At 43.1% G+C, this 288,358-nt stretch overlaps 1 protein-coding gene across 3 annotated transcripts; it reads left to right on the plus strand.

The window, feature by feature from the left end:
• Positions 1 to 76,942: 76,942 nt before the first annotated feature.
• ZBTB16 (zinc finger and BTB domain containing 16) lies at positions 76,943 to 226,865 on the plus strand. 3 transcript variants are annotated; one of them, XM_073585291.1, is made up of 8 exons: positions 76,945 to 77,170; positions 79,898 to 80,007; positions 85,547 to 86,847; positions 150,910 to 151,007; positions 179,684 to 179,770; positions 198,643 to 198,813; positions 222,034 to 222,201; positions 223,715 to 226,865. In XM_073585291.1, the coding sequence occupies exons 3-8, from the start codon at positions 85,619 to 85,621 to the stop codon at positions 223,942 to 223,944; spliced, it is 1,983 nt and encodes a 660-aa protein (XP_073441392.1). In that variant the 5' UTR covers positions 76,945 to 77,170; positions 79,898 to 80,007; positions 85,547 to 85,618; the 3' UTR covers positions 223,945 to 226,865. The 3 variants fall into 3 exon arrangements, with proteins under 3 accessions (XP_073441393.1, XP_073441392.1, XP_073441391.1); XM_073585290.1 differs by lacking the exon at positions 79,898 to 80,007 and having other exon boundaries at positions 76,946 to 77,170; XM_073585292.1 differs by lacking the exons at positions 79,898 to 80,007; positions 222,034 to 222,201; positions 223,715 to 226,865 and having other exon boundaries at positions 76,943 to 77,170; positions 198,643 to 199,750.
• The last annotated feature ends 61,493 nt before the right edge of the window (positions 226,866 to 288,358 follow it).

Consider the following 288,358-nt stretch of genomic DNA (forward strand, 5'->3'; position numbering starts at 1 on the left):
ATCTGGACCTTATTTTTACTGAACTTACTGACATTAAATCTGAACCATGTGTATTATGTGTAAACAAGTCGGCATTTTGTGTTACTGTTCACAGCTATCATTTGTCTTTGTGCGGTTGTATAGGAAACAAATATTTGCATTTGTTGGAAAAGTGTCTTTCCCCGGGGAAAATCTCCACTTAGAAACCTATACACCAGGAACAACACAATAAGGCATATGTCTAAACTCCAGCGCAGGGAATGGACGTTGTAACCAAAGAAGTGATGATTTGTCTTCTTGTTTACATTACGCTGAAAGGATTTAGTCACAAAAAAAGCCGAAAGCATTGAGGGTCCAACAAAACCCCCGGTATGCCCAGGTTTTTATTTAATAATTGGTCAACAGAAGATAGCCCAATTGTCTGTCGCTTCCTAATAGAATTTATTAACCTTTTGCAAAAAGATAGAGCTCATTCAGCAATCAGGGATTTTTTTTGCATGCAATAAATGGACCGATTTCCATCAGTGTTTGGAGAGTGTGTCCGCTTTTACCATCAGAGGGTTTATCTTTTGGGGGTGCAAGAAGTTGTACCAAATTTCTTCTATCAGGCATGAAAAACACACAGCAGTATGATGCTATCCATGCACTGATTTTTTCACGAGACCATAGCCTTGCATTGATGAGTTTGATACATGATTCGAGAATCTGTTTTTTTTTTTTTTGTAGATGACGGTGTCCAAAAAAAAAACTTTGAAAGTGTGAACAGCCATGATTATAAATCACAGACAGATAAACCACGTACATGAGAAGCAGACATCTGAATGAAGTTTTCATCATTTCCCCCAACTCCACCATGTCCAATTTTCTTGCATGTGTTCATTCTGTGCTCTTGATGGATATAACTTGTACCCATTATAATCTATGGGACTGTTCACATTTCAGTTTTTATTTTGGACAGAGTGCGATAAAAAAAAGACATGTCGAATTAGACATCATTCAGACATCCCTTTTTCATCAGCCTGTTGTGTGAGAGCAAATACCCTTAGTAGTCTAAGGGACTGTTCATACATCTGATTTTTTGGGGCGGCACGGTGGCTCAGTGGTTAGCTGGGGTCCTGGGTTTGAATCCTACCAAGGACAACATCTGCAAGGAGTTTGTATGTTCTCCCCGTGTTTGCGTGGGTTTCCTCTAGGTGCTCCGGTTTCCTCCCACATTCTAAAGACATACTAATATAGGGAATTTAGATTGTGAGCCCCATCGGGGACAGTGATGATAATGTGTGCAAACTGTAAAGCGCTGTGGAATATGTTAGCGCTATATAAAAATAAAGATTATTATTATTATTTTTTTTATTTATCTTTTTTTATGGACCCATTTTCTGCAATTAAAAAAAAAATCACAGTGACTGTCATTTTCTATCAAATTCACCCATGTAAGTCTCCAAAAATCATGGACAGCACAAAAATGTCATCCATGTGCTTTTAACATTGTAATGGCTGAAATGAGAAATTCACTGATGGTAAAATGGACAAAGTGACTGGTGAAAATGTTGTCATTGTGCGGGATGACAATCGGTCTGCTTTTCCTAAAACACAAATAAAAAGGAGTGAATCTGGCCTTTGGCCACCTTTACATGATTCTTTTACTTTATCAGACCAATCATGTGCACAAACTGTGGACGTGTGTGGCCCTGAGTGCCCATCCTGGGTGCAGGAGCTGCCTGCTACTTACAGCGGCGATCAAAAGTTTTGCATATTTTTTAACAGTGTGATTCCTTCTGTCAGGTTGTTGTGATGAAATTTTCCTGGTGATGAATTGAAAGTGCATGAAATTGTCATCATGAAAGATCTTAATTGTGACCAAAATGCTTTAGAATATAGGTTTGGTAATTTAATTAATGAAAACTGGCTACCAAAAGTTTTGCATCTACTATTTATTGTTCACAACATAGAGAGTAATTCATTGTTTTCAATGCCATAGTTTAGCATTTTGTAGCATAACCTCTTTCTTTACTGACTGCACCACACCGGGACATTGAAGCCACTCGGGTATTTAAGACATCCTGAGGGATCTTGTTCCATTCCATTTGCAAATCTGCAAATAATTCATCTTTATTGCTACGATTACAGGCCCCAGCTCATTGCCCTAACTCATCCCAAAGGTGCTCTATAGGGTGTAAATCAGGTGATTGGCTTGGCCATTGCATCAGGCGAACATATTTCTTTGGATGTGTGCTTAGGGTTATTGTCTTCCTGAAATTTCCATCCCCTGCCTACTTTGGTTTTACCATGTGGCACCATTACATTTTCCAGCGTATCCTTGTACATGGTAGCATTCATATTTCCATCAATTCCATGCAGAGCGCCAACTGCAGATTCAGAAAAGCAGCCCCAAACCATGACATTGCCACCACCATGTTTCGCTGTAGACGTTTGGTACCTTACATCATTATGTTTTCCAATTGGACAGTATATATAGTGCTTCCATCACTACCAGATTGAACTTGGATTGATCCAACCACAAAACTTTAGACCAATCTGTCTCTTTCCATTGGCTGTGTGCTTTGGTAAACTCAAGTCAGACCTCCCGGTTCCTTGCAGAGATGAAAGGTGAACTCGTGCATTCAACCCTACAGCTCTTAGCCATCGCACCACAGATTGGCAACTCACTTTGACCCCTTATTATTTGTTCATTTCATGCGACATCTGTACAGCACTTTTATGGACGTCGGATACTGACTTTTTCTTAATAATGTGATCAACTTTGGAGGACGTTTTCGGTGGTCATGAATCCAAATTCTGTGCAAACAATGGCCCATGAGAACTAGAGCATAGGCCAACATTGGGCCTCGGTCCTGTCCATTCTCTATATCAACAGCACATGGACGAAAACTACATTCAACCGAATGTAACCTTTGGGCTCATACTCACACTCAGGACCGGAGCGCTCAGCTGCATAGAAATACATGCAGCTGAACGCTCCGATCCGAGTGCCGGCGGCAGTGCTGGGTATTGAAGTACGAGACTCGTCTGAGTTTCTTGCATGTGAGTATGAGACCTTTGGCTGAGTTTAGTAAAGCATATTTCGGTAAGGGCTCATGCAGATGATCCAAGTGCGATCCAATAAAACATTGGATTGCACTCGGACTAATGTTATTCTATGGGGCTATGCACATGTCCCAGTTTTTCCTTGGACAGAGCCGGTCGGGGGAAAAGAAAAAAATGAAAGCGCAACATGCTCGATTTTGATTTGACAATTGACCATGCAAGTCAATGAGTCCATGGAAAACCATTGGACTACACCTGGATGACATCAGAGTGCAGTGAGATTTCCACGGACTGACAGAATGGTGAAAATGGAGAAAACAGAGTATTTTTTCTTTCCATCTACTCCTCATCTGAGAGAATCGGATCACACTACGATCAGGCTGTGATTAGCATAATCGCACCAATTCTCTCATATGAAAAAATATACGGTCTGGTAACCCCTAGTTTTAATGTTTTGGCTATGGGCAAGACAAATCGCATGTGGTCACTACATGGACCAATATAATTGCACAATATAGAAAAATATTTATCTACCTGGACACATGGTCTGGGTGAAAAATAAACAAAATCATGTCCAATTTTCAGTTGAGACTCCTATATTGAACTCAATAGGTGTACAAAAAAAAAAACATTAAAAAACGAAAAGCCACCTCTATCTGTATCGCTAACCTTTTCAAAAATTACACAAGAAACTGAACTGAGAGCTGTTTTTTTTAAATTGCGGACACATATGCCATAATGAAAGCCAAATGAATAAAAAATTATGTTTATTCAGGACCCAAAACAGATGATTTCTCAAACACTGGTCAGAACTCAGCCATAACATTACTGAGGGTGACGTTACTATTGAACACGGAACACTGCCCAAACTGGCCCAAAGCTGACTCTGGAGGAGTCACAATCAATTTTAAATTTCATCCTAAGGCCGGAGTCACACTACAGCGAGATACGGCCGAGTCTCGCAGGTTAAAACCAAGCTCTGGCACCGGCACTCTGGAGCGCAGCGTGCAGCTCCATGTATTGCTGTGCGGCTACACGCTGCGCTCCGGAGTGCCGGCGCCAGAGCTTGGCTTTAACCTGCGAGACTCTGCCGTATCTCGCTGTGTGTGATCCTGGCTTAACCCCCCCAAAACAGGTTCATTTTTGCAATTACCATCAGAATCCATTTTCTTATAGGAGAAAGAGAATGGAGCACAAAATTATTTTTTTCAGCCCCAATAAAACATTTAATAGGCACAGATAGGATGTTGTAATGTGATGTATGTAATAACAAAAAATGTTAAGAAAACTTATTTTATTTTTTTATTAGGCTTCTGTAGTGTTAACCTATTAATGGGCAGACTTTTTTTTCTTTGTTTTGCCACTCCACATTTGAGCAGCCGTTACTTTAATATATTTTCTGCTCTCTGGCTTTAGGTTTTAGGATGGATGACTTACATTATTCTCCTGCACTGCTTTGGGGAACATATAACGATTTTGTAAAATATATTTATATATATACATATATATACACACATACATACTCACACAAAAATACATGCATATGTGCACACACATGAAGAAAAAGGCAATTTTGCTACTTTTTTATGCTGTTCACATTTCATACTAAACAACCTGTTGAACTATTGCAATTTTTCAGATTGGTACGGCCATGTGGATACCTATCACAAGGTTTTGTTTTTTTTTAACTTATTTATAATAAATTTGGAATAAAATGCCTTTAATAATAATAATCACAATTTTGTATTTTTTTTTCTGTTTTTAGTAAATTTATTTCATATATTTTCTACACAATCTCCTTTTTTTATCATTATGTAGTCTATAACTGTAACTGGGGCAAATAAAAGGTAAAACATCCCCCGGTGTTGACTGAGCAGCTCTGCTGTGCTGAGCAGACTGCCGGCGATCATGCCGGGTACACTAGAAGCACTGGCATTGCGGATGGTTCTATTCACAACTATGGCGCTCATTTATCACTTTGTAGCTAGCAAAGAGAAGCAGAAGCTGTGATAATGTGTTTATTATAGTATTTTTGAGTCCTATAGAGAAGCTAACAGGACACAAGTCAGAAATAATAACGTATGTACAGCACTGTAAAACATTTTTGGGCAATAAAAAAAAAGTCATGAATAGGTTGAATAGTATTGTATCCTTGGATCCTATATGCTTAATGAGCTAGAGGGCTCAGACCATTGGCGGAAAAAAAAATTTTCTTTTTTTTTTTTTTTTAAGGGGCTCAAAAGTTTTTAAAGTGAAAACAATTTTTTTGGAGATTTTTTTTAAAACCGCTTCCAGAGCAAAAAACAATGTTTACTCCGGGAAAAGAAAAAAAAACTCCATTCTTTGCAGACCTTCATAAAGATTAGCTTTACAGAAGCTACATACACTTTTTTTTCCACTAGCCATTTTTCAAAACCAACCTGAAGTGAGGGGGGACCAAAAAAAAAAAAAAAAAACACACACACTGAAAAAAATTCTGAACTATGAACTCCAATAGTGTATAAATATTGAAATGAACAACCAGAGTTCTGTTAAGTGTTTTTAGGATTTTTTTTTTTTGGTTTTTTTTTAGAAAAACCGCAAAAACTCCACAAAATACTCCAGCATCACATAGCCTGCCTTAATCCCCTGTAGATTGAATACAGCGAGGAAAAAAAAAAAGTTGTCATCCGGCCCTAGCTGTGGGATATCCTGCTGCCATATTATAAGTATACACACACACAAAAAAACTTCCACAGATAATCAAGCAACAAGAATTGTATTTTACATTAAAAAAATTGAAAAAAAAAGTAAAATTAAAATAAATAAATCATACTAAAATACTAGTATATTATTTATATAACATTGTGTATATTAATACAATATTTGCATTAATATGTAATATTTAATGTTTATTTACATGTATAATATTTACATATTTAAAATACATTTATATTTCAAATTTATTTTAGGGGGAATTTAGAGCACATCAGTAACAGAGGCGGAAATGGTCATATTTTCACGTTTCCGAAACTCAAAGGCTTTGAGTGTAAGGGGTTAATGTCTTATTTTTAAAGTGTCCCTACAAAGCCATGAATAGAATCCGGTCCCCCCTATCGCAGCGTTGCCCCTATTGTGCTGTACTGTGCAAAGATGTGATCAGTATAAAAAGGTGGTGTGGGGTGTGAATGGGGGGTGCTCTTTTTAGCTCTACATCAATGCACTAACTTGAGAGATCAGCCTTGAAAATGTGTGGAATTTCTCTCTAAGTGGAATCTACTATAGAGAGAGGGTGGGGGGGAGCTTTTCTTTAAATCCTGGAAAGTGTATAGGCACTGCTATGATGGGAGGAAAGGGGGATGGGTAGGCAGAGGGGATACAGCTTTAAGCCTTAACTGAATGCATTGGTTCTGGTTCATTGATCGTAAAAAGCATTTTCCTCCATGTTTGTTGTTGGCAGAGAAGAGTAACGTTGAGCTGTCCAGCACTGAGGGAGCTGCGGAGAGGAATTCGGCATCATAGTCACCTTGTACATCTCGAGCTACGAACACTCCCAAACCGTCAAGAATGGTTACACAAGGACAATACTTATTTTTACAAGTCGCGTTACGCTAGTAAATAGCCATGATTTCCGTGGCTCCAAAATATGCTCTATATGCACCAATGCAGATCTCAAAGACATAAGCAGTCTCAATGTCATCTTTTCAGTTATCAACCACTGAGGATTCAAATTAAGGCTTTAATAAATGACAACAATGATCCAAAAATATATAAAAAAAAATTGCAAGCATCGGTTTGAACATTTTTATGTAGTTTTCCATTTATTTATTCTTTTAACCACTTTACGTGTTTTCCAGTTTTGGAAAACTCATCTCACCCTGTGGCAGTTTGCTGTAAAAAGAAACAAACTGTTCTGTACTGACTCTCCAATTGTCCTGGGCTGAATCTCTGCCACTGCCATATCTATTCTTCTCTGCATTGATGATATCACAAAGACAGCACTGCAGCCAATAACTAAGTGCAGCAACTCTAAGGATCTTGTGCTGTCAACTTGGGCAGATACCCAGGTATTGGCTGTAGCATGTTTGCTATTGTCTGCAGCACTGATATCACATCGACAGAGCTGCAGACAATAACTGAGTGCAGTGGCTCAAAACAGCTCATACTGTCAACTCAGGCAGAGCTCAGTGATTGACTGTACAGCTATGGACACTATGCCATATCTGCAGACAATAACAGACAATGGGAGCAGCAGCATAGACTCCGCACTAGACCTTGGTAGTGGAAAATAAAGTAAAAAACACAGCTGTTCTTTATTCACTCTCCCAGTACTGAGTCTTCGCTGCTTCTCCCAGCACCTAAAACTTTCTATAGCACTGATGTCAAGTCGACATCACTGCAGTCAATAACTGAGCGCAGCAGATCTAACTAATGATAATAATAAATTTTATTTCTATAGCGCCAACATATTCCGCAGCACTTTACATTTCAGAGGGGACTTGTACAGACGATAGACATTACAGCATAACAATAATCACATATATCATAACAGATACCAAGAGGAATGAGGGCCCTGCTCGCAAGCTTACAATCTATGAGGAAAAAAAAGGGAGACACGAAAGGTGGATGGTAACAGTTGCCCTGATTGTATGGAGCAGCCATAATGTTAAGTGTGTAACAGTACAGACACAGAGGGTTGATAGACGCAAAAAACATGTGGGAACATGATACGGGGAACCTGGTTATGGTAAATCTTTTGACTGTGCCACACAGGGATAGTTAGGTTAATGTGTTGAGGCAGTAGGCCAATCTGAATAAATGCATTTTCAGAGCACGCTTAAAATTGTAGGAATTATTATTTTTATTTATTTATATAGCACCATTGATTCCATGGTGCTGTACATGAGAAGGGGTTACATACAAATTACAGATATCACTTACAGTAAACAAACTAACAATGACAGACTGATACAAAGGGGAGAGGACCCTGCCCTTTCGGTCTTACATGCTACGGGATGGTGGCAAAGGAGACAGTAGGATGATGGGTTGCAGCAATTCCGGTGCTGGTTGAGGTGATATCACCGGTAGTGGTGAGAGAGAAGGAGGTAGCATGGTCATTGCAGGCTGTAGGCTTTCTTGAAGAGTTGGGTTTTCAGGTTCCGTCTGAAGGATCCAAGTGTGTTTGATAGTCAAACTTGTTGGGGCAAAGAATTCCAGAGGACAGGGGCAATTCGGGAGAAGTGTTGGAGGCGGTTGGATGAGGAGCGAATAAGTGTGGAGGAGAGAAGGAGGTCTTGGGAGGACCGGAGATTACGTTAGGGAAGGTATCAGGAGATTAGTTCAGAGACATATGGGGGAGACAGGTTATAGATGGCCTTGTAGGTCAGTATTAGTAATTTGAACTGGATACACTGAGGGAATGGGAGCCAGTGAAGAGATTTGCAGAGGGGAGAAGCGGAGGAGTAGCGAGGAGAGAGATGAATTAGTTGGGCAGCAGAGTTAAGGATGGACTGGAGAGGTGCGAGGGTGTTAGCAGGGAGACCACAGAAAAGGATGTTGCAGTAGTCGAGGCAGGAGATGATGAGGGCATGCACAAGCATTTTAGTAGATTGAGGGTTGAGGAAAGGACGGATTCTGGAAATATTTTTGAGCTGGAGGCGACAGGAGGTAGAAAGAGCTTGGATGTGTGGTTTGAAGGACAGGGCAGAGTCAAAGGTTACTCCGAGGCAGCGGACTTCCAGTACTGGGGAAAGCGTGATGTCATTAATTGTTATAGCTAGGTCAGCTAAGGAAGATCTGTGAGATTGAGGAAAGATGATGAGTTCAGATTCTAATCGTATTGACCTGGGAAGTGCATTCCAAAGAATTGGTGCAGCACATGTATAATCTTGGAGACGGGAGTGGGAGGTTCTGATTATTGAGGATGCAAACCTCAGGTCATCAGCAGAACGTAGGGCACGGGTAGGGTGGTAGACTGAAACGAGGGAGGAGATGTAGGGTGGTGCTGAGCCATGGAGAGCTTTGTGGGTGAGGGTAATAAGTTTGTTCTGGATTCTGGAGTGGATGGGTAGCCAGTGTAATGACTGGCACAAGGTAGAGGCATCGGTGTAACGATTGGTGAGGAATTTGATCCTGGCTGCAGCATTCAAGGCAGATTGGAGCGGGGAAAGTTTGGTAAGAGGGAGACCGATTAGAAGAGAGTTACAATAGTCCAGACGAGAATGAATAAAAGAAACAGTAAGAGTTTTTGCGGAGTCAAAGGTAAGAAAAGGTCAAATTCTAGAAATGTTTTTGAGATGCAAATAACAAGAGCGAGCCAGTGATCGGATGTGGGGGGTAAAGGAAAGCTCAGAGTCAAGTATGACCCCAAGACAGCGAGCATGTTGCTGGGGAGTAATATTGGAACCACACACAGAAATGGCAGTGTCGGGTATAGGTACATTAGTAGAGGGAGGAAACACAAGGAGTTCAGTCTGTGACAGGTTTAGTTTCAGATATAGTGAGGACATGATGTTAGACACAGCGTTTAAACAATCGCTGGTATTTTCTAAAAAGGCTGGCGTGTTGTCAGGAGAGGACGCGTAAAATTGAGTGTCATCAGCATAGAGATGGTACTGAAAACCAAATCTACTGATTGTTTGACCAATAGGGGCAATGTACAAAGAGAAGAGGATGAGACCTAGAACAGATCCTTGAGGAACCCCAACAGTAAGTGGAAGATGAGGGGAGGAGAAGCCAGCAAAGATACAGTAAAGGAGTGGTCAGAGAGATAGGAGGAAAACCAGGAGAGAACAGTGTCCTTGATGCAAATGGAGCGGAGCATTGTGAGGAGGAGCTGATGATCCACAGTGTCAAATGCTGCAGAGAGATCCAAGAGAATTGGCATGGAATAGTGACCATTAGATTTAGCTGTTAATTAATACATCATTAAAAACTTTAGTGAGGGCACTGCTCTCTAACCTGCTCATGTTGTCAACTTTGGTAGAGCTCAGTGGTTGGCTTTAGCATGTCTGCAGTACTGATGCCATATCGACAGCACTGTAGTCAATAACTGAGTGCAGCAGATTTAAGCAGCTCATGGTACTAATTATAATGGATAACTCTCTTGCGTGGAGACAACTACAGAACACAGTTTATAGGTGGTAGTCTATATTATAACACACAGTGATTCAAACAGGTGCAGGGAAAAAAACTAAAGTCCATAAACACTTGGTGTAAATATTAAATGCAACAGAGTCTGTAGGAAACTTCAGAGGAAAATGCAATAAAACGGAGAAGTCTGTGACACACAGTTATACCTGACACAAGCAAGTCCTTGTTTAGTCCATAGATGGATAAATTAGCCAGTTCAAATAATGTTTAACTCATACAGGGAGTCCTGGGTAGGCAGTCTCAGGGATTGCAGAGCAGCCACAATTTACGTGTCAAACAAATGCAGATGGGAGCAACACGAGCAGCAGAAGAAGGAGGAATACTGGAGACCGGTGTATGAAGCAGAAACTCAGAGTGGAGTAACAGGATATCCACACAGGTTCACAGGAGCTGGTAAAATGCCAGGAAGCCACCAGGGTCAGGAGCTGGACACAGGCAGAATACTCTAGCACAGACTAAAGGCTGAGGTGGAGTTATAAAGCAGGAAGATGCATGGCACATGAGACAAAAGACCCGGACCCGGTTTCTCAGGGAATCACTGATTAAAATGAGAAATTTTCTGTTGGGCATTGATGTTTTCCACAGGTTCCCAAGAGTCTTCCTCAGGGGGATATCCCTGCCATCTTATCAGATATTGGAGCCGATTCCTGCGAATACTAGAATCAATAATTTCTTCCACCACAAATTGTTCTTGTCCATCAATCACCACAGGCTGTGGAGGTGACACAACACATCCCTGGAAGGTGTTAGGAGATAAAGACTTTAGTAAGGAAACATGGATAACTGGGTGTACCTTCATAGACATAGGCAGCTTCAGACGGCAGGCCACAGAGCTCACAATACCGTTGATCTTGAAAGGGCCGATGAATTTCTGTCCAAGTTTCTGTGAAGGAACGTTCAACTTCAGATTTTTAGTGGATAACCACACAGAATCTCCTACCTTGAACATGGGTGCTGGTTTATGGAATCTATAAGCCAATCTCTTGTAGCGTTCTTTAGCTGTGGTCAGACATTCCTTCAGAACCTCCAGATTTTGCCTCATTGCAGTCAGCCTTTCCTCTACAGATGGAACCGGAGCATTAATCGGAGACCTAGGTAAAAAACTTGGATGGTAACCCAGATTGACAAAGAAACGTGTGAACTTAGTGGAGGCACTCTGAGAATTGTTATAAGAAAATTCAGCTAACCGTAACTCCAACCAATCATCCTGAATATGGTTGACATAGCATTGTTGATATTGTTCCAAAATCTGGTTGGTATGTCTGAACATTCGTCTGGGGGTGAAAAGCGGAAGAAAGACAGACATGAATATTAAGTGCAGAGCAAAACCCCTTCCAGAATCTTGAAGTGAACTGCACTCCACAGTCAGAGATGATCTCATCCGGGACCCCATGCAGGCGAAAAACATTCTGCATAACCAAGTTCACTGCATCCTTAGCAGAGGAGAGGCCAGTGCCTGGAACAAATTGAGCAGCCTTAGTCAGGCAATCGACCACCACCAAGATCGCATTCATGCCCCCCCGATGTAGGCAACTCCACAATGAAGTCCACCGAGATAGACCCCATGGGCGGGACAGAAAAGGCAATGGTTGAAGGGTCGTAGGTGACACATGAGGAGTCTTGTAATGAGCACATACTTCACAAGAATCCTTCAGGCAAGTTGGCCACCAGAAAAATCGGCTTAGGAACTCGTGTCTTGTGTAATCCCTGTGACCAGCCAACTTGGAGTCATGGACCAACTTGAGGATCTGCAAACGGGCGGCCTCAGGGACGTAGATACGTCAATCTCTGAACCACATGCTTTCCTTAAGGACAAGATTAAGGTATTTCCGGCCAATCAACCTGTTGATATCACTGTCATAGGCCTCATTGAACTCCTTCCACAAGTCCTGATCGTGGATAACAGATGAAGTTGGAATCTGATAGAATGGTCTTGGATGGTCCTCCAGGTACAGAATTCGCAGCATGGATTTGGGATAATGCATAAGTCTTCCCATTACGAGAACCTGGATGGTAAAGATAAAATTAAAATTGATTTAAAAATAAATTCCAAAGAGCCTGATGAGGAGAAAGACATCTAGCGGATCTAAGGCCTCTTTCACACTTCCGTTTTTTACAATCAGTCACAATCCGCCAGGTTTTGAAAAAAAACGGATCCTCAAATTTTTTTTGAGGATCCGTTTTTTTCCCATTGACTTGCATTAATGGCGGATTGTGACGGATTGCTGTCCGTTGCATCCGTTTTTTGTGAGGATCCGCCAAAAGTTGCTGTCCGTCACCATCCTCAAAAATTTCAAAACGGAGCTTGTAACGTTTTTTCCTCTGGCGGATCCTGCAAACACTGATTTAACCCGAATTTCTTTCTGGGTGCCGGACAAAAAAAAAAAAAAATTCTCTCTCTCTCTCTCTCTCTCTCTCTCTCTTTCTCTCTCTCTCTCTCTCTCTCTCTCTCTCTCTCTCTCTCTCTCTCTCTCCCCTTCCCGGCCAGCGATTCCTTTAAATTTCTTCATTTTCAGGATCCGTCTGAAAACGGATCCTGTGCCATCCGTTCACATCAGTTGAGAACGGATCCGCTTGTCCGCCTTTTTGGCGGATTATAACTGATGCAAAAAACTGAAGTGTGAAAGAGGCCTAAGAAACTCTAAATTGTGATGGTAAGTCAGCAATATGAGCTGTTGTGCGGCTCCTTGCAGATGATTCCTCCATTCCTTGAAAGCCGCAATAATAGCCAGCAGTTCTTTGTCTCCCACATCGTAGTTTTTCTCTGCTGAGGTAAGTCTGCGGGAAAAGAAAGCAGAAGGATGTAGCAGACCCTTTCCTCCAGTTCTTCAGGAGAGAATAGCCCCCAAAGCATTATCAGAAGTGTCCGCCTCCACAATGATAGGATGTGCTGGGTCTGGGTGGATCAACAGCGGTGCTGAGGTGAAACAAGTCTTAAGCCAATGAAAAGCTTCTTCAGTCTGTGATGACCACTTAAAGAGCTTTTCCTTCTTTGTCAAGGAAGTAATCGGACGAATAAAGGTCAGAAAAATTTTGGATAAAACGTCTGTAGAAATTTGAAAAACCAATTAAACTTTGGACCTCTAACGTTCTTTGGTACTGGTCAGTCAAGAATCGCCTGAATATTACCAGATTCCATGTTCAGCCGCTGGGGAGAGAGAACATAACATAAAAACAGCATCTTAGAACGATGGAACTCGCACTTCTCCGGCTTGATATACAGATGGTTCTCTTTCAGACGTTTCAAAACAGATTTGACATGTTCTTCATGTTCATGTTCCTGTAGAGAGTCAGAAAAAATTAGAATATCGTCCAAATAGATCACCACAAACTGATCCAATAAATCTCTGAAGATGTCTAGCAAGATGTTGAATTGTCACAGTGGCGTTAGAAAGCCCAAAGGGCATCAGGTGATATTCAAAGTGTCCATTCATCTCCGGGACGAATACACACCAAATTATAAGCACTACGAAGATACAGTTTAGAGAAGAACTTTTCATGGCGGACTCTTTCCAATAATTCAGGAATCAAAGGCAAAGGATAATGTTTCCATATGGTTACCTTATTGAGTTCCCGATAGTCAACACAGGGTCTTAGGGTCCCATCCTTCTTCACAAAACTATATAGGTGACCCTGCTGATGAGGAAGGATGTATGAAGCCTTTGGCCAGATTTTCATCAATATACTCATTTAGGCTGAGTTCACACGTGACGTTTTTTTCGCGTTTCCGCGGCGGTTTTAACCGTGCGATTTTGCCGCGAAAACGCGAAAAATAAGCATCCCATGCATTCCTATGGGATTCCGCAATGCTGTGCTAATGCTGCGGTTTTTACCGCGGCGGAATTGCTTCGCGGTAAAAACCGCAGCATGCTCATTAATTTGCGGAATCGCGGCGATCCCGCACCCATAGGAATGCATTGTTCCGCTTATTTCCCGCATGTGGCTGTGCACACCATGCGGAAAGTAAGCAGAACAATTGCGGATGGTACCCATGGTCCGGAGGAGAGGAGACTGTCCTCCGGGCTTTGGGTACCATATCCCTGCAAAAAATAGAATTTAAAAATAAAAAATATTGTTATTCTCACCCTCCGGCATCCCGCGCAGCCTTCCCGCTTCTCTTCACGCTCTCGTTCCCAGTAGTCCTTTGCGAAAATGCTCGCGATGACGTCCCTTCTCGCGGGATCGCGAAGTCTCGCGGTCATTCGCGCGACGTCATCGCGAATTACCGCGAGACGTCGCGATCCCGTGAGAACTGACGTCATTGCGGGCATTTTCGCAAAGGATTACTGGGAACGGATGCGCGGGACGTCGGAGGGTGAGAATAACACTATTTTTTATTTTTTTTTACATTCTATCTTTTACTACTGATGCTGCATAGGCGGCCTCAGTAGTAAAAAGTTGGTCACACTCGTCAAACACTATGTTTGACGAGTGTGACCAACCTGTCAATCAGTTCTCCAAGCGATGCTCCAGATCGCTTGGAAAACGCTAGCATTTTGCAAGCTAAATACGCTTGCAAAATGCTAGTTTTTCCGCGGGAAAATCGCGGGAATTTAAAATGCGATTTTCCCGTGGACTGGAATTCCGGAATTCTCGCGGTAATTTCCGCGAGAGTTCCGGTACGTGTGCACTTAGCCTTAAGGCTTGAAGCTCAGGCGCCGCCAAATGGTATACATTACCAAAAGGAATAGCTGACCCAGGAAGCAGCTCAATGGGACAGTCATAATGCCTATGTGGAGGGAGCTGATCTGCTCTCTTGTCACAGATGTCAGAAAATTCTTTATATGCTGAAGGTAAAGTAAATACCTGTACAGGAGGTTTGGCAGCCGGGCACTCAGGGACAGCTTCAGTTATTGCTGAGTTGCTCCTTGTTGGAAAGATAATCTCCTTGGTCTCCCAGCTGATTTTCGGGTTCTGAGAATGCAACCAAGGAATGCCTAGAATCACTGTCAGGAGGATTCATAACTGGCTTAGTGATCGGACCCAAAGAGTGGTCATAAATGGCTGCACATCCAGTTGCAAGAATGTCTGAAGTGGGGTACCACAGGGCTCTGTCCAGGGCCCTGTATTGTTCAACATCTTAGTCAATGATTTAGGTGAAGGAATTGAGGGTAAACTGATTAAATTTGCTGATGACACAAAGCTATGAGAGATAGCTAATACTAGAGAAGAGAGAGAGGATTCAAAAAGATATAAATAAACTGGAGCAGTGAGCAGCAACAGGGAAAGTACTACATCTGGGCAATAAAAATGAAAAAAGCATATACAGAATGGGAGGAATAGGGCTAAGCAACAGCACATGTTAAAAAGACTTGGGTATACTAATAGATCACAGACTGAACATGAGTCAACAGTATGATGCAGCAGCAAAAAAGGCAAATACAATTCTAGGATGTATTAACAGAAGCATACAGTGTAGATCACGTGAAGTCATTATTGCCCTATTCTTCTCTTTTGTCAGACCTCATCTGGAATACTGTGTCCAGTTTTGGGCAGCACATTTTAAAAAAGACATCAACAAACTGGAGCAAGTTCACAGAAGAGCGACCAGAATGGTGACTGATCTGCAAATCACGTCCTATGAGGAACGGTTGCAGGATTCGGGAATGTTTAGCTTGCAAAAGAGAAGATTGAGAGGAGACTTAATAGCTGTCTACAAATATCTGAAGGGCTGTCACATTGTAGAAGGATCATCTTTATTTTTATTTGCACAAGGAAAGACTAGAAGGAATGGGATGAAACTGAATGGGAGGAGACACAGATTAGATATTAGAAAAAACTTTTTGACAGGGTGATCAATAAGTGGAACAGGCTGCCATGAGAGGTGGCGAGCTCTCCTTCAATAGAAGACTTCAAACAGAGGCTGGACAGACATCTGTCTGGGATTTAGTGAATCCTGCTTTGAGCTGGGAGTTGGACTAGATGGCCCAGGAGGTCCCTTCCAACTCTACCATTCTATGATTCTGCAGGGAAATTAGAAGAAATTAACAAGAAAGAGTTGCTGCTGATGATTAGGCTCCGATACAATCTCAAGGGGTACAGTCTCCTGTTCTACAGGCCCGGAGATTAAAGGTGACCCATCCACTTTTTCCATGGTAATCGGAGAGGCTCTTCGCTGAATTTCAATACTATGTTCCTAGGCAAATGCGATATCCATAAAATTGCCCCCCAAGCCAGAGTCAATCATGGCTGCACTGGAAATCCACTGTCTTGAACAGGATCTTAATAGGAAGAGAACAGTGAGAGTTCTTTTCCTTCAGCTCCGTGGGAGGTGAAGTCATAGAAAGTGAATGGAATACAGTTTAAAAGGATGCTACATTCAGAGATGTCAGATTCATCATCACAGTTGTCATACTCCCCTACTTGTCACACCGCCCTCACCTGGGGACGGGACCTCGGTCCTGACGTCACCTCTTCCGGAGTTTCGGCCACTCCGGGGGTCCCGTCGGGTCCGCACACGCACCTCTCGTACTTAGTTCTATGTTTGCACCATGTTCTTTGTGTGCACGCGTGCTCTTCTCAGCTCTGCCTCCGGGCCTATCCTCTCTATGGTATTGTAGGACCTGACCCAGAAGTCCTAGTAATCATGTGCTATATCAGGCTACCTCTTCCTATGGGAGGTGCCTGATTATTGTTGTGCTTCCTGGCTTGGTCTGCTTTGTCCTTGCCTGGCTGTGCGCTGTATTTGGAACTGCTCTGTCGTGCCTCCTGACACATGCTCAGTCCCTGTATGCTGCCTTGTGCTCTGTTGTGCCTCCTGGCACATGCTCTGTCCTTCAACTCTGCCTGGTGCTCTGTTGTGCCTGCACTGTGTCCTGTCGTGCCCCTCGGCACACGCTCTGCTCTATGCTGTTGTGCCTCCTGGCACACCTTCTGCCTAGCCTTGCACTCTGGTGTGCTTCTCTGCATGTGCTCTGTTTTAACTCTGTACTCAGGCGTGCTCCTTAGCATGCGCCCTGCTTTGCTCGCTCCCGGGCATGCTTGTCCATGCACGCCATACGTGCTCTCGTGTACCCGCCTTGCATTATCCTGTATCTAGTGCACTCCCGTGTACATGCCTTGTATTGTCCTGTAGTCTCCGTACCTCTGTACTCTTGCCCTGTACCATCCTGTACCCTGCGTGCCGTGTCCACGCTTTGCACGTTCCTGCTGACACTCACTCTTGTCTCCTCTGAGCCGGCCACCTGGTGCCAGCAGTCATGGTACCTTACCCCCTTGGGCTTGCCCCTGACACTCCCTGTACAGGGGGTGGTCCTCACTAGGTCATCTCGCCCTGGGAGGGTTGGTGCCATGATCCAGAGGGTCCACTCCAGGAGTCGTCACACTACTGCTGCTAGCATCTTGTTAGGCCGCTTGGGACAGTTGATTAAAAAGTGGTCAGACTGGCCGCAGTAGAAACATAGACTTTCCAGAAGGCAATGCTCCTAGCGCTCATTACTCTCACGCCTCTGGCTGGAATCAATATGCATGGGCACCTCCTCTACCTCCCGAGATGTTTTACCTGCAAGTTCCTTAGGAGGAATAGAAAAGTTAGACATACAGTTAAAGGCAGCCAATTTTTCCTGCCTACGCTCAGTAAGGCGAATGTCTATGCGCACACAATGCTGTATAAACATTTCTAGCTCTTGTGGTGACTCAGCAGGCTAATTCATCTTTTACAATGCTAGACAGAGCCCTCTTAAAGATGGGACAGTTATGCACAATTGCCTAATTAGTATCTACCGCTAATCTCCAAAATTCAGTAGCATACTCAATAACAGAACATTTACCCTGGCGTAAAGATAGTAAAGCAGATTCAGCAGTTGAGCGGTGATTAGGGTCAAACATTAATGCCATAGCGGCCAAGAAATCATCCAAATTATTTAACTGTGGGTCACAAGACTCGATCATCGGATTCGCCCAGGCAAGCGCTCGTGAGGTCAGCAGCATTATTACACACAATACTTTTGATCTATCATTAGGGAAGTGGTCAGCATGCACATCAAAATATAGCATACATTGATTCACAAAACCACGAAATTTGTCGCGACCGCCATTAAATCAGAATGGGGGCAACTTACGTGGGCTAGCTTGTGGCGGTTGCTTGTGCTGCCATTTGCGTGCTTATGTCCTGAAAAGCCCGTCCGTATTGAGACTCCAAGCCAGCAAGATTGTTTTCCTGTGCCGCCATTTGGGTGCTTAGGTCCAGTAAACTTTGTCCAAACATTTATTCATTGCGTTCAATGCTTCCAAATTTTTTTGAAGACCTTACACATCTTTCAGTAAAGATCTAATTATGGCGAACACCTGCTCTAATTTGCTTTCTGCAGTCATTGTTCAAGCAGACTCCTCTTTCGGCTAGAGTATCCTATAATAATTATAATGGATAACTCAGGAGTCTCTTTGCGTGGAACAAGACAACTAAAGAACACAGTTTAAAGGTGGTAAAGTCTATATTATATAACATGGTGATTCAAACGGGTGCAGGGAAAAAACTAAAGTCCATAAACACTCGGTGTAAATATTAAATGCAACTTAACAGAGTCTGTAGGAAACTTCAGAAGAAAATGCAATCAAACGGAGCAGTTTGTGACGCAGTTATACTTGACACAAGTCCTTGTTTAGTCCATACACGGATAAATGAGCCAGTTCAAATAAATGTTTAACTCATACAGGGAGTCCTGGGTGGGCAGTCTCAGGGATTGCAGAGCACCCACAGCTTATGTGTCAAACAAATGCAGGTGGGAGCAACACGAGCAGCAGAAGCAGGAGGAATACTGGAGACCGGTGTATGAAGCAGAAACTCAGTGGAGTAACAGGATATCCACACAGGTTATAGAAGGTTACGAATAACAGAATATTATAGGTAGATAGTTGACCCAGCTTAGGGGAAGGAATTTTTTTCCCTATGGAGAAAATTGGCTTCTACTCTGTGGGTTTTTTGCCTTCCCCAGGATCAACAATGCAGAACAGCTGCACTAAAAATAGGCTGAACTAGATGGACATAAGGTCTTCCTTAAGCCTTATGTTACTATGTTCACAGGAGCTGGTAGAAAGCCACGAAGCCACCAGGGTTAGGAGCTGGACACAGGCAGAATACTCTAGCACAGACTAAAGGCTGGGGTGGAGTTATAAAGCAGGAAGACACGGGGCACATGAGAAAAGATGCCATCCTAAAAGAGGGCAGAAATGCCCAAAAGATAATTAAAAAAATGTTTAGCGTTCTGACACTCATGTCAACTCAGGAAGAGCTCAGTTATTGGCTGTAGCAATGACACAAAGCAAGACATAAAGACAATAACTGGCACCGGGAGCAGCAGCAGAGACTCAGCATAAGGCTGGAGTCACACACAACGTTTTAAAAATCGGTCCGATTTTAACGGTACGAAATTGCACAAAGGTTTCTTGTCCAGAGATCCGTCTATCATCCCATTTTCCGGCGATGAACCGATTTTATTCGCATCTAAGCATCAAATTGACATCCAATGCCAATGCCTGATGCTCTTTCCTGTTGACCAGGAGAAGTCTTGCGAATTTAATCGCAAGTCACACGTGTGGTGCGTTTTCAATGCGATTTTTAATCGCATCCATAGACTTGCATTGGCGAATCCGATCCGAAAATCGGTGACAATCGCAGCATGCTGCGATTGTCTCGGTCCGAGGAATGGATCCTATAAAAAAAGCATGATGGGAGCAGCAACATAGAATAACATTGGGACGAATGCAATGCGATTTTTTATCGCATTGCATTCGTCCGATTTTATCGCTAGTGTGACTCCGGCCTAAGACTTGGGGAGGGTGAAGTAAAGCCCTAGTTTGATAGGAAAAAAAAACAAACAGTACCCGGGATTTAGAGATTTTTCCCAATCTACAAACCGCTGGATAAACCATCATATACAATCAAGAGACTTTCAAATATACTGTATGTGTTTATATTTGTTATATTACAGCACTAAATTGAAATATCTTTGATAACACTAATTTTAAATGTTTTGAACTATTGACATGTATAGTTATCTACTATATAATTGTCTAATTCTGTCTGTAACGGAAATCCCGCGGCGCTGATTGGTCGCGCACAGCCGGCTGCAACCAATCAGCGCATTCCAACGTCTCACGCCTCCTTTGGGAGACCTGTGGCATGGGGGGGAGAGAGAGAGAGACTAGAATACCCGATGCATTAGAATCGGGCAACCATCTAGTAGTTTATAAAAAGGCAGAAATAAGTTCGAGAGGTGGCGGTCCTGGTAAGATGGTTTGGCACCTCAAGTTCCTGTATTTAAGAACCAGAACACTCGCTAATTATATGCAGTCTTATAAGTTGAAAAACGAGCTGAATGCTCCAAAATGTTAGGCTGTTGTCTCAACAGTAAAAGGGTCTTCTTTATTGAATGTGAGAAGGATTCATCTCGGAGTGAGCCATTTTTTTTGGCATGGCCTCCAGTCTCTGAAGAAATTGTTGCATTCATATCAGCATGGTGATAGATTTGGTGATAAGTCTATAACTCACATGCTGATACATAATGTTAGGGCTGGCGGAAAGCACCAAATTATAAAGTAGTAGTAGGTGCGTTCGCAGCCTGGGGTCCACCGTGCAGAGGTGGTACACTGCTGCTAGAAAATGGCGGAAAAATAGAGCGGCGTAAAAACAGTCACACGTGGGTTACGTCACCCAATGTGAACAGGAGCGGACTCTGTTAATTCACAGAGCCGCGCAGCCGCTGAACGTGGATGCCGGAGCCTGTTTAACTCACAGAGCCCGGCCAAAGAGCGCACAGCAAGCGGCCACAGAACTCTACCCCAAGGACATGGGGTTAGAGTCCTTCTAGGCCCGCTGAGCGTGCGGCGTCGCTGCCACGAGCGCCGCTATAGACGCTGGCTATGGAGTGTGGAGCACGGGCACTGAGGCATGCCGAGTCACTGATGATGACTAATGCCTGACTCAGACTCTGATCTACCTATGCCTAAGCCTGGGCGCTAGCAGGCTAGGCTGCACAATACATGCGTACCATAATGAGTCAGTCACCAGAGACATTCATACATGCATACACCACTCACTCCTTATAGTCTGAAAATACAGTCTATCCTAGCGCATGGCCGGGCGGCCATGCAAACCTTTTATAGCCGCGAGCGTCCGGGACCTTCCTGGCTTCTCGGATGTGCCAATCCGAACACGAGCAGGACCTGAGCACGTGACCTTCGATCTCCAATGGGAGATCACTCCACGGGCATGCTCAGTGGTCCGACATGAGGACTTCGTCCCTGGAGAATCTCGCTGCTGAGCAGCATGCATTGCCATAGCTGTGCCAAAGGAGGCAGCAGCAAGAAAACCCACGGAGCTGGTCTGGGCAGAGCGCCGGGACCGTCGAGTCTGCTGAGCAACCTCCTCTGCAGCTGGAGAGGAATGGGAGACCACCGGAAGCAAGGCTCGGGATTCCCGCTGTGCAGCAATAGGAACCCGACGCTTAACACATATAGTAGGAGTATGAAAACAAACACTTATTGTGTTTGGAGGGCACACATCTACGAGATCACTGTAAGGCTATGTACCCACGTATGCAGAAAATTCCTGACTGGAAACTGGACTCCTTCCCAGAAAACGCGCGTTTTTTTCTGGCACATTCCTAGTCTCATAGAAAATAGTTAGAAATGCTGAAAAAAACACATCAATATGGACAAAAAGTGCAGAATTCATTAAAATTATTATTTATTTATATAGCGCCATTAATTCCATGGTGCTGTACAGGAGAAGGGGGGTTACATACAAAGTTATAGATATCGTTACCAGTAAACAAATTTACAATGACAGACTGGTGCAGAGGGGAGAGGACAATGTCCTTGCGGACTTACATTCTACGGGATAGTGGGGAAGAGACAGAAGGTCAGGGGTGCAGCAGCTCTGGTGGTGATGAGGCGGAGCTCAGGCGGTGGTGAGGCAGCAGAATGGTTATTGCAGGCTGTAAGATTTTGTGAAAAGATGGGATTTCAGGTTCCGTTTGAAGGATTCTAGGGTGATGGATAATCGGACGTGTTGAGGCATGGAATTCCAGAGGATAGGGGATATTCGGGAGAAATCTTGGAGGCGGTTGTGTGAGGAACGAATAAGTGTGGAGGAGAGTAGGAGGTCTTGGGAGGATCGAAGATTACGTGCGGGAAGATATTGGGAGATTAGTTCAGAGATATAGGGAGGGGAAAGGATGTGGATGGCTTTGTAGGTCAGTGTTAGTAGTTTGAACTGCATTCGTTGGGGAATTGGGAGCCAATGGAGGGATTTGCAGAGGGGAGAGACAGGGGAGTAGTGAGGAGAGAGGTGGATTAGTCGGGCAGCAGAATTGAGGATAGAGTGGTGCAAGAGAGTTAGCAGGGAGGCCACAGAGGAGAGTGTTGTAGTAGTCAAGGCGGGAGATGATGAGGACATGTACAAGAGTTTTAGTAGATATTTTTGAGTTGGAGGCGACAGGAGGTGGCAAAAGTTTGGACATGTGGCTTGAAGGACAGGGCAGAGTCGAGAGTTACTCCGAGGCAGCGGATTTCAGGTGCTGGAGAGAGCGTGATGCCGTTTACCATAATAGATAGATCGGGTAGGGAAGATACGTGGGATGGAGGAAAGATAATGAGTTCAGTTTTGTCTACATTGAGTTTTAGGAAGCGAGAGTTGAAAAAGGAGCATATGGCTGATAGACACTCCGGGATTCTGGACAGCAGAGAGGTAACATCTAGGCCAGAGAGGTAGATCTGAGTGTCATCTGCATACAGGAGGTACTGGAAGCCATGGGACTTTGAGTTGTCCTAGGCCAAGAGTATAGATGGAAAAAAGTATGGGTCCCAGGACAGAGCCTTGGGGGACTCCAACAGAGAGAGGACGGGATGAGGAGGTAGTGTGGGAGTGGGAAACGGTGAATGTGCGGTCAGAAAGGTATGAGGAAATCCAGGACAGGGCAAGGTCTTTGATGCCAAGGGAAGAAAGAATCTATAGCAGTAGGCAGTGGTCAACTGTGTCAAAGGCAGAGGACAGGTCGAGAAGGAGGAGGATGGAGAACTGTCTGTTAGCTTTGGCTGTGAGTAAGTCATTAGTAATTTTGGTCAGGGCAGTTTCAGTGGAGTGGTGGGGGATAAATGAATAAATGGGATGCTTCTTGTAAGCGTTTTTTAAGCGTTTTCCCCCGTAAAAACGCAAAAAAATGCTTACGTGTGCACACACCCTTAATGATCCACTGAAGAGATAAATGTAATAAACTTTGTCCAGCTCCAACAATGATAAATCAGCACAATCTGTGACCGCTGAAGCCTACTGCTGGCCACAGTGGTGTCAAGACATTACCGCTATAGACAGTGATTGGCTGCAGTGGTCACATGTCAACTAATCACGTCAATACTGAAGCTCATTAACGAGAGAGCTTCAAACTATTTTTTTTTTAAATTAACGGGTTTGGATAATTACTTTAACCCCTTCATGACCCAGCCTATTTTGACCTTATTAACCTGGCCATTTTATGCAATTCTGACCAGCGTCCCTTTATGAGACAATAACTCTGGAAGGCTTCAATGGATCCTAGCAATTCTGAGACTATTTTTTCGAGACATATTGGGCTTCATGTTAGTGGTAAATTTAGGTTGATAATTTTTATGTTTATTTATGAAAAAAATGGAAATTTGGTGACAATTTTGAAAAATTTTGCAATTTTCAAATTTTGAATTTTTATTCTGTTAAACCAGAGAGTTATGTGACACAAAATAGTTAATAAATAACATTTCCCACATGTCTACTTTACATCAGCACAATTTTGGAAACAAATTTTTTTTGTTAGGAAATTATAAGGGTTAAAAGTTGACCAGCGATTTCTCATTTTTACAACAAAATTTACAAAACCATTTTTTTTGGGACCATCTCACATTTGAAGTCACTTTGAGGGGTCTATATGGCAGAAAATACCCCAAAGTGACACCATTCTAAAATCTGCACGCCTCAAGCTACTCAAAACTACATTCAAGAAGATTAACCCTTCAGGTGCTTCACAGGAACTAAAGCAACGTGGAAGGGAAAAAAATGGACATTTTAATTTTTCCCAAAAAATTTCCTTTTAGCCTCAATTTTTTCCATTTTCACATGGGCAACAGGATAAAATGAATCATAAAATTTGTTGGGAAATTTCTCCTGAGTACACCGATACCTCATATGTGGTCATAAACCACTGTTTTGGCGCACGGCAGGGCCTGGAAGGGAAGGAGCGCCATTTGACTTTTTTAATGGAAAATTAGCTCCAATCGTTAGTGGACACCATGTCACGTTTGGAGAGCCCCTGATGTGCTTAAACAGTGAAAAAACCCACAAGTGACACCATTTTGGAAACTAGACCCTTAAGGAACTTATCTAGATGTGTGGTGAGCACTTTTAACACCCAAGTGCTTCACAGGAGTTTATAACGCAGAGCAGTGAAAATAAAAAATCATTTTTTTTCCTCAAAAATTATTTTTAGCCTGCAATTTTTTATTTTCACAAGGGTAACAGGATAAATTGGACCCCAACAGTTGTTCAACAGTGCTTGTCCTGAGTATGCTGGTACCCCATATGTGAAGGGAACTACTGTTTAGGCACACGTCGGCGCTCAGAAGGGAAGTAGTGACGTTTTGAAATTCCGAATTGATGGAATGGTCTGCGTGCATCATGTTACGTTTGCAGAGCCCCTGATGTGCCTAAGCAGTACAAACCCCCCACAAGTGACCCCATTTTGGAAACTAGACCCCCAATGAACTCATCTAGATGTGTGGTGAGCACTTTGCATCCCCGAGTGCTTCACAGAAGTTTATAACGCAGAGCCGTGAAAATAAAAAATCATTTTTTTCCCCACAAAAAATAATTTTTTAGTCCCCAATTTTTTATTTTCCCAAGGGTAACAGGAGAAATTAGACCCTCAAAGTTGTGCAATTTTTCCTGCGTACGCTGATACCCCATATGTGGGGGTAAACCACTGTTTGGGCACATGTCAGGGCTCGGAATGGAGGGAGCACTCTGAACTTTGAACGCAAAATTGACTGGAATCAATGGTGGCGCCATGTCACATTTGGAGACCCCCTGATGTGCCTAAATAGTGGATATCCCTCAATTCTAACTCCAACCCTAACCCCAACACACTCCTAACCCTAATCCCAACCCTAACCACAACCCTAACCCCAACACACCCCTAACCCTAATCCCAACTCTAACCCTAACTACAAGCCTGACTCTAATCCCAACCCCAACCCACCCCTAACCTTAATCTTAACCCTAATCCCAACCCTAACCCTAATTCCAACCCTAACCCTATTTCCAAACCTAACCCTAATTCCAACCCTAACCCCAACAAAAAAATAAAAATATTTTAATTTTATTATTTGTCCCTACCTATGGGAGTGATAAGGGGGGCTTTACCTTTCAGTGACCCCGGTCACCCGACCTGCAGGGGGGCTGTCAATTCATGACGCACATAGGCGTGATGGGTCGGATTGGCACCGACTTTCATGACGCCTACGTGGCGTTAAAGGTTGGGAAGTGGTTAAAACAGTGCTACATCACCAGAAATTATGTAAATTTAGATATTCTTGCATTGGTTTAAAGTTATGTAGAAACAGATAAGGTTACCAATTTGGCATCTCTCCCTATAAATATTCTAGGCACAGATCCCTACCTTTAAAAGGTACAAATATTACAGTCATTGTGGCTCTCTCTACATGTGATTAAACCCATGTATAACTGCCTCTCCTTGTTAGAGAAAGTTAGATCTATATCATTAAAAGGCACAGATATTACCATCTGTCGCTCTCTATACAAGATGAAACACCTGGTACTTTATATTTACATGAAAATGTTGCAGATACAGATATTACTGCCTCCCTGTCTTACTCAATAAACTATGTAGAGGCAGGTAGCGCAGTCTCCCTCTAAATTATGCAAGCACAGATATTGCTGCCTCCCTTTCTCATTTAGCATAAACCTGTTCAATGATCAAACAACAAAACTCGCATTTGAATATTTCATGTGCACATAAATATAAAGAATTCTCCACTCGATTGGGGGATAATAATCTGCCCAGTAATTCATATAAACTAAAACGGTCATTATTTGCAATGTTGCCATAATTTCATAAAAAGTTGCTTCCAAAAAAAATCCACGTTACAAAATTGTTTTCTTTATGTATTCATTAAATGGCAAATGAATGATGTATCTATAATAACACCTTAAAAAAAGAAAAAAAAAACTGCAGGTCATCACCGCTGCCTCTCAGCCCTCTACATCTATACTGCATGTGCTATAACAAAGTAATAAATCTCAGCCCCTTCTGCCAATCTCTCCTGTGCTCTACGAATCCGGAGTGACAAGTTACACAGGAGAGGCAGAATCTGCAGCATTTGGGAAGCTTTAGCAAGGATGCATTAGTGGGGAACAGTTCCTCTTAGACCAGGGGTGGGGAACCTATGGCTCGCAAGCCAGATGTGGCTCTTTTGTTGGCTGTATCTGGCTGTCACACAAATCTTTAACAAAAAAAAAAATAATGAAAGACACCGCTGATTTCCAGAACACTTAGGAAACGTTTGGTCCTTACATGGCAGTGACGTAGGCTACACGTGACCGCTAACATCACATCGGTCCTGCAGTCTCCGGTCACCATTCTACCACAGGACTCACCGTAGCACCTGAACATCCACAACTGCCCAGTAGAGCCAGAGTGCTTGTCATTAGGCGGGACAGCGCTCCGCTCCTCTCCATGCCTCATCTACTCCACAGCAATACCTACAAACGGCATCTCCTCACCGCTTCCGCACTGGTATGCTGCCTCAAATCTGGCGAAAGATAAACACTGCTGTCTACCATACCATTGTGACTAATATCAACACAGGCTCTCCCAGCCTCATCGGTTGAAACACTCGTGTACTGCTTTCACTGATTGACAGTTTTTGGCTCAAATAGGTCAAAATCAGATTTTCAGTCAAAAATCCAAACTTGCTCATCTCTACTTGTGAGGTCAGTAAGTAAACTTCCCTCCTTTTAATAAAGTAGTCAGCTAGCTAACTGCAGAAACCCTTTTATTGAAGAAGATAGCTAAAAGAAAAAAAGATGAGGAGTATCATACTTTTCAGCAGGAATGGACAGAGGAATTCGCCTTTGTTGAGAGAGCAGGTTCTGCAGTGTGTCTAATATGCAATGATAAAATTGCATTGATCAAACGGTCAAATATAAAATAGCACTTCGACACATGCCATACTACATTTGGATCAAAATATCTTGCGGGGGACAGCAGGAAGAAAGCATGTCAAGAGCAACTGGGCAGAGTGCAAGTAAAGGGCCCGTTACACATAGCGATATCGCTAGCAATTTCGCTGTAACGTCACTGGTTTTGTGACGTAGCAGTGATATTGCTAGTGATATCGCTACATGTGATACTTACCTCCGACCGGCTCCCCTGCTGCTCATCGCTGATCGCGCGAGAATGTCCTGGACCATTTCTCATCGTGCGCTTCCTGCTGCGCTTCCTGTGGCGCCGACGAGCGATGCATGGACGCGGGCGGGAGGACGTCAGGATCGCCTCGTCTGATAGGTAAATAGCGACCGCCGACCACTGCTATGTCGCTGGTGAGATCTGCCTGTGTGGCAACTCACTAGTGACCACTTAGCGATGCACCAGCGATCCATATCGTTGTCGGGATCGCTGGTGCATCGCTAAGTGTAACGGTACCCTTAGTCAGCAGCAACTCCATGTTTGGACCCAACAAGGTGACTGGAATTCGGCTAGCTTTGCTGGTGCTTTAGCAATTATGAGAAACAGAAAGCCATTCACAGATGGGGACTATGCCAAAACATTCATGCTTGATGTTGCCAAGGAACTTTTTGACGTTTCGGATAAACAAGCAAATAAGACATGCCTCTTTCGGCAAGAACTGTTCATGATCGTAACATGATGGCAAATCAAATTGAGGCAACACTAGTGAAGGACATAAATGCAGCACCATTCTTTTCTCTCGCTTTGGATGAGTCAACAGATGTAAGCCATTTATCCAAGTTCAGCGGGATTGCAAGGTACGCTGTCGGTGACACACTATGTGAGGAAAGTCTTGCTGTTTTGCCTGTGAAAGGGACAGCAAGAGGGGAGGATTTTTTCAAGTCTTTCACTGAGCTCAGTAAAGAAAAAAAATCTACCGTTGGATAAACTTATTTCAGCGTGTACTCATGGTGCTCCGTGCATGTTGGGGAAAACCAAAGGTTTCTTAGCGCTTCTTCGTGAAATGAATAGAGACCTCTCCTAAAGTTTTCACTGCTTCCTACATTAGGAGGCGCTTTATGTTCAAATGTGTGGTGAGCTGCCTGGTGAGGTGATTTCACTGATCATTCAGGTGGTCAACTTTATTGTTGCCCGAGCTTTAAATGATCGCCAGTTTAAAACACTGCTGAATGAAGCTGGGAATAATTATCCTGGTCTACTACTGCACAGCAATGTGCATTGGTTGTCAAGAGTGAAGGTGCTTAGCCGTTTCGCGGCTTGTCTTGAGTGAAATCCGGACTTTTCTTGAAATGAAAAACATCGAGCACTCTGAGTTAGCTAACACTGAGTGGCTCCTGAATTTCTACTATCTGTTTTGCCAAATATTTACAGGGGTCGGATATGGTTTTAAAGAAGGCAATTTTATTATAATAATTAAATGATTATAGAAAACAGGAATTAGTGTGATATTGCGTACACTTTTGCATAATATAAATCACAAATGTAAAGTACTTACATTGCACACTACACAGGAAGAAAACCTTCACCAGGAATAGCACATCATCTGTTCGGGAACATCAGCTGTGAGAAGCGCAACAGCAGAGAAATTCCTGGGATCCACACTGTGGAGTCACGGGCGTGTCCTTTTGAGTCCACAGGTTAACAGGGCTTCTGTCTTAGCTGAAGGCTATGTGCACACGCTGCGGATTGCTCTGCGGATTTTTCCGCGTGGATTTTGTGAAATCTGCAGGTAAATCCGCAGGACAAAAGTCCTGCGGTTTATCTGCGGATTAGCCTGCAGTTTTGCCCTGCGGTTACACACCTCATAAGGATAAGGTGTGAAACCGCTGCGGAATCCGCACAATTGACATGCTGCAGATTGTAATCCGCGGAAAAATCCGCAGCATCTGCACAACGGTTTTTGATTTGCATAGGCTATAATGGTACTGTACACCGCTGCGGAAACCGAAGCGGGTCCGCAGGGTCAAATCCACTGCGGATCTGCAGCAGAATCCGCAACGTGTGCACATAGCCGAAGTCTTCCCCAGCTTATGTTCCCGGACAGATGATGTGCTATTCCTGGCAAAGCTTTTCTTCCTGTGTAGTGTGCAATGTAAGTACTTTACCTTTGTGATTTATATTATGCAAAAGTGTACTCAATTTCATGCCATTTCCTGTAATCATTTAATTATTATAATAAAGTTAAATTGCCTTCTTTAAAGCCATATCCCACCCCTTTAAATACTTGTCAAAACATTTGGTGTCAGAAATGGGATACGCAGAAGGCTTAAAATTTAAATTGTACCTAAATTCTGATAATCCGGAAAAGTGTGTGAAATTGCATAAAACACTATCTCGTGGACATGACTGAACATCTGAACCAGCTCAATGTGAAAATGCAAGGCATTGGAAATACAGTCTGATGCCTTCAACAAGCAGTGCTTACAATTGAAAACAAGCTAGAATCCTTCATCGCCGACATTGAAACAGATCGTTTACAACACTTTGAAAAACTGGGAGAGTTTAAAGATTCAGGCACAGCAAGTGACCCTGCTCAACATCTTGATCTTCAGCAGCTAGCGGGCTTCACACCTAATCTCCTGCAGTCATTCAAAGAGCGCTTTCGAGAATTTCGTGAGCGCACTCGTCTTTTTAAGTTCATCACCCATCCACACAAGTGTGCAGTGGAGAGCGCCGACGTAAGATACATCCCTGGTGTCTCCGTCAGAGATTTTGAGCTACAAGCTGCTGACCTGAAGGCATCAGACATGTGGGTGAATAAAGGGTACTTCACATATAGCGAGATCATTAGCGAGATCGCTGAAACATCACAGGTTTTGTGACGCGCCAGCGATCTCGCTACGTGACACATAGCGGCGACCGCCCCCCCCGCTGCGATATCGCTGATCATGCTCGAATGTCCTAGGCCATTTCTTGATCGTTGGTGTCCCGCTTTGTAGTTAGCAAAACCATGCAGCGCCAGAAATCACATTAATGGTAAGAAGTACTTTATTCATCAATGGTTAGCAACAGCATAACAATGTTATTAAAAAAAAAAATTCAGAAACTTATTGTACTTTAAAAAGGTGTTGGTCTTACATAAAATGCACACATTTACTTGTATATAGCATTCATGGCTATCAACCAAAAAGGTTCCCGACCCCTATTCTAGACTGTCATTACATTCCTGTCGTGTGCGTCTGTCTTTATTCACCATGGTGTACAAGAAAAAAAGTTTCAAGGTTTTTTTTTTTTTTACCAATATTAAGATTTCGGCAACAGAGCCTGATCCCAAAAATAGGGGTGTTTGGTCACCCACCATGAGAACAAAATATAGAAAGAGTATGTGCTTGGATTCCTCTATTAAGCATGTCCACTAGGGCCCCCAAATTTAGAAAACAGTTCTTTAAGCCCCATTGGTCTTCCCATAATTGATTTAAAGGGATTTTCCACTACAATGATATAGATATTAATATTCATAGGATAGATCTTCAATATCAGATTAATGGGGGTCTGACATTGGGCCTGCCTGCCGATTAGCCGCAGCTGGATATAAAATCAATATACAGAGTGGAAGTTTAAAGCGCCATGCACTGCCTAGTGGCTGCTCCTGGGTACTGCAGTTCAGGGTCTAGTCATTCGAAGAACTAATCAAACATCTGAGATACTTGCTGCCAAACACTTATCTGAACTCAGCCATGGTTTTTAAGCAATTGTGTCCTTGGCTATATTTCTCAAAAATGACACATGGGAGTAATGCAAAATTTCAATTATGCTGATATATTTGCAAAAATGGACAAGATTTGGCACAAGCACAAGGTCTGTGCATGTACATAGACCTTGGTGAAAAATGCACCAAAACGTGCTCAGTTTCGGTACATAACGTTGCATCAAATTTTACACCTCAAATGTTTGCAACTCTTTCGGGGGCTTATTTGACATAGGGGTGGGACTGAAATGAGTATTTAACAAAATATTGGTGCAAACAAATTGGCTCAAAGCAAGCCAACTAGAAGGTGGGGGTAAAAACAGACATAAGCATCCAAAGGGATCATCCAGCATTAGCCATTGAGCTAAAGGAGTTGCAGTTCTGTGACGGGTCCAAGTCAATGCTACTGAAGTATTACAGGAAGAGTAAACGCCCCAATGTTTTCACTTTTTATAGCACATTAGTAACTTGTCTTTTAATAAACTCACATATCATTACAGATTTCCTAGTTTAAAAGAATACATACATTTATACATTGTGCTGATCAATCTTGATCATTCTTTACAGATCAGCCGCCATTTGTGTTGACAGGAAGTGATCGTGGTCACACGGTTCTCCATCTTAAAAGGGTCACGGTTTACCTATGGCAAATACACTAGCTGTAATCTGCATGAAAGCAGTCTGCCTTAATAAAGCCTGAGTGGGTGTCCTCGCTCTTCGGTGGAGGTAATCTTGATAATTACTCAGGTAAGAGCTTTGAACTCTGATGACTCCATTTGTCAGACACAATATTGTTTTATGGCTCTTAAGGTTTGTTCAGAAATCAATGGCTTGAGCATGACTAAAAGTAGAATCAGGGCTCGAGACAAAGCCTAAGAAGATCCAAATCTCCATCATTGGGCTCTATGTCAGACCCTTTCACGAGTGAGAAATTTGTGGAGTGTGAAAAACATCAACCAAAATTATGATGTATACAAAAGCACCAACAATCACTTTGAAGATCTTTAGACATGTAGGAGTGTCCAGAAAGGTTTACACCTCTTAATCATTTTATAATATAAGATATGAATTATGTCTTATACCTCCATCCTGTTATTCTTTCTCTTTTCTTGTTTAGTGAGTGGTCTCTTTAGGATGCGATGTCAGTGCTGTGCCGTCTGCTTAGAGCCAATGAAATGTCTCCCAGAATTGCTCAGTCTTCCTCTTCCACTGTAGAAAGGAGTAAGAAACTGCAGCGCCATCTCCCCCCCCCTTGTACTTCTTTTTACTAGGCAAAGGGAATGTTAATAACACAACCCCTATTAGAGCATGAGCACATCATACAGAGGTATGTACACATCTAGGGAAGCCATTTTGTGTGTCAAGGGCTAGGTTCACGTCACATATTTAGTATGGGTTTTACATACAGCTTTTTTACAGTACCAGCAAAATGCATGGGTTTTAACTTAACCTCATCCACATGCTGCATTTTCTCTGTGCAAGCTATGCAGAAATTGATTTGTGTTGTGTTTTTTTTTCTAAATCTCCAAACATGTAAATTCTTAGTACAGATTTATTGCAGACAAGGATTTAGATCTGAAAGAAAAGGTCAAATTTGCACCAAATTTGCCATAAAATCTGTATGTAATAGGCGCGGAACCTGCTGTGGAAAAACTCCCATCATAGCCGCATGGCTTGGGAAAATGTGTTTGACCGGGAAAAAAGGGCAGCATTTTACCGTACCAGCAAAGTTAATGAGATCTCTGAAGTGTCATGCACATGCTGGTAATTTTTTCCTTGCACATTTGAACTTCAAAAAGTTTTCAAATCTTTCAGCGTTTTTTCACTCATTCAAATGAGGGTGGGGGGGACTATGTTAAAATGTATTAAAAAAAAAACATGCAAAAATGGGCGTATTTTACCCAATACTTTTCCTGTCAACACTGGTTTTGCAACAGAAAAATCTGCGACAAATACTAAACATGTACACATAACCATTAGGAAGATGTTACATTTTAGTGTGGACTTTATCTGCAGCTTTTCTGGAGCAGAATCTACACGTTAAATGGGGGTTTTGCTGCAGATTTTGCTCTGCAAAAGGTGAATCCTTACTAATTTTGCACAAAGAATTTACATTAACTGCAGATTAAAGAAAAAAAGCAACAAAAACCAAGTTGTGCGCAGATTCTGCACAGAAAACAAGAAGGAAGAATGTGAACAAACTCAAGTTAAAACTTATCCATTTTGTAGTTACTGTAAAATGCAGTGAATTTTACGTGCAGAAAAAGTGTGTGTAAAATCCACGTCAGACATATGTGGCGTAAGTTTAGTGCTAGGAACTTCAGCTTCTCAGGGATTGTAGATTGTAGGGATTTCATACATATGAATTTTTAAAGGCTGACTTTAGCTGTGATAATGCACTAAAAAAGAAAGAAAAAAAAAAAAAAAAAAAAAACCAAGAAACAAATTTCTAGATTTGAATAAATGGGATAAAATGGATGCTGCCGATTTAATTTCTGCATAAGGGGGAAAAATTAAGGCAACGTGAGCCGGAAACATTAGTCCTTAAGATCTAGATGCTGATCAGCATTTCAAATCATCTCGCAGATTTCCCCGTTTATACGAAAACTTCAAAACGACCAATCCTTGGAATGAAGTATAGAACAATAGCCAGCAGGGTAAACAAGTATTTCACAGTCCTGATTTTAAGCCTAAAATATCATTTTAATGAGACGCAGACACATTTGCAGGTAATTATCAATCTGGATTTGCAAATTAAACAAATTACTTTCTCATTATTAGCTAGCTTTGGAAATGAGCAATTGTAAAAATAAAAAAAAAGTTTTTTCTTTAAATTGATATCATCGATCATTTCAACTTATAAACATGAGATAGGATATTTCGATATTGGAAAATTTAAGGAATATCCATAGAAATTAATATTCAAAATTCACATAGAAGTGAATGGACAGATTTGCACAAACGAAGCCACAGCTCTATTTCCATTTACTGGAGGTGTAGATCCCAGACATGCCCCTTAGGCAGGCATTTCACTTTTTAGAAGTGTTTGCAGCACAATTCAATGACATTTTTGTGCAAAACCTTTGCGTCTGATATCACCGCTCCATTGAAGTGATTGGGGCAGAGCTGTAATACCACACAAGGTGTTTGCGCCGTTTATTTTTTCTGGCCATCTCCTGTAGTCTAGTTCTGCACAATAACTTTGGCCACAAAATTTGTCAAGTGGAAAAAGTTCACTGTCTCCCTGGTGCAGAGACCCTAATAGTATTGTGAGCATGATTAGCATGTAAGGGGGTGGCGTCGCTATGAACCGTAGAGACAAGCTGCCACTTTAAGAGACATCACCCCCTTGGTTAGAACAGTGGGACATTCTGCGCTTCCCTGCTGTAAAGACTGTTTTGGTCTCTTCTGCCAGCACTGGAGAGGGGAGGGGCTGCTTTTCTGTGTGTGAGGAGAGAGCCGAGATTTCTGCAGGAACGACACGTGCCTGAGCTGTGAAGGAAAGACTTTGTAAACTCTTCTGTGGAAAACAAGGTGGCTTTCCTATGTTGCCGTGAGGAGCCACGAAGAAAAGACAAGAAATGAATCCAGAGGAGGGAATCCATCATTTCTAGGAGCATCACTGGACCTGCACACAAGGAAAAGACCACGTTGCACAGAGCTTCCAGGAAAAAGTGCGCACCATCTTGCAAAGCTGCAGGCCCCCGGGAATGGACTGAGATACCAACGCTACTGTGAGTGTTAACCTCTTCTGTGCACATGCTAGGGTTTAGGATAGGCTGCAATAGATAGGGCACAGGAGCCGTGTGGCCAGGTTAGCAAAGTCAAGATAGGTTATAGTTAGTGTAGCATCATACATTACTGTGCCGTCTTGCCAGTTGGATAAATACACTGAGCTTTGATAGTTTGTGCTCCGTGCTGTTTGACGGCCCAGCTAAAGAATATTATCCTTGTAAATTGCCTGTTTCCATAGCATACCCGTTTCTGAATTTTCCTAAACACTGCATTCCTTTCCTGTAAATAAATTAACCCTTTGTTGTCTGCACCTCATCTTGTGTACCGTAGTCTCCCTGCATTGTGGTGGTCCCCCGGCCATCGCTTCAAGTGACGCTGTGAGCAGGGTTACTGTCACCAAGATGCAGGCAGCAGGCAGCAACGGCGAGAGTGCTAGTGTTAGTGGGGATGCTGTGGGCATTGGTGGAACCCCTGCAAGGACACTCCCTATGGGCACCATATTTAATGTGCTTCCAAAATTTGACAGCAATAATATGCCCCTGTCAGATTGGGTGTCCCGGCTGCAAAGCACCCTGATGATTTATAACATCAGCACAGACCTTGAAGTGGACATTGCTTTGACTGCCTTGGAGGGAGAGGCCCGTAAAAACGTGTCTACAGCCGGAACTCACCCATAGTAGCCTGAAGGAGTTAGTGAAATTCTTGGAAGCGATCTATGGCAAGACTGCTAGCGCCGGACACCTTCGCGCCAAATTTTTCTCTAGACTGCAGCGGGATGAGGAAAGGATCTCCCAGTATGCAACAGGACTGCAAGAAGTGTTGGCAGAAGTGCAGAGGAAAGAGCCAGAATATTCTGGGAACAATTCATTCTGGGACTGCACAACACATCCTTGAGGAGAGCACTGTCAGAACGGGTCCATGCAGATCCGGCTCTTTCATTCCATGAAATCCTGGCAGAAGCATTGTCCCGAAGCAAGGAAGACAGCTACGCGTCTGGGGCGATTCGTGTCCAGGGTGCCAATACCAGAGGGGACCCAAATAATCAGAAGGCGCTGGTCCAGGTAGTGCAAGACTTGCAGCGGTCTTTTGTCAGTGTGCCAGACAAATTAACCCGAATGGAGCAAACAATGGGAGAACAACAGTCTAACCCATCGTACTCATATAACCACTCTTCGGCCCAACCCATAAGGGATCAGTGGGTGCAGGCCCCCTCCCGTCAGACATCAGAGGCACGAAGACAGGCTCGGGTGCCCCTCGGCGGAGAGGAGGCATCCAATGCTGGGAATGTGGAGGACAAGGGCACCTTGCCAGAGACTGCCGGAATTATGCTCAAAGTCAGCCACAGTTAAACTACCAACCCCCGCAGTAACGCGGCACTCTTTGGGGAGGCAAGAAGAGAAGCCGCTTATTATCATAATGAACATTTGATTGCTGGGAGTCCCATCCTGCATGCCAAATTTGAGGGTGTTCCAGTGGATTGCTTGATAGATACCGGGTTACAAGTGACAACGATGCAAGAATCATATTTCAAACAGCATTTTCAGGCCCTGGCCAAGCTAGAGAATGAGACATTGATCTGGTTGTTTGCTGCCAATCAACAACCGATCCCAGTCACAGGGGTCATGTGGATGAACATTCGAATATGTGGGCAAGAAGGGGGTAAGAAAGGGATCCTGCTAGTCCCTGAGCCCATCAAAGAAGATGTGCCTGTAGTACTGGGATCAGATGTTTACCAAACAGGGACCCAGTTATTGGAAGAAGACTGCTACGCACAAGCCTACTCAAGAAGCCCTAGGGAAAGAGCCTGTAATCCTGCCTCCCTAGCGAGAAAGTATATTACACCTTCCAGATGGTACTCATCACAACCTTGACAGGCTGGAGGTGATTGCTCAGCCTGTGGTAGGCGGAGGAGCGGACCAAGAAGCCATGATAGCTCGTATGACAGCAGTGGTCAAGCGAGGACATGTGCCCATAAGAGCTTTGAACGTGGGCCCCGGGGATGTCACCTTGCAGCGAGGGACAGATCTGGCCAGGGTGTACCTACATAAGGGCGAAGTGGTGAGTCAGAAGGAGATGTCTTTATCGCAAATAGAAGGTACATGGTGGACTCTGGAAGTCGCGGCAGGGCCCGAAGAGACTCCAACCCCAGAGTGGAATGGGTGGGTCATCCTGGACTTCAAATGAAGTAGATGTGAAGGCCCTAGGCCCTGAGAGTGAGCAGGCGATAGAAGCTATGCTGTGGGAAAATCAGAAGAGATATGGAAAAAAAACACCTTCATCCTCCCTATGGGATTGTTTGAGTTTAACCAGATGCCCTTCGGGCTCTCCAATGCTCCGGGCACATTTCAACGGCTGATGGAAAAGTGTTTGGAAGACTTAAACTTTGAAGCTACCCTGATATACCTGGATGACATCATTGTGTTCTCTGCCTTGTTCGAAGACCATCTTGCCCGACTTGGACAGGTACTTGGAAGACTGCGGGCTCATAATATGAAGGTGAAGCCAAAGAAATGCCACCTCTTCAAGAGAGAGATAGAGTACCTGGGCCACATAGTGTCACAAGACGGGGTTCTACCCTCACCAGAAAAAGTGGCTGCTCTCCAGAACTGGCCAGTCGCTCGAACCTCGAGGGAACTCCAGGCCTTCCTTGGGCTCGCTGGGTACTACCGACAGTTTGTCAAAGATTTCGCAAAAGTGGTGGGTTCCCTGAAAGAGCTGCTGAGGGGGACCGCTGGATTGCCAAAGACCCAGTGCATCCCTTGGGACCAGAGGCGAGTTAAGCCTTCCAGGCTATAAAGAATGCTCTTACTTCAGCCCAGATTTTGGCTTACGCAGATTTTGATCAACTTTTCCTGTTGTACACAGACGGTAGCCTTCATGGAGTCAGTGCAGTACTTTCCCAAATACAGGATGGACATGAGAGTCATCGGGTTTACTAGCAGGTCCCTGCGAGACAGCGAAAGAAACCCCCACAATTACAGCTCTTTCTGGTTAGAGCGCCTGGCCCTGGTGTGGACCATGACAGAGAAGTTTACAGGTTTCCTGGCAGGGACTAAGATTCAAGTTTGAACGGACAATAACCCCCTGGCCCACCTTGAGAATTCTAAATTGGGGGCCTTGGAACGGTGGGTGGCTCGCCTGGCCAAGTTTGACTTTACCATCCGTTATCGCTCTGCCACTGAAAATGCAAATGCCGACAGCCTGTCACGAGTGACGGTGGAAACACCAGTGGGGGATGTTGATGAACAACTCGAGGAAGAAACCCCAGAAATCCGTAAGTTCAGGACCCCAGTGGTTGCTTTCCAGTCAAGTAGGGAGGCCTGTGCGCTACCCCGATCTCTGGGGAGAACCATTGAAGAATGGGGATGTGTTCAAGACGAATACGAATGGCTGAGACAGATGAAATGCTGGGTAGCACAGAAGTGGAAGCCAGGCAAACAAGAGAGGAATAGTCTGGACGCTGAAACAAAGAGTGTTTTACACCAGTGGGATAGGCTGGAGGTATGAGAATCGGTGCTATATTGCAAGAGACAACAGCCAAAAGACACTGAAGGTGGCAGGTGGTCATCCCAAGAGGAATGGCCCAGGAAATGGCTAAAGAAGCCCACGAATTCCAAGCCCACTTTGGGTCCACAAAGTCCTACCGGTGGTTACAGCGGTATGTGTACTGCCCCCGGTTGGAGTCCGTGGTAGAAGTCTGCCGGCAGTGTCGGGTATGTGACCTCTTTAAGAGTACTGAACAAAGGGCACCCATCCAGACCATACACACTAAGGAACCGCTGGAAGTCTTGATGATCGACTATCTCCTCATGGGACACAGCCCGGGGTCCACAGTACTGTTTGGTGATGACTGACCATTTCTCCAAGTTCGTGGTAGTCACCCCGACTAGAGATCATACTGTCGAGACGGCGGCGCGGGCCATTTGTCAACACTTCATCCGAGTGTATGGGTGCCCAAAGCGCATCCACTCTGACCAAGGTGCATGTTTCCAAGGCAAGGTGATGGAAGAACTGTATCGTTTGTATGGCATCAAGCGGTCCCTTAACACCCCTTACCACCCTCAAGGCAACGGAGCATGTGAACAATTCAACCGAACCTTGCTGCAAATGCTGAGGACGTTGGAAGAGGACAAGAAGGCATGCTGGCCAGACTACCTGCCAGAGTTGGTCTGGACCTACAACAATTGGGTCTATTCCACCACGGGTTACACCCAATATCTGCTGCTGTTTGGAAGAGATGGACGAGAGATCATTGAGTTGAAGTTAGAACAGCCAGAAGAGCTGATGGACTGAACCGTCACTTCATGGGTGAAAGAACATCGGCAACAATTGCAAACAATACGGCGGTTGGTGGGTCAGCAGCTACAGGAGAAAGAATATACGGGCCGTATCCGATTCAGGAGATACCGCTCCGTCCCGGGGACTGAGTATTAGTCAGAGAGAAACGTCCCAGGGGTAAGCTAAGTGAGAGATGGGAAATACAGCCTTACAAAGTAATCGAGCGAGTGTATGTTGACGGCCCGGTCTACAAGGTGTAGGTTGAGAATGGGGCATCCGCTTCTAGAGTGCTCCACAGAAATGTGCTGCGGCCATGCTGGTCCAAGGCCCGTCCTGTACCAGTGCCGCTTGAGGGTGATGCTCCACCTCCTGAACCTGACTTGCCTGCTGCTGAAATCAATGATGAATGGTGGATCGGCCCGAACACCGTGGGGGGCCCTCGGCCGGACAGAGATGGTAATCTTCTGGAGGTACCACAGCCGCCACGTGTCGAGTCCAGACAAGAGCCTACTACAACTCCTGTAGCGTGTTCCTCTAGAAGATAGTCAAGCCATCCAGAGATCCCAGAGGTCTACTGCAGCATTTCCACCAGCCCAATACATAGAACAGTGTTCTCTGCCTGTTTTTCCGCTTGTTTTCTCCCCTATAGGTGCTGTTCCGCATTGCAAGTGCCTCTATCCCCCTGCAACCTTGATGCTGTGATGGCCGAGGATGACATCTTTAAGTAGGGAGGCATGTAAGGGGGTGGCGTTGCTATGGACCGTAGAGACAAGCTGCCACTTAAAGAGACAGCACCCCCTTGGTTAGGGCAGTGGGACATTCTGCGCTTCCCTGCTGTAAAGAATGTTTTGGTCTCTTCTGCTAGCACTGGAGAGGGGAGGGACTGCTTTTCTGTGTGTGAGGAGAGAGCCAAGATTTCTGCAGGAACACGTGCCTGAGTTGTGAAGGAAAGACTTTGTAACTGTTCTGTGGAAAACAAGGTGGCTTTCCTATGTTGCCGTGAGGAGCCACAAAGAAAAGACAAGAAATGAATCCAGAGGATGGAATCCACCATTTCTAGGAGCACCACTGGACCTGCACACAAGGAAAAGACCACGTTGCACAGAGCTTCCAGGAAGAAGTGCGCACCATCTTGCAAAGCTGAAGGCCCCCGGGAATGGACTGTGAGTATTAACCTCTTCTGTGCACATGCTAGGGTTTAGGATAGGCTGCAATAGATAGAGCACAGCAGCCGTGTGGCCAGGTTAGCAAAGTCAAGATAGGTTATAGCTAGTGTAGCATCATACATTACTTTACTGTGTTGTCTTGCCAGTTGGATAAATACACTGAGCTGTGATAGTTGGTCCTCCGTGCTGTTTGACGGCTCAGCTAAAGAATATTATCCTTGTAAATTGCCTGTTTCCATAGCATACCCGTTTCTGCATTTTCCTAAACACTGCATTCCTTGCCTGTAAATAAATTAACCCTTTGTTGTCTGCACCTCATCTTGTGTACCGTTGTTTCCTGCATTGTGGTGGTCCCCCGGCCATCGCTTCAAGTAGCAAAAAAATGACGCAATTGTCAGATTTTTGTGATGTACTTGGCGCAGTCCTTTTGGGATCACAATGTAACCTTCTTTCACTTGTATTCAGGCTGCAATGTAGCAGTGACATGGTTACGCTGTGACGGTATTTGGTAAGGAAGGGGGGCCTCAAACTGTCCCTGGAACCCTAACCACTCCTGTCCTGGGGGTACTCTTGAAGATAGAGAGGCCCTAGTCTACGACCTTACTATGCTCCTGTTAAACTCTGATCTGTCCCCTTCCTCACCCCATGAGGCATGGGACAGAAATGTAAGGTAAAAAAGGCACAAAGACAAAAACAGGGGGGACAGGGAGGAATAAACTAAATGGAACCACATGGGATAAAAACACACATGTAAGGGGTGTACCAGGACCATGTGGTGCTCCACTGTATTTCCTCATGTTGATATTGTATTGCTTGTATAATTGTATATATCATGTTTCTGATGCTGCTAAATTTTCGGCTTATCTGATTTTTCTCTTTATAGCTATATTTGAGTAAAATGTAAATTGCTCTTATTCTATAAACTACTGACAACAGGTCTTCGAATTTCCAAGCACTAAATTTTGTATTTATTTTCAAAAAATGAGAAATGGTCAAAATAACAAAAAAATGCAGTGCTTGCAGACCTCAAATAATGCTAAGAAAACAAGTTCATAATCATTTAGAAACAACAATACTAATGTTTTAACTCAGAAGTTCAGAAATCAATATTTTGTGGAATAACCATGATTTTTAATCACAGCTTTCATGCATCTTGGCATGCTTTCCACAAGTCTTTCACACTGCTTTTGGGTGACCTTATGCCACTCCTGGTACAAAAATTTAAGCAGTTCTTGTTTGTTTGATGGCTTGTGACTATCCATCTTCCTCTTGATTACATTCCAGAGGTTTTCAATGGGGTTCATGTCTGAAGATTGGGCTGGCCATGACAGGGATTTGATGTGGTGGGCCTTCATCCACACATAATTGGCCTAGCTGTGTGGCATGGCGCATTGTCCTGCTGGAAAAAAAACTCCTCAGAGTTTGGGAACATTGCCTGAGCAGAAGGAATCAACTGTTTTTCCAGGATAACCTTGTATGCAGCTTGATTCATACGTCCTTCACAAAGATAAACCTGCCCAATTCCAGCCTTGCTGAAGCATCCCCAGATCATCACCAATCATCTACCAAATTTCACAGTGGGTGCAAGACACTGTGGCTTATACGCCTCTTCAGGTCTCCGTCTAACCATTAGACAAATAGGTGTTGGGCAAAGCTGAAAATTAGACTCATCAGAGAAGATTACCTTACTCCAGTCCTCTATGGTCCAATCTTTATGGTCTTTGGCAAACTTCAGCCTGGCTCTCCTTTATTGATGAAAGGCTTTTTTTCTACCTTTACATGACTTGAGCCCTGCCTCTAGGAGTCTGTTACGAACTGTTCTTGCCATACACTTTACCCCAGCTGCCATTCCTTTTGTAGGTCACTTGACGTCATCCTGTGGTTACTGAGTGGCATTTGAATAAGATGACGGTCATCCCGATCAGTGCAGAGTTGTTTTCGCCCTCTGCCGGTCTGTAGCTTTGTTGTCCTCAATGTCTGCTGCTTGACCTTGTTGTAAAGGACTACCGTCTTAGAAATTTTAAGGATGGCGGCAATATGATGCTCACTGTATCCCTCTGCTAGTAAAGCCAGAATTGAGCCCTTCTTTTCCTCACTCAAGACTTTTCAACTCCTTTGGCATGGTTAATAGTTATTTTTTCATTCCTATTACTATTATTTGGTATATTTTATTTGTTTTGCCATCCAGCTTGTCCTATTGCAAGAGGATTGTGAACACTACAGCAGGGTTTTTCATACTTTCCCTCGTTATATAAGATTTGGTTCAGGTGACTACCTAATCAGAATGAGGTGTACTCTGGTTGGAATTCAACTGACACTGGAATAGAATGGCTGTCAGACATGTAGAGAAGCTGATTTTTATAAAACTGTGCAGTGGTCTGTTAATTTTTGCCAGAGCTGTATATATATACACTCACTGGCCACTTTATTAGGTACACCTGTCCAACTGTGTGTTAAGACTTAATTTCTAATCTGCCAATCACATGGCGGCAACTCAGTGCATTTAGGCATGTAGACATGGTCAAGACAATCTCCTGCAGTTCAAACCGAGCATCAGTATGGGGAAGAAAGGTGATTTGAGTGCCTTTGAACGTGGCATGATTGTTGGTGCCAGAAGGGCTGGTCTGAGTATTTCAGAAACTGCTGATCTACTGGGATTTTCACGCACAACCATCTCTAGGGTTTACAGAGAATGGTCCGAAAAAGAAAAAAAATCCAGTGAGCGGCAGTTCTGTGGCCGGAAATGCCTTGTTGATGCCAGAGGTCAGAGGAGAATGGGCAGACTGGTTCGAGCTGATAGAAAGGCAACAGTGACTCAAATTGCCACCCGTTACAACCAAGGTAGGCAGAAGAGCATCTCTGAACGCACAGTGCGTCGAACTTTGAGGCAGATGGGCTACAGCAGCAGAAGACCACACCGGGTACCACTCCTCTCAGCTAAGAACAGGAAACTGAGGCTACAATTTGCACAAGCTCATCGAAATTGGACAGTAGAAGATTGGAAAAACGTTGCCTGGTCTGATGAGTCTCGATTTCTGCTGCGACATTCGGATGGTAGGGTCAGAATTTGGCGTAAACAACATGAAAGCATGGATCCATCCTGCCTTGTATCAACGGTTCAGGCTGGTGGTGGTGGTGTCATGGTGTGGGGAATTTTTTCTTGGCACTCTTTGGGCCCCTTGGTACCAATTGAGCATCGTTGCAACGCCACAGCCTACCTGAGTATTGTTGCTGACCATGTCCATCCCTTTATGACCACAATGTACCCAACATCTGATGGCTACTTTCAGCAGGATAATGCGCCATGTCATAAAGCTCGAATCATCTCAGATTGGTTTCTTGAACATGACAATGAGTTCACTGTACTCAAATGGCCTCCTCAGTCACCAGATCTCAATCCAATAGAGCATCTTTGGGATGTGGTGGAACGGGAGATTCGCATCAGGGATGTGCAGCCGACAAATCTGCGCCAACTGTGTGATGCCATCATGTCAATATGGTCCAAAATCTCTGAGGAATGCTTCCAGCACCTTGTTGAATCTCTGCCACGAAGAATTGAGGCAGTTCTGAAGGCAAAAGGGGGTCCAACCCGTTACTAGCATGGTGTACCTAATAAAGTGGCCAGTGAGTGTATATCTCATGTGTAGAAAGGGAAAGTGCAGTACCTCAATGTGGACACTAGATGGGGTTACAATAGTGTATATAGTTTACACATAGGATTTTCCTTTTCCTAGTGAGTAGGGCTACAGAGCCCAGACAGGGCATTTAACTCCCTAACGTTGGGAAGTGAGAAGCACAGCCGTCCAAGGCCGTGGGGCCAGAAGTGCAGCAGGACTGACACGCAGGTTGCTCTAAAAAGTGGCAGCTTACTACATGGGCAGATGCCCTCATGTCTGGGGCCAAACGAACAAGGGAACTCCTGAACATAGTGAAGCTGAACAGAGAGGATATTGCGCCACCAGTCGAGACGGTATATCCTGGGTACAAACTGAAGGACATAGGGAAGAGCACAGGGAAAGTGAAGGATGTGAACTGTGCAGAACTGTGTTGATGCTGTAACTGATGTGGACGTGCTGCGATTGAAAACAAGTAAAGTTCTACGTTTAAAGTTGGAATTGGACTCTGTCTCTTTATGTGCCAGATCAAAGGAAGAAGTGTCTCTGTGTTTCAAGGAGGACCCTGGGAACCAGGCAAGTGAGTCAGTGGGACTTTTTATACGTGGCTCGGTTGGCCAGGGCGTGTTAGGGCAGACACCTTTGTGGGCCATGACTACATCCCTGACTGCCACCCACACAGGGTGTAGTCGGCAGGATCCAGCCTTGCAATTCGGGGATGCCATGAAGAATGAAGATGCTGACATCCTGGAAGTGACTAATGTATTGGACGGGACTGAAACTTTGGATGTGACCGACACTTTATTTGTGACCAAGATAGCAGCTTTAAAAGATGGCGGAGAATGGCACCGAAGAGAACGACTACTGTGATCTCATCCTTCGTGGGCGTTCTGAACCAGGTATGGTGCGAAAATCTGTCAGGCGATATCCCTCGCTCTACCCATGGTGGTCGCGCCAGGGAAGGAAAAGACCTCACCCTCTACTACCGAATGCTGCAAAATGGGTGGAGCGGCTGGAAGCAACCCCACCTTGGAACAGGTGGGGTCTAGAAGAAAATCTCGTGTACAGCTGCACAGTGCCATTGCAAGACACGACACTGATGGACCATTCTTGTACCCATCACTGCTGAGGCATAGGCCGCGAACAGTGGAAGTGGTGGCAAGAGGAGACCTGACCCGGTAGACAGAGAGGAGTCGCTGATTAATTTTCGATGGACCGATTCCCTGTACCTACGGAGTGCTGCCAACGGCTGCCGTAACACCATCCTCGGGAGTCGGAACCTCTTTGCCCGGAGCCAGTGCTTCCATGCCATTGGGAATCGAAAACCACAATAGCCCCGAAAGAGCACGCGCCGGAAATGAAGGCCGAGCCGGAACTTCAGCATCGGGAGCGGGAGTGTGCAGCTGTGTCTACGGAGGGATCCAATGGTCACCGCCTGGCTGCTGGAATCGGAGTTGGTGAGTGCACCTCGGCCTTTGACCCCGGAAGGCTGGTCCATGCCCCAACCCTTCACTCAAGAATGCCATTCTGTCACTCGGCCTCCCATTCCAGGGAGCGAGCCCCTACGTAGCGGTCCCGCGCCACTCAGCCTGTCTCACACTCACCAAACACAGGAGACCAGATCCCCGTCCAGTGGCTACTCGTCTCTTGGCTCATTGTGATTCCATCAGGCGACGGAGGGCCTGTTTCCATCTCGCGGGCAGGCCACCTGGATTGCGGGAGTTATTGAACAAAAGAAACAGCATAAGAAGGAGGTCTTGGCAGAGCTGCACTGACCAGGAGGGGGCACCATGACCATGCGTTGCACTCGTGGTCAGCTAGTCCACTCGGACATTGACCATAGATACGGTTTCATATGGGAGCTAGGCACCAACGACAAAGTTTATGTCAATGCAGCTTTCGTAAAACACTGCAGACCCCTGGATGAAGGGGATTGGGTCTCCTTTATTAAAGAGAACCTGTGAGGGTACTTTGCGGTGGCTGTCACCTTGTACCAAGGGGATGACCTGGAACTGTATGCAGCCCTGGAGCAGGCCCAGTCAGCTCCCTGTGCCCAGGCCACTGATCAAACCAGTTCTGCCTCTGTGCTGTCTTGGCAGTCCATGACTCTTGAGGCTGCAGAGTCCATGTTGTCCCAAACCCTGGCCCGGAGTCCGAAGGAGGACAAAATTACACGGGACTCATGTTGTTGAACTGTAGAAAACGTGCTACTGGAAAAGTTGTGCTTGTAGCACCTTAGGAAAATTTGTAACGGGATTGTTCCGCGTCCCTGCGGCAAAGGAGCCCGGTGCAATGAGGCCGGTATGGATAGGAGTGGATATTTTTATTTTGTTGCACCATTCCTGCTGAATAGCAGGACTCTACTCTTGGACTGAGGAACAGACCGTGCGTGGCTGTGGTAACAGACTGTGCTTTAGGGATAGACAGCTCTAACACGGTAGTAGGGCAGTACTTTGCACAAAGGAGGGGGGGAAAACACCCTCCCCAAGGATTGAGGACCTAAAGAGCAGGTCCAGACTGATTTATATTATGGATGGCTGTTGTGTATGGGTCCTGTGGATGGGACTGGAGCATTTTGGACTGAAGGTGTTACCTGGGGGACTGTGAACCAGGCATCTATATAAGGACTCCTGTTGTGAATTCTGTCTCTGGTGATTACTGAAGATAGTGGAGCTGGACAGATTGAGAGTTCTCTTTCTGGCCTCCCTCTGGTGGTTACTGGAGGTAGTGGCGCTAATCTGATTGACAGAGGCTTGCCACCTGATAATGAGGAAGACGATTGGAGATCTGGGGTTTCTGATTGGGATTTAAGACAGCTGACTCCCTCTACCCCTGCTGCTGATTTTCTTCCTGTGCCTCCTGAGGTCTGATGTCTCCTGCTCTTTCCCTGCATATTCAGCTAAGTGGTTGATTTGCTATTCTGTTTGCATTTGATCTGGTTTTGTTTATCTCTGCTTTGTGCAGGTCAGCTAGCTCCGGCTGGGGCTGTGCTGAATCACCGCCCATATGTTACTGGCACTGCATATGCCAGTTTGTTTTGTCCCCTTTTATATTGGTCTCTTTTTGCTTTGCTTTCAGAATATACCAGAGTGCTGATATAGTGGGGGCGAAGTCGTGCGACTTCAGTGTTTTTGTTTTTGTGCATCAGACGTGTTGTACTTTTTGCAGGGTTTTTTGCGTGATTGCAGACAGTGTCCTTCCTTTCCTGTCCTGTCTAGTCAGTGTGGGCCCCATCGTTTGTTCAGTCTTTTTTTCTGCCTGCGGTTGTGTTTTCATCTTGTGTCACCGACAATATATGTTGGGGGGCTGTCTATTCCTTTGGGGTCTGCTCCGTGGCAGTTTAGATTTCCCCTTTCTTGCTTTAGGCTTAGTTAGCTCTCCAGCTGTGCCGAGGCATCTAGGATCATCGCAGGTACGCTCCACGGCTACTGCTAGTTGTGTGGACAGAATCAGGGGTCTGCATCCGCTTAGTTACCAACCTCTCTGGTTTTCTGTGGCTTAGCCTGGGCCTGCTATCCTCCTTGGTGACCCATTCATAACAGACTCCCTTGCAACATTGTTCGATTATCTCGCCTACCTCCCTGCGTGGAGTACTCTCATGTACATAATAAAACTGTTTTATTTCTTACTTGGTCAGGAATGACCAATCTTAAAGGAGGGGAGAGTGTAAGTGGTGTACCGGGACCATGTGTGATGCTCCACTCTCTTTCCTCATGTTGATACTGCATTGCTTGTATAATTGTATATATGTTTCTGATGCTGCTATATGTGTATATGTGTGTTGTGTAGATAGGGAGAGTGCAGTGTCTCAATGTGGACACTAGATGGGGGTACAATAGTGTACAGTATATAGTTTACATAGGAAGATAAGATAGAGGATTTTCCTTTTCATTGTGAGTAGGGCTACAGAGCCCGGAGAGGGCGGTTAAGTCCGAAGCATTGGTAAGTGAGAAGCCCAGCCGTCTAAGGCTGGTTTCACATTTGCGTTTTTTTCGCGGTAATTTAGCGCTAAATAGCGCATGCGTTTTTTTCCCCTATACTTTGCATGGGATGCGCTTATGTGCGCATACACATGCGTTTGTACGCGTTTTACCGCACATGCGGTTTTTTGCGGTATGCGCTCGGGCGCACAAAATGCAACTTGTTGCATTTTTTGTGCGTCCGATTTGCCTCAAAAAAACGCATGCGCGCGCAATGCGTTTTTTTACAGCAAGACACCCATTATAAGTCTATGGTGAGCATATGTGCGCATTGGCATGCTTATGTATGCGTTTTTTTGCACATGCGTTTTTTTTTTACCATTAGTTTAGACAATGGAATTTAGGGGTTTGTGTAAAGTTAGGGTTAGTTAAGGGGGTTTAGGGTTAGGGTCAGGGTTAAGTATGGTTTGGTTAAGGGTTAGGGTCAGGGTTAGGGTTAAGTATGGTTTGGTTAAGGGTTAGGGTCAGGGTTAGGGTCAGGGTTAGGGTCAAGTATGGTTTGGTTAAGGGTTAGGGTCAGGGTTAGGGTTAAGTATGGTTTGGTTAAGGGTTAGGGTCAGGGTTAAGTATGGGTTGGTTAAGGGTTAGGGTCAGGGTTAGGGTTAAGTATGGTTTGGTTAAGGGTTAGGGTCAGGGTTAAGGTTAAGTATGGTTTGGTTAAGGGTTAGGGTCAGGGTTAGGGTTAAGGTTAGTTAGGGTTTGGGTTAGGGTTAAGTATGGTTTGGTTAAGGGTTAGGGTCAGGGTTAGGGTTAAGTATGGTTTGGTTAAGGGTTAGGGTCAGGGTTAGGGTCAGGGTTAAGGTTAAGTATGGTTTGGTTAAGGGTTAGGGTTAGGGTCAGGGTTAGGGTTAGTAAAGTCATGGTTTGGGTTAGTGTGAGGGGCCACCTAATGTTGGAAAAAAACGCAAACGCGGTAAAAACGCACTAAAAACGCATACAAACGCATAAAAACGCTGCGTTTTTTTCATGCATGCTCATAAAAATGCTTGAAAAAAACGCAGCAGTTGTATGCTTTTGTATGCATTTTTCAATGCGTTTTTTTGCGGGAAAAACGCGCTGCAAAAAAAAGCAAGTGTGAAACAGGCCTAAGGACGTGGGGCCAGAAGTGCAGCAGGACTGACTTGCAGGTCGCTCTAAGATGTGTCAGCTTACTACATGGGCAGATGCCCTCATATCTGGAGCGAAACGGACAAGGGAACTCCTGAACGTAGTGAAGCTGAACAGGGAGGATGCTGCGGTATCGGTCGAGACAGTACGACCCGGGTACAAACTAAAGGACATAGGGAAGAGCACAGTGAAAGTGAAGGATGTGAACTGTGCAGAACTCTGTGTTGATGCTGTATCTGATGTGGACGTGCTGCGATTGAAAACAAGTAAAGTTCTACGTTTAAAGTTGGACTCTGTCTCTTTATGTGCCAGATCAAAGGAAGTGTCTCTGCATCTCAGGGAGGACCCTGGGAATCAGGCAAGTGAGTCATTGGACTTCGTATATGTGGCGCAGGTGGCTAGGGTGCATTAGGGCAGACACCATTGTGGGCCATGACTACGTCTCTGGCTGCCACCCACACACACACGTACTACAGCAAACCACAGAACACTATTACAACTTTACTCCAACCACTTTGCTTTGGCACACAGCACAGCAAGACAAATCTTTCATCAGCAGGGACAAGAAGGTCTGACCAGTTTTTATAGGAAGAGGTAATGACCAGATCAGAAGCAGCTAAAATGGAGCTGCATGTTTCTGACCAGCTTAGAAAAGGGTCGTTAACATCTTCAGAATCAGAGGAAACCAAATCCATTTAATATGGGACACAAATCACACCATCTCTAAAGAAGATCTGTGATTTATTACTCGACATGACCGTCTAACTCCAAGTCTTCCAGGTGGGCACCCTTGTTACAGCCACAGAGACCACTGGCCATGCAACAGGTGTTGCTGCCAAAGTTGCCTAGCCTTAATATGACATTTGCATGAATTTTCCATAGAAACAGTCCTTTAACTGTTTGGTTCCTTACCAAATATGCGATCATAATATTACTCACCTCTCCTGTTTCCAGTGGCAAGCACCGAGTCCACTCTAAGCTCCTGCATGTTGTGTTGTACTGGCAACTGGACTCATTAAACCCAGTTTAGGCAGCGGGTCACCATCCAAATATTCAGATAGCTGGAGTTTCTGCCTTTACAATGTACGACCCATACAAACTCAGCTTTGCTACACCAGCCATAATCCCAGCTCTGCCATCTCAGTTATGGCTGTTCCTGCATGTCCTCTATAGCCCTTTACCTATATGCTGCTTTACCCCAATTCAATTGTTCTGCTGCACCAGCGCTACTGGTCTGTGTTGCACAAAAACTGCTCATCTGAACCTGTGACATTGAAGATCCATCTCACCATGTTTGGGAGGTTACTGACTGTTTCTCAAAGCCACATACCAATACTACCAGTGTTGGAAACAATGAGCAGACTTACTAATCATGTACAAACTGATAGTAGACATTAATGTGCCAAGTCGATCACAGTGGTTCATGAAGGATGATAAATTTGGTGTATCTTTAAAGGGGCTGCTCACTACTCAGACAACAACCCTCAGTCTACCCCAGTAAAATAAAAGTACTTAGGCCGGGGACACACTTGCAAGTGTGATGCAAGAAACTTGTGCGAGTCTCTCGAGTCAATACCTGGCAAAGCCGCCGGCACTTGAATCGGAGTATGCGGCTGCATAGAAATACATGCAGCCGCACACTCCGGTCCCGAGTGTCGGCGGCAGTGCCAGGTATTGATGCGAGAGAATCACACGAATTTCTCGCATCACACTCACAAGTGTGACCCCGGCCTTATACTCATTTCCAGTAGTGTCGGCACCAGCTCTCCCAGGGATTGCATAACATTGTGAGGTCACATAACACCTACAGCCACTCTCCTCTCTTATTGACGTAACTGACATCTGTAGGAAGTGAGATCTGCGACTGCTCTTTCGGATATCTTGATTTGTCTGAAGAAAGGGAGAGTGAAGTCAGTGCTGAACGGCCACAGGGATCACATGACAAGTCATGTGAACATTAAGAAAATATGCTGACACCGTTGGAATGACGACAGCACCGGAGGCAAGTATAGGTGTTATAATTTTACTGGGGGGGGGGCATAGCGATTCAAAAGGGTTTTCCGAGCAGTGAACAATCCCTTTAAAAATTTCACCACTAAACATTGGCTTATTTTATCACCCAAATTATGGTACATTTTTCAGTATTTAAATACACGCCCCTTCAGAAAAAGTCAAACCCCTTTATGAGTGATATGCAAACTATTGTAAACACCTCAAACTGGTGGAAAACTTGGTGTCAAAATATGGTACATGTTCCATTAAAGTGGCACACTGGAGGCGGTTAGTAAATCTGACCCAGTGTTGTTCCTATTCTTGTTCACGGAAGTGAAAAACAAGACAAGTAATACAAGTGTCGCTTTTAAAAATGTAAAACTGAGATAAATCGAGAAGGGTTGAATCTGGTGGAACTTGTCTCCTTGGAATGGGAGTCATACACAAATGCAACAGATTTTATTAAATTTTTTAAATACCAAAGAAAAGAACAAAAAAAAAAAAAAAAAAAGGGGAGGGACTTTATGTTCACCCAGTGATTGACTATATTAGGACGGATCGTAATCGTATAGCACTGGACATAAGCAGGCGTTTAAAGATTATCAAGTATTTCAGAATTGGGCAAAGTTGTCGCAATATTTAAAAAAAAAAAAAGATCACTAATCCCTGTCAACATCTGAAAAGTTAGCAGATCATGGGTCAACATATCAACACAATAAAAAACAAAAAAGGTTAAAAACATACATAAATTGGTGTGAAATTTTGGGCAGTGTTTTTTTTAAGCACTTTTCAGTTTAGTAAAAAAAAAAAAAAAAATATAGCAAATTTCTTAAAAAATTAAATAAACCACCACACGGCAAGTATTTTTCTACAATTTTGTATCTTTGCTGTGCTTTAAGGAAGTATACGGTGTCTTGTGCTTTTTTCCTATGGAAATTTAAAAACTGCCAGCAAACATGCAATGTGCATGTAAAGAAAACATTAAATTTACCAAAGGTACATTGCACGGCAAATAAGCCTCCATACCTTGGCATGTCAGAGCTGGTATGTCACTCTCCACAAGAAGAACGGTTACCACTTAGACCTTTTTCTTTACATAAATTTAATGGCTTCTTCATAGATTATCTTACAGCTTTTGTAAAGTTGTCCTAAAAGTAACAATTAATCATAGGGCAACCACAAAAAGAAAAAAAAGTCAACATACAGTAACAGATGAAAGTTTGAGGGACCTCACCCCTCTGAGTCAAAGCTGCCGTGTACAGTCATCTTTTGCCTTCTTTATTAGGCCAACCACATAAAGGGGAGACTGAAGGAGCGGTACAAAAAAAAAAAAAAAACGTGATTACAACAAAAGATTACAAGGTTGTAGTCATTAAGTTGAACAGTAAGAAGTAGATCCAAAATCAAAAGTCTGATAACTGACCTTTAGGAACTTCTCACGTCTCCTACCAGACAGTGAGTGGGAAGTCAATTGACAGAATGGAAGGAAAGCCTAAATCATGCGGTCCAAAATTTCCCCATTTAATCACCGTGGATGGTCAATATGAGTAGTTTTCGATAATGTGATCAAGTCTTTAGAAACAACATAAAGGAAAGAAAAAAAAAAAAAAAAAAAAAAAAAAAAAGCAGTGGGTGGGGGCTGACAGGGTACCAAAACTGGCACCACTTCATCATCTGACAAACATTCAGCTGAAGAGTTTTAAGTGTATCACATTTACATATTGGCGTGTTTTATAGCTCCATGAATGGAGAAGAGACCATAGTCAGACAAACCAGAGTCAGGACAGGCAGACTTTTGCTAGGGTAGTCAAGAAGACGTTCAGGGCAGGCGGCAGACAATAATCAGGGTCCTCATACAAGCTGGACTGGGCCAGATACTTATAGAAAACTCAGTAACGCTGTACAGGAGCTTCAGAAAATAATTGCAGATGTTGGAAGGGCCACCTAAGTATCCAGTAGAACAATGATTGGGTGGATACATTTTGGGACATGCTTGTGCAAGGGGTGCAAAATTCTTAATGAAACCCCATTACCAAAGGAAAAAAAAAAAAAAAGTATATATTTTTTATTTATATATTTAAAAAACCCTTCCTTCTCACCCCCCCCCCCCACTCGGGGTGGTCTTTGTTGTCCTGTCTCATTCTCGGGTCCTCTACCAGAGGCCTGGGAGTTTGAGGGTTCTGCGCAGGATCTTCGTTGTTCCCAGCATTGTGCCTTTCTGGACAGAGAGCTCAGATCTTGCTCCTGGGATCTGTTGTAGCCACCAACTTAGGGGTCACTGCTCCAAGTGCTCCTATCACCACTGGATTCACTGTTGCCTTCACCTTCCACATCTTCTCCAGTTCTCCTATGAGGCCCTGGTATTTCTCCAACGTCTCATATTCCTTCTTCCTGATGTTGCTGTAACTTGGCACTGTCACATCTATTATCATTGCTGTCTTTTGCTCCTTGTCTACTATCACAATGTCTGGTTGGTTAGCCAACACCTGCTTATCTGTCTGGATCTGGAAGTCCTACAGGATTATACATGTATATTGTGAGCCAAAAAAATATAATCATATAAAAATTTTTATAATGGCCTCAAGTGTCCATATCAGTCCATATCAAGGGTCTATTGGGTTCCAGTAGAACATCAACCTCTTGTGGAGGTTGACAAGAGTTCTCAGGCACAGATAATTAATTTACACCAGAAAAAAAAATTACTGAGACAATGTGGAATTTTGTCTATAAAGTCCATGTTCAGTAAAAAAGCTGCTTACAAAAAGGTTTTGTAATGCGCTTTGCTGCATTTTTATTGCTGTGTACTTGTTGTCTCTTGTGCATGTTGATAAAGTTTAGTGGCTCCCCCAGAAAAAAGCACGATTTAACTTCCTTAGGTTTTTGAACCAAAAACACAGCAAAAACTGATATCTCCTTTTTTGCACTTACCCATTATTTCCTATAGGTGAAAGAAGTGACATGCTGCAGTTTGCAAATAACAGCAGTTTTCCAAATCAGTCTGGAAAATAAAACCAATGTGTATGCATGAGATTTCTGACATCTCAGACTTTGCTGGTACTGAAAATGCAGCTTTATATTTGCATTAAAAAAAAATGCAGAAAAAAAAAACAACAACATAGCCCTAGGACTCACACAAGCGTATTCATCGGACAAGTGCTATCCAGTGTTTATTGGACAGCACTCGGACTGACGTAATTCTATGGGGCAGTGCAGAACTGCAACTTTTTTTCTCATGTCGAGTCAGCAGGAAAAAAAAAAAAAAAAAAAGAGCCCCAGGATGCTGCGAGTGGTTGCACAAATTGGATCGAACTCACCAATTAAAGTTTACACGTGCAGGAAAATCATTGTACTGCACTTGGATGTCATCCAAGTGCAGTTCGACTTGTGCAGACTCAAGACACCGGAGACACACTAGAGAGTAATAAACTGGAAGTTTCACCATTTTCAACTACTGAATAGCGTTTTTTTTCCTGATAGTAATCACTGACATCAGAGTGCGGGTTACTATCTAATGACAGGTGCATACCAAAAAACAGCTTACATATCAAAGTAAGCTGTTTTTTGGTATGCACCTATTCAGACTAGGATGTGCCGTCAGTTTTTTCTGTCATTTGTATGTTAGCTTTCTGACTGAGTACTCCGCCCTTCATCAAGCTGTGATTTTATTTACATCCAATCACTTTTTGGTTCCTATCTTCCTATAAATATAGGCTTTATCTTATTAGCCAGTAGTTCACATGAGGCAGTTAGAATAGGGACCCATTCAATGAGATCACCTTGACGTTGGTGAATGGGCTCACATCTTTTGGCCAAATTTTGTGCTAAGTATCTCATATGTTTTTTCTAAATTCCAAAAGCCATTATACCATTCACATTTCATATTTCATATGCCTTAATGCAATTGAGTGCCACCATTTCCTTATTTTGATATGCAAGTGATTATTATCTCACATAAAAAATATACGAACGGGCCAATTTTTCTTCAGCATTTTGGTTCAGCATGTATGTTTTACCATCAGTAATCTCCTTTCATGCTAAAAAAATAAATAATTAAAATAAAATGTTCCAAAGCTTCTCCCCTTGCAGTGCTAAAAATGGCCAGCACATACGGCCCACCGATGGCATCCAGGTGCTGTCTATTCTTCTCCCGTAACCATAGACTTGAATGGGTGATTTTTATCAGTGACTCAGATCCAAAAATGGACATTTCTATGTGACATTTTGTAGATACACTGTCAGCAAAAATACACGAACAACTCCATAAACTATATAATGGGCACGAGCGCCATCCATGAATAAAGCCGGATTACTTACCGGTAATGCTCTATTAGGCTAGTTTCACACTAGCGCTTTTGAGCGCAGCGACGGCCTGCGCGCGGCCGCCGCTAAGCCCCGCCCCCTGCCGTGCCTCCACCGGTAGCCCCGCCTACCGGCGCATGACGCTGCATGCGTCCCCTATCTTTATCACTGGGGGCGCAGGCCGTGCGCAGTATGCGTTTGGCGGCGCATGCGCCTTTTTGACGGTGCGCCGAGCGCAACCAAACTGCAGCAGGTTGCGTTTGGCGCAGGTCGGCGCACCGTCAAAAAGGCGCATGCGCCGCCAAACGCATACTGCGCACGGCCTGCGCCCCCAGTGATAAAGATATAGAAGGTGAACGGAGCCGACCAAGTTGCAGCCTTACATATGAACTCGATTGAGACGTTTCCCCTTTCCGCCCAGGAGGATGCCATAGCTCTAGTGGAATGTGCCCCAATACCCTCCGGAGGATCTTCATTTCTCACGGAGTATGCCAGATAGATTGCTTCCCTGATCCATCGGGACAAGGTGCCCCTCGTGACTCCATACCCCTTCTTTCGGCCCTGGAAGGATATAAACAGAGCCCTACACTGCCTCCAACTCCTAGACCTTTTGATGTATTTTAACACTACTCTTCTCACGTCTAGGGTGTGGAATTTCTCCTTTTCTGGAGTGGAGGGGGTCAATAAAAGAAGGAGGGGAGAAGGATTTCTTGTGATATGTGAAATCTTCCTGATACTTTTGGAAGATACGAGGGATCTGGCTTCAATATCAACCTATCCTGGAATATGAATAGGAAGGGTGGATCTATGAACAGCACTTGGTTGTCACTAACTCTCCTTGCAGAGGTCAGTGCCACTAAAAGGGCAGTTTTTAGTGACAGGTATTTAGGTGACGCTGCATCTAGTGGTTCAAAGGGGGGTCCTGTTAGGGCATCTAGGACCAGGTTTAAGTCCCAGGAAGGAACCCTAGATATGTGAACAGTGTTAACACGCTCACAGGCCGTGATGAATCTGGATATCCATCTGTTTCCTGCAACATTATAACAATAAAGGGCTCCTGGAGCAGATACCTGGACCTTTAGTGTATTGACAGATAGGCCCAAATCCTTTCCCTTTTGTAGGAATTCTAGGATGGGTGCAATTGGAACTTCTCTAGAGTCAGGGTTTGAATGGAACCTCTTCCATATCTTGGTGTAGATCTTTGTGGTAGATTGCTTTCTACTCAATAGGAGAGTATTAACTAACCCGTCCGAAAATCCCCTTGATCTCAGTAACTGCCTCTCAACTTCCAAGCCGTCAAGTGGAGGCTGTCCACTTGAGGATGGAAGAATGGGCCTTGAGAGAGAAGATTGAGGGTTGAAGGGAGAACCAAGGGTCTAATACTGAGATGGTCTGTAGCCACGAGAACCATGGCCTCTTGGGACAAAATGATGCAAATTAGATTATCCTCGTCTTCTCTTCTCTGATTTTCCTGATAACTTGTAGCAACAGTATGATTGGAAGAAAGGAGTACGCCAGTTCGAACTGTCATGGAGCTTGAAGGGCGTCCACTATTTCCGGGTGGTCTGCCATACTCAGGGAGGCGAATCTTCGCACCTGTCTGTTTTTCCTTGTGGCAAAAAGGTCTATCTGAGGAAGGCCCCATAATGACACGATCTTTTTAAATATCTGGTGATTCAGACACCATTCTCCTTGCCATAACATATGTTGGCTTAGGAAATCCGCCTCCAAGTTGTCCTTGCCTCTGATGTGAAGAGCGGAAAGGGATAGTAGATGTTTTTGCGGCCAGATCGAAAATTTTCCTTGCAGAAGACATTAGACCTTCCAATCGAGTTTTGCCTTGCTTGTTCAGATATGCCACCACTGTGGAATTGTGAAAAATGAGGATGAATGAACTCATCGAGATCAAAATCCAACACTGCGGAGACACCATCACATGTTTCTCAACGCAGTGATTCTAGAGCAATGCCCCCATCCCTTATGGGAAATATGTAAAAACATGCAAAAGACAAGCCGCGGAGACACCATCACATGTTTCTCAACGCAAGCAATGACTAGCCAGGTCTTTCCCTGGGAAGGAACAACCACAGAAGGGCAGTCTCCAATGAAGGAAACCACCTATGCCAAAACATGGTATCCATCCACAGACAGCTGTTTCGGGGTATTGCCCCTCATCAGTGTGGAGTAGGAAACTGGCCAGTAGGAGCAATACCTAGTAGAAGACTGTGAAAATGTTTTCTTGCAGAAGACATTAGACCTTCCGATCGCGTTTCGCCTTGCTTGTTCAGATATGCCACCACTGTGGTATTGTCTGATAAGATTCTCACGTGCTTTCCTTGAAGCTGCGGAAGAAAATGGTATAATGAATAACTAACCACATTCAACTCCTTTAAGTTTGAAAAATCCTGCAGTTCTTCTCTATTCCACCGACCTTGAGAGAAGGTATCCCTCATATGAGCACCCCATCCCCTTGGGCTAGCATAGGTAGTCACTATACGGGATGGTCTTATCACCCATGGGACCCCTCCCAATAGTTGATTGTCATCTAGCCACGCTAGAGAGGTTAAGACTACTGGAGATAAGGTTCTCTTCTTCTCAAGATGATCCTGCAGAAGTGTCTCCTCTAGGAGAATTTGATGTTGCCATCTCCGGGTATGGTACAGGGCCCACTGGACTGCCGGGATACAAGAAGTAAGGGATCCTAATAGGGACATGGCTTCCCTCAAAGACATGCATGGTCTGTCCCTTGCTGCACTAACCTTCGCTTTTATCATTGATATCTTTATGTTATGAATGGGTCACCGAGGAGGATAGCAGGCCCAGGCTAAGCCACAGAAAACCAGAGAGGTTGGTAACTATGCGGATTGCAGACCCCTGATCCTGTCCACACAACTAGCAGTAGCCATGGAGCATACCTACGATGATCCAAGACGCCTCAGCACAGCCGGAGAGCTAACTAAACCTAAAGCAAGTAAGGGGAAATCTAAACAGCCACGGAGCAGACCTCAAAGGAATAGACAGCCCCCAAACATATATGGTCGGTGAGACAAGATGAAAACACAAACACAGGCAGAAAAATAGACTGAGCAAATGATTGGGCCCACACTGACTAGACAGGACAGGAAAGGAAAGACTGTCTGCAATCACGCAAAAAACCTGCAAAGAGTCCAACACGTCTGATGCACAAAAAACACTGAAGTCCCACGACTTCGCCCCGACTACATCAGCACTATGGTATATTCTGAAAGTAAAGCAAAAAGAAACCAATATAACAGGGGACAAAACAAACTGGCACATGCAGCAACATATGGGCGGTGATTCAGCACAGCCCCAGCCGGAGCTGGCTGACCCGCACAAAGCAGAGAGACAAAACCAGATCAAATGCAAACAGAACAGCAAATGAGCCACCCAGCTGAACCATGCAGGGAAAAAGCAGGAGACATCAGACCTCAAAAGGCACAGGAAGAAAATCACCAGCAGGGATAGAGGGAGTCAGATGTCTTAAATCCCAATCAGAAACCCCAGATCTCCAATAGTCTTCCTCATTATCAGGTGGCAAGCCTCTGTCAATCAGATTAGCTCCACTACCTCCAGAAACCTCCAGAGGGAGCCCAGAAAGAGAACTTGCAACCCCTCTGTCAATCTGACCAGCTCCACTACCTTCAGTAATCACCAGAGGGAAGCCAGAGAGAGAATTCACAACAGTACCCCCCCTTGAGGAGGGGTCAACGAACCCTCATCCATGCCACCAGGCCGATCAGGAAGGGCCCGGTGAAAAGCACAAACCAATCTTTCGGCATGAATATCTGAAGCAGAGACCCAAGAATTATCCTCCTGGTCATAACCCTTCCATTTAACCAAGTACTGGAGTCTCTGTCTACCAAACGAGAATCCAATAATTTCTCTACCTCATACTCCAAATTACCTTTAACCAATACAGGGTCAGGAGGTGCCACCATGGGAACTACTGGCTCTACAAACCTCTTCAACAAGGATTTATGGAACACGTTATGAATCTTAAACGTAACTGGAAGAGCCAAACGGAAAGAAACGGGATTAAGGATTTCCAAAATCTTATAAGGTCCAATGAATCTTGGCTTGAATTTTGGAGACGCAACCTTCATAGGAATATTCTTTGAAGACAACCAAACCATATCACCCACTTTAAACCGGGGACCAATGGTCCTATGACGGTTGGAAAACCGTTGGGCTTTTTCCTGAGAGTGGGACAATTTATCCACCACTTGGTCCCAAATCTGCTGCATTCTCTCTAACACAGAATCCACACTTGGGCAGGCCGAAGATTCCACCTGCCCTGAAGAAAATTGAGGATGAAACTCAAAAGTTACAGAAAAAGGGAGACATCAAAGTGGCAGAACTAGCCCTATTGTTTAGCGCAAATTCAGCCAAGCGCAAAAATGAAACCTAGTCATCCTGATCAGCAGATATGAAACATCTCAAATAGGATTCCAAAGTCTGGTTTGTTCTCTCAGTCTGCCCATTGGTATGAGGATGAAATGCAGAGGAGAAAGATAACTGAATTCCCAGTTTGGAACAAAAAACTCTCAAAAATCTGGAAACAAACTGGACTCCTCTATCCGACACAATGTTCTCAGGAATCCCGTGCAACCGAACCACCTGTTATAAAAACAAGGGCACCAATTCAGAAGAAGATGGCAACTGTGGGAGTGGTACAAGATGGACCATCTTAGAAAATTTATCACAGATCACCCAGATAACAGTCATTCTCTGAGAGACAGGAAGATCAGAAATAAAATCCATTGAGATAGGAGTCCATGGCTTCCTGTGCACCGGCAGGGGCATCAACAGCCCACTAGAACGAGAACAGGGCTTGGGACCAAGAACAAGTCCCACAGGACTGCACAAAATTCCTGACATCACGAGATAAGGCAGGCCACCAAAAAGACCGACTCACCAAATCTCTGGTACCAAAAATACCTGGATGACCAGCCAATGCGGAGCAATGAATTTCAGACATTACTCTTTTCCTCCACTGGTCAGGGACATACAATTTTCCCATAGGGCAATGTTCAGGTTTGTCCTCCTGAAATTCCTCCAGGGCACATCTCAAATCGGGTGAGATGGCGGAAAGAACTACACCCTCATTTAGAATGGTAGTAGGCTCGGTAACATCAAGAGAATCTGCAAAGAAACTCCTAGAAAGGGCGTCCGCCTTAACATTCTTAGTGCCCGGAAGAAATGACACCACAAAATTAAAACGCGTGAAAAACAAGGCCCACCTAGCCTGTCTAGGATTCAAGTGTTTGGCTGATTCAAGACAGATCAAATTCTTGTGGTTGGTGAGGACCACAGCTTGATGTCTAGCTCCCTCCAACCAATGTCTCCACTCTTCAAATGCCCATTTCATGGCCAACAATTCCCGATTCGCCACGTCATAGTTACGTTCAGATGGGGAGAATTTTCGAGAAAAGAAGGCACAGGGATTCGTCTTAGAAGTCACTGGATCTCTTTGGGACAAAACGGCTCCTGCACCAATCTCAGAAGCATCTACCTCCACTTGAAATGGGAGTGAGGCATCAGGTTGCCGTAGAACCAGAGCAGAAGTGAATCTCCGCTTAAGCTCCTGAAATGCCGAAACTGCCTCTGGAGACCAATTCACCATATCAGTGCCTTTTTTGGTCAAATCAGTCAGTGGTTTAACAATACCAGAAAAATTACTTATACATTTACGGTAGAAATTAGCAAAACCCAAAAACTTCTGGAGAGCCTTCAAAGAAGTTGGCTGAACCCAATCATAAATGGCCTGTATCTTGGCCGGGTCCATTTCGATAGTAGATGGGGACAAAATGAATCCCAAAAATGAAATCCTCTGTACACCAAAGAGGCACTTCGGTCCCTTAACATACAGAGAATTTTCCCTCAAAATCCGGAACACAGTCCGGACATGTTCCACATGAGAATCCCAATCACTGGAAAAGATCAAAATATCATCCAGATAAATGATCAAAAACTTAGCCACAAAGTCCCGGAAAATATCGTTCATAAAAGACTGGAAGACAGAAGGGGCATTAGTGAGCCCAAAAGGCATCACCAGGTACTCAAAATGTCCCTCCAGAGTATTAAATGCCGTCTTCCAGTCATCCCCGTGCTTGATGCGAATAAGATTATACGCCCCCCTGAGGTCAAGCTTGGTAACCCAACAGACACTTAACTTTGGAAAATAAATCAGAAATCAGGGGTAATGGGTACTGATATTTATCAGTGATTTTGTTAAGGGAATGATAGTCAATACATGGCCTTAATGAATCACCTTTCTTGGCCACAAAAAAAACCCAGCACCTGAAGGTGAAGAGGATGCTCTAATATGACCCTTCTCCAACGACTCCTTGATATAAGATCGCATAGCATCATGTTCGGGTACCGATAAGTTGAAAAGCCGTCCCTTGGGAAATTTACACCCGGGCATTAACTCAATTGCACAGTCATAACTCCTATGAGGAGGCAAAGACGCAGACTTACTCTCACTGAATACATCAGAAAAATCAGCCAAATAGTCAGGAATATCATGAGACTGGGGAGAGGTGGAGAAAACAGGAGTGTCACTAAGAACACATTGACAATTCCAACTCACCACAGACATAGATTTCCAATCTAAAACAGGATTATGAGTTTGCAACCAAGGGAAACCCAGAACAATAGTATCATGCAAATTGTGCAACACCAAAAATTTACAATTTTCTTGGTGGTCCGGGTCGACCCGCATTATCACCTGGGTCCAAAACTGGGGTTTATTCTCCGCCAAAGGAGTAGCATCAATACCCCTCAAAGGGATAGGAGTCTGCAAGGGTATCATGGGAAAATCACAATGTTTAGCAAAGTCTAAATCCATCAAATTCAAAAGCTGCTCCTGAATCAATAAAAGCCTTATCGGAAAATATAGACAAGGAGCAGATCAGGGTAATCGCCAAAAGGAACTTAGGCTGTACCCTGCAAATGTGTGAGCAAAATGCTTTTCTCGTTTAGGGCAGACAGCAATAGTATGAGAGGCGTCCCCACAGAAAAAAAACACAACTTATTACGCCTTCTAAACTCCTGACGTTGCGCCCTAGACAAAACCCTATCGCATTGCATGGGTTCAGAAGTTCGTTCGAAAGGCGGCAACACCTCTCGTGTAGTTTTACGTTCACGTAAACGCCGATCAATTTGAATGGCCAATGACAGAGTCGTCAAGACCAGAGGGAACAGGAAATCCCACCATAACATCTTTTACGGTTTCTGCCAAACTCTTCCGAAAGAGAGCTGCTAGGGCATCGTCATTCCATTTAGTAAGGAATTTCACTTTCGGAATTTTTGATAATATAACTCTGCAGAATCTTGACCCTGGTTCAATGCCAATAACGTTTTCTCAGCTTGATGAATAGCATTAGGTTCATCATACAACAATCCCAAGGCTAGTTTACAATTATTCTTAAAACTCAAAAATTTAGACCGATCCCCAGAAAACACATGAGGATTAGGGATTTTTGGTTCAACAGCAGATGATTGAGCGAGATAGACAGAAATTCCCCGCACTTCAGCAGCGAGCTGCTCAACACGATCAGACATTTGCTTAGCCTCCATTTAGACAAAAAAATATCATCCTACAGCCCCAGAAAAAAAAAAAAGAAAAAAAAAATTTATATATATATTTAGGCTGGTGATTCTGTTATGAATAGGTCACCGAGGAGGACAGAAGGCCCAGGCTAAGCCACAGAAAACCAGAGAGGTTGGTAACTAAGCGTATTGCAGACCCCTCATCCTGTCCACACAACTAGCAGTAGCCGTGGAGCGTACCTACGATGATCCTAGGCGCGCGGCACAGCCGGAGAGCTAACTAAGCCTAAAGCAAGAAAGGGGAAATCTAAACTGCCCCGGAGCAGACCCCAAAGGAACAGACAGCCCCCAAACATATATTGTCGGTGAGACAAGATAAAAACACAAACGCAGGCAGAAAAATAGACTAAGCAAACAATGGGGCCCACACTGACTAGACAGGAAAGGAAGGACACTGTCTGCAATCACACAAAAAACCCTACAAAAAGTCCAACACATCTGATGCAGAAAAAACACTGAAGTCACACGACTTCGCCCCCACTATATCAGCACTCTGGTATATTCTGAAAGCAAAGCAAAAAGAGACCAATATAACAGGGGACAAAACAAACTGGCACATGCAGCAACATAAGAGCGGTGATTCAGCACAGCCCCAGCCGGAGCTGGCTGACCCACACAAAGCAGAGATAGACAAAACCAGATCAAATGCAAACAGAATAGCAAATGAACCAACCAGCTGAACCATGCAGGGAAAGAGCAGGAGACATCAGACCTCAAAAGGCACAGGAAGAAAATCACCAGCAGGGATAGAGGGAGTCAGCTGTCTTAAATCCCAATCAAAAACCCCAGATCTCCAATTGTCTTCCTTATTATCAGGTGACAAGCCTCTGTCAATCAGATCAGCTGCACTACCTCTAGGAACCACCAGAGGGAGCCCAGAAAGAGAAATGGCAACCCCTCTGTCAATCTGACCAGCTCCACTACCTTCAGTAATCACCAGAGGGAAGCCAGAGAGAGAATTCACAACATCTTTACCTGCGGAAGCAGACACCACTGACTTGTAGAGTCTAGATGAAAACCTAAAAAGGACTGGAGAGTTTGTGGAACAATCCTGGATTTCTGGAAATTGATGATCCACCCTTGAGCCTGTAAAGAGAAGACCGTGTCAACTAGACGATTACTACATTGGATAGCTGAGCTCCCTACTATTAAAAAGTCATCAAGGTAAGGTATTATAAAGTGTCCTTCTGACGTAGGAAGGCCATCACCTCCAATATCACCTTCGTGAATATTCGGGGTGCCATAGAGAGGCATTACTGTAAACTGGAAGTGATGGATCTCGCCAGCGAGAGACACTGCCACTCTGAGGTATCTCTGATATCTGCCATGGCTGGAAAGATGATAATATGCATCCTTCAGATATAAGCTGGCCATCATACATCTAGAAAAGAGAAGCTTAATGGTAGATTTAATTGACTCCATTTTAAATTTACGGTTATAATTGAATGTATTTAATTTCTTTAAATTAATAATCGTTCTGAACGAGCCATCAGGCTTGGGAACCAGGAATAAGGGGGAATAGAATCCTCTTCATTCCTGTCCTTTTGGAACCTCAGTTAAGACATTTTTGGCTAACAAGCTTCAAATCTCCATCTCGAGGGCCTCCTGTTGTATTGGCGACTTGAGAGTTGTAACGATAAACGACTTGTGGGGAATATAGTGGAATTCTAATTTTAACCCCTCTTTGACTATGTTTAGAATCCAAGAACTAGTTGTTATTTTTTCCTATTCTTGGGAAAAAAATCTCAGTCTACCTCCTACCAAAGGGTCTGGTTTATCAGTATGTATCCTTTCGGAAAGAAGATCCTTTAAACATAGCACCTTTTTGTTTATCATCCTTTGTGGACCAACGAGCTTGTCTTTCTGCTGGCCTTCCTTTGCAGAATGGCCATCTCTTGAATGCTCTCCTATAGGATCGAAGAGATAGGTTTCCCTAACCCTTCTTCCTTTCCTTTAGTGAGAATCTTATCTAGGGCTTTTCCAAAGAGAAACTCACGATCACATGGGATAGCACAAAGTTTTGACTTGGACTGCGTGTCCCCCTTCCAATTTTTTAGCCATAGGGCACACCTGGCATTGTTAACCAAGCCCGCTGTCCTGGCTGTTAGGGGCAATGAGTCCGCCGATGCATAAGCCATAAATGCTGCTGCACCTCTGATTAAGGGAATAGCAGCTCGCAAATTGTCTCTGGAGACCTTCTGTTCTATTTGTTGGTCTAGCTGATCAATCCATACCAGCATGGACCGGGTAGTACATGTACTGGCTACGGCTGACTTGAATACACCTGTAGCTGCCTCCCATGATCTTTTTAGTGAGGCATCAGCCTTGCGGTCAAGTGGGTCCGATAACATGCCTGCGTCTTCTACTGGTCCATGTTAGCAATTCCTCACCGCTAAATGGATACCTCCTTTTTGAGGCTGAAGGGAGGTAGCCCCTCTGATCTTGTTTTTCCCCCACTCTTTTTTAATCAAGGTTTTGACTGCCGGAATCACAGGGAAGGCTCTCCTATTTCTCTCTACAATCCTGCGAACATTATGTCCTGCATTGTTTGAGCTCACTTTGCCTCTGTACCGGAAACCTACAGAAATAAAAGGGGCGGTCCGCCTCTCCTCATCAGTTGGTTTCCTGTTCCTATGGGAGCAGCAGGAAGAATTCATACACAGAAAGAAGTGTACCTGGGCCAGCGTGCCGCCTGCGCAGTGTCTGTAAGAATGGCAGGGGCTGCGGTCTGGATGCTGCGTCGGGGGAGTGCTGTATTCCGGCTCCCCCCTCGTCTGGTGGATGGCTGAACACCGGGACCGGGGGAGGCCGCCTGGAATTCATGCAGGAGATGCGCCGTCAGGTCCAGGTAAGGCCGTCCTGGCTCGCGCTGGAGTGCGGGAGCGGAGGAGGAGATGTCCAGACCGCCACTCCTCCTGGAACATTGGTGGCAGCGGCACGGTCCCGGAGGAATGGGGCCGGGCCGTGCATGTGCAGGACACCATCAGCGCTCCTGCCCCAGAAGCTATTGAGGGACTTCCGGGGCAAACCATAGTGTTTCTAATGGATTTAACTAGATTATCCACACGATCTAGGGGGAAGCATGAGCGTCCTTCTATATCCGATGAGGACATCAGTGAGGTCATTATCAGACTGAGCTGGATATTATCATTCTTTGCCAGGACGGTCTTACCTGGACCTGACGGCGCATCTCCTGCATGAATTCCAGGCGGCCTCCCCCGGTCCCAGTGTTCAGCCATCCACTAGACGAGGGGGGAGCCGGAATACAGCACTCCCCCGACGCAGCATCCAGACCGCAGCCCCTGCCATTCTTACAGACACTGAGCAGGCGGCACGCTGGCCCAGGTACACTTCTTTCTGTGTAAGAATTCTTCCTGCTGCTCCCATAGGAACAGGAAACCAACTGATGAGGAGAGGCGGACCGCCCCTTTTATTTCTGTAGGTTTCCGGTTCCGATTGGCGGATCCCTCTCCAGTGGGTGCTGTAGTGGCGAATTGTATAAGACAGATAAAACTTGTACGGGAAAAATAGTCTAAAATGTCACAAGAAACACTGAACCTACTTATCTTTTGACAGAACTATTGTGTTCAGTAAGGACCTGAAAAAAAAAGAGAAATATGTTAGTCTCTGTTCACACCTGCTTTTTGCGATGCTGTTTACATAATGCATGAAAATGGCACTTGAAGGAGAAAACTGACAATAATAAGGTAGTCTTGTTTCTGTTATTTTAGCAAAACAAATGTGTGTTCTGTACTTTTTTTCCTTCCAAAATATTGTTTAACTTTCAATTATTCATTAGTCTTTCAGAGGACTGGAACCTGCATTTATCTGTCCTATATACTGTAATATTTCAGTATGTAGTAAAAATGGCACTCTCCGATGAAGCCCCGCTGCAAAGAAGTAAAAAGACAGCAGTGGTGGGGGGGGGTCTTCAGTAGACAACTGCCTGCCTTGCTAAGCCATCGATAACCTTCGATTACTTCTTGGGTGGGTGAAGAGAGTGAAACACTGATCATAACCATTTAAATGCTGCTCTCAGAGACTGACAGCAGCATCATAGTGATTAAACAGCAGCGACTGGAGCTAGCTCCATTCACTGCTGTTAGAGGCAGATGCCGGCTCTATAACACAGCCGGCACCAGTCTATTGTAGAGCAGGCTCAGCTATTGCGTCCATTCCATAAAGCAGCACCTGATGTCATTGAATGTTTTATATCAGGAAGAGGTTAATTCCAGGGAGCTATGCAAGCAAGAAAGGGGTGTACAGTAAAATAAATTAAAGAAAAAAACATTGAAACTACATAAAGTATAACAAAACTATGGCTGACAGTCAGGTACAATGGGAGAGAATGTGGCTCACAATCTACAGGTAAAGGGAAACTGTGGGTGAGTGGATTAATTACGTACAGTAACTGCAGTGCCACATGGGAAACACAGATATGTCATTTTCCCTATTAATATCTGGATCGGGATGGAAGGATGGCACAAAACAAAATGTAAAAATAAATTTAAAAAAAAGTTACAAAATTGCTACTTACAGAATGGAATTACATTTTATTTTACCCATGCAATATTTGTCAGCTGCAGGTTAAAAGAAAAAAGAAAGAAATCAAATTTAAAAAATACCAAATTCTTTGTGCATAAATAAAAATAAGGAGCACCTGAGTCGGTCTGTGATGTCGATGTCAGGAATTCTCGTCAAGTCCCTTCACTGGGGGTAGAGAAGTGAAGACAAGTCTCATTTACATCACAGCATCCAGCAAGAAGAAAAGTTCTCACTTCACAAACTAAAGTAAGTGCACATCTACATTACTGCAAAACCCGCTATACACTGGCCATGCCCCAATCTAGATTTACATCATATCTATTTTTTTGCCACAAAGGACACAGAAGAAGACCTCCCTGCAAGAACAATATTTATGTCCTTCGCAGGTGGAAGTGGCCTCCCTTATTTCTTAGGCGCCCGCTCTGCTGCACAAATAGTCTGTTCGCGCCAATCTTACGTTATCAATATACAGTAAACTCACGTGCATGCTGTATGTTGGAGGTATCCTACAAAGAAAAATCAGTCCTGGTCATGGACACAGGTGTCCTGCTCATTACAAGTGAAAGCCTAGATACTAGTACCACAGCAAAGCTCCCAACCATCCCAGATTCAGCAGGACTGCCCCGATTTTAGGGCCCAGTCCTGCCTTCCTGTCATGCCAGGGCTTTGATCAGAGAGGCTCGGGACTTAAACTGGCATCTCCATGTTCAGGCAGCAGCTTCAGCCATAATGAGAAACATAGGAGAATTTGATAACCTTGAGATGTATTGCAGGCAATGACCCCGGAAACAAAGTACTGTTTGTACTCGAGTATAAGCCGACCCGAGTATGAGCCGAGGCACCTAATTTTGCCACGGAAAACTGGGTAAGCTTATTGACTCGAGTATAAGCTGAGAATGCAATGTCCCCTTATCCCTGTCCTTGTATGCATGGCTCCCCCATTGCTGTCTTGGTATGTATGGTTCCTATCAAAAACAAAACAATACATCCTACTCATCTACCACGTACCCTCACAGCATGTCGTTGGTTCCGGCGCCCTCGCAGCATCTTTTTGGTCCCGTCAGCTCTTTCTGTGTTGAGCGATCATGTGGCCCTGCTCATTAAGGCAATGAATATTCCCTCCACGCCTATGGGAGTGGAGAGTCGAGCATATTACTTACCTTAATAATGTGGGCCACGTGATCACTCGGTACAGAAAGAGCTGAAGGTGCCAACGAGATGCTGCGAAGGTGCGCAGGAGGGTGAGTAGGATGTCTTCTGGAAGCTGACGGCTGCAGGTGTCACTGGGCGTGCAAAAAGAGAAGTGAATATTCATTTCTGTTTAGCAGCAGCACAAGCTTTAGCCACAGTCACCGGCTCCTGCCTCTGTCACCCGCCGCTCCTCCTCCCCCGCCGGCTTTTTGGGACAACTGACTCGTGAATAAGCCGAGGGGGCATTTTCAGCCCAAAAAAAGGGGGCTGAAAAAAACTCGGCTTATACACGAGAATATACGGAATATATGTAGATTGTATTTCTTTGTACTTGTATACTGAGGTCGAGAAAAAAAGGCAGATTTTTTTTGTTCCTATAAAAAACTACTAAAAATAATAAAAAAAAACAATTACAAAAATGTGATGTTTTCTTTTGAGTCTCGCCAAGTCTCGAACTCACAAACTTTAACATTACAGGCATGAACTAAAGATACTGAGCCACAAGTCCTGGTGATGTAATGGGGAGAATTTTTGTGTACTTGATTTGTATTTTAGGCTCTGACACCACAGGCATATTGCATAGAGATACATCTGTACATAGCAGTGTATTTTTAGGTCTCTGCATTCTAAGGGGAGAATAAGGATTTTTTTTTCTTCCTAAACAATTACTAAAAGAATAATACAATAACGTCATTTTTAATTTGCATTTCTAAAAATATACATCACAAATCAACAAACAAAGACATATTTAGTGTCCCCGTAAACGTGTGGGGAGCAGGACTCCCAGACAGTGATTTGGCCGGAACCCAGGGGACCACCATCAGGGTTCCTGAAGGAACAACACTGGGGGACAACAAAGTGAGGGAGACACACGACTGAAGGTGTCAGGGCAACAGGGGGCAGGGCGAGGACATAGGGAGGAGGGGGCGCGCTCAGGTGGCAGTTGGCAGAGAGTGTGACAGGAGAGAAGCCGAGTGATTTAGAGAGAGACGGGGTGATGAGCGGTGTGTGTAAGGGACGCTGTCAGGAGTCTGAGGAGAAAGCTACGCACTCACCGACAAGAGAAACGTGAGAGACTTTTACCGGAGGCCGCTCCCCGCCCACGGTAGCATACAGCCACGCCTGCGGTCCCCCGCCCTTTTGAGACAGGTCCGTTACCTCAAGTCGCCGCTGCGATGACACGAAAAACGGCTGCAGCGGCCTGGACACTGCCCCCCTGTCTCATTCCACAGCTGCGGCCCTGCCATCACCGTCTCCAGTGGACGCCACCTCGCCATAGGCGGCAATAGAGGCCCACGTCCCGTTTACAAGGGGACCCTGAGCAGAGGCCGGCCGAACGTCATTTGGGGAACTGCGTCATCACTGCACTGTGAGACGAGATCCGGTAAAAGACATCCTGAAACCCCCACCAGCACAGAGTCTTCAGGGCCTGTTGTGCCCCACCAGCACAGAGTCTTCAGGGCCTGTTGTGCCCCACCAGCACAGAGATCTCAGGGCCTGTTGTGCCCCACCAGCACAGAGTCTTCAGGGCCTGTTGTGCCCCACCAGCACAGAGTCTTCAGGGCCTGTTGTGCCCCACCAGCACAGAGTCTTCAGGGCCTGATGTGCCCCACCAGCACAGAGTCTTCAGGGCCTGATGTGCCCCACCAGCACAGAGTCTTCAGGGCCTGATGTGCCCCACCAGCACAGAGTCTTCAGGGCCTGATGTGCCCCACCAGCACAGAGTCTTCAGGGCCTGATGTGCCCCACCAGCACAGAGTCTTCAGGGCCTGATGTGCCCCACCAGCACAGAGTCTTCAGGGCCTGATGTGCCCCACCAGCACAGAGTCTTCAGGGCCTGTTGTGCCCCACCAGCACAGAGTCTTCAGGGCCTGTTGTGCCCCACCAGCACAGAGTCTTCAGGGCCTGTTGTGCCCCACCAGCACAGAGTCTTCAGGGCCTGTTGTGCCCCACCAGCACAGAGTCTTCAGGGCCTGTTGTGCCCCACCAGCACAGAGTCTTCAGGGCCTGTTGTGCCCCACCAGCACAGAGTCTTCAGGGCCTGTTGTGCCCCACCAGCACAGAGTCTTCAGGGCCTGTTGTGCCCCACCAGCACAGATCCTTCAGGGCCTGTTGTGCCCCACCAGCACAGATCCTTCAGGGCCTGTTGTGCCCCACCAGCACAGATCCTTCAGGGCCTGTTGTGCCCCACCAGCACAGATCCTTCAGGGCCTGTTGTGCCCCACCAGCACAGATCCTTCAGGGCCTGTTGTGCCCCACCAGCACAGATCCTTCAGGGCCTGTTGTGCCCCACCAGCACAGATCCTTCAGGGCCTGTTGTGCCCCACCAGCACAGATCCTTCAGGGCCTGTCAAGCTCAAATCATCCCGGGACAACGAGGCGTCCCGGCAGCCGCATTCAGCGACCTCTAAGCGGCCGCACCTGTGAACCCGAGCGACGTCTGGAAGGATAAGTGAACTATAGGAAATAAGGACCCATAGTTTGGGCCATACGTGGCCTTAGACGCCCGGACTAGCCGGGTTAGTCACACTGAATATAAGAAAAGTATTGTTTATTTTGTTGAGTCCCTGCGAGGACAGATTGTTGTTACCCCTGTTACTTGTTCAGCATAGCCCAGCGGCTCCAAGTTATAAAAAGTTGATTTCACAAGTCATATCTTGTCTCGTGTCTCATCACTGCATCCTGAGAATCTGCTCAACCCTACAATCGTAAAGACAAGCATAATAGAACGATCAGATTATCTACGGGAATCAGTAAAACCGTAGAGTACAGTAGCGTCTTTAGATGCACCGAGAGCAGAGATTTCATGAAATCCACTTTGCCTAGATATTTAAACTATTTTTTCTGCACAAATTCTGCTGTGTTTATCCATCCAAAGTGGATGTGATTTCATGAAAACTGTGCCCCCTCTGCATCCAAAGATGCTGCCGAGCTGTGTGGTTTTGGCACTTTTTTCCTCTGTTGGCTTCTATGGGGAAAGGCATAAGAAAAGAAAAAAAAAAATTCAATAACCAGAGAAGATTGTTCTTGCGTAGTTTGGTGTGGACACTTGCAGGAAAAAAAACAAAAAAAACCCCACAGTATTTATGATATGTATGAACACAGCCTTACAAACACAAAAATCCGGATGTCATGAAGCTACATGAAGATGAGAAAGTTCTGGCATCTCAGACCATGAATACAGGAACAAAAAATAAATCCACAGGTCCCAACTAGAGATGAGCAGGACGCACAAATGATGTCGTGCAACCCAGCCACCCGTCCCACTGACCTGGACGCTGGACCTGTGGATCGATCCACTCATCTATAGTTCCAACCATCCCGGATACAGCGGACAGTCCCAGATTTGGGTTGTCACCTTGTAGCCTTGGGGGGGCTGCTGAATGTCCCTCACTGCCAGCGGCCCTCTGACAACTCCTCCTGCCAGCGGAGAAAGAAATGGTAAATGACTGTGAATTGGCACGTCGCATGATTTCCTCAACCAAAAATCTGCAAAAGCCCTATTCCATGCCCTCATCATCTCCTGCCTTGACTACTGCAACCTCCTGCTCTGTGGCCTCCCCTCTTACACTCTCGCACCCCTCCAATCTACCGTATTTTTCAGACTATAAGACGCACTTTTTTCCCAAAAATTTTTTGGGAAAAGTGGGGAGTGCGTCTTATGGTCACAATATACTTACTTGCGACCATGGCTGGTGATTGGTGCGGGTGCCACGTGGCTCTGTGGTGCGGTGGTGGCAGCGGGCTGTGCTCCGGTGCAGGGGTAGCGGCTCTCTGTGCTCCGTGGGGGGCTCCACCGGCATTTCCTCGAAGCCCCGAGGCCCCCGCACATCCGTTGCTGGCTGCCGCCATGTTGCGGTGGCCTCCGGGAACATGGACGCCGGGAAGATGGCCGCCGATCTGAGGACGGTGCATGCGCAGGTTCAGATCTCATCCCAAGATCTTAGGAGATGAGATCTCATTGCCGAGATTTGAATCTCGTTTCCCGAGATCTCGGGACGAGATCTGAACCTGCACATGCGCCATCCCCGGACCGGCGGCCATCTTCCCGGCGTCCATGTTCCCAGAGGCCACTGCAACATGGCGGCAGTCAGCAACGGATGTGTGGGGACCTCCGGGCTTCGAGGAAATGCTGGCGGAGCCGCCGCCCCTGCACCGGAGCACAGCCCACCGCCATCCTCACCCCACAGAGCCCACCTGCCCCAGCACAGCTGCCTCAGCCCAGCACAGCAGCCCCAGCCCACCTGCCCCAGCCCAGCACAGCCCAGCTGCCCCAGCACAGCCCACCTGCCCCAGCACAGAGCTGCCACCATCGCACCAGCCTGGACCACTGAATGACCTCTGTGACCACTCCTCCACCTGTGCCAGATCCCTTCCCAGGTAAGCTGAATTCGGACCCCATTTGACACATTATTATTATTTTTTTCCCTATTTTCCTTCTGAAAATTGGGGTGCATCTTATAGTCTGAAAAATACGGTATTCTAAACTCTGCTGCCTGGCTAATCTACCTGTCCCCCCGCTATTCCCCAGCCTCTCCCCTCTGTCAATCCCTGCACTGGCTTCCCATTACCCAAAGACTCCAGTTCAAAACCCTAACCATGACATACAAAGCCATCCAAAACCTGAGTCCTCCATACATCTGTGACCTCGTCTCCCGGTACTTACCTGCACGCAACCTCCGATCCTCACAAGATCGTCTTCTCTGCTCCCCTCTTATCTCCTCTTCCCACAATCGCATACAATATTTCTCCCGCGCATCCCCCCTACTCTGGAACGCTCTTCCACAACATAACAGACTCTCACCTACCATGGAAACCTTCAAAAAGAACCTGAAGACACATCTTCCGACAAGCCTTCAACCTGCAGTAACCACCGAAACCGCTGTACGACCAGCTCTACCCTCGCCTATTGTATCCTCACCCATCCCTTGTAGATTGTGAGCCCTCGCGGGCAGGGTCCTCTCCTCTTGTACCAGTTGTGACTTGTATTGTTTAAGATTATAGTACTTGTATTTATTATGTATACCCTTGTCACATGTAAAGCGCCATAGAATAAATGGCGCTATAATAATAAATAATAGATTTGTACCTCTTTCTGTTCTTCAAAAGTTGGGCGGTATTCAACAGTGAGATTCTCATCCTTTCTAACGCTTAGACAAACACTGTTTGATAGATCGAGGCCGACAATCACGATACGCACAGTTGCCAATAACGTCATTTTGGGGGCATCACATTTGTCATAGCTACCATCACACATACAGCTCTGGAAAAAATTAAGTCCACTGCACAGTTTTATAAAAATCAGCTTCTCTACATGTCTGACAGCCATTCCATTACAGTGTCAGTTGAATTCCAACCAGAGTACACCTCATTCTACTTAATGTGCTTCTGATTAGGTGATCACCTGAACCAAATCTTATTTAACAAAGGAAAGTATAAAAAAAAACCTGCTGTGGTGTTCATAATCCTCTTGTACTAGGTCAAGCTGGATGGCAAAACAAGTGCTAGTGATATCTCAAAAGTAATAGGAATGAAAAAAACTTTAAACCATGCCAAAGGAGTTGAAAAGTCTTGAGTGAGGAAAAGAAGGGCTCAATTCTGGCTTTACTAGCAGAGGGATACAGTGAGGCTATGTGCACATGTAGTTTTGAGAGCTGCGGATTTGTCCCTGCGGATTTGTAAAAAAAAAAATAATTGACATGCTGCAGATTGTAACCCGCAGCGAATCCGCGCGGAAAAATCATGTGCACAGCGTTTTTGGTTTGACCATTGAAAACAATGGTACTGTACAACGTAGCAGAAACTGCTGCGGACCCGCAGGGCCAGAAACGCTGCGCATCCGCAGCAGAATCCGCAGCATGTGCACATAGCCTGAGTGTCATGTTGCCTCCATTCTTAAAATTAGATGGCAGTCCATTACAGCAAGGTCAAGCAGCAGACATTGGGGACAACAAAGCTACAGACCGGCAGAAGGCGAGAGCGACTCTCCACTATTATCTTATTTGAATATCACTCAGCAACCGCAGGATGACATCAAGTGACTTACAAAAGGAAAGGCAAATGGCAGCTGGGGTGAAGTGCACGGCAGGAACAGTTCCTTACGGGTTCCTAGAGGCAGGGCTCAAGTCATGTAAAGCTAGAAAAAATCCTTTCATCAATGAGAAGCAAAGCAGAGCCAGGCTGTAGTTTGCCAAAGACCATAAGGATTGGACTATAGAGGACTGGAGTAAGGTAATCTTCCCTGATGAGTCTAATTTTCAGCTTTGCCCAACACCTGGTGGTCTTATGGTTAGACGGAGACCTGGAAAGGCGTACAAGCCACAGTGTCTTGCACCCACTATAAAGTTTTGGTGGAGGATCGGTGATGATCTGGGCATGCTTCAGCAAGGCTGGAATTGGGTAGGTTAATCTTTGTGAAGGACGTATGAATCAAGCCGCATACAAGGTTATCCTGGAAAAACAGTTGATTCCTTCTGCTCAGGCAATGTTCCCCAACTCTGAGGACTGGTTTTTCCAGCAGGACAATGTGCCATGCCACACAGCTAGGTCAATCAATGTGTGGATGAAGGACCACCACATCAAATCTCTGTCATGGCCAGCACAATCTCCAGACCTGAACCCCATTGAGAACTTCTGGAATGTGGTCAAGAGGAAGATGGATAGTCACAAGCCATCAAAGAAGAACTGCTTACATTTTTGTACCAGGAGTGGCATAAGGTCACCCAAAAGCAGTGTGAAAGACTGGTGGAAAGCATGCCAAGACGCATGAAAGCTGTTTCTAAAAATCATGGTTATTCCACAAAATATTGATTTCTGAACTCTTCCTGAGGTAAAACATTAGTATTGTTGTTTCTAAATGATTATGAACTTGTTTTCTTAGCATTATTTGAGGTCTGCAAGCACTGCACTTTTTTGTCATTTTGACCATTTCTCATTTTCTGAACATAAATAGAAGATTTTGTGCTTGGAAATTCGAAGACAAAACAGCAATTTACATTTTACTCAAATATACTTATAAAGAGAAAAATCAGACAAACTGAAAATTTTGCAGTGGTCTCTTAATTTTTGCCAGAGCTGTATATCACGAGGAGGATATTGGCTTCAAAAATCCCAGACCCTGATCCCATCTTCAGCTCTTTTAGAACATCAAGCTCCAGCATAAGCAGCCAATGTCAGGAGTAGATGCATATATGTGCACATGCTCCAACTTTTGGAAAAAGATCTACACATCAGTATCTGAGGACGCAGATAGCACTGAAATCAAGATGTCGGGATGAGGGGCATCATCAGTCATAAATACATCCTATTGCTGAACTACAAGTCCCAGCATGGCTATACCCGGTCTATACAGAAGAGATCTTCAAGCTGTGGCTGTCAGGACTTGCAGGAAGTTGCAGTTTTTGCAACAGCTGAACCTCCACAGCAGGTTGCAGAGTCTAGATGATGCTCACTTGTCTTTTTTTTTTTCCTAGAGGACATCCTAGGACTTGTAGTCCCTACAGCAGCGATACAGAACAATAGCAGCAAATTGTACCTATTAGTCAGAAATAATGTCTGTAAAGCGCTGTGGAATTAATGGCGCTATATAAAGGAGTAAAAATAAATAATCAGTACAGTGCCACCTGTAGCTTAACTACAAGTCCCAGCAAACCTACACACTTGTCCTAGATCAGTGATCTTCAACCTGAGGCTTTTAGGCTGGTTTCACACTTGCATATCAGAGCTTTGCGGAGGGCTTTTTTTCTAAAGCTATCCTGGAAGAGAGATATATATGTATATAGTCATTTCTATCTCACAAAACAAAAAAGTGATTATATATATATATATATATATATATATATATATATATATATATATTAGATCTCAAAAACAACAAAAAAAAAATAAAAAGTATAATTACACTTACACACTATGTATAGATAGGTAGATACGGTGAGAGTGTGTTTTTGTTACTTTGTGACTTGTAGTCCCACATCACCTGAGCAAGTGACAAGCCAGGACATAAAAAAAGTAATTAGATTATTTTTTTCTGGGTTATTGTTTGACTTGTAGTCCCACAGCACCTGGAGTCACAAACTAACAAAGCAAACACAGAATATTATATATATATAGACACGCATACATTTTTTTTCAATGAAGCTGCTCTTCCTGCCACCCCCAGCAGGCACTAGCAGCCGTTCAGTGTGAGCGGTACACTCCACCATCGCTGGCCGTCTCCCATCCAGTGTGACAGATGCTCTCCCTCAGCATCCCTCTGCCAGCAGTAAATATGGCGGTGGGGCTGATCCATTATGTGTGAGGGAGGGGGGAGGCATGTGTTCCAGGCGCCCGGCGTGACGTCACCGCTGTTGATTTGCTAACCTTAAAGCAGAGAGGAGCTAGTGAGCATGAGAGCGGGCAGTGTGAACTGCTGGAGCCGGCGGCGGCTGCTGCGGCTTTAACAGCGCCTGTGCACTCAGTGCCATCCCCACACATCTACTGTCCATCCATCCACACACATACATGCCTGCCTGCAGAGAGGGGCACACACCGCCACCCAGCAGCACAGGTGAGTGCACGAAGTGACCTGCTCCAACTTCATCCCGAGTGAGCGCAGCTGCTGCCGACGACCCTCCTCATCCTCCAGCCTCGCTCCGTCCACTAGTTGCCTGTCAGGGTTGCGTTGTTGCTTTGTACAAGTTGTTGCTGCTGTTCGGATACATTGTCTCCACTTCACAACTTGCTCTCTATTGTCGGGAATTATTAGTTATTTCTTATTTGTATTTTGTAAATAAAAGTGAATCTCAGCCTTGGTTCTCCTCATGGCTTGGTGACCCCCGGTGCTCTCTGGTGGGGTACACATGTATGTTGGTTCTTCTCATGGCTTGGTGACCCCCGGTGCTCTCTCTGGTGGGGTACACATGTATATTGGTTCTCCTCATGGCTTGGTGACCCCCGGTGCTCTCTCTGGTGGGGTACACATGTATATTGGTTCTCCTCATGGCTTGGTGACCCCCGGTGCTCTCTCTGGTGGGGTACACATGTATGTTGGTTCTTCTCATGGCTTGGTGACCCCCGGTGCTCTCTGGTGGGGTACACATGTATGTTGGTTCTTCTCATGGCTTGGTGACCCCCGGTGCTCTCTCTGGTGGGGTACACATGTATATTGGTTCTCCTCATGGCTTGGTGACCCCCGGTGCTCTCTCTGGTGGGGTACACATGTATATTGGTTCTCCTCATGGCTTGGTGACCCCCGGTGCTCTCTCTGGTGGGGTACACATGTATATTGGTTCTCCTCATGGCTTGGTGACCCCCGGTGCTCTCTCTGGTGGGGTACACATGTATATTGGTTCTCCTCATGGCTTGGTGACCCCCGGTGCTCTCTCTGGTGGGGTACACATGTATATTGGTTCTCTTCATGGCTTGGTGACCCCCGGTGCTCTCTCTGGTGGGGTACACATGTATATTGGTTCTCCTCATGGCTTGGTGACCCCCGGTGCTCTCTCTGGTGGGGTACACATGTATATTGGTTCTCCTCATGGCTTGGTGACCCCCGGTGCTCTCTCTGGTGGGGTACACATGTATATTGGTTCTCCTCATGGCTTGGTGACCCCCGGTGCTCTCTCTGGTGGGGTACACATGTATATTGGTTCTTCTCATGGCTTGGTGACCCCCGGTGCTCTCTCTGGTGGGGTACACATGTATATTGGTTCTCCTCATGGCTTGGTGACCCCCGGTGCTCTCTCTGGTGGGGTACACATGTATATTGGTTCTCCTCATGGCTTGGTGACCCCCGGTGCTCTCTCTGGTGGGGTACACATGTATATTGGTTCTCCTCATGGCTTGGTGACCCCCGGTGCTCTCTCTGGTGGGGTACACATGTATATTGGTTCTCCTCATGGCTTGGTGACCCCCGGTGCTCTCTCTGGTGGGGTACACATGTATATTGGTTCTCCTCATGGCTTGGTGACCCCCGGTGCTCTCTCTGGTGGGGTACACATGTATATTGGTTCTCCTCATGGCTTGGTGACCCCCGGTGCTCTGTCTGGTGGGGTACACATGTATATTGGTTCTCCTCATGGCTTGGTGACCTCGGTGCTCTCTCTGGTGGGGTGCACATGTATATTGTATATAGATGTAAGGGTCTGTGCTGTGGGGACAGTGAAATGTGGCATGCATAATTATGACTTGTTTATGTCTGCTACATGCAGGACTGGGGACAGAACAAGGCACATTCTCTAGCTCTTGGTTTTTAATAGTGTTCTTCTCCTTGTGATTGATGTGCAGTAGATTCCACCCTGTCTCATCTGTTGGATTTTGGAGCCTGGTCTTGATTCTTTCTGTTATTGTCATTTCTTCCACCTCCACTTTCCCTCTCTGTGTGGCACATCCACTATCCCCCATTGTCTGTGTGGCACCATCTTCATCCTCCTCTTCTGCACATACATCATATGTTCTAACCTTTTGGGAATCTGTTTCCTTTGCTCTTTTGTATGCTCCCTGTATCAGCCCAGGCTGACCACCACTTAATATTCAGATATTCATTTCATGTGGCAGCTAGACACAACCGAAAACACATTAGAAGCCTCCGCTGTGTGTGAATGGTAAGCAGCCTCTGCCGTCTCCACACACACTTTACCTGTTCTTGCCTGTTAATACCAATGTCTAAATTTTCATAAAGCATCCCTAGTATGTCCCCCCCTTTCCTCCCATCCCCTTATGTAGTCCTGAAAAGGTTAATCCTTGCACCTCATCTCTTCTTCATGTCAATAATGCTGACATTTTTTTTTTTTTGTTACACATTCAACATGTGTGTATGTATGTGTGATTATATTTTAGTTTTGCCTAAGGTTTAAAGGGAACTGAAGCTGGGCAATCCACCACTGATAAAGGACTTTAATAGTTGACTAATTAACCCTTTCCAAGTCATCAAAAGGAGCTCTGTCAATGGATGCATCCCCCAGCTACAAAGATAGTCACCGGATTGCGGTCTCTACATGGACTATAGTTTAGCTGTCCCCTTTTACTGGGGGTCTCATTGGAGCTGATATTTGACTTTTGCCCTGTTGATCACTGGTATAACTTCCTATTGCCATTGTCTTGTCGTTTGTTTTTTTTTTTTTTATGTTTCTTGTTTTTTGTTTTTAACAGAGACTTAACAGTTTGCTCCTAAGAACGCTTACGCATCCATAGAGTAGCGCAGAAATAGATTTCTTTTATGGATGGGACTGAACTGTAGCCCATATTTTAACACATCATAAATTAAGTGTAACACTTTTTTTTTTTTTTTCCTCAGAGCTGGGATTGTAGACAGCTTCCTCCTACAATCAGTAATCAATTACCCTGTCCTATCTTATACCCTGATAGATAAGCAGTGCAGGTGTTTACTTTTAAAGCCATGTCAAGGTATGTTATAGACAGTGCCAGAGGTAATATTTGCTTTTTATATTCTAGGGGACATCACAAAAAAAAAAAAGTTTTTTTTTTTTGGGGTCTCTGGTTTCCATCCTTCTGACCCTCCACACTGTAGAACTGCCTCGTACTTTGCTACAGACAAAAACATTCTTGCCTTTGGCCACACAATGGGACCAGCCGCTATTGTGGGTGGGGGGGATCTGTTTTCTTCACCTTTTTTCTTTTTTTTTTTTTTTTTTTTTTTTTATCTCGACTTTGTATTTTCTTGCCATTCTCAATGCATTTTTTTTGTGCTCAGTGCTTATAAACTGCCTTTTCATTGTGGATTTTGGATAGATGTGCTAGTGTTTTGACTTGGACCTGTAGGAATGCTGGCTAACTTGAGAGACACAATATGTTCTGGCTTTATGGTGTTAATGTAAACCAGGTACTTTGACCTGTGGAGATAGGAAAAGCTCAATGGTTTCTTCTATCAGGCTCTCTCAAGTTATTGGAGTCCATATAATAGTAATATTTTAATATCCTTTTGTAGAACAGGTGACTTGGGTGCATATTCTGTAGGATCTGAAGGCGGATGGATGGTCCTTTTAATCGGGCTTAACAATAGCAATGTGATTAATTGCAGCTTTGAAAGGAAAGTTTTGGGTTTAGAAAAGTTGTTTGGGGGGCTTCATCGATCTAAAGAAGAATGGAGATGTAACATTGCCTGTGCATTGTTTACATAGTGTACAAATGCAGTCCTATGTAAAACTGGACCTCACTACAAGAAGAATAACGTATGCATTATTGCACTGCATAGGTTAATATAATGATCCCATCGCCATCATCCAGGCACTTTTGTGGTTATATAAAGGAAATGGCAATTGGCTATACTTGTACTTCTGTGACCATGAGGGGGCACTATATTACATTTAGGAGTATTTGATGGAAAAACATGGCCAATTAAAGGCACAGTACTTTTTTTCACATATTGCAAATATAAAGGCTCTGGTTATTGTGGTAACCAAATATTTGGCACTGATTGCTATGTTGTGATATTGCAAAAAGAAATAGACAATTTAACACTGGTCTAAAGACTGTGTGACATGACCGATGGCCTATATTGATTAGCAATCTACCATATAATATTATTTATTTATTTTTTCATTTTTTTTAAAGGTCATTTATCTCTTTTACTGCTAACATATTGTGATATTGCTGATATTTAGGATATTCATTGGTTTTAAGTTTATGGATTGAGGGATATCTGTTATGCTGCCAAGCTCCTAGATTGTATTAAGGGTGGAATGGCATTCTTATAGAAATTAAAATGAAATGTATAAGTTTAACTCTTGAGCTTCCTACCCAGCATAGTGCTCCATTTTATTTCTGCTGGTCCTATAAGTTTTGGAACTCCTCTCTGTAATTATATAGGATATTATTAACCCTCGTTCCCAAGGTGCGGAGTAACAATAGACTTAATGTTAAAGCTTTCCGCTTTGTACATTTTTGTTACACAAACTTCAATTGTCCCCATTATTCCGAGTCTGACAAGTCCAATAAAGCATCCCTCCAGACTGCATGTTCTTTTGTTACACAGTAACGCAAACCTGTGTTTATAGCTGTTGCTGGCTTGTGTGAGACTTGGGCAGAAATAAGTAAATACCTGACTTGCCATTATGTTTCTTTCCATCTTTAGATTGTTAAAAATGTCTTAAATTTGGCTGTAAGTCACTGAAAGTTGCTCGGCATTGTAGGATGAGAATCCAGAGACGCCCTGATTTTTGGATTTGACATTTCTGCATTTTTGGCAAATCCTTACATTTCCTTTGCTATAACCCTACAGCCTCCCATTGATGGTACCTGGTTGCCGTTTTGCTTTAAAATGGATTTTTGGCCACTGACCTTATTTTAATGTGTCAATATTTAAACTTGTTTAATGTCCTCCTACCAAGTAAAAACCATAAAGTCATATTTAGTTTTTTTCATTCTTTGTAGTTGATCAAGGTTTCAACCAACACATAGAAAAAATGCAATATCCTAAAAGTAGGGTTTTCTCTATTCATAGACTTCTACTCCAATGCACATTTTGGTAGTAACCTAGTATAGATGGTCTAAAATGCTTTTTCTTGATAAACGTGATGGCCGCAGGAGTATCTCATGGTGCCTTGTTTGGTCTGATTGAGACCAAATATACTACATGTTGCCAAACAATGGCAGAACACTAGTAAAGTGTCTACTAGTGATGTAGTACAGCTAACTTCACCTTTATAAGAGAATTGTAATATATCACATCTTTACAATGATTCCTTTTGTTGACCTGCAGTCAACGCAAAGCCAGTGCACCAGGACCAAAGTTCATTACATCACCAGTTATGGTGCTTTATCAAAAGGAATTGTAATGAACTTCTAGCCGTAGCCCAATGATCATGTTAGTCCGAGCATTGGGGCTTTCATTATAAATTAATATAAGCTAAATGACTAATTACGGGGTCTATCATGTTCTATAGAATTTTCCATTGCGTTACTATAAAAAGAATGGCGCCATGTTCAGCATAAATTTTCTTAATCTGCAAGAAAAGGCTTCAGATGGAGTTATTGGAGACTTATACTCTTATGCTTTGTCCTCTGTAGATCATAAGTCTCTGATCCATCTCGTAAGTGTCTGTGATTAGTATGATTCGTCATACATTGATGGGTCTCGGTCCTAATAAATCCATTATAGTCCAAAGACCCTTCTTTCTTTATTGTCCAGGACACTGTAGAATTTCTTAGTTTAGTTTCCTCCTTTTGGAATGTCAAGATCTTTGCCATTGTTGGGGAATGTTCCCTCTCAATCACTTGCTATGTTGCTAATGAAGACATTACACATCGTTGCTCCAAGCAGAAATCCCTGTGGAACTCCACTTACTAACCTTTTTCTTCCTCTGAATCTTTGCATCTAGTAGAACTCCTGACCCCTGTCCTTCAACAGATTTTATGTCTCTTGTATTATCTTCAAGTCCCTTCATGTGACCCAGACTTTAAGGTCATTCTTGGCTAAGCAAACTTTTGGTCTACACAGTGCAGAAAAAAGTTCTGAATTAACGTATCTATTTTGCAATGCTATAGAACATAATCCAGTTTTGTATTTTTTTCTTGATATTTGGAACAAATTACAAAATAGTTATATAAATTATGGTATATCATTTAGTACTGGCCTTGGGTTATACCTTCTATTGACTCCCACTGATGGTGTAACTCCTACAAACATTAGGCAACATGTTGCATATATTTGTGTGACCAAATATCAAACCACAACTCCAACATAAAATGGCACAGAACACAAGTTAAATAGTATAGGCAATCAGTTGTTATATACATTACATTTAAAAGCTGAGATGGACAAGTACCTGCAAGAAGGTAAGCATAGGCGGACCATGCATAAAACTATACTACAATCCAGAAAAAAAGAGGAAGTATAAATAACACTGTAGAAAGACATGCAGTTAGCTAAAAACAGAGTTTATTAAATCAAAATAAAATACATACTCATTGTATGGATCACAAAAGGTATACATAAATACAGTGTGCACAATGGAACCACCAATAAGGGTATCACTACAGGGAAAATGTTACTATCATGTAATTTTATTCTGGTGCACTGAATGATGGTCTGCAAAACAGTACTGACAATATATAATGTATAGTTACACCAATGCACCCCCTTTTTTTTGGGTGTATAAATATTAAACAAAATCCCCAATAACATCATTTATCATGTAGTAAAGGATAATAATATGAAGAGGAACTGCCAAATAGCATATGCAAGTAGTACACCACCAGCTGAATCTTCCCAAACTAGCTAGTGCATGGCAGACTTGGAGAAGACTGACAATGTATAAAAATTATATATCTATCTTAATCCAAAAGTGCTAAGTGCTTAAGTGCAAACTGCAATAAGATAAAGATATTATATAGCCTAGTGGCAGTACATAGAAGACAAGTCACAAAGTCAGAAAATCTCCCATGGAGAGGACATATCGCTATGTGGAAAAGTGCAAAAGCACAGCTGAAACAGTTAAATATGCATGGCAGCTCAATGTGAATACCTGACCTGTAGGTGGCAGCCGTTTCGCGTGAGCTTCTTCACTTACCCCCTATTGAAGAAGCTCACGCGAAACGCGCGTCGGGGAACAGCTGCCACCTACAGGTCAGGTATTCACATTGAGCTGCCATGCATATTTAACTGTTTCAGCTGTGCTTTTGCACTTTTCCACATAGCGATATGTCCTCTCCATGGTAGGAGATTTTCTGACTTTGCGACTTGTCTTCTATGTACTGCCACTAGGCTATATAATATCTTTATCTTATTGCAGTTTGCACTTAGCACTTTTGGATTAAGATAGATATATAATTTTTATACATTGTCAGTCTTCTCCAAGTCTGCCATGCACTAGCTAGTTTGGGAAGATTCAGCTGGTGGTGTACTACTTGCATATGCTATTTGGCAGTTCCTCTTCATATTATTATCCTTTACTACATGATAAATGATGTTATTGGGGATTTTGTTTAATATTTATACACCCAAAAAAAAGGGGGGTGCATTGGTGTAACTATACATTATATATTGTCAGTACTGTTTTGCAGACCATCATTCAGTGCACCAGAATAAAATTACATGATAGTAACATTTTCCCTGTAGTGATACCCTTATTGGTGGTTCCATTGTGCACACTGTATTTATGTATATCTTTTGTGATCCATACAATGAGTATGTATTTTATTTTGATTTAATAAACGCTGTTTTTAGCTAACTGCATGTCTTTCTACAGTGTTATTTATACTTCCTCTTTTTTTTCTGGATTGTAGTACAGATTATAGGAAGCTTTACATAGGCCTTGTTATTTGAGAAACATGCATAAAACTATGTGTGTGAAGCAGTAATAAAGTGCATACTGTATATTAGTGCACCAAATTATGCAAAAATACCTAGTTAAGGCTCAAGGTTCTAATTTTAGCAAGTAATCACTTACCACGGGCTGGGTAATGTGCAGATCGTTGGGATCCCCCACACTGGGTTCCTCACTGATCCCAAGAATGGGTCCGTAAAGTACCCTGTTTGCTTAGAGAATGCGCCATGGGTACATTGCTCTATCAGAGCCATTGGCAATGAATGCGGCAGTGGTGCGTGTACGCTGCCATGGCTCCATCCGAGTGGCTCTTGGGATGGATCTGCAAGTTATCTCCTAACCTGTGCGGCTGAAGTTCCACTACGATTTGCCAAAGAGAACCCAAATAATGAAATCATGCTATGTACAAATAAACTGGCATAATCAATAAACCTAAGAAATGAAAGATGGCTGCAAAGCAAGTTTCCATGGTGTTGCAGAAAATGGTGTAACTTCAGTAATGACAGGTGATACGTCTTGTCTTGAGTATGCCTATGACGAATCCTGGAAGCAGTATTGGATAAAAAAAATTGATAAAACATGCGATCTGTCTCTATTTTAAGTGCATGACTTCTCTGCTCCTCATATTGACTCAATTCTTGTTTTTATTCCATCTGTAGGTCCATTGGTTTCAGTGATTGGCCCACCATATCAAACAACGGCGAGACTAATGACTAGACCCCAGGAGAATTATGGATTTGACTAATATGGGTATGATACAGTTGCAAAACCCCAATCACCCCTCGGGGCTTCTCCTAAAAGCCAACCAGATGCGGTTGGCGGGGACGCTCTGTGATGTGGTGATCATGGTGGATACTCAAGAGTTTCATGCCCATAGGACAGTATTGGCTTGTACTAGTAAGATGTTTGAAATACTCTTCCACCGTAGCAGCCAGCATTACACCTTGGACTTTTTGTCGCCAAAGACCTTTCAACAGATTTTGGAGTATGCTTACACTGCCACTCTGCAGGCCAAGGTGGAAGATCTGGATGACCTTCTGTATGCAGCAGAAATTCTAGAAATTGAGTATTTAGAAGAGCAGTGTCTGAAGATATTAGAAACTATCCAAGCTTCAGAAGAAAATGATGGAGATTTATGTACAAGCGACAGAGCAGTGGATGATGAAGAGGACAGAAAATCAAGATTTATTAAAAACATGTTGAACGCAAAGCATTCCAGTGAAGAAAGTGGCTATGCGAGCATGGGCAATCAGAACTTGGTGGACCAAAGTCCATCAGTGTCGACGTCATATGGACTTTCTGGTATGAGCCCTACTAAGACTGCAGTAGATAGTTTAATGACTATTGGCCAGTCATTGCTCCAAGGAGCATTGCAACAAAATGCACTAGACTTGCACTCCACCAGCAGACTTCAAGGACTTTCAGAAGTGAAGACAGAAGTTATGCAAGTTGATGAAAGCACCAACCGTGATAGCCCAACGGCAGAATCAAGTGCATCTGGTGGAGACAAATCTGATGAAAAGGCCAAGGAGAGTCCTGGAACTCCGACCCGCAGTAGTGTCATCACAAGTGCTCGAGATCTTACCTTTCCCCGTGATGAAAATGCTCTAGATCAGTCATTGGAATTGGGTCAAGCTTTTAGCCTTGCTCAAGAACATGCAATTTCCCATGCAGAGAAGCATCTAAGTGTCTACTCTGTTCTACCAAACCATAAGGGTGAATCTATGATCAGTGTGCCAACATCTATGGCTTCTGCTCTTCACATGCAACCAGCACTTGCAGTATCAATGGACTTTAGTGCTTATGGTGGACTTCTTCCCCAAGGTTTCATTCAGAGAGAGTTGTTTAACAAGCTTGGTGAAATTGCCGCTGGGATGAAGAACGAAGGTAGAAGCATGAGTGAGCGATGCAGCGTGTGTGGAGCGAATCTTCCAGACAATGACTCGATTGAACATCACAGGTACAGTTCTAGAATCCGTCTGTAAACTGACTTTTTTTTTCGCATGTTGAAAGGAAATCATTAGCTCAAAATGAGTGCTTCAGCCAAGCACAGATGCTCCATGCACCTTTTTGAGGTGGCCAAACAGTTCAGTGCAGCTTTTCACCTTCTTGTTTTCCATCTATCTTTGCCCTTCTCTGGTTCCTGTAAAGCTAGAGCTGACAAGGAAACGTGTACTGGAGATGTTCAGTAATACTGTGGGTGAGAAGGTGCACAGTGCTTGGTTCGAACAATAATTTGGTGCTGAAAGGCTCCATTTCACATCTCATCCACCATCCGACTTGGCATATGTCATGTTTTGAGAATAGTTAAGATGGTATTCCACCTACCACTCTACATCCCAAGCTCAGGTAGTATCACTGTGATCACTCGTAATCGTTGCGACCACTGATCTGCTGCAGGGTCAGGTGACTGATGGGTCAGACTCCATTCCATCAGCTGCCTTGCTCTTCAGCAAATCGGTGGCTTCAGCCTTCTAATGAATGTACGGATAGAACTTTGTTACTTCTAGGAAGGCTGATGTTTGGGAGGTCGAGAGATTTGGAGTGGTAATTAATACTTCTTAATGACCCCTTCCCTTTGGTCTGAAAAAAGGAAATCACATATCTGTATGTAACCTAAATCAAGCGTAAAAAAATAAGCTTAAGTGATGGGTAAATTTGATTGTTCTGCCCCATGCGTTATCTTGTCGGCAGCACATCCCCCGTTTACACAAGGCAATGTGCTACCAGTAACAGAAATATTTCCTTGTGTTATGCAAATGTAAACATTCTGATCACTCTACAAATGATCATCTGGTGATGGCCACCATATAAGCTTAGACCAATAATCGGGAATGAGTGTTTATGAATTCTTTATCACCAATCAGCAACTCATTTAAGAAGGATCTGTAACCTGGTCAACTGTGACCCCCCCCTTTGCTGTTTTATTCCCGCTGCTTCTGAATATTCCGCTTTTGCTTCCTGCTGCAGTGTTCTAAAGTTATGCATCTTTCTCGTGTAATGCTCATCTATATAGTCTTTACTGACTGTCTGTCTCAGAGGATCCTCCGAGGCGTGTCTTCACACTGCTTTGTTTCATTGTTCTATAAGCACCACTCTCTTGACAAAAAATTTCACTAAATAAGAAAGCCCTGATCTCTGAACACTTATGGTGGTTTAAATAAAAATAGACGAGCAGTGGAATAAAATGAGCAATGACTAACCAGTTTAGTCCTGTTTTAAATGTACAATTACTGTAGTGTCTGTATACTGGAAGTTTGACATCCTTTGTTTGCTATTAGGGTATGTATTTTCCCTCACTTCTTGATCCCTTCAAAGGGTTCTCCCAGTGTTGCCTCTACATATATCACAAGTATGTTAGAGGTTGTCTCGGATGAAATGAAAAATCTGCAGTCACTGTGACTTGAGACTCCCCAACCATGACAGTGTGTGATGAGGACACTGTCATGATTCCCTATGCAGGTGGGTGGTCGCTTGACCGCGTTGATGCTGTTTGCATACTTGTGTTCGTATGCCGATTTAGACTAGTCTGACTTCTCTGAATTGAAGGAAACTGAGAGAAGATGGACAAGTCTAGTTGGTATGTGACTGCTAGTATGCAAATCACAACCATGGGGTCACATGACCACCCACCCCCACGGGGATTTCAGGAGAATTATGACTGTGGGCGCATCTCACAATGTCAGCAGTGACTATAGACTTTTTGTTTCGCCCAGGCTACCCCATAAACTGATTATCCAAGATTAAAATGGAAAAATAAACCTAGCCACCTTTCGCTCTTTTGGTCGGATCTGGTATTTCAGCTCAGCCATGTCTCACTTGAGTGAATGCTCAGCAGTAACAGAGCTGATGGTGAAGTGCGGCGCTGGGGAAAAAATGCATTAAAACACATGAGATCCAGTTCATCACTTTTTTTTTTTTTGTCACCAAAAATAGCAAGTCCTTTAAAAAGTTTCATGGCTGTGAAAAATAAAAACGTTTTGTAAAAAGTTGCATTTCTGCAATTTGTGTGTAAACCTCTCAATGAGCAAAGTTGTTGAGGGGTAACACCGTACAGACGCAAATCGTAAAGTGAACAAGGGGCAAATAATAAACCAACTAAAAATAAAAATAGAAAAAAGAGCAAATTGTTTCAGTAAAACTGGAACAACAACGAAAATGATGAATCGGGGTCATAGACTTAATAAATGTCTGCCATGTTCCCCGGAATTGCTGCCTTGAACATTTGACTGTTGCATTCTTGCTTGCTGTCGTAGTTGTGTTATGGGGTGATCTGCTGAAGGTCTGTCCTGGTTAGTTTTTCTTTATTTGTTGCTGGAGTTAGATATGATGTAAATGCCGCTTGATTCAGCCAGGACTGGGGGCGTCTTTTTGCATCCTGCATCATCTCTTTACAACTTGTCCTGCAATTTTCGATAATGTCTCATTTTCGAGCCCATTTAAAATGACGTTTATTTGCGTATACACCAGACCACTTCTAATCTGTGCCCAATTATATAACCTCTGCAAGCCTAGGGGGAGCGTCATTATTTTTGTTGTTCTCCATATAAACTCTCAACCTGTCTCCCAATCCGCATCTGCCTCATCTGTACAGTACAGATTGTCACATCGGAGATAATTTGCACAAACTTCCAGATCTTAATCATCGGGAACAGGGAACTGTAAAAGGAAAGGACACAATGTACTAGTTAAACACTGTATCCTATTGGCCATTCACAAAAGTTAATCATCGCAGAGCTCCGCATAATGAGATGATGCTAGGTGTGGGATAGAGGAGCTGGCTCGCCGCACGTGTGAGGTGTGGTGCACTTGTGTGTAACATTTTGTTCTTTTCAGTACCCAGCTATTAAAGGTACAGTACGGCGGTTGAACATTTGTGGGTGTGTTTGTACTTTAATTTTGCACATGGTGATGCATGCCATATCAACTGACTGCAATCATCGCATGCCTGTTTACGCCTGACGTGCATCGCATTACTTTTATATTAGAAACGAGACCTGCTTTAATTTATGAGTACAGAAAGGATGATGAGGCAGTGGAATGTAGGCTCTATTTTTTACAAACTAGATATTCAGTGGTGATGAGCGAACGTGCTGGGATAAGGTGTTACCTGAGCATGCTCGCGCGCTAATCAATTTTTTTTTTTTACTCTCCAAATATGTTAGAATCCCTGCAGCTGCATGTCTCACGGCTGTTTGACAGCTGCAACACATGCAGGAATTGTCTGTTTGTTAGGCAATCCCTGCATGTGTTGCACCTGTCAACTAGCTGCAAGATGTGCAGCCACAGGGACGAAAACATATTTTTAAGCACACTGAAGACACTCTGTTAGCCCCCGAGCACGCTCGCTCATCACCAATATTCAGCTAAAGTCTTGTGTATAAAGTGTATCTCGGCACAGCATAGAAGTTGGTGCTTTTCCTTCAAATCCTGTCTTTTTTTTTTTTTTTTTTTTTTGTATTAAATTTTTTTTTTTATTAATGTGGGAGGTTCAAGTTTTGCCATAATTGGTAATAAAGTACGGTATTTAATTTAAAAAAAAAAAAAAAAAAAAGTTTTTAAAAGTATTTAATAAGAATTCATCCTATAGGTTTCTATTTGACCAAGAAGAGACTGTAGCAGATTTTTTTGTGATGTCCTAGTATAGGATTTGTCATGATGTAACTTCTTAAAGGGATTGTCTAGAGCAGCTCATTTCGTATGAGGATAAACCGTTCGCACCTGATGAGGCTCGGAAAGTATTGTGTGTTGTCCTGTTCATTAGGATAGGAGACGTGCACGCGTGTAATGTGAAAGCCATAATGCCATTGACTTTGCTTGCTTCAGAGGCAGACGTCCCTGGATAACATCTTTTAGCTGTGTTTTTTTGATGACTATAGTAACATGGCTGCCACCTTCCAAAAATGATTCCTACAGGTTGTGTGTGGTATTACAAATCCGCACCATTTACTTTACAGGAGTCAACCTGAAATTCTATTAATCTTCTTTAGAAGAAGGCTGCTATGGACTGCACCTTGTGAGGAAACCATCAATTTTTTTGGAACTTAAGGCTATAGTCCCTCAATGAGTTTTTGGTGTGTAGGCTTAAACGCTGCGTATTTTCAAAGAATGCAAGTAACCTATTCTACTTAATGGGTGTAGAAAATCTGCAACATCAAAAAGCTCAACTTGGTAACATAGCCTTAAAATTCAATTAATTGGATGATCTACCCTCGCCTACTGTATCCTCACTCATCCCTTGTAGATTGTGAGCCGGGCGGGCAGGGTCCTCTCTCATCCTGTACCAGTTGTGACTTGTATTGTTTAAGATTACTGTACTTGTATGTATTATGTATATCCCTCCTCACATGTAAAGCGCCATGGAATAAATGGCGCTATACTACTGTAATTAATAAACTATATATTAATCATCCATCCCCTGCTGGCAAATTGGGACCCTACATTTCAAAGTAATACCTATTCCCCGAATATCTCTGATAAAGGTTTGTGCTCGTATGTTTAGAAAATTAAGATTTATTTATTTTCTTCAATGGACTAGACTACATTGTCCATCACTGAGGACCCCCCAAACTCTAGGGTACCATTTATTCATTCATTGTGGTCTTGTAGGAATAGATGCTGACACTTGTCTTGGTGACCATTAACTACTATGGAAAGTGTCACCGTGGAGAAGCATTTGCTTTATTGGTAATATTGAGGGTATAGTTGAGAAGCGGTAGAGATGAGCGAATAAATGTCGAGTTTTCAAAACTTTGGTGAATTTGAACAAAATGCAACCAATTTTGTGCAAATTATCAATAAAATAATACAAAAAAAAAAATCCTGACTTTTACATAAAGTAGAAGATTACATCAGCCAGAAAAGGATGACATGACCTCAGGAGCGGGCTATCGGTGCCGGATTATAGGCTCGTACCTACCATGCCTTACTGGTAATCGGCACTGCAATCTAATCCATTGCAGGTATCACATATTATGAAGTAGCACAGCCGATGAGGGACTATTATAGTCTGTATAAAAGCTGAGGGTGGGAATGCAGCAGCCATTGGTGAATCTGGCTAGTGAGAAGCAGTCACAACTTGGGACTAGAGCTGGGGAGAGAAAGCTATAAAACACTGAATAAACATTACAGATAGGGAATGTCACATCAATAGGGAAAAAAGGGTTAGTTTGTCCACAGTCATATGTTGAGGTTGTTTTGACATTTCTAAGACCGTGCTTGCATTAAATTGAATCCAACGAGTTTGAAACCGTCTTAGACCTTGGAGTGTGTTATAGACGTGTCTTTTCATGGTCATCCATGCCACCAACCACCTTTTACAAATGTCATTAAAAACTAAGGCCATGTAGCTCAAGCTAAAGAGGATGCATATGATGAATGACTTCACGTCCTTTTTACATCCCACGCATTTGAATGCCGCTTTTCAAACCTAGTGATGAAAGTAGAAAAATTTTTTTTTTTTTTTTTGTGCATGTTCTTTGGTGGAAAGAGCAAAATTTTGCCTGTATTTGCAGAAAATATTACACTTGGTAATTGCCAGGTTTTTCCCGTCCTTTTTAGGTAGTCGGTCACAGAATTTCTCGTCATCGTATATGAGTGCACATTACTCACACTTGATACTTCTGTGTTCTCAGATGTGGAATGAAGTAGCGTTCACCTTGTCATCTTACAGTAGATGGCATACAGTAGATTCCTGCACACTGAGTCAGGTTTTCAGCATACCTGTGATTACATTGCCGTGCGGCAGCTCTGTACATATTTGTGCCATCCAGGGAGGATGGGGTTAAGCAATACAGCCAATGCAGGTTATAGTTGAAGGATCCTCGATTTTTTTTCCTTTAGCCACCTGAAGACTAAGTTATAAAAGCATGGTCATAAACCCCAGTGTATATGGTTATGGAAGTGTAAAGACTAAATGTACATGGGAGATTATTCCGTTCATTAGATCACAAGTTCTCAGAAGTGGGTATAGAAAATCATAAAGTTCCACCTGACTGTGAGGTCCCATCGACTGGACACCCTTTACACACCCCATTGAGTGGTCTTTCAGCAATAATCCACTATGACCTAGTAAAATTCGATTTACAAATGGAGTCCAAGGCTCTTGATCTTGTATGAGATGGACCTGAAATGGACAACCCAAGACTAGAAATTTCACATAACTATGATTAATATTCCATTCATGTGTTCATAATATTTATGCCGTTTCCACATAGCGGTCCACGGTAGACCTGCGAGCCTCGCACGCATCGCTCATATCCTCTGTCTATGCACTTCCCTCCACCCACATTTTGGTTCTGTTTAAGCAACAATTGTGGCTAGAGATTGAAGATTAAACATTAGAATCATCAGTACAGAGGGGGGGGAATAAAGGTGTAATAAGTCCAAAGCATAATAAGGTGCCGTTATGTAGATGAGATTTCGACAAATCTTTTTACAAATTGCAGAAATGATTCTGTTCATAAATTGTCCTGTAGTGTGGATTTTTGTATCTGCAGCACGATACTTACTTTGCACGGATTTCACGTTTTGTTGTGAAAAGTAAAACAAGCACCAAATTCCGCATAAACGTGCAGATTTTGCAACATGTGAACGTAGCCTTTAAAAGGATTTTTCCGGTCTAAAATTACAAGTCTGCAGGCACTATGTGATTGCAGACTTGTGAACCATCCCATGGCGTGCACTGCGCACTATGAGGATTCTCTGGTGCCAGGGCCAGGAGAGGACGCAGTCTGCCAGTATGACCTGCATGCGGTCATGTGCCGACTAGACTGTATCACTTGCATTGAACAATGTCGGATATAGTCTAGTCGGAATGTGGCCACATTCCAACTAGACTGTGTTTGTGTATGTGTAATTATATATTTATAATTTTTTTAACTTTTAGGGTTTCTCAATCTAAAATTAAGTGACCAAAACACAGGTTCTCAAATTTAATTTAGTAACCTCAAAACATCCAACGTTATTATTTTTTTTTTTTTTTTTTTTTTCTGTAATGTCAATCTGGGTCAGTAAGTTGACAATGTGTTGCCTGTCTGACTTTGTAGCCCGATTGCTTGAGCCTTTGCCCAAAGTTACTTCTGCTCGATGGCCGTTGTTGACGGTCTTCATCTCGCCGCCGTTGCCAGCTTTTGCACTAATGATCACCCTGGCCCGGATTATCCATCTTGCTGTGCAGCATGTGGTGCTTTTGAATAATTTATTGTAATCTTGGACTAATTACAAAGCTACTATTTGGACTTTCAAAGTGTTTTGGGATTTTAATTTTATAACTAAAAAAAAAAAAAAAAATTGCATCTCTTCAGTTGCACAGTACCCTTGGTTTTGATCAATGGCGATTATCCTCTTCCCGGCAGGACTGGATCGCATGTTAAACCTGGAGAAGGTTCAGTCCTTTGCATATAGTGTTGAGGTAAATTAAGAACTAAGTGGTTTTAATGTAGCTTTCTATCCTAGCAGCAGCTCCTGATTAATGCCAGCAATGGAATGGTCCTGTTTATTGGTGGCACCTGGTATGAGAGTCTCCGTAATGGAAGCCAGTCCCTTGGCCTGGTCTCCCTTTGTGAGGAAGGCTGTGATTAGTCTGTTTCATTCTTTCTCGGCCCTTGGCCTGGCTCAGGAAATGAAGGTTTCCCTCCCAGCTGACCTGAGCTGGGTAACCTTTGCCAGTGCCCTGTCAGAGGCTCCTGGGATTTGGAGCAGGGCCTCTAATACTGAAGTGAAGCAGGGAGCACTAATAGGCCGAGGTGACTTATTTATGGGCTGTTAGAAGAAGGATATGGGGGGTTGTTTAACTGGTTACGTCCCATCTGGATTTTATACAAATATGTGCACCTATTTTGTAAATATTGGACTCGTTGATCTACAACGGTTTGGTAGTTAAAAACAATTCACACACATGATATTTCTTCCTTCCCCAAAGTCTTTTTTTATGAATTGTGACAACATTAGTTGGGGAGACAACTTGTCAGCAACATGTATCTTATAATTTCTATTTTGTTTTTATTTATAGTGGTTACATTTAGTTAACAATTGTTTGTTCTATTAGGAGTTTAGAATTCTATTTCTACATGTCGCAAATCTAAAGGTTTTTGTTTTGCTACAAACTTTTCTACTGGGTTCGAACACAAGAAAACTCTCCAAGAAAAATTAGTTTACATCTTTCTTTTTTTTTTTTGCAGGGGCTTGCAATAATTTTGGTATAGTTCTAATCCACCTTCATTTGGGTGAAGTGGCAAGTGTTGGTGTTTGGGGTTAAATTTAGTGGCAGGCAGTTCACTTTAATGGTCTGTAATTGCTTCCAGATCTGGCAGGAGGAGGTGGAGGTCTTCTGGTAACATGGATTAAGGTGCTGGTAACCCTCTTCCTGCTAATGTGCCGGTTATTCTTTTCATTTCATTCCAGAAGTGTTACACCCTTTTTTTTTTTTAACTTCTCTAGATCTTAAAAAAAAATAAATATGCTTTAGGCTATGTTCACACACTGCGTTTTTTTTTTTTTCTGCAGCAAAACTTGATCTCTTGGCAGTAAAGAATCTTACAAAAAGCAGGTTTTGATGCAGGAGTTTTGTTGTGAGTTTTTCTTCTTTTGTGCATTTACTCATTGCTTTCTATGGGTGAAAAAAACGATGAAAGAAGTGACCTGCTGTAGTTTGGTAAAACACAGCAGTTTTCCAATTCAGTCTGGGAAATTAAAAAAAAAAAAAAAAGCAAAAACTGCGTGTGCATGAGATTTCTGAAATTTCATAGTTTTTGCTGGTTTTGTAAAACGCAGCTGAAAGGGAAACTGTCACCTCATTTTTCGCATATAAACTGCAGCTACCGCCATTAGGGGCTTATCTACAGCATTCTGTAATGCTGTGTATAAGCCCCCCCCCGATGTAACCTGAAAGATGAGAAAAACATGTTAGATTATACTCAATTGGGGGCGGGGCAGTCCGATGGGTGTCGCGGGTTCGGCACCTCCCATCTTCATGCGAAGACGTCTTCTTACTTCTGTCGTGGCTCCTGTGTAGGTGTGCTGATTTGCCCTGTTGAGGGCAGAGCAAAGTACTGCAGTGCGCAGGCGCTTGGTCTCTCTGACCTTTCCCAGCGCCTGCGCACTGCAGTACTTGTCTCTACCCTCAACAGGGCAAATCAGTACGCCTACACAGGAGCCACGACCGAAGCAAGGAAGATGACGACATCGCATGTAGATGGGAAGCGCTGGACCCGGACCTGCGACACCAATTTGTTTTTCTTATCTTTCAGGTTACATCGGGGGGCTTAGCTACAGCATTACAGAATGCTGTAGATAAGCCCCTAATGGCGGTGGCCGCAGCTTATATGCAAAAAAAGAGGTGACAGGTTCCCTTTAAAATTTTGCATTTAAAAAAAGCAGCAAAAACGCAAGGTATGAACATTAGCCTTGTAGTATTTCTAACTTGTCCAATGCATTTGCCTTATTTCTTTTAGATTTAATTTTGCTGTTCTTAAATTATATTTTCTTTTTTTTTTTATCTTAACTGTTTCATTTATGTCTGTGACTTATTTGATGGGAGTTGTACCTTTTTGACATTTTAGAGGTCGTACCCCAAATTTTTACATTTCTAGGTTGTTGTTCAGTGAAGTTATCAGTCAATCTGTTGAATATTTGCTGATCAAGCCCTGGATCTTCCTTTTATGAAGATAAGCGCTTGAGCAGTAAGGGAGGAGGGGCGGGGGTTCTTGCTTGAAATGAGAACTAAGATGCAGGTATATTAAGATTTGGCTTTTTTCTCTGTTCTTCATATTTTTTTTTTTTTATTTTTTTTTTTTATTCTGAACCCCATTCATCTAAGTTATTTTTTTACTTGCAAAAAAAAAAGCATCTAACCAAATCTCTGTAAATGACCTGATCGTTCTACGATTCAGCGCCACAGGAGCTTATCTAGCATTACCTGGCTTTTGACTTAATTATTAGGTGTGATTGCTCTTTAACTCAGGTTGCACCACAAGGGGTCAACTGCATAGTAATTTTTTTTTTTCTACCACCACTAATGGTTGTCGCTTTCCTTTTCTTTTCCTTGTAGTGAAGAAGTGCAGACTTTGGAGCTTTGCGGATTGGCACCATGTGCTGGGTGCCTGATGTAGTTTCTAGCACACAGGCACAATGTTCTCCTCCATGAAGGAACAAATTCCTTGCTGAGCTTTATGGAAAGAGAAAAGTTGAGTTACATCTCGTAGTCATCTCTTGACACTTTGTCTCCATGGGAGGTTTCCAATCTGAGCCCTGCCACATGAGGGTGTAGATGAGATTCACGCAGTTGCTGCAACCAACTCTGCTCTACAGCTTGCCTCTAGCTGGAGGGTATTGTGGATAATTTTTAAGGTGACCATTTTGAAGGTGAAGGGGTTAATCTACAAATGGCAACCCTGGGTATGCAGCTAATTAGCAGGCCACTTTGTCATCACCCTGTGTATATCTTAACCATTGCAAAAACTTCCTGTGAGTGATATACAAGCCTTAATTATGTGACATGTTTACTGACACTTCAGGACAGATAACAGGCTGACTATTCTATAACAAGGCGGGTTCTGCGAGATGGAGCGATATCAAATCTAGATGAAAAAAATAAGTAAAAGGAGGTCAGAAGTGATGCAGAGGTTGGGTATGTGGTGTGAAGAGGATAGCGGGGCTATATAGTGTCTAGTGCCTGCAGGAAACAATAGAAAGTTGTAACTGTAACGCCAAGGGCATTGTGCGGATATACATTCACCCCTTATGTTTATCAAATTCTCCTTAATCTTGTGTTTTTGAATACATGTTGCCAAATATATAATATAATTATATGCTTTCTGCATGTTAGTACATAGAAAATAACTTTCATATTATATGAAACAAATTATTTTCTAAGAGTTGAGCAGAGAAATTCCCGAAATCACAATTGGCCCAGAATTATAAGGACCTTGCAGTATTGAGGGAAGAGATTGGAAGAATTTTATCCATGTGCTTGTAAGGGCAGGGCGAATTTATTATCGATTTACTACAGTTTGCACCTGAAACTGGCAAATATGTTGTTGAAATTCTTTGCAAACTTGTAGCTGGTGTAACAACTTTCCTATTGTAGTACACAGATGGTCAAAACTTCTCCATTATTTATGAATAGTTTTGCGCTTTTGAAAATGTTCAGGGCATCTTACTCCAGAGTTTTTGTTTTAAAACTTGCTTGTGAAACGTGAGTCTTTAAAAGGGTTATTCCCATATTGCATTATATTTCACAAAGCACAGTAAATGCTTACTTTATTGTTATTGTATAGACTAAGCCATAGTTTCCTTCTTGTACCTTTTCTTGTACCTTTTTGCCGTTCGGTACATCCTGCTTTACAGAGCTTTATGGACAGTCCTATTCTTATCAGCTAAAACTACATTTCCCAGCTGCACCCTGTTTCTGCTCAGTGCTGCTGAACCCCCCTCCTCCTCTCCTGATTTCTCCTGACTTTCTACTTTATGGGTAGTACTCAACTTATGCTTCTGTGCAACTATCCTGATTTTTATTTTTATTTTCTGCATTATATATCAGCATAGCTATCTGTGTGATTTTACATCATTAGCTGGTTGTAAAAGAGCTCAGCTATCCTGTCATTCTGTAAAATTGAGATTCTAATTACTAGGCAGCACAGCAATGTGTTGTTGCCTGCTGCAGATATGTCTTCAAATGCTGCTCTATTGATTCATTCGACAGTTTTATATCTCTGGTTTATTAGCAGCAGGTAGTAACTAAAAGTCCGCTAATATCAGCCCTGTGTACAGTCCCAAACTGCCGTATTTCTCTCTGCCCCTCTGGGCCCTGTTCTTCAGTGCATCCCTACTTTCAGCCCCTGCTGCCATATATTTCTCCTCTCTGCCCTCTGTTTACAGACTATCGTGCAGTGTTCTTTCTGTCACCTGTATATGGTGCCCCATCTTGCAGTACATCGCTGCTCCCAGTTGCCACCATTTGCTTCCTTGTATGAGCTCCCACACTGTAATGACACCTAAGACTCCGTACAGCTATGCTGGCAGGTAGCTAGAGGTGAGGGACTGCTCTTGCTCATGATCGACCCAAGGCTAGTTGAACTACTAGAGGATTGTTCCAATGGCAACTGAAGCTTAAATAGAGCCTGGAGGGTCATCCTTAGGGAAGTGACATGTGCAAAATGGGTCATTTAATAATTTGTTAAATTGGCACAAATGAATTAATATAATTATATATACTATAATATTTTTTTTTTTTTTTTTGTGCTTCCAAAATGATCTGCTATAATGTGGGTTATGACTCAGATTACTATACGCTGCTCAAAAAAATAAGGGGAACACTTAAATTGTGGTGTTTAACTCCTAGTTAATCACACTTCTGGAAACCAAACTGGCCAGTTATGAAGCAACACCGATTGTATATCAATTTCTCCTGCTGATGTGCAAATGGAACAGACAATAGGTAGAAATGATAGGCAATTAGCAAGACAACCCCTATAAAGGAGTGGTTCTGAAGGGGGTGAACACAAACCATTTCTCTGTTCTCATTCCCTTTGGCTGCTGTTTTAGTCACTTTTGCATTGTGTCATTGCTCTCACCACTAGAGGGACTGTACAGTAGCATGACACGATGTCTAAAGTACAACCCACAGATGTTAATCAAGTACTGCAGCTCAACCAGAATGGCACATCAATGCGAGCTCTTGCAAGAAGGTTAGCTGTGTCTGTCACGGTCAATAGCATGGAGCAAATACCAGGAGACAGGCTAGTACACCAGTAAATGTAGAGGGGGTTATAGGAGGGCAACAACCCAGCAGCAGAACCACTACCTCCTCTGTTGTGCAATGACAAACCGGCAGGAGCAGTGCCAGAGCCCTTCAAAATGACCTCCAGAAGGCAACTAACATCTATGAATCTGCTCAAACTGAGAAACACTCAGTGGGGTGGTATGAGGGCCTAATGTCCAGAAGTGGGTGTTGTGCTAGAGCCCATCACTGTGCAAGGAGATTGGCATTTGCCAAAGAACACCAAGATTGGAAGATTCAACATTGGCACCCTTTGCACTTCGTGGATGAAAGCAGGTTAACACTGAGCACATGTGACAGTCTGAAAACGCAGTAAAGAATGTTTCGCTGCCTGCAACATCCTCCCAGTTGACCAGTTTGATAGTGGGTCAGTAATGGGGTGGGGAGACGCACAGCCCTTCATTTGCTAGCCAGATGTACCAGGTTGAGATCTTACCCATTGTGAGACCATATCTAGTTGCAGTGGGCCCTGGGTTCCTTCTGATGCATGACAATGCTAGGCCTCATGTGGCTGAGGTGTGTCAGCAGTTCCTGCATGATAAAGGCATTGATGCTATGGACTGGTGGCCTATGCGTTCCTTAGACCTAAATCCAATCGAGCACATCTGGGACATTGTCTCGTTGCACCACAGTCTGTCCAGGAATTGACTGATGCTTTAATCCAGGTCTAGGGGGAGATCCCTCAGGAGAAAACCCGCCGTCTCATCAGGACCATGCCCAGGCATTGTAAGGAGGCCATACAGGCACGTGAGGCCACACGCTACTGAGCATCATTCCCTTGTCTGGAGGCATTTCCACTGAAGTTGGATCGGCCTGTAATTTGATTTTCCACTTTGATTTTGAGTATTATTCCATATCCAAACCTCCATGGGATATTAATTTTGACTTTTATGTTTTATTATTCTCCACGCATTCAACCATGTAATGAGTAAAGATTTTCAACTGGAATATTTAATCCAGTAATATCTAGCATGTGGTATTTTTGTGTTCCTTTTATTTTTTTTGAACCGTGTGTGTGTGTATATATACAAGTGCTTCTCACTAAATTTAGAATATTATCAAAATGTTAATTTATTTCTGTTCTTCAATGCAAAAAGTGAAATTCATATTTTATAGTCATTACAAACAGTGATCTATTTAATGTATTTCTGTTAATGTTGATGATTATGGCTTACAGCCAATGAAATCCCCAAAGTCGTTATCTCAGTAAATTAGATTAACAAAAACACCTGCAAAGGCTTCCTAAGCGTTTAAAAAGGTCCTTTAGTCTGTTTCAGTAGGCTCCACAATCATGGGGAACACTGCTGACTTAACAGATGTCCGGAAGGTCGCCAATGACACCTTCCACAAGGAGAGTAAGCCCACAAAATGACATTGCTAAAGAAGCTGGCTGTTCAGAGTGCTATATCCAAGCATGTTAATTGAAAGTTGAGTGGAAGGAAAAAGCGTGGTAGAAAAAGGTGCACAGCAATTGGGATAACCCCAGCCTTGAAAGGATTAAGAAAAGGCTGTTCTAAAATTTGGGGGAGATTCACAAGGAATGGACTGCTGCTGGAGTCATTGCTTGAAGAGCCACAACACACAGACGTATCCAGGACATGGGCTACAAGTGTCGCATTCCTTGTGTAAAGCCACTCCTGACCTATAGACAACGCCCAGGGCCGGCGTTAGGGGCAGGCAGACCAGGCAGCTGCCTAGGGCCCCTGCTCCTCCAGGGGCCCCCAGCCAGCGGCACATCACACAGCCGCTATGGGGCCCCTGTGAGGCAGGGGGGCCTGCCTGCCCCCAGCGCCGACTCCCGCCGCATTGAAGGAGACAGTGATGGAGGAGAGAGTGTCAGCTGACGCTCCCTCTCCCATCATTCCCCGCTCTGCCTCTGACACAGCGGGGTTCGATGACGTCATTGCGCTCTCACTGTGTGCCAGACAGAGCAGGAAGAGACAGGAGCAGCCAGCAGTGCAGGCACGAGGAGAAGGTGAGGAGTGTGTTTTTTTAAATCAGTGTGAGTGTTGGACTGTGGGGCCACTCTGGGGGGGCTATATACCATGCTGGGGGGGCCATATACCATGCTGGGCTGTATCATACCATGCTGGGGGGGCTATATTCCATGCTGGGCTGTATTACACCATTCTGTATCATATCATGCTGGGGGGGCTATATACCATGCTGGGCCGTATTATACCAAGCTGGGGTGTATTACACCATTCTGGAGCGCTATATACCATGCTGGGCTGTATTATATCATGCTGGGCTGTATTACACCATTCTGGGGGGGCTATAAACCATGCTGGGCTGTATTATACCAGGCTGGGCTGTATCATACCATGCTGGGGGGGCTATATACCATGCTGGGCGGTATTATACCGTGCTGGGCTGTATTATACCGTGCTGGGCTGTATTATACCGTGCTGGGCTGTATTATACCGTGCTGGGCTGTATTATACCGTGCTGGGCTGTATTATACCGTGCTGGGCGGCTATATACCGTGCTGTGCTGTATTATACCATGCTGGGCTGTATTATACCATTCTGGGGGGCTATATACCATGCTGGGCTGTATTATACCGTGCTGGACTGTATTATACCATTCTGGGGGGCTATATACCATGCTTGGCTGTATTCTACCATGTTGGGCTGTATTATACTATTCTGGGGGACTATATACCATACTGGGCTGTATTATACCATTCTGAGGGGGCTATATACCATGCTGGGCTATATTATACCATGCTGGACTGTATTATACCATGCTGGGGGGCTATACACCATGCTGGGCTGTATTATACTACTGGGCTGTATTATTCCATTCTGGGGGGCTATATACCATGCTGGGCTGTATTATACCATGGTGGGCTGTATACCATGGTGGGCTGTGCTGTATAGCATGTGGTGCTGGGCTATATACTATGTGGCTGTGTTATATACCATGGGGTACATTTTACATTATATTCTATAGGGGGAGGCTGTGTTATATAATATGGGGGGGCTACATTATATTCTATGGGGAGGTGGGCTGTATTATATTCTATTTGGGGCTACATTATATTCTATGGGGGGGCTGTATTATATTATATTCGATGGAGGCTGCATTATACTATATGAGGAGGGCTACATTGTATTCTATGGAGGGGCTACATTATACTATATAAGGGGCTGCATTATATCCTATGAGGGGGTTGCCATATATTCTGTGGAGGGGCTGCATTATACTATATGGGGGTGGGGCTGCATTATTTTCTATGGGGGTTACATTATATTCTGTGGAGTGGCTGCATTATACTCTGTGGTAGCTGCATTATTCTTTAAGGGGTGGCTGCTTTATACTATAAGAGGTGGGCTGCATTATATTCTATGGGGGTTACATTATATTTTATGGCGGGGCTGCATTATACTCTGTGGGGTGGCTGCATTATGCTCTATGGGGTGGCTGCATTATACTATATGTGGGCTGCGTTATACTGTATTGAGGACTATGGGGAATACATTATATGAAGAACTATGGGTGACTATGGCGGTGCATTATACTATATGGAGAACTATGCCGAGTGTATTATACTATATGGAGGACTGAGCAGTGTATTTTAATATATGGAGGGCTATGAGAAGTTTATTATACTATATAGAGGACTGAGGAGTGTATTATACTATATGGAGGACTATGGGGCAGATTATATTATATGGAGGACTATGGGGTGTAAACTGTAGATGTGCTGCTGATAACATGATACTGTATGGTGATCTGTTAGGGTGTGTGCACACGTTGCGGATTAGTCTGTGACTTTTTCTGCAGAGAATCCATATATCTTGGCCGAAACCGCAGGGTAAAACACATGCATTTTTCCTGCGGATTCCTAGCATGTGTACAGTGGATTTGATGCAGGTTCTAGTGCGGTTTGGCAGTGCGGATGAGAGAGAGAGATTGATTTGTATGTCCCGGAACGTACACTGCAGCTGCGGTTCCGCAAAACAGAAGTAACATGCTGTGGAAAATAAGCCGCAGCAAATCTGTGTGGAATTTTCCGCAGCATGTGCATGGCGAATTTGGTTTTCCATAGGTTTACATGGTACTGTAAACCACATGGAAACTGCTGCGGATCCGCAGGACCAAATCCGCTGCGGATCCGCAGCAAAAACCGCAACGTGTGCACACACCCTTAGCAATCAATTAGTGATCGTTCTGTTCCCATCATTCTTTCTCAGACGGTGGAAAGAGGCCGGGAAACAAGTGTTGAATGACTTCTTTAGTATTGTCGATCACACTCATTTAGCGGACTGAACTCAGCACATGTAAATACAATCGAAATGCTTCTGTGATGTGCTATATGTTATCATTTGGGGCCCCAATTTAAACTTTGCCTAGGGCCCCACTTTGCCTAAAACCGGCCCTGACAACGCCAGAAGTGTCTTACCTCGGCCAAGGAGAAAAAGAACAGGACTATTGCTTAGTGGTCCAAGGTGGTGTTTTCAGATGAATTTTAGAGCACTTCATGCTTCCCTCTGCTGACCAGGCTTTGGAGATGGAAATTTCATTCTCCAGCAGGACTTGGCACCTGTCCACACTGCCAAAAGTACCAATATCTGGTTTACAAACAACAGTATCGCTGTGCTTGATTGGCCAGCAAACTCGCCTGACCTTAGCCCCATAGACAATCTATGTTGTATTGTCAAGAGGGAGATGAGAGACACAGACCCAACAATGCAGATGAGCTGAAGGCTGCTAGCAAAGCAACCTGGGCTTCTATAACACCTCAGCAGTGCCACAGACTGATGGCCTCTGAGCCACGCTGCATTGATGCAAAAGAAGCCATGACCAAGTATTGAGTGCATTTACTGAATATACATTTCAGTAGACCAACATTTTGGACTTTAAAATCATTTTTAAAACTGGTGTTATAAAGTATTCTAATTCACTGATGTAATGTCACGTGTGACTGGATACACCGCCTCCAGCAGGGCGAATTTAAACAGTTAAGGGAAACACCGGGGAAACAGTTACAATGGAGGGCCCTGCAATAGGGAACGGGGATGTGGAGACCACCTGCACTCCCCTGAGTCAGTGTCCCTACACTCCTGACGATCCCTAGGCAGGTTCTGCACCTGGCGACGAGCTGGATGCTTCAAATCCCTAGCTCACCCTGCACCTATCCCTTTCTAGTGAACAGGACGGTGCAGAAACTAATCCCACCACTGCACTAATACACACACACACAAGGAAAGTCACAAACAGGGAAAAACACCACTTGGCTTTGCTCTGTTGCTTTTGCTCCCAGCAACAGAGTACAACATCAAAGTTCAGCTTCACCCCTGAAGCTCGACACATGAATTCAGCTTCTGCCTGAAGCTATTACACCAGAGCTCCCCTGAGCTGCCAGGAACTCCTCTCTGTAGTTCCTTCCTTCACCAGACTTGGTTGGAAATGAGCAATATCACCAACAGTGAGTGAGACCACCTGCAACTCCTTTATATGTAGGAGCCAGGGAATCACACCTGCTTCATAATCACGTGCATTAACACTAGCGGCCACCGGGGGCAACTAAACTAAAGTAACCAGAGTGCAATGACCCTAACTTCCACTGGGGGCAAAACTAGAACTAAAACAACCACAGTGTAATGACCCTAATTGCCACCAGGGGCAAATCTAACTTTAACCAAACAGCTTAAAGGAAAAAAAAAAAGGTTACTTGTACAAAATCTGTCATAATCCAACCTGGATCATGACAACTGAAATAATTTTAGGTTTTCATTGGCTGTAAGCCATAATCATTAACAGAAATAAACACTTGAAGTAGAGCACTCTGTTTGTAATGACTTTATATAATGAGTTTCACTTTTTGTATTGAACTGAAATTAACTTCTTGATCTAAGTTAGTGAGAAGCACGTGTGTATGTGTATATATATGTGTGTGTGTGTATGTGTATATATATATATATATATATATATATATATATATATATTTGTATAGATAGATATACAGTGGTTGGAACAGTGTTTAGTCAGCCACCAATTGTGCAAGTTCTCCCACTTAAAAAGATGAGAGAGGCCTGTAATTGACATCATAGGTAGACCACAACTATGAGAGTCAAAATGAGAAAGGAAATCCCAAAAAATCACCTTGTCTGATTTGGCAACATTTATTTAGCAAATTATGGTGGAAAATGAGTATTTGGTCATTATTAACAAAAGTTAATTTCAATATTTTGTTATATATCCTTTGTTGGCAATGACAGAGGTCAAATGTTTTTTGTAAGTCTTCATAAGGTTGGTGTGAGGCTAGTCACTTCTCATGGCCAAGCCCTGAGTCAGTGGTCTGAGTCCAAGGTCAGAAGCCAGGAGGGTACGTCATCAACAGAAGGAAGAGACAAAAGCATAGTCAGGTAACGTTCCGAGGTCAGAGTACTGGGAGGATAACTGATCAGAGTTGAAGGGGTTAAACAGGCAGATGGTCAGAACGAAGTCCAAGGTCAGGCAGCAGATGACGCAAACAGAACTCAAGGCACAGGAGAGCACTAAGCACAAACCTCACAAGATGAATGTACGTCTGGCAGTGGTCTGGGGGAAGCTGCTCAGTTAAGTAGGCATGACAATTCTGAATAGTGAACACCTGGAGACAGCCGAAGCCTCCCAGTCACAGATTGGATAGTCAAGCTGTCAATCAACATACTGACAGCTCAACACGCCCCTGTACCAGATTGGATGGCCAAACTGTCAGTAACTTCATCCCAGACACACTGAGGGGTGGAACCGTGATGGATGGCACACACTATTGATGGTATGTTGGCCCATTCCTCCATGCAGACCTCCTCTAGAGCAGTGATGTTTTGGGCTTGTCGCTGGTCAACATGAACTTTCAAGTCCCTCCAAAGGTTTTCTATGGGCTTGAGATCTGGAGACTGACTAGGCCACTCCAGCACCTTCATATGCTTCTTACGAAGGCACTCCTTCATTGCCCTGGCGGTGTGCTTGGGATTATTATCATGCTGAAAGACCGATCCACGTTTAATCTTCAACGCCCTTGCTGATGGAAGGAGGTTTTCGCTCAAAATCTCACAATACATGGCCCCATTCATTATTTCATTTACATGGATCAGTCATCCTGGTCCCTTTGCAGAGAAATGCCATGATGTTGACCCCCCCCCCCATGGTTCGCAGTAGCTATGGTAGTCTTTAGGACGCAACTCGGCATTCTGTCTCCTCCAAACACGACAAGTTTAATTTCTACCAAACAGTTCTACTTTGGTTTCCTCAGACCATATGACTTTCTCCCATTACTCTTCTGGATAATACAAATGCTCTCTAGCAAACTTCAGACGTGGCCCAAACGTGTACTGGCTTAAGCAGGGGGACACGTCTGGCACTGCAGAATCTGAGTCCCTGGCGGCGTAGTGTGTTACTGATGGTAGCCATTGTTACGGTGGTCCCAGCTCTATGCAGGTCATTCACTAGGTCCCCCTTGTGGTTCTGGGACTTTTGCTCACCGTTCCTGTGATCATTTTGACCCCACAAGGTGAGATCTTGTGTGGAACCCAAGATTGAGGGATGTTATTAGTGGTCTTGTATGTCTTCCATTTTCTTATTATTGCTCCCACAGTTGATTTCATCACACCAAGCTGCTTGCCTATTGCAGATTCAGGCACCCCCCCCCCCCCACATGGTGCAGGGCTACAATTTTGTTTCGGGTGTCCTTCGACAGCTTTTTGGTCTTCACCATAGTGGAGTTTGGAGTGTGACTGTTTTGAGGTTGTGGACAGGTGTCTTTTATACTGATAACAAGTTCAAACAGGTGCCATTACTACAGGTATTAAGTGGAGGACAGTGGAGCCTCTTAAAGAAGTTACAGGTCTGTGAGAGCAAGAAATCTTGCATGTTTTTAGGTGACCAAATACTTTTTTCCACTATAATTTGAAAAATAAATCTTGCCAATCAGGCAAGGTGATTTTCTGGATTTGTGTTCACATTTTGACTTTCATAGTTGTGGTCTACCTATGATGTCAATTACAGGCCTCTCTCATCTTTTTTTTAAGTGGGAGAACTTGCACAATTGGTGGCTGACTAAATACTTTCTTTTTCCCCCACTGTGGATAGAGATTTTTGCATTTTGTTTGTGAATGCATTGGTTTACAATGAATGCCTCAGTCTCTATAAAACTTCTGCGAAACAAATTGCCATTCTTTTTTACCCACAAAAGAGGTGATGCTAAACTGATTTCAAAACTTAAACTAAATTTAAAGTCCATAGCAAAGCAAGGAAACTACGTCGATTAAAAATCTGAACCCATAATTTAGAAATTGACCTCCTATGCTCCTCACCATATACGTGTTCAGTCCATGATCCCTGAAGCCGTGTTCTGAAAAGCCTCCCCACTCATTGTCTTCTGTCTGCGACTCCTGGGCAATGTTTCCAACATCAAGCATATCTCTCCAAAGACCAAAGTTATCCCGTTCGTCTCAGTAAAACAATTAAACATCTCGTTCTTTTATATCACTGGGTAGAATTGATTCAAACACCTGTACTTTAGAATCTTCTGCTCTCCCACAGTCTAACGCTTCTCGATTTAGCACATGCTATCTTTACATGTGTAACACCTCGACATAGTTCGGCTGTATTAATGTCTCAGGTTTTCGGTTCTTAATGAGAGGAGGAGGATGATTCATTAGCACGTTCCTTCTAATTTGGCTCATTATAAATAATGTATGATGAGTAAGAAAATGAGAAAACTGTGCCATTTGTAGAAGGTAGCCGTACTGGAGAAGTGTAGCTTTAGTGAATAACATGCTGCTCCTTTCTGCAATGGGACAGATATTTAATTGATAAACGATTTTTCATATTATGTCACTTTCTGAGGTTCTTGGAGGTCAGAGGGGTGTTTTTTTTTTTTTTTTTTTTTTTTTGTTTTTTTTTTAATTTAATGGTGAGAAGTCTTCTCAGCTAGCTGTTAATTCACAACTCTAAAGAGGTGTGAAAGTGAGACCAACTCTACTTAGTCTAGAATTGTCACCAGTGTTATGTAGGCGTTCAAAAGCCAAAAAGTACTGACTGACCAACCTCCGTAGCGGTACAATCTTATTCTTCTTCTAGGCTGTTGTAGCATTGGTGATGGTACTATTAATAGTAGCAAATTGCTTGTTACGTTCTGAGTTATGACTGCAACATTCCGACCCAATATGGTTCTCGAGAACCAGCCTTCTCACACCAAGGAGTTTTCTGGTCTTACTTTGGTTAATGGAATTACATCCCCAATTTAAAAAAAAAAAAAAAAAGTGGCCTGGGCCATATGTACTAATATGTAGCATTCCCTCTTTTTTACAACTGTCTAGGCAAGTGAAAAGATCGATTTTAATTTTAGAGTTTTGCAAGAGGAATGTTGTCCCATTCTTGTCAGATGTACAGTTGTAGCTGCTCTCCATTCCAGGGTAGTCTTTGGTGGATTTTTCTTTTCATAATGTGCTAAATGCTTTCTATTGGTATAAGGTCTGGACTGCAGGCAATTGGTTCATCATTCGAACTCTCTTCTGCAAAGCCTTGCTGTTGTGATGGATGTAGTATGTGTATTAGCAGTGTCTTGATGAAATAGACATTTGGATGAGAGCATATGTTTGTTCTAAACCTTTAAATCCGTGTTTCTCAACTCCAATCCTCAATACCCACCAACAAGTAATGTTTTCAGTATTGTTTAGGTGATGGAATTAATGTGTGTGCAGGTGTTGAAATTATCACCTGTGCAATACTAAGGATCTTCTGAGAACTTGACCTGTCGGTGGGTCTTGAGGAGGTGAGAGTTGCTGCTCTAAATCATATTCAGCGTTTACTATGATTTTCAAGAGTCGACATGCCCATGTCATAGGCACTAATGCAACCCCATACCATCTGAGATGCAGAACTGTGCGCCAATGACAAGCTGAATGGTCCCTCTCTTCTGTAGTCTACAGGACATGGCTTTTGTGGCTTCCATTAAGAATTTCACATTAATTCCTCTGACCACAGAAACGTTTTCCGTGTGTGTTTTAAAATAAGCTTTGGCTCAGACAAGATGGCATCGTTTCTGGATTGTGTTGATATAAGGCTCCTACTTTCCATGATTGAGCTTTCACTTGCATTTGTGGATTGACTGGTGAACTTAGTTCAGTCATTGATTTCTGGAAATATTCCTGATCCCATGAAGCAATTTGCACAACAAAATCATGCCTGGTTTTTATTGCAGTGCTGTCTTAGTTCTCGGAGATTACTAACATCCAATAGTGTTCGCTGTTATGATGAGTCACCGAAGGAGGAAAAAACAAAATACCAGCTAAGTCCAGAAAAACCAGAGAGGTTGGCAGCTATCGGACTGCAGACCCCTGAACCTATCCACAACAACTAGCAGTAGCCGTGGGGGGTTCCTACGGTGCCCTAGACCCCTCGATCACAGCCGGAGAACTATATAGCCTAAAGACAGAAAGGGGAAAAACTAAACTGCCCCAGAGCAGACCCCAAAGCAATAGGCAGCCCCCAACATATAATGACGGTGAAGCAAGATGAAAACACTAACATAGATAGAAAGATAGGTTGAGCAAATGATGGGGCCCAAGCTAACTACATAGGACAGGATAGGAAAGCTGCTGTCTGCCATCCGCAAAAGCCCTATCAAAATGAGCCAACCAACTGATAGGAAAAACAGGCCCTGAAGTCTCTAGGCTTCAAAAGACTATATCAGCACTCAGGTATATTCTGAAGACAGAGCAAAATATCAACAGAACAGAAACAAAAAAGGAATTCAGCTCACCCCCGGCCGGGGATGGCAGAACTCCCAAAAAACAAGGCAAAACAAAACTGAAGAGTGCAGAGCAGAAAAACTTAGCTTAGAGATGCAGGAATCAGACTGGTCTCCAAGAATCCAGCAGGAAAAATCACCAGCCAGGAAGAAGAGTGTCAGCAGCCTTATATCCAGTCCTCAATTCCAGCCACCCAGTCATCATCTAGCTGCCCAGGTGTTTGGTAATCAGTCTCACTACCTTCCTTCACTAGAGGAGGGAGTTCATCAGACCTCAATGGTGAAGGGAAAAATGAACTCTCAACAGTTCGCCTTTTTGTGTACTTGGATTTCTCCAGAATCTCTAAATCCTTTCATATTTACTGTAGATGGTGAGACATCCAAGGCATTTGCAATTTTTCATTGAACATTTTTTCTGAAATTATTCCACAGTTGTTCAGATTAGTGAACCTCTAACCATCTTTGGTTCTTTGAGACTCTGCCTCTCTAACGTTCTATTTTTATACACCGTCAAGTGGCTTAGCTGAAAATTGACCCTACAGCTTTTTTTTTTTTTTTTTTTTTTATTAGTGCCATTTACTTTTCCAGCCTTTTTCTAAACCCTTCCCAACTTTTTTGAGATGTCACTGCAATCTATTTAAAAATTTGATTTTTTTTTTTTTCAAATGAAATGGAACACCTATTGAAAGTTGGATTCTTTTTCCATGTTGTGTTCGTTAATAATATGGCTATAAGCGATTTCAAATCATCACATTCTTGTTTTATTTACACTTCTCAACTTTTTGGCAATTTGGGTTGTACATTGGTCAGGACTTCATGTCTGTTACTCAGAAGTTAGAGTAACTAAACTTTGCCAAACTGTCTACTGGTTTAACATCTTTGGCATAAAGTTAGTGTTTTCTCCAGAGTGATTACATCTATAAGGTGTTCTTTCAGATGTTTGCGATCTTTCATCCAATCGCTAGCTGACAGTGCAGTCTCCTGAACCAAGCATGACAGTCTCATAGAAATATATGAAGTGATCACACTCTGGTTGGGAGACGCTCTGCCAGACCGTGCATTGTGATTTGAGATCGGACCGTTCATCGCGGATGTCTGAAAGAGCCACAACGGTGTTTTCTAGTCACTTCGCCTTACACTGGCCACTAGCGTTAATTTTATTCACATGTAGTTTTTTTGAGCAGATCTGATTTGAAAAACCTTTTTTGATAAATCTTCCTATTCATGTAATTTCTTTTCAGCAGATCATGATAGAATCCGCTTCAATCTAAGCACTGTCCGATCAAAAGGTGGCAAAGAACGTTTCAAGAAAATAGACTGTTGAAAACTGCTTCATGAAATGCCTCAGGAAAAGAAAAACTGCTCCAGAAAGTTTCCTGAATCGGGGGTCTCATGGAAATATTTGTAGTTTTTAAATGCCTCAAAATTAACTTGGCCTATATTAACATCCAGATAAAGTAGTAAGTAAAGAGACCCAGTAACCTAAAATCAATAGGTTAGAATTGTAGATCAGTGATTGAGCATGGTACTGTGCACTTTTTCCATCAGTGGCTTAGAATTTTTATGGCGTGGCAGTGCGCATGCTCAAACCCCACTCTATTTAAACTCCTTGATGCTGGGGTGGAGAAGGGAACAAGCTTCTCTAGATCGGGGAGGGTCTTAGCAGACTGACAGCCACTGATCTAGCATTAAAGTGAATAGATCACACTTGTGATTATAAGGTCACCCCAGCCTGAAGCATTTATGAATGACTCTACCCACTGTCTTGAGAGGAGCCTGACTTCCAATTTAGACAATGCAGTTTCATCAATCTAAACTGTTCATGACATACAAGCCTGGTAGAAGACTATTTGATTTTTTTTTTTTTTTTTGGTTTGTGTGTGTTTCTTATCAACATTCGCAGTCACGTTTTATGGGGAATTCATCGTGAAATGGTCCAGTGCTTTTTATATTAGAACTTCACCCCTGGTGGCAAACCTTGTTATTCATCAAAAAGGAACACATTTGATTAAAGTAATACGTCTCAATCACAGCGTTCATTTTTATTGTGGCGGTTGCAACTGTTTTTACAGCGAGATGGTGTCAGTCAGTATCTTCTCCTAACCCAAGGAACCCTGTGCTTTAGAAAAGTTCACATTGCAATCTCAAGGCTCGATCATCTCGGGGACCCACTCTGTTGTTTTTTTGAGTGGTTTGGCAGTTAAGAACTTGCTCTAATTTAGAGGTAATGGATTTCTGATATTATGTTGAGGATGGCTAGCTGCAATCTCTCTGATCTCCTATGCTTTTATTTTTATAAATTTGGTCGCCTCCTAATAGAGGTTAACTGTCACGAGTGGTTACCTGAAGATATCTGTGTGGTTAACACACGTAGTGCAGTTACGTTCAGGCTGTGCGTAGGTTAGAGATTGGGTAAGGTATGTTTGATACCCTTCTTCTTCCTCCTGTCATACCTGCTTCTCAAAAGTGCTTAGCCTCAGCACAAAAGCTGGGTGCTCTGTCCTCCCCCACTCATCTATGTATAGTTGTGGTTTAGAGAGGAAATCAGTAAGCATTGCTACAAAGGGAGTAGTAGGAAATAGTACAGTCTAGGAGCTATGGGTGGTTTTTTTTTTTTTTTTTTTTTTTCTCTTCCCTTAATGGCTGAAGTTCTTTTTTTCTTGTGGCATCATCTGAATTTTTTTTTTCTCAGAAATTTAAGTGTTTCATAACTTTCCTAGAAGTGTCACTAGGAGATATCAATTTTTTTTGGCAACCATTAAAATATATTTTTACAACTTCATTCTTAACTTATTGACACTCCGCCCGCTTTGGATCATGAGTGACCTAACTGTGACATCCTTTTTAGACCTTTTTGTATTTTATGGATTGTGGTTTTCCTTTTAGTTAACTTTTTTGACACCTGCAGCTTGACGCTTGTTGTGTTGGTATAAATGGGTAATTTTATTTACTATCTCAAGAGTGGAATTGGGAAACCTAAACTTAAAAATAAAGAAGAAATAATAATAAAAGCCGAGACCTAATAACCCATCAGCAATACTGTTGATCTACTTGTGATGGCAAAAAAAAAAACAAAAACGCCCATCTCCCTTTCTGACTGTGGATGCCAACGTTCCACCTGAAAAGTTATCTTCCATCTCCAGAATGTACCTAACTTTATTTCTAACCTTTTAGTGCTTTGGGTCTCAATTGTGATTCCCTCCTGGGGACCCAGTAGAAGGTGTTATAGAAATAGTAATATTTGTGGCTTTGGTAGACACGTGTACCGCCGCCAAATCGGTTTTAGAAAAAGTAATAATTGAACTTCATTAGTTTGTGTAGGAGGATTTTATTTTACTTTGCTTGTTACTAATCACGATTGTCAGAGAATACTCAGATAGCGAGCCCAGTCTTTTAACATAAAAACAGTTTGATACATATTTGATTCTTTATTCAGCCATGAGTTTTGATAATTGTATTAGCTGTCTGGACTAATAAGTAAAGATTGTGAACAGACGGAAATGTGTTAACTTTTGAGCCCAATTGCCAGATTTATTGTTGGCTTGCCTATAATGCCATACCTTCTCCGGTAGCAATCACTGGAATGTCCGCTTTCATTAATAGGTAGATCGTCTGTGCTAATGTAAACATAACTGTAGCAAAATGGATCCTCCATGTATGTTTTTTTTTTTATAGAACTTTTGACCTTGGTGGTTCCAGGATTCTTTTCCTGCGTCTACAGTAGGCTTGGTTACATGTCTCCAGTGGGAATGTAATTATTCACCAGCGTTATATTTGGTTTTAATATTGGTTGTTTCAGTTCTGGATTTACAAGCTGTTTAGTTTACGTAGAAGTCTTGCAAAAATCTAGTCCTGATTGTCCTATCTCTAAAAAGTTCCTTAATGTTCAGTTCTTTTCTATAGATGACTGCCAGTGGTCCCGCTCTTTAACCTCTTTGCATTCATTCTCCATCCTGCCCTTCCCCAGCTGCAAATGTGCCACCCCATGTCCTCCATTTACCCTAGAACACCATATGGACACCCTCCCTCATAATTATTGATACTCCATAGATTTACTATTTCTTTTGCTTAAGTTTTTACTTTCCAGTACAAGCCTTGTATTTAAAAGAAAAAAGCTAGACAGTAATGTTCTGTTCATTCATGCAACCCATTTAAATGGAAACTTTCATCTGAAAATGACCTATTTCAAAAAAAGTTTTGTTTTTTTTTCTCGCATCCCAAACTTTATTTAAAAACAAAATTAGAAATCTTGCAACATTCACTGTGGTTATTCTGGACTTTATCTTTTCCTTTTAAGGGATTTTTCAGCTGTTTCCTTATCAGAGGCAGGATTACAGTGATAGTTAAGACCTCTCTACACAGACAATTTCACAGCTGACCTTGCCCCCCTCCCGCTTCACAATGACCTTTGCACACGCTGATTAGATGCTTCAATACAAAAAAGTTGGGTCAAAGCAGTTCATTGCGGCGTGTCTTAAAAAATAAAAAACTCTGGCTGGAATGATTGCCAGATTTCTAATTTTTAATGTAGATTATAATTTGGGGGGAAAAATAAATACCGTATGCATTTTTATTTAAATAACTTGATCCCAAGTACAGAATACATATTCTTATGGCAGAACAACTCCTGGTGTAATTCCAGGAAGGGAGTAGTTCCCAATGGAGCTACCAAATTACTAGAACAACTCAGGAAAAAATGGAGCAAAAATCCATACAGAAAAACATGTAATCTAAATCTTGCTTTTATTAGTACAAAAAGATATGTATTTTAAAAAACATTGTTACAACATGATACAAACTAAGACAGAAGTGTAAGACATTGGAAAAAATGCGCTACCAGACACAGATGTTCAGCATAGGGAATAGACCAAAGTCCTCCTCAAGGACCCCATATATAACTCCAAACATCATTAAAGGTATCCACATTATGTGATAACCAAGATGGAGTTGTGAGCGAACCATAGGGTCCACAGCCCCCTTCTCCAAGTAGTAGTCCCCATATGCACCGATCAATACAATCATCAAAGGTATCCTACAAACCTACAGCCATAAGTAATCAGTTGCATAAGTAAATGGGAGGGGAGGGGGTGTCTTTAGCCATTACCCGTGCTGGTGTCCATTGGTACACGCGTTTCACAAGCAGCTTCCTCGGGACCCCATGTGTCATGAAACCTTGGATGAAAATGTTTTTGACGCAATAACCATAGGTCACAGAAAACCTCCAAGACCTATTATTTACAGTAGGTCTCGCTGAAAGGTGAGGCCATGAGTAGGGCCTTGTGCAAAGGGCACTGTGTTTGCTCATTCAGGCCATCACAGGCCGGACTGTGTACAATGATGGGGGTTGGGGGCTTTGCAGTGGACCAAAGGAGCTTATTGTAACTTTGTCAAGCCTGACAGATGAGGAGCGGCATGATGAAGGATATTGGAGGGAACACTGGTTGGGGGGGTTGAGCAATGTTAGTCTGTAGTTAATGAAGATCCTTGACTAGCCATTCTTTATCTTTTGCATCATCATTGCCTACTTTCTAATTTTTGCTGAATTTTTTTTTTTTTTTTTTTTTTTGATTTCTCTATTCCTATAGCTTATTTGTTTGCTTGCATGAACCAATTCTTTAGAAACTAAAGTAAAGGCCCTTTTACATTTAGCGATGCACCAGCGATCCCGACCACGATACGACCCAGTCAGGATCGCTGGTGCATCGCTAAATGATCGCTAGTGAGCTGCCAAACAGGCAAATCTCATGGCGATCCTGACGTCCTCCCGCCCGCCTCCACACGTCGCTCGTCGGCGCTACAGGAAGCCCAGCAGGAAGCGCCTGACGAGAAATGGAGCTGCGCAATCAGCGACAGACAGCGGGGGAGGCGGTCAGAGGTAAGTATCACACATAGCGATATCGCTGCTACGTCACCAAATCGGTGATACTTTAGCGATATTGCTATGTGTAAAAACCCCTTTTAGACTCTACTCTGATGAAAGAAGGGCAAATTTCAAAATGTGGACCTTGCATGATGAATATCATTAAAACGCTAAAATGCTCCTCCAACCCATGCAAACTTTGTTTTCTAAAGGCTAAAGCACAAGTGACCCCAGTCATGAGACCTAAATTTAGATTCTGCAGGTGGCCACAAACGGAAGAACACTTTGAAAGTGACCATCTGGGAAGAGCGAGAATGGTGATCATGGCAGTTTCATGTCCTCTTGCAGCATGTAACATTTTTGTGCCTTTTTTTTTTTCCTGTTTCTTTTTATTTAATTGGTGCTTTTGAACATTTTAGACTTTTGTCTAAGGTAATTTTTTTTTGTAATCTTACAATTGGAGAATTTGGCATTTGGCCAGAAACTTGTATTGCATGATTTTTAATTTTTATTATTACTTATTTTTAATCTTTTTCTGTGCACAGATAGCATTGGTATAATAATCCTAAAATACCATAAATACTTTCTGCTTATAGTGTCAGGAATGTGCTGAAATGTGAACCAATTTTTCATGTAAGGATAAGGAAGTTTTACATACTTATATATAGTTTTTGCATCCCAATGACGACACTTAAGCATTATTCATCCCACCCCCCATCCACTATATACTGTACGGTACTGTGTTGTACCGTGGATGTTGCAGGTTGACTTGCAGCTGATTCTTGTCTCGTTTCCGTATCTTTAGTGCATCGTTCATCTATATTTGTCCCCTCCCCAAATTTTAATGGTTAGAAATGAGGGAAGCTTGAGCTGGAGTTTAGAAATGATCACTAGCCGGAGACAAGTGACCCTAAAGGCCCCTTTACATTTAGCGATGCACTAGTGATCCCGACAATGATACAACCCGGTCAGGATCGCTGGTGCATCGCTAAATGGTCGCTAGTGAGCTGCCACACAGGCAGATCTCACAGCGATGTAGTGACGCAGCAGCGGTCGTTACTTACCTTTCAGGCGCGGCGATGAAGACGTCTTCCCGCCCGCGTTCTCGCGTCGCTCGTCGGCGCCAGCAGGAAGCCCAGCAGGAAGCGCCCGACGAGAAATGGACCCGGCTGATCTCGCGCGATCAGCGACAGACAGCGGGGGAGACGGTTGAAGGTAAGTATCACACATAGCAATATTTAGCAATATCGCTGCTGCGTCACAAAATCGGTGACACTTTAGCGATATCGCTAATGTGTAAAGGCCCCTTAACTGAAAGGCGTTAGTCGTGGTTTACTCTGCGGGTCTACACAAGAGACAAGAGTTGGTGCATAATCTGGCTGTTGTGAAAGACCACAAAGCTTTGCTGACCTTGGGGGCCTAAGAAGGATTCGTGCACTGGGTTCTTCCAGCTCTGTGTGCTGCTACTAGTGACGAGAGAATGTGCTGGGATAAGGTGTTATTGGAGCATACTCGGGTGCTAACAGAGTGTCTTCGGTGTGCTTGAAAAATGTGTTCAAGTCCCCACACCTGCATGTCTCGTGGCTGTTCGACAACAATTGTCTAACAAGCAGCCAATTCCATTGTATTTTGGCTGTCAGTCAGCCACAGGACATGCAGCAGTGGGGACTCGAACATATTTTTCTAGCAGTTCTTCACCAATCTGCAATACCACTCACAACATGTAGACCGGGATGGCACTATTTTTGGGAAGAAGCCATGTGGACACTTTTTTTTTTTATTTTTTTTTTTTATTTAAGGATCACATTAACAAAGTCCTAAGCCACCAAGAATTCCTGGTACAAAGCTCTTTACATTTCCCTTTGGGAGTGAATGTCATACGTAAGCCACATTTAAAAAAAAACAAAAAAACAAAAAAAAAAAACCTATATACATTAGCATTTGTAATCAAAGTATTAAGCTTTATGCACATGTAGCATTTTTTATTTTTTTTCTTTTTGCAGACATATCAAAACCTATGACACGTCTACATGCCCATAGGCTATAATCTGTACATGTTCTAACCATGACAAAAATACGGATAGCACACATGCTTGAAGAATGAACCTTTAGTGATCTATTTGGCTAACACTATAGAAGTAACAGTCAATAAAACTTTTCTTTTTTTCTTTTTTTTTTTTTTTTTTTTTTTGTAACTTTTAATGTTATCAAGCATTTTTAAAGCTGATATTTTTTTAATTGTGTTCTTTCAATTGTGCCTTTTTGGTCTCTTTCATGTGGGTGTATTTGCCTGTTTTTCATGGAACGAAACATGGTGCTGAGGCGGTGTGCACACGATGCAGATTTGCAGCGGATTTTACCGCGCAGAAACGTTGCATATCCGCATTGTGATGTACAGTAGCCTTAAAATCAATGAAAAAAAAAAAAAACCCGCTGTGCAGACGCTGCAGATTTTTCCGGGCGGTTTTCCTGCGGTACAAAATCCGCAGCATGTTACTTCTTTTGTGCGGTTTTCCATCTCCCCTGTCACCAAATCCGCAGGGGGAAAACCGCACAAAAGCCGCAAGAAAACCGCATGAAAAATGGAAGAAATCTGCAGGAAAAATGCAGGTCATTTGACCTGCGGATTTCTTCCATTCTGCGCGGAAAAATCCGCAGGGCCAAAAAGTACGTCTGCACTCAGCCTAATAGGGCTATCCATATGTTTTTGAAATACACAGCATGTGCTAGTTTGATCAGTTTTTATGGATGGAATAAGGGTACTTTTTAAATACAGATGCATCAATATATCATCTTTATTCCACCAGTTTTGGGGATGTTTATTTGCATTCATTGCAATTTGTTTCTATCTGGCAAACATTTATGGTTTTTGTTTTTTTCTTTTGTTTCGTTTTTTTTTTTTTTTTTCCACTGAAAAGGAAAAAAATGGGTGAAATACTGTACAATACACTTATGTAAAAGAGGCTTTTATGGTCACTTCCTATTTTTTGTGATTTATCTTCAGTGAAAATTACCATTGTTGTTATCTTAGACATGCCACAAAGGGAAGTAAGCGAGTATGCACGAATATAATGTGATGGTTTTATTTTTAATTTTTTTTATTTCTATAATTGTAGTGTGACATTCTTATATTAGGACTGCATTGAACCTAGAAGTAGCATTTTATATCAAATTTATAAACTTGGAAACACTTTATGATGTGATGGATCTGACTTAAAACATGAGGCAAATGGTAACGGCCAGATTGTTCAAAGCAATAAGTGACCCCGGCCAGCAAATTACCTTTTAAAATCCATGCACCAATGAGGTGTGTAAACTTACAGCCCTTCAGGAGTCTCTTTTATACATGGATGCTTTTGAGTTGAATTGTTCTTCCTGCCGGGGTTCATTTATTGGGGCAATAACATTTGAAGAGAGGTGCAGAAATGTCCCCAGTACAGTATCTGGCTTGTATGCAGAGGTTAGCGTGTATTATCTCTCCCTCTGGGACATGGGGGAAACTCTGTCCATTTGGTTGCTTTAGCAGATTTTTGTTGTTGTTTTTGCTCTGTTATTAGCTTGAATTGATGTTAAGGAGAATGTTGTCAAATCTCATATTTAGTGATGAGCGAATGTGCTTCAATTCAGTTAGCAGATTCGCTCAAATTTGGTCTGTCGTTTTGTAGCCTAGTTCTGGTCCGGGTTTCTTCTTCGATTTAGTCAATGGTGCGATCTTCATTGGGCCATCATTGGCGTCTTCCAATGACCAGCATTTTCCGGCATCTTCAGCTCTGATTAGGTCAATGCTTCAGTGCCACCATATGGATTGCTTCCCAGAATGTCGCAACCTAGGAAGATAAGGGTTCAGAAAGACGCTGGAGATGCTGGAAGATGGCCTGGTGACTCAACCGGAGTAGAGCTAAATATTGGGTGAGTATCCGATGTCTTTTTATTTATTTATTTTTTTAAACCTTTTGTGGCCACATTTTGCTTGAATCTTCCAAATCTAATTTCAAATTCAATTCTGCTCGATACAACTCTGTTATCTCTGCTCACATTTGTCGTATGAATACTTGTATCAGCATCCATATACAGAAGAAAAAGGAAATGTTATCACCTATCCAACAGAAGGCTAGTATTAACACTTTAAATTCGTTGCTACTCTGGGGGTCCTCACCTTTTTTATATACTTTGCTACACCGATTTTCCGTGTAAATCCATGTGACCACTGCAGCCAATCCCAGGTGTCGGCAGTGTTTTTTTTTTTTCTTCTCTATGTAGCATTTGAGACCACTTTCTGACCATTGATTGATCAGCTGCAACAATCGCCATGGTTTGCAGGACAGAAAAGTTAACAGCAACCAATGTCGACCAACAGGTCAGTTGATGCTCTTTGAAAACATTTTTTATTTTCTTCAGCAAAAGAATAGACCCCATAGTAGTCGCATAGCACTATTTTTTTTTTTTTTTTTTTTTTTTTTTTTATTCTGCGTATTTAGTTTTATATCTTGTTTTCATCTAAGTTTTATGTTGCCTTATTTTACTTTTTTTTGTATCCAGCCTTCTAAAGAACTTCCTCGTACACCGATCTAGTGGCCAATTTAGTAAAAGAAGACTTTGCTTCAAGGATAGCGCTTATTAAAAAGGGATTACTGCAGTTATGTTGTGAAGGTATTGTTTTATTTATGAACTTTTATGTTCTATTTTAAATATAGTTTATGTTTTAAGTGGATTTGAAGAGCTTGTACAAATCGGGTGCTACATTTGTAACGGAGTACATCTGTCAGGTGTGCATACTACAGCTCTCCGTCTTCTCAAATCTGCCCGAGTCCACATGTTCCTCATTAGGATATGTTGTGCTTTAGGGTAAACTTTGACGATTACTTAGCAGACTCTTTATCACGGCTGTGTGTGTAATACAGGATTTTCTTTTACACTAATGAACTGTTGGCTCTTTACACCTTGTTGTTACAGAAGATAATCTAGCGTCTTTTAGGAGTACAGCATCCTTTTGAATGAAAAGTTGTGTGGCCGTAAACGTTTCCCCCTCTACACTTGCATGGTGGTTACAGCTGTAATGGGGTTAACATGCTTTTCTGGGCACGGGGCCAGGGTTGTCTCAGTGGGACCCCTGGCAGCTGGGCTACCGCTTGCTGCTTACTACAAGGATGCTGGCACGTGCCGAGACCGGCCTCCCTAGGAAGCCCTGTTTCCTCTCAACCCGCTGATTGACCGATTCCTGAAAAAAAAATGTATATCCAAGTGCTGTTAACTCTTTGATTTTCTATACTTCTGTAGTATAAAAGAAACTTGGCGAGGGAGAAGAGGAAAGCGTAACTCGCCTTGAAACAAATGCGTAGTGACATTGGAGTTTTTATATTGTGATCTAGTTACAGTAAGTCTCGCTGCTCCAATTTGCACCTCCATATCTGATCTGGCTTTTTTTTAAGCTCTGACATCATGTGGCAGCCATTTTGAAATTCTAAGGAAAAGTGGCAAATATTGTGAAAGTAAATGTCATGTCAAGAATTTGAGGTGCGACTATGGCTCCTGTGTAGATAAAGAATTACTACTATGACTGGCAGGGGTGGACAGTCTGTATGTGCGATGGGGATCACAACTACACCTTTTTTAAAGGGGATATCCACTACAATATATTTTTTCCAATGTTTAGAATGGAACAGATCCATGCTATATCATATGTCTTATCCCCCCCCCCCAGTGGTGTCATTTGAAAAAGACATGTGAGCAATGCAGCGAATCAATGGTCATGTCCATGCGATGAATGTCATTGCTGCAACATAAAATTACCTATGTGGGAACTTTTTTCCCTTTAAATCATAATTGATTAATGATTACTGCCCTTCTCGCCAGGAGGCAGCACTCCAATAAATGATGAAAAAAGTGGACTTTATTAGCCCAAATTGTGTAGCAACGTTTCGACTGTGACCAGCCTTTTCTCAAGGCTTGAGCAAGGCCGATCACAGCCGAAACGTTGCCTCACCATATCTGTCTAATCTATCTTTATGAAGCAAGGATGGAGTTTACCAGGGAATATGGTCTACCGCAGCCCAACAGATAAAATGGTGTAAATGTCCTCTAATACATTTTTAAACATGCTGCAAAAAATTCTGAATTCTACCCAAATTCGGGCGAATGACCCTCTTTGTCTACTTTGTTACTATCAGCTGATTTCTAAATTGCATTCATTTCTAGTGTGTGTAAATGTGGCTGGTGTGTTGGAAAGGCTGATTATCCCTAATTCTGACCTCCTTTCATGTCCCCATGTCTGGACTCTGTGTAATAAGGAGTGAAGTGGTGTTGGATCTCCCAATAAATCCTTATCTCCTTCTCACCACTCTCCCCAAATTGAAGCCCCCTTAACAATCCACACTTGTCAGGTTGTATGCAGGTCTCTCCTTGGCTTGTTTGTGCATTCTTCAGCCCAGGGATAAGACTTTACAATGAAACAAGGTGGACAAGGGGGAGAGCGCTGTTGACAGCAGCCTAGAGCCATATAAACTGCACACAGGATGTTTTCACTGCTTATCAGCTCATTTTAAGGAACATGATGAGAGGTAATGCTGACCTCTCACCTCTGGCCAAATTCCTTTCTGTTCAGTCTACAGAAAGTTTTCAGTTCTCCCATGTTGAGTAACCCTTTGGTGGCCAGGCAGTTACTCCTTCCTTCTGTTGCTGCAAAAAGTTAATATATATTATTACTATTTATTTATCTTTATAGAGTAGATTTATATTTGGTTGCAGTGACAAAAAAATAAACTTTTGCCCTCTTCTTTCCCACGGTCCATAGAGTGAAAGAGAGGTGAATATCTAGATTCAAGTGTGGTGGTGCTAGGTTTGAGGTATTGCAGGGCCAATATTTTGAGGCATCTGATGCAAATGAAAGGAGGTGCAATGACTATAGTATACGCATGTGTGACTAATGTATCCTTTTACTGGTGATGACCGAGCGTGCTGGGATAAGGTATATCTGAGCGTGCTCATGTGCTAAGAGATATATTAGTCGATCACGCCGAAGATACTCTTTAAGTCCTCGCGGCTGTTCAGCCGTACCACATGTAAGGATTGCCTAACAAATGGGCAATCCCTGCATGTTTTGTGCCTTTCGAACAGCGGCGAGACATGCAGCCGCGGGGACTCAAACATATTTTTCGAACTTGCCGAAGACAGTCGGTTAGCACCCGAGCATGCTCAGATAACACCTTATCCCAGCACGTTTGCTCATCAATACTAGTCGCTGCTTTAGGGCTTGCTCACACCAACATATAAATAAGACATGCTATCGACTTTTTATTCTATTTTTTCTGATAGAATTTGTTAATGAAGAAAATTAATAAAAAATGCAGTATCTTGTTATTTCACTCCGAAATCAGAGGAGTGTGATTTAAAAAATAAAACAAAAAAATAAAAAAATAAATCAGATCCCATATGTAACCGCAGTACAGCATCTGATTTTTTTTTTTTTTTCTTAGGCTGTGTTCACACGTAGCGTTTTTTCGCGGATTTGCCAAAAATTCAGCTAAAAAAAAACACTTAAAATAAGCTTCCCATTCATTTCTATGCATTTTGCACTTTTTGTGCATATTGATGCGTTTTTTAATGCAGCATGCTCATTAATTTCGTGGAAAATGTCGCGTTTCTAGCTATTTTCTATGGGTATGGAAACGCGCAGGAAAAAAAACGCATAAAAAGTGTGGTTTTTGCGCAAAAAATGCGCGTAAAAAGACGCGCGTTTTCTGGGAAGGGAGTCTGGTTTTTATGCAGAAATTTCTGCATACGTGTGCACATAGCTTAACTGATACATTCCAAATCCAAAATGGCCTGCAAATATTTACTAACGGCTGAGTAAAAGAAACAAAACAAAAAAAACAAAAACGGATTGTATACAGACCGCACATGGATGACCAACGAGAAAAAAGTCCCTCCCTTTCTGGATGAAAATCGTGTGTGTATAGATAGATAGATAGATAGATAGATAGATATCATGTGTCTGTATGTGTATAATATATTCCAAAACGATCGTAATTTTCTTCTTAGATTAATTTTCAATTATTACACTGGGTGCAAATCTGCATTGTATCTTGTGAAAATATGAACAAATTGAAAAGTTTCGCCTTCCACCATCTTTTCACCTTTTCCGCCCTCCCATAGGTGTTTGATCTAGATGAACTTGCCTACTTTTATACAAAGCTCTTAAGGGGGTTTTACACTAAGCGATATCGCTAGCAATATCGCTAAAACGTCACTGGTTTTGTGACGTTATAGCGATATTGCTAGTGATATCGCTATGTGTGATACTTACCAGCGACCGGCTCCCCCGCTGCTCATCGCTGATCGCGCGAGAATGTCCGGCTCCATTTCTCGTCGGGCGCTTCCTGCTGAGACTTCCTGCTGTGACGACGAGCGACGCTGGACGCGGGCCGGAGGACGCAGGATCGCTGTGTGTGAATGGTAAGTATCGTGCGCTGCGTCGCTGCTGCATCGCTGTGAGATCTTTCTGTATGAAAGCTCACTAGCGATCATTTAGCGATGCACCAGCGATCCTGACCGGGTCGGATCGCTGGTTGGATCGCTGGTGCATCGCTAAATGTAAAAGGGCCTTTAGACTATGACGACTGTGCTTTTATACCTATCTGTATAAATCTAGCCTGAATCCACCGTGTGTGTGTGAGCGGCCACATGGAGCGTTGTTCTCCCGGCCCATTCTATATAATGATGTGATGTTTGGAGGATTGCCAAGAACTGAGACCTTTGGAGCATTAGTGTTTTGTACAAGCATACTGGGGAAACCTGCATTTTAATAGCAATGGAAAGGTCAAACAAGGCTGCGGGAATTCCCTGCCATTCCTCTTACTATCCTGGTGCGTAGACTAGAGACGTATAGACATAAATATGTGAAATGTTTTTCTCCTACTGGCACATTATTGCATCCATATTAAATCTGCTTTTTTGAGACAGTACATGTATAATGTACCCAGGCTTGTTAATAACCGTGTACAGTACAAAAAAAAAATTTTGTTTTTTTTTCTCTATTTGTCTATTCTGCTATTTGTGTTAAGTCTAAGCTCCTCTAAAGAATAAAGCAAATATACGAAGTCCTCATACTTGGGTATGGCACATGGAGCAGTAGGGTGCTCCATACTGTGCTGGATTACGAAGGTAATGCTGCTAGTACTCTTTATCTGCCAGTTTTAGGGTCCCGTTACATTTAGCGATGCACCAGCAATCCCGACAACGATACGACCTGGTCAGGATCGCTTGTGCATTGCTAAATGGTCGCTAGTGAGCTGCCAAACAGGCAGATCTCACCAGAGACACAGCAGCGATACAGCGATCCTTCGGGGGTCGCTGTTACCTGTCACACTGCAGCGATTCTGACGACTTCCGCCTGCGTCCAAGAGTCCTGCGACGTCGCTATTCGGCGCCGAACACAGCGATGCTACCTGACCCCAGTTTTTTGTTTTAGAAAGTTCTCGGGAACCCAAACCCCATTTGAAAATATGGTAACCCGAACTGTTGAGAAAAGAAAAAAAAAATCTCCCTTTCCCAGACTTGAGCACAAAAGCAATGTTTGGCGTTCAGGCCCGAACAGTTACAGTCCGGTACGAACACCGCGCATTTCTGTTCGGGTTCGCCCATCTCTAGTCCTCACGTAAATTCTCATCCCCCATTTTGCATACTTGTCATCACTTGTTCACTAGCAACTCTCAAAAGAACATAATAATCTTTATTTTTATTTTTTAATAATCTTTATTTTTATATAGCGCTAACATATTCTGCAGCGCTTTACAGTTTGCACACATTATCATCACTGTCCCTGATGGGAATCACAATCTATAAGAACATTGCGAGAAGCAGGATTATTTGATAGATGACATGTAACCACAACTACCGTATCTAAGTGGCATATGAACAGTCCCTCGCTCTGACATTAAAGGGGAATCCTGACTGTCTGCGTGATGCACACTGTCAGGATCCTGCAATCTGCAGTCACCTAGAGTAACTGCAGGAATGTATACTCTAAAACCAAAGAAATGAGAGGGGGCAGAAGTTGGTATATGTGCACATTCACACTGTGACCCTTTCACAGATCAAACCCCCAAAAAGCACAAAAGAAGCACATGCCCTATAGTAATAATACCTGTAAATAACATGGGCTACTTGGCTAATACTATTTGATCTAAAAGTGGAAAAAAAACATTCATCCGTGACAAAGTGTGCTCAGTTGGGAACGTCCTGTCTCTACTATTAAATCCTTATCTTGTGTCCCCTATCCTCAATGTGAATAAGGGCAGAGCAGCACAGGGACCTGGACTGAAATTTATACTCTGCCTGGAAAACCCTTTTAAGGCCCTTTTTAATCAGGCCCATGTAATATTTGAGGCAAATGATCTTTAACAGAAATAATGAGGACCCCCACACAGTTTGTGTATCCTCAGCAGTTTATCTGTTTCCTGCTTGGACTCTAAAGTGTGCCACCATAATGTAGTTGTAATCAAGAATTAGGGGCCCGCCCAGATGGTTGCCCCCCCAAGCTGAACCCCTAGCTACGCCTCTGGCTTGGAGAAATGTGTGGCCAACAGATGTGATTTTTCCGTCTCATTTGTTGGCTACGTCCCTTTCACGGCCTAGCCATGTAAGGCTGGAGCTACGTGGCAACTTTGGTCACGGCATATTGCTATATTCTGTTGCCGCACAATGCAAATGAATGGGGTTGCATTTTGACCCACAGGGTACAGCACCATGAAAAAGTTGGGACCAGCTGGATATTATTTTTTATTCTTCTTGTCACGCTCCATGTATTATGACTCCAACTTTGATAACTGCTTTTGTGGTTCTTGCTCCCATTTATAAGCCTGCCTGCAGAAATGGAGGCGATACAGTCAGTAAATGACTGACAAGGTGCATGTCTGCCTGGCTCTTCCTTTGCATTACTTATAGCTGTCTGCCTGTGGTGTCATGTGTGTTTTTTGCTGTTTCCCAGTGTGTGTTTGTGTTAGATTTCACCCCTCCACCTCCATGTTGCAGAATGTAGCACCTTGTGTTATTATTTCTTGTCTTTTTCCTTGTTTGCTTACAAACTGGGCCCCAGTGAGGCTTTTGTTCCAGTGATCGGCGTTTGTCTGCCTCACAAGGATGGCACATTCTCCTGCTACAGTTACCCAGGGTATCGTAAAAGAGATTTGGCCACGAACTCCATTGATATTCCTGCCTGTCCTCTCCCCTAATACAAATCTTCACGGGCCCAGCTAGGCAGCACGCTATGGCAGTTTTTCTTCATTTAGCTTTTAATTGCTTTCTTTCTCTTTTATGGATAAAAGACTGTCCATTTAATTAACTCTAGAATGCAATTTCAAAACACTAATGCGTTTACACATGATAGCTTTTAAAATAAAAGTGGTTCTTAAAATTGCACGACAAGCTTTAGTGCGGCTGTGTTAACCTTCCTATTGGGTCAGACCTAATGTATACAATGTGCACCTGGATGTTCAGGGTCACAGACCACCTCTAGACAATGCAGATGGTACTGTATTGTGTACAGTAGTTTCCATTTTCTACTGCTGATGGACTCACACCTGCATGGTCTACTGACTGTTTTTGGTGACTACATTCAAAATAAAGCGTAGTACCAAAGTTGGCGTTCTATTCCTTCATTTATTCTTTCTTTACCATGTGGGAGTTTTCTGTGCATTGACACTATGACTGTTAGAGAGCCAATGATTGGCACAGTTGGCTTACAGCACTAAGGGCTTTTTTTGTTTTACGGTTGACCCTACTTTTATGAGATGCAACAGATATGCAAGTGCTCAATACAAAGAAGACAAACATATTGACTACTGCCAGGTACAACCGGGACACATTTGAGATGGATGGTGACGAACTGGAAGTTGTAAAAGATTTCAGCCTTCTCGGATCAATGATCATGTATGATGTAGCGATGACATCGGAAGTCAGTAGTAGAATAGCTATGGACAAATCGCTGTCAATGGACAAGGTCTTCAGATCGAGGAACATTTCACTGGCGATGAAGACACAGCTCATAGATATTTTGACCTTTTTGTGGTAACATACAGATGCTAAATGTGGGATGATAAAGAAACATGGCAGAAGAAGAATCAACACCATCAAAATGTGGTGCTGCAGAAGGAGGTTTCAATACCATGGAGGGAAAGAAGAGCAAGCCAATTTTGGAACAAATCAAGCCAGACATCTCGCTCCAAGCAAGGGTCATCAAGCTACAACTTGCCTACTTAGGAATCATCATACGAAGAAAGCAATCACTGGAGAAGGATCTCATGGTCAAGAGAATGGAAGGAACAAGGCAAAGGGGAAGACCAGAAACCTGATGACCTTTACAAGTTGCCATGGCTTGAGATCAAAAAAAAAAAAAAAAAATTCAAGGTTCGGCTATATGGGTCAAACGCTTGGGCCCATTAAAGACACGTTTGGCAGGGGTCATCGTGGGCACTCTAACCGGTCTTAAGCTACTCAAAACCTTACACCACAAGCTGGGAAGATTTGTGGGTTCTTCTGACACTTTTTCCCATAGGCAGCAAGAACTTTCTTTTTTTGCTACAGTAGCTCAATTGTGATTGGACGTGAAGGGCTAACCTTCATTCCCCATGCCTAGCAGTGATCATGGCTTGCCCATAATCCTGTCTCTTGTTCACCAGTTGTCCTTTCTTGGACTAACTTTGGTAGATGCTAACCACTGCGTATCAAGAATCCACCACAAGACCTGAGATGCTCTGACTCTGTCATCTTGCCATTACAAAGAAATTTATGCTTGCCCGTTTTTCCCTATTCACACTTTTATTTGCTGCTAATATATCCCACCTCTTTAAGTGCCATTGTATTGAGATGTTATTTAGTTCACTTTGTATGTTTTGGTGTAGAATTATACTTCTCTACCCCCCTATGAAATGTTATGTTTGGGGGGTCCTTCTTTAAATAAGGGTTTTTTTCTCTTGTTGACCTGCTGTGCTTAAATATTTGTCTCCTATGGAGCAAATTGCCTTTTAACTGTGCTTTATTTGTGTTCATTAACAGTATAATTTAAAAGCTCTGTAATTTGCACGGCACCTCTTGACTTTCCTGGGGCGAGAATACAGACTCATTTGCTGATCTCTAGCACCCTTCACAGCACCAGAGTTTACGTGCAGAGTCTATATGAAATTATTTACAATTCCAGTATAGAACTGAAATTCTAGGGGGAGAAGTTACCGTATTCTATTTTTCTGTGAGATTTGTATTCTTTGTGTATTTGTTTTGTTACATTGTACAGAACAGAATTGTGACCTTTCTTACAATAAGACTTGAATTCCAATGTGAATATTGTAGGTGGTTCCTCCTCTGCGAAAGACAAAAAAAAATGCATCCTCCAAAATGACACGTCCCGCTCCCATTTTTTTTTTATTTTTATTTTGAGATATTTGATAATGGTCCATTAGTCACTACTGTAGTAATCACTGTTGCAATTTGCACTGTGGATGGCTTTGCTTGGATTTGAGTTTAATCAACGAAGGTGTATTATTAAGGGTAATATGCCTGCAGAATGGTTATGTAAAACTATAAGGTCGATGTACAAAGTTTTAACTTTTATTTATCAGTCGCTAACATTCTGCATCACAGTATAGACATTGCCAGTGATCCCTGTTCCTTTGGGGCTAATCTAAATGCCAAGCTCACAAACATGTATATTTTTGGAGGAGACGTACAAAGTTCACATAGATGTTGCTAAATAGTAAGCCATGAAACTATCCTGCACAGTTGCAGTGTCTGTATTGCTATACACTCTGAATCCACCTCCATACATGCTCCATTGGACTTTGACCCATGAAAATACGCTGCATTGTTTGCTTGTCCTTCTTTTTTTTTTTTTTTTGCCTTCTCCTCCTTTTATAGAAAATAACAGATTATTACATATTACAGTATTTCAGCTTTACTGTATCGCCAGACTTGCCCACGTAAACAAATGTTGTTGTGATCATCGGGATGGTAGTGCATCAGCATACATATAGAATCAAATATGAGCACATAAATGCTTGTTTCAATGCATCTCCTTTAAGGAACAATGTTCCCTTGGTTGAGTCAGTAGTTTCTCCCCCCACATCCTGACTTTTTCGCCTGGGGAGTGCCATCTACTGTTTACCCAAATGCTACGTACTGACGTACAGTGAAGACAGTGTGATGCATTAATTAATAGCTTGCACAGTCAGATAAAGATGTAGGACTATAACAATTAAATGAGCATCACAACTCTTGGTTAAAGATAGCTACATAATTGGATTCCCCAGAATAACCAAGATGAGACTCCTTGGAGTTGCATCACTTCCCGCTAAAGTTTCTCAAATGGTTGTCGTTTATTATGTCATCACTCTAAATCATGTACTATATACAATACATGCAAGCCAGTCCACTGTAGGACCCGAAGAGGTTTAGCTATGAGAACGGCTTTACAAGGCTATAAACCCAATGAGGCCGTGGTCAGACTAGCGTATGGCATCCGATGCAAGATGCTATTGACCCTCGGCTCCTGCTCTGCTGCGAGCGGGAGCCGAGTGTCATGCGCCTGTGCTCTGAGCCTCTCGCACAGCTGCGGAGGAGGCAGAGATATTATTTTCTCCATCTCCTTCATTGCCGGGGTCAGCGTATAATGCACATCGCTCAGATGATATCCGAGTGATGTGCGTTGTCTCACTCGCACCCATAGGCTTATATTGGTGCGAATGAGCCAAGACTTGGCCGAGTGTCGGTGACAATCGCAACAAGCTGTGATTTCACTCGCACGTTGAAAACGGCCGAGAAAAAAACAGTGATGGGAGCTGCCCCATAGATGAATACTGGTCCGAGTGCTATGCGATGTTTTATCACACAACAATTGTCCGTATTCATCTCTAGTGTGACCCTGGCCTAATATATATTAACCTGTAGGGTTTAGAACGCTGGCAAGTGATTGGCTCAATATAGGGTTGTTTGTGAATCTTTTGTTCATAATAATAATAATAATATTAATCCATATTAGAGTAACAGTGGGAAGAAAGCAGCTCTTGTGATTCAGTATTCAACGTGGTGGGTGCAGTCGCTTCAAGAAAAGCTTACGGCTGAATCATTTTGATAGTGGAGGTGCAGAGGAGTGAAGCTTGGCACCCCAGAAAATCACCGCTGTGCCATTGCTTGGTATTATTTATTTCTGTTCGGCCCAGGAGGCTGACCCAGCTTTCTTAGAATCAGATAAAGTTAGTGGAAAGCTAAATATAACTATTTTTTCCTCCCTCTGTGAAGCTCATTTCACAAGTTGCCCGTGAATCTAAAAGTACTTAAGGCGCACATGAAACCCGTGCTAGACAGTTGAAATGCTGTTGCGCTGCTAGGTGCTTTCTCTTTCTTATTATCGGAGTTGATTTCTAGTAATGAGGTGAGTGCGTGTGACTGAACTGTAGGTGAGTCACTTCCTTTCTCTTGACTGAAGTGTTAACAGTGTTTCTGCACACTGTAGCCATATATATATTACTAATCTATAACTTAAACTGGGGTTTGCAACTAATGATTGATGGATCATTAGGCCTCATTTATCACAGCTCTTTGTTGCTCATAGTAACCAATCACAGCACAGCTTTCATTTTACCAAAGCTGTTTTATAAATTAAAGCTGAGCTCTGATTGGTTGCTGTGGGCAACAAAAGCAGTTTCCTGTCAGACGGTGGATAAGTGAGGACTGCTGTGCCCATACGATTACATTACGGCCTCCTGCATATAAATGGGGCAATGCCTGACATAGGGTGTCCAACGTCGCCCCCATTTAGGGCACAATATGATCTTTAAGGAAAAAGCAGTCAACACCAATGTACAGAAATCTTCATTATGATCTCTGTATAGAGAGCCATATTAATGCACAGATACAATTACTATTTATTCTTAGGGGGTCCGTGGCTTTCCCTAGACAGATGATATTTTTCGGCATCGTCTGACAACCACTTACTTGCCTTTCCTAACTGAAAATATGTAGGGAAGGTGGACTGACGGACAGACCTGTCTGTAGTGGGAAGGCGGAAAGGCAGGTGTGAAACCGCTGAGATAAAGAGAGAGGGTGTAGTAGAGTGGGACTGAACAACTGCCATTGGTCAGAGAAACTGTCAGGTCATGGGGGGCGGAGTTACCAGAACTGGAAGTATAAAGGGCTGAGGGAAGGTTCTGGAAGGGTCAGTCAGCGAGAGGAGCATAGTAGAGAGGAAGTTCTGCTGAGGAGAAAGACAGTAGAAAGGCTCCGTAGAGGACTGACAGTTGAGGCAGTCACGAGGGGTGGCCCAGAGGACAGTAGCCGCAGACTAAGACAGGCTGGGGGTACCAAACGGACGGCAGACTCAGACTGGTGAAGCACTGTCGTGGATGGGCCTAGGGCAGCCACAGTGAAAAGAGTCACGAAAGACGCCACGACTACAGTGAAAAAGAAGTGAAGGTACCCGGGCCTGTGTATGGAGAAATGTGAAGCTGCTGTGGTGAATTGCTGTGGTCGTCAGAAGGGCGGCCAATAAAAAACGGCCCTGTTTGAAGCAAAAAGTGGGTCACCCCCCCCCAGTCGGTTGCCCCTTCCAACAAATACATGCACGCTCGGCTGAGCTGATCATGCATGTGTATGGGTTGGGGAGGTCAGAGGAATGTTTTATGAGCTCCATTTTAGCGTTTAAATGAAGTCTGAAGCAGCTCCGATAACTACAGTAGCGCGCCCCCTATAACTAACTAAAGTTTGCCCTTCTTAATCTAAAACCACTCCTTTCAACAGACACTGCTGTAGGGGGTAGCTCTAGACCACATCACCTATCTGCAGTATGTCTCTGACCAGGAAATAACATGGCAAGCCTAAGAACATACGGTGTATGTGTGTGTGTGTGTGTATATATGTGTATATATATATATATATATATATATATATATATATATATATATATATATATATATATATTCCTTTTTTTTCTCCAAGAAATGGACAAATTGTTGAATCCTATGTTTTGAGATTTCCAGATCTAATCTCTTTCGACTAGTTTATTTCTTGTGTGTGGAAAACCATTATCGGCATTGGGCATATTTTAAGAAAAAAAAAAAGTACCAGGCTCATTCACACATTGTAGATATTTCTTTTGTTGCGTGCACTATTTTGGTGCTTTAAAAAGGACCGGAATAGCACCTGCTACCATTGGTCCATGTTGAAAATTGCCCACATTCACTGGCTATAATGGATTCTCGTGCTTTCCGTGGGGCACGTAGGTCAAATATACGCTAATCAGAATAAGGCCTTAATTTGTTTTAACTGGACAACTCCGAAGGATAGGAGATCGGTGAGTATCCTACCACTTGAACCATGGGCAGGTCAAGGTAATTATTATTCCCGATGGGAAACTTTTTTTTTTTTTCTGTTGGTTGGATGCCTGACCCGCTGCTCCATTCATTCTCCATGGGATTGCCCAGTAGCCTTATAGGAGAAGAATGGAGCACAGGTCGCTCCATTGTAATGAAGATAAAAATTCCCCATTTTAGCAAACAGTGCTGGCCTCATCAGTCGAATCCTCACTGTTCAACAAGTCCTCATTTATCCTTAGGCTAGATGATGACTTGTACAACAACCCAGGCTTGGACTGGCCCACCAGTGGAACAGGCGAATCTCTTGGTGGGCCCCTGTGCACAGGAGTAAGCCACTTATCCTTCCCCACAACAGTGCATTTGATTCACTAAGCACAAACAGAAGCAGCATCTCCACACTTGTTCAATAAACTGCCTAGCTTATTATATAGAAGACAGGTAAGTTTGTGAAATAGGGTAATGTTAGATTTGTATTTAGCTGAGCAGTGGACTCCCAGAGTCAATATTACTGATGAGCCCCTGCCTCTCCAGCCCAACACTGGTACAACTCCTTTAATGTCCCTTGTTAACAAACTGGGTCACAATGTCTTGCTAGGACCATCAGCAATTGGCTGTGATCTTTAGTGAAGGCTGTAGGTAAACCCTGCAGTGCCCCCATAGTGGAAATTAAGTATTGCATAGTGATCATTTTAAATAAATGGATTGTTTGGTACCAGTCCTCCAGGGCAGGAGACCCTCTTTTTATAACTGCTTTCTACTTTGACAGAGCGATTACGATTAGTGATGAGCAAACGTGCTCAGATAACTCTTTATCTGCTTGGGTGCTAACTGAGTGTCTTTGGCGTGCTCGAAAAATATGTTCGAGTCCCTGCCGCTGCGTGGCTCGCGGCTGTTAGGCAATCCCTGCATGTGTTGCGGCTATCTAAGTGCCGCGAGACATGCAGCCGCCGGGACTGTAACATTTTTCGAGCACTCCGAAGACACTTGGTTAGCACCTGAGCATGCTCAGATAACACCTTTCGGAACACTTTCGCTCATCACTAATTAAGATCCTTAGAATTCCTAATAAAGTGTTTCCAACCTGGATATTCCAATTTTCATGATTCTTTTACTGTTTTCAAAACTTTGATGGCCATCTCGTGTCGTTCTCCAACACTTAGTAGAGTATAATACACAAATGCTCTTTACCGCCCCTTCCCCTCTCTAATGTGCTCCTCCGTACAAGCGCCGAGGTCCCCTTGTTTATATTGATCCCACTTCATGCAGATGCTAAGAATTAGCCTACATGATGCTGAGCGCTGGTGTAAAACCCCAGTATTTCAACTGGAAGCCAGCTCATGTAATTAGGGGGATGTTGCTGATAAAATTGTTTTTCTCTGCTGGTGCGTAAGTGAAAGGAACTGGTTTAAACCAATAACTGCAGTGTTCTCTCAATCAGCAACGTTAACTGTTAAAGCTGCTGCGAGAAATGAGACTAATTGGGGACTTTATTTAACCTCTGAAGTTCTGGAGAAGATTGGAAACCGCATTTATTGCCCAATGGTCTGAAATCTTTTTATCTGCAGAGATGCATTGCTGTGCTTCTCACCTCTTCTTTTGGGTAGATTTTAGCTTTGCTACATCTTAGTTATTAGACAATCTATCAACGCTTGCTGGAAAATTTTGATATGGCAAAAAAAATCCTCCTCCCCAGGTTGTACTCACAATTTGGATGCGTTACGTTCCACGCTATTGTCTAGATGCCTAACTCTTCAAGCTTATAATATGATTGTCACCCACCCAGGCTGCAGGAGGGGGAAACAGCATTTTTGTTTCTGTTGTATCTAACGATTACCAGTTGACGGAATCACAATTCTAACCATCCCACACACTAAAGGATTAATTATAGACACAAGAATGGCCGCTGGGCATAAGAGATGAGTTTTCTAGAAGGGGGAAATGTATCAGAGCTCTGCAGATCTCCTCGTCCAGGCTGAAAGAATACAAATGATTACAGTATGCTAATAATTGAATCGCCTGCTGTGTGCGACGACTGAGATTCCTCTTAATGCGAGCCGTGGCGCTCGCACTGGTATTACAGGACTGCTTCTAGTCCGGAGACGCAATTGTTCGTAGGCTGCTGCTTTGCTATCTTGATCTCTGGTATCTTAATAATCTAAGATATTTATTTTACCAATATTTAGCACTTTAATTTAGATTAGGATTTTTTTGCTATTAATGGTGTCGCCATTTGCAATGAGAATTTAGAATGTGCCTACATATAGTCATTGCCTTGTTTCCCCTCACACAGTATTTGTTTTATTGTGTCTTTACTCAAGATTAAAGAATAAAAACATGTTTTTAAAAATGATTCTATATTTACCTATTAGGCTATATTAACATTGTTTATTCCCTCCATAGAGTTATGTATGGAGTGGCGGATTCATTTAGTCCCTAATTATTGCTAAAACAGGGGGTGCATGGCCAAGCGTTCCTCTGTATGGGGTATTCGGGAGAGATGACTGACCAAACAATTTTTCAGCTATATGTGTATATGGCCTTTTTTAAAGGGGGTTGTCAAGTCCAAATCCTTAGGTTTGCAGTCAATGTGTGACTGTAGACATATGAATCCCCGCAGCACACGCACTGTGCACTGCAGGTATCCACCAGTTTGAGCCGGGTTCGGCAGGTATGTATGCTCTCGGCCAGAACCCGACTAGTGGATGTGGCCTCAATCCATATTGGGCCAAGGTTGCGCCCCTTTTAGTGAGGATGCTGTCTGGTGGGCATGGCTGACTAGAGGGCTCTGCCTCACCCCATACAAGTGTATAGAGTGAGTCCATGCCCACTGGACGGTCCTGGCTCAGAAACTGGCATGCGCTGGGGGAATTAATAGCTCTGTAGTCATACAGCGTGACTGCAGACTTATCGATTTGGTCTGGACAACCCCTTTTAAGCCATGTGGCAAGGCTTTTTGAAGGCCTCAGTATTGACTTACAGAAATGTTACCTCCAACAAGTGGCACTAGAAACGTTCTTTCTCTGTGAAGACGCTATTTGCATATTTTGTCTCCCTACACCAGTTTGGCATTCTCTTCAAGGAGAATCTTTACCCCTTGGACCTTCTCATGGGCTTATTTTATGTACAGTCTTTGGCCAGGGTTGCATCTATGTTGGAGGCTCTATTGTTGATTCTATACAAAAAGCCATAAAAAAACTATTTTATTCCAGTGAAAGCACAGAGTGTATGATGGCAACCTAACAAACACTATTAGTCAGCGGAGTCTGTTGGGCACCTTTGCTTCCATCATGCCACGGATCAGTTACTACATTGAATTTCGTTCTTCTTGTAACAGGTCATAAAATAGAATATTATACGTGGATGTGGCTCTAGCCATATGTAAAACCATGGGTGATATGCCAAATTGTAACACTGCTGATAGGAAATGGAACTTAAAGAGCTTATCCAGGACTAACTAATTGATGACCTTTCCATAAAATAGGTCGTCATATCTGATTGGGGGAGGTACTGGGTATCTGTCCATCTTATCAGATTGGTGGAGGTGCTGGATATCAGAACCCCCATCAATAAAGTGTTATCAGCTTCAACCAAGCCTAAAAGTAAACTGTGTGAAGCTCTGCACTCAGTTTAGTTGCTAATTCCTGGGTACTGTACATCATCTCTTATTCAGTGTTGGTCCTAGACAAACCATTGTAGATGTGTATAAACCTTAATGTAAGGTCCATGAAAAACTGACAACCCATAACATGAAAGCTGACAGTAGTTATCGTCACCTATTATCACTTAACCATGAAGAACAACGGAAATACGTTGCAATACATTTTTCATCTTGGGTGTAAAATATATTTTATGGTTTTTTGCTTTCCAAATATGTAATCAATTGTGTGCTCCTTTTATTGGACTGGTCCTAGGTGGCATCTGACAGGTACATTATATCACATTTAAACCAACTTGGCAAGCGTTAGGATTCCAGCTGCCAGCTACTTACCATGTAATTGCTTTCTGCTCCAGCTTGTATATTTGACTGTTTCCCTTGTCTTTTCATTCACTTTGTTATACACGGGGGTTACTTTTTTATGTTGGATTTGGGGTCCCTGGTGCAGTAAATGATCCTCGCTCATTCTCTGAAAATCTCTGAGCAGGATTGTGTTAGGAGCCACAGGTACACTTTATTGATTTATGGTATCTGGATTAGGTGCAGAAAAAGATATTGTAAATTATATTACTCATGTTATTGCTACAAATAATTGGAGAAGGACAGAGTAGGTTTTTTTTTTAGTTAACGCACCACTCCCAGCGTTGTGTTTTTTTTTTTTTTTTTTTAATTGCACCACTACAGTGGTGCTTTAAGTGCAAGTCCCTTACCCCCTGTCTCATACTCTCCTGTCATCTTCAGTATTTTCCAGCGTTGCTCCTGTACGTCTACAGGGAAAGGTGACCTGCTGGCGCCTGTCGGAGGTCACTTTTCAATGCAAGTCTGAGCCTCGTTTAGGCTCTCATAGACTTGCATTGAGCTCTTGTGACGTTACGTCTGACTTCCGGCCACTCAGACGTTACAGGCACAAGATGTTGCCGATGGACTGGAGTGGTGTCAGTAAAAGGTGAAGCCGCCGGAAGATGAGTATAAGTACAGGGCTTACATTTAAAGCACCACTGCTGTGCTGAAAAATGCTGACGTGGTTTAAGGAATGTTTTTAACAATTCCATAAGTGGTGAGCTCCAGGCTCCATGCATGGTTTCTTGGAAAGTTCGGTGAGATCACTAATTTATAACTGTTACATCTTCCACATTATTTATCATGTTGACAATCTCTCTAAAGGGAACCTGTCACCCGCCACCCCCCCCCCCCCCTCAGGCGGTTTTAAGTAAAAGAGCCACCTTGTGCAGCACTAATGCTGTATTCTGTCAAGGTGGCTCTTTTATTTAGCATCCCTTCCACCGCAGAAATAAGCGTTTTTAAAATTTGACAGACATACCTGAAGTTTGACCGGGGGACAGGTCTTTCCCCCTCATACACAGATGCCTCTCAGCCATTTAGTCATTTCCTCAGTCTTTGCTCCGCCTCCCCAGCGTTCATTTCAAATTCTGGTGCCTGCGCTGTACTATATTTTCTTGGGCATGCGCAATTAGCGCTGCCCGTGCTCTGACATCACATCATGTCCTTCCTATCGTGCCTGCGTGGACACGCAGCCAGAGATCCTGCCCCGCAGTCTCTTCGGTTTATTCACACTGCGGGGCGGGATTTCTGGCCGCATGTCCACGCAGGCGCGATAAGAATGACATGATGTGATGTCAGAGCACGGGCAGCGCTAACTGCGCATGCCCAAGAAAATATAGTACAGCACAGACGCCAGAATTTGACGCACATTCAGCTGAAGTTTATTGCAGCACCGAGGTCCATGCGCTACAAAACACGCTGCCAGTCTTTTACAATGCTCTGGAGGAATTTTGGCCCACTCATTGCATAATTGCTGTAATTCAGCTACATTGGAGGGTTTCCAAGCATGGGCCACCTTTTTAAGGTCATGGAATAGCATCTCAATCAAACTAAGGTCAGGAGGACTTTGACTAGGCCACTCCAAAGCTCTAATTTTGTTGTTCTTAAGCCATTCAGAGGTGGACTTGTTAGTGTATTTTGGAACATTGTCCCACTGCATAACCCAAGTGTGCTTCAGTTTGAGGTCACGAACAGTGCCAAACATTCTCCTTCAGGATTTTTTGGTAGACCGCAGAATTCGTGGTTCCATTTACCACCACAAGTCTTTCAGGTCCTGAATCAACAAAACGGCCCCAGACCATCATACTACCACCACCATATTTTACTGTTGGTATGATGTTCCTTTTCTGAAATGCTGTATTACTTCTATACCAGATGTAATTGGACAAACCCCTTCCAGAAAGTTCAACTATAGTCTCTCCAGTCTACAGCGTAGTCTCCCAAAAGTTTTGGTGATCATAAAGATGTTTTTCTGGCAAAACTGAGACGAGCCTTTATGTACTTATTGCTCAGCAGTGGTTTTCATCTTGCAACTCTGCCATGCAGGCCATTTTTGCCCAGTATTTCTTATGCTGGAGTCATGAACACTGACCTTTAACTGAGGCTTGCAGTTCTTTGGCTGTTGTTGTGTGGTCTTTTGTGACCTTTTGGGATGACATACCGCTGCGCTCTTGGAGTAATTTTGGTCAACCGGACACTCCTGGGAAGGTTCACCACTGGTTCATGTCTTTGCCATTTGTGGATAATGGCTCTCACTGTGGTTTGCTAAAGTCCCAAATCTTTAGAGATGGCTTTAGAAATGCCTTTTCCAGACTGATAGATCTGAATTACTTTGTTTCTCATTTGCTCCTCACGTTGTTTCTGATTTGCTCCAGAATTTCTTTGGATCGCAGCATGATGTCTAGCTTTCGGTCTACATCACTTTGTCAGGCAGGTCCTATTTAAGTGATTTATTGATTGAGAACAGGTGTTGCAGTATTCTGGCCTGGGTGTGGCTAAGGAATTTGAACTCTGCTTCCCAAAGATGTGGTAAACCACAGTTTGTTTTAAGAGAGGGGATGATGACTTTATCACACCGGGCCCTGTAGGTTTGGAATTTTTTCCCCTAGTAAGACGTTCATTTAAAAACTGCATTTTGTGTTTACTTGTGGTACCTCTTTGTCTAATATTTCAATTTGTTTGAAGGTCTGAAACATTTGTGTGACAAACATGCAAAAAAACAGAAGGGGCAACATGTCTAAAAGGAAGGAGCACTGGACAGGGGTAATGGTTTCGCTGCTGCTACTTTTCTCCTTGTCAGTGTGCTGTACCTTTTTGAATATTCTCGGTTGATGGTGTTGAGACACATTCATACATTTCCAATGGATAGCACAAAGAGTTGTTAGTAAATACTGTCATTTCTAAAGGCCCCTTTACATTTAGTGATGCACCAGCGATCCCAACCACGATACGACCCGGTCAGGATCGCTGGTGCATCGCTAAATGGTTGCTAGTGAGCTGCCAAACAGGCAGATCTCACCAGCGACGTAGCGATGCTCGGCGGTCGTACTTACCTTTCAGACGCAGCGATGATGTCTTCTTCTGCCTGCGTCCATGTCTCGCTCGTCGGCGCCAGCAGGAAGCCGACGACGAGAAATGGACCAGGCCATTCTCGCGCGATCAGCGATAGCCAGTAGGGAGCTGGTAGGAGGTGAGTATCACATCAGTGACGCTTTAGCGATATCGCTATGTGTAAAGGGCCCTTAAAGCAAACATGTCAGGAAAAGTAACCAGAATATGCAATAAGTAGAAACAAAATGTGACAATTTTGAGTTTTCTACAGACAACGAGCATTTTCTAAATTTGGATGCCGTCATTCAGCCGGAATTCCTTATTAAATTTTTTTTTTTTGTATAAGAAAAATACCTGTTCTGTAGATTAGAAAGGGTTACGTCTTCATTCTCACCCCAAGGCTAAAGTCATTGGGGCCAAGTGCACAATCTTTTTGGCAGTTCTCAGGGAAATAAAACCGGATATTTTTACTCATCTGCTTTAAAGCTGCACAGGAAGGTTTTATACATTATACATGTGTGTAGGCGCTCACCAGTGTCCATATAACCTTATATTTATAGTTGGGCATAAATAAAAGGAGAAAGATTCAATAAAATCCTGTTATTGCTGCAGTACAAAGTTAGAAATGTTTGAGGTCTCAGTTACTTGGCTCACACACGGAGTAATGAATATTTTATAGGAAAGGAAATACTTACACTCCGAGCCTTTTTATAGTCTGGCCTCTCATAATACTGCTAACCTTCCAGAATTGCACGAGGGAGACGGAACGCAGTGAAAATCCTGTAGTTGATGCTGACATCACAGTGGCTTTAAGCGAAACATATGATTGTTTAATGTAACATATGTAAGCATAGAGCAATATATCAACATGTGTATGCTAGAGAGGAGCAGCGGGTATTGGGGTGATGGATTTTCTGTTTGGTATTGGTCAGTGGTAGTGTTTGAAATCAAGCAGTATTAATAAATGCAATGCTGTCATATTCTTTCTGCATTTAGAGCGAAAACTTAGTTTTTTCTTTTTAGATTATTGGAGTTGGGAACCAACTTGCATAGAGAGAATGTGTATAAATGAGCGATTACCGTATATACAAACGCTATGCACCGATTTTTAGATTTGAACCAAAGACCTCAGGGTATATTGATGTCATCAGTCACACTTGGTCATGGAACCTTGACCGTTGACTTAAGTTATTACCTTTTTTGTCTTGTCTACAACCTTGTAGAAATTATGAGAGATGGGTGTTTTTGACATTATTTTTTTAATTTTTGTGTGGTGCAACTACATATATTATAGACAAAGCCTTGTAAAAATAGGAATTGTCTGGCCGCAAAATTTCTACAATTTTTGGATCCATAAACTGGATCTCCCTTTTTAAGGATGAAATGGAAATGTCTCCTTTATGGCTTTGGTTATGACGCATAAAAAGAAAAAAGTAACTGAACTGACCCCTACCATTATCCTCTTTTTGTACCCAGTAGAGATGGGCAAAAAACTTTGCTCTCCCTGGTAAATTATCCACTTTTTATACACCGTAGCAGTCGTACGTAAGCAGTGCGAACTTCCTCGGCCAACACTTTAATAACTTAATCCTGGGTGCCCATTGCAATTACTAGACCCCCTCCCCCATGGCAAAGTTTAATGTTGGTTGAATGAAAAGGTAATAATTGCAAATACGTCCCCCTTCTTGTTTCCTTCTGTTATTTAGTCAATGAGATGTCTTACATTCTCCCAGGAAATGAAAAATAAAATAAAATTTTGTGGACAAAAGCCCATAACCATGGTCTGAAAAACTTTCATAAAGCATATACAAAACTTCCAAATGCAATAAAAACATATGAATGTTAAATCTTTGGGGAGATGTCCATGATGTACAGCTGCATCTTGCATCTGAAGAACAGAGCAGACCTGGTCTGTGATCAGTTTGTCTAAGTTTGTCACAATGTTAATGCCCATTATCCTTACACTAGGACATGCTATTAATTATATATAACTTGAAGCTCATCGGCACCAATACAAAATCTTCAACAGGGTCCCAAACGATCACTGATATTTTAAAGTCAGCAGCATTTTACTAAGTCAAGTACAGACTTGGCCATATTGGTGCCGTCATACTCATTAAAATGATACCTTGGGTGAAGAAATCCGACTTGTAGACTAATCTTTGTTTGAAGTTTGCTTGTATTCATCTCTTTGTGCATCATAGTGGGACTGTGGGGAGGGTCTGCAGCTTTGTTCTTTATTTAAAATTGTGCTCGCACCATCCAAGCCGTGGGCAGCGCTTGTGCAGATGGAGCTTTTAGTGTTCAGGAAAATGGTGCAATGCGTACATTAGTAAGTGCCACTAGTACCATTTTACTGAAGACCACTGTTAGATTAATTTGCGGAAGCGCTAGGACTAATGGTGGGCTTCAGTAAAATGGTGCCATGGCACTGAGCAATTTACGCATGCACAGCTGCTGGCACCATTTTCCTGAATTCCTGAAGACGTCCTAGAGCGCAATCTACGCAAATGTCACCAGCCATAAGTTACAACCAATAAGACTACCACTTCTGCTGCCTCATTATTCAGGATTGGCAACCTGCCTGGTTATGCTACAAGTCAATGGTTAAGAGGAGTATTGTATCACGGGATAAATGGGCAAGGTTTTCAATCAGATCGATGAATATTCTTTGACACTCTGATCCCATAATGATGGTCATGTCGGTTGTCAGACTAACAAACAGCTGGATACTTGATAGAACGTTGTAGCAAGTTTTCAAGTTAAGACCTTTATAAAAACTCTATATTTAAAGGTGTTGTCCAAGACTGGACTATGGATGATCATCAGCTGCACAATGCATCGCTTTGTGTCTGCTGCCAAGTATTGCACTATATTTCCCATTCACTTGAATGCAGTTATCATATGATGAATGGGGGTGCCCGATGTTGGAACCTCATAAATCTCAGTATGATGGGTCATCATCAATAATTCAGTCCTGGACAATCCCTTTTTACAGTGATTTTACAGTTTAAGGGAGATAATTATGTATCTGTAATTTTTAGCTTGCCTGGTTAAGACTATGGTAACCGTACAAGTATGAAGGTTTATAATTAGCCCTTTGGCTGCCAGAAAACTTTCCCCCACCAATCTAGTTTAATTTGTGCCATGGTAAGAGTTAAACTGTCCTGATTTATACTTCTCTCAATAGCCCCAGCCCTATAATCTGCTTTCATTTCAAACCCGAGCTGTGATTTATAGGGGAGCCTGCTGCTTCTGCTTAGAAATGAGCTGTTAAACATATGCTATGTTTGACATAAATTTGGAATTTATCACCGTTGTCAAAAACTGCCTGTTGGACAAAGGTGCTTATTAAGGCAATAAATGACCTTAAATAGGTTTCTGTCAGACTTCCTCAGCATTGTTCTGGCTGTGTGTGTCGTGGAGGGGAAAAAAATCTACTATGCGCGTAGATGAGTTAAATCCTTACCTTGCGCTTTGAGGAAATCCATCCCTTGGAGAATTAAATAGCACTAACTTATCATTTTTTTTTTTACAGAATTTTCAGTTTAATTTTTTCTTTAGTTTACTTAGTACAAATAAAATATATTTATTTAGAAACTAAGAATTAAGTAAAAACACACATTTTTACATCTATGTATCCATTTACTTTGTTTATATGTAGTCCCATAGAAAACCACAAAGAAGCCTCCTAAAATCATGCAATTTGATGCCAAATGTCAAACCCGTCTCTTCTACATCTGTATATTGCTGGCATTATAAAGCCACATCTGGAGCTGTAATATTGTGCAGCTCTGATACTTTTAACCCCTGATCATGTGACTGCTAGGATACAAAAAAGGGTTTTGTGTCCGGAGCCTACACCTGTGAAATTTTCTATTCAAAATATCAGTTTTTGGCCGAAAGAGTCACATAGAGCATCTCTGCCTGCCATGTTTCATCTCCTCCCGCTGACAGACTGAAGCCTGTAACTAGGTATTGATTGGTACGTTACCTCCCGACCTCATGTCTGCTGCTGCCGTATCTGCCTCTGCATCTGTCATGTTCAAGTGCGCAATCCGACTAATCTTGGCAGCAAGGGAATGTGTCCTGAACCCCTCAACAACGCATTGAGATATCCATCGGAACACGGCAGAACAGGTTCAGTGTGGCTTAGTCCAGCAGCAAAACACATGCAGCTTATTTAATGTCAAATTCATCAAAAAAGACCCAATTTTTATTTAAATGAAATGGATTACTAATAGATTAGGAGACCCTCTAACTCTTTTTTTTTTTTTTTTTTTTTTTTTCTGATAGACTATCCATCATGCCAAACAGTTACTAGTTCCCCTTTCATGAAACTTTAAATGGGTTGTCTAACTTAGAAAACCCATTTTCATATACCTTGAATTTTGAACATGTGGTGTTAGGAACTTTATCTATTAAAGATAAACTACAAAGTCTCTTTCTGGAGGACCAATCATATTTGTGAATTGCCTATTGGTTTCAGTGGAGATGTGTAATGCTTTTTTCTCCTGTGGCGGTGTCACGGGTTTACCACGGCAGAGAGGAGCCAGGGGACTGCAGCATCTAATTTCTCCTACTCCTGCACTGCTTAGAAGCACTTCACCTTTATAATAAATTATGTAAGTTTCTTTTAGCAGTGCAGGGGTTAGTCTGCTCAGTTGAGCTCCTGGAAGCTTTCCTGCATTAAGGCGCTCAGCTGTGCACTATTAGCCACTCCCATCTCCTATATAATCTGGGCCCTGGCTAGCACTCATTCAGAGTAGCTGATGCTGCATAGCTGGAGGTTGTTGGTGGTTTTTATAGGAGAAGGTGTTTGATGGCTTGATTTGTGACTATTGCTAAGTTTTGTGTGTGTGATACTTCCCATTCTATTCCCATTCTTCTTTTACTTTGCTTTAACCCATCCTTCACTCTCCAGTGCAATCCTCTGTCTGTGTGAGTCTATTTGTATGATTGGTATTTTTCGTATTACCTTTGTTAGTCTGGTTGGTGTATTGCAGCACACTACTACTACTCTCTTCCCTGAGCGGGGGAAGGGTACAGACTGAGGGTGGATTCAGAAGCTAAGGCAAGGCCCCAGCGTCTTCACCATCAGAAGTAATACGGGGAACAGGGTGAGGTAGGGACAGGATAGGAGACCCTGGTCCCGGGACACTTGACGAGTCATGACAAGGTGCTGCAGTGAAATGTTAGACTCCTGCACCGATTACTACTGATTTCTGTGTACCAACAGCGGTGAGATCCAATGATTAGCCTATCATCCGGGAATGATTACACAAATAAAAAATGAATTATCCAAAACAGGCAACATTTTGCTTTGGTGAACTGCCTGTATTTCCGTTCCCACTCTTCTGTTCTGAGATATGGTCTTTTTATGAATGAGCACAACCAAGTAATAAAGTAAACCAGTAACGAGCACCAATATATCAGTACCGGTTATAGCTGCAAGTTTTAAGGTTTGGCTACGGAATCTGCTAAAACCAACATGTCAAGGACCAACATGTCCTTTCCATACCCAATAAAGAGTTCTTATTTAGCAATTCAGCTGTAGTCTTTTACAGTCACCTACTAGAAAGCAAAGATTAATCTGACGACTTTAACTATTGTGAAGTGTCTAAGAGATAGGAGGGTTTCTGTCAAATTATTCATTTACTGACCTTGTCTCGAAAATGTTTGCGCAGCTTGTAATAAAGGAGTTTGGACTTTACTTCTCTTATCTTTTCTGTCTTAATTGAGCAACTTTGCACAAAATCAGGTTAAACAAATAAAGCAATTGCAGATTTTAAGTTGTGTGTTTGGCAGAGTCTCACGGTACACACATTAAAATTAACTACACTGACCCTATTTATTGGAAGTAGTGTGGTTGTCCCCGTAAATATATCTTCATCAAAGAACTCTGTAATATTTTGGACTTGGATTCCAAAACTTTATTTCCGTTGTTGGTCCCACAATTATTGGCACCAAATGTCTTTGTTGTCCTCAACTGGACCTGTTCAGCCACACTGGAAAATCTTTTTTTTCTTGTGGACATGGTTAGATTTAATGTCAGGATCATTTGATAACTCTTTAATTTAATTGCACGATCCTGTTTAGATTCCCTCTAAATATTAGCCTATTGTAATGGGCTGCTTTTCTTGTTGGGAGCATCATTGCATATTTCTTATTTTAAATAAGTCCAAAATTATGTGATCATTTCTTAATCTACCTTTTAGAAGATGCCTGAGCTCCAATTTTCTGATGGTGCCTTTCAAATCCCCCTCCCCCCATATGAATGGAGGATAATGGTAAAATTCAGTCTCTCTGTGGCCACTAGAGGGAGCTTTAATGTATACAGCTTTATTATTGAGTTCAATGTATAAATCGTAATCACTAGACTCCACTTATTGTTGGCAGCATGGCGCTCTGACCTATAGAGATGCATTGGGTAATTTAACAGGTTGCAGTTGAGAACTGACAACTGCTTGTGAAAAGTACACTTAATTTTTACCATGATTTTTGACTGTTTTGCCATGTGGTTATCAGCTGCATGGTTTTCACTAGTAAAGCATGTTAAATTAAATGAATTTCTGCATATCTTGTAAATGTATTTGGTAGATCAGTCCCATGATTAATATAACTTACGGTATATTTAAAAATCCTATAACGTATGTATCAGAGTTGGGAGAGCTGACATTTCGCGTCGTGTCCAGATGTGCTTTATCGAGACTTGCCGCTTTTTGCAAGTCACACTGTTCTATTCTCTTTACTGCATGAGTTTTCATGATGGTTGTAAAAGCTTGTCAATGACAAATTCGGCTCAGCTACATCTATATACGCTGTAGTAGTTTTGATACTTATTGCAGGAACACTTTCCAAATTGCAGCTATTTCCTAAATCATTAGTGCTTTCTGATTCTTCCCCAGTGGGGCGTTCTAGATCCTAATCCATGATTATTATTCATGGCCCTGCCGCAATTCCAGATAGATCAGTCAAATCTGTCAGGATAATCAGCGAGGTTTATCAGTTAATTGAGACAAGTGGATCCCGTTATCCTGTTATTTGTTTCCATTTATTGTGCTGATAAACTTCTTTGTCCCTTTTTCGTGAAACCTGTGGTGTCTGCTCGATTTTATCTGCTGTAAGAATAGGATTTCAAGAAAATGCTCAAAACCCAGATAGAAGAACAAGCCATAATCTTTAATTGTCCATAGCTTGCGGTAATCACACGAGAATAGTACAGGCAATGGTTAATTGTCAAGCATAAACATATATGTGAGCGAGAGCTGTATGTTACCTTCCCTTGTCCTGGCCATGGGTATCTTCACTGCCCATAAATGCCATAGATGTTGATCACCTGGGGAACGTAACCATTACTAAGCATAGAGCCCGGTCTTTTGGTCTTGTGTATATTATAAAATTCAGACCTTCATCAGACCGATTGCTTTAAAGACCAAAATGATCCTTTTTTTTATTTTGGAGTGCACAGCAAATAAAATTCTCCATATATTCCCTGGAGTGCCGGATTTCTCTTTTGATAGTTGCTTGATGGTCAGAAAAGAGGGTATCGTAAATGAGACCAAATCATATTAATTTGCCAAAGGAATTGTCAGAAAATAGCGGCAATTATATCCAAACACTTCTGCACTCTTGATGATGGGATAAGGTTGTGTTCACACATTGCATGCAAGAGGCAGATGGAAACTGTCCTGACGTGCCATGCAGCACGGTTTGCAAACGACTGCAGCTTTGTTTTAATGGCCACATGTTTGACTGCCAATATGCTGCATAACTAGGTGGTCACCTAAAGGGGTTGTCGCATGTTCTTAGGCCTCACTTGTACATCAGTGTTTGTATGCCAAAACCAGGAGCTGAACTTACAGCGAAACTGTAATTGAAAGATTTGACACCTGTTGTGTGTTTTGGCGATGCTCCTGGTTTTCCCATACAAATACCGATGTGCGAATAAAGCCTTAATTGGGTAAAATTGCATATAAACCCCCCCCAAAAAAAAAAAAAAAAAAAAAAAAAACTTTGTAATTTACCACTTATTAGAAATCCTTTCCATTCGCAAGAAACGTGAGATATTGTGCGTAATTTATTCTTTATATTTGCCAAAGTCACCGATCACCTATGCAATCTTAAAAGGGTGCAGCGTTACAAGCTCTTTATTATAGAGCTTGTAAGCGCTGGTCAAGTCTCTAGGTTTGGCCAGCTTCAGTGTATAACATACACTCGTCCACTGCTGCAGAGGTAACACCGCCTCTGCGAGAGTGTAGTGCCCCAAAGCGGGGTACAACAGAATGTTTACTGTTATCACAAATATGCTCATGGTACTATTGGGTTAATAACTAGCGATGACCAAACCTGCTCATATCAGATGTTATCTGAGGTGTTATCATGCTCAGTTATCTAAAAAAAAAAAAAACAAAACAAAAAAAAAAAAATTTTTTGCTCATACAAGCTTACTAAAGACAATGCTGTCCTAAATGTGAGCGCAATTTAAATAATAAACATGAGGCTGATAATGGAAATTTATACTAATTTATGATACATGTCACTAAAAGTAATTTATTTTCCAAATAAAAATCCTAAGAAAAGAAAAAATTCGCCAAAAATGCTGCGGTATTAGAACCGTACTAGTCATTCAAGGCAGGAAAAAGTCAGCTGCATTAAATGAGCACTTTTTTTTTCTTTTTAGAATTCAACTCACAATATTGTCTAGTAACTTCATAAAGAAATCTGCAGTTCCCAAAGTTATAAAAAAAAAAAAAAAAAATTGGATTGCCCAAGTTTTCACGTATTCTAAGACTCCCGAGTCTTATAGGTGTATGATATTTGATATACTTTTAAGGACCCTTGGAAAAATTTCTTCATAATATTTTATTTTTTTATATTGTGTGAAAAGAAGTAAAATTTGAAAGGGTTTTATGGCCCAGACTTTGTCACTGGGATGGTCACGGATCTGCTGTAGATGTTTTTTAGTTTCCCGTTTCTTCCCTACTAAAACTTCGGAAGTTTCAGCGATGTCTGGCAGAGAGGCAAGAATTTCGACTGACCGCTGCCAACACTTTCTCTTGCAGCAGAGTACACAGTGTTTTGTCACATAGTCCTGCTGCTGCCAGCAATCTGACCTGTTGTTTTTTTATAGCCTTTTACGCTTATTTTCAAGGTACTAAACATAAAATTAAGTTATTTACAGTTTGTTTTCCATTCAAGGTCATATGGAAAATACAAAATTCTATGGTTATTAAAGTATTGACTGCATAAGATGATAAAAAATGTTTTGAACTAAACCAACAAGGTTGATTGTCTGTCTGCCTTCATTCTTGTAAGGCATTCTTCCTGCCTAGAGCATCCTCTCACGTACTTAACATTTTTTTTCCTTTGTACTTGTTATTATATGGTTAATTGTTAATATTTTCTTATTGTTTATGTAGATTAAATTAACTATATCCTTTTAGTTTGGAGATTATGAATTATTTGCACATTTTTGACATGGGAATATGTGTTAACTGTTCTTGTGACTTGAAAGCAATCACTAAATTAAATTTTTGCAAATGTTTTTATTTTTAAATTAGTTTTTACGCTTGTCACTAGGGCTTTTTATTAGTCCTTTTTAGGAAGCGTTTTCCGCACACTCCGTTATTAGAGGCCGGATTACAATGATAGGTACCGCCTCTAGTATCGGTGGATAACACAGGACCCACCTAATGCAATAGACGGTCACACCTGACAGCGCTCCCTCTCACTTTACAATGACCTTTGCACACGTTCAGTAGATGCTTCAATACAAGAGTGGCTCGGAAACTGACCAACGTCGCTATTTACTTGTGGTGTTTCCTGAGACGAAAGTAGGTTGAGGTCTAGTAAAATAGATAAACAAATGGCATCAGTGGCCAGTATGAAAACTGCAAGATTTTTAGCCTTTAATATAAACTGATATGTTAAAAAAAAGTCATGTTTAAATTTGTTGAAAAAAAAAAAAATTAGCAAAATATTTAAACATTTTTTTTTCTTATCACTTCCCTATCAGATCAAAGAAATATTGCCTGCTATATACTGTTTAAAGGTTGCTTGTATTAAGGGAAGACTCAGACGGCGGTATAACTTGGACGAGGGTCGTAACTCAATGCTCGGACTGGCCATGTCCGAGTTATACCGCCGTCCGACTTTCTTAATGACTTTGCAAAATAATTAATATTCCCTGTTTTAATGTTCTTGATTTCCTGCCCTTATTACTTTCTAGGAAGCTGCACAGTGGTATGAAGACGTACGGCTGTGAACTCTGCGGGAAGAGGTTTCTGGACAGTTTGCGACTTCGGATGCATTTGCTGGCTCATTCAGGTGAGACCCACATCCTACTTTATTAGCTTTATTAGGTATTAGGTCGTACACTACAAGATGAGTACATGGATAGAATTAAGTATATGGAATTCTCAAGAATCATAAATGGGAAAACTAGAGACTTTATATGCAATAGCCTTCTAGAAGTGACTTGGTCTCGTTTACACCTATGTATTATATAGTTGAATACTCTGCATTGTGCCCTGTGAGCAGGTAATTGTGCAAAGAGTCAGACTTCAGCTCCTAATGAGCTCTGATCATTGATGTCACACGTCCCTTGGCACTCGTTGAAGACCCTTTATCAAGGTCTGTATACACTGTGCAACACGTGCCGTTAAATGGCCAGCAACGTGCTTAGCGGACATCTTGACCAACTCCAATGCGAACTGAACCATCTCTTAGAGCGCATAAACCACCATTGATCTCGGCAGCGCACATCCTTGTTTATACGGGATGATGCTCTGCCGAAAACTATTTTCTGCAGCACAAAAGATCTTTTAATCTACTGAATGAGCATTTTGTTGTTTGTCAGGTGACTGGCAGCCCAATTTATCAAGAATAGAGCGTTCCAGTGGAAATTGACGTTTTAGCCATGTAGCTTGCATCATCAGGTTATCAGTATCTGTTGCCATACTGATGCATAGGGATAATTTTTAGACCTCCATAAGTGATTGGATCTCCAGACAAACAAGCATTTTATCCATTTAACGGCTCTGCTGCTATATTGTGCACGAGTAAATGAATGGGATAAAACTTCTATAAGCCAATTTTTGGCTCATGTAATCCGACAGTTTATCCAACGGGTTCCAAGCCACCATACAAATGCATTCTCATTTCATGGGAGTAAGCCATTGCTAGACTTCTCGGGCGTCTGATTGCAAATTTAAAATAGCATATTTGTGGAAGTCCAAGGTTCATAGATGTCCCCTGAATGTGCTTCACCATGTGTATGACTAGATTACCATTAGTGTTAATCATTGAACTTCTAAAAGGCCAGACAAGTCTCCTGCCCCTTCCCCCTTCATTCCATAAATGTTTACACATACAAATGCGTGTATGAAATCTCACTTTTTTTATATAATCTTACTTTTATATATTACGACAACTTTGGGTCTTGTGTTTCCCTTTAAATGTTTGGTTCACATCTGTCAGCCGGGCAGCGCTGGCCTGTCCTACACAGGAAGTTATGCCTCAAAAGATATGGTAAATTACACTGTGTTCGAGTTGAAAATTTGTATGTAAGCTGCCAATTTTCACAACTAATTGTTAAGATCTTTGATAATGATTCACTGTTACGTGCGGTGCCCGTTTTCGTCCCTTTGATTCCTGTTGATCATATTTTATTTTGTAAGCATCGTAAATTCAGGATTTCTTCTTCTTCTTTTTTTTTTTTTTTGTACACAAAATTAATTTAAATGATCTCCATAAGGCCACGTTCATTATTTTACATCAGTATTGTGAAGCCAAAATCAGGAGTGGAACAATTTGAAGAAAAATATAGTAGAAAAACATGCACCAATCTATTTTTCACCAACTCCTGGTTTCGGCTTACAAATATGGACCAAATCCTGAATGTGTGAATGTAGGCTTATAGTTGTAGAGTTGAAGAACTCTAGAGAGGAGCAAAACACCCACAATAGGGCCATACTGTTTAAAAAGAACACCACTGAGGAGGTGGTTGTGCTCACCTGGTGATGTGTGAAGCAACAGCATATATATCCATTGCTGCTGCCCGTGACTGGAGGAGAGATCTTCCAGATGTTTATTTACTAGAATTGGAGAGATGCGTTAGTGTGCTGCACAAGATACCGTTGTGGCCAAAAGTATTGACACCCCTGCAATTCTGTCAGATAATACTCAGTTTCTTCCTAAAAATGATTGCAAACACAAATTCTTTTATTATCTTAATTTAATTTGTCTTAAATGAAAAAACACAAAAAGAATTGTCTTAAAGCCAAATTGGATATAATTCCACACCAAACATAAAAAAGAGGGTGGACAAAAGTATTGGCACTGTTCGATGCTTCTCTAATTTGTGTAATTAACAGCACCTGTAACTTACCTGTGGCACCTAACAGGTGTTGGCAATAACTAAATCACACTTGCAGCCAGTTGACATGGATTAAAGTTGACTCAACTTCTGTTCTGTGCCCTTGTGTGTACCACATTGAGCATGGAGAAAAGAAAGAAGACCAAAGAACTGTCTGAGGACTTGAGAAACCAAAGATGTGGAAGGAAAAGAAAAATTGACAAGAGATTTCAACGCAAGATTGTGCGGATGTCGGATAAAGAACCTCGACTAAGATCCAAACAATTTCAAGCTGCCCTGCAGTCGGAGGGTACAACAGTGTCAACCCGTACTATCCGTCGGCTTCTGAATGAAAAGGGACTGTATGGTAGGAGACCCAGGAAGACCCCACTTCTTACCCCGAGACATAAGAAAGCCAGGCTGGAGTATGCCAAAACTTACCTGAAAAAGCCTAAAATGTTTTGCAAGAATGCTCTCTGGTCAGATGAGACAAAAGTAGAGCTTTTGGGGCAAAAGCATCAACATAGAGTTTACAGGAGAAAGAGGCATTCAAAGAAAGAAACACGGTCCCTACTGTACAGTCAAACATGGCGGAGGTTCCCTGATGTTTTGGGGTTGCTTTGCTGCCTCTGGCACTGGACTGCTTGACCGTGTGCATGGCATTATTAAGTCAGAAGACTACCAACAAATTTTGCAGCATAATGTAGGGCCCAGTGTGAGAAAGCTGGGTCTCCCTCAGAGGTCATGGGTCTTCCAGCAGGACAATGACCCAAAACACACTTCAAAAAGCACTAGAAAATGGTTTGAGAGAAAGCACTGGAGACTTCTAAGGTGGCCAGCAATGAGTCCAGACCTGAATCCCGTAGAACACCTGTGGAGAGATCTAAAAATGGCAGTTTGGAGAAGGCGCCCTTCAAATATCAGGGACCTGGAGCAGTTTGCCAAAGAAGAATGGTCTAAAATTCCAGCAGAGCATTGTAAGAAACTCATTGATGGTTACCGGAAGCGGTTGGTCGCAGTTATTTTGGCTAAAGGTTGTGCAACCAAGTATTAGACTGAGGGCGCCAATACTTTTTGCCTGGCCCATTTTTGGAGTTTTGTGTGAAATGATCAATGTTTTGCTTTTTGCTTCATTCTCTTTTGTGTTTTTTCATTTAAGACAAATTAAATGAAGATAATACCAAAGAATTTGTGTTTGCAATCATTTTCAGGAAGAAACTGAGTATTATCTGACAGAATTGCAGGGGAGTCAATACTTTTGGCCACAACTGTGAGTAGCCTTGGAGTATTAGGTAAGGTTTTTATTAGTACCAACAAGTTTTGGAAACTTTCTCAAGGTCAAAAAAACTGATTTGGTTTTTTTTTTTGACCTCGCGAAAGGTGCCAAAATGTTAGTACTTAAAAAAACCTTATCTGAAGCTCTAAGGCTCCTCCTTTCCTGCAGCGCAGCCCACTGTACTTGATTCGGTCTATTCTGGTAAATTAGTCACATAATTGGTATTTACCCTAACCCTCCACTTCGATTTATCCAAAGTACACAACTAAGGCCTCTTTCACACTTCCGTTTTTTACAATCAGTCACAATCCGCCAGGTTTTGAAAAATCTCTCTCTCTCTCTCTCTCTCTCTCTCTCTCTCTCTCTCTCTCTCTCTCTCTCTCTCTCTCTCTCTCTCTCTCTCCTTCCTTCCTTCCTTCCTTCCTTCCTTCCTTCCTTCCTTCCTTCCTTCCTTCCTTCCTTCCTTCCTTCCTTCCTTCCTTCCTTCCTTCCTTCCTTCGATCCGTCTGAAAACGGATCCTGTGCCATCCGTTCACATCAGTTTAGAACGGATCCGCTTGTCCGCCTTTTTGGCGGATTATAACTGATGCAAAAAACTGAAGTGTGAAAGAGGCCTAAGCAAGAAAAGGGGTATGAAGCATATATGAAAGACTGTTAGGGTTCCAAAATGCGATGAGTACTGCTAAAACGCCCTTTGAGCGATAGATGGATTTTAAGTATTATAAAGAAGTACTAAACATCGAAAATGCACAAAATAAATCAAAATCTAATTATTTCCCAGGAGAATAATAGGAATTCTGTGATCTTCACTCACTCAAGCGATCAGTCATGCCCTCCACCTCAATGTCTTGTGTCTAAAGGTACTGTCACACTTAGCGATGTACCAGCGATATGACGCAGTCAGGATCGCTGGTACATCGCTAAGTGGTCGCTAGTGAGCTGCCACATAGGCAGATCTCACTAGCGACATCGCTGGGGACGGGGATCGCTACTTACCTGTCACTCCAGGCGATCCTGCGTCCTCCCGCCCGGCTCCACGCGTCGCTCGTCCTCACAGCAGGAAGCGCCACAGGAAGCTGACGACGAGAAACGGTCCTGAACGTTCTCGCGCGATCAGCGATAACCAGCGGGGGAGCCGGTCGTAGGTAAGTATCAGACACAGAGATATCACTAGCAATATCGCTATAACGTCACTAGTTATAGTGATATTGCTAGCGATATCTCTTAGTGTGACATACCCTTTACTGTAAGAGATCTGTTTGCTGCAGGAGCCTCCCCCCTGTATAGAACTCTAAACGCTGCCTCCTTTACTAAGCGGGTGGGGCTTCAATCAGCCACCAGTCTAATGGCACCAATCAGCAGAAGGTTTAACCTTTAGGTTCTCTGACTTTTTACAAGACTGACTGCTTCAGGGTCATGCAGAAAATGCTGTAGAGTAACAGACAGTAAGGACAACTATTTTTGTGTCAAACTAGCTTATTTCTGGGTTTAGTTTTTCTTTAAATATTGTAATGGCTTCAGTTCCCTATAGGAATAATTAATAAGTTAATATAGTAATGACTACAATGGAATATGGATGAAAAGATGAAGCCAGTTAAAGGAGTACTTCCATCAGACCCCCACAGCTAGCTGCTCATTGGAGCCTCTGAGTTGTCCATGTACCTTTAAAACTTCCATTCACCTAAGTTGCTGTATATTATAAAGTTATAATCTATTCTTATTAATTGTGGCATGTACAACATTACACGCAGAATCGTTTTCTTGCTCATATTCTAAGGCAGGTACATAACTTCCAAAAAGAACGTTCTAGGATTGGATTCTATTGATTTTTGTCTAGACTACAGGTCATTAACCGAGCCTGATGATGGATATCCAATCCTCCATTAGAATAGTAAATTCAGTGGTTGATTCCTGCAACAAATGTAGAGAAACTTCTCCTCTCTGAGTTTCCAAACTAGGGCAACACTCCTGAATCTTATGTAATTAAAGGGGTGGTCTACATAAACAAACAAAATGATGTTAATAAGTTTAAAAGAGTAAATCTGTGCAACTTACTGATATATACTGTTATTGTGCTCCTCTCCCACATTACACTGTGACCTGTAGGGGCTTTTATGCCCTCTCATTCTACATGCATAAATCTTAATATTGAGTAAGCCCCTTTAAACAGATTTCACTTCTGGTAAGCGTTTTTACAAGGTTTTCAAGGTGTCTGTGTTGATTTTTGCCTCTTCATTCAGAAGATCATTTGTGAGGTCAGACCCTGATGTTGGGGGAATAGGATAGACTCACAATTTCCATTCTACTTCATCCCAAACATACTAGAAGGGGCTGAGGTCCCATGTGCACTGGTCATATTCTTCCACGAAACTCCCCCAACCATTTTTGCATGGACCTTGTGCATTGGGCACAGTCAAGGGGAACAGAAAAGCCCTTTCCCAAAACTGTTCCCACAAAGCTGAAAGCTACAATTGTCCACAGTGTCTTGTGCTGAAGCATTAAGATTTCTCTGCACTGGCATGAAGAGGCTGACCCCTGATTACAGCCCATAGGATTCTCCTCTTCCACCATTTGTACAGTGGGCAAATACAGTCAGGGAGTAATGTCCTTCTGGAATCACCAAACTCAGACTCCTCCTCCATCAGGTGTCATACAGAGAAGTGGGATCTGTCTCCTCCAGAATCCAGTGGTGGCTGCTTTACACCACTCCATCCGACGCTTGGCATTGTGCTTGGTGATGTAAGGCTTCATGCATCAATATCTAGATGGCACTTTTTCTGTCAGCTGTATTTGAAGAGGGCTGACTGGCTTTACAGTTCATGGTTTTCAAGGTTGAAGGTAGCCCTAAGTCCATAAAGATCAACCTATCGCCTAACGTGTTGATCCAGAAATGGGGGGGGAACCCTATGGATAACAGCCCAACTCATTAACCTTAAAGGGGACTAACTTGGCTACTAAATTGAACGGTCAGGCCACTTCATATACTGCTAAGTTGCTTACATGGGAATCTGAAGTCTCAAGTCTTGGGTCGGAAGTAGTACTGCCGAATCCAGGATCGGAGGACATATCTAAAGATTGCTCCTGTGATATTCGAAGCAGATTAGTGGGTTCTTCATTTTAATATTCTAATTTAATATCATTTTGTTTAATCTGACACCCTCCTGTAACATAATAAGAATATTGTAAATGTGACCAACTACCAATATAAATATCTGTGAAGGTTTCACATATTTTTCCACCCCTTCCAAAATATTGTGACTTTGTCTTCATATTTTTGTTCTGTCTGTGTCACTGTCTATTCATCTCTTGGTATGTATAGGTCTCTGTCTCTTAGTCTTTCACGCTCTCACTTGCACTCTCTCACACTTTTTTTTTTTTTTTTTGTGTGTGTTTTTGTTTTTACGTTGTTGGTTTGGGTTTGTTATTGTGCAGCTGGCAGCGTGCCTGCCCTGGGATTCTGCCAGTGCTTTGGTACAGTATGTACAGTGCTGTGTGCCAAGTGTATCATCATGCAAGATTACAAATACATGCTTCTTCTATTTTACTCCCTGCTCTAATGTAACCAGGGGTGGAGCAGAGAGTGCATAACCAGGGCAGCAATTTAAAGTGTCCGTGTGACTCTGTCCCGATACTGACGACACAAGCTGGCCGAGACATGCTACCTATCTGGATTCATGTAGGACAATGCCTCAGGAGCTCCAAGCCATAGAAAACCCAATAGTTACATTTTCTATATTTTGTTTTTGAATTACTTAGTTGATGATTTTTTTTTTTTTTTTTTTACTTTTACATTTTGCATATTTCTTCCTGTACTAGATTCTAATCAGAACATCTAAACAGAAGTCAATGAAGATGAGAATTGCAAATCGACCCAAACGCCTTGGAGTCTCATAGTTAACTTGTGGACCCCAGAAAGCATGATTTTGATAATCTCTTGAAAACAATGTTACCACATATAAGATGGAACATGTTTAAAAAATGTACTTTTAGAAATGGTCTTAAAAGTATAGCCCACTTTTAATTAGGTACTGTTCTGTTGCTTTAATAATGGTTTATGCTCCTGACCTACTGTTCTAATCTTTAACTTTTTTATATCAACTTTTAATGTGTACTGAATTGTAAAGAGTAGCTGGGACTTGATAGAAGCCCATTAAACACCCTGAGACAATCTTGGGCATGTGGCATTTTTACACCTTAAATAAGCATTCCCATCAAAGGTTTTTTTTTTTAATCCTCTTAATATATTGCAGTCATCATATTATATGGCACTGTGTACTTACAATTGCTCATTTTGCCTTTTTACCCAGTTAATTTTTTTCCATTAGGACTATGACACCACGTGATTTAAAAAGAAACTAGCTGAATCTTTCTAAACTCTATGTAGAAGCAGGAAGTATCTTTTTTTTCTATGCATGAGTCATCATAAGAACTACAATTCTACGTCCCTGGCAGAACATCTCCACCTCCTCTTTAACTCCCGAGCCAGCTGCTCACCCCCCCCCTCGACAGGGACTCTACAGTCATGTCGAATTGTAGTTCTAATAATGACTCCTGCAGGGATAAGAGACATCCTGTTTCTACATAGAGCTTAAAAGGATTCAGCTAGTCTGTTTTTTATCATGTGATGTTATAGACTTTATGGAAAAGAGAAGAATTATCTGGGTTGAAAGGCAAAATGAGCAATTGTAAGTAAACGGTGTTATATAATATGATGACTTCAATATATTAAGAGGATGAAAACCTTGGGACGAGGAGTGCTTCTTTAAAGAGGTTGTCTAATCTATTGATATTAGGATAGGTAATCAATATCAAATAGCTAGAGGTCCAAACCCGGCACTCCCACCACTTAGTTATTTTCTGTTCTGATTACAGCTGAACGTGTACAGAGCAGAACATCCCTTTGCTGTTCACTGTCTAGTGTCATTTGCCAAGAACTGCAGTGTTGCTCCTTTTGAAGTGAATAGGAACAGAACTGAAATGCCTGGTGGGACATACATACCTACATACCTACACACACGTTCACTCTGTTATTTACCACAACTATTGACCTTTTAAATAAAGTTGGCTTTATTTCCAACAATGGGAGTCACACCTATCCATTGAATGAGTGATCACTTGCTGAGCTGTGTTGGTCCAACTCTCGGGAACCCAACTGACTCCCATAAAGGGCTCAGAACTTGGCCACCAAAATGGATCAGTGGCCACTATCACGTTATCTATGCGACTGCTAGAGGGAAGAGCACAACAATCACAATTTTGTGCCATTTAATAGAGAAACCAGAAGTTTTTGTCTTTGCTGGAGTACAGCTCCTTCTGCAACTGAGTGTTGTCACCTCTATACCTTGCCTCCGAGAGTGGCCATTGCTAGACCTTTTTGTTGCACCATACCCCTTCATTAGAGAACTGCACAGATGCAGCTTCATTTTTTTACGAGCCATTAACGCCACATTTTAGTGACTTAACACATGAATAAATGAGCCTCATTAGGTAGCTGGACAGGTAAATTGATGCCTAATCCACCTTTACATTACTCTATACTTTTTGTATAATGTCTCATGAACCAATCGTAGCTGGAGCCAGATGTACCCGAACCTTCTGCATCAGATACAGACAAGTGAGATCTCCAGCCTAGAAGTAAACAAATTAAAAGGAGCTCTGTGTAGTCTTCCCACCCCCTTCCTCCACCGCCCCTTGCCATTGCTTTTGACCACACTCGGTACGCTGTGTTACTCTTCCTTGGCACTCATATACTTCAGTCATAATGTCCTAATTGTCCCTGTGTCATTCCATCACCGAGCTGGGTACATTATATTCCTCTGAGTGGAATGACACAACTTGTATTTTTGTGTATTGCGCATTAACCTCTCACAAGACTACCTTAGATGAGTGTTCAACTATTTCCTAGCCAGACTCGGGAGAACAGGAGAAATAGTCTTTGGTTTCTTGCCCTGCAAAAAAAAAAAGGGGAGTGGGTTAATCTTATTGAGCCAATGCTGAAGCAGCCTTTTGTATTCAGGCTATTTGTAGATATTTGGGTGCACAATAAAACTTCTGGCTGGTGAGGGTCCAGGTGCTGTGCTCAAGACATTGTGTCCAGCAGAGATCCACAACACTCTTATAGTAGGTGGGAGCCAGAGTCCCCGAATCCTACTGATCGCCACTATGTCTCCACTTCTTGATATATTGATTTCCTCCCCATAAAAAGAACTAGATTTCCATTGCTGATGCCACCACTAACTAAGCTCTCAGTCACTGATAACTAAGCATTATATGTGAAGGAAAATACTCTTCCAGTATGTTTGCCAGAAAATCCTGAACAATGAACTCTCTCCAAGCGAGCAAGCTGCCTGCACACAAGATATTTATCTGAGGACATTTTGGCAAATTCATCTGAATTTGGGGAGATCTGGTGTCGGGGTAGTCATACACATAAGATACTTGTTGTCTGAATGCTCCTTCATCCGATGCTGAACTCTCCCAATCTTTCTCATACACATGCATCGTTCAACCGAGCATGCATTTGGTCTGTAGGTGGAGAGATGATTAAGTTCCCACCATCTGGTGGTGGACTACTATCTCCCAGCAGAACACTTGGATCGATCATGTTGAAAACCGGTACCTGACCCTTTTCTCCACTGGCTTCATCTGTGGGAGAGAAATTAGAAACTTTCATAAGCCCCCCCTTCTTACACAATAGATTGTCGGCAGTCAACAGAGATCTCTCTCAAGTCCCCCACCATCCCCCATACACAGGAACACTTAGCTTAGCCAGGCAGTTCTCAGTTCTGTTTGAGAGAGCAGCTGCCCAAATCCTCTGGCGGCAACTTCTCTTATGGAAAAGAATGGCCATAGGATCTACATGTACTATCTGTTGTGGCGGTTTCTTCTGTCCCTCAACTACATCTGTTGCATTGAAGTTGGGAGGCCCTACAATATATTTGACTGTTGACCGTCCCCCTAATAAGGTCTCGTTCGGCTGACAGTATCAGGTTTATATGGGGGGCCTACACACATACGATAGTCAGTTTGTCCTGTTATGTGTAGCCTTCTTGTGCCCCTTGCAAGCAATGTGTTTGGCTATGTGAGCAGGTTGCGGGATGCAGTGACACAGGAGCCAGAGCAAGGGTTAACATTAACAGGGGTATACTCCACACAGGAAGGTAGTGGGTTAAGCAGGGGTATGGCAAGTGATATTTAGCAAGGTATGGGTGCGCGGGGTAAGGTAATAGCAACTATTCATGAGTTAACTTATCAGTCCAACGGCTTCCTGGCTGCAGAGTCTTGGGTTCCTACTGTGGCGCCTATGCAAATGGCACGTGATGATTCCGATGTTGTCCTGAAGAAGTTGGGGGTCCGGTTCCTTGCAATGAGTCCTTGTTGCCTTGTGCGGTGTCCTGAGTCCAAGGTTCGTCGTGTGGAATGCAGCGCAGTCTGTAACACTGCAGGAGCATGACTCAGCTCGACAGTAGTATGTGGGTGAGGAATGGCACAGTTCTAGATGGGTCACCAGGTCTGTCTTGGGCGACATGCGCTTGGTAACAACCGGCCTGGAGCGTCAGGCACTTTCGGTTGCGGGAGCACACAGTAGATCTCTGTCCACAGTCAGTGTACCTGGATGCAGAGAATCTATAGTGCGGGCCTGCGCCATCACTGACCCCAGCGGACGGAGCACCAACCTTCCGGGGACCGTAACAGCATCCTTTTCCTTGGGTACTTGGTTTGCATGGAACTGGGAAATTTTATTCCTCCATAGTTTAGTAGGAGTATGCTGAAGAAATATACGGTATTAGACAGAATGAATGTGGCCTTTACCGATTTGTACAGATTAGTGCTATATCCCGTGCAGCTAAAGCGAGCATTAGAATATTGAAAGCAAAAGTCTGTACAATATAAAGTACAGTGGGTACGGAAAATATTCAGTCAGACCCCTTTACATTTTTCACTGTTTCATTGCAGCCATTTGGTAAATTCAAAAAAGTTCATTTTTTCTCATTAACGTACGCTCTGCACCCCATCTTGAATGAAAAAAACAAACAAAAACAAAACAGAAATGTATGTGTGGAGAGCATCTGTTGATGTAAATTGATTCTTTTTTAAACAAATGGGTGTGGACCTCAACTCTTCTGTGTGGGATTCTTTTTGCGGACCACCCAGTTGGTGAAAAAGGCTCCCTTTTATATAGAAGGGGCCATATCTCTAGAACGGAGAGGTGCAGGGACAAAAATGAAAGAACACCGGATGCAGGAGAACAGCAGCGTTAAACAGATTTAATAATGACATATTTATTGCAAGTGACCAGTGCTCTTTAAAGAGATTCAAAATAGGCACAATTGGGTTTTGTCATTTAATTGAGTCATATCGTACATGATCGCGTAGTTGACTCCCTTTTCCATTAATATTGGACTGCGGGGGTGGATATAGGCAGCAGAGCAGTATATGGGGGCCCCTTCTCTAAAATATCAAAAAGACCACCCCCCCACATTAGCCCCTCTTTGTCTCAGTAATTGTAAGCGATGACATTCATTAGTTCAGTAGTCACTGCTTTTATTGTGGCCGTGTGCCCCTCTATCTACGGGGCCCCTGTGCAGCTGCACAGGGCACATATGGCGTGTCAGCTCCTAGTGAATAGCACAATAGAAGTGTCAGCTCTGTGGGACAGAACTCTGCTGTTTTAGCCTGCTTCTGCAATTTGCATTTATTTGCTTTTGCGTAAACCTGTAATATTGTTTTATATGTGGATTCTGCAATAAACATAAATGTTGATGGGACTTCTTGCCACTTGTACACAGCCCCGGGCCACAGTCTGGCCCTGGGCCCGGCACCCCCAGCCTTTTTCCCCGAGTGATGTCATGGGCGCACTGGCAGGTCTCGATGTTCTGCCAGCATTCCACAGCGTTTATGATCACTCGCAGATGTGAATCCAAGAACACACTGTACCCAGAGACTAAATTAATGCAGGCTTGAGTGCTGTCCAACCCCGATACAGAGGAGGGACTCGCTCCGGGAGGAGGAGGGGGCGACAGCGCAAACTATTTAATGCTGTTTATAAATTATACACCGCCTGATGAAAAATACATCCCCCCCACCCTTCCTCCTCCCTGCCTTTATTTTATCCGTACCCTGACAGCCGAAGAGAGGCTCAGTTTGGTTTGAGCTCCTGTTTTGGCAGATCTCATAGAAGACATATTTCATAAACTAATACAGGGGTGATGATTTACCCTGCTATAAGGTGGAGACGCTGGACCGGGGTCTCGCTCTCTCCGTGACTTCCAGAAAATTATTCCTTTATTATGTCTCCTAGACTATTACACCAACTCATATCCTCTATATTTTTTTATTTTTTTTTTAAGCCCTAAATGCAACTTCTCCATTATTTGTGCCGTAGCTTATGCCTGGGTTTAGGTATTGGATCATATTGTTACATTTGGCTTTAGTTTTTTGTTACATTTTTTTATGATTTCTCATTTGTCCGTAAACCCCTCTTTATATGAAGGCGCTGAACTACAACTCCTAGATCTCACTTTTAACCCTTCTCTCTCTCAATAACAAGGTATATATTTGCACTCCGTGACTTCCAGCTGTCACTTTTTAACCCTTTGAGCACAGCATGGGTCATAATTTACAACCGGTAGCAGAAATATTTTTTTTTTACCAATAGAGCGCGATACAGAGAAGGTTCATTTCGCTGGAATCCACTAGAAAGTGTTTGAGGCACTAAAAATTATATTAAATTAAAAGTTTGTTTTTTTTGTCCTATTTAGAGTTGAGATATTATGGATGGAAATAATTTGTCTACAAAATGCCCATTGATGGATGCTCTTAAGCTTTAGAACGTTTCGATGTCTGGTTTAGATATCAATCCAGCAAAAATAGGTGTGCAAAAGGCAAGAAGCGTCCATGTTCTTGGCATGATCCAAAATACAACTTTTTTAAAATTCTTATTTTTTATTATTTTGATCCATTTTTTTTTGCAAATTACAGTTCTGCCTTAAGTGCAAAGGTTTCGATCCGTTTACCAAAATGAGGTTTTACCCACCAATTGGACGAGGGTGGCACAGGAAGAGTTAACCCACCCATAGTCCTAGGTATGGCAAAAGCGTCTCCGCTACTAATGTTTATCGCATGCCCAACAGGCAGCTTGGTTTAAAGCTCTGCGTTGTTGCTAAGTAGCAGCTCTTCTCCCCCCGTCTCCTCCCTCCCGTACTGTAATGGGCTTATTTTGTATTCCATACAGCTCTGGGTCTTATTTTTGTATGCAAGACAAAGTGTTTTGATGGCGGATGGAAGCAGCCTGTGTCTAGAGGCTGTTTGGAGTTTTTTATGCTATGTACAGTACACACTGTGCTTTTTGAGCAGAACACAGGCTGTTCAATCCGGCATTGTTTCTTCGCCTCGCTATGAGAACATCCAGCAGTTGGGACAGAACTGTCCTGAAATGGTAGCGCCGTTACCGGATTTCTTAATTCTTTTTACTATCAATTGACATGCATTCCCTGTCTTTGGGTGATGTGATCACAAATAATGGGCAAGGTGGGAAAACAATGGAAAGTATTAAAGTCGTTAAAACCACAACAACAAAATATCTTACACTAATAATAATATCTTTTTTTTATTTTTTTTAGATAATATGGCTATTCCTTTTTTATTTTTGAACCATAAAATAAAATATATTGCTTACCTGAAGGTACAGTCCTAGATGTGGAAGCAGAGGCTTAAAAACTATGAATGCAGGGGTTGCAGTCGCACCCATTGCATGGAGCCTAAGGGACCCCAAAAGATCCCTTTTGGCTCATATGAAGATAAGTATTATTAAAGATCCCATAACTGTTGGGGGCTCTATTGTAGTCTTTTCACTGGGGTCCCCGAACTGTAGGTTCCACCTTTGTGTGGTAGCTATCCTACCATTTGTGGCGTGAGCATGAAAGTGACGGTAGACCACTGATCTTTCATCTGGTCGTGTACCGATCTCCAAGTACAAGTGTTCTTTTTCTATTTGTGCCCATGCCTCTCTGTTTTGGCATTGTTGACTACTCTTCCTTGTATATACAGTGCCTACAAGTAGTATTCAACCCCCTGCAGGTTTACATATTTGGAATTAACTTGGCATTGTGACATTTGGACTGTAGATCAGCCTGGAAGTGTGAAATGCACTGCAGCAAAAAAGAATGTTATTTCTTTGTTTAATTTTTTTTTAAATTGTGAAAAGTTTATTCAGAGAGTCATTTATTATTCAACCCCTCAAACCACCAGAATTCTGTTTGGTTCCCCTAAAGTATTAAGAAGTATTTCAGGCACAAAGAACAATGAGCTTCACATGTTTGGATTCATTATCTCTTTTTCCAGCCTTTTCTGACTATTTAAGACCCTCCCCAAACTTGTGAACAGCACTCATACATGGTCAACATGGGAAAGACAAAGGAGCATTCCAAGGCCATCAGAGACAAGATCGTGGAGGGTCACAAGGCTGGCAAGGGGTACAAAACCCTTTCCAAGGAGTTGGGCCTACCTGTCTCCACTGTTGGGAGCATCATCCGGAAGTGGAAGGCTTATGGAACTACTGTTAGCCTTCCACGGCCTGGACAGCCTTTGAAAGTTTCCTCCCGTGCCGAGGCCATGCTTGTCCGAAGAGTCAAGGCTAACCCAAGGACAGCAAGGAAGGAGCTCCGGGAAGATCTCATGGCAGTGGGGACATTGGTTTCAGTCAATACCATAAGTAACGTACTCCACCGCAATGGTCTCCGTTCCAGACGAGCCCGTAAGGTACCTTTACTTTCAAAGCGTCATGTCAAGGCTCGTCTACAGTTTGCTCATGATCACTTGGAGGACTCTGAGACAGACTGGTTCAAGGTTCTCTGGTCTGATGAGACCAAGATCGAGATCTTTGGTGCCAACCACACACGTGACGTTTGGAGACTGGATGGCACTGCATACGACCCCCCCAAGAATACCATCCCTACAGTCAAGCATGGTGGTGGCAGCATCATGCTGTGGGGCTGTTTCTCAGCCAAGGGGCCTGGCCATCTGGTCCGCATCCATGGGAAGATGGATAGCACGGCCTACATGGAGATTTTGGCCAAGAACCTCCGCTCCTCCATCAAGGATCTTAAGATGGGTCGTCATTTCATCTTCCAACAAGACAACGACCCAAAGCACACAGCCAACAAAACCAAGGCCTGGTTCAAGAGGCAAAAAATCAAGGTGTTGGAGTGGCCTAGTCAGTCTCCTGACCTTAACCCAATTGAAAACTTGTGGAAGGAGCTCAAGATTAAAGTCCACATGAGACACCCAAAGAACCTAGATAACTTGGAGAAGATCTGCATGGAGGAGTGGGCCAAGATAACTCCAGAGACCTGTGCCGGCCTGATCAGGTCTTATAAAAGACGATTATTAGCTGTAATTGCAAACAAGGGTTATTCCACAAAATATTAAACCTAGGGGTTGAATAATAATTGACCCACACTTTTATGTTTAAAATTTATTAAAATTTAACTGAGCAACATAACTTTTTGGTTTGTAAGATTTATGCATCTGTTAATAAATCCTGCTCTTGTGTGAAGTTTGAAGGCTCTAACTTATTTGCATCTTATCAAACCTGCTAAATCTTCAGGGGGTTGAATACTACTTGTAGGCACTGTACATCTTGTCTTTTTAGCTAAGTGAGTGTTTTCTTAAAGCCCAAACTCACTTTGTTAAAATATAGTTAAAATATAGGAAAAATGGGGTTATATCTCAGGAAGGTTGTGGCACAAAGCAAACGAAAAACATCACACTCGGGAGAATAGTGCCATTTACACCAGGAAAAAACAAACCTGCTTATTCATAGGTTCTTTTTGTTGGCAAAATTTGGAAATCCCAATGATTTGTTATCCCACGTTTTGACATTCAGTTATCCAGAGAATTATAGATTTGACACCACACCTATCTATCTCTCCTGACGCCCTCCCATACTCATGAATATATGGCCAAAAGTACGTATTTGTTTTAGGGGTGAGGTGTTTTCATGCATTGACCTTAAATCAAGGGACAACAGAAGCGTTGGGCTTTTAAATTTTGGAATTTTCGTTTCTTTTCCTGATATAATTTGTTAAAGAGGAGGCAACAGGGATCGGGTTTATTGGCAAGTTTGGCTAATTGTAATGTGTGTGGGACCTTAAAAAGAGGGTTGGTCATGACGATCAACTTGCTTATTATTGACTATATATTTTTTTCTTTTTAAATTTACACAAAATTTCTCTATCTGGGAGGAAAGAAAAATTCCAAATCCATACTATGAGCAATTGTTCTTTGTTGCGTTTTCCTAACGCAAGTTTTAAACAGTTTATTGAGAAACCTGGCTCCTACTTTCATTAGAAGTAGACATTATCTTCAAGATCAGAAGTTATGCCCTATTCTATGGATAGGCAATATCTTGCTGATTGCTGGGTGCTTGTCCACTAGATTCCCCAACGATATAGGCTTTGAAACCCAGGAACTGTTTTTGGCAGATCTGTTTCTTGAGTGGAGAGTTGGTACGCATGCTCAACCCTCAAGTTTTTTTTTTATTACTCAGTAAATCTGTGAATGTTGTGTGTTTTTTTTTTTTTTTTTTTTTTTTTTTTTTTTTTTTTATACACTTGCATTAGGAGGTATTTGTATGTGACACTGGAAAGGAACGACACAAGTGCCACAAGTTTTTCTTTATGACAAGTCCTTCCGGTGCATATTATAAGGTCCTGCAATACATTTTTTTCTTATTTGTTTTGTAATCTTCTGAAATAAGGTAAGATCAGATGTGACCAAAGTGTGCTGGGGGACCCATTAGAAGGTCCTTTGCCATTCTAACGCCTCATAACTTTGGATTTTCAAAGTAAAATGAGAAATAATGAACTCTTACTAAATGGAAACTCATGTGGACTGTAACCCATCTATGTTGCAATTTCTTGGGGGGGGACACAGACAAGAGGGCCCTTATACAAGAATAATATATGTACCTTTCCAATCCAATAATTTGGTCTACGTCAAACTGCTTGCTGCATTGGAAGTAGCCCTTGTTTCATCTTTGGGGGCCCTGTTGCAGTTCAATACCTGGAAAGTATGAGGAACAGCTGTTTGCCAAATCCTAACAAAGTTTTATGGTCACCTTCAATCAGAACTTTTTTGCCAATGGAATACTAAATCTATTCCTTCCGTCCTCTAGATCAGGGGTCCCCAACCTGTAGCTCGGGAGCCACATGTAGCTGTCTGCCAGCTTGGTGCATTAGGTCCAGGTCTAGCAAACGGGTATGAAGAGTACATCTCATAATGGTGAATTTTGTGAGTAACCCTGCACAGAATTGCTGATCTGGATGCACATTTACTGGTGTTAGGCGTTTAGAGATCTTTTAGGTATGGTACGCTGGAGGATGGTGCGTAAAGCTGGATGTGACAGTGTCTTGGTAGTCCTTGATGGGAGAATACTGAATGGGGGGTATTATGGGAACCCCTGGATGTCAGTGTACTGCTTTGGAGTGATTTCTGTGGAAAAGCTTTAGTTATCATTATACCTGTAATAGGGACTTTGGTTGACACTACTTTGAAGGGGGCAGGAGCTGGATGTGACTCGCGACCCTCTGTGCTGAATGTGGCTCTCGACCCTCTCTCTAAGCTGAATGTGGTTCTCAAGGTTGGGACCACTGCTCTAGATAATAGAGGCACACCATCCCATGCATGGTCCTAAAGGAGCACTACCAGTGATTTAACTAGTGTCTACTGGACACTACGCTGACACACAGCAAACATTCTTGCCACAGCTCGCAATGATGTACCATCCTGGATGAGCTGCACTACCTTAGCCACTTGTGTGGGTTGTAGAGTCTGTCTCATGCTACCACGAGTGTGAAAGCACAACCAACATTCAAAAGTGACCAAAACATCAGCCAGAAAGCATTGGTACTGAGATGTGGTCTGTGGTCCCCACCTGCAGAACCACTCCTTTATTGAGGGTGTATTAATAATTGCCAATAATTTCCATCTGTTTATTCCATTTGCACAACAGCACGTGAAATTGATTGTCAATTAGTGTTGCTTCCTAAGTGGACAGTTTGATTTCACAGAAGTTTGATTTACTTGGAGTTATATTCTGTTGTTAAAAGTGTTCCCTTTATTTTTTTGAGCAGTGTACTTTTTATGACTTTTAATACAAATATTTCATTTGGTGGATACTATGATGTAACTATAAAAACTGTGAATATAATGGCTGTTAAAATCAATATCTCATTGTCATCATCCTTCAATAATGACCTGATAAACCTATTGATAAAATGCAGCTTTTATTTCCAGATCCATTCATGATAAAAAGCCTGTATTGTAGTAGTTGTAGAATGAGATCTAAAAGTCCCTGTAATAGGGATACATAGGAACAAGCGGCTTCCTGATACCGTAGTAATATAGCCGCGCACCGTTACTGCGATTTAATGAATTTGCTTTCACACCCTTCAAACCACCAGATACGATTATGGCTGCCGTGCTGGCCTTTTTTAAAAGGTTAAGCCACTCGTACCCCCAAAAAGTGGATGCTACACGTTGGACATGTCTGAATCTGGGTGGGCAGCGACTCTTTAGGGAGGGGCAGGCGAGCTCTGTCTGAAACCCCAAAGAACAAGATAAATTTAAAATTGTAATTGGCTGACTTCCACAGGCTTGCGGCTCTTTTAATGAGTCATAATAACTTCATTTAAAGCCAGCTGAGCAGAAAATAGATTGGAAAGAAGCCGGGGGCCATTATGGATTTCTCTATGTGTGTGTGTTTGACAGCTTCTGTTGTAGACAGTCGTGCAAGAGAGACATATTTATTAAAGCTGTTGGACTTGAATATAGGTGTGATTTAGTAATTGTGGATTCCAAAACTATGTCTAGACCAGCTGAATATTGATCCGGAGCCGCTTCTCATTCATTTCCTCCAAAAGATGCCTAAACCATGAGAAAAACATTGGAAATATGCCGAATCCTGTACAGTGCTCACCAGTTATGTAACATATAAATGAAATGGTAAAAGTGCAACGTTATTACTATTATTATAGGTTTATTTCTAGCCTTTTATAAACGCCATTAATTATTCAGGGCTTTAAATGACCTAATAATGAGCCTTGGCATGGTGCAATGAATACTATATTGGGTGCAATTTTAGGGACCTAGATCTATTGTGCGAAAATGTCAAATTTATACTTCAGATATCCCTAAAAGGAAACAAACTCTGCCAGTCAACCAATATTACATGCAGTTATTAGTTATCTAAAACCACCAGTACAGGAGTCCCGTTATCCCTTGTCACCAGTGGAGGAAGCCATTTGGCATTTCTAAATTCTGGAGAGAATAGCCAAAATGTATAAAGCTCCAGCTGTTCCACTGCTACCTTGCTACCAGTTGTGGTTTACAGGGCTGCAAGGGTGAAAACGATCTACAGCATGCAGGGTTGGACTAGCCCATTGGAAAACCGGAGAATCCTCCGGTGGGCCCTGGCTTCTCCTTCAGAGAAGTCTATAGTACAGATCTTGAAGATGCTATGGGGCTCTTGAGTTGGGGAAAGCCCAGCGCCAGCATCTGGATTTCAATGGTATCTGAGCAATCACATGATAGCCGATCGAATCAGCAAGGAGAGACAAATCCTAACATTGTGTATCTTACGGCTATATCACTTGATACAGTGCCTGATGAAAATTAACCCAGGTCCAAATAACCCCTTTAATGATAATGCATTGGTTTTGTATAGATGAAAGATGGGCGCTCAGAATCATGTCTTCTGGTGGGCCCTATGTTCCTCAGTCTGACAGCATGTGACCACTGCAACCAATCATTGGACTTGGCAGTCTTGTGCCATTTACTTCTTCATTGCCATTAAAGAGACTCTGTCTGCACAGAATGACTGTTCAAACCAAGTACAAGCACTTGGTGCTTCATGGTAGGGCCAAACATTTTATATGCAACTTCTCACCTGCTTGTTTTCCCTCTCTCGCCCTTCTTTGTCTCTATAAACCCAGAGCTGTCAATCAAAGAGAGGGGGTGGAGATTGAAGAAAAACAAACAGGTGGGAAGGTCTATTTAAATGTTTGGCCCTGCCGTGAAGCACCGTGCGGCGGCACTAAAGACCCCGTCACAGCGATCTCGCTAGTGAGATCGCTGCTGAGTCACAAGTTTGAACAGTCATTCTGTGCTGACCATCCCTTTAAGGCCCATGTTTAGGCTACAGCATTATGAACAGGATGTGTAAAATACCACTCTCTAAGTTGGTGAGAAGCAGTGGAGAGGTATCACAGGAGCTGGAAGGTCAACTTATTATGGTATTTTAAAGTATTTCTAGCTTTTTTTTCCCAATCCTGGATAACCACTTTTAAAATCTTAAAGATTTTAAAAAGCCACATATATCTGGTCCATAGAGAAAATCTTATGTGAATGTGTTGAAGCTCAGGTTTGAGATTTGGCTTTAAAAATCCAGTGCCGAATGACTTCGCTGCATGATGTTCCTCCAATCAGGCTGGTCATCACTTCTTTGGCATCAGTATCACCCATGGAATGAATATTGCACCCATCTCCTGTACAAGAGGTTAAAAAAAGAAAGAACAGTGCAAGCCCAGAAAGACCACAATTTGCACACACATTAAATTTTACACATAAAGCTTCAGTTAATATCCAGCATATCATTTTACATACTTGGCATAAATTGTTTCCCCATTAGTAGCATCTTCTGGGGCACCTTTCCAGCAACTATTAATTTGTTAGATCTATTGTTTTATTTAAAGAAAAGCTTTGTTTGTTTTTTTATTTATTTATTTTTTTTATTTTTTTTATTTTTTTTACTAATGAAGACCAACAAGGTATTAGCTAATGGTGTGTTATGGTATAACTGATCTATTTACACTGCTTAAGGAATTGGTTGAAGAATTTCAGGAAGTTTGTTGATGTCACCTTCCAATGGGTTTGCCAGTGAGTGATGTCATGTACCATGGTACCATGTTCTTCTGCCCCACTGTATCCTCTGTGACCTCCCTCTGTGTGAGCGCCTGGCATAGTGTGAAATTTGGGGACAGTTTGTCACTGGATCCTGTCCCAGCAATAAATCTACCTGTTAATATATTTAGAATTGTAAGTGACACAGCACAGTGCTTCCTAAGGCTCATTCCTAAATAGCCATTACTTGGCAGAGTTAGACCGATCAGCCTGCAATGTGCTAAATGCAGCCAGCATGTTTAACTACTTCACTGCCAAATATATTGACTGCGTAAATGTTAGTATGAGAATATAATATATATAAGTGCTGAGAGGGGTTAATCTGCCATGTTAAGGGCTAGGTTTTTGTGAAGATCTGAAGAATGAGTGGGAGGTTGTTCACCATATCTCCACCACAGGGTGTGGTCCAGAAGGTAAATATGGAGCCTTTGGACACATTCAGTGTTCGGTGTGTATGCATATGTGTGAGTACACGCATTGGTACAGCCCTTACCACTGACACCCCACTGATCACATAATGAGGAACTTTTATGCATTAGATGGACCCTAATAGTGATGGTTGGTTAAAGGGATATTCTACAGGGTAGGCCATATATACATCTAAATAAAATGGGAATGGTTGGTGATATCTTCCTGTTTGTGTCACATTAGTATATGGGAAGGGGAAAACTTTTCAAAATAGGTGGTGACCATGGCGGCCATTTTGGATCCAACTTTAGTTTTTCAAATGGGAAGAGGGTCATGTGACGCATCAAACTTAGTGAGAATTTCACAAGAAAAACAATGGTGTGCTTGGTTTTAACGTAACTTTATTCTTTCATGAGCATGCGTCGAACATCCCTTCGGCGGATATTAGCTACTCACAAATGGCACCCTGACAAAATCCAGCTGCTGCAGCATCTCAACGAGGAAGACCCAGATCGGTGCGCTGAATGTTCAGAATGGGCAAAGCAAAAATTGGAACGGGACCCTCAGTTTACACAGAACATTATGTTCAGTGATGAGGCAAACTTTTTTTGGGTGGGTCATTTATTTGGCTACACCTAAATAAAATGCGAATGGTGTCCGTTTTCTTGCGTAGGGTGTCTTGCATTGAAATCTGCTGCAATGACCCAGGTACTGCGTTCACCAGACATCAACACAATTTCTATCCACTCCTCATGTGTTAACCTCTGTGACATGTCAATTGCTGTAAACAAGAGAAACTTGTACATAACTCATGAAAGAATAAAGTTACATTAAAACCAAGCACACCTTCGTTTTTCTTGTGAAATTCTCAATACGTTTGATGTGTCACATGGCCCTCTTCCCATTGAAAAAAAATAAAGTTGGATCCAAAATGGTCGTCTCCAAAATGGTTACCACCCATCTTGAAAAGTTTTACCCCTCCCATATACTAATGTGTGCCACAGATAGGAAGTTGCTATCACCAACCATTCCCATTTTATTTATTTGCATCCATATACATGGCCCACCCTGTAGTTTAGTTATCCATATCCACAGGCTATGTGAAAACTGTAGGGTTAGTGTGCCTGTGCCGGGACACCCACTAATCATGATACCAAGAACTTGCATCTACCCTGTTCCTTTTATTGCTATTATTTATTGTTTAATTGCCCAGCTTCTCCCCTCTGGCAATCCCTTCACTGGCTCCCCATTGCCCAGAGACTCCAGTACAAAACCCTAACCATGACATACAAAGCCATCCATAACCTGTCTCCTCCATACATCTGTGACCTCGTCTCCCGGTACTTTCCTGCACGCAACCTCCGATCCTCACAAGATCTCCTTCTCTACTCACCTTCCCAAGATCTCCTCTTCCCACAATCGCATACAAGATTTCTCTTGCGCATCACCCCTACTCTGGAACCCTCTACCACAGCATATCAGACTCTCACCTACCATCGAAACCTTCAAAAAGAGCCTGAAGACCTACCTCTTCCGACAAGCCTATAACCTGCAGTAACCACCGATCGACCAAACCGCTGCATGACCAGCTCTACCCTCGCCTACTGTATTCTCACCCATCCCTTGTAGATTGTGAGCCTTCGCGGGCAGGGTCCTCTCTCCTCCTATACCAGTTATGACTTGTATTGTTTAACATTATTGTACTTGTTTTTATTATGTATACCCCTCCTTACATGTAAAGCGCCATGGAATAAATGGCGCTATAACAATAAATAATAATAATAATTGCCACTTGGCTGGGTCTCGAGCCATGGCGACTTCCATGGACTCTGTAGGAAGAGCAAACTTGTGCAAGTCTAGGTATGTCTACATGGGTCTTCTCCATTATCTTGATAGCATCAAGTCATCAGGTTGCTGTCTTCCTTGCTGTCTTCACCTTATTCCTTCTATTCTTTCAACTATGATGTCCTTCTCCAATGTTTGCCCCCTTCATATGATGTGTCCAAAGTCGGCAAGTAATAGGTTGGTAATCTTTGCTTCGCATAACGTGTCTGGCTTGATTTGTTCCCAAATTGATTTTTGTTCTTCTTGCTATCCATGGTATTGATAATGACCTTCTTCAGCACCACATTTGAAATAATATACTCCAAAAAGAAAGCAGACTGTGTGCTGACATAATAGGGCACAGGGGTTGAAAACCATCCTTGGTCACCCAAGCAGACGATTATCATCTTTGGCTGTCCTAACCAATATATATTAGTTTGTCGTGCCAATGGTAGTTGTCTCTTTTTTGTTAATGTGGAGGTCTCGACAAGTCCACACGTTACAGTTTATTGATTTTTAATGATAAACGTGTAATGCTTAATTTCACCATCGGTGCTATAGGGAAGGCCAACTCTGGTAATTGCTGAGGTCCTGGGGTACTTATAATTGGGTGCTAGCCTTCCAATAAATGAGTGCACCCCCTATTTACCTGATACCTACATTTGCATAGGTAAAATGCATCCATTGTCCTGGGTTTCAGGTGATACCAGTTCTTGGTTATCACAGGTTGATTGGAGTTTTGTCCCTAAAATTACATCTACACTGTGAAAAGTGGAGCAGTGTCATTTGAGTAAACAGGGCCCTAAATGCTTGCAGGTTTACTGTGTTAATCCATGGATGATGACAGAAGTTTCCTTTCTTTTTTTTCATGTTTACTTTGCTGAAAGCAAGTCGGGACTGGATTCTGTGGTCTGACAGTGTTACCGCTGACAGGCTTCCAAAAAGTTGAAACGAGTCTATTTTATTATGCTTTTACAAAATCTACGAGAATGAAAGATGGAGCTCCGGTATCTGCAGCCTTTGGGTTGTGCAACACAGAAACTGAGTGTTCTGCCGTGATATTTGTATGAAATGTTGCAAAGGTATTTATATATTGTTTTAATGAAGCCTGAAGACCATGCTCTAAATTGTAGCAGCTCCTACAGTACAGAACAGGTATCTTTCCTTTTGGGAACCAGTCGTGATCACTTATCAGCTGATTTCAATCTATAAGGCACAGTGGGGCAGATTTGCTAATACTATACAATATTTAGACATTTGCAGAGTTATACAAGATGAAATGTACCAAACGGCTGATGCAAGATGATGAATTGTGCTCCTTTTTAGGCATATTTATTTAGATTTTTGCAATTTTATGGTCATCTTTTATGGGCCCAAATTTTGGTACAATTTGGCACATTTTGTCACATTTTAAGCCTCACCCTCTTTACACCTATAACATCCCCTCTCTGAGAAGTTCTTTGCCTCTTTTTGAGTGAACCAATAGCAATTTGGCACTGCACTGAGATCCTGGGTTCAGATCCCACTAAGGACAGGACTTTAATTGTTCTCACTATGTTTGCTTAGTTTTCCTCCAGAGTATTTTGGCTGTCTTGGACTCCCCAAAAACATACTGATTTTAAGTTTAGATGGGAGCCGTGAGGCAAGGTTGGAGATGCCGAATGTGCAGCTGATTCAACTGCACAGGTGCCCTTTAGCGGAAGGAGGACCAGTTGCTCTGCATGTATATTAGGTTACGTTCACACATCTGGGTGACATGTCCTAGTGCTCCCATTTTTTTTTCTTCTATTTCGAGAACCCACTGACCCATAATTTCATTGAGCCATGCACCCGTCAGTTTTAAAACCAAGTCCATGTTTCGGTCCAGGAAACTGCGCATGTCCGACTCTGTCTTTAAAGTCTGTTATGGGAATCCACGAGACACGGCGCTTAGTTACCCGCTGTTTACCCTGGATACCAGCGTGCTCGCTGGTCCTGATCGATGGTGAGTCTGCCTATGTGACAGCTCACCAGCGATCAGATAACTGTCCCAGCGATCCCATCCACGTCGGATCGTTGGAGGGATCACTGGGACATTGAAGCGTGTAACGGGGCCTTTAAGCATATTGTAGTTGTACATAGAGATGCTCACCTGTATATTTTGTGTACAACCTGTAAAATAAGAGGTTTTTTTATTTTATTTTGCAAAATAATGGGACTGATTTACTATCAGGTATATACGCCTGAGTTGCACAGCCTAGATCAATCCATAGACATCCAACCATCGCAGGGACCCATTGCAAGAAAATTTATGCTACATAATAAACTTTCCATTACCTGCAATTTGTTTTGTGTTTTTGCTTTTGGTTTTCTCTGTGTAAAGGTCATGTGTTCATATGCAATTACATTTTGCATGCACATTAATTTACTTTTTCTGCTCTGACCCAGTTTCTCATTTGTTTCATTGTGCATTCTGTGCATATAAGGGTGTGACCGCCCTGTTTGAGTTGGAAAATCCATCCTGTCTGGCCTATACTATTACTGGTGGTTCAGTCCCTCTGTCCTTGTTCACATTTACGTCACTTGACAAGTGGAAAGGTTTTAAATACAAGAGTTAGGACTGTCCCACAAGGGTTGCCGTGACGTGGCGGGATGGCTTCTACATTATTTTGATCAAAATTATGTTAACTAAATACCCTTATTATTACCATTATTACTACCTTCATGCAATTTTTGCAATATATTTTTTTTACTTTTTTATTCCAGGATATTTGTTTTGTGTTTTGCTTTTGGTTTTCCCATAGGAAAGCACTGAATGGTGGCCAGAAGAACACTTGACCTCCATATTGTCAATAGGGTATATATATATATATATATATATATATATATATATATATATATATATATATATATATATATATATATATATATATATATATATATATATTTTCTTTTATCTGTGGTAATGATTCATGGGTCCTAATTAGAGTTGAGCAAACAGATTCACAAGACCCTGGTCCAGTAATATAATCTGAAGTCCATGGCTGCAGAACTAGCTCTTTTTGAACTTGGTGCAACATCATCATTGCAATCGGAAAAGGCACTGGGGATTCCAGGAGGCAGGAAGAGGTTTGGAGGGCTCTGGTCCGATGGCCTCTGACTACTGATATGGTAACTGGACCAAGGTCCTCCAAATCTTTTTCCTTCACTCTAGTCCCAATGTGTCTGAACCACGTATTCTAAAAAAAGCTAACATTTGCGTATCTGCCGTAAATTAAACACGCGACCCACTCAAAATTGTGAACATGTAGTCTCAGCCTGCCGCTTTTAATTACGAAATAAAATATATATATAAAAAAAAAAAAAAAAAAAGTAGCCTTGAAGCTATTCTTGTATTCCCTCATTCTCTGCTCTGGTAGCTTTCCCCCCCTCCTTGTTTTGTTGACAATGATATAAAAAAAATTGCGGCTCAGGGAACACTTCGTACTAGCTATTTGAATTTGGCAGGCAGGGGCTGTTCCTGTACTGATAAGGAGTACTGTAAATAAGACTGTACAAAGAGGCTGCCATAAAGCAAGCTCTGTCTGTACTCATTGTTCTCTCCTCACTGGCTGGGGTGGATGTATTTTTAATTTTAATTTTATTTTTTTTTTTTCAGAAGACTGTTTTGGAACACCATGTTCTTCCTAGTCACACCGAACATGCACATCTCGTTAGCAAATTGCCAGTGTGTTTATTTTTGAAATCCTTTTGGAATTTTTATGAGTCAAATATGAAAACTATTATTAGTATTACCTATATCTTTGTTTTTTTGAGAGGGGGGTGTGGTTGTAAAAATGGTTTTTGTTGTTTTTTTTTGCTATGGGTGCCAGTGTAAAAAGTCAATTAGAATTAATGGGAATTTGTCAGCAGGTTCTTGCTATGCAATCTGAGAGCTGCATGATGTAGGAGCAGAGACAATGATTCTGTGGTGGGGAATGGTTACACAAACTAGCTGGACTGATCTGCATGTGACACCTAGTCCTGTAGTGGTGATCTACTGCTGACAAAACAATTATTGTATTGAATCTATAGCACACAGCATAATAAGTGACATATCCCTGGAATCTGTTTCTGTACCTCTATATTATCTCCTCCCCTTCTACCCGGTTTTTATGAAGGGAGAGAAATTATAATGGCCGCATTGTAGAAACATGGCCTTTTTTTGGTCTAGGGCCCATTACATTGTAAGTAATATCATTGCACCCATTGGACATATCTCTGATGTAAAGTCTAATGGAACTGCTTTACAGACCAGTAGATTAGAATTGGACTTTAGTGGAAAGAGGGAAAAGTATATTGATGATGATATTATTTTCTATGAAAAAAGTTATACTTTTACAATAGTGCTTTGGACATATCAATTGAAAGTGGCCCCAAATGGGGTTGTCTTGTCTTCCTCCTTTTAAAACCTATTTTAGACCATCAGGGTTTTATTTTGTACTCTAATGGGCCAGTCAGACCCCCATAGCACACCCATTACAGACCATATTATATTTCTGTTGGAAGGAACGTTTTTTGATGTGCAGGTATAACCTGATTCTTTATTGAACATTACCTGTTCACATGTACCAATATTATAAATATTTCTTTTTTTAATGATGGTGACCCAATTTCTGAAAACTGAAAGCAGTTACAATTGACTGGTTGCAACCATGTAGCTGCAACAGTGTTTTTTTTTTTTTTTTTTTTTTTCTTCTTTCTTTCTTTCCTCCTTCTTTTGGGAAGTTATGGATGGCTCTCCGAAATTGCCATAAGGATGTCTCTCTAACCCTTAGCTAATTTGGAGCCAGGTATATCTGGGCAAGCGTAAAGCTTTGTATTTCATCTGCATCTTTGGATCAGACTGTCAAGTTTAGGACAATTGACAGCGGTGCCCTTTAGAGTTGAGGAGTAGGCAATGTTTTATGAATGACAGATGCCGGTGAGTGATGAGGACTCCTGTTGATGCTCTCGGCAGTATCCCAGGAGTAGATACATAGAGCTTGATGCGCTCATTAATATGCATTTTTCTTTGAGTTCTGTAAGGTCCAAGCGCTGGTGTCCTTCATCCCAATGATCAACATCTCACATAGGTTGAATCGTATGGTACAGTAGTTAACTTGGACCAGTTAGAAAAATAGATGAAAGATTGTTAAATAGTTTTTATTTTCTCAACAGCTGGAGCAAAAGCTTTTGTGTGTGAGCAGTGCGGAGCCCAATTCTCCAAGGAAGATGCCTATGAAGCTCACCGGAGGACGCACAATGGTGAGTGTCAGCCGCGCCGTTCACTCTTTAGTCCAATTTAAAGACTGGAAACAGCTAACATCTATGGAACTGAAGACTTGCTCTGCGTTCTGGAATCTTAAAAGGGTTTGTCTTATAATATGGAAGAGTTTCCAGGTGTAATGTTGAATGAATTGTACCATCATCTAAACTCAGGATTGCAGTTCTAGATGAGTGAAACAATTTACAACAAATAAAAATTAAGAATTTTCCCCTATAAGATGTTCTACATTCAATTTTGCATGAATGCGGCAATAAGGCAGCCGACCGAGCATCATTTTGCTGGATTCTTTGAGGTGTGGATAATAAAATACTTTACTCTCCCGTCCTGTTTGCCCCTCACCTGTGCTGCCACCGCACCTCCCTGACCGGTCATCTACTAGCTTCAGATCATTCTTTGGTCCAGATACTCCGCACAAAGTCACATGCGACTTAGTGCCGATCTAGTCAGTGCCGAAAAAGAACTGAGGCGACTAGAGGACAAGTGAGCATAATATTTTTATTACTTTTTTTTAACTCTTCTTACTCATCTGTTCATTATACTCTGAGGTCTCTCCAGTCCCAAAATCATTAATAAATATCTTTTTAGGTCATATTCAATTTGGACCAAAGTTTGAGACTCTCTCCCGGCCGATTCAAGTGACTCTGCCTAAAACGAATTTGGACAGATTTGCTCATCTTTAGTGGCCATTTGAACAGTTCTCCCATACATTACATTAAGCATTAAAGGGAACCAGTGCGGATACATTTTCCCTCATCTTTGGCTGCATTCATTATTGCATTTGCACCTGTTCTTAATTTGTCTTTTTGCGCCATATTGTTCTCTCAATTTATGCATTTACTATTTAGTTGATTTTAAGTCTTATTTTTTTATTTTTTTTAATAAAGTTGGCCACTGTGGGTGACTTTTAGGTTTTCAACTTTTTGTAAAGTGAAGAGTCATCAGGAATGCAGTTTATTGGTCAACGCCATCACAAAGTATCAAACTTCTTCATTAGGACATTGACCTGATGAAGTTTGATAATTCAAAATGCGCTGACCAATTAACCGCATTCCTGACTCCACTTTTCCGCCGGCAGAGCAGAATTAACCCATTTGATTCCAGTCCTTGATATTTCCATAACCATGGATCTGTAGCATCCTAAGCCTTTTTAGCGGTTGTGAGCACACAACCCGACCAGGTGAGCACCATTGCCCACATTTTTTCTACTTATTTACTGGAAAAGACTTTATTATAATCATTGTCCTTTGAAGAGGAAGCATAAATCTGATGACGGATTACCTTTTTAATCTCACCAATATCATACGTGGGTGAAATGGCTTATCATGTTTGCACAATTACATATTAACGCTAGATATAGCAATGTCATTTAATGCTGCCGATGGGCACCTGGGCATTACCTGAATGACCAGTTGCCAATCATGGCTTAGTGTACTCCTTTTTTTTTTTTTTTTTTACAATCGGCTGATTAACGCTATAGGGATCTGGCTTATGACTGTCTGTCTCGGATTGTATAAGTTTAAGCTGCTACTTCACATTAGTTGAATTCTGCCGTGACAGAAAAAATTAAAAAAAAAAAAAAAATTCCAGCTGTAATTTTCCCGAGCGAGATCGTGTCTGGCACATATTCTTGCATAAATAACATGATAGCAATTGGCTGACCGCTCGGCATTCATCTACCCAGGCGTCATCCTGGTCGGACTCTAGGTGGCAGTATTGGTAACCTGCAGAGCAGTGTGCCAAAGCTGAAGTTGTAGAACTGATTCGAGACTGGAAACACACGTTCTCCCAAGCAAAATATATGTGCAAATAGGAAGGGGAGCAATATTTGCAAGAAACCTAAAATGCAATTTCATCATTCCGATTTTTATATGACTTATGCAAAAGCTATTTTCTTCCCGATTATTAGTTTTATTGTTTCTTTTAAATGCAGTTGCAACATGTAACCCAAGTGAATGTTACACTGCTGAGATAGAACAGTCGATAAAACCCAGGGCACATGAATGTAGTACAGGTTCGGGATGATTGAAAGAATTAAAAATCACCTTCAGGCTTGTTTTAAGTAAAGGTCCAAGAAAGCACCAATGTCCCGTAACTAATAGACTCCCAGCAGCCATTACTTTCATTGGTCTGACTTTCAGAATATTGATCAAGGCTGATATATGGCACCTATAAACCGCCATCATTTGCATTGACTTCACTCCGGTACAATAACGTAAATGTCTGTTAATTATCTTTACTGCATAAACTGTAATTGTTAGTATATTATGACTTAAGCTAGGGACATGGGCATCAAATGTACACCTCCAAAGGTTTGTTACCCATTGGGTTTCATAAAAAAAAAAAAAAGAAAAATATATATTTAATCGTTAAAAAAAAAAACCTGACCATCACCTCCATATCATGTGAACAGATGCAAGCTGCAATGACTGCATAACATACAAAAAAACAAAGCTGCAGCACTCTGGAAGGGCCAAGATATATGCAGTCACTGAATACATGAGATCTAAACTGCAGTGTCGTTAATAAAATGTACTTACAAAAAAATGAAGGTTCTTAAAGCATAAATCGCCAATTCATGTATGCCCATCAACCACAACAAGGTGACCTCCCTCTGAGTCCTATCCTACTAAACAGTAGGTTCCTATCTGGTTATTTAAATTGTAGGCTTAGGCATGTTTAGTAGGATAGGTACCCATCAGAGGGAGGTCACCTTGTCATGGTTGATGGGCATACATGAATTGACCAATTTATGCGCTAAGAACCTTCATATTTTTTTTCATAAGTACATTTTATCATTTCAAAATGAAACCAGGCCTATGAAGCCTATAGTGGTGAGAGAGAACAAGAGTATAAAAATCTAGGTCTCTGGTACTATCTCATAAAGAATTCTAACTCAATGGCTCCATTGACATACTAGCTGACATGAATATGATATCAGTGATGGGCCACCAACCCTAATGTTGATATTTTTGGCTCAGCACGTCCTCGTCATCTTTTACTTTTTGAAAGTCTTTTCTTACTTGTAATGGTTAAACAGACTCCTCCAGAATCCCGCATTAAGCTGTGCCGTTCCCTACCCATGACCTTGATGCGCCAGTGTCTGACTTTAGCAGCTTGTGGTTTCATCAGGAGCCACCAGGTTTCTATGCAACATCTCAAAATAGAGTGGACTGGTCCTAGTGACGGGTTATAACCTAAATAATCCATGGGGAAGCGGCGGTCTATGTCAGGATTCATTTACTTACAATCCTTTTTTGTTTTTTTATTGTTCAGTGCGTTTTGCTACACATTTTAAGTGTTGCTCTTTGACTTTTATTTTGCATATTTAAAGGCAATCTTTCACCAGATTTTTGCCACCTAATCAGTGAGCAACATGATGTAGAGACAAAGACCCTGATTTCAGCAATGTCACTTAAGGCCCCTTTACGTTTAGCGATGCACCAGCGATCCCGACCACGATACGACCTCGTCAGGATCGCTGGTGCATCGCTAAATGGTCGCTAGTGAGCTGCCACACAGGCAGATCTCACAGCGATGCAGCAGCGATACAGCGGTCGTTACTTACTTTTCAGATGCGGCGATCCTAACGTCCTCCCGTCGGCGCCAGCAGGAAGCGCCCGACGAGAAATGGAGCTGCACGATCTCGCGCGATCAGCGACAGACAGCGGGGGAGCCGGTCGGAGGTAAGTATCACACATAGCGATATCACTAGCAATATCGCTGCTGCGTCACAAAATTGTTGACGCTTTAACGATATTGCTGTATGTAAAACCCCCTTTACTGTTGTACTACTCACTTGCTGGCTGTAGTTTTGATACAATCACTGTTTTATCACCAGGAGGTTATCTCTAGAGTACTTGTTGACCTGTTTCCTTATAGTCCTCCATATTAAAGAGCTCTGAATTAACCCACCCCCATTACTGATTGGCAGCTTTGTGCCTATGCATGGTGTGCACAGCTTCCAATCGGTGGTGTGGGCCGGGGTTATACAGAGCTCAGTATTCAGATCACTGGTAGATCTGGAGCAGAGAAAACAGGGAATTTATCCAAACTGCTGTAAGCAGCCCAGTAACTAATTCATTGTTGGAATCCGGATCTCTGCCCCTACATCATGATACTTTTACACACTGGAGCAAAAACCTGTATAGGACGTTTTCCCATTTATTTACCAATACTTTGCATCAAAGTTTTGGCACAATTTTGTAAGTTTGCCACACTTTAGCCACCTTAACTTTCCCTGATACTTAAAAGCTATAAAATGTGTCTAAAATTTGCCAAAAAACAGTACATGACATGAGTCAGACTTATTATGCAAGCTGAGCCACAGTTCTTGTGCATTTAGGGTGGTGGATATACCCATTTGGTTATTTTCTTTTTACAGAGTTTTATAGACTTTTGAAAACTTGAACTACAGTAGCTAAAAGTTGCACTTTGTCAGCACAGAATGCTGCAATGAAAACGGGAAAATATACAAAAACTAAAATAAAAAAAAATGTAATTTTGAGCTAATTAATGGAGATCCTTAACAAGAACCCCTTAAGGTTCATTCAAGCGCCAGTGCACATAGATCTAATATCGGACCGCCCAATGCACGGACAGACCGAAGGTCTCCTGACCCCCAAGTGTGACCGCTTCATAGAAACATATGCTCTGGTCGGGAGTGCAGCCACCGGTCCGTGCATTGGTGGACCACAGTTGGACCGATTTGGCATGGATGTCTAAATGCCATAATAAAGCACATGGAAGTATTTTGTTTTTTTTTCTCTACCACACGACCCCATTTATGTCTACCTGTTCACACCTTGGTGTCTTCCCATATTCAACATTTTTGATGATCAGCTTGTTCCTCGTGCTTCACTGGTCTCCATTACTTCTGGACATTTCTGGGGTTTCTATTTCTCAGTGAAGAGATTCAGATGATGTATGGAGACTGACTTTTAGGCATTGGGGAAAACTATGCATATTGGCTGTAATGAGATTTTATTTTATTTTTCTTTCTGAAGGAAAGCTAAATGTTTGGCTAATATGAGAGCCTTTTCTTCCTTCCAGAGGAGAGCTAATTTACGAATGTAGGAAATCTCTTTAGGCGTTCTGTGTTATATGATTTGCTGAATCTCTTCCCTTCTCACAACCTAATTATCACCATGATTATCAAAGTAGGAAAGAAAATAGAACGATATGCAACTACAATAAATGTTGTCACATTTATGGTAACCAGATACATTGCATTACCAACTCATTCTATTAGGATGGCCGCCTCCAGTGTGAATCATACCAGGTCCACCCTAACAATTACCAGCCACAGAAATTGAAATGGCCTTCCTGAATTGATCGACTTCTGTATGTAACTTTGTGTTTTTAGCGCTTACCGTACCTCCTTGCTCCATTTGTAATCCCCACCACCAACCCAACATACTTTCCCATGACTATGCGATTAGTCGGGAATTACCAATTTGCTAGAATTGACATTTCCCCTCTAGTTCACAAAAGCAACACCATTATGGGGGGGCAGGTTTTCCCTGTTATTTTGCCTCTGTAATATTTAACATTAACGCCTTCTGTAGTGACCATCACATGGACCTTTTCATTATAAAACTTATTTAATATATAATCCTGGCCCATGCTTGATGTCGGAACTTTTCTCATTGACGAAAGCTGAAATTGTCGGAGAATTCTTGTCACTGTTATTTATTGTGTAGCGGATGTCTTACTACCTATATATAGGCTGCCCTCCTTTTGTTTGATCAATTTTCATTCAATCTGTTCCCGTAGTTTTTTTTTTTTTTGATTTTTTTTTTTTGGTGGGAGAATAGTGCGCTACATAAAATGCCAAAACTATTGATCTTTCCATAGCAACCTACTTTTTTCACACCGATTTTCCAAAATAGTTCTTTTAAAAGCCTTCGGATTGATTCTAAGCTTTGTCCAGTCACAGGGTCATCTCTTGCCTTGACCTAAAGACCTGTTTCTTTGTATCTGGAGGGTCTGATCAGTATGCAGACACAAAGCTCCCCCTCCCTTCGTCTTTATCCCACACTTATTTTTCTCTACAAAACGAGGAAGTGAGAGGGAACAGAAGGGGATATTCCCTCTTCCCTCCTTTTTAAAGCTCCAGGGGGAAATCTTGTTTACAATCCTCATCTACGGCTGTGTTTGGCTGGAGATGCTAGGAAATGCATCAACGCTATTATGGGTGGACGATATGGCAAGTTTACTTGCTGATTTTGAATGGTCTCCATTAGATGTTCAGAGTAAATAAAATTAGTCCAGGAACTATGAGACCAGTACCAACACAATAAAAGGATCTGATTTAGTGGATTGTGAGGGCAGGCAAAACCTTACTCGTCCCTTTTAGAAAAAGGTCACCAAAATTGTTGGCTGTAGCCAAATGGAGTAGAGATCTTAGCCAAATGGCACATATCCTCCATAAGAAGACCATTTTGCTTTAGCGACACAAGTGATATGCCGAATATTGCATATAGTGACTGTAAAGGTTTGCACACAATACACTGAACACTCATCGAAAAACTCATTGGTAGACGTAGACTGAAAAGGGCGCCTGTGACAGAACAATATGTGGGCCCTTTACTGTCCAAAAATTCATCGCAATGCACAATTCCTGCTGCTTTGGAGGTGGTAATGGCCAAGGAGGCCCCTGTGAGGACCTCTTGGACTCTTGTGTGACCGAACAGGTTGCACCAGTGGTATGTCTGCCCGTGTCGGGAAGTGTCCTACCTATTTTCACAATGAGTTGTAAGTGTATTAGTGAAGCTCAGCTGAATGACCGTGTGACAAATTTGGATGCCTAACTAAACCTGACAGTTCCATTTCATTGTGCTGCACTACGTAACTCATGGGCAGTAGGCTCACTATCTTTGGGTTCTGTTAAACCCAATCTGTCCATTGCTCCTTAGATTTATTCACTTGGGCATGACACTGGCACCTCAAACCTCTCAAGAACCCTCCTTCTCTTACTGTGAAAAAGGCTATTAAAACCTCTTGAGATCCCCATACACAAATGGCTTACTATCTGCTATATACAGGAGCACTTGCTCTGCCAAGCACTCGTGTATTCTCTTCAAGAGAGTTGAGCCTAGACTCCTCCAAAATTGGACATGCTGGATCCTTATCAGTTCCCCATCATCTATCCGGGAATGTTGGGAGGACACTATACATGTTAGATTGTCGGTCAAACCCGCTGATATTTGCAGGTTCGGACGGTGTTAGTCTAACTTGTATGATGGCCTTTGCCGCAGCTTTGATTCATTCTTATCTTTATTGTAACTCTCTACTAATTTGTCTTTCAGTAAATTCTCCCCTTCCCTTTACAAACTATTGTAACTGTTTTCTATTACTACTCTTACTCTGACTCATCCAGTGCCAGCCATTGCACTGTTGTCCATCCTCCATAGAATATGATTTAAACTTACCACTCTCACTTTCAAAGTCCTCCACATAGCCCTGCAATGCATCCCTCATATCTACCACCCTACTCATACACTACATTCTGCACACAGTCAAGAACAAACATCTTCCATAGTCCAGCCTTTTTTTTTTTTATTTGCTTGTATAGCGCCATCATAATCCACAACGCTTTACAGACATGATCATTTCTGTCCCCATTGGGGCTCACAATCTAAATTCCCTATCAATATGTCTTTGGAATGTAGGAACCTGGAGGAAACCCATGCAAACATGACGAGAGCATACCAACTCCTTGCAGATGTTGTCCTTGGTGGAATTTGAACCCAGGAACCCCAGCGCTGCAAAACAGTGCTAACCACTGAGCTACCATGTTTCCTTTTCTTGTGCTGCACAAGTTCTCTGGAATGTGCTACCACTGGCAGAAGAATCCCTAACACCTATAGTTTAAGAGTGTTCTTCTAAATGCTGAACCGCTATGCTATACAATACAAGCACTTTTACCTCTGGAATAACCTTATTTTTTATTTCTGAATTTTAGTACATGTAGCCTACAGACAGATTGCAAAAACGTGTGCAAGTGCCAACACTGCAAGAACTCAAAAAATCGTCACACCGGGAAAATTGCTAAATATTACATTAGATACCTTATTGGCACTGTCTACACTCTTGGCATGCATACATATTTCTATACAATACGTGGAAATTGGAACCATTATGGCCCAAAAAGTACCAGATGTGCATAAAGAGGGAACACTTCTTATCTCTACCTTGATCGGGAAGAGTTGTGTCCTTGTTTGGTGCTTCATCTCAAAACCATTGGCAATTTCTTTACTTATAGAGTGACAAAAGACATAATTTTCATTGGACAGACTGGCACAACAGGAGATGAAACAAATTAAGGTTGCAACTACAGGTGGCTGCTTCCCTGCACCTAAAGAAACCTCTCAGATGACAACATGAACCCTATATTTCATGTTTTTAAGCTTCAATCACTAGTATAACAATCAAGATCAATGGTCTTGAGGGAATTCACATGCACCTCTGTCTTTGTGCCTCATGTGTCTACTATAACTGGACTCGTTTCTATGGGTAGCTTGGTGGGATATTGGGGATTCTACGCAATGCCGTCTTCTAGGTAGACTCCATAGGAAGCTTTGCCCCTTTTAACCCTTCAGAAGTCATGAAGGTTAAATATGTTTGTTACAGTAGGATGGCAGCCCCTCCAGTGTCAAAGGCTTTAACGACTCGCTGTCACACTCTTCATTCAGCCGTCCATGGGGACGTCCTTAGAACGATTGTTAGTGGCGGCCCCTCTCTTTGGAACCCATTGGGGATGCAGACAATGGATAGAGGAAAAAGAATGAACCTTGGCTTGTCCTTGGTTGAAAAGACCAGGGACAGTGAGGTCAGGGTGAAGGGGGTGTGACAAATATGGCCCCTCATTCACAAGGGACAGGTCTTTGTGCTTACGCTGGCCAGATGGCCTCAGGAATAAATTAAATCCAGTCTAGCACAAGGATACCGCCTGAGAATGTGTTATTGCCTTATTTAAGGGGCTGAAGAGACTACTCTTTTCTGACTCATCTTGTTATTGTTGTCATGTTTCCAATCCCGATCACACATTTATAACTCGTTTCATAGCAAAAGGGCGGTAAGCAAGTAATATTTTGTAAGAATGCGTTATATTTTTTTCCTTCTAATCAGAATTTAGATGACTGAATTGTTGTGGGGTGCATTCACATGGGACATAATTGCAATGGAAAATCTGCACTGTAGTTCAATTTTGGTGCAGCGCATAAGTCAGTTTTTCTACAGTGAATGAATGAAATTTGGTAACACCTCATCTACTTTGCTACTACTGTAAAACTTTGGATTTTCTGTAGAATAATCCATACCATAGCCACCCCATGTGGTCTTATCCTATGAAAGTTGGAATTCGATATACTAAATATCACATAGCTAATACTTCATAACCTTCAAACCAAATTATTGTATTGCAAGATGCTACTTAAGTGGGATGTTCAACTTTTTTTGTATTGTGGGACCAACATCATTTTTGCCATTTTTGGGTTTCTTTCAAAAATTTGCACCATTTGGTTTTTCCAGGCTTTTTTCTTCTTGCACATTTCAATTTTGATGTGGTCTGTGGTCATCCATCAGCTGATAGGAGGTCAAAAAAAAAAAAGATGACAGGGTTATAACCTCCCCATCAGACCATCATAAGCGGGCTGACTGATTCTTAGTGATCTCACTCTTCAGCCAGCAATAGAAGCTACAACACACAGGCTATATAGTAGGAAAACAGCTCAAACTTTTTAATGGAACTCAATTGCAAAAAATTATTTTTAGTTCCAATTACCATATATGCATTTAAGTAAAGAAGGAAAAAACAAAATGTAAACTGCCTCCAAAGTTGGACAACCTATTTAATTTATGTGGTGAGCTCCGAAAAAAGTGTATCCTTTTAATAGTACTTTTCCCAATTAAAATGGTTCAAACGTCCATGCTGTATAGATAGCTTGGATCACTATGGATTGCTACTATGAAATGGTGTATCTGCTGTCAAGCTGATGACTGCTACATCTGTAAATAAAATGTGTGCCTTCTCTGAAGCCATCTTGCTATAGATGCATTTTTACATTCCTGGTGGCCACTTGGTTAGGACTGAAATCTAAAATTTTTGCATTGTAGATGCTTATGAAGTTCCATTTTGAGCACTGCTTAAATCTCATTTCCGCCTCCAATTTTATCTGAGATTAAGTCGTGCCTGCAGAAAAGCTTACTGTACCTTACACTAGATGCAAAAAGCAACCAAAGAACTTATTTTAGATACACCAGTGTATTTGTCAGGATGAGTCTGTTTCCTCAAGCAGAAGTAAAGCTACCTGGCATACCAATATCAGGATCCTATGACCTACCAGCATGTCTTTAAACTAAGATGAGAAATTACGGAGATTGCAAGAAAGCCAAGCGAACAGTGCAGCAGTGTTGAAACTTTCTACAAGTAGCATTATCCTTGTTTTACATGTGCTTGGAGAATTCTCAATGGATTTAAAAGAAGATATGTGAAATGCTAAAAACCGCTCCAGTGAGCACAATCTTAAGTTGAATTTGCGTTCCCTAGTTTGGTCCCCATGATGACTTGAACAGGATACCTGTTCTTTCTTTTTCCACAAACCCACTCATTGTCTTCATGGTACATTTTTTTAGTATATGCATATATTCTAGTGCCCAATAACATGATCCACACAACTGCAAAAAATATTACATTTCTGCAGGAGACAGTCTCTAATGCCACCTGTGAGTTGTTTCTTTTGTCGGTGTCTGATCCATTAAATATCTTTAAAATCTGAGGGTTATTCGCAGAGATTAGCAAATCTGTTTGACACTTTAATTGTCAAGTTTTGTCAAAATTTGACTAGTGCAAGTTGCAAGTAGCCATGGGCAAGGTACTAGTCTTCTGCCTCCCGTCATTTTACATGAAGATGGGGATCCTAGCTGAGTGTATGGGCTTCGTCTGTGGGGGGCACTACGCCTTTGCAGGCCGTGTGATGCTGGTGACTTCGGCTAGCCAGGACCGGATGTTGAACAGCTCAACAAGAGGGAACAGTTTTATTTTATTTATTTTTTTTTTTTCTTAGTTACCTTGGTGGGACTAGTTACGATATATAGTGGCTGCATGACTTCAATTTCCTTTACAATACGGAGCATCTTCACACAATCTCTACCTCTTCCAAGCTTACTTGTTTCTGCATTTTTAATTTTAAATAAATTTTGGGGCATTAGCCGGACCATCCGACCACCCACATGGGTAAGATGCTGTTCACGTTGTCTCAATGGTAGTTGTCCATGGATTTGGGGGAGGGGACGTGGAGTAGACAGCAGGCAGTGAGGCCTAACCACTATATGCTCCCTCTCCCTGCTCATTAAGGTGAACAAATGATATGATATAAAATTTATTAAAAATGTATTACTTATTTACTGGCACTTAGGCTGCATTGATTTTATATGCACCCATTTTGCCATTGATCACCTTACTTGAATGGAGACCCTTTCAATGTGAGCAATTTATGTGCTGGATGGTCTGTGTTTTGGTTCTATCACCTTATATATATACTCTCATCTGTATGTCTTCCTTTTTTAGTATACATGTATTTATGAAAATTGAATAAAATGAATATTTGCATGTATTAAAAAAACTGCTGTTTTCGTGCTGAATACTTTGTTCATATTGGCTGGGCTTGTTTTGAACTCTGTTTTCTGTGGATTCTAATAATGCTTTGAGTTGCCCAATTTACATATTTTGACATTAATGATCAAATTTAGGTATGATAACTCTAGTTAAAATTGTTATGGGAATAGTGGCAAATTCATAGGACGTGTTTGTTGTTCCACTTACTGTATCAATAAGATCTCCTCCAGAAGAAGCTGCAGCTATCAGGACCATGCAAATATCATAAAAGGGCAGAATGGTTGACCTAGGGTGGCCTATTTCTAATAGATTTCAGTGTACATCTTCTCCATGATCATAATAATAGTAATTTTATTTCTATAGCGCCGATATATTCTGCAGCACTTTACATTTTAGAGGGGACTTGTACAGACAATAGACATTACAGCATAACAATAAACACAGATCAAAGTAGATACCAAGAGGAATGAGGGCCCTGCTCGCAAGCTTACAATCTATGAGGAAAAAAGGGAGACACGAAATGTAGATGGTAACAATTACTTTCATTATTCGGACCAGCCATAGTTTTCAAATCGGATGTAATTCTGCATGAACCAGTTAACAGCCCATGTCGTCATAATGTAAGATTAGTCTCCATTTAATCAGGTCTAGTCTACATTTTTAGTCTTGGCTTTCCAATATTGAGCTTCAACTTATGTCACAGATTGACAGGACATCCAGAATCTAAACAGTTATTGGTGGAAACATTAAAGGAAATCTGTCAGTGGGATCAACTATCCTAAGCTGTTTGCTATTTTCATGTAGGACATGGGAAGTGGAATAAAATTATATCTTTATCTGCAATCCGATGTCCTATTCCAGAGAAATCCACACTTTTCTTAATATGTAAATGAGCTGTTCATATCTATGGGTGGGATATAGAGCTTCCAGAGAATCTGCCTCCAGAGCTTATTATACATCAAAGGAGATGTTGCCAATGTGAGACATGTAATGACTGTCTGCTCTCCTGATCTACATTTCTCACACTGGTAACATCTCTCTTTTCATTTACAATGCGTTCTGGAGGCAGATAATCATGGAGATCTATCTCTGGCCCATAGATCCTAATGGCTAATTTACATTTTCGTAAAAACATAGATTCCTCAAGACTTTAGACATCATATCGCAGATATCAAGGTATCATTTTATTCAGCTATGACCTACATGCCCATCTAGACGACTTAGGAGGGTTGATACTATTGACAAAGTCCCTTTTAATATGAAAGTTAGCACTTCAGTTTGTTGGCCACTACAATAGGGAAATCCAATTTTCTATGGAAGATCTAGAGTAACTCTGTTTCTATATGCACTGTGCTGCGACTGGCAATAATTGCTCTAAACAAATTGCTACACCAGCTCTAGCACACATGCTGTACGTATTTTTAATTTTTTTTTCTCTTGCTCCGGAAACAAAGCCAGAAAGAGAGAGGATATTGATGGTAAAAGAAAAGGTACTCTGCAGAAGTCAGGCTGCCCCCCTTAACACTTCCACCCGTCTCCTCTCCCTTCCCCGGTATGAATCTGCTGTATCTCATTCCAAACACTAATTCCAGTTTAATTGCCACTGGCCCCGAAGCCTCTTCAATAGGAGCTAACAAATGGTTTGCAGCCTGCAAAGCTCCGTCAGGCTGCATTTTAAACTAGGCTCCTTCCGTCCGGCTCGCATGCCAATGAGCTAGTGGAGAAACGCCATGTTTACTAATTACCCACTCTGACTTCACGCCACAGACTGCTAGCTGGCTAAAACGTCTCAACTACACCCCTCTGGTGTGACAAAAGAAATTGTAGCTATGAATTTGCTAAAGTACATTTTCTTCATAACCCTTGAGAATACCTACTGATGCCGAATAAGGCCACAAATTGTATCCTGTTTTGTCTTGAAGTGGGAAATATTTAGATTATCTACTGCGATATCCATTCCATGACGGTGCGCTTTCATCTGCCTTGTATTGTTTGATGGTTATTTATCACATAGGTTGGGATTAGTTTGTAGCTGCACAATGTAGGTTCATAATCAGTTTCTGAAATATATATATATATTACTACTTGTGATCTTCAATGTCCAAGCTATCAGGTAGTGTGGGTGAAGGCACTCTATGGTAAAAATGCATATTCTACAGACTATGGAAAGGGAAGTGGTAGGGTTCCTTTTCCAGCAAATGTTGTTAGACAGCTCCTCAAAACCTTTGCACGTCTGTTGGGCATACAGAAATTTACTAACAGTAATGTAACGATTGTGGTTTTCGCAGAGGTTGTAACCGCAATTGGGACTGGGGTGTTATGGTGCCCACCTGAATGTGGACAGGCACTGCTTTTGATACTCTCCACTTTCTCATGATGTGGATAGAGTTGAAAACTGTTTGGCAGAGTAGAGAGTGTCGATTCTTTGCTCCACCACTTACGGTGGGACACTACAGACTGCTTTAGGTGTTTGGCCTGCAGATTTCTGAAGTGCAGGAAGCTTGTCAGGTGGCACCATTATATTAATTGCACAGCCTGAAATATATACCGTAATTATTATGGATATGGAATTATGATTTATATAAACGCACAAAAAGGATGCTATTAGTACAAAGAGTGACAAGGTAGCCTTATTAATATAAGGGGACATTAACATGGTGACACAATGAGACATGCACCGTTTTACCACTATTGATGCCCCTTTATCCGACCATACATTGTATGAATGTTACATGGATATAATGTATGGTCAGATAAGGGGGCATTAATAGTGGCACAAGGGTGTGGGAATGTGTGTGTTTTAACACATGTAGAACCTAGCATCAGCAGCACTTGTGCATCCGAGCAGCTAGCTAAAATTTATGAACCAGCAACCAACAAATGTCTGGCAATGTCTTAAAATCCGCTTCTCACGTAGAACACATTCATGATTGGCCCAACCAAGTATGACTTTGTAATGGCAGTCACATGGAACGGCCTTGGAAGGTGTATGGAAGTGTAAGTGCCTTCACAGAGTGGCCAGATATAACCCTCCGCACCTTGACATGTGGCGGCAATTCTAGAATTCTTACCCCTCAATCAAAACAGTCTAGCAACCGGCACATTTAAACTAAATCTTGGGTGAGACGTGCTTCCCAGACACAGTCGGCCTGTTTTGCTTTCAGCAGCTGACATTTCTTTTTAACCAGAGATAAATGTGCAATTTGTGCATACTTTGTATGGCCAAAGAGTCTCTAATAGCAAGATGCCTTAATTTCATCGTACTTTTTCTTGAATTTGCTGTTGAAGCTTTTTAGACTCCTAATTAAAAAGAAAAAAGTTAATTTCCAGCTAAATGAATTGTATACATTACTCTCCCCTTAGTATTTCGTCCTTGCGGCCGTGTGGCACATTGTTTGTAGTACAGTATGGGCCGCTTGCACAGACACTATTTTGGTTACCAGGGAAATGAATAGCGAGCCTATTCCAGGCCTCTCTTTGCATCCTGTATAAAATGTCTTTAAAAGCTGCTTAATTTGTAATCTTCTTCTAAAAGAGCGAAAAAGCCATTAAGACGTCAGTTCCCTGAATGAGCCTTGTGTCTGTGTGTGTTTATTTTAATTTATTGAATACAAATTTTCGTAGCAGTTTTTTTTTTTCTCCCTAAAAAGATCTGGAGAGAAGGGGGTAAAAACACCCGCTGAATAGCTAATTCACCAAAGCGGCAATTCTGCGTAATTTCACCATGAATGGTTCAGGACGAACATTAATTGTCAACATACACCCCCTTGCGATAATGCAATTTTTATCTCGTAAATCGTTTGTGAGCGGCAATTAATCGCATCAAATAGTATACATTTATACATTTAGTATAACAGGAACAATTACGTTTCTCCTAGATGTGGAGAAATGGAAGCACAAAAAATGCTGTGTTGAAAGCAGGTATTTTTTGTTTTAATGGATTTATTTTTGTATTTTCCCACTTTAGTTTCCCTTTTTTTTTTTTTTTTTCTTTTGCATTTTTTTGTTAGAAATACATTACCTTTATACATCTATTGCAACATAAACATAGGGGGTTTCCATTCATGAATCATATTTCTTTTTTTAAATAAAAATCATTACATGTCCATTATGCTCGCACTTAATAATGAACTGGCCCAAAATATACAACTCCTTTCTCAGCCGGCATGAGGTTACTTGAGTTGACACCCTTTTATTTTTTTGCAGTTTCTATACAAAAGCCTAAAATTGGGAAAAATGTGATCAAAAAGTTCACAGCCTTTTATTTGTCCTTTTTAAAGGTACACGGTGCAAGGCAAACATTTGATACCCCATGAAAGTGTACTATACTTTATCCTAATGCTCTATTTTTTTTATATTTATTTTTTTGGATGAAGGCTTTTTTAGAAAAGGATCAGTTTAGATATATTTGCTAGGGAGGCCCTATCCAGAAAGGTGGGGAGGGTTTTTATATTTGACATGGTGTTTCATTACAGAGGACCTTATACTAGATTTTTTTAATTTAAACTCTGTACCTTCATCAATTAACCTTAATCCATTGACTTTGGAGCAGCTTTTTATTTTTTTCATCTGTGACCCTCCATTTCAAAGTTATGGCCACTGAAATGATGGAAGTTGTTCCTACAACCAACTGGGGGTATAACCCAGAACTTCACTGGGGTGGGGCTATTTCTTGATTGGCCAGTGTCAGCAGAGTAAAGACAAATGAGCAGTTCTGTGGTAGACACTAATATGGTTAAGGAACAAAAATCTTTATTTTTGGGCATAACTTTAAAACTGAAGGGCGCAGAATAAATAGAAAACCTGTTCTAGAATCTTTAGAACAGCAGTAATTGAAGGAGGCAATCAGTTTAAAAGGGTTGTCCGAGAATTTAATATTGATGGCCTTTCCTTAGGATAGGTCCTCAATATCTGGTGGGGGTGCGACACCCAGCACCTCTACCGGTCAGCTTTTCCTGGTGTCGTCGCAGTCTGGAACTGCTTAACTGGAATAGTGGCTGCAGACCGGTTCTGCACATCCACCCCTTTTAGTTTGAATAGGTGACAGATGTACAGTACCTGGCTGCTACCACTGTACAGTTGACAGAGCTATGCAACTGAGCAGTTCCACCACCAACCCTGGGAATAGTTGATCGGCGGTGGTTCCCGGTATTGCACCCCATGAATCATACATTGTTGCCCTGTCATAAGGATAGGTCATCAATTATGGTCACAGACAAACCTCCATTTTAGATTGAAAGTTCAATGAAAGGAGCTTTTTACCTCTGAAAATCCTACAGTACTCCTATTTTGGGGACTTGTAGCCAACGCTTTCCCTCTACTCCTCAGGCAAAAGAATCCAACAAATCCAAAGGAGTAAGTGCACTTTTATAAAAAACTTTGCATGCTCAGACATTTGGATTGGTGGAGAACCCGATGCTGAAACCCTTACTGATTGCTAAAGGGAAGGAAAACAAAGCCAATGGCTATTCTCCTTGTAGATTGATACCCAGCAATAAAAAGTCTGAGCCCATTATTAGTCCTCGAAGTTCCAGTTCTCCATTTTAATAATTTCTGCACGTCTTGGCACCTATGCCCCCAATGATCTAAACTTTTGATGCGTCAATAAGACATGTCAAAAGTTTTCTGAAAATGCAGTTACTCTATAAACGATGTCTGGCGCCGTCTTGAAAATTGAGTTCTGCAATTTTGTAACAGTGGCCCTAATTAAGAAAAGACTATAGAGATATTACTTTGGACCTTTGTATGCATGTAGGAGGCCAAATCAAGCCACATATTTCTTCTAATTTATGTTGAAATTACTTTGATTTTGATCAAAGCTATTGATCTGTGCCAAGTTGATCATTCTATCTTCGAAAAGAAAAACAATTGAATTTTGCCTGGCCTTAAAAATTGTCCTCGATCGGTTTGTCTTTTTGGCCCTGATGTAACTTTTGCCTACTCGCATACATGAATGTTTTTTTTTTTTTTCATAATCCTCGTCATCAATTTTTCCATCTGAAGTAAATGACATGTACTCTATTAAAACCATCTTTATTTTGATTCCACCTGACTTCTCTTCTAATGTCGTTAATGTCCTCTTCATTGTGTCTTTGTATCCAATCTAAAATGATTTCAAAGACTATTACATTCTTAGAATTTTTTACATTTTGTTTTCATTTTTTCTCTCCGTTATTTTCATGTAATGAGTTTTTTATTCTGTATTTCAGATGAATAAATAAATCAATGATGTGTTTGTGACTATAAAGAACCGTATTTCTAAAATTTGATGCAAAAAAGGGTGCAAGAGGCAGCAGCATGTAAATAAAAAAAATTTAGTAAAATTTTGAGCCGCTTATTTAATAGTGTTTTTGTCTTCGTAGATGAATATTGATAGAGTCCTTGGGAAAAAACAACAAGCACTTTTCAATTTGCTGTTAATCAAGATTTGTAGCCATTCTTGAGATGGTAACGCTTTTATTTATAGCTTGTTGCCTGCGAGACCGACCACTACCTCTGTCTAGCTTTGTAAACGTTGTGCTGACGATAGCTTGGATTAGTAGGTAACAGCCCGCTCCAGTGATCCTGCCATCATTCAAAACCGTGCTTACAAGCTCAGTAGAAAAGAGCTTGCAAGAAGTGCTCATGTTCTACTGTCCAACAGTGGTGATCGGTCTCCAATGCAACTAGATATAAACAAAATAAAAAAAAAAGTTAATATCTCAATAACTGGATGTGGATGTAAAGTGTCTTTGTTAGTAAACTCTCTGCAACCACTATTTTTGAGTGACGGTTGTAGTGTTCACCATGATAGATGCTAAAGCCATCGCTCAAGAAAAGAAGGGTAGAGTTGGGAACAATCGGTGCAAAGAGCTCAGGAGAATTCATAGTAAGAGAACACTTTAGTCTATGACCTTCTACCTCAAAACTAGATGATATCAAACTTACAAAAAGGGACATTGAGTTTGTTTTTTGGTCAATTGGTCTTTGACTTTTTTAGAGGGGTTCTAGAGTTCGAAGCCATTTCTCCAAATTCTCCATACTAGATCGTTATACTGTGTGTGCCAAACTTTGTACATAGTGCAAGCATTTATCACTATTCTTTTAAAAATGTCAGTATCCTCCCCAGAGGCCCATAGGCTGGCCATCAGGCTTCTGTAGATGGATACAGCCTGATTGCAGCATACTTGCGATTCCTGCTGTATATCCAGAGTTGAACGATGTAAGTGTCATCCTGTCATCTGTTTCTTCCAGGTTCTGATATGGCTGTGTTTTGTCTCCTCTGTGGGAAGCGCTTTCAGACTCAAACTGCTCTCCAGCAACACATGGAGGTGCACGCAGGAGTTCGAAGTTACATCTGCAGTGAGTGCAATCGGACTTTTCCAAGCCATACCGCTCTAAAACGGCACCTTCGCTCACACACAGGTAGGAAACGTTACAGCACCATGGACAGCACCATTCAAAATTTTGCTGCTTTGGGATGCAGATTGTTGATTTATTGGTCTATTATAACCCAGGAGATATTGCGCCTTTTTGAAGGTTTACATTTCTAAAGACGGCTGCAAACTTTTTTTCTGTTTTATTGGTCACTAGACTGGAAATTCCTCATATGCTATGATTAGTTGGTCAGACAACTTGCTACCACAAACCACAGCCTCTGCTTACATAGGGCAAAGTTATAAAAGACCGCACTAGTTGTCTACTGATGATATGTAATTTGAGAAAGTATAACATTAAATAATGCAACCTAGACTTGGCATCAATCAATTTGCAATCCAGACAGAAAGCAAAGAAGACACTGAAGCTTCAATTGGTACCAATATTAAAACAACCATCTGTTATGAACCTTTGTAGAAGAACCAATAATTCCTCCACCTCAAACGTTGATTATGACCAGTGAGCTCTCTTTCTTCCATGATCTGATGATATAAACAGCTTATAATTACTAACGTCGTCCAAGTGACACCGGCATAATTCACGGCAGGCAACTCGTTATTCGCCGCCACTGACCAGCTCGCAACGTTTTTTTTTTTTTTATTCTGGTGAGAAGGGTTGGAAGTGTAATAGGTAGACAATTGATCCCCCTCCTTGTCTTGTGCTGCAGAGCGGCGCGTGCTTTCATTAATAATGCAAGAGGTGTCTTCAGCATGCGTGCCCAGTCTGTGTGCTTAACATCAGCAGCTGTGTTTGATAGCAAAGCCACTGTCAGCCTCCTGGCATTGATTTAGAGGAACTCTCGATGTACTATCATAATAGCTGTGCAATAGGGGCGAGAAGGAGCTGTGGGTTACTGCCTTTCTTCTGGCCACAGGGGTTAGACCCATTTGTAAATAAAATGTAAATCTTTGGTAGGAATAGTTAATCCGAATGCGCTTTGTTTTTGCTTTGTGTATATTTTAATTACCCTCTTGGACATACAGGTCATGGGCTATGATGGCATATACAGTGCCCATTGAGCATTGGTTTACCCTACTTGATCAGTCATCAGCACCATGTAAAAGTGTTCTAAACTTTCTTCAAAACTTTTTTTTTTTTTTATATTATCCCAACACATAAATATTCTTCGTATTGATGGATGGCAGAAAGTATTTTCTGAGTAAAATGATGTTCTCACACATCACGTATCACATTTTCTATATTGTTCCCCTAAAAAAAAAAAAAAAAAAAAATTGTAAATCCCGTAAGTTGATACAAAAAGGACCTACTGCCAAGCCTGATGTTTTACTAAATGATTGTATTCCCCATTAAGTTGCTTCTTTCTCATAACGATATTGTGCAAATCCTCTGTTATTCCTTCAAGAAATTTGTGAATAATTGCATAACTGGGCGTTACCATTCCCTGATTTTTAGATATTAGATATTGAGTATATGATTGTCATAGTTCATTTCCCCATGCCTTTTATGGGCCAGCCATGCTAAAAAAAAAAATAAATGTCCATTTACTAATTACTATACATCCATGTATTCAAAGGCTTCCATATGATATCGCCTTTACCCTATCTTACCCTGGTTCCCTACTAATGACAAAGGATTACAGTACTTCTGATTAGTGTCACCATATTGTTTTTTTTCTAATTGACTTCTAAATTGACACTCTCCAAGCTTTATGCTCCCAAATACCCTCTTCTCTTGTATTTAGACACATCCTAAAGTAACTTTTTTTTTTTTTTAATACAATTTTAGCTGCAACTTTCTGCTAAACCCCTATTAAGAAACTTTTCCATATGGTCGGTCCAGTGGATCGACAATTTGGTTTGGCAGGGAAAGATTAACTCTTTTAAGGTAGATTGGATCATTCAATATACTTGTACCGATACCACATTCCCTTATATTTACCATTTCTTGGTTGAACTTGATGGACAAGCTTTTATTTCACCCATATTAATTAACTTTACTTCCTTTCATCAGCCATTGACTCAAGATGTTAATGTGTATGGGACATGTGTGACTAACGTGGCCATATGCAAAGATAATGGTCTGATAAATGGTCTTTTTCATTTAGGAAAAAACTGCGTCTCTGACTCCCCTAATATGCACAAATGTTTGGCTTGTAATCTCCATCGGAAGAGCAAAGAAAGCCACTTCCAAGCTCCACTGGTCGTGGCTTATCTGCCAGGAGTGATAAAGAGTTGGGTAGTTAACTTTGAACCAAGCCTAAACTTCCCCAGTGTTATGATTCACCCCATACACATTAGATAATTCTTGCCAAAATAGTCCGGTTTGGCTGACTTTACAGGGGTTGTCCAATACTTTGACAACCTCTTCTCAAAAATGCCTGTGCCTTTCTCTGGTACTGGAATGTCGGTACTGTGTCTCCTGGTGCTCACGTGACATAGCAATCAGTGGCCCCTAATGGGCCAAAGTGGTGCAGCAGCAGCAGATCTCACTTTCTCCAAATGTCAGTTTCATCCAAAGGAAATGAGTGAATTTGCCCATTTTCGGTCAGTTTTTGACTTCTGGGCTCACATGACATAATGTCATGATAGCCCTGGGAGCTTTGGTGGCGACATTTCTAAAACTGTGCCGGCACCGGAAAGGAGTACAGGCTGTTATTTTACATTTGAGAAGAGGATGTCAGAGTAGTGAACAACCCCTTTTAATGTGTATGGAAGCCATTAAGCAAATGGTTTGAGAAATTGAGAAATACGATAGAACCATTTGCAATGAACCCCCTCGAAAATCTCTTCCCATGTGCTGATGCTCTTCAACTCTTCATCTCCCTTCTCCAGTGCAAACACTTGTTTAGCACTGTCACAAGAGGCCGATTATGCATTGCTTGATCTTAATTATGTATTGAAGTCTATTAACAATTACACACACTGGATAGATTAGGGGCTGCCTTTAATATTTGCAGCGGTGTACCACTTTCTGATCTACTGGATATGGCTGATTAAAAGTACCTGTAAAAAAAAAAATTTTTACTTGGATTTTTTTTAATCAAATGTTTATAGTGGTGAAGCTTGGAAATAAGGAGCGTAATAAAAGAATACAAGTAGATAGCACCCGTGTAACCGGGAGGACAATTTATGCAGAGGCACAGCCGCGGTCTGACACCAGGATAATGAAAAAACGTAGGTCATTGCGGATGACTTAAAGTCTCCGGGAGTCGGAGAAAATGTATGAAGCAACGAGAACATTACACGCTTGGCAGGCCGGCCGAGGAAAAAATACAGGCGCCCTTGTTCCCCCGCCGTAAACGCAAGGGCCTCCGATCTGCAGCCCGCAGAAAATTGCAATTACAGTGACAAGTGGAATCAGTAATATTTTAAATATTCATGAGCTGGGGCTGCGGTGATCAATCTGGTTTTATTGTCCTTGCTCTGCCTTCTGACATAAATAAAGAGCCACGGGCCTGTCACCCTCTTTATTATATTTTCCGTCTGTAGTCTTGGCTGAATGCAGGAGAGGATGTGTACCATATAAACAGGGTGTGTTCATGTATCATTGTGCTCCGTCTGCACATGCATGGAGCAGAATATTACTGTATTTTTCTCACTAATATGTGATGACATTTGAGGATTCTGCTGATATACTGGAGTAAGTGTCCTTTTTTACTCCTTGCTTTATGTACGTAAAATATGTAATGTTCACACTGGCATTATAGTGTTCGTTTTATTTTAAAAGCGGGTTGGATGATCTTTGCCACTAATCCTGTCTGATACAATGAACTTCTAGTTGGTGGCTTACAATAGATACAAATCTATACTTTTTATTAACTTTATATATTTTTTAATTGATTTATCATATGTAAATATATTGTTGTATCACATTAAAAAAATCTATGTAATAATGAAGACAATAAAATATATATGGATATATATAATATATCTTAGGCCCATCAAGTTCGACCTCTCTCCACCAATTGTGTGTGTATATATACAGTTTATATTTTTATAATTTTTAACATTAAAACACATACATATCTATATTGTTTGAACATTATTATTTTAAAATATATATTTTTTTCTAAATGTTAAAAAATATTATTATAGCGCCATTTATTCCATGGCGCTTTACATGTGAGGAGTGTATACATAATAAAAACAAGTACAGTAATCTTAAACAATACAAGTCATGACTGGTACAGGATGAGAGAGGACCCTGCCCACGAGGGCTCACAATATACAAGGGATGGGTGAGGGTATAGCTGGTCAGGCAGTGTTTGGCCAATCGGTGGTTACTGCAGGTTGTAGGCTTGTCTGAAGAGGGTAGGTCTTCAGGTTCTTTTTGAAGGTTTCCACAGTAGGCAAGAGTCTGATATGTTATGGTAGAGCGTTCCAGAGTAGGGGGGGGGGATGTGCGGGAGAAATCTGGTATGCGATTGTGGGAAGAGGAGATAAGAGGAGTCGAGAAGGAGATCTTGTGAGGATCGTTGGTTGCGTGCAGGTAAGTACCGGGAGACGAGGTAAAAGATGTATGGAGGACACAGGTTGTGGATGGCTTTGTATTATATGCCATGGTTAGGGTTTTGAACTGAAGTCTTTGTGTAATTGGGAACCAGTGCAGGGATTGACAGAGGAGAGGCCGGAAAATAGCGGGGGACGGGTGGATTAGTTGGGCAGCAGAGTTTAGAATAGATTGGAGGGGTGTTGGAGGGAAGGCCACAGAGCATGAGGTTGCAGTATTCAAGGTGGGAGATGATGAGGGCATGGACTAGTGTTTTTGCAGATTCTTGGTTAAGGAATGTACGGATTCGGGAAATGTTTTTGAGTTGAAGTTGGCAGGAAGTGGAAGGGGTGTGGATATGTGGCTTTAAGGAGAGATAAGTGTCAAGGATAACCCTGATGCAGCGAGCTTGTGGGACTGGGGGGAGAGGTCTGTTTGGGGAGTCAAGTGAGATGGGGGGTGGGGGGAAAGATGATGAATTCTGTTTTGTCCATATTAAGTTTTAGAAATCTAGCAGAGAAGAAGAATGAAATAGCAGACAGACATTGTGGGATTCTGATTAGTAGGGAGGTGATATCTGGTCCAGAGATGTAGATCTGGGTGTCATCAGCATAGAGGTGATACTGAAAGCCGTGAGATTCTATGAGCTGTCTGAACCCGAATGTGTAAATGGAGAAGAGCAGGGGCCCTAGGACTGATCTAGAAAAAAAAAAAGAGGGAAGTCCAGTCACCAGCAAAATGATGTATTAGAGGAATATTAGGCTATGAAAAAAACTTTTATCCTTTATTGTAATTCCATAAAAACATCTTGCTTATGCCGTTTCAGACCTCACAGGGTCCTTGGTCATAGCAAATAATACATACACAGTCCAAATTTATACAAATTTTTAGTATTAATCCTTTCCTTTATGGAATGACAATAATGCAGGGGTGGGCTGGTGTAACGGGGTCTTCCAAGCTGGGGTACCTCTTTCAGTACCACCCCGTGTTTTCGGAGGTCCGCTCTGCGTTGGCTGGTGTCTGAAGGATGCTGGCTGGAATTCCTCTGAGTGCATGGGGGCATATAAAAGATCACTGCTTCTCCATGTATTTCCAGTCTGACAACACTTTACTCACAGGACACAGAATATATCACACAGATACAGAGGGCCGGCCAATAGACAAGCGTCAGGCCAGACATGCATTACAAAAGCCGCAGGTGGCCGGAGCCTGCGGATGTTTACAGTGGGAATTACAAAGGTGGGCGGAGGGCGGACACTACTGATACATTAGGGACATGCATCTCACATGGAACCTATTATATATACATATAACTGCACAACATATTCTGGGTGCTGAGTGGTTCTGTAACACGGCTCCCCCTTTTCAGCGACGCGATCGGCATACACAGTCTGATCCTCAACGGATCGGTTTGGGGATGACCGAAGTTTATGGGGTTGGTACAAGTTCCGTTTGTCGACTTAGTCCATCGGCGTTACCGTTTTGTTTGCCGGGTCTGTGGTGGATGGTGAAGTCCAGAGGTTGTAGGGCTAAACTCCACCGCAGCAATCTGGCGTTGTCTCTGGAGACCCGATTAAGCCAGACTAGGGGATTGTGGTCCGTTAGGAGGGAAAACTGTCATCCATACAAATATGGTTGCAACTTTTTGAGTGCCCATACTACCGCCAGGCACTCCTTCTCGATGGCCGCATAGCTTACTTCACGGGGCAGTAGTTTCCGACTCTGGTAAGCTACCGGGTGTTCTTGGCCGTCCAGCCCGACTTGGCTCAGTACTGCCCCCAATCCAAACATAGAAGTGTCTGTGTGAAACGTTTGATGGATCGGGTGCAGCCAATACAGGGGTATTGGTGAGGGCGTCCTTTAGTTGGCGGAAGGCTTCCTCACACTCTGAGGTCCAGGTTACCTGGCGAGGTTGGTTCTTACGGGTCAAATCAGTGAGGGGCTTGGCTACGCTGCTGTAATTGGGAACAAATTTCCTGTAATACCCCACTGTCCCTAGAAACGCCATGACCTGGGTTTTAGTGCGTGGGATGGGCCATTTGGCTATGGCCTCAATCTTGGCTGGTTCTGGTCGCTGTTTCCCACTTCCCCCCAATGCCCTAAATACTGAACCTCTGCTTTGCCCACGTGACACTTGTTTGGGTTCAGGGTGATTCCGGCCTGGTGGATCCTGTCCAATACTGTCTCTAGGTGATTTAGATGCTCTTCCCATGTCGCACTGTAGATGGCGATGTCGTCCAGGTAGGCACAAGCGTAGTCCTGGAGACCATCCAGAAGCCGGTCAGCCAGCCTTTGGAAGGTCGCCGAGGCATTCTTCATCCCGAATGGCATAACTCGAAACTGGAATAAGCAGAACGGGGTGACAAATGCCGACTTGGGAATAGCGTCAGGACTAAGGGGAATCTGCCAGTAGCCTTTGCATAGATCGATGGTGGTCAAATACTTTGCCCCCGCCAGCCGGTCTAACAACTCATCCACACGCGGCATGGGATATGCATCCGTCGCTGTTTTCTCATTGAGCTTACGATAGTCTACACAAAACCGTGTAGTCCCATCCTTCTTGGGCACTAACACTACGGGGGATGCCCAGGGACTATCTGACTCTTCAATGACCCCTAAACGCAACATCTCTTGTATCTCTTGTCGCATCCCCTCTCGTACAGACTCAGGGACGCGGAAGGGGTTTTGTCGCAGGGGGGTCTGATCCTGGGTCTCAACCTTGTGTTGTGCCAGGCGAGTGTACCCCGGTCTCTGAAAACATCCTCTGTCGCAGCCTCAACAACGTCTCCTCCTGCTGTCTCTCCCGGGGGCCTAGGTCTTCACCCAAGTGTACCTGGTCCCATGTTTTAGACTGAGTCCTTTCCCCTAAGACATCCGGCAAGGGAAGTCCGGCTAAATCCTCTGCCTCAGGTGCACAGATGGCCACTACCTCTTCAGGGCGCTCCCGGTAGGGCTTCAGCATATTCACGTGGAACATGCGGATAACCCTGGGGTCGTCACAATCGGCGACATTATAGGTTGTGCCGGCTATTTTCCCCACTACCTGGTAGGGCCCCTGCCATGCAGCTTGGAACTTGTTCTGCTTAGTGGGCTCTAACACCAGGACCTTCTGTCCTATTTCCAAGGTGCGCTCTCTGGCCCTCCGATCGTACCATACGCGCTGGCGCCACTGGGTCGCCTGCAGGTTCTCACGTACAACCTGGGTCAGCTCCTGTAGGTGGTCCCGGAATTCCAGCACATAGGGTACAATAGGTACCCCTTCTATGAGGCCCTCCCCTTCCCAGTGTTCCAGCACTAAGTCTAGTGGTCCCCTTACCCGTCTCCCGTATACCAGCTCGAACGGGGAGAACCCCGTGGATTCTTGGGGCACCTCCCGATAGGCAAACAGGAGGTGTGGCAACAATTTCTCCCAGTCCCTGTAGGTCCTGGTAAAAGTCCCAATGAGCTGTTTTAATGTCCCGTTAAAGCGTTCACACAACCCATTGGTTTGCGGGTGGTACGGGGCGCTTCTAATGGACTTTACGCCGCACAGCTTCCACAGTTGGTTGATCACCTCTGCTGTAAACTGGGTACCCTGGTCCGAGATAATCTCCCGGGGAAATCCAACCCGTGAGAAAACCTGGAGCAGGGCGGCCGCCACCGTCTCTGCCAGTATGTTAGGTAACGCAACCACCTCTGGATACCGTGTGGCATAATCTACCACTGTCAATATTTACTTTTTCCCGGACGGACTGGGTTTGGCTAACGGCCCTATCAGATCGACCGCTACTCGGCTAAATGGTTCTTCCACAGTGGGGAGGGGGCGTAATTTGGCCTTGCATCGATTCCCCCCTCTTGCCAATGCGCTGACAACTGTCACAGGTCTGGCAATACTGACGAACATCATAGGTTACCCCCGGCCAAAAGAAGTTTTGTGTCAGACGATGCCTGGTGCGACTGACGCCGTACTGCCCGGCCAAAGGTATATCATGAGAGATTCGCAGTAACTCCTGCCTATACTTCTTGGGAACTACCAGCTGTCATTTTATAGTGGGGCTCGTCTGTGTGGTGCTGCTCTGTGATCCGGTAGAGGAGTCCCTGCTTCCATACAAACTGTTCCCCTTCCAGTACCCCTCTCCCCTCCTGTGCCTTCCCACGATATCCCTCTAATGAAGGATCCTCAAGTAACTCCCTCTTAAATTCATCTGGGGTGGCCCAAGAAATGTTTCTGGCTATGGGAATATGTGCAAGGCTGGGATGTCTTACCTGGGCCTCCTCTGAGTGTGATTCCGCCTCCGCAGCTCAAGCTTGTCTCTGGGTGGTCACAGGATATGTCTCAGCCAGAGGGGCCACCGAGAATGCAGACAACATGGGCCCCAAGTCATTTCCCAGCAAGACGTCTGCAGGCAAATCCTCCATCAAGTCGACCTCAACAAGGCCATCCCCGACTCCCCAGTTCAGGTGAATCCTGGCAGTCGGTCCGTCTTCTCTTGGTCCCGGACGAGATGAGGCTTCACAAGGGTCAAAGTTGCCCCGGAATCTTGGTCCCTGCATACGTTTCCCATTAACCCACATGACCTGTCGATGCTGTTGTCGATTATCTGCCCGGGCTGCCTGCACAGGGACTACTTCATGCAGCACTTCCTCCATCTCTTCCACCCCTTGGTTAATCGTAGCCCCCAATGCCGGGTCAGCTTAGCCTTGGTAGCAGTGTACAGCAGCCCGGCTGAAGGTAGCTGTTCCCGCCTTTCGCCACTGAGTATGCTGAGTCCGGTTGGGACATTGTCTTTGCAGGTGGCCCAGCTGATGGCAGGTGTGGCATCACGCCCCAGGGGGACTGTGGTAGGCCGGGTTTCTATCTGGTCCCCCTACAATCTTCGGTGGTTTGGGGCCCTCCAGGTCCATGGGCGGGCCCCTAGTGACCACCTTTGATCCGGAGAACTCCTGGCATCATGATGTTCATCGGCCAGACGAGCGGCTTCCTCAAGAGTCATTGGCCACCTGTCCCGAAGCCATTCCTGTGTCTCGGGGTTTAGTCCATTAAAGAATCATTCTAACAGGAAGAGCTGGAGGACGTCCTCCTTAGTGGTTGCTTGGCTCCCTTGTACCCACTGTAGCAGTGACCGCCGTAATTTACAGGCCCATTCAGCGTGGGTATTGGTTATGCGTTTTATTAGTCCGCGGAACTTTTGGCGGTAGGCCTCTGGTGTCAGCGCATACCGGGCCAAGATCACTTCTTTGATCCGCTCATAGTCCATACAGTCCTCATCAGGTACCGTGCGATAGGCATCCGCTGCCCGGCCTGTCAGCTTGCTGGCCAGAATCTGAGCCCGTTCCTCCGGCTTTACTTGATGAAGGGCACACTGCCGCTCAAAGTCCTGCAGAAAGCCATCAATGTCTTCCTCTGCCTCCCCCAACTGTCGGAAGGCATTGTACTGGATCTTTTTGTGGCTTACTGTTGAAGGTACCTGGTCGAAGGCCAGAGCTCCCCCTGCTCGCTGACTCTCCTCTCTCTGCTCTGCCATCTCCATCTTGGCCAGCTCCACTTTGGTCCGCTCTGCCATCTCCATCTTGGCTAGCTCTATCCTGGTCCGCTCGGCCATCTTTTCCTTCAGATCAGTACGCACATCAGCCATCACCTCTCGTATGATCTCTACTGCAGGGTTTAGGCCATAAAGAGCAGACTGGCGTTCTATCTCCCTCTGGAATTCGGTCTCCTCCACATTCACATTGGGGGGCGCTGCACTGTCGTGTTCCATGATGGCTGCTATCAAATCCGCTTTTGTTTTGTTGCTGGCGATCTACCCTCGGGCTTCCACCAGATCTTTTAATGTAGTCATCTTTAACTTCTGGTAGTTATTTTCCATTCATTCCTTTCCTCCTGCAGAAGGGGTATCAAATCCCGCTGGCTGCCACCAGTGTAACGGGGTCTTCCAAGCTGGGGTACCTCTTTCAGTACCACCCCGTGTTTTCGGAGGTCCGCTCTGCGTTGGCTGGAGTCTGAATGAAGGAGGCTGGCTGGAATTCCTCTGAGTGCATGGGCGCATATAAAAAATCACTGCTTCTCCATGTATTTCCAGTCTGACAACACTTTACTCACAGGACACAGAATATATCACACAGATACAGAGGGCCGGCCAATAGACAAGCGTCAGGCCAGACATGCATTACAAAAGCCGCAGGTGGCCGGAGCCTGCAGATGTTTACAGTGGGAATTACAAAGGTGGGGGGAGGGCGGACACTGCTAATACATTAGGGACATGCATCTCACATGGAACCTATTATATATACATATAACTGCACAACATATTCTGGGTGCTGAGTGGTTCTGTAACAGCTGGGCCGGGTGGCAGGGAGGCATATGCGGGCCGCTCCCCCAGGCGCACACGTGGGCCAGCAGCTTTCTCTGAGCTGTCGCTGTGCATAGCTGTCTTACCTTGACAGCTGCGCAGCTCCGACTCTCCCTCCGCCCTCCCTGGACTGGTCATGTGACATGGCTGTAGCTAGAATGTAGGGACTCCTTGCAGGTCCTGACTACAGCCCATACACTCTAGCTGTCTCAGTAGTGAATTTGCTAGGCTTTATGGGATCCTGTCAGGTACTCTCAGCAGCCCATACAGCCTAGCTGATTCACTGCTGAAAATGATACAATGTATGGTACAGCGTCTACCATGACAAGAGGAGCTGTGCCTGCTGGGGATCACTTGTGAGGTAAGTATGAAAAACTTTTTTTTTTTTTTTCTTTATAAAATGAATTAAATGGGTGAGGGGTGCTGGAAATGGTGGAGGGGGTTGCTGGAAATGATGGAGGGGGTTGCTGGAAATGATGGAGGGGGTTGCTGGAAATGATGGAGGGGGTTGCTGGAAATGATGGAGGGGGGTGCTGGAAATGATGGAGGGGGGTGCTGGAAATGATGGAGGGGGGTGCTGGAAATGATGGAGGGGGGTGCTGGAAATGATGGAGGGGGATGCTGGAAATGATGGAGGGGGATGCTGGAAATGATGGAGGGGGATGCTGGAAATGATGGAGGGGGGTGTTGGAAATGATGGCGGGGGCTGCAAATGATGGAGCGGGCCTGGAAATGATGGAGGAGGTGCTGCAAATGATGAAGGGGGCTGCAAATGATGGAGGGGGCTGCAAATGATGGAGGGGGCTGCAAATGATGGAGGGGGTGCTGCCAATGATGGATTGGGCCTGGAAATCATGGAGGGGGCTGCAAATGATGGATCGGGCCTGGAAATGGAGGGGGTGCTGCAAATGATGGAGGGGGTGCTGCAAATGGTGGAGGGGGTGCTGCAAATGGTGGAGGGGGTGCTGCAAATGATGGAGGGGGCTGCAAATGATGGAGGGGGCTGCAAATGATGGATCGGGCCTGGAAATGGAGGGGGTGCTGCAAATGATGGAGGGGGTGCTGCAAATGATGGAGGGGGTGCTGCAAATGGTGGAGGGGGTGCTGTAAATGGTGGAGGGGGTGCTGTAAATGGTGGAGGGGGTGCTGCAAATGATAGGAGGGGTGGGCTGCAAATGATAGGAGGGGTGGGCTGCAAATGATAGGAGGGGTGGGCTGCAAATGATAGGAGGGGTGGGCTGCAAATGATAGGAGGGGTGGGCTGCAAATGATAGGAGGGGTGGGCTGCAAATGATAGGAGGGGTGGGCTGCAAATGATAGGAGGGGTGGGCTGCAAATGATAGGAGGGGTGGGCTGCAAATGATAGGAGGGGTGGGCTGCAAATGATAGGAGGGGTGGGCTGCAAATGATAGGAGGGGTGGGCTGCAAATGATAGGAGGGGTGGGCTGCAAATGATAGGAGGGGTGGGCTGCAAATGATAGGAGGGGTGGGCTGCAAATGATAGGAGGGGTGGGCTGCAAATGATAGGAGGGGTTGCTGCCAATGATGGAGGGGTTGCTGCCAATGATGGAGGGAGGCTGCAGTGCCAATGATGGAGGGGGCTGCCGCCAATGATGGAGGGGGTGCTGCAGTGAAAATGATGTGAGGGAGAGGATAGGGGACTGCACATGACCGAAAGGGGACTGCACATGATGGAGAGGGGGGGAAGGGGGACAGCGAATGATGAAGTGAGGGGGACTGCAAATTACGAAATGAGGGACGGGGACAGCAATTGAATTGAAGGTGGGGGATGGGGAGAACAAATGAGGACCTTGGGGAGAGCAAATAATGAATTTTCAGGGTGATGGGAGTAAATGATGTATTGAAGGTGTGGGGTAGAGCAGTTGATAATGAATAGAGGGTGGGAGAGAGACATGACAATGAATTGGGGCGGAAGGGGCATATAAATATTATGAATTGGGGGAGCGGGAGGCACATAGTGGGGGACATTGAGGATGCAGTGACTGGTAATGAATTGAAGGAAGAGTACAGGGGCTAATTAATGTGTAAGGTGGGGAAATTGCTATTTATTGTTGGTGGGGGCGCAGTGGTGAATTATTTATATTTGGAATGGTGGATTATTATATATTAATGGTGGGTGCACGTCTGTATTTAGATGTGTAGTGTAGAAGAAAGGGGAAAAATGGGGAATGTGTTCCGGAAGCCATGCTCTATGCAACTTTTTGTTAATTTATGCAGAGACTAGTCCTGGCTGAAAGAAATGATGGCGGTCTGCACTGCATAAAAAAGAAAAGCAAAGATGAGGGACTTCAGCTGGAGACGTCACTGGTGAGTCAGTGTGCTACCTGTACACTGACAGTATACACTATAACCTGTTCACTGTGCACTATATAGAGAGCTTCTGTGTATAATGTCACAGGTAATCACTGAATTACCTGGACACTGACACTATATACAGAGCTTCTGTGTATAATGTCACTGGTGATCCCTATATTACCTGTACACTGACACTATAAACGGAGCTCCTGTGTATAATGTCACTGGTGAGCTCTGTTTTACCTGAACACTATATACAAAGCTCCTGTGTATAATGATATTAGTGTTGTGTTTTTTTTTTTTTTATTAATGATCTGTATTGTAGTATTCGGTCACTATATGGTGGTAGTATGTGATCTGGTTATGGTGTGGCGGTATTTCTCCCTGTATGTGGTATTATTTGGCACTATGTGATGGTAATATGTGGTCTGGTCATGGTATGGAGGTATTTGTTCCTTATATATGGTATTATTCGGTCGCTATGTGGTGGTAATATGTGGTCTGGTCATGGTGTGACGGTTTTTGTCCCTTGTATGTGGTATTAATGGGCATTCTAAAAAATATATGCGACTCATTACCTTAAATAAAAATAAATAAAAAATAAACCTAAAAAGAGTATTGGATATTTTAGGAAATGTTTAGTAAGTAAGAGTAGAATGTGGCCCGGCCAAAAGAGTCTACCTTGTTGTGGTGGTGGCTTAAAAATTCTTTTGGCCAAACAAAAGCTGCTGGTTATGTATGTGATCTGGTGTTTGCTGGGAACTGTTAATAGATTGGTGAGGACGTGGTGTAGAAGATGAGTTTTTCCAAGAGCGGGCGGTGGGACTGTGGAAGGCTTGAGGTGTGGAGGCAGAACTGGGATGGAGCCTAGGTGGAGTCTCGAGGGGTCCCGAAAGTTTTGCCAGTATGGGGCCCCGAAATTCCTAGTGGCAGCCCTGACTGTAATCATGTGTGTGTTCTGCAGGACTGGTATCTACCAATATACGGTTCCTGTAAGGTGGCACTAGTGCTCTTTTTAGTAGCTTTTGTTTTTTTTATTTATTTAGTAACAGCTTAATGTGTTTGTCATTATGTAGTAGAAGGTGTATGGTGGTGTCATTGGTCTGATTAGAGTGTTTTGTTATGTAGAGGTAATGGTCATATTATATTTTGTATTCGCGGTGTAGTGGTGATGGTAGTGGGCATTGTGCAGACGTATTGTTTTGGCCTTTTATAGTAGTAATATTGATCATATTGGTCTTTGCATTGTGTGTTTTTGGGTAGCAACAGTGGTATGTTGTAATTATATATGCATGCTATTTTAAATGGCTAAAGGTTGGTCTTATGGGGAGACATGCTTTTTGGGGCTTTGGCCCTTGAGCTTTAACCCCTTCACCCCCAAGGGTGGTTTGCACGTTCATGACCGGGCCAATTTTTACAATTCTGACCACTGTACCTTTATGAGGTCATAACTCTGGAACGCTTCCATTGATCCCAGTGATTCTGACATTGTTTTCTCGTGACATATTGTACTTCATGTTAGTGGTAAAATTTCATTCAAATAACTTGCGTTTATTTGTGAAAAAAATGGAAATTTGGCAAAAATTTAGAAAATTTCGCAATTTTCCAACTTTGAATTTTTATGCCCTTAAATCACAGAGATACGGCACACAAAAAACTTGATAAGTAACATTTCCCACATGTTTACTTTACATCAGCACAATTTTGGAACCAAAATTTTTTTTTGTTAGGAAGCTATAAGGGTTAAAAGTTGACCAGCGATTTCTCATTTTTACAACACCATTTTATTTTTAGGACCACATCACATTTGAAGCCACTTTGAGGGGTCTATATGATAGAAAATACCCAAAAGTGACACCATTCTAAAAACTGCACCCCTTAAGGTGCTCAAAACCACATTCAAGAAGTTTATTAACCCATTAGGTGCGTCACAGGAATTTTTTTGAATATTTAAAAAGAAATGAACATCTAACTTTTTTTCACAAAAAAAATACTTCAGGTTCAATTTTTTTTATTTTACCAAGGGTAACAGGAGAAATTAGACTGCAAAAGTTATTGTGCAATTTGTCCTGAGTACGCTGATACCTGATTTGTGGGGGGGAACGACTGTTTCGGCGCATGGCAGAGCTCAGAATGGAAGGAGCGCCGTTTGACTTTTTCAATGCAAAATTGGCTGGAATTCAGATCGGACGCCATGTCACGTTTGGAGAGTCCCTGATGTACCTAAACAGTGGAAACCCCCTACAAGTGACCCCATTTTGGAAACTAGACCCCCTAAGGAACTTATCTAGATATGTGGTGAGAACTTTGAACCCACAAGGGCTTTACAGAAGTTTATAACGTACAGCGGTAAAATTAAAAAATCATATTTTTTCCACAAAAATGATCTTTTCACCCCAATTTTTATTTTCCCAAGGGTAACAGGACCGTAAAAGTTATTGTGCAATTTGTCCTGAGTACGCTGATACCCCACATGTGGGGGTAAACCACTATTTGGGCGTATGGCAGAGCTCGGAAGGGAAGCAATGCCATTTGACGTTTTTGGCTGGAATTGAGATCGGACACCATGTCGCGTTTGGAAAACCCCTGATGTACCAAAACAGTGGAAACCCCCCACAAATGACACCATTTTGGAAACTAGACCCCCTAAGGAACTTATCTAGATGTGTGGTGAGAACTTTGAACCCCCATGGGCTTCACAGAAGTTTATAACATAAAGCCATACAATTAAAAAATCATATTTTTTCCACAAAAATGATCTTTTCACCCTCAATTCTTATTTTTCCAAGGGTAACAGGACCGTAAAAGTTATTGTGCAATTTGTTCTGAGTACGCTGATACCCCACATGTGGGGGTAAACCACTATTTGGGCGCATGGCAGAGCTCGGAAGGGAAGCAGCGCCATTTGACGTTTTTGGCTGGAATTGAGATCGGACACCATGTCGCGTTTGGAAAACTCCTGATGTACCAAAACAGTGGAAACCCCCCACAAATGACACCATTTTGGAAACTAGACCCCCTAAGGAACTTATCTAGATGTGTGGTGAGCACTTTGACCCCCCCCAGTGCTTCACAGAAGTTTATAATGCCCGGGCGTGAAAATAAATAATTCGTATTTTTTCCACAAACATGATCTTTCAGTCACCATTTTTTTATTTTCCCAAGGGTACCAGGAGAAATTGGACCCCAAAAGTTGTTGTCCAATTTGTCCTGAGTATGCTGATACCCCATATGTGGGAGAAAACCACTGTATGGGCACACGTCGGGGCTCGGAAGGGAAGTAGTGACGTTTTGGAATGCAGACTTTGGAGAGCCCCTAATGTACCTAAACAGTGGAAAACCCCCACAAATGACACCATTTTGTAAACTAGACCCCCCAAGGAACTTATCTAGATGTGTGGTGAGCACTTTGAACCCCCAAGGGCTTCACAGAAGTTTATAATGCCAGGGCATGAAAATAAAAAAATCGTATTTTTTCCAGAAACCTGATCAATTAGTCCGGAATTTTTTCATTTTCCCAAGGGTAACAGGAGAAATTGGACCCCAAAAGTTGTTGTCCAATTTGGCCTGAGTACGCTGACGCCCCATATGTGGGAGAAAACTACTGTATGGACACACGTCGGGGCTCGGAAGGGAAGCAGTGACGTTTTGGAATGCAGACTTTGATGGAATGGTCTGCGGGTGTCATGTGCGTTTGGAGAGCCCCTGATGTACCTAAACTATTGAAACTCCCCACAAGTGACCCCATTTTGGACACTAGACCCCCCACGGAACTTATCTAGGTGTGTGGTGAGCACTTTGAACCCCCAAGTGCTTCACAGAAGTTTATAACACTCGGACGTGAAAATAAAAAAATCATTTTTTTCCACAAAAATGATATTTTTGCACCCAATTTTTTATTTTCCTAAGGGTAACAGGAGAAATTGGACCCCAAAAATTGTTTTGCAATTTGTCCTGAGTAGGCTGATACCCTACATGTGGAGGTAAAACACTGTTTGGGCGCATGGCAGAGCTTGGAAGGGAAGGAGCACCATTTGACTTTTTCAACTCAGAATTGGCTGGAATTGAGATCAGACGCCATGTTGCATTTGGAGAGCCCCTGATGTGCCCAAACAGTGGAAACCCCCAATTATAACTCCAACCCTAACCCCAACACACCCCTAACCCTAATCTGAGCCCTAGCCCTAACCCTAGCCCTAACCCTAGCCCTAACCCTAGCCCTAACCCTAGCCCTGTGTGCACACGCTGCGGATTTTGCTGCGGTTCCGCAGTGGTTTTGGCTGCTGCGGACCCCAGTACCATGATTCCCTATGGGAATCAAAAACCGCAGTGCAGACGGTGCGGAATTTTCCGCGCGGATTATCTGCGGTTTTCAATCCGCAGAAAGAATTGACATGTCAATTCTTTCTGCGGATTCTCCTGCGGTTTGCCATCTCCTCTATTGAGGAGATGAAAAACCGCAGGACAAAACCGCAGAGCAATCTGCAGGTAAAACCGCAGGTCTTTTGACCTGCGGTTTCACCTGCGGATTTTACAAAATCCGCACGGATGAATCCGCACCTAATCCGCAGCGTGTGCACACAGCCTTACCCTAACGGGAAAATGGAGATAAATACTTTTTTTTTAGTTTTATTATTTTTCCCTAACTAAGGGGGTGATAACGGGGGGTTTGATTTACTATTTATGGCGGTTTTTATTTTTGGCGGCTGTCACACGCTAAAAGACGCTTTTTATTGTAAAAATAGTTTTTGCATCACCACATTTTGAGAGCTATAATTTTTCCGTATTTTGACCCACTGAGTCATGTGAGGTCTTATTTTTTGCGGGACGAGTTGACGTTTTTATTGGTACCATTTTCGGGCACGTGACATTTTTTGATCGCTTTTTATTCCTATTTTTGGAAATAGGACATGCGCTGCCGTGGGGGGCTCAGGGAAGCACGGAGGGAGCCCCCTCCCTGCCGATGCTTCCCTTTAACTCCCGGTACACCGCGATCATGTTTGATCGCGGTGTGCAAGGGGTTAACGTGTCGGGGGCGGTCCGTGACCGCCCCTGACACATAGTGCAGGGTGTCAGCTGTGATAATCAGCTGACACCCGGCCGCGATCAGCGGCGCTCACCACGTGGGCGCCGCTGATCGCGGTAGACGTACTATCCCGTCCACGGTCATACGGGCCCGGGTACCGTGGACGGGATAGTACGTCGGATGTCAGGAAGGGGTTAAGGACCCTGGCAATGCCCCTGCCATATTGTGTGTTTAAATGTCCGTGTTTCTGGAGTTGTATGTTTGTAAGTAAGCTCAGTTATGGTACCATATCTAAGCAGTAACCTTGGTTCTGATACTGTATTGATTTAGTAATCTAGATTCTGTTGCAAAATGTATGCCATAAGCTTGGTTCTGTTTCTGTATCTTGTAGTAGACATAGTAAGCTCTGTTCTGCTTCCTTATCTCTGTAGTAAGCTCTGTTCTGCTTCCTTTTCTCTCTAGTAAGCTCGGTTCTGCTCCCATATCTCTGGAGAAAGCTTCATTCTGCTCCCATATCTCTGGAGTAAGCTCCGTTCTGCTGTCATATATCTGTAGTAAGCTCCGTTCTGCTCCCATATCTCTGGAGTAAGCTCTGTTCTGCTCCAATATCTCTGTAGTAAGCTCGGTTCTGCTTCAATATCTCTGTAGTTAGCTTCCTTCTGTTACAGTATCTATGTAGGCAGCAAGCTTGATTCTGCTCTCTTATCTCTGTAGTAAGCTCTGTTGTGCTCCCATATCTTTGTAGTAAGCTTGGTTCTGGTCCCATATCTCTGTAGTAAGCTCGATTCTGCTCCCTTATCTCTGTTGTAAACTCGGTTCTGCTTCCTTATCTCTGTAGTAAGCTCGGTTCTACTCCTTTATTTCTGTAGTAAGCTTGGTTCTGCTTCCTTAGCTCTGTAGTAAGCTTCGTTCTATTCCCATATCTCTGTAGTAAGCTCGGTTCTGCTTCCATATCTCTGTAGTCCGCTTCCTACAGTATCTATGTAGGCAGCAAGCTTGATTCTGCTCCCTTATCTCTGTAGTAAGCTCTGTTGTGCTCCCATATCTCTGTAGTAAGCTCCTTTCTGTTCCCATATCTCTGTAGTAAGCTCCTTTCTGTTCCCATATCTCTGTAGTAAGCTCCGTTCTTTTCCCATATCTCTGTAGTAAGCTTGGTTCTGCTCCCATATCTCTGTAGTAATCTCCAGTCAGTTTCCTTGTCTACATAGCAATCTTGGTTCCGGTCTCGTGTCTATATAGTCAGCTTGCTTCTGTTACAGTATCTATGTAGGCAGCAAACTTGGTTCTGCTCCCATATATATGCAGCTAGCTCCGTTCTGTTCCCATATCTATGTACCAGCCTGTTATTAAAGCCTGTTATCTCTGCTGCTTTAATGCAGCAGCCAGAGATAAGCAGGGCAAAAGCACCGCAACTGCAGGGCCACTGCCTTGTGATTGCCCCCCAGGCTGAAAAGTGCCAGCCAGCCCCTGCAATAAAGGATAAAAGGTTTTTTATATCATAGCCTAATATTCCTCTATCTGATACGTCCTTTTGCTGGTGACTGAACTTCCCTCCTTTTTTTTTTTATTTTTTTCTCTTTTTTTAAATATGGTTTATTTACCAGGGAATCAGCTCAAGATCTTTGTCCGTGCACTGCACCCTACTAACTCTGGGGTGACCTCAATTGGATTAATTTTTGATGAGCTGAAACACTTTTTCCTTGCCCTACGACTGAACCTTGCGGCACTCCGACAGATAGGGGGTGAAGTGAGGAGGTGGTGAGCGAGTGAGAGAAGCTGAATATTCAGTCTGTTAGGTATGATGAGATCCAAGATAGGGCCAAGTCTGTGATGCCCAGAGATGAGAGGGTCTGTAGTAATAGGGAATGATCCACTGTGTCAAAGGCGGAGGACAGTGTAGTGTTGCTTGGCTTTGGCAGTTAATAGGTCATTGGTGACTTTAGTTAGGGCAGTTTCAGTGGAGTGGTTCGGCCAGAAGCCAGATTGTAAACGGTTGAAGAGGGAGCAAGAAGAGAGGTGGGAGAACAGTTGGAGATGGATGTGTTGTTCCAATAGTTTTGAGGAATAGTGGAGAAGTGATTTGGGGCAATGGCTAGATACAGAGAGGGTCAAGAGAGGGCTTTTTGAGGATAGATGCGATTGAGGCATGTTTAAAGTATGATATAGACTTCTAATTAACGTACTTATTTATTATGATAAATATTTAGGTAACCTAATATTTGACCACTGGTTGGGAGCCTGATAATGACGCACCATCATGTGTCCATCACGCTGTAACAATCATGACATGTCAGCCCAGTTTATCAATAGAACAGCTGGGAATGGTAGGAGGTAAAGAGATCAGTAGGGTTCCGATTCAGCGATCATAGATTACTGACCTTACAGAGTCCAAAGCACCAGGCAATTTCCTTCTAATGATTACTTTATCAATAAAAAAGTACACAAACAAAAATATCACATGTGACATTTTGGTCACACAGGGCCTTTTTCAAGCCATAGAAATAAGGTGTTCTGGCTTGATAAAGGCCCTGTATGGCTAAAACGTTGCATGCATAATTTTTTTGGGTACGTTGTTACTTATAAAGTGATCATCTGAAGGAGACTGCCTGGCGCCTTGGACTCTGGATTGTTATATTGCTTGATCACCATTATGGATTGTACAAAGCTGTACAGACTAAAGAGTGGCTCACGGAACATATGTTTTGTGAATAGATTACTGACCTGGCAGAACGACTGGAGTCCTGCAAATCCTTTCTCCCATCTTTATTCCCTAGTGATCGTGGGGATGTTACCTGTGCACATGCAAGGAGGCATGAGAATGCAACTGTGACTGATGGCCATTAGTTAAGAGTTGTCTTTTTTTCAAAAAAAGTTTGTTTATTTTGCAATGAATTATGCTTACAAGTAAACTGTTACCCTCACCAGATCCAGTACTAAGTCACCGCTGCTGCCTCGATCTTCATTGTTTGGCTGCAGTGGTGTCAGCACATCAACATCACTGCAGCCAATCCCTAAGCTCTGCAGGTCCAGAGATGTAGTAACGCAGGGAATACAGAGCGAGGGTTAACAATAATACAATTTCATTATAACAGTAGGGAAAACTCCTCGCAGGGAGACAACAGATTGCTATATAACACAACAGTCTTGTTATGAAACTTATCGTGACTCTTATGTTCCTCAACCGCATGCAGTCCAGTGGGGGTTATAGTACCAGCAACGGCCGGCACAGCGTCTTCAGGCATCACCCGCAAACACACGAATAAGCTTCTGGCAGCAATGGGCAGTCTGGTTTTACCCGTTGAGCCCTTAGACCATTAATCTGTAGATCTGACATGGATAACACCGTGGAAGTCTCTACCCGGCGCATTCTCTGCTACACACCTATACACACGGGGGAATACACTTCACGATCTGGCACCCGTTCCTTACTGCGAGCACCTCACACTGTCTGGCGATGCACCCAACGCTCTGCGTGCTCCCAGTTCCTGCTGGGCCTTCACGTAAGCCCTGACGAGTCTCAGCTCCGCGTTCCCTCTCTGACTGCAGAGCGTAGTGACTCGCCCCAGAGACCGTGGGATACTCGGCACCGGGCCCGATAACTTCAATGGGAAATGTCACACTGGCAGTGACCTGGTCCGTGGCCTCAGGTGGTCATGTAAAAGGGGTACAATTGGATGGGGATAAAGGTTATGATGTGATTCGTGACGCCACCTGTGGTTTCCAGATTGACCAGCGCTGCAGTGTTGCTTCTCTGGGACAGATGTTGTGGTCCAGGTGAGATGTAGAAGCTCTCCACAGGTAGAGCTGAAGTCCCAGGGCAGATGAAGTGAGTTGGTAGATAGTGAGGAGTGGAGCATGTAGCAGAGCTGGGTGTGAGGCGCGGAAAGAACGTGGAAGACACAATTGCAGGTAGTTCAATGGGCTTTACTCACAGTTCTGGTGTGCACAGATGCCCGTTTCAATGCTGTTTTCTCCAGGTGAGGGGTCCAGCCAACTTCCAGATAAGATGAAATGCAACTTTCCCTGTCAGTATGTACCTTTCCTGGCCTTTACCAAACAATTTGCTGATTAAACTCCTTCCTTCCACTCCAGCACTTCAGTTATCATTCTGGGCCAGCAGCTGCAAATCCTGTTCAGACAGCACCTCACCATTTCTGTGATTCTATATAGCACCTTTTCAGTCGAAGTAACTGTGGTAGGGGCGATGGTCCATAAAGTAACCAAAGCTGTCGGCTTGCTAGTGGCAGCCTGAAGAATGCGATCTAGGCTAGGGGATGTGGGTGTTGGAATCTGGTCGGGTGCACTCACCTTACCTTGTTGTGGGATACCACACCTCTGGGTGAGGTGCAGTACCTCTGTGGCGACTTGACCCTCAGGGGCGCCACAGTAGCGGACCCCTTCCTTCACTCTCTGCTGGCGGGAAACTTCTGAGTCTTCCTGCGCTTCCGGTTCTCTCCTCTCCTTGCTCGCCATGCCCTCTCTCATCGGGTCAGGGGTCCAGTTCACCATTCTTTTCCCCGGCAACACTGGCTGCCGCCCTGACCGCTCCGGACCCGGCATCACGCAAGTACCTGCAGCCCGGTCTTCCTCCTTATACTTATGTAGATGGCACAAACTGCTCAGTCCTTGAGCTCAGTGATTGGCTACAAGACTGTCAATGAGACGTCACCGTTGCAGCCAAATAAAGGAGACCAAAGCTGTAGTAAAGGCACAGCACTGGACCAATGGCGGATGGGTCAAGCACAATTTTTGTTTTTTATAACGAAGTGTGCATATAGGGAAATGTTTTTTTTTGAAAGACGGACAACACTTTTAGCTGGGCCCTTTGAAAAGACTTAACTGGGCTGGATAATGAGAACACTATTTAGCGACACATGGATATTATACATGTGTATAGTACTAGTATATTGGGTAACAGAAAATATACACTGCAGGTTTATCAGTAAATTTTAAGAAAAGAAAAAAGTTATAGGCTGTGCGGTGTAAACAGTGTCTGAGCTTGTGAGAAGCGTGTCAATCACCAATATATTGGCTTAAATCCTGTCCTGCTGTTGAGAATATGTAAATGTAACCATCTTGTATCTTTAGGTGACCATCCATATGAATGCGAGTTCTGTGGAAGCTGTTTCCGGGATGAAAGTACGCTGAAGGGTCACAAGCGTATTCACACGGGAGAAAAACCGTACGAGTGTAACGGTTGTGGAAAGAAATTCAGTCTGAAGCACCAACTGGAAACACATTACAGAGTTCATACAGGTAACATTTTGGAAGGTCATTCAATACGCAAAGAGTATAAAGCAATTTGTTTGATATTTGGGGCAATTTGTAATTGGGAAAGGTTCAATTGTTTACATTCAAGAAGTGCACAGGACACAAATTGCAAAAATAGATAAAATGTATGCACGGAAAAAATAAATTTTTGATTTTGTATTTATTTACTCGTATCCTGCATAATTTTTCTGTTTGGGCTTCCACCCTGTGGTAGGTCACGGTCTTAGGGTGGGTTGGTTATATATTTATTTAAGAGAAACCCGGGACACAAATCTTGCAAATTTTACACTGGCTTCTGGGCTTAATATTCAAGTTCAACTACATCTTCTTACTGGACATTAGACCCCATTCATTTGTATAGAAGTATAAGCAAGGAATGCTATAATCTGGTCAAATGTTATGCAAGATGGAGCAGGAGCGGAGCTGTGATATCACCTGTTGTAAATGGTGGATGCTTTGTTTTCTGCTGCATATAAAGGTGTTACCTGTCATCATACAGGAGGAGGTGAGTTGTGACCTCACATACTGTGAATGGTGAATTGACTGATCTACTGCACAGTATAGAGATACTGGCTCCCCTTCTTTCTCTCTTGTACAATAATGAATGGCACCTCTGTACACAATAGATAACACCGGATCTACCGAACACTATAGGTGATGTCACAGCTCACCCCCCCCCCCTGTACAATGACTGACAATAACTAGTGATGAGCGAGTATGCTCGTTACTCAGGTTTCCCTAGCATGCTTGGGTGGTCTCCGAGTATTTTGGCGTGCTTGGAGATCTAGTTTGTCTCCTCAGCTGCATGATTTACTGCTGCTAAACAGCCTGAATACATGAGGGGATTTCATAACAAACAGGCATTCCTCACATGTATTCAGCCTGTCTAGCAGCTACAAATCATGCAGCTGCGGTGACACAAACTAAATCTTCGAGCATGCCAAAATACTCGGAGATCACCCAAGCATGCTCGGGGAAACCCGAGCAACGAGTATACTCGCTCATCACTACTGATAACACCTCTATATACAGTAGCTAACTGTTGTGAATGGTGGAACCTGTGTTTTCACATCTCACCTCTTTCTCCTCCTGTACAATAACAAATGTGACATCACCTATTATGAATAGTGGATCTCCTGTGACTCTTGTGTTATCTTCTGCATATATAGTGGATGTCTTCTGCCGCTCAGTCTGAATGTGAGATGTCTTTTGCTTCTCCGCCTGAATGTGATGATAATGAAACTATTGAAAACATATCTGTACAGACCAGGAAGTTAAAGTCTAGGCTTAGGCCTGGAGTCGACTGTGAAAAATTTAAGTTTGTTTTTTTTTTTTTTAATTAGTGAAATGAAAAATTGAAAGAATAAATGATAAAAAAAAGCAAAAAAATACTTTTCGATATAAAAACCTGATTTAAACAAGAAATTACTTTCTATTGACACTTGCTTTATTTTTTACTGTTTTCTTAACATACGCCTGTATTTTTATCTTTTAATAGGTGAAAAACCATTTGAGTGCAAACTCTGCCACCAGCGCTCACGAGATTATTCTGCCATGATCAAACATCTCCGAACCCACAATGGAGCCTCTCCTTACCAGTGTACCATCTGCTTGGAATACTGTCCCAGTCTATCTGCCATGCAGAAGCACATGAAGAGCCACAAACCAGAGGACATCCCTGCTGACTGGAGAATCGAAAAGACCTACTTGTATTTGTGCTATGTTTAATGGGGAGAAAACTCTAAATATTTGTAAGGGAGGCGTTTTCAAAAGTGATAATTGGGAAGGCCGAGCAATACAAACCTCTAGAAAAAAATAAAAATAAAATCCACCTAAAAAGCAAAAAAATCAAACACATCCATCCTTATTTGGCTTTTTTGTGTGTGTGGAAGGCTTAAAGTTCTTTTCAAGAGTTTTGCTGTGTTTTTCCCCTACATTTGAGTTTTACCACCTTCTTTAGACCATGAGTTACGAGAAAGATCTTTCAATGTTTGATTTGTTATTACGGTATTTTTTTTTCCAGATTAACAAATTGAAAGTGAAATGTTTAACTCGACAGATCAATTACTAATCCAGTATGGTTTCTTTCCTTTTTTTTTTTTTTCAAAAATTTTCACTTATTCAAAATTGTTTTTGAGTTTGTCGCGTAACATTTCGTCATTTTAACACAAGATCAGACATGGCCTTATCTAGATTCTCTCTTGGATTGAGAATAGTGACCAAACCAGATAAACTGGATAAATATAAATGTGCTCTAATGTGGAGCATAAACTGTAATACCACATGGTATTCCCCTTGTAGCACTGAAGGGAGTTAGAGCTTCCTATTTAAGCTTCCCCTCCATCCACTTAGTTCAGTTTTGGACGTAAATACGTTGTATGTTTCATTAGTTGACTTTCCAATCTTCTTTAGATCTATCCACCATTGATGGAAATGTGATGACTTTCCATAATGGCCCGGAAGGGTTTTTTTTTTTTTTTTTTTTTTCTTTAAGCCGAGCACTTTGAAAAGTACGGTACTTATTCTTCATCGTTAAATGGGCAGTTCCATTGACTTGGCTGTGACTGGTAATCCTGGCAGCAAGGGTTGACCAAACGACGACAAAAAAATAAAATATGATATTGGCATAAATGTCATATGGTCTGAAAACAGTTATTTTTGCTTCTGAGTTGATACCAACCAGACCAAACCTTTCACCCTTAGAGCCACTATTATAAATGGATGTGTTTGGTTCGTTTGTGTGTTTCCCATTTCTCCAAAACAAAAAAAAACAAAACAAATTGAATTCCCAACATCCTCTTGTGACTCATCGTTCTGTTTTTTTCAGAAGCCAATGAAATAATAGGGGGCTGCTTCTTTGTATATATTCTGATTGTTTTTAATTTTGTTCTTATGTTTAGCACATTGTACTTGAATTTATTTTTTTTTTTGATGACCTCATATTTAGTAATGCCTAATTTTTGGCATTTTTTTTTTTGACACATTGTAGGAGAAATGTGCCAAATTAAGAATGGGCTAAATGACAATGTCCCTTCTTTGAACTGTTATTTTTTTTTTTTGTACCAAATATGGTATTAAATCTAGGGTTGACTTGCCCTTTTGCATTGCGCTTGGGCTTCTTATTTTATTTTTTTTTTTTTTTACTCATGAAAGCTACCTCTTAACCTATTGCCAGAAGAGACCCCTACAACGCGTTTTAGGTCTCTCTGACAGCAGATGGGTTAATTATATTATGTTCATTTATTTTTATTTTTTTTATCTTTCTATGCTGTTCCATGTTAATCTTATTTTACGCTTAATGAAATCATTTATTTTTCATCTCATTTTTTGTGATTTAAGCTGCATTTATATAAATATAAGAGGTGTAGGGGATTAATTTGTAGGTAGCCTTACTTGGGAAAATGGGGAATAACAGAGGAGAAATATTGACCTTTTTACTTCAAAGGGGCCACGTTTTCTTTTGTTTTGTTTTTTTACCCCTTGGTTGTATGAAGGGGCTAGGATACTGCTGTTGTCTTCTGCCATTTTTGGATGGTTAAAAATAAAAATGGCTCCCTGCATTAGAGACTTTTTTATTGTAGCTCTCAGAAGTAGGGGAGGGTGACTGAAGGATCTGTGGTTTAAACTTGAATTTGTGAATAGAAGTTTAGATGTGTTTTTTTTGTTCTTTTGTTTTTTTTGTTTTTTTTATAATCATAATGTGAAGGTGATGAAAGTATTAACTCTGTTGGCAGATATAAATATATATTTTTCACATTACGTATCAATGCAGACTCGTGTTTAAAAAGATGTTAGCCAGCCAAAATATTCAAGGCAGAAATGTAGTGTTTTTACGGTTTCCTCACCAGACTCCAGAAAAGGGATTATAATAAGTTGTTGTTCCACAAAGACAAACTCCAAACTTTTTTTTTTTTTTTTTTTCTTCTTTCCTACTCCCTCCCTAAGCAGTATGCTCTGAATTTTCTCCTCCTGAAACTTCACAAAAAACAAACAAACCTGGAATATTGTTAGGGGGAAGGGCAAATATACACAGAATTGTGATATTTTTGTAATATTTGTTAGTCTTTTTGTCAGTTTTGGGCCTACATATTCTGTATATCTATATATATTTTTTTTTGTAATGTGAATCAGACTTTGTGTGTATGTGCGTATGTGTGTGTATGTAATACGCGTATGGTCGAGCTGGACCATGTGTGTTAAAATTGTATTGAAAGTCATACAGTATTGTGCTTATTCAGTCACTCTGCTTCTTGCTGGCATTGGAATGTAAGCATACAGTTTTCCCGCACAGGACCCTGACAAATACTTATCATAGCTGACATGCAAAACTTTATATTTTTTTACTTTTTTTTTTTTATTACCCTTGGGGCCAGATACATGGTCTAGTTGTGGCACAGTCCTGTTTGCCCACTTTTCTTTTATTTTGGAATCTGATGTAAAATGTATAATGGAAAGCTTTTCCTGGAGGTCAAATTCTTTTGAGAATACTGCAAAAAAAAAAAAAACGATGAACTTTTTGCAACTTGTGTGTTTGAGCCTGATGTTGCAATATTATATTATTGTTTTTCAATTATCAATTTATAGAAGACTGTATATAACTTGCGCCATAATAAACTGTCATAAAATTTCTGCAAACAAAGCTTGCACAAGATCTGGCATTTAAAAAAAAAATAAAAAAAAAAAAAAAAAAATATATATATATATATATATATATATATATATATATATATATATATATATATATATATATATATATAGTGTGTGCAAAAAAGATTAAATATGCATAATATATTTTTGCACAGTAATTGGCTTTAAAAGTTGTGTGAGTGTGTGTGTGTATAATATATATATATATATATATATATATATATATATATATATCTATATATATATAGAGATATATATATATATATATATATATATATCTATACATACAGTGCCTACAAGTAGTATTCAACCCCCTGCAGATTTAGCAGGTTTGATAAGATGCAAATAAGTTAGAGCCTTCAAACTTCACACAAGAGCAGGATTTATTAACAGATGCATAAATCTTACAAACCAAAAAGTTATGTTGCTCAGTTAAATTTTAATAAATTTTAAACATAAAAGTGTGGGTCAATTATTATTCAACCCCTAGGTTTAATTTTTTGTGGAATAACCCTTGTTTGCAATTACAGCTAATAATCGTCTTTTATAAGACCTGATCAGGCCGGCACAGGTCTCTGGAGTTATCTTGGCCCACTCCTCCATGCAGATCTTCTCCAAGTTATCTAGGTTCTTTGGGTGTCTCATGTGGACTTTAATCTTGAGCTCCTTCCACAAGTTTTCAATTGGGTTAAGGTCAGGAGACTGACTAGGCCACTCCAACACCTTGATTTTTTGCCTCTTGAACCAGGCCTTGGTTTTCTTGTCTGTGTGCTTTGGGTCGTTGTCTTGTTGGAAGATGAAATGACGACCCATCTTAAGATCCTTGATGGAGGAGCGGAGGTTCTTGGCCAAAATCTCCAGGTAGGCCGTGCTATCCATCTTCCCATGGATGCGGACCAGATGGCCAGGCCCCTTGGCTGAGAAACAGCCCCACAGCATGATGCTGCCACCACCATGCTTGACTGTAGGGATGGTATTCTTGGGGTCGTATGCAGTGCCATCCAGTCTCCAAACGTCACGTGTGTGGTTGGCACCAAAGATCTCGATCTTGGTCTCATCAGACCAGAGAACCTTGAACCAGTCTGTCTCAGAGTCCTCCAAGTGATCATGAGCAAACTGTAGACGAGCCTTGACATGACGCTTTGAAAGTAAAGGTACCTTACGGGCTCGTCTGGAATGGAGACCATTGCGGTGGAGTACGTTACTTATGGTATTGACTGAAACCAATGTCCCCACTGCCATGAGATCTTCCCGGAGCTCCTTCCTTGTTGTCCTTGGGTTAGCCTTGACTCTTCGGACAAGCCTGGCCTCGGCACGGGAGGAAACTTTCAAAGGCTGTCCAGGCTGTGGAAGGCTAACAGTAGTTCCATAAGCCTTCCACTTCCGGATGATGCTCCCAACAGTGGATACAGGTAGGCCCAACTCCTTGGAAAGGGTTTTGTACCCCTTGCCAGCCTTGTGACCCTCCACGATCTTGTCTCTGATGGCCTTGGAATGCTCCTTTGTCTTTCCCATGTTGACCATGTATGAGTGCTGTTCACAAGTTTGGGGAGGGTCTTAAATAGTCAGAAAAGGCTGGAAAAAGAGATAATTAATCCAAACATGTGAAGCTCATTGTTCTTTGTGCCTGAAATACTTCTTAATACTTTAGGGGAACCAAACAGAATTCTGGTGGTTTGAGGGGTTGAATAATAAATGACCCTCTGAATAAACTTTTCACAATTTAAAAAAAAATTAAACAAAGAAATAACATTCTTTTTTGCTGCAGTGCATTTCACACTTCCAGGCTGATCTACAGTCCAAATGTCACAATGCCAAGTTAATTCCCAATGTGTAAACCTGCTAAATCTGCAGGGGGTTGAATACTACTTGTAGGCACTTGTATGTATGTATGTGTATATATATATATATATATATATATATATATATATATATATATATATATATATATATATATATATATATATATATATATAATACTGTATATTAAGTGTTTTTTTTTTTTTTTTTTTTTAAAAAAGACAATTGCTCTGCAAATAAAAAATTATATTACTGTGCAAAAAATGTTCTTTTATCAATTACCGTGCAAGAATTTTTTTGTAGAAATCTTACACCTGTTCATTACGGTGTAAATTGCAGTCTCCAATAAATGAAACCCAATTTGTAATATATCGTATTTATAAAAACAAATTGAAAAAAAAAATGTAATCAAGAAATATGATTATATAACTAACTGCGTAACAATGGCATTGCAATCTTAAGAAGCCCAGTGTAATTTCAGATTTTTAAGTTTTCAAGTGCAGATGCATGTAGAATTTTTGCTTTGGAAAAAAAAAAAAAAAATAACTTTGATAAAAAATGAAAGCAACATACCTGCTCCAATAGTGACAGATTAAACGGATTTAAAAAATATTCTGGAAAAATACTTTCTTTTTTGTAACATTGCTCAAAAGGTGCAGAGATGTGTTCAGGAGTTCATGCCTTCATCCATAATACATGAACACATAATATTTCTGCCATGTTCACTTGACCCTTTTTTTTTGCCAGCTATATTGTCAGAGACTGCTTCTTTAATTCTTTGTGCCTATGAATTTTTAAGGAAAAACAAATAGAAAAAAAATCTTAAAGATAAATGCAGGAAAACTGTGTCCAGCTACCAAACCTATATGTATTCATTCTAAAAGAAAAAATGTAAAAAAGAATATCTGCTGCAGTTTATCACAATTGTTCTGACAGTGACAGCATGTTTTGGATGGAAAATCAGAAGTGGCTGTTCTACTAATATTTCCAGTTTCCGGTCCTTTTTTTTTTTTTTTTTTGTCCTTGGCCAATTTAAAAAAAAAAAAAAAAAAAAAAAGTTTTAAAACTTTGTCACAAAACGAATCTGCTGATCCCAAAGTCCTAAACTTTGAAAACATTCTTACTTAATGACACTTTGATTTGTGCATTGGAATATTTAATTTAACTATTGTCAAAGCTAAAAAAAAAAAATACGATAGTTGAGAAACTTTTTGCACCAAAATTTTGCAAAAAAAAAATTTTGGCTTGTTTTTGGGAAGTAAAATATTTTAGAAAATCTGACACATTGTTTAGTGTTTCAAAAATATATAAAAAAAAAAAAAACTAAAAGCCAGATGGGTCCTAAGTGTTCAACTTCCGTACGTAGACCTCTTCGAAGTTGAGGTTAGTGCAGTACACAGAAAGGAAATGAGTTTATAAACAGGAAGAGTATCAAAGACTCCCATCGACTGTCTTCTAACCGCATTGATTGCAAGAGTCATGCTTTTGTTTTACGATCACCACTCGATACTTGAACACAGCCCCCCAAATCCGGTCAAAAGAATATGGGGGAACGAGCGTCTCTTGACCAGTTCTTCCATAGACTCCAGTGCCCATTATCCATACAGTCACTCCTGAATCAATTTCCAAAACAGTCAGCCTGTTCCGGTGTTCTTGTTGTTACTTCTCATGTTGTGTTTTTTGCATGTGCTTTTGTAAAAGGCCTGGATAAAAAAGCAAAGTTATCTGTTCATATATTTATGTGTACAAATATTGTAGCATTACGGACCAACAGCCCTGAGGGGACCTAGCAAATCGTGGCTTCCTTTTTTTTTTTTTTTTTATCCCCCCCCCCTCCAGTTTTTCTTTTTTCATTTTAATTTTATTTATTTTTTTTTTTTTTTGTTTTGTGTTTCCTCTGTTTTTGTTACTTTATTTTGTGTTCAGCTAGCCTCCACATTGTAACAGCACAAGTGCCAGCCGCAACAGCTGTCAAAAGTTAATAGAAACAAGAAATTATAAAAAAAATAATAATAATAATGCTAATATTAAATAAAATGGAATATAGTGTTTATGAATGGATATTAACCATTTTTTTTGCCAGTGGGTTTGGCAATGTTTTTGACAGACCCCCCCCCCCCCTTCAAGCATCAAAGTGATTAAACATTAAGTCTACCTCAGCACCCTTTGCCTAAGTTTATTGGGTGCCCACTGGTTACGTTGCCTAAAATACTTTCTTTTCTTTCTTTTTATTTTTTCCTCTTTTTTAAGTTTAGTTTTATGGTTTGGTTTTTTTTTTTTTTTTTGCTTTTTTTTTAGGTTTACCAAAACAGAGGCTCATATAAGGTGGTGAATTATTACATTTCAGCCTGATTGTCGCTGTGTCGTAATCTTGGCGTTTTAGTTGGTAGCACAAATGGAATTTGGAAAATGGTTGCTTTCATTAGACCTATTAATGCCGATATTCATTCTTTGCGGTTGAGTTATTGCAATAATGTTATACATGCATCATATTTTATAGAGTGTATGACTTTATTACTATCCTCCCCATTTGGTCTTACATGATATAAACTTTTGCTTTCTCTGTGGTGTCCATTAACCCATGCTTGGCTGTGTTGACTCTTAGCTGCAACTTGTAGGAGTAAGCCCTACCAGATGTTATGACCCCGGAGAATACAACCACAACTTTCTCCGATTTGTTTTTTAGCAGCAACATAGGAACCACCACTAGCTAATTACAGACACAGGACTCTATTAAACAGTCCTATAGCATTGTAATCCCACTGTCTGTCATCTGTGGGAAATATATACATTCACTGTACAACTATGCACATATATCATGAAGTTTGTAATGTTTTGTTTTTATGACTTCTTCCCCCTCCAATCTATATATAATTTTTACATACATATGTTCTGTTGGGGGAACCAAGAAAGTATATGCTAATAAAAATTGATCAGTTCCTAGTCTTGAAAAATTATGTCCTCCTCCCACCACTAGCTTTATTCTGAGGCTATTAACATTGAACAAGACAGCCTTGATAATTAGCACTGGGTTCCAACACTTCGATATTTGACAAAATTGCTTTTTGCGTTTGATTTTTTTTTTAGGGTGGTTGGGGGAAGGTTATGACAAACATGGACCATGGATCATGAAAAGCTTTGGCCTTTTTTGGGGAATCCATGCCAAAATTTAAATGATTGAGTCAAACCTATTTTGGAATGTCCTCAATGGATATTGCTTTAGGTTAAAGTTGAGTAAAAGATTTGCAAGACCCTGATCCAATGGCTACATCAGTAGTCCATGGATGCCAGACCAGAGCCCTGGGAACCCTCTCCCAACTGTCGATAGCATGTCATGTGCTCACCATGCTCCAAAAATTTTCTGGGCGTTTTGTTCAAGCCGTGTCGAAAATGGCACCAGTTAAGAGGAGGTTCACATGGCTTGAATCCAGAGGCCACAGACCCGATCCATGGAATATGCTCAATAGAAATTACTTTAGGTTAAAGTAAAGTTGAGCAGATACATTTGCAAGACCCTGGTCCAATGGGTATCAGTAGTTCACGGCCACCAGACCAGTGCCCTGTGAACCCTTTCTCAACTGCCAACGCAACGTCATGTGCATACCATGCTGCAACATTGCTTTAGATGGAATGTACAACCAGTGCTTAAAATGCCGCCAAGCAGGAGGTGGTACACAGTCCTCAAGTCCAGAGGCCACGGACTACCTACATGACATTTGGATCAGTGTCCTGCTAATCTTTAATCTCAAATTGAATTGTAAGGCATCTATCATTACTAGTTGGATGGAGGCTATAGTGTCAGAATGACTTGGGGAGATTGATCATCCAGCCATCACATTGGTAATATATATAAAAAAAAATTTCTTTTAATTGTGCTATTATAGCTTTTTCATATGATGCAGAGTGCATTGCAAATGTGAAGATTTCATTTAACACTTTTATTTACACATAAGAGATTCTACCTTATTGAGCTTCTGCTTTTGTAAATGTTGCTTTTGTTAACCTATTTGCAAGAGGTTTTTTTCCCTTTTTTTTATTGTTTCGCTGAGCAGACGCAGTAATCTCCAGAGGGCATAGCTACATTACTCTTTCCCTCTCTGTGCCACTTTCTCTATCCATGCTGTGTAGACAAGCATCTCTTCGTAACTACAGTGTTTCTCATTCTCTCCTTCGTTTGTTTTTTTTTTTTGTTTTTTTGTTTCGTTTTTTTTCCCGTTTGCCGGAGAAAAAAAATTTGAATAAAATGCTGCAGGATTTTTTTTCTCTCTACATTGTCACTAAGTGAAGTTTGTGCCTTGTATAGCAAAGAAAATATTTTTTACATCTTACTAACAGTAAAATAAATTTTTTTGTAGTGAACATTTTTTGTATTTTTATTTATAAGTCTCATTAAAAAATAAAAACAAAAAATAGCAAATGTTTGGTTGTATACCTTAAATCTGCAGTTAGAATAAAGTTAATTCCATTGTCATATTGGTCCTCTCATTTGTCTTATTTCTGCAGAAAGATTGATCTCTTGTCATGGTATGGTTGACACAATGACTGGTATAAATTCCACATTTTTGGCTGTTATAATTGACTTCATAGATACAGTATGATATTCATTCTTTACGTGATCACATTTGTACTTAAAAGGGGTTGTCTTAACATCAATAATGGTTAAAATTACAAAGTACTTGTAAAAACAAACAACTTTGCAATTCTAATCTTTATTATCCTCCGTTCTCAAGAACAGGGAATTTTTTGTTTAATACTCATTGCCTAAATTATCCACCGCCTCTACAGTCTAGCAGTGGTGGTCAAGCCTACACAATACTTACAAGTAGAGATGAGCGAACCCAAACTGTAAAGAGCGAGCGACCCCCTTTTTATGACCATTTTACAGCACCAAAGTTTGGGTCCCTATTGCCTTCTATCGAGTCTGGGGTCAAGTTCTGGTACCCAAACCAAACTTTAGAGTACAGTTCAACTGACACTGAAAATCCATGGGTCCTCTCATCCCTACTTACAAGATCTTTTAATATAGCTTATAGTCACTAATCCCATGTAGACTGGATCGCTAGCGTGTGTGTTTAGGACCGCTTTAATGTCCCTGCACTCCACCAATGCCGCGGCCTCATCGGAGAGTGTAAAAATCAGAACAGCGGCCCAACCTTCCAGCTGTCCAAATTGTCAATCTTCAGGAGAAACCAGCCCCAGGCAAACCGGGGAGCAGAGGAACAGTGTGCTCCTGAAGTTTAACCTTTAGAACAGGGTTCCCCAACTCCAGTCCTCAAGGCCCACCAACAGGTCATGTCTTCTGGATTTCCCTTGTATTGTACAGGTGATGCAATTATCACCTGGGCAATACTAAGGAAATCCTGAAAACATGACCTATTGATGGGCCTTGAGGACTGGAGTTGGGGAACCCTGCTTTAGAAGAAGTCTTTACCAGGAAAAACCTAATGATAGATTCCCCAGAGAGCAGCATGTTGTAAGGGTTAAAACCCTGATAACAGCGATGTGTCACTTATTGGCTTTCTCGCTCTATTGTCACTGTTTTCTCTAGCAGTTCTCTGAATGCTGAACTCTTAACTCCATCCACACCACTGATTGTTAGGTTTCTGCCCAAGCACAATCAGTGGTTGGGCAGGGTCAGAACTGAATGGGAGTGGACTACATGGCATGAGACTAGTCCTATATAGGGATGAGCGAGTACTGAAGTATTTAGACTCGCCATACTCATACCGAGTATACCCTAATACTCTGGTATTCGGTACGAATAGCGAGTCCAGTGATAGTCAATGGAAAAATGCGAGTAATTGTCTGCTGGACCCTACAAAGCGGTCTGGGGGCTGAGGAAAAGGCTAAAAAATGTGTAAATGTTAAAAAATATATGCTGTAAACAAATGTATATAACATGGGGGCACCTGGTCAGGGGCTGCACGATTGTTTTACACCACTGCCTCACTAGAATGTGCAAACACTATTTGAAGTCCTGTGGGTTTTTTCCCGGAAGAGCGGGACTCGTACGCCACTTACGGCACTTCTGATATATCATTGGAACTGTGTAAGAGCGAGTGATGATGGAGGGCGATATTCTGACAGCTAAGTGTGTAAGTGGTGTAAAGAGAGCAATCTGCCCCAGGGGCTGTGCTATGGTTAACGCAGGAAGAAGACACTCATCATCACAAGGGATTCACAATTATAAAGCTTGGACTACTGTCCTTGTTGTGCCACTACACAATGTGTAGGCATAGATATAGTGTCTTCAAAACATTAGCCCTAGGGGCTGAATCATGGTTGATGAAGGAAGCAAGGCAGGTCTGAAGGGCCAAACAATTATGATAAAGCCAGGACTACTAGCATAGAGGTGGCAGTGTCCAGGCATAGCCATAGTGTCTCCAAAAATTAGCCCAAGGGGCTGTATCATAGTTGGAGAAAGCAAGACAGGTCTGAAGGGCCAAACAATTATGATGAAGCTAGGACAACTAGCATAGAGGTGGCAGTGCCCAGTGTCCAGGCATAGCCATAGTGACTCCAAAAATTAGCACAAGGGGCATGATACCATGGTTGATGAAAGAAGAACGGTTTCAGTCTCATCACAAGTGCCTCCGATGGGAAATATTAATTAGCGTAACATTGTTTTTAGCTTATTGACCATGAGGTACATGTGTCAGAAGCAGGTTTTGAAAACGTGTAAGAAGAAAAGGGGCTTGTATGGGAAGGGATGGATGTGATCACCAATTTAAAAAAAAAAAAAAAAAAGAGTTGGGTGACTAGGTTGGGATACTGTCATCTGGAGGGCTTAAATACTGTTGCGAAATCCAGTCCTTGTTAAATTTTATCAGTCGGCCTGTCTGCATTCTCTGTTGTCAACCGTGTGCGAGCATCTGTGATGATTGCCCCAGCGGCACTGAAAACATGCTCTGACATCACACTAGCAGCAGGGCAGGCCAGCACCACTAAGGCATAGGCGAGGTTGGACCAACTATGCAGCTTGGATACCCAGTAATTAAACGGTACAGAAGCGTCAGGAAGGACGCAGGTATGGTCACTTAGTCGTTGACCATCTTGTTCAACTTCTCCCTCCTTGACATTGCTACTGTTCCAGCTAGTCCTTGGTGATGAGCCAGTTTATTGAAGATGGCCCAGTTTGTGGACATTTTACCACCACTTCTTTTGGACCTGCTTGGCGTATCTGTCCCCATTAATGCATGCTGTTGTACAGAGCTGGTATCACTGCTAGCAGTGGTGTCTTAGGGTGCTGTTGCCATCAAATGATCAACAACGGCCTTCTTGAAGGATTCCATTGTGAAACCCCTTGGTGACTGCAACAGTAGCGAAAGAAATTTGTCCTTGTACCGTGGGTCTAGAAAGGTGGCCAGCCAGTATAGATTGCTATTTAAAATGTGGATTACGCGAGAGTCTTGGCACAGACGGTCAGATATGAAGTGTGCCAAGCTGCAAGAGGCAAATGTTCTGTGACGCCTGATGGAGGAACAATACCCATCCTCTCCTCACACTGACTCTCCTCCTCCTCTTCAGCCCACACATGCTGGACAGACATGAAGCTGGGGTTGGGATTCCCCTCTGTAACATGAGGTGCCCCCTCGGTACCACTGAAAAACAAGTCCCTCCTCATTTTCATCATCTTCATTCCCCAATGTTACCTGATTATATTGGCTGGGCTGGGTAGGATCACCCATTGTGAAATCTTGCTCCATGCCCAGCTGCTGGGCACACAAAGATTCCATTTTTTGATTCTGCAGCGATTTTTTTTTTTTTTTTTTTTTTCAGCAGACATAACATAGGGATCGTTACGCTGATAATAGCCTGATCACCGCTCACAAGCTTGGTGCAGTACTCTGTTATCAAGCACCTCACAAATAGCGCTCCACACCCACTCGACAGTTATGAGTCTTAGCTGAGTCTCAGTATGACGGGCATGTTTAAGCTGGTATTCAGAAAGTGCCACTGTGTTGGTTGGTCACAAATGAGTCTGTGGTTTGGCAAATTAAATTGCTTTTGAAGCACTGCAAGACCGGCAACAGCGGATGAGAAGTGGCGGAACTGGGCGCAAATACGGCGCACCTTCTCAAGTAGGTATGGCAAGTAAGGGTATGTTTTTAGAAATTTCTGCACCACCAGGATCAGAACGTGAGCCCTGCATGGCACGTGTACCAGCTTCCCGAGCTTTAAAGCCGCCACCAGGTTACGCCCATTGTCGCAGACAACCAGAGCAGGTTGGAGTTGCAGTGGGGAGAGCCACTGATCGGTCTGTTTTACTCCTTGCCACATCTCTGCTGCAGTGTGTGGTGTTTCACCTAAGCAGATCAGCTTCAGCAGAGCGTTTTGCCGCTTTGCTGATGCGCTGCAACACGGCTCCCAACTTGGGATTCAGCATAGGATGATGAGGCGGAGGAAGAGGGCAGACTGGACATATATGATGAGGCAGAAACCCTGATAGAGGTTGGGCCCGCTATTCGTGGCGTGGGTAGGATATGTGTTGATGGTCCAGTCTGAGACTTTGTCCCACCCTCCACCAGGTTGAGACAGTGTGCCGTGACAGAGATGTATCATCCCTGGCCACATGTACTTGTCCATATGTCTGTTGTAAGATGGACCTTCCCGGTTACGGCGTTGGTGAGAGCACGCTTTAGATTGTTTAAGATGTGCTGGTGTAACGCGGGGATGGCACAATGGGAAAAAGAGTGCCGGCTGGGAACCGAGTATCGTGGGGCAGCCACAGCCAAAAGATCACGGAAAGACTCTGTCCCCACAAGCCTAAACGGCAACATCTCCATGGCTAGCAACTTGGCAATGTGCGCGTTCAGTATTTGTGCGTGTGGGTGTGTGGCTTGGTATTTCCGCGTCCTTTCATACATCTGGGACAAACAAGTGGATGAGCTTGTTGTGGCCTGTGTCTGTGCAAACGCAGCTTGTGAGCAAAAGGTATGATTGTCACCTGCTCCCTGCCCAGCAGATTGGAAAGGGAGTATCACGGGCGACATGGCAGTGGTTTGACCCGCAGTCGCAGACACTGATTTGGTACCCTGTTGTTCAGCCCGACTAGGGTGCTTGGCTGCCATGTGTTTCTGCATACTGGTGGTGCTTTGGTTGCCTTTGCCCTGGCCTCTGCTCAACTTCCAATGGCAGATGCTACAGATGACAACATTTGGTTCAGAAGGACTATTGGAAAAAAATTTCCAGACAGCGGCTGAACGCACCCTTGCCTTGACTTGGGGCACAGAGGGATTGCTCTTGGCAACAGTTGACACAGTTCACACTCTGCTCAAACCAGTAGCCCTTGGTGCCTTTGTTGGTGCTATGTATCCGCCTTCATCCTCTGTGCTGCTGTACTGCCTATGCATGCCAATGTTCCAGGTCGGACCGGTGGTCTCATCATCAACCACCTTGTCGTCCATGTCATCCTCCTTCCGTGTTGATATTGGCGACTGGCCAGATGGCAACTGTGTGTAATCACCATCAGCCTCCACCTCTTCACCCGGTATATCATGTGGATGAAAGTGACTTTCTTCTGGACGTGGGGTTTCAAATATTTGGCCATCTTCAACAGACGATACCCCCTCACATTCCTCTTCAGTGTCGTGCGGTGAGAGGCCAGAGGCAATGCAAGGAAATTGATCAAACAGATCCTCAGAGTGACCAAGGTTGGGGTCAAAGGTTTCCTGTGACTCCTGACCGGGTGATGAACTAGGAACAGGTTGAGAATATGATGACCCAGCGTTATCTGTATGGACAGTAGACTGTGTTGTCATGGATGATTGGGTGCTGCTAGAACATTTTATTGAGGCCTTATCAGCCATCCAAAACAGTATCTGCTCTTGTTCTTTTGGCTTATGTCCCATTTATGTCCAGACCAGGAAATTTCACCAGGAACCTAGATGCATCAACCTTCTTCGATCTCCCAAACTCTGTGCCTTGTTGGGCATCAATGACCCCACGTCCACGTCCGTGTCCCTTCACAACAGCTTTTTTAGAAATGTTGGATTTTTCTGCCAGCCATAGTTGCAAATGTTCAGATGCAGATATTGGGGAACAAGGAGCAGTTAGTGTTTTGTGGAAGGTAGCACTACAGCCTAGTACTGCTTTGTGTTTTACAAACAGCGCCGCAGCAGCAGAAAAAAATTGCCCTGAGGCTTAACGCAAGAATACGCAGCCCAGACACCACACAAGACAGTTGTGCAGTACCGTGCGTGCATACTATTTGCTGTGAACACAGCACCGCAACAGCACAAAAAAACTGCCCTGCAGGTGTAAATGTGACCTAAAAAAAGCTGGGAAAATGGTCACTACTCAGTCCCTGACCTTATACTTTCAGCTCTGAAAAGAGCTTTTGGGTTTCACAGAGGATTTCTGGATGATTTGACCCAAAAAACACAACTCTCCCTAGCAGCTGCTCACACTCTCCGTACACTAGCTTTGTTCTGCATGCAATGTGCAGAAAATGGCGGCGGCAGGGCTTAGTGCCAGGCTATGATGACTCATAGGACGCTGGGCGGCGGCCAGCCAATCATAGTAATGCCGCCCACAACCAAGAAGGTAGTGGCATTACTGTGATTGGCAACTGCTGGGCGGGAGAACCGAATAGTGTGAGGCGAGCAGTGAAATACTCACGATGTACCGAGTACCGCGAATACCGCATTACTCGCCGAGTACCGAATACCCACTAATATGCTCGCTCATCCCTAGTCCTATAGTGATAATCTCCTGCCAATAAAATGGAGATTTTGAGTCTTCAACAAACAGTCCAGCAAGTGACACATCACAAAAATCGAGTTCTCTTCCCCTAGATCAAGCTTCTTTCAGATTACATGGCATAAACTTGCTGGCAGATTCCCTGTAAGATCATCTAATCTTTGATTTTGTGTGCCAAACCAAAGCCCCAATTGTATTCCATAGATGGGCTTCCAACTAGGAGGCCAAAAAGATAATCTGTTGGCTCTTATAGATGTGTCGGTACTTTCAAGGTAAAGTCAGTGTGAATGTGTGTATGGTCTTAGAAGCAGTTATAGAGGTGGCCTTGGTTTGATTACACATTTTCTCTTGCCTGTGGAAGCTCAGGTGCATGTATGTTATTTAGCTGGGGAAAAGATGACATCGGAATGCACAATCAGAAGAATATATGCAGTCCAAGGCTGTCTGGTGGGCCGGGCCATGTTCTGAAAAAATTTGAGTCAATTTCTTCTCGTTGATATGACACCTGGCAAAAATTAAGAGACCACTTTCAAATGTTCAGTTTTTCTGATTTTTCTCTTTATAGATATATTTTAGAGTGAAATATAAATTGTTCTTTTAGTCTATAAACTTCTGACATGTCTACGTATTTCCAAGCAAAAATGTTGTATTTTTTTTTCTGTCAAGGAAAAATGGTCAAAATTTTAAAAAACAAAACAAAACCCAATGTTTTCAGACCTCAAATAATGCTAAGAAAACAAGTTCATAATCATTTAGAAACAACAATACTAATGTTTTAACTCAGGAAGAGTTCTGAAATAAATATTTTGTGGAATGACCATGATTTTTAAAAACAGCTTTCATGCGTCTTGGCATGCTTTCCACCAGCCTTTCACACTGCTCCTGGCACAAAAATTTAAGCAGTTCTTCTTTGTTTGATGGCTTGTGACTATCCATCATCCTCTTAATTACATTCCACAGGTTTTCAGTGGGGTTCAAGTCTGGAGAATGGGCTGCCCATGACTGGGTTTTGATGTAATTTTTGCCAGAGCCGTGTATGTATGTGAGTATGTGTGTGTATATGATATATATATATATATATATATATATATATCTATGTATACATAATATATATGTATATATGTGTATATATATCACTGCTCAAAAAAATAAAGGGAACACTTAACAGAATAAAACTCCAAGTAAATCAAACTTCTGTGAAATCAAACTGTCCACTTAGGAAGCAACACTGATTGACAATCAATTTCACATGCTGTTGTGCAAATGGAATAGACAACAGATGGAAATTATTGGCAATTATCAAGACACCCTCAAAGGAGTGGTTCTGCAGGTGGGGACCACAGACCACATCTCAGTACCAATGCTTTCTGGCTGATGTTTTGGTCACTTTTGAATGTTGGTTGTGCTTTCACACTTGTGGTACCATGAGACGGACTCTACAACCCACACAAGTGGCTCAGGTAGAGCAGCTCATCCAGGATAGCACATCAATGCGAGCTGTGGCAAGAAGGTTTGCTGTGTCTGTCAGCGTAGCGTAGCGTCCAGAGGCTGGAGGCACTACCAGGAGACAGGCTAGGATGCCAGGAGATGTGGAGGGGGCCGCAGGAGGGCAACAACCCAGCAGCATGACCGCTACCTCCACCTTTGTGCAAGGAGGAACAGGAGGAGCACTGCCAGAGCCCTTCAAAATGACCTCCACCAGGCCACAAAGGTGCATGTATCTGCACAAACTGTTAGAACCCGACTCGATGAGGATGGTCTGAGGGCCCAACATCCACAGATAGGGGTTGTGCTCACAGCCCAACACCGTACAGAACGCTTGGCATTTGCTACAGAACACCAGGATTGGCAAATTCGCCATTGGCACTCTGTGCTCTTCACAGATGAAAGCAGGTTCACACTGAGCACAAGTGACACGTGACAGAGACTTGGAGATGCAGTGGAGAGCGATCTGCTGCCTGCAACATCCTTCTGCATGACCGGTTTGTCACTAGGTCAGTAATGGTGTGGGGTGGCATTTCTATGGAGGGCCACACAGCCCTCCATGTGCTCGCCAGAGGTAGCCTGACTGCCATTAGGTACTGAGATGAGATCTTCAGACCCCTTGTGAGACCATATGCTGGTGCAGTTGGCCCTGGATTCCTCCTAATGCAAGACAATGCCCGACCTCATGTGGCTGGAGTATGTCAGCAGTTCCTGCAAGATGAGGGCATTGACGCTATGGACTGGCTCGCCCCTTCCCCAGACCTGAATCCAATTGAGCACATCTGGGACATCATGTCTTGCTCCATCAACCAACCTCACGTTGCACCACAGACTGTCCAGGAGTTGGTGGATGCTTTAGTCCAGGTCTGGGAGGAGATCCCTCAGAAGATCACACACAATACTGAGCCTTATTTTGATTTGTTTTAAGGACATTACATTCCACTTTAATTTTGTGTGTGACTCAAAATTCAGGCCTCCATTGGTTAATAAATTTGATTTCATTGATGATTTTTGTGTGATTTTGTTGTCAGCACATTCAACTTTGTACAGAACGAAGTATTCAATGAGAATATTTCATTTATTCAGATCTAGGATGTGTTATTTGAGTGTTCCCATTATTTCTTTGAGCAGTATATACAGTATATTCACTATAATATTCACTAGAGCTTCACTGGTTGCTACTGGAATCCTCTTCCCTCCTTCGTGATCACATCATGGAGCTGGTGGATGTTAGAGACCTTGTGCTCCTCCACCTTCCATTTGGGGATGTCCCACAGATGCTCAATAGGGTTTAGCTCTAGAGACATGCTTGTCCAGTTCAACACTTTTACCCTCAGTTTCTTTAGCAAGACAGTGGTCATCTTTGAGGTCATTACCATGTTGGAATACTGCCTTGTGGCCCAGTTTCTGAAGGGAGGGGATTATGCTCGTTTTCAGAATGTCACAGTACATGTTGGCAGTCGTGGTCCCTTGGTCCCTCACTGAAGTGGAGCTCTCTGCATTCACCACCAAATCAAACCATGACTCTTCCACCACCATGCTTGACTGTAGGCAAGACATTCTTGTCTTTATACTCCTTACCTGGATGCCACCTCACACGCTTGACACCATCTGAATCAAATAAGTTTATCTTGGTTTCATCAGACCACAGGACGTGGTACTAGTAAGCCATGTCCTTGGTTGGTGTTATTCTAGTCATTGAGGCTAAGCCATGAGTCAGAGAGGTCAAGGAGTCCAAGGACAGAAGCCAGGAGGGTACATCATAAACAGAAGGAAGAAACAATAGCATAGTCAGGTAAAGTTCCGAGGTCAGAGTACAGGGAGGATAATGGATCGGAGCTGAAGGGGATAAACAAGCGGATGGTCAGAACGAAATCCAAGGTTAGGCAACAGATCAAGCAAACAGAACTCAAAGCACAAACCTCACATGCTGAATATATGTCTGGCAGAGTTCTGGGAGACACAGCTCAGTTAAGAAGCATGGCAATTAACTGGAATACTGAACACATCGAGACAGCTGACGCCTCACAGTGTCAGATTGGAGAGTTGAGCTGTCAGTGAACACATTGACAGCTCAGCACGCACCTGTACCAGTTTGGATGGCCAAGCTGTCAATCAAAGTACCGACCGCTTCAGCACACCCCTATACCAGATTGGACTGCTGAGCTGTCAGTAACTGCATCCCAGACACACTGAGGGGTGGAACCGTGACAGCTTGTATTCAGCAAATTGTTTGTGGGATTTCTTGTGCATTATCTTTAGAAGAGGCTTCCTTCTGGGACAACAGCCATGCACATATGGTCTGGGCACTGACAGGCTGGCCCACTATCCCTTTAAACTCTGCAGCAATGCTGGCAGCATTCATGTGGATTATCAGAAAAAATACTGGTTAAAATAATATCTACAGTTGTGGCTAAAAGTATTGACACCCCTGCAATTTTGTCAGATAATACTCAGTTTCTTCCTGAAAATTATTGCAAACACAAATTATTTGTTATTATCTTCACTTAATTTGTCTTAAATGAAAAAACACAAAAAGAATTGTCCTAAAGCCAAATTGGATATAATTCCACAACAAACATCAAAAATAGGGTGGACAAAAGTATTGGCACTGTTCGAAAAATCATCTGATGCTTCTCTAATTTGTGTAATTAACAGCACCTGTAACTTACCTGTGGCACCTAACAGGTGTTGGCAATAACTAAATCATACTTGCAGCCAGTTGACATGGATTAAAGTTGACTCAACCTCTGTCCTGTGTCCTTGTGTGTACCACATTGAGCATGGAGAACAGAAAGAAGACCAAAGAACTGTCTGAGGACTTGAGAAACCAAATTGTGAGGAAGCATGCGCAATCTCAAGGCTACAAGTCCATCTCCAAAGACCTGAATGTTCCTGTATCTACCGTGCGCAGTGTCATCAAGAATTTTAAAGCCCATGGCACTGTGGCTAACCTCCTTAGATGTGGACGGAAAAGAAAAATTGACAAGAAATTTCAACGCAAGATTGTGCGGATGTTGGATAAAGAACCTCGACTAACATCCAAGTAAGTTCAAGCTGCCCTGCAGTCCGAGGGTACAACAGTGTCAACCCGTACTATCCGTCGGCGTCTGAATGAAAATGGACTGTATGGTAGGAGACCCAGGAAGACCCCACTTCTTACCCCGAGACATAAAAAAGCCAGGCTGGAGTTTGCCAAAACTTACCTGAAAAAGCCTATAACGTTTTGGAAGAATGTTCTCTGGTCAGATGAGACAAAAGTAGAGCTTTTTGGGCAAAGGCATCAACATAGAGTTTACAGGAGAAAAAAAGAGGCATTCATAGAAAAGAACACAGTCCCTACAGTCAAACATGGCGGAGGTTCCCTGATGTTTTGGGGTTGCTTTGTTGCCTCTGGCACTGGACTGCTTGACCGTGTGCATGGCATTATGAAGTCTGAAGACTACCAACAAATTTTGCAGCATAATGTAGGGCCCAGTGTGAGAAAGCTCGGTCTCCCTCAGAGGTCATGGGTCTTCCAGCAGGACAATGACCAAAAACACACTTCAAAAAGCACTAGAAAATGGTTTGAGAGAAAGCACTGGAGACTTCTAAGGTGGCCAGCAATGAGTCCAGACCTGAATCCCATAGAACACCTGTGGAGAGATCTAAAAATGGCAGTTTGGAGAAGGCACCCTTCTAATATCTGTGACCTGGAGCAAGTTGCCAAAGAAGAATGGTCTAAAATTCCAGCAGAGCATTGTAAGAAACTCATTGATGGTTACCGGAAGCGGTTGGTCGCAGTTATTTTGGCTAAAGGTTGTGCAACCAAGTATTAGGCTGAGGGTGCCAATACTTTTGTCTGGCCCATTTTTTGGAGTTTTGTGTGAAATGATCAATGTTTTGCTACTTGCTTCATTCTCTTTTGTGTTTTCTCATTTAAGACAAATTAAATGAAGATAATAATACCAAAGAATTTGTGATTGCAATCATTTTCAGGAAGAAACTGAGTATTATCTGACAAAATTGCAGGGGTGTCAATACTTTTGGCCACAACTGTATATGACTTGATGCCCAACAAAAATATTAGACTGTCACCTGTCTCACTCTAGCAATACCCTAAAGTGTGTCCCTGCCTTAACGCGGAGGTTGGCATCATAGCTTGTACACAAGATGACATCCCCGCTCATTGATGGCTGGCCTTGGTAGGCCCTTAATTCCTGATCTTTAACAATTAAAAATCTAAAGATCTTATGGTAAACACTGCTGCTCCTTTTTTGCTGTATTCATTCTTGAATTTTTGGAGGAATTTTATTTCTGTTTTTGCAGGTGCAATGACCTCATCACTCAGAGCTCAGGCACTGTGTGTATGATGGAAGAAGGAGCTGATGGCTCCTACATTGTTTTCAACCGTATCTGCATCCAAAATGCAGAAGCAGTAGAAAGTGTGATGCTAAGACCATGGGAGGGGGCAGTGCCAACATCAAGCCCCCCAACACAGGAGCCTCATGGTCTGCTGCTATTAGCGGTACTGCACTCCCTTAAAGGCAGTGGCTCTTATAGCAGGATAATTCCATGCTACACTGCAAAAATTGTCTTGGAATGGTGTGAGGAATATCATAAAGAGTTCAAGATGACAATTTGTCTCTAAATTCTCCACATCTCAAGTCAGATTGATCAAATTTTGAATATGTTGAAACACAAACCAGATCCTTCTTGGCCAATATGCCCATCCACTTATAAAAACCAGGTAATCATGTACCAATTTTATTGAGGCAGGGATATCTCAATTTAAAAATTCTTTTGAATTTTAAGAAGTTTTTAGTAAAAAAAAAAATTTTACAGTTTGAAGGATGTCTAAGTATCATTCTTTCTATTCTCTTTTTCAAAATGTGAGTCTTCCTGAATCAAGAGTCTTGAGCAAGGGTGATCTGATTTTCTCAATTTAGATTTGCACACTTTTCCCACCCATGATCTGGAATGAATCAACAGTAGGGATGAGCGTACCTATGGAAGGTCGGGTTTGGTCGAACTTGAGAAAAAGTTTGGTTTGGGTACCCAAACTTGACCCCAGAACTGAACCCCATTTAAGTCAATGGGGACCCAAACTTCAGTGCTGTAAAATGGTCATAGAAAGGGCTAGGAGCTGAAAAAGGAAGCAAAATGGGGTAAGAATAGGACAATTGCCTTGCAAACAAATGTGGAAAGTAAAATGACTTAAAGTAAAATAGAATTTAAAAAAAAAAGAAAAATAATCTTGAACCAGGAGGTGGAGGTCCAAATAAAGCAGTACATTGCGTGTGTATTTTTCTCTGCTTGTTAATAAATAAATAAATGGAAACAACAACATGAGGTCACTCCTATTTTTTGAACCAGTCAAGGAAAAGAAGACCGCTGTGAGCTGGTCTTATTATGCTGGGAAGGGGCCAATAACCATGGACCTTCCCAGCTTATTAATATATCAGCTCACCTCTGCCTGATTTGCCTTTGCTGGTTATTAAAAATGAAGGAACCCCTATTTTTAATACCCAGCTAAGGCAAAGCAGACAGCTGCAGACTGATATAAATAGTCTGGGAAGGGTCATAGATATGGGCCCCTTCCTAGCCTAATAAGACCAGCTCTCAGCCACCCCAGAAATGGTATATCCATTGGATGCTCCAATTCTGGTGCTTGGCCTCAACTCTTCCCAATTGTCTTGGTGAGGTGGCAATTGTGGTAATGGGCTTAGGGGGGTCATGTCAGCTGTGTAATGTCCGCTAACATCAAGCCCATGGGGTAATAATGGAGAGACGACTATCTGAAAACCCCATTACTAAAAAGAGAATAAAACACACCGGAAAAAAAACTTTATTTGATAAAAAAACACACAGAAAAAAATTCTTTATTTAAAAAAGTCCCTAAGTATTTCTAGCTTTTCCCCATTTATAAGAAATTAATAATAATTTAAAAAAATCCATATGGTCCACCATAATCCATAATATGATGGTACCACGATGCAGTCTTCAACGAACGCAGCTTCATAAACTGGAGGAGTTGCCACTGCCGAGTTTCGCTCTGCACTCCGTGAGACCCGGCTGCTGCGAACTGAGGTGATGTCAAGTAACCTGAAAGGATACCAAAGTTTGCAGCCACCGGGTTTCTCAGCAGCTTTGAGGCCTGGAAACCTTAAGGGAGTGCCGGATTTTTTTCTTATATGATTTATTGGGACTGGTATCCTGTTCTGAGCACCCCTTATCGAATTATCGGAGTGACGTGTCTTTTTGTTATACTGTCTCAGCAGCTTTGAGGCCTGGAAACCTTAAGGGAGACTTTAAGGTCACTGGAGTTTCCAACTGCTGGAACACCTAGAGGCTGTGAACTAAGTTTGACAGATGTTCCAGCAACTGGAAAATCCAGTAACCTTAAAGTTTCCCTTAAAGACTACCTTAAGGTTTCCAGGCCTCACATCTGCTGGGAGATCCAGTGACTGTGAACTCAGGTAACCTTTAAGGTTACCTGAGTTCACAGCCATCAGATCTTGTGGCAACTCAATTGCTGGCTGATGAGTGCTGAGTGTCAGATTCAGTTCATTGCGGTCTATTCTCATAAGGGCATTGCGAGTGCCGGACTGATGAGAGACCATGAGTCCTGCACTCGGCACTCCGACACTTATTAGTCCGGCACTCGAGCTGCCGCAAGACTCGGTGGTTGTGAACTCCAGTAACTTTGAAGAGTACCAGAGTTCACAGCCACCAGTTATCCTGGGAGCTGTATGGCCCAGAGGCCTTAAAGGTGACCTTAAAGTCTCTCTTAAGGTCCAGATTTTTGAACACTTGGAGGCTGTGAACTTAGATTACCAGAGTTCACAACCTTCAGTTGTTCCAGCAGCTGCAAACTACAGCAACCTTAAGTCTCCCTTAAAGACCCTAGGGCTGCTGCTCCAGTATATGGACAGGGCTCCATAAACTGGATCAAGAAGACTGGAATTATCGTGGCACCTCCATTTGAATTACGCTTGACCCTATGGATTAATTTTTTTAATAAATGGCGAAAGAGGGAAAATGTTGAGGAGTTTTTTTAAATAAAGATTTTTTATCCTGTTTGTTTTCTTCTTGTTTTACTTACTGAGTTAGTAATGGGGGTGGCTGATGGATGCCTGTCTATTACTAACCTGTGGGCTTGATGTCCGCAGACATTACACAGCTGACATCAACCCCCCTAATCTCATTACCCCGATTGCCACCACACCAGGGAAATAAGGAAAAGCCAAGGCTAAGCACCAGAATTGACACATTTAAAGGATGTGCCATTTCTGGGTTGACTGAGGGCTGATCTTATAAAAAAAAAAAAACACAAAAATTGAGCTTGATTTAAGTTGGTATACATTCAGCACATACACTCATGTTCACATTGGCCACAAAGCATAAAAACCTACAAGAGATAAAATGAGCAAAAACTGTGATGTATCTAAATAAGTAAAAAGCAAAAGTGCATTTGAATAACACAGGTTTCTTATTAATACTGTTTTTGATCAAAAATAGCATAAAAGCCATCCCACCAGCTAAAGGATGTGCCATTTCTGTGTTGACTGGAGGCGGGTCTTATTTGGCTGGGAAGGGGCTAATATCTTTGGCACCTGCCAGCCTATTAGTGTCAGCCCCCAGCTGTCTGCTTTCCCTTGGCTGATTATTAAAGATAGAGGTTACCCCAGATCATTTTTTCATGTATTTATTATTATTTTTTATTTATTTGTAATAAATGAATACATGAAAACAACATGTGTGATCCCCCTTATTTTTAATAGCTAGCTAAGGGAAAGCAGACAGCTGGGGCCTGATATCAATAAGCTGGGAATGCCCATGGTTATTGGGCGATTCCCAAACACAAATAGCCTGCAGCCATCTCAGAAGTAGCACATCCTATTTGATGTCACAATGCTGGTGCTTATCCTCAGCTCTTCCCGATTGCCCTGGTGCGGTGGCAACCCGAGTAATTGTATTTGGGGTTGATGTCAACAGCTGGCTGATACCAAACCCCGCGGATGGTAATGGAGAGGTGTCAGACACCCCTATTACTAACCTAGAGTGACGAGCGTCAGCTTATGCTGAGTCGTTTTCCTTTTGAATGAGTGGACCCTCTGGGCCGTGGCACCTACGCACCTAGGGCGAGCTGACCTAGTGAAAATCCACCCCCTATACAGGGAGTGTTAGGGGCAAGACCAAGGGGGTGAGCCACCACAGCAGCTGCACCAGACGGCCGGCTCAGGGAACAAGACAAGGCGAGACAAGACGTTAGTTCAAGGAAACTTCATTAAGGAACACTTCTGGGTACAACAAGTGCAAAACGTGAACACACAAAGTACATAAAACAAGATGCGTGCAAGGGCACGCTGAGGTCCAAGGCATGAGGAACACTTCAGGGTATAACAGGTGCAAAACGTGAACACACAGAGTACATAGAGCAAGGTGCGTGCAAGAGCACGCCAAGGTCCAAAGCATGGTACGTGCAGATGGTAGACAGAGGCACGAGGACATCGGACTCTGGACAGCAGGCAACGATCAACTGGGACATCAGGTTCTGTAGCTCTGAAGGTGATCGGCAGGTTCCGGACATCCGATAAGCAAACCAGGGTTCCATGCAAGGAGACAAGACAAAGTTAGAAACAGGATGCGTGTCAACGAACATGCCCGGGTCAGGTTCACAGGACAGAGGCCTGCGCATGCCAAGGGACATGCCAGGGACAGGTACAGGGACGGTGGCCTGCGCGTGCGAAGAGACACACCAGGGAGAGATACAGACCGGAGGCCTGCACATGTAGAGAGACACGTCAGGGACAGGGTACAGAGTGGAGGCCTGCACGTATAGAGAGACACGTCAGGGGCAGGGTACAGAACGGAGGCCTGCACGTGTAGAGAGACACATCAGGGACGGTACAGAGCGGAGGCCTGAACGCGTAGAGAGACACGTCAGGGACAGGGTACAGAGCGGAGGCCTGCACGTGTAGAGAGACACGTCAGGTACAGAACGGAGGCCTGCACGTGTAGAGAGACACATCAGGGACAGGGTACAGAACATAGCATAACAAGGAAGCATAGCGAGGACAAACAAAGCACAAAGGACAACACGAGACAAAGCACGAGACAACAGACGGAATATGAGCACGGAGCGTGTGCAGAGACGCACAACAGAGCAAAGTGCAAGGGCACAGAATAGAGGGAGCAACCCAGCAGACCAAGCAGCCATGCAGGGAAGCAACACAATACTCAGGCCCTGAGCAAAGGAAGGGGCGGTCTGATAAAGGGCATAGCACCTCCACTTCCGGGTCAGAACCAGCGGAGAACTTCCAGTTCAGATCCTCCAGGATCACAGGGAGCAGTCACATGATCAGGATTCCAGACATGCAGAGATGATTGCAGAACCAGCCTATGCTGGAGCATAGGAAGGACACATGATCAGGGGTTCTAGACATGACGAGATGATCACAGAAGGCAGAGCATAAACGCAGGCACCCTGCAGCTCAACAGACATGAGGTGAGTGTGCACACTGCTCTAGGGAACATGCAGGATAGCAGACATGAGATGCGCGTGCACACCGCTCCAGGGGTCATGAGGCAAACATGACAGACATGGCGAGCATGACACCTAGTAGTAATAATAAACACACAGAAACAAAACTTTATTTGATTAGAGACTCCCCACACCACTCCCTCGTTTACCCATTTATTAATTAAAAATAAATCCAGTAAGTTCCAATGGAAATCCAGTAGGGAAATGTCCCACATCGCCCATCGAATCCAATGGAGTCTTGTTGTGAGAAAGTTCTCAGAACGAGACTTCATAGTTCACTCACGTTCAGCAGCAGGCACAGAAATTCTCAGGTTGCTGTCTGCCGCTGAATGTGAGTAACCCTATGGAGCCTCGTTTTTAAGCTAGGGAGGGACAAATATCTACGGACCTTCCCAACTGAATGCGAACCCCCTGACTGAGCCCACTGCTTTCTGCTTTACTTGCAGTTGCTATCAAAAATAGGGGGGACCCCCAAGTCTTTTTTTATATATATTTTTTATTACTATTTTTCTAACATTGTTCGCCGGCCAATACTTGGCATGACTGTGATGGTACTGGAAGTGCCCACACTGTAGAAGATTGTTGATTAGCTACGCTGCAGCCTTTCATTAAGCTTTATTAGTCGGCTGAATCCGAGCAGTAAACCGGACGTATAGAAAAAAGTCAATTTTCAGAGTCCGGTACAAACACTGAACTTTACAGAATAGAGTCAACAAGTTTTCTTTGCCTTTTTTAAATTTAATTAATATCAAAGCAAACACTTCAGTAGGACATGTTCCCTTGCATACACTGTTGATTCATTGCCTTAAAGTACAATTTACATCAATTCTAGCAGTGTTTACCTCCTTCCACTTTGCCTCATTTCCTGCTCTTCAATACACTGTATATCCCCCACAACACGGTCACGTGGAGTACCATCACAATACCTTGAGCAGATGCTAAACGGATATCTCAAGCATGAAATATAAGACCCAGGACAGCTCCAACAGATGGGATACTGAAGAGATTTGGTTTAGTGCGTGCTGAAAGGGGCACCGTTTGCTATAGCGGCTGTCCTGCATTTGATGAAATATTGGTGCTCCATTAAAGGGAAGTCACCACACCATGAAATGCAGTCATTTTAAAGCACGCCTTCCCATTTAACCCTTTATCAAAGAAGCAAGTTATGTAGAAAACATCAAATAAGCCTTGAAACTAAAGCTTGATTTTCTTAATTTTTTGCTTCGCATTTTGCCTGGAGTTTATAAATTGTCCGTAATTGTTACTATTATTATTACGACTAAGGAGGAAGAAAAAGGGAAGAATATTTTATTTGAAATAATATACGGTAGTTAAATTTCTCTTTTTTTTCTCCATATTTTTATTTTATGTTGATTATTATGGCCATAGACAGTAGATAAAATGGGATCATCACTTTTTATGCTGATAATCATGGTCATGGTGGTCTTTTCTTCATCTGATGTGTGTATGCCATGGCAATTAGTACAGATAATGGTAATGCAGTTGTTGACCTCTTCTCAGTATCCATGTGCTCTTAAAAAACATATGTAAATGGTTTTTTTCTGATGGTACAAACACTAGTAGACAACGTTGGTGTGACTACCTGACTGATTTTGTCTAGCTTTTTCACTAATATTGAGAAATCGAAGAACGTAGGTTAATGATACCCAGTTGGAAAAGAGTTAAGGTTCTTGAATGTTACTAATCTTTCCATCCTTTGAGTATTTTGTGCAGTTCATCCATCTTATTCAACTTCTATCATCTCTTCAAGTCCCCAAATCTGGCCGATAATAGTTCCTCCTTGTTTTTTTTCAAATATCTTCCAGTATGAATTGAGAATATTGGTTCCCATTGAGAGACAGTCTAGGGCTTCTCAAGTTTAGAGATCACTGTGGACTGCCCTTGTCAAAGTGGGACTCTTTGGGATCAGTTAGGGCCATGAGAGTCAATAGGGCATGTAAGGGAATGGAAAATGTTGTTTTATCTTTGACCTCCTTCTCGTATTTTACTGGTATTGCTACATGTTCATTTGTATTACCATTATGTGTGCGTCACATAGGTACTGCTACACTATTCTGTGCATTACCTTAAGGCAGTGTTCCCCAACTCCAATCCTCAAGAGCCACCAACAGGTCATGTTTTCAGGATTTCCCTTAAAATTGCACAGATGAGATCTGCTCACCTGCATAGGCAATAATTCCACCACCTGGGCGATACAAAGGAAATCCTTAAAACCTCAGCTGTTGGTGGCTCTTGAGGACTGGAGTTGGGGAACACTGCCTTAAGGGATAAAAGTGTAATGTATATTTATGTAAATGCTATGTATAACTACTGTTATAGTTGTTGGGAAATCGTAGTACCCCAGTTAGGCCACTAAATGGGGGTGGAGCGCATACTCAGCCTGTAAATAGTTAAAGTAGTAGGAGCTAACGGCCATTAAGCTGGGGAACAGCTGACATTTGAATTAGTTAGGCGGGAGCACCCTGACAGGGCAGTCAGCTCCATAACGTAAAAGACACGGGCCCAGCCGTTCAGGGCCTGAGGGCCACAGATGTGAACACTGCAGAACACCGCACAGATCACAGCAGCGCAGAACATAGCAGTGCAGATGACTACACTACAGTTGGTAGTGGTACGGCAGCACAGATCGCTCATTTTGAAGCAGCTTGCTAAGTGGGAAGATGCCCTTTTGTCTGGGGCAAAACAGACGGGGGAACTTCCAAAAATGGTAAAGTTGGACAGGGAGGATGCTGTGATGCTGAATGGGATGTCCTCGGAATGCTCTGGAAGAAGACAGTGAGAAGCTAGGGAAAGTGACATAATAGTGCACTGTGGAATCTGAGGTAACCGCTGTAAAGAAAAAGGATGTGCTGTGTACAAAAATGAGTAAAGCTGTTATTGGTAAAGTTGAGCTGGACTGTGTCTCCGTTTGTACCACAACGCCAGGAAAAAGTATACAGCAACCTAGAGAAAGCCTTGATGATGAGAAGAATAAGGTAACAGGTATGCTGACAGAAAGCTGTATGTCTATGTGAGGGGAGGCCAGTACACTGTTGCCCTGAAGTCCTCGGCCACCACTACAGTACTGGCCGACCCTTACAGGCGTTCTAGGGTTAATACCGTCACTACTTAAGTTGGAGAGCTGTAGCTATTTGGACATGGACTGATGTGTGGTGACTTTACTGATCCTCAAGATAGGTGATATTATTTAATGTTTCTTCTCCCATTAATTTTCTGTTCAAGGATATATGTTTATACAGTAAGTGTGGTTTTTAGCCATGTAGGAGTTAGGGTTGGAGGTGGTTTTTTTTTGGAGCTATGGACCACCTTCTATGAGACTGACCACTGTCAGTAAAAGTACATGTCCGATTTATGATTGGTTTGTTGCAATGTTTATTTTCTTTTCCATTTTTCTTTTTGTCTGTTTTTCTATTTAGTTATCTTTCACGATATTCCCTTTTAGGGACTATGTTTGCAAATTAATTTTAATTAGCTGTAATTAAGATTATATTTTATATCCTCACATTTTGTTTCTTACCAATTGATAGTGAGTGAGTAGATTTGGTCTGCATAAAGTTGCGGGGATACTAATTCTCCTTTCCCTTTATTTGTTCTTTTTTCTAGTATTAAATCTTACAAGGAAATCTCAATGGTAAAGGGTGTACAATTTAGCTTTCCTCTGGAGGGAATGTCTCTCCAGCACCTTTTATTGAAGGTAGCTGTCACGCTCGCGCCTGCGCCTTGGCTGAATGGTGCGAGCCGGGGGTTTGTGGCCCCACTGGGCCACAAACCAGACTACCCTGGAAGGGGCGTGACTACGACAGCTACCTTGGTCTTCACTGGAGCCGCTGATGGTGAGGTCAGACTTGTGCGGCAGATAGCTGTCGGGTGCCACTCCAGGGTGGTGTCTGGCTGTGGCTGATGGTAACACTCGGGGACAAGTCACTTTGACAGAAGCTATAGACAGGCAGGCGGGTAAACACGACAGGCACGGCTGAGACACTGGGCAAGCAGGCGTGGCTTGGAGACACAGGACAGGCGGGCACGGCTTGGAGACACAGGACAGGCGGGTACGGCTTGGAGACACAGGACAGGCGGGCACGGCTTGGAGACAGGACAGGCGGGCACGGCTTGGAGACACAGGACAGACTGGCGTGGTATGAGAAGGGACAGGTAGGGACCTGTTCACACAACAGGTGCAAGCAGAGCGGCTAGGGAGCCGTGCAGGCAGAGCGGCTAGGGAGCCGTGCAGGCAGATAGAGCTGCAAGGGTGCAGATACACAGACAGAGCTGCAAGGGTGCAGATGAACAGACAGAGCTGCAAGGGTGCAGATTCACAGACAGAGCTGCAAGGGTGCAGATTCACAGACAGAGCTGCAAGGGTGCAGATTCACAGACAGAGCTGCAAGGGTGCAGATTCACAGACAGGGAGGACACAAGGAAAGATACAGCAAGGAAGGAAGCCATGGACAAGGAGAAAGGGAGACTAAGGTAGGACAGAATACAGACAAGGTACTGGAACCAAGACTCAAGGGCCAGGATATTCAGCCTCCTGGCAGGCAGACAAGGTACAAGGCAAGACAAGAAGTATTCCTCCAGAGAAGGAGGAAATACACAGAACGGGGCCTGGCTTCCTCAGCAGCAAGATACTAACTGAGATTAGACATTGCTCAGGCAATGTTCCAGTGGGTGTGGCAGGGTAAAATAGTCCAGGGTTCTAGGCGATTGGTCAGGGACCCATTAACCAGGTGCACCCTGACTGCATAAGAACCAGAGAGTTCAGGCACCGCCCCCCTATACACACAGTCAGGAAACATGGAGAGCAGAGGCACAGAGCTGGCAACAGACAGAATTCACAGCATGGCTTGAAGCAGAAAGTAAGTTGGTGTGCGGGTGATGGGAGGCCATGCAGTGATGCCAGCAGGGTTGTTACAGTACCCCCCTTTACGGCCCCTCTTCCTCAAGCCTGCCAGAATGACCTGAAGAAGGAGTATGGGACCACACACAGTCCAGGTTGACACAACATCCTTCACGTAGGGTGGAAAATGTGTGACGTCAGAAATCCCAGAGTGCCAAGCTTCTTGGTGCCCAATGGAGTCAGCTTCCAACACAGAGGGTATAAGGACTTGGATTTCTTCCTCCTGAGTGGCAGAAAGCAGGGACCTGGAAGCCTCAGACTTGACCCCTACATCAGCCGGTCAGCTGAAAACAGAAGAGACCTTCACTGAGTCCAACTTCAGCCCGATATCCCAAGAAAATTGGACCTCCTCATCCAGATGGGTAAAAAACAGAGATGCATAAGCCACTTTTCTCACCTCTTCATCCACCTGCCACATGGAAGTTGGAGGCATACATACAGGGAGCCACTTTCGCCTGTTACCCGGAAAAGACTGGGCCACTTCTTTCAAGTTGGCGAACGAGTACTGCTTAATCCTGGGACCTTCACCCACTGGCCATAGAGGAGCCAAGGGCATCCACTCAGGATCCATCTTCAGCCCACTATTTTGGGGAAGACTATCAAGCGTCAGGGACGTTCCTGAGGACTGGTCACTGGTATGGTCACCGGAGGTGTGCGGAGAGGGCGCCACTGCTTTCTTTTCTTCAGTGACGTCAGTACACCATGGCTTGATAGCCGGCAGATCAGGAGGAGAAGGTGACGATACAGAAGACTGACCTTGCAGTAATGGAACTAGAGACCTCTGTTGGCTAGGCAGTTCCAAATGTAGCACCACGCTGGGTCTTTGGACCGGAAGGGGCAATAGAGTGCCTGGCTCAAAACGACCGGTGGGCAAATTGGTCAGCAGATGGAAGACAAATGTCTCAGTGTATAATGCTCCGATTAGGAGCTATAGTTGACCCCTCAATACTGGACTGTTCACAAGTAGGGCTCGGCCATCACCAAACCCCCTCAATGGATTCTGGAGCGGTGGAGCAGGGACCATGCACAAACTTCGTCTGGCTTGCAGCTTGCATACATCTGCACTGCCGAAACTCCCACAAGGCACCGGAACAGTCACAGACTTCAGTAGAGAGGAGGTATTCTCACCAAGGGCAGCCTCTCCTACTGGCCCAAGGTTCTGGAGCTTTGGCTTCACAGGGCTGAGACCATCAGGATGTTCCTTCTCAGGACTGGCCTCTGGCAACAACCTAGCCAGCCCCTTTTTCTTAGACCTCTTGGATCTTGCATGGGGGGCTGCTTTGGCAGGCTGAGGAACAGATGGGTCATGGACGGTCACAGACAGAGGAGATGAATTGACCACAGGTTTCTTCCGTTCGGTCCGTTCCTGGAAGATTGGGGGGAAGACTCTTCAGGAGACACTGTACTGGGCTTGTCAAAGGCTTTGCAGAAGGCCACCAGGAAGGCCGGTAAGCTCAAGGTGATGGGATCCCCCGCTTCCCAAAGGGGGTTAAGCCACTGCAACGCATCTCCTGTTAGGTAGGACATTAGTAATCCTACCTTTACCCGATCACTGGCGAAGTAAGGAGCATGCCATTGAAAATAGCGTAGGCACTGCTCCATAAAGGCACGACACTGCTTAGGATTCCCATCATATCTTGGCGGGTCCGATGGAGGTTCAACTTTAGGTATGCCAGCCTCTAGTTGAGCAAACAGTCTATTGGAGACCACAATGGTGGGTGGAGCAGTGAAGGATTGGGCTTCAGACCGGGTAAATTTATTTGGTTGCCCATACTGGCAAAAAAGTTCATCTTGCTCCGAGAGCGAAAGGACATGGGACTCAGCGGGGACCATGGCCTGAGCAAACTTTCACGCTCGTGCCTTGGCTGAATGGCGCGAGCCGGGGGTTTGTGGCCCCACTGGGCCACAAACCAGACGACCCTGGAAGGGGCGTGACTACGACAGCTACCTTGGTCTTCACTGGAGCCTCTGATGGTGAGGTCAGGCTTGTGCGGCAGATAGCTGTCGGGTGCCACTCCAGGGTGGTGTCTGGCTGTGGCTGCTGGTCCCACTCAGGGACAAGTCACTTTGACAGAAGCTATAGACAGGCAGGCGGGTAGACACGACAGGCACGGCTGAGACACTGGGCAAGCAGGCGTGGCTTGGAGACAGGACAGGCGGGCACAGCTTGGAGACACAGGACAGGCGGGCACGGCTTGGAGACACAGGACAGGCGGGCACGGCTTGGAGACAGGACAGGCGGGCACGGCTTGGAGGCACAGGACAGACTGGCGTGGTATGAGAAGGGACAGGTAGGGACCTGTTCACACAGCAGGTGCAGGCAGGATGGCAAGGGAGCCGTGCAGGCAGAGCGGCTAGGGAGCCGTGCAGGCTGAGCGGCTAGGGAGCCGTGCAGGCAGAGCGGCTAGGGAGCCGTGCAGGCAGAGCGGCTAGGGAGCCGTGCAGGCAGAGCGGCTAGGGAGCCGTGCAGGCAGAGCGGCTAGGGAGCCGTGCAGGCAGAGCGGCTAGAGAGCCGTGCAGGCAGATAGAGCTGCAAGGGTGCAGATACACAGACAGAGCTGCAAGGGTGCAGATGAACAGACAGAGCTGCAAGGGTGCAGATGAACAGACAGAGCTGCAAGGGTGCAGATTCACAGACAGAGCTGCAAGGGTGCAGACTCACAGACAGAGCTGCAAGGGTGCAGATTCACAGACAGAGCTGCAAGGGTGCAGACTCACAGACAGAGCTGCAAGGGTGCAGATTCACAGACAGAGCTGCAAGGGTGCAGATTCACAGACAGAGCTGCAAGGGTGCAGATTCACAGACAGGGAGGACACAAGGAAAGATACAGCAAGGAAGGAAGCCATGGACAAGGAGAAAGGGAGACTAAGGTAGGACAGAGTACAGACAAGGTACTGGAACCAAGACTCAAGGGCCAGGATATTCAGCCTCCTGGCAGGCAGACAAGGTACAAGGCAAGACAAGAAGTATTCCTCCAGAGAAGGAGGAAATACACAGAACGGGGCCTGGCTTCCTCAGCAGCAAGATACTAACTGAGATTAGACATTGCTCAGGCAATGTTCCAGTGGGTGTGGCAGGGTAAAATAGTCCAGGGCTCTAGGTGACTAGCCAGCCCATTAGCCAGGTGCACCCTGACTGCATAAGAACCAGAGAGTTCAGGCGCCGCCCCCCTATACACACAGTCAGGAAACATGGAGAGCAGAGGCACAGAGCTTGCAACAGACAGAATTCACAGCATGGCTTGAAGCAGAAAGTAAGTTGGTGTGCGGGTGATGGGAGGCCATGCAGTGATGCCAGCAGGGTTGTTACAGTAGCTACCTTGAAAGTTAATGGCTGACCTATAGAAGAGTCTTGTAACATAACAGGAGATTTTCAGCTAAACCAAAAACTTGTTCTTAAAGAAGAGATGTGTGTTTTAAGGTACTTGACATTTGTTATTATACAACAGGATGGTAGCTGAGTGGAAGATCTTTGATGTAGCTGATTGAGTCTTAGCTGGTTTGGAATCTTTTATGGAAGATTGTGACTTTACTAAAATCCATAGTCATGTTTCCATGCTCTTCTATGCATCCGACTTACACTTTGTCTCCAATAATTGGCACTAGAGAAACAATTTGCTTCCTTCTGGAGGAGAGCTCTTTTGCGTACTTTTTTCAATGAAGAATTGCCTACTAATTCTATAAACCAGCTGGGTCTCTTCACTGAGAACCAATAACTTCCTGAGAGCCCCAAAGACCTCATATTCAACCAGCCAGTGCCTTTCCCAGTAATAATAAGGGGCAATAACCCTAAAAAAAAGCTGTTTACAGATGTGTGCATCTTCCTTTTGGAGGTTCCTCTTTGAGTTGGACATACATGTGCTTTTCACAAAATTAGAATATTATCAAAAAGTTAATTTATTTCAGTTCTTCAATACAAAATGTGAAACACATATATAGAGTCATTACAAACAGAGTGATCTATTTCAATTGTTTATTTATGCTAATGTTGCTGATTATGGCTTATAGCCAATGAAAACACAAAAGTCATTATCTCAGTAAATTAGAATAATTAACAAAAAGCACCTGCAAAGGCTTCCTAAACATTTAAAACGGAGCTTTAGTCTGTTTCAGTAGGCTCCACAATCATGGGGAAGACCACTGACTTGACAGATGTCCAGAAGGCAGTCATTGACACACTCCACAAGGAGGGAAAGCCACAAAAAGTCATTGGTAAAGCAGCTGGCTGTTCACAGAGTGCTGTATCCAAGCATATTAATGGAGAGTTGAGTGGAAGGAAAAGGTGTGTCAGAAAAAGGTGCACAAGCAACTGGGATAACTGAAGCCTTGAAAGGATTGTTAAGAAAAGGCCATTCAAAAATTTGGGGGAGATTCACAAGGAGTGGACTGCTGCTGGAGTCATTGCTTCAAGAGCCACCACACACAGACGTATCCAGGACATGGGCTACAAGTGTGCATTCCTTGTGTCAAGCCACTCATGACAAATAGACAATTCCAGAAGTGTCTTACTGGGCCAAGGAGAAAAAGAACTTAACTGTTGCTCAGTGGTCCAAGGTGTTGTTTTCAGATGAAAGTAAATTTTGCATTTCATTTGGAAATGAAGGTCACAGAGTCTGGAGGAAGAGTGGAGAGGCACACAATCCAAGCTGCTTGAGGTCTAGTGTGAAGTCCCCACAATCAGTGATGGTTTGGGGAGCCATGTCATCTGCTGATGTAGGTCCACTGTGTTTTATCAAGACCAAAGTCAGTGCAGCCGTCTACCAGGAAACTTTAGAGCACTTCATGCTTCCCTCTGCCAACAAGCTTTTTGGAGATGGAAATTTAATTCTCCAGCAGGACTTGGCACCTGTCCACACTGCAAAAAGTACCAATACCTGATTTAAAAACAACAGTATCACTGTGCTTGATTGGCCAGCAAACTCGCCTGACCTTAACTCCATAGAGAATCTATGGGGTATTGTCAAGAGGAAAATGAGAGACACCAGACCCAGCAATGAAGATGAGCTGAAGGATGGCAATCAAAGAAATCTGGGCTTCCATAACACCTCAGCATTGTCACAGACTGATCGCCTCCATACTCGCATTGATGCAGTAATTGATGCAAAAGGAGCCCGGACCAAATATTGAGTGCATTTACTGAACATACATTTCAGTAGGCCAACATTTCAGATATTAATATCATTTTTCAAGCTGGTGTTATAAAGTATTCTAATTTACTGAGATAATGATTTTTTGGGTTTTCAATGGGCTGTAAGCCATAATCATCAATAATAACAGAAATAAACAATTGAACTAGATCACTCTGTAATGACTCTATATAATATGAGTTTCACTTTTTGTATTGAAGAACTGAAATAAATTAACTTTTTGATATTCTAGTTCTGTGAGAAGCACCTTGAGAATCATAGAATGTTAGCGTTGGAAGGGACTTCCTGGATTATCTGGTCCAACCCTCTGCTCAATGCAGGATTCACTAAGTCATTCCAGAGAGATGTCTGTTCAACCTCTGTTTGAAGACTTCCATTGAATGATAACTCACCACCTCTCATGGCAGCCTATTCTACTCATTGATCAGCCTGTTTGTTGGCTACTTCCGATAGTTGACATGAGAGATAGATTTCTAACATACATAACACAGTCAAACGTAGATGTCTTGACAGAGGCTATGCCCACTTGTCATACCAGAGATTGTAATTAGTTTCCATATATGACCTTATGGCCTATGAAGGGAGTCTTGGAGACTGTTTTTGATTATGAGCTTAGAGACCTGACATCTAAACCAACCGCTGAGCTCCTTCAGCTCTCAGCAAGGAAGCTACATAAAGGCCCCGTCACACACAGCGATCTCACCGGCGAGTTCGCTGTGTGTGACAGGGATCAGCGAAAGCCCCCCCCCCCGCCGGGTATCGTTTATCGTGTACTATCGTGCACGGCTGTTTTTTGATCATTGCTCTCCGGCTGGCCAGCGCGCATTGCTGCATGTGGCAGCGGGAGCCAACGATCAGCGACGCTCAAAGCAGGCGCTGGGAGCTGGGAGCCAAGGTAAATATCGGGTTGCTAAGCGGCGTGCGTCACTTAGTTACCCGATGTGTACCTTAGAAACCTGCATGCTCGCAGATCCCGGCGCGAGCACGCAGGTTTCTAAGATGCGCATCAGGTAACTAAGTGATGTGTGCCGCTTAGTAATCCAATATTTACCTTAGATACTAGCGTTCTCGCTGGTGCTGATCGCTGGTGAAGATGCCTGTTTGGCAGCTCTCCAGCGATCATGTAGCAATGCACCAGCGATCCAGGCAAGGTCGTATCGTTGTCGGGATCGCTGGTGCATCGTTTAGTGTGACGGGGCCTTAACTTGCCCTGTCTTTAGCCTGAAACTCTTTTTATCTGACCTTTTGGAATTATAAATATCTTATTAATTCCCAGGTCATTATGACATCTCTGGATAGTTATGGTCATATTAGCATTTTAGCAACGTTAAAGTAGCCCTTTGACAAAGTCATTTATCCCAAGAGAAGTCAAGGATCGACAAGGATACTTATTTTTTTCCCCTCTGTAGTCCTTATTAGAACCCATTAGCTTTTTCAGGTAGGGTGTTCATAGATGTGAGTGAGATCAGAGTCTTTCACCAAAGATGTGTGAGAGGTTTTGCCACTGGATGGCCATGAAAGAAAAATGTTTTGAAGGGCTAAGAAGGTCGTGATGGGGGATGACCTGCTAATGTTTGAAAAGCTTTTGTCATGGAGTCCAGGAGTTTGTATCTGTGCTTGCTCTCTGACCCAGATATAATCTTCTGGATGGGAAGGGCTCTCCTTGCAGAGAAGTTTTCAAAGCAAAACAAAGCCTCCGTGGCCTTCATTATGCTGTATTTAGACAGCATGGGATACAGTGGGGGTTGGGAATTGCATAGTCTTCTATAACCAATGTGGAAACATGCAATCTTTTCTATGAAGTTTTGCGTTAAACTCATGACAAGTGATAACATTTTAGGATCTTGACTGTTTTTACAATGTATCATATCATAAAAAAACACAGCCAAAAAATCAAGCTCAGTGGTAAAGTGTTATGTAAGGTGGATCATACATGTTTTTGTATATGGTTTATGTCTGAAGACTCAACCCCAATTAATAAATGATGCAATATCACCATATTAGTGTAAGGCAGTTTCTTAGGAATCAATAGCTCCCAGAAGTTAAGAATAAACATGACGCATTAATGGCTACTTGTTGACTTGCATCATTAACTGGTGTGAAAAGTAGCTACAAAACCGGCACTTGTGGAACAATGGGAGGTGAAAGTAACACGTAATCATCATAGGGGTCCAGTCACTGTAGCTGGGTCTCTTGTTTGTCACTTTTTCCCACACTGCCTTGGCTTTCTTTGCAGGAATTGAACAAAAAAAGAAAAATATTATTTTTTTAAAAAGGTATTGAAATATATTCAGATTAAGAAAAATAGATCAGGGAAATAAATCTCCATAACTGGAAGCATTAAGAAACCAAGTTGTAAAATTAAAGTTTAAAACTATTTGTATAAAATGTATAGTTTATACAATTCTTCATTATAAACTGCACAATTTCCAGATTTTTAGACATCACTTTAATGTGCAAAATTGTGTGTTGTACATAGGGACAAAGTGAGTTTCATCATATGCAGATGTGATCTTCCCTAATTTTTCTCTTTGCTCGAATCATCCTGAAATGAGTAGAAAGAATGAGCGGATCAATTGGTGGCAGATCGACTTCAAGTCGAATTTCCTAAAATTAGGGGTTTCACTTGAAATCAAACATTTTGAGGTTTGATTTGTGGTTTTTCCTGCAGCAATCCAATTAGCGGACTATCATACCTTGCACATTGGCGGTCAGTACCGCGGCCATTAGGCTGGTTTCACATTTGCGTTTTTTAGCGCTGGAAAAAAACGCTAACCTGCGCATGCGTTTTTTCCCCTATCTTTAACATGGGTGCGCATACTTGCGCGCTTGTAAGCGCATGTATGCGATTTTCATGCGCTGCGTTTTTTTGGGGTGTGCGATTGGATTTTCCAGACGCATCATGTTGCATTTTTTGGCCCTGCAAAAAAGCGCATGCGCACATATGCGCACGTTTTGCGCTAAAAAGGGCCATTATAGCCTATGGATGCGCATATGTGCGCACTGGCATGCTCATGTAAGCGTTTTTTTGCATATGCGTTTTTTTTTTTTAACCATGGAATTTAGGGGTTTGAGTTAGAGTTAGGGTTAGTTAAGGGGGTTTAGGGTTAGGGTTAGGGTCAGGGTCAGGGTTAGGGTTGGGTTTTGGGTCAGGGTTAGGGTTTAGTATGGTTTGGTTAAGGGTTAGGGTCAGGGTTAGGGTCAGGATTAGGGTTAAGTATGGTTTTGTTAAGGGTTAGGGTCAGGGTTAGGGTTAGGGTTAGGGTTAGGGTCAGGGTTAGGGTTAGGGTCAGGGTTAGGGTTAGGGTCAGGGTTAGGGTTAAGTATGGTTTTGTTAAGGATTAGGGTCAGGGTTAGGGTCAGGATTAGGGTTAAGTATGGTTTTGTTAAGGGTTAGGGTCAGGGTTAGGGTTAGGGTTAGGGTTAGGGTCAGGGTTAGGGTTAGGGTTAGGGTCAGGGTTAGGGTTAGGGTCAGGGTTAGGGTTAAGTATGGTTTTGTTAAGGATTAGGGTCAGGGTTAGGGTCAGGGTTAGGGTTAAGTATGGTTTTGTTAAGGGTTAGGGTCAGGGTTAGGGTTAGGGTTAGGGTCAGGGTTAGGGTTAGGGTTAGGGTTAGGGTCAGGGTTAGGGTTAGGGTTAGGGTCAGGGTTAGGGTTAGGGTTAGTTAGGGTTTAGGGTTTGGGTTAGGGTTAAGTATGATTTGGTTAAGGGTTAGGGTCAGGGTTAGGGTTAGGGTTAGGGTCAGGGTTAGGGTTAGGGTTAGGGTCAGGGTTAGGGTTAGTAAAGTCATGGTTTGGGTAGTGTGAGGGGCCACCTAAAAATGTTGGAAAAAAACGCAAACGCGGTAAAAACGCGCTAAAAACGCATACAAACGCATAAAAACGCTGCGTTTTTTTCATGCATGCTCATAAAAATGCTTGAAAAAAACGCAGCAGTTGTATGCTTATGTATGCGTTTTTTCAATGCGTTTTTTTGCGGGAAAAACGCGCTGCAAAAAAAAGCAAGTGTGAAACTAGCCTTACTGATCCCAGTGGAGAACAGTTTGTACACCAGAGTCATTTTCCATCTTCAGGCTAAGTTCATACGTATCGGAATTCCTGTGGAAATTACCACGAGAATTCCGGAATTCCATTCTGCGGGAAAATCGCATTTTAAATTCCCGCGATTTTCCCGCAGAAAAACTAGCGATTTGCAAGCGTAATTAGCTTGCAGAATGCTAGCGTTTTCCAAGCGATCTGGAGCATCGCTTGGAGAACTGATTGACAGGTTGGTCACACTCGTCAAACATAGTGTTTGACGAGTGTGACCAACTTTTTATTACTGTTGCTGCTTATGTAGCATCAGTAGTAAAAGATAGGATGCAAAAAATAATAATAATAAAAAAATAATGTTATTCTCACCTTCCGGCGTCCCGAGCAGCCTTCCCGCCTCTCTCCAGGCTCCTGGCATCTTCCAGTCCGAGTAATCCATTGCGCGAATGACCGCGAAACGTCGCACTCCCGCGAGACCGCGACGTCATCATGGTCATTCTCGCAAAGGATTACTGGGACCGGAAGATGCCGGGAGCCTGGAGAGAGGCGGGAAGAAGATCGCCGGCCGTCGGAAGGTGAGAATAACAATATTTTTTATTTTATTTCTATTTTTTACAGGGATATGGTAACCACAGCACGGAGGACAGTCTCCTCTCCTCCAGACCATGGGTACCATCCGCAAATGTTCTGCTTACTTTTCGCATGGTGGGCACAGCCACATGCGGAAAGTAAGCAGAACAATGCATTCCTATGTGGGCGGAATCGCCGTGATTCCGCAAACTTAATGAGCATGTTTCGTATTTTACCGCAATGCGATTCCGCCGCTGGAAAATCCACAGCATTAGCACAGCATTGCGGAATCCCATAGGATTGCATAGGATGCTGTGTTTTTGCGTTTTCGCAGAAAAATCGCGCATTTAATAATCGCCGCTAAAACGCAAAAAAAAACGCTATGTGTGAACCCAGCCTCAGAGTCACTGGGTGAATCTCTTTCTTCTGTAGACTGTAAGCTCTTATTGTCAGCAGGGTCCTCTTTCTCTCTTACAAGGTTTAAGCTCTTATGGTCAGTTGGGTCCTCTCCCTCTCCTATAGTGTCCTCTTTCTCTCTCCTGTAGTGTGTAAGCTCTTATGGTCAGCGGGGTCCTCTTTCTCTCTCTTGTAGAGTGTAAGCTCTAATTGTCAGCGGGGTCCTCTTTCTTTCTCCTGTAAAGTGTAAGCTCTTATGGTCAGCGGGGTCCTCTCTCTCTCTCCTGTAGTGTGTAAGCTCTTATGGTCAGCGGGGTCCTCTCTTGCTCTTCTGTAGAGTGTAAGCTCTTATGATCAGGGTTCTCTCTCTCCTATAGTGTGTAAGCTCTTATGAGCAGCAGGGACCTTTCTCTCCAGTAGAGTGTAAGCTCTTATGGTCAGCAGGGTCCTCTTTCTCTCTCCTGTAGAGTGTAAGCTTTTATGGTCAGCGAGGTCCTCCCTCTACTGTAGAGTGTAAGCTCTTATGTTCAGCTGAGTCTGTAAAACCACGGCCGGGGGGTAGCCCCATCAGCCGCTCCAGTACTGACTGTGCTGGAGGCTGCTTTATTCCTGGTATGTTGTTCACTCCTCCAGGGGTTCAAAGAACTGGAGTCAGAGGCCGGAAAAACTTTAAACAGTTTAGCTTTATTTTCCTCAGGACACAGCACATCCAATATGCCTTTAGAACTCTCGACACGGTACCAACAATACATCTTCTACAGCAAAACTTAGCTTCTTCAGTAAAGTAACAGTGGAACAAGGAGCTCGGTGAAAACGGCACTTCGACCTCTCTTCTTGTGACTGACTTCAGCCCACGAAGGTACTCGTCTACTAGGTTGTCCACTCCCTTTTGGTTATCCTGTCCATGCACTTGCTGGTGGCCCACTCAACTACTTTATCATCTCCCAGTCTCTGGCTGACATCTCCACAGGGACTCATCCACTGGCTTCTCTATTTCATCAGCTCCCAGACTCTAGCTGAATTCTCCACAGTGACTCTTCCACTGGCTTCTTTATTTAATCCGCTCTCAGACTCTAGTTGACTTCTCCACAGTGACTCATCCACTGACTTCTTCTCTGCTGTAGATACCATATACTTCTTCTACTCTGGATGTCCTGGGATTCACCTCACACTTTGTGTGTCAGCTAGGCTTCTCAGAAACAATGCCTTCTGACTAGTACCAGGGGCTACCCTCGACTGACTGGAACCAGGAAATCTATCTCAGCTAATTCCCGGTTAAACACTCCTACTGTTAACTCTCTAGTGTCCTAGTACTGTGTCCTAATATGAGTGTGCTCTATTGGGAATGTGCTCAGTGCCCCATCTTGTGTCCATTTTCACTAACTGCATCGCCCCCAACATATATACAAAGTACAGTTTGGCACTAAACACATATTTACAACTTAGGAATAATGCACAGATGCGTAAATTCAAGACATTCAAATATGGCAAACATGTTTCAGGAAACAGTAGTAAAAATTTCTACAGGGCTAGGTCCTGACCCTCTTACTAGTCTTCTGTCACTCCTGTAGAGTGTAATCTCTTATGGTCAGCAGGGTTCTCGCTTTCTCTCTCTTTTCTCTCCCCACATGTATTTTCTGAGCAATTACAAGCTCTCCTGTATTGAGATTAGCGTAAATTTATTTGTCTAAAATCAAATTTTTGGTGGAAAATTCAGCAATTCAAATTTTAATTTGAGTGTGAGTTTTGAGCAGTAAGAAGGACACTGAAGAGCCGTAAATCAGGCTAGATGCAGCAGCAGGGAGGAAGGACACGTAGGAGCAGTATTCAGGCTAAATTAACTGGGATTCAGCAGCAGGGAGGATGGACACTGGGGAGCTGTATTCAGGCTATATGAGCTGTGATTCAGCAGCAGGGAGGAGGGACACTGGGGAGCTGTATTCAGGTTAGATGAGCTGAGATTCAGCAGCAGAGAGGAGGTGCAATGGAGAGCTGTATTCAGGCTAGATGAGCTGGGATTCAGCAGCCGGGAGGAGGTATACTGGAGAGCTGTATTCAGGCTAGATGACCTGGGATTCAGCAGCAGGTAGGAAGGACACTGGGGAGCTGTATTCAGGCTAGATGAGCTGAGATTCAACAGCAGTAGGGAGGAGGGAAACTGTGGAGCTATATTTAGGCTAGATGAGCTGGGATTCAGCAGTAGGGAGGAGGGACACTGGGGAGCTGTTTTCAGGCTAGATGAGCTGGTATTCAGCAGCAGGGAGAAGGTACACTGGAGAGCTGTATTCAGGCTAGATGAGCTGGGATTCAGCAGCAGGGAGGAGGGACACTGGGGAGCTGTATTCAGGCTAAATAAGCTGGGATTCAGCAGGGAGGAAGGATGCTAAGGAGCTGTATTTAGGCTAGATGAGCTAGAATTCTGCAGCAGGGAGGAAGGACACTGAGGAGCTGTATTCAGGCTAAATGAGCTGGGATTCAGCAGGGAGGAAGGAGGGACACTGAGGAGCTGTATTCAGGCTAGATGAGCTGGGATTCAGCAGCAGGGAGGAAGGACATTGGGGAGCTGTATTCAGGCTAGATGAGCTGGGATTCAACAGCAGCTGGGAGGAGGGACACTGAGGTGCTGTATTCAGGCTAGATGAGCTAGGATTCAGCAGCAGGGAGGAAGGACACTGAGGAGTTATAAATCAAGCTATATGATCTGGAATTCAGCAGCAGGGTTGAGGAATACTGGGGATCTGTATTCAGGCTAGTTGAGCTGGGATTCAGCAGCTGGAAGGAGGTACACTGGGGAGCTGTATTCAGGCTATATGAGCTTAGATTCAGTAGCAGGGAGGAGGGACACTGGGGAGCTGTACTCAGGCTAGATGAGCTGGGATTCAGCAGCAGGGAGGAGGGACACTGAGGAGCTGTATTCAGGCTATATGAGCTTGGATTCAGCAGCAGGGAGGAGGGACACTGGGGACCTGTATTCAGGCTAGATGAGCTGGGATTCAGCAGCAGGGAGGAGGGACACTGGGGAGCTGTACTCAGGCTAGATGAGCTGGGATTCAGCAGCAGCTGGGAGGAGGGACACTGAGGTGCTGTATTCAGGCTAGATGAGCTAGGATTCAGCAGCAGGGAGGAAGGACACTGAGGAGTTATAAATCAAGCTATATGATCTGGAATTCAGCAGCAGGGTTGAGGGATACTGGGGATCTGTATTCAGGCTAGTTGAGCTGGGATTCAGCAGCTGGAAGGAGGTACACTGGGGAGCTGTATTCAGGCTATATGAGCTTAGATTCAGTAGCAGGGAGGAGGGACACTGGGGAGCTGTACTCAGGCTAGATGCGCTGGGATTCAGCAGCAGGGAGGAGGGACACTGAGGAGCTGTATTCAGGCTATATGAGCTTGGATTCAGCAGCAGGGAGGAGGGACACTGGGGACCTGTATTCAGGCTAGATGAGCTGGGATTCAGCAGCAGGGAGGAAGGACACTGAAGATCTGGAAATCAGGCTAGATGGGCTGGGATTAAACAGCAGCTGGGAGGAGGGATGCTGAGGAGCTGTATTCAGGCTATATGAGCTGGGATTCACCAGCAGTATGTAGAATGAGCACAGAGCAGTTTTCAGTTTAGCTGAGTAAAGATTCAGCAGCAGGAAGGAGAAACACTGAGTAGCTGTCAGTCAAGTTAAGTGAGGATTCAACAGCAACAGTGACATTGAGGGGTTGCTAATTGGGCTGGGTGGGGAGAAATTTTGTTAAGATTTTAAAAAGCTCTCTACAGCCATTCTGACATGGATTCTCAAAGTAAAGACACCAGCCTCATCAGATCTATGAGATCTATTTAGCAATGTAAGCAATTTGTATTGTAAACTGGTGACAGATCTGCAATAAATTCTTCCTACCATGAACCACTACATGAGGGTGAATACTTTCAATGCACCAATGTTTTTATTACAATGTATTTTTTTGTAGAGCTATGGCTGCTTTATTTCACTTTCGATATTGTAATCAGTTTCTTGCTGGACTCCAGGAATGCTTAATTCCTGAACTAGTAATGTCCCCCAGGGAAACGGCATGAACAACTATTCCATTCACAGACAACTTGTTCATTTAGACCTGAGTATGGAGCACTTTGGACCCCCACTGTGTTAATTATGCCATAGTTCCAGCTGATTGCAGTACACTAAGTTTAGGGCTTCCTTTATTTATTTACTGACTACATTAAGCTGAGAGCCTCCCTCGCTCTCATCTGCCTCACATTGCTCTACTTCATGATATTTAAGTCTGTGAATTGGAGGTTACCCTACAAGTCCTTGTAATGAACCATATCTAGATATTTTATTTTTTTCTGCCATAGGCTTCAATTTGTACTAAGCACATGCAATTATATATACATATATTTGGCTATGTCTGCTATTTATATAAAGGCAACCACATTTTGCCATAGATTTCTTTTAGATTAATACTATGATTTCATCCCAATTTGTGCAATATCACTTTACCCATTTGGATTGACTAATAATTTTTCAGGAAGTGCAAATGCAACTTTTTACTACAAGGTTGGCTAAGCTTTTTATTAGAAGCATATGTCCAGGCTTTTGGGACTGTTGTCCTCGGTATCGGTAAATAATGATGTTACGCACCTGTCCTGGATCCGTGCCTTGTTTCCCTCTCTCCAGTCCACTGGACTCTGCTGTACTCCAAGTCAGGCTTTGCACTTGGTTCGGCATGATCCCACATGAGCATTAGCCCGGGCATATATATTAGGCTCACTGAGACACACCCTTGTGTCTTGTTATTGCATTAAGACTTCTGTGTTGCTGGACCTTGGTTTGCTACACACCTTCTCCTGACGTCCTTCGCCTAACTGTGGATTCCTGAAGTCCTCCAATTGCCTGCAGTTTCCTGATGTCTGCCAGCTGCATGCAGTATTTCTGATGTCCTTCGCCTGCCTGCAGTTGCCTGATATTATCCGACACATGTTTCGGAGCTTAGTCCTTTGTCAGGAAGTAGACTAAGCTCTGAAACGCGCATCGAGGTGTACGCCACACTTGAACCTGGGACCACCATTAGACCACTATCAGGTAATGCCTATTGCTGCTATCCACATTATTTTCTTCCTATATATACTGTGCAGTTCCTATGCCCCATCTATCCTTTCTATGAATGCTATCCTTATATACAATTGGGGTGATTTGATATACTGCATCAACTATTGGATAAACTAATGTGTTACTCGTTTACATCTTATCCAAAGGCTTAAGGCCCCGTCACACTAAGCGACTTACCAGCGATCCCGACACCGATATCAAATTGTCAGGATTGCTGGTAAGTCGCTATGTGATCGCTGGTGAGCTGTCACACAGACAGCTTCACCAGCGATCAGCACAGCGATGCCGAGCGCCCGGCATCGCTGGCCATCGCTGTAAAAAATAGAATCAAAATAAAAAATATAGTTATTCTCACCTTCCGACGTCGCATTCAGCCATCCTGCCTCTCTCCACGCTCCGGTCCCAGTGATCCTTTGCACGAATGACCGCGAGATGTCACGGTCTCGAGGGATAACCACATCTCGCGGTCATTCGTGCAAAGGATCACTGGGACCGGAGCGTGGAGAGAGGCAGGATGGCTGAACGCGACGTCGGAAGGTGAGAATAACTATATTTTTTATTTTTTTTATTATTTTTTACACCTGATCGCTGGTCTCCCGCCTGTCACACACAGCGATGCGTGCTGGCCAGCGGGAGACCAGCGACCAAAGAAATGTCCAGAGGTTTCTTGCAGCGATCAGCGATACCGGCAGGGGGGCCGCTCGCTGATCGCTGTCACACACAGCGATCTCGCTGGTGAGATCGATGTTACGTCACAAAAGTTGTGACTCAGCAGCGATCTCGCTACAGAGATCGCTTAGTGAGACGGGGCCTTTCTCCTTTAAGGAATTACTATTTTTTGTTCTCTAATCTACAAAGCACTTTAATAACTATTCACCACCTTTTTCCCTGTGGTCCCTCTTCCTCTGAATTAACTATTTTGTGTACATATTGTCTTTTTAAATTGCTCTTTTTAATCCAATTATTGTACTTGTGCGGGAACTCGTTTGCACACAGTGCCAACTTTTGCCACCCACTGTTTAATAAAGGTGTTTTACTTTACCATCATTGATCCATAACCATTCTTCTTAGGTCCATGCCTAGTGGTTTCCTTGGTTGTTCACATTTCGAATGATCCGCCATTTCTTTTTTTTAGGACGTACCTGTCACTATTATTTTTAGTATATATTTATACACAGATTTCTTTAATTTCATTTAAGTTGCTACACCTAATCTGTTTGCTCTTTATAAACCTGCAGACAAAGCTGCGTGTGTACATACTCTCAATGACGTGAGGTGAATAAGGGTACCGTTACACTAAGCGACGCATCAGCGATCCCAACAATGATACGACCTGGTAAGGATCGCTGGTGCATCACTACATGGTCGCTAGTAAGCTGTCAAACAGACAGATCTGCTCAACAACGCAGCAATGATCCGGCGATCCGTATAACAACCTCGGCGGTCGTTGGGACCCTGTCGCACAGCAGCTATTCTGTCAACTCCCGCCTGCGTCCCTGAGTTCTGCGTCACCAGCGAGGTCGCTTGTTGGCATCAAACACAGGGGATGCAAGCTGGCCAGCGGGACACCAGCGATCAAAAAATGGCCCAGGACATTCGAGCACGATCAGCGACATCGCAGTGGGGGCCCGGTCGCTGCTAAGTGTCACACGTAGCGAGATCGCTGGCGAGGTCGCTGTTGCGTCACAAAATCGATGAGATGGGGCCTTAAGCCACTTTTAGTTACTCCTGGTTAAGTCTTATCTAAAGTGAAAATAAATGATCAGGCATGTTAAAATATAACATGCCCAATCTTTCTTTTCTCCAACTTCTGTATTCATTAAACAAACTGACACTCAAGTTGGAGCAAAACCAAAGGAAAACCAAAGAAATGAGCCGGTGCATAAGTTGGTATAAGTGCAATATGTAGGTGAACTTTCACACTGTGGCCATTTCACAGACAAACAAAAAAAAAGCACAAAATGATCAAATACCCTGTAATAAGTAAATAGTACATGTACGTAATATAGGGTTCTTTGTTAACATTTTTTTTTTATCAAAAAAAGCTTAAAAGCCATTCCACCACAACAAGGTGTACCCAATCGGGATAGCCCTAACCTATCTCTATTATTAAAACTTTACCTTGTGTCTGCTGATGTCAGTATAGTTGAGGGATTTGATGGGATGGCGTCTAGCAGATGGCACTATGTTATCTGCTGAAGTTTTTTGTGTGTATAGTTCCTCTACAGTCTGTGCTGTATTATTATTATTATTATTTATTTATATAGCACCATTGATTCCATGGTGCTGTACATGAGAAGGGGTTACATACAAATTACAGATATCACTTACAGTAAACAAACTAACAATGACAGACTGATACAGAGGGGAGAGAACCCTGCCCTTTCGGGCTTACATGCTACAGGATGGTGGGGAAGGAGACATTAGGTCGTGGGGTTGCAGCAGTTCCGGTGTTGGTTGAGGTGATATCACCGGTAGTGGTGAGAGAGATGCTGTATGACCTCCTTTTGGTTTATTTGGTTTGTTCTGTCCTATAATCTTCTATGTTGTGATAATGAAGATAATGGATGTTGTATGTCTGAAGCATATGATTCTGCTGAAAGATGAAATCTGCAACACCTCATACACAGTAGATAATTGGCTGACGCTTCCAGAATCAGTGGCTGTGGCTGATACTCGTCTGACCTATCTGCTACTCAGGGGTGGGCATAACAATTATGTGACCTGTAGATTTGGAAGGGAGCATTGCTGTGGTGAAAATAAGTTTTTACTGCCTATTAGATTAAACTAAATAACTTCCTGACTGACAATAGTTAGAGAAGTTTTACATACACGTGAGGGGGTCATTTTCTGTTCTTACAAATGGGGCATATGAGGTCTTTGTGTTCAAACAAAAAAAAAAACCTCTCTCTTTGCCTTGCTTTCAGAATATACCAAAGTGCTGATATAGTGGGAGCGAAGTCGTGCGACTTCAGTGTTTTTTGTGCATCAGACGTTTTGGAATTTTTGCAGGGTTTTTTTGCATGCTTGCATTCTGTGTCTTTGCTTTCCTGACCTATCTAGTCAGTGTGGGCCCCATCGATTGCTCAGTCTCTTTTTCTGCCTGCGTTTGTGTTTTCATCTTGTCTCACCGACAATATATGTTTGGGGGCTATCTATTCCTTTGGGGTCTGCTCCGGGGCAGTTTAGATTTCCCCTTTCTTGATTTAGGCTTAGTTAGCTCTCCGGCTGTGCCGAGGCATCTAGGATCATCGTAGGTACGCTCCACGGCTGCTGCTAGTTGTGTGGATAGGATCAGGGATCTGCAATCCGCTTAGTTACCAACCTCTCTGGTTTTCTGTGGCTTAGCCTGGGCCTGCTATCCTCCTCGGTGACCCATTCATAACAGAATCACCATCCTAACTGTAGACTCTAGGGTACTCTAAAGAAGGAAAGAATTTAAAAAAAAAAAAAAGTGTCAGAATTTTTTTTTGCATATTTTTTCCTCTTTTTTTTCTGGGGCCGTAGGAGGATATTTTTTGTCTAAATGGAGACTAAGCAATTGCCTGATCGTGTTGAGCAGCTCGCTGCTGAAGTGCAGGGAATTTCTGCCTATCTCACTCAATCATCTGCTGTTGAACCAAAAATCCCTACTCCTGATGTGTTTTCTGGGGATCGGTCTAAATTTTTGAATTTTAAGAAAAATTGTAAACTATTTTTTGCTTTGAAACCTAAGTCATCGGGGAGCTCTGTGCAGCAGGTTAAAATTGTCATCTCCCTGCTGCGCGGCGATCCCCAGGATTGGGCCTTTTCTTTGACACCCAGAGATCCTATTCTGGAAAATGTGGACGCGTTTTTTCAAGCCTTGGGGTTGTTGTATGATGAACCTAATGCTATTGATAAAGCTGAGAAAACCTTAATAGCATTGAACCAGGGTCAGGATTCTGCAGAGTTAGTTATATTGTCAAAAATTCCAAAAGTGGGCTGTCCTTGCTAAATGGAATGGCGATGCCCTAGCAGCTCTCTTTCGGAAAAGTTTGACCGAAACCGTAAAAGATGTTATGGTGGGATTTCCTGTTCCCTCTGGTCTTGACGGCTCTATGTCATTGGCCAATCAAATTGATCGGCGTTTACGTGAACGTAAAACTACATGAGAGGTGTTGCCGTCTTTCGAACGAACTTCTGAACCCATGCAATGCAATAGGGTTTTGTCTAGGGCACAACATGAGGAGTTTAGAAGGCATAATAAGTTGTGTTTTTCTGTGGGCATGCCTCTCATGCTATTGCTGTCTGCCCTAAACGAGAAAAGCGTTTTGCTCACACATTTGCGGTGGGCAGTGTACAGCCTAAGTTCCTTTTGGCAATTACCCTGATCTGCTCCTTGTCTACATTTTCCGCTAAGGCTTTTGTTGATTCAGCAGCAGCTTTGAATCTGATGGATTTGGACTTTGCTAAACGTTGTGGTTTTCCCATGATACCCCTGCAGACTCCTATCCCTTTGAGGGGTATTGATGCTACTCCTTTAGCGGAGAATAAACCCCAGTTTTGGACCCAGGTGATAATGCAGGTCGCCCCAGACCACCAAGAAAATTGTAAATTTTTGGTGTTGCACAATTTGCATGATACTATTGTTCTGGGTTTTCCTTGGTTGAAAACTCATAATCCTGTTTTAGATTGGAAATCTGTGTCTGTGGCGAGTTAGGGTTACAGAAATATAGGTATAGTACAATGACAAATACTTCACTGCTTACATGACATGACTGATCTATTTTAAATTGTACAATAGCTCAAAAAAAGGACAGTATATTACTCCATACAGTATTATGGCCACCACATTGTGCGCCATACAGAATAATGAGCCCATATATTTCTCCATGCAGAATAACTGGTCACATATAATGTTCCATACAGTATACGATGAGCTCCACATAATGTTACAGTATATAATGGTCCCTATGGACGATGCTCAAGTGTGTTATGGGCCCAAATAATGCTCCATATATAATGGGCCCCATATCTAATGCTCCAGTGTATAATGAGCCCCGTAAATGCTGCTCCAGTGTCTGATCTACCACATTTATAATGCTCCAGTATATGATGGGCCTCATGGATGATGCTCCAGTGTATGATGGGCCCTAATAATGCTCCATATGCAATGGGCCCCATTTCTAATGCTCCAGTGTATAATGGGCCCCGTAAATGCTGCTCCAGTGTCTGATTTCCCCCATTTGGAATGCTCCAGTATATGATGGGCCCCATTTTTAATTAACCCAGGCATGGTATGTGAAAAGAGCTCCATGGAGTAATCTGAAGTGTGTGCTGCCGCATCCTTCACTTTTGGTGTGGGTGAAGGACACAAGGAAAGGGCTTGTTCCTGACCAGAAGCCTGCACTGATGACTCAGTGCTTGCATTTTTTAAACTTCAGAAGAGGAGGCGATAGAGCTGGAGGCTGTTTCAGCAATGTAAGCCAAAAACAGTTCCTGATGCGCCGACTTTAAAAGCAGTCTACCTACTCCCAGAAAAGGGAGCCTTACAGGCCTTCCAGAGCTACACCTTGATGCAGGCTCAACACCTGCTGCCTTAGCTGCTATTGTGTTTTTGGCACTACCAGCAGATGCACCACCACCACCATCAGTACCAGGTGGCCCTCCATGCCCACGTCCACATCCTCTTCCACCATACTTCCTCATGTTTTGGAAAATGGACCCAACATACCAGCAGATATATGGTACTGTATCAGAAGCGTACAGTTCTATACAGTCTAGGGATAACAGTAAATCTCCGTATATATTTCATGAGTCATACACAGGTGCTCACAGGCTCAGTATGGATTACCCAATAAAATAAAAAGTTCAAAAAGGGTACAGTATCACCAGATACAAGGTATATGTAGTATAGTGTAAACATTCTGAATCTCCGTATACATTTCAGGAGGCAGACACAAATGCTCTCAGGCCCAGTATGGATTACACAAAAATATGAAAACCTGTAAATGGGAAATGTAACACAAGCGTACAGCTGTATACAGTGTTGGGGTAATCTTAAAGCTCAAAATATATTTCCTGAGTAACGAGACAGACGTTCACAGACTCATTATGGATTACACCAGAATCTAAAGAGCAAAAAAGGTTACTGTATCAGAAGTGTACAGCTGTATACAGTATTGGACAAATTTGAAATCTCGGTATATATTTCCAGAGTCACCCTCAGACGCTTACTCAGTCTGGGATTGACCATAATAAAAAACGTTGTAAAAAAGGTACTGGATAACAAGATAGCAAGTATATATATTATAGGGTACAATTGAAATCTCCTTATACATAGTCCCGTAGTCACTCTCAGACGCTTACTCAGTATGGATTTGACCATAAAAATAAATGTCGAATAAAGGTACTGTATAACAAGATACAAGCTGTATCGAGTATAGGGTAAAAATTGGTATCTCCGATTCACCATATATATAGAAGGCGTAAACCACACATGCTCACTCATTATGGATGATACCGTAATAAAAAAATTTGAACAAAGGTACTGTATCAGCACATACCAGGTGGATCCAGTCTAGGGGTAACTGTAAATTTCCATCTATACTTCCGGAGTCAGACACAGACACTCGTAGGCTCACTATGTATTACACCAGAATTTAAAAAGTAGAAAAAGGGAAAGGTATTCGAAGCGTACAATACTATACAGTATTGTGGTACTTTTAAATCTTCGTATATATTTCAATCTCAGTAAGCCAGTCCAGACTCTCTGCTACTGGAACTACATGGATACAAGTACAGACGGAAAGTCGAGTGTTAGCAGAAATGTGGGAATTACTCATCACGGGAAAACCTCCTGGTAGATGTTGCAGAGGCAATGCAGACCCTCAATTACTGTGTCTGTGGAGACAGCGAAAATAGTTCTTTGTGAAGAAAGGATTGCTTTATCGCAGTAGCGTGGATCACATCACCGTTACTCGTCTCCATCAAATTGTGATCACAGGGAGAGATGTAGACATGGTCCTCACTGCCTATCATGATGTGTCTGGTCATTTTGGAGTGCAAAAGACAGAAGCCACAGGCCGTAGGCGATTCTATTGGATTGGCATGAGAGGAGATATTGAAAAATGGTGGCAGGAATGTCACACGTCTGTGACTATCACAACTGTGAAAGGTGATCATAAAGCACCACTGCATCTACTAGTAAGTTGACGTCCATTACAAATGGTAGCCATTGATCATCTGAAGGTAGAGGCCAGCAGGACAGGCCATAGCTACATCTTAACCATCATCGATCAATACACCAAATTTCTAGTGGCCGTCTATGTGAAGGATTTAACTGGCCAGACTACACAGCGGTGGAGCAGGGAGAGGTAAGTATTGCAACTTGAAAGTGCTGTGGCCATGACCAAGCAGGGGGGGCACACTCGTGGGCGACGGTACTGGCACAGGGACCCTCATAGTACACTGGTGTGTCTGACGGTGAGTGGGCTCCCCCACCATCAGAGAAACTGTATTGTACTATGAGGGGCCCTGTGCCAGTGCCATCGGCCATCAGTGGACCCATCCACCTGTTCAGTGCAACGGCACTTGCCCGGGTGCGCCAGGTGTTGACCCCAGCCCTTGGGGGGGGCAGCCCAGTTAGGGAGGTTTAAAAATGGCATATGTTGATGTGTAGGCTGGACATTCAGCTGCTGCAAATGGCGGAATTGGGCAAGTCCGAGGAAGAGGAGGACAAAAGCGAGGCAATTTTCTGGCAAACTATGTGTCATCAGGGGAAGGTGGGACAAAATCCTTTGAAACCCATGCATGGTTCATTTTAATGAAGGTTAGATCATCAACATTTTGGGTCGACAGACGGGTCCTTTTTTCTGTCAGGATTGATCCAGCAGCACTGAAGACTCTTTCAGATAACACACTAGCAGCAGGGCAAGGGAGCTCCTGTAAGGCATAGTGTGCCAATTCAGGCCAGGTGTCCAGTTTCGAGGCCCAATAGTCAAAGGGGAATGACCTGTGAGGGAGAACATCGATATGGGAGGAGAGGTAGTTTGTAACTATAGTTGACAACTGCTGTCTCCTGTCACTTGTAATCGATGCAGTATTAGCAGTCGTCTGAGCGGTACTTGAGAAGTCATTCCACAACATGGTCATTAAACCCCTGTCTCCAACGCCACTTCGGCTGTGTGCACCATGAACACCTATTCCATTGTGCCCACTACGGCTTGTGGGAGAACCAGCACCGCTGCTGTTTGCTGGGAAAGCCTCAAACAAATGGTTTACCAGAGTTGCTTGTTTGTTAGCCAATATTATCTCTAGGTTCTCCTGTGGCATGATGGTATGTAATTTGCCTTTGTAGTGTGGATCGAGGATGCTGGCCAGCCAGTAGTTGTCATCCTTCATCATTTTGGCAATGCAGGGGTCCCTTTTTAGGATCCGCAAGGCATAATCGCACATGTGGGCCAATGTTCCAGGTGTCAATAATGCACTGCCACTGCTGGGTGGAGGAGCACTTTCTGGCAAATCCACATCCCTACAGTCATGCACAAACACTGTACCTGACCTTGGAACGCCAACATTTTCTCTTGCCCCCTGAGAAGCATCCTCCTGCCAAAAATAATCATCCCCCTCATTCTCCTCCTCCTCCTCTTCCTCCACCTTGTCCAGGACAGTTCCCTTACCAGACAATGGCTGACTATCAGCAAGGCTTCCCTCCTCCTCTTCCTCCTGTTCCTCCTCCGCTGCAGACGCCAGATTCTTAATGTGCGTCAAACTTTGCATGAGCAGACGCATAAGTGGGATGCTCATGCTTATGATGGTGTCGTCTGCACTTACCAGCCATGTGCATTCCTCAAAACACTGTAGGACTTTACAGAGGTCTTTCAGCTTTGACCACTGCACACCCGACAATTCCATGTCTTCCCTCAAACTGCCTGCCCGTGTATCCTCCCACAAATGTATCACAGCCTGCCTCTGTTCGTGCAGCCTCTCAACCATGTGCAGAGTGGAGTTCCACCATGTTGCAATGTCTATGATTAGTCAGTGCTTGGGGAGGTGGAGCAATCGCTGCAGCTTCTGCATACGAGTGGAGTGGACGTTTGAACGACGGATGTGTGAGCACAGTCTTCGCACCTTATGGAGCAGGGATATTAACTCTGGATAATTATTAAGGAAGCACTGCATCACCAGGTTCAAAGTGTGAGCCAGGCAAGGTATGTGTGTGAATTTTGCACGGGCTATGGCTGCCACAAAATTACGGCCGTTATCACTGACTACCTTGCCTGGCTTAAGATGTAGAGTGCCCAGCCATGGCTCAGTTTGTCACTGCAAGTAGTCGGACAGTACCTCCGCGGTGTGTCTGTTTTCGCCCAAAGACATCATCTTCAACACAGCCTGCTGACGCTTACCACTAGCTGTTCGATAGTGGGACACCTCGTGTGCAACACTGCCAGCTGCGGATGGAGTGCTCGTGCAACTGCTCTCTGTGGACGAGCTTTCGCTTATGGAGGAGGATTGAAAGCCTACAGCCAACTGTATCCTATACCATGGGCTAGGCAGCACTGTTTCACCGCCGCTGTCCCCTGTCGAGCCTGCATCCACCACATTAACCCAGTGCACAATGATGGACACGTAACAGCCCTGGCCATGCCTACTGGACCATGCATCTGTTGTGAGGTGCACCTTTCCACTCACTGATTGCTTGAGTGCATGGACAATACGGTCCTTCCCATGCAGGTGGAGGGCTGGGATGGCTTTTTGAGAAAAGAAGTGCTGACTGGGTAGGTCATAGCATGGGACTGCGTAGGCCATGAGCTCGCGGAAAGCTTTGCTTTCAACCAAACGGTAGGGCATCATCTCTAATGAGATTACTTTGGCAATGTAGGCGTTCAAACACAGTGTACAAGGAAGAGAGGATGAGTACTTTCTTGTCCTACTCAGAGTGTCTGGTAGGGTGAGCTGGACTGGAGAGCTGCATATGGGGAAGTAGTGGTGGACCGGATGGAGTGAGGGGGGTTGGTGATGGTATTAGTGGTGATGGCCTAGATTCAGTGTTGTGTTGCAAAACCATTGTGATTCCCTGAGTGATTTGGCCTTGCGACGACACCTCAACATTTAGTGCTTGTGGTGTGCTTAACGGTGGCAGTGGTCTTACACTAGGGGAAGCGATGGAGCGTTGCTGGCTACCTTCAGTCGGAGCAGGTACACATGTGCTACCTGAGGTTTTGTAGTCCGTCCACGCTTGCAAGTGCATGTTGATTAAACATCTAAGTACTGTATGCAAATGGTATTCAAATTTCTGAGTTGTTTACCTTGGCTAAAGGTCCTTCCGCACTTCTTACATGTAACCTTTGCCTCATCACTAGGATTTTGGACAAAGAAGTGCCACACTGCACTCTTCCTACTATGGTATACATTTTCTGGCCTTGCACGCTGTGCTAAGTTGACCGTCTGGCCAAGCTGTCCTGCAACTCTTTTAGTTTTTGGTCCACGTTTTTGGACAGCTACGGGCCTGCCAGATAACCGCTGCTGCGATGTCAATGCCTGCTGCGGATCCTTCTCCTTATCTGAACTATTGCCAGCGCCACCCTCCTCCCTCAATGGATGCCAATCCGGGTCAAGAACTGGGTCATCCATCACCTTCTCTTCAAAGTCATCTGCACCTTCCTCTTTACCTACCTCTGTGTCACCGTGTAAGGTGGTATAGTATGTGGGAAGGGGCACCTGAGTTTCATCAGGGTCAGATTCTGGCTCAGTAGACTGCGAGGGCAATGTAGTGGTCTCGGTCAATGTACCAGCAGAATCATCTAGCAGTGGCTGTGCATCAGTGCACTCCATGTCAGATTCATCTTGGACTGGGGAATTCAAGATTTGACTGGATAACCCAGGCATGGTATGTGAAAAGAGCTCCAAAGAGTAATTTGAAGTGTGCGCTGCCGCATCCTTAACTTTTGGTGGGGGTGAAGGACACAAGGAAAGGTGTTTTTCCTGACCAGAACCTTGCACTGACGACTCCGTGCTTGCAGGTTTCGAACGTTCAGAAGAGGAGACAATAGAGCTGGAGGCTGTTTCGTCAATGCACGCCAAAAACCTGTTCTTGAAGCTCCGGCTTTAAAAGCAGTTTTCCTACTCCAAGAAAAGGGAACCTTACAGGCCTTCTTGGGCCAGACGATGATGCAGGCTCAACAACTCCTGCCTTAGCTGCTGTTGTGCTTTTGCCAGAACCAGCCGATGCACCACCACTATCATTACCAGCTGTGCCCCCCGCCCACGTCCGCGGCCTCTTCCACCATACTTCCTCATGTTTGGGAAGATGTACCAAAAATACGAGCAGAGAGATGGTACTATATGAGGAGCGTCCAGCTGTGTAAGGTGTATTAAAAATATTAAATCTACGTATATATTTTGTTAGTCAATGACACTCTCCCAGTATGTATTTGACTGTAATCCAACAAGCAGATATACGGAACTGTATCAGAAGTGTCCAGTGTATTCTTTTTTTGTGTAACTAACAATCTCCGTATATGTATTTACGGAGTGTCACACACACGCTGACTCTGTATAGATGTGACTGTAATGCGAACGGCAGATATACAATACTGTTTGAGAATCGGACAGCTTTATATGGTGTCTGTATGGAAAATTGTCAATCTGTCTATTTTTATACGGAGTGACACACGCTGTCTCTGTATAGTTTTGACGGTAATCAAACAGCAGATATACAAAACTGTTTGAAAAGCGGACAGTTCTATAAAGTGTAGGTCTGGAAAAATGGAAAATCTCCTCGGTTTGTTTTTCCAGAGTCACACACAGATAGCTTGTATTTGTCCGTGATTCCAGCCGGTACACGGTAGGGTGTGAGGAGCGTACACCGCTATATGGTGTCTGTATGGAAAATTGTCAATCTCCATCTATTTTTATATGGAGTGACACACGCTGTCTCTGTATAGTTTTGACCGTCATCAAACAGCAGATATACTAAACTGTTTGAAAAGCGGACAGCTCTATAAGGTGTAGGTCTGGAAAAATGGAAATCTCCTCGGCTTGTTTTTCCAGAGTCACACACAGATAGCTTGTATTTGTCCGTAATACCAGCCAGTACACGGTAGTGTGTGAGGAGCGTACACCACTATATGGTGTCTGTTTGGAAAATTGTCAATCTCCGTCTATTTTTATACGGAGTGACACACGCTGTCTCTGTATATTTTTGACCGTAATCAAATAGCAGATATACGAAACTGTTTGAAAAGCAGACAGCTCTATAAGGTGTAGGTCTGGAAAAATGGAAAATCTCCTCAGCTTGTTTTTCCAGAGTCACATACAGATAGCTTGTATTTGTACGTGTCCAGTACATGGTAGTGTGTGAGGAGCGTACACCGCTATACGGTGTGTGAAAAAATGAATGCTTGGTAACTCACCAGAACAAAATAATTAAAGTTGGAGCGCTTTGAAAAAAGCAGTTTGAACAGGAGTGTGCACACAGCAAAGCAGTTATCAGGTAGCCTTAAAAGGCAGCCTAATCACCACCAGCGCTGCTGCACACAACAAAAATCCTTCCCTTTCACTGCACACTAACTGTACAGTGAAAAGCACTATCAGCAGAAGCAATTTTTTTGTTCTTCTTCCCTGCCTAATGCTCTCCCTTATTCAGAAGCAGCAGCTATTCTAAGATCAGCAGAAGTAAGATAGCGGTCAGCGGTCACGGCCTTTTATAGCCACTGTGACAACACACAAAGCCAGCCAATCACTTCAATGCCCTTCTCTAAGATGGTGATGGCCGATGCCCATGTCATCGCGTTGCCCACACTGTACGTCCTCCGTCATTGGCTGAGAAAAGGCGATGGAAGCATTAATTAAAACGTGATTTTGGCTCTCGGCGACCTCATGGCCGACCTCACGCTATAGTCGGGTTTCGATCGGCGAAACCCGACTTTAGCTAAAGTCAGGAATTTTTGAATTTGACCGACCTGTTTCGCTCAACTTCTGTAACTTTGGGTTTCATCCTCGATTTTCTTCAGGGCAGGTGGAATCTTCAGCTTGCCCAAGTGTGGATTCTGTGGTAGAGAGAATGTAGCAGATTTGGGACCAAGTCGTGGATAAGTTGTCCCACTCTCAGGAAAAAGCCCAACGGTTTTCCAACCAGCATAGGACCATTGGTCCCCGGTTTAAAGTGGGTGATATGGTTTGGCTGTCTTCAAAGAATATTCCTATGAAGGTTGCGTCTCCAAAATTCAAGCCAAGATTCATTGGACCTTAAAAGATTTTGGAAATCCTTAATTCCGTTTCTTTCCGTTTGGCTCTTCCAGTTACGTTTAAGATTCATAACGTGTTCCATAAATCCTTGTTGAAGAGGTTTGTCGAGCCAGAAGGTCCCATGGCTGTGCCTCCTGACCCTGTATTGGTTAAAGGTAATTTGGAGTATGAGGTGGAGAAAATATTGGATTCTCATTTGACTAGACGGAGACTCCAGTACTTGGTCAAATGGAAGGGTTATGGCCAAGAGGATAATTCTTGGGTCTCTGCTTCTGACATTCATGCTGAAAGATTGGTTCGTGCTTTTCACCGGGCCCATCCTGACCGGCCTGGTGGTGTGGATGAGGGTTCGGTGACCCCTCTTCAAGGGAGGTGTACTGTTATGAATTCTCTCTCTGGCTTCCCTCTGGTGATTACTGAAGGTAATGGAGCTGGTCAGATTGACAGAGGGGTTGCGAGTTCTCTTTCTGGGCTCCCTCTGGTGGTTAGTGGAGGTAGTGGAGCTGATCTGATTGACAGAGGCTTGCCACCTGATAATGAGGAAGACGATTGGAGATCTGGGGTTTCTGATTGGGATTTAAGACAGCTGACTCCCTATATCCCTGCTAGTTATTTTCTTCCTGTGCCTTCAGAGGTCTGATGTCTCCTGCTCTTTCCCTGCATGGTTCAGATAAGTTATTCAATTGCTATTCTGTTTGCATTTGAAATGGTTTTGTCTATCTCTGCTTTGTGTGGGTCAGCTAGCTTCTGCTGGGGCTGTGCTGAATCATCGCTCATATGTTACTGCTTGTGCCAGTTTGTTTTGTGCCCAGTTATATTGGTCTCTTTTTGCCTTGCTTTCAGAATATACCAGAGTGCTGATATAGTGGGGGCGAAGTCGTGCGACTTCAGTGTTTTTTTTGTGCATCAGACGTGTTGGACTTTTTGCAGGGTTTTTTGCGTGCTTGCAGAAAGTGTCTTTCCTTTCCTGTCCTTTCTAGTCAGTGTGGGCCCCATCGCTTGCTCAGTCTATTTTTCTGCCTGCGTGTGTGTTTTCATCTTGTCTCACCGACAATATATGTTTGGGGGCTATCTATTCCTTTGGGGTTTGCTCCGGGGCAGTTTAGATTTCCCCTTTCTTGCTTTAGGCTTAGTTAGCTCTCCGGCTGTGCCGAGGTGTCTAGGATCATCGTAGGTACGCTCTCCGGCTACTGCTAGTTGTGTGGATAGGATCAGGTGTATGCAATCCTCTTAGTTACCAACCTCTCTGGTTTTCTGTGGCTTAGCCTGGGCCTGCTATTCCTCCTCGGTGACCCATTCATAACAGACTTCAGCAGGAACTCCGTGTAAGGGTGAGTGCACACGTTGCAGATTGTGCTGCGGATTTTTCCATGAGAATTTGGCAAAATCCACAGGTCAAAAGACCTGCAGTTTATCTGCGGATTAGCCTGCGGTTTTGCCCTGTGGTTTGACACCTGCACAATGGAGCAGGTGTAAAATCGCCGCGGATTCCTCACAAAGAATTGACATGCTGCGGATTTGAAACTGCGGATGTGCACTGCGGTTTTCATTTTCCATAGCAAATATAGGTACTGTACAACACAGCAGAAACTGCTGCTAATTCGCAGGGCGAAAAACGCTGCGGATCCGCAGCAGAATCCGCAGAGTGTGCACACACCCTTACTGTTCAGGTTCACTCCCCCAAACATGGGGTGTTTGTTATGCTGTCTATGTGCATGACAGCTCCGCAAATGCCACTTCTGATCTGCTGTAAAATCATCACCTCCGATCAGACAGCTGCAGTTCCCACGCTGTCAAATGAAAGCGTGAGCCTGCATCTATGATTGGAGGTATAAAGTTTACCTCTGGTCATTGGTGTCGGCTGATGGGACTACTGCTCCCATCAGCCAATGCCTGCTGCCTCTAATAAAACTGACAGCAGGAGCAGCTGATGGGAGTAATCATCACCCAGCTCCTGCGCTGTAAATAATTAAAAACGTTGCGGCGGGTTCTCCTGTATTTTGATAATCAGTCATGCATAACTCATAGCTAGGCCTTACCCAGCAATGAGTTGTCAGCTTCAGCAAGGCTGGTTATCAAGAAGAGAGGGGTCCCCACTCCAATATTTTTAATTATTTAAATAAATAATTTTAAAAAAATGGTGTGAGGTCCTCCCCATTTTTGACAACCAGCTGGGCTAAGGCAGCCAGCTGGAGGCTGGTATTCTCAGGCTGATAAAAAAATAGCAGCCCGCAGCTGCTCAAAAAAGGCACATCTATTAGATGCTCCAATTTTGGTGCTTTGCCTGGCTCGTCCCATTTGCCCTGTAGCGGTGGCCAGTGGGGTTCATATTTGTGGGGTTGATGTCACGTTTGTATTGTCAGGTGACATCAAGTCCACAGATTAGTAATGGAGAGGTGTCTATAAGTCACCTCTCCATTACTAATCCTACAGTAAGTCTTTTATCTATATACAGTATATATAAAAACGAGTGTATTTGTGTGTGTGTGTATGTGTGTGTGTATCAAGCCCTACCCCGCATTATGATGTCATAATGGTTGCCATGGCGACATTGATGTCATAATAGGTTGCAATGATGAAGAATGATGTCATAATGGGTATATGGGCACGTAACTATGGGATGGAGGATGTGTGATGGGTATATGGGCACGGGACTATGGGATGGAGGATATGTATGATGGGAATATGGGCACGGGACTATGGGATGTAGGATATGTATGATGGGTGTATGGGCATGGGACTATGGAATGGAGGATCTGTGATGGGTATATGGGCATGGGACTATGGGATGGAGGAAGTGTGATGGGTATTGGGCACTGGACTATGGGATGAAGGATATGCATGAGGGGTATATGAGCATGGGACTATGGGATGGTGGATATGTATGATGGGTATACGTGCACGGGACTATAGGATGGAGGATATGTATGATGGGTATATGGGCATGGGACTATGGGATGGCGGATATGTATGATGGGTATATGGGCATGGAACTATGGGATGGAGGATATGTATGATGGGTATATGGGCATGGAACTATGGGATGGAGGATAATCATTATAATTTGTTATAACTAACCACAGTTAGTTACTATGCCCGGGCAACGCCGGGCTCTTCAGCTAGTTAAAAATAAAACAATACATGCTTATACTTTTTTATTTAAAAATAGCAAACACAGTTATACTCACCTATCCCCCATTCCACCGAAGCTCTCATCTTCTGTAATAAAGCAAAAATAAAAACAACAATATGCCTCACCTGTCCGTCATTCTGTCCAATGCCCTTATCCATGTCTGGGGATTAATAGTTTTCAACCTGGATGTTGCCAAGATTCAACCATTTAGGCTGATAACCACTGGTGAATGAGCTGCTGCGAGCGCAACATCAGTGAGCAGTGGTGATGTCATAGAGGTTACTGCAGGTCACTGAGGCTGCGTTCCCAGCTGGGCCAATGAACTGCAGTGACCTCGATGAGATCCCTGCTAGCACAGTGAGAAAAAGTCTCACGATGCAGAGGCGAGTTCACTAGGAGAATTTCACTGCAGTGAATTTCAACTGTGCAGCACCTCATTCTCCTCTGTGTCATGATCCAGGATCCAGGATGGGGTTTGTCTTTGGCCTGTCCTGGTCAGACAGGGGTTAATTGTTCTGCCTCTCTCTGGCAGAGGGCAGCTATTTAATGCTCACTTGACCTAGGTCCGGTGTCAGTTATACTCCTGCCCTCGGCTGAGTTAGTTGACCTCGTGCGTACGTGTGCCTTGTGCCTGATAACTTGTTGCTTGTTTGGTTTTGATCCGGTTCTGTCCCTGTTACGAGTTCTGCCTGTCCCTCTTGTACTGCACTACCTCTCTGTGTATGACCCCTGCCTGTGACTTGACTATTCTCTGCTCGTCCCTCTGGTACCGCACAGCCCTCTCCGTGTACGACCCTCGCTTGTCTGACCTGCGTTTTCCTCTCCTCTACTACAGTTGCCCTGCAGTAGGTACATTACATCATCTGCAGCAGTAGGACGCTAAGCCTCACCCCCTGCAGTCACATGATCGTAGGTCCTGGTACTCCTAACTACTTTCAGTGCCGCAGGTCCTGTCTGCTTGAACCATCACTACAGTATTGGTCCCCGTGCTCTCCCATAGTGTGGGTAAGTCACCCTGCTCTGCGTGGCAGTTTGCTGACGCTGACAGTGTCCTGACATTAGAGTCCTGACATTATAACTGACCGTTACCATTTTTTTTCTCCTCTCCCCTTCTCCTGTGTGTGTGATGGATCCTATGCACGCTCTTTCTGAGCAGGTAAAGCACCTGACTCAGATGTCTCAGAAACTCCTGGGGGAACGAGTCCTGGCTCAGTGTCAGCAGCTGATCGCTGACACTGTGCAGAGGGTTTTATCATCAGGGGCTCGGGATGTTACGTTAGTTTCCACTGAGTCTCCGGTTAAGTTACCGGATACCTTTTCTGGAGATAAAAAGGAATTCAGAGTTTTCAAAGAGGGCTGTAAGCTTTTTTTTTATTGAGACCACACTCTTCTGGGGATGAAAGTCAGAGAGTGGGGGTCATTATGTCTCTGTTAAGGGGAGCCCCCCAGGCTTGGGCTTTCTCCCTTCCGACCACTGCCCC

This window comes from Dendrobates tinctorius, unplaced genomic scaffold (assembly GCF_039654945.1).
Source record: "Dendrobates tinctorius isolate UK_male_01 unplaced genomic scaffold, ASM3965494v1 ptg000086l, whole genome shotgun sequence".
NCBI classification, from domain to species: Eukaryota; Metazoa; Chordata; class Amphibia; order Anura; family Dendrobatidae; genus Dendrobates; species Dendrobates tinctorius.

Coding starts and splice junctions, on each gene's coding strand:
- ZBTB16 (XM_073585291.1), top strand. CDS start 85,619: ATGGATTTGACTAATATGGGTATGATACAGTTGCAAAACCCCAATCAC. Junction 179,771..198,642: donor TCACCGGAGGACGCACAATG/GTGAGTGTCAGC, acceptor TGTTTCTTCCAG/GTTCTGATATGGCTGTGTTT. Junction 222,202..223,714: donor ACATTACAGAGTTCATACAG/GTAACATTTTGG, acceptor ATCTTTTAATAG/GTGAAAAACCATTTGAGTGC.